This window comes from Rana temporaria, chromosome 6, assembly GCF_905171775.1.
Source record: "Rana temporaria chromosome 6, aRanTem1.1, whole genome shotgun sequence".
Taxonomy (NCBI): Eukaryota; Metazoa; Chordata; class Amphibia; order Anura; family Ranidae; genus Rana; species Rana temporaria.
The window spans coordinates 16,108,038-16,396,395 of NC_053494.1; the positions used below are offsets into that span (position 1 = coordinate 16,108,038).

The window sequence follows — 288,358 nt, forward strand, 5'->3', positions numbered from 1 at the left end:
ATACCCGACACCTGATTGGCTGAAAAGGACAGGCGCTGCTATTGGACACCTAGCAGGAAGCAGGAAGACAAGACACATGGAGGACACAGCTCGCTGCTGCCTGACCCGCCATCAAGATGGTGTAAGTGCTGGTCAGACAGCAGGCGGCGGGGGTCACAGTGGCTGCATTTGATGGACACAGTGGTGGCATTTGATGGGCACAATGGTGGCATTTGATGGCACAGTGGCTGCATTTGATGGCACAGTGGCTGCAATTGATGGGCACAGTGGCTGCATTTGATGACACAGTGACAGCAATTGATAGCACAGTGGCTGCATTTGATGGCACAGTGGCTGCGTTTTATGGCAGAGTGGCTGCATTGGATGGCACAGTGGCTGCATTGGATGGCACAGTGGCTGTAATTGATGGCACAGTGGCTGTAATTGATGGCACAGTGGCTACATTTGATGACACAGTGGCTACATTGGATGGCAGAGTGGCTGCATTGGATGGCACAGTGGCTGCATTGGATGGCACAGTGGCTGTAATTGATGGCACAGTAGCTGTAATTGATGGCACAGTGGCTGTAATTGATGGCACAGTGGCTACATTTGATGGCACAGTGGCTGCAATCGATGGGCACAGTGAGGCTGCAAATTGATGGGGTTTTTTCAGTATTTTTCTGATTTTTTCAGGTTTTTTTAGCACCAGCCGCCACTGATTAGTATATTGTGTAAATCTTTAGCGAAAACTTTATTAAAGAGATGCCCAAGTGTCCTTGTAGGCAAGTGTAGTTTATTTTCTCCACTGCAGGTGGCGCTCATGCAGGGGAAGGAGGAAGTGGAGGAGAACGCCAGAACCTAGTTCTTCTATGGTTTCTTCGGCCACAAAGAGGCATCATCTGAGTGGATGCTGGCACCCCATGTGACTTTGGCAGCCATCTTGGGTTGAATTGCTCAGTAACAGCCACTGTGCCCATCAAACGCAGCCACTGTGCCATCACATGCAGCCACTGTACCCATCATACGCAGCCACTGTGCCATCAATTGTCACCACTGGGCCCATCACACGCAGCCACTGTGCCATCACACGCAGCCACTGTGCCCATCAAACGCAGCCACTGTGCCAACACACGCAGCCACTGTGCCAACACACGCAGCCACTGTGCCACCATCAATTGTCGCCACTGTGTCCATCAAACGCAGCCACTGGGCCAATCACACGCAGCCACTGTGCCCATCAAACGCAGCCACTGTGCCAACACACGCAGCCACTGTGCCAACACACGCAGCCACTGTGCCAACACATGCAGCTACTGTGCCAACACACGCAGCCACTGTGCCACCATCAATTGTCGCCACTGTGTCCATCAAACGCAGCCACTGGGCCAATCACACGCAGCCACTGTGCCCATCAAACGCAGCCACTGTGTCATCACATGCAGCCACTGTGCCAACACCACTGTGCCATCAATTGTCGCCACTGTGCCCAGCAAACCCAGCCACTGTGCCAATCACACGCAGCCACTGTGCTCATCACACGCAGTCACTGTGCCCATCACACGCAGCCACTGTGCCATCAATTGTCGCCACTGTGCCCATCAAATGGAGGGGGAGGGCGCAGTTTGCCATCTTCACCCTGGGCACCAAATGGTCTTGTCCCAGCACTGATTACTGTTCTAATGACAATGCAAATTTTTCCACTAACTTTCAATTTCAGTGACAACAGTCACCAGGTCAAAAAGAGCGGTGAATCTCGACAACAGGAACAAAAACAGCAATAAAAATGTCACAGAGGTTCGAACTGTTCCACCCTCATTCCAAGGCTAAAAATATGTGTTTGGCTTTATATAAACTTCAACAATGTATGCCGTCATTAAAGTCATGTGTGAAGCCTAAGGGAACTTTCACACTTATACAACTTCGTATGACGTAAGTCATTCTCCATTATTTTCAATGACTACCATTCATACTGGCACGACTTTAAGTAGTGCCGCTGCATTGCCATGAAATGCGATTTGCCATGGAATGAGATGGTCTGCCTCCATCTCATCCTATTGGCTCACTCATGTCACGTGACAAAACATCAGTCACAGCTAGGCTATCATAGGGAGAGGATCTCCTCTCCCTGTGATAGCCCGATAGCACTGTCAGCAGCGTGCCTCCCGCTCCCCGATTAAGTACACCCCGCGCCCGCTCTACTCCCCGTCCCCCGCACTCTACTCCCCGTCCCCCGTTAAGGCTCAGGGAACGGGGCGAGTCTACGCTATTACAGTAGACCTAGCGTTGGATACGTTAGTAGCGTAAACCTCATGCGCAGGTTTACGCTACTAACGTAGCCTACGCTAGGTCTACTGGGCTGGTGTTGTAAATACTGCGCATGCACAGGTTTACGCTACTAACATATCCAACGCTAGGTCTACGGTAATAGCGTAGACTCGCCCCGTTCCCTGAGCCTTAACGGGGGACGGGGAGTAGAGTACGGGGTGCGGGGGACGGAGAGTAGAGCTGCGGGCGCGGGGTGCGGGGGACGGGGAGTAGAGCTGCGGGCGCGGGGTGCGGGGGACGGGAAGTAGAGCTGCGGGCGCGGGGTGCGGGGGACGGGGAGTAGAGCGGGCGCGGGGTGTACTTAATCGGGGAGCGGGAGGCACGCTGCTGACAGTGCTATCGGGCTATCACAGGGAGAGGAGATCCTCTCCCTATGATAGCCTAGCTGTGACTGAAGTTTTGTCACGTGACATGAGTGAGCCAATAGGATGAGATGGAGGCGGACCATGGCGGACCATGGCAAATCGCATTTCATGGCAATGCACCGCCTTCAAAGTAGTCCTTGCACTACTTTGGTCCGATTTTGATGCCACTTACACAGGCATTCATTGAAATTGCGGCCGCGAATCGCGGCAAAATCGCGGCCGCGATATCGCGGTACAATCGTGCGACTTTGAAGTCGTACAAGTGTGAAAGGGGGCTTAAGCCCTGTACACACGGGCCAGAATCTCTTTTTAGTAAAAAAAACTCAGCTCGTCCTACTCGATGACGTCACCGCGTTCTTGCCATTCAAAAGACCAGCGGTTCTTTTGAATGGAGTGGGCTAGATTCAGATAGATTAGCGGATCTTTAGATCTGCGTAATCCATCTGATTTACGATCCGCCGGCGCAAATTTGAGAGGCTAGTGCAGTATTCAGAAAGCACTTACCTCGAAACTTGCGCCGGCGGATCGTAACTCCCCCGGCGGAATTCAAATTCCGCGGCTAGGGGGAGTGTAGTATTTAAATCAGGCGCGTCCCCGCGCCGATTTAAATGCGCATGCGCCGTCCGTGAATTTTCCCGGCGTGCATTGCTCCCAATGACGTTGCTAGGACGTCATTGGTTTCGGCGTGAACGTAAATTACGTCCATCCGTATTCGCGACCGACTTACGCAAACGACGTAAAAATTCAAAACTCGGCGCGGGAACGACGGCCATACTTAACATTGGATACGCCGCATATAGCAGGGGTAAGTATGCGCCGGAAAAAGCCGAACGCAAACGACGTAAAAAAAAAAGCGACGGGCGGGCGTTCGTTTCTGAATCGGCGGAAATCGGAATTTGCATATTCGTCGCGTGAAAAAACTGAAGCGCCACCTAGCGGCCGGTGGGAGATTGCAGCCTAAGATCCGACGGTGTAAGTCACTTACACCTGTCGGATCTAAGGGAGATCTATGCGTAACTGATTCTTACGAATCAGTCGCATAGATCCGACCGTCGGATCTCAGATATACGACAGGGTAGCAGGAGATACGCCGTCGTATCTCTTTCTGAATCTCCCCCACTGTGTGTACACTCGGCAGGCAAGAGATTTTTGCCAAGAATGGGCTCTCATTCACTTTAATGTAATTTCTCATGTCGGATCCCAAGTCGCGGTAGTGTGATCCTGCACTTAGGCCCCTTTCACACATACGGACCGTTTGGACGTTTTTCATCCATCAGAAAAACTGATGTAAATGGATGAGCATCCATTTACATCAGTTTACATCTGCGTCCGTCATCATCCATTTTTTTTAATTGATCAAAGCTCTATTTTTCTTCCGAAAACGGAAGACGGAAAACTGATGTATACTGACAAATGGTCAGATTTTCACCCGTTTTTGCATTGGCAGTGGATGTAAAAAAAAACTGATGAAAAACAGATGAGGACGGATGTAAAACTGATAAGCATGGAAAAAAAACTGATGAAAAACAGATGAGGACGGATGTAAAACTGATAAGCATGGAAAAAAAACCTGATGAAAAACAGATGAATACTACATCCGTTTTGACGTGACTGAACTGATGAAATGAGTGTAGGTCGCATGTGTAAAAGGGGTTGTGAATTTTTATTTGGATTTTTATTTTTTTTTAAATAACAAACATGTCATACTTACCTCCACTGTTTAGCTCGTTTTGCACAGAGTGGCCCCGAACCTCCTGTTCTGGGGTCCATCGGCGGCTGTTTCGGCTCCTCCCCGCAAGAGCTAGCCCCAATCTGGAAAGCGCACTCCCAAGGGGGTTAGCTTGCGGGCGTGCTCCGTGTGATACAGTCAGCGGCCATAGCTGCCAACTGTATCACTCGGCCCCACCCCTGGTGCGCCACGTCATTGATTTGATTGACAGCAGCGGGAGCCAATGGCTGCTATCAATCGTCCAATGAAGAGCCGAGTAGAGCCGAGAAGCCCAGGCCAAGAAGCCACCAACTTTGGAAGGCTCAGGTAAGTAAACGGGGGGCTGGTGGGGCCTGAAAGCATCGGATGTTTTTTCACCTTAATGCATCCTATATGCATTAAGGTGGAAAAACGCGAAGCTTTACAACCCCTTTAAGAAATAGAACAGCCATTCAGGGTTGAGGTTTCCAAACTTTGTAAACAAAGTGCCAGTTTACTGTCCTTCAGACTTTAGGGGGCTGGATTGTGTCCAGTGGGGGTAGAAAATGCCTTGGATTCAGTTGGAATAAACAATGCGCCAGGCTAAATGGTCAGTGGAAGAAAAAAAGTTATACCTCCCGTGTTTAGTAGGAGGAGTGGTGCCCCATCGTCGTTGGTGTCAGTTAGAGGAAGGGTGCCCCTTCAGTAGAAGGAAGAATGTCCCATCATTGGTACTAGTGGGAGGAATAGTGTACCATCATTGGTATCAGTGGGAAGAATAGTGTCCCATCATTGGTATTAGTGGGAAGAATAGTGTCCCATCATTGGTATTAGTGGGAAGAATAGTGTCCCATCATTGGTATTAGTGGGAGGAATAGTGTCCCATCACTGGTATTAGTGGGAAGAACAGTGTCCCATCATTGGTATTAGTGGGAGGAATAGTGTCCCATCATTGGTATTAGTGGGAGGAATAGTGTCCCATCATTGGTATTATTGGGAAGAATAGTGTCCCATCACTGGTATTAGTGGGAGGAATAGTGTCCCATCATTGGTATTAGTGGGAGGAATAGTGTCCCATCATTGGTATCAGTGGGAAGAATAGTGTCTCATCATTGGTATTAGTGGGAGGAACAATGCTGCATTGTTGGTGTCAGTCACAGGAATTATGCTCCACTATTGGTGTCAGTGGAAGGAATCGTGCCTCGTATCAAAGGGCCACATCTGGACCGTGGGCCAGTTTGTAGACCACTGATCTAGGAGTATAGCATTTGGGTTGGAAAACTTTGTCCAATTGCTGTTGTTTGCCGTTTTTTAGCCAAACCCCAAGATGTCTTCAGAGCTGCCCCACACCTCTCTCATGGGCCTAAACTAGGGTTGTCACCTGTCCGGGATTTACCCAGACAGTCTGGGTTTTGAATCATGTGTCCGGGTTTCCATACCCAGACACAATATTTAGACTGGGCCATGGCTCCCCAAGAAACCAAGATAATCACACACAAATCCGTTGCCATCCGGGAGCTGCGGGCGGCTGTCTGGGGGCAGGTTTGGCATCACTTGGGGGCAGGGCTAAGATGTTAGCAAGAACTATTTGGCCACACCCACTCCTCGCTGCGGGACGCTATGTGTGCCCCATTACTTCTCTCCTTGGGGTGTCCCAGGCTGATAAAGTGTTTGGGTTTGACTTTGAAAAGGTGGCAACCCTATCCTAAACGCAAAAGCTTATCTAATGCAAACAGTCATTATTGGTTGCCCTGAGCTGTGTTTTGTGAAGGCAAACTTGTTCACGACCAACACAAACTGGGGAGAAGGAGAGAAGATGTTTTAGCTGGTTGGGAGGGTTTTTGCCATCAGATTCAGCTTAAATGAACCATTAGGGAGGGCACCATGAAGGATGACTAAGACATGTCATCCTCATGGTTAAAAATATATACTCAGAATTAGGGTTGTCCCGATAACATTTTTTTAGGACTGAGCACAAGTACCGATACTTTTTTTCCTGTACTCGCCGATACCGAATACCGATACTTTTTTTTAAATGTGTCCCCAAATGCAGCCATGTCCCCCACATATTGCAGCCATGTCCCCCAAATATTGCAGCCATGTACCCCACATAATGCAGCCATGTCCCCCACATATTACAGCCATGTCCCCCACATATTCCAGCCATGTCCCCCCACATATTGCAGCCATGTCCCGCACATAATGCAGCCATGTCCCCCACATAATGCAGCCATGTCCCCCACATATTCCAGCCATGTCCCCCACATATTGCAGCCATGTCCCCCACATATTGCAGCCATGTTCCCCACATATTGCAGCCATGTCCCCCACATATTGCAGCCATGTCCCCCACATATTCCAGCCATGTCCCCCACATATTGCAGCCATGTCCCCCACATATTGCAGCCATGTCCCCCACATATTGCAGCCATGTCCCCCACATAATGCAGCCATGTCCCCCACATATTCCAGCCATGTCCCCCACATATTCCAGCCATGTCCCCCACATAATGCAGCCATGTCCCCCACATAATGCAGCCATGTCCCCCCACATATTGCAGCCATGTCCCACATACCTGGATGATGCCGCACGTGCCGCGTTAATCAGCGTGCGGGGAACTTTACAGCTTTCGTTTGAATAGCTGTATCCGCACGCTGATTAACGCAGCGGCTTTGCGGTTTGCGGTGGCGGGTTTGCGGCGGCGGCGGGGGGGCAAGTATTCTATTTCGGTATCGGGGGTATTTGCGGGAGTACGAGTACTCCCGCAAATACTCGGTATCGGTCCCGATACCGATACTGGTATCGGTATCGGGACAACCCTACTCAGTATACTCAGTATAGCCTAGGGTGCATGTTTGGGGAAATACCCGTTGTCAGGAAAGGCTGGCTGGGAACACGGGTGCCTATGCGCATGCGCACCCGTGCACGCGCGCATGGGAGCGCACGCGCGGTTATCAGGGGCTTAAGAGAGGCCTCCCTCTGCATACCGGGCTCATCCACAAGGTACGTGACACCCGTCAACAGACATATAATAAGTGCATGCAGTTGGATCACGTTTAACTTTGTATAACTGTGGACATCTTTATTGTCAAGGTGCAGAGAGACTCAGACTGCTACACTGGCACCTTGTACTTGATTGCAAAGGAATAAAAAGTGAACTCCTTGCAATCTGGGTTATTCATTCCATATTATTGGCCGGTTCACAAAACAAAGCCAAGGTCGCCTTATCTCCTCAGTCATCTTCATTTATAACTATCATCCTTTTTGTGGAAACCTTTGTCCAGTGATATCACCATTATCACCTTCATGTCACATGGAGCAAGTTTGATATCACCAGTACATAGTGAGTGAGGAAGGGTTAGAACGTCTAAAAAAAAAAATCAGGGTTTTCCATGACTCCCCCTCTTTGTGACAACCACAAACCTCATTTTTTGTATAGGTGTCACAGAGGCAGGAACTGAGGAACCCATTGGGTTTACAGCAGGCCCGGACTGGGACAAAAAGTAGGCCTGGACATTTTAGACTGAGCAGCCCGGGGGAGGGGGGGCAGTTAATGATGGGATGTGGGGTTCCAGCACCTTGTACCTCTGGACCCCTTTACATTACACAGCACCCTGCACCCCTTTACATTACACAGCACCCTGCACCTCTGGCCCCCTTTATATTACACAGCACCCTGCACCTCTGGACCTTTTACATTACACAGCACCCTGCACCTCTGGACCCCTTTACATTACACAGCACCCTGCACCTCTGGACCTTTTACATTACACAGCACCTTGCACCTCTGGCCCCCTTTACATTACACAGCACCCTGCACCTCTGGCCCCCTTTACATTACACAGCACCCTGCACCCTGGACCCCTTTACATTACACAGCACCCTGCACCTCTGGCCCCCTTTACATTACACAGCACCCTGCACCTCTGGACCCCTTTACATTACACAGCACCCTGCACCTCTGGACCCCTTTACATTACACAGCACCCTGCACCTCTGGGCCCCTTTACATTACACAGCACCCTGCACCTCTGGACCCCTTTACATTACATAGCACTGTACCTCTGGACCCCTTTACATTACACAGCCCCCACAGTTTGTTACACAGACACCCCCTAACAGTTCTGGACCCCCTGCATGTTACACTGGGGGGAGACGTGAAATGCGGCCCGCGGGCCGCCGCGGCCCACCGGGCATGTGCCCTGTATGCCCTATGGCCAGTCCGGGCCTGGGCTACAGACTGAAGCAAAAACCTGACAAATTGGATCTGCCCACCTCTCTATCCAACAGTGTTGGTCTACAGTTGGCTTTCTAGTTGCAACTATAGTTGGGGCCCGAGCGCCGCTGTGCCGCGTACCTGGTGGTTGAGTCCAGTATGCAGGGAGTGGCCTCTCGTATACCTCTGACTCAGGAACCCCTGATAGAGCAGACAGGAGCTTGGGAGTGCAAAGGGGCACAAGTGCCTGACGGAATAGCAGATGCAGAGGGCTGGTCCGAACTTCTGATGCGACTTGAGAGGAGACTTGCAGCAGGTGGAAGACTGGAACAGTATTTAGGCAGAAGGCTGGATAGGACCGGGAGCTGGATACAACAGACGGCAGGGAGGTGCGCTGTCACGCGCGTCCTCGTGCCATTGCGCCCGTGCGTGCGCCGAACTCTGATTGCTGGAATGGTCACGTGTGACGAAACATGTCAGGGTGGTACTACATACTGACGTCGCCATGCTTTCACGCGACTCCGGAAGCATGGGTGTTCGCATAGGAAATTTTAAATTTCTTGTATGTTCTTTTTAAACTTTTCAAATCGGAATAAACAATATCGTGTTTTAAAGTAATACACTATCTGAGTCCTTTCTGATTTTCTTCAGACGCTGTGTCCCGGTCCGAGGAGTGCTAACCCTGTACCTGCCAGGGGGTTTAGCTCATAAATGGTTGCTGGAACGCCATTCTTGACACGCTGTTACCACTGCAACAAAGTTTCCACACAATTTGTATACAATACATTTTAATGTAGATTTAAATCGATTTAATTCATTTAGTAATCCAATGTGGTAGATGGCAATTGCTTCAAACCCATATTGCCATTGTTTTTAATCTCATGTAGACCAGGCTTTGAGTTTTTGTAAATAGAGCCTATTGCGTTTTTGGATTCTAATGTAGGACCAATAGCCATAGTAGTCCACTAGGAGCTGCTTTGGGACCTGTGAGTGGAAGGGGGCCCATGAATAAAGGAGAAGTGTGGGGTACACTCATACTCATCTCTGTGCTGTAGCATCGGTGTGTAGCTGTCCCACTTCAGCCCTAAAACGAAGTGCTGAGTGATCAAATGACCACTGATTGCTCAGTTCTCGGTCTGCTCAGAGTGGATAGTGGCGACTCCATGTTCCTCCATCTTATGTAAAGATAACACAAATCCAGTACTGTATAATTAAAGCATAACTCCACTTGTGTTGAGAAAAAAACATTCCCCTCTGGGTGATCTCTGTACATTGCAAGGACTATAACAACCTTTGTAATCTATTTGTGTTGAGGACTTTACACTAGACTAGACTAAAAAAAAAAGGTATAACGGAGGAGGAAAAAGGGACAGTCACAGAGGGATTTGGTTCTAAACAACAAAAGAGGGACACTTGGAAGCTAACTAAGCCAGTTTGCATCTACCGTGATTTTCGTTTTTTTTTTTCATAAATTTCTTTAGTCGCCAGACCAGCCCCATGACTTTAATTAACCGAAAGAAAAAATACTCCAGCTACTACAACACTGATAAGATTTATTGATTGCTCCTCATTTATTTATTGCTTTATTTACCCAGTCAAAAGTCCGATAGCTTGTATTAACAATCCTAGCGGAAGGTCTCCTTAAAACATCAGCCATAAATGTTTCGTCACACGTGACTTTCTCAAAGTGCCTGAGAACGTCACGTGTGACGAAACATGTCAGGGCGGTGCTACGTACTGACGTCACCACGCTTTCACGTGACCACGGAAGCACGCGTGTTCGCATAGGAAATTTTATGCCGGCTTTTTTAAATTTCCTGTATGTTCTTATTAAACTTTTCAAATCGGAATAAACGATATCGTGTTTTAAAGTAATACACTATCCGAGTCCTTTCTGATTTTCTTCACACGCTGTGTCCCGGTCCGAGGAGTGCTAACCCTGTACCTGCCAGGAGGTTTAGCTCATATACCGGACGGAGGCGCAGAGTCTGCAGTGGAGAGGACGACCAAAGCCCGGGGGCACATCTGTATTTCCAGACGGACCCACGACCGCGCAGAGGGTTTCATCTGCATGCGATTATGACCTTGCCACTGGAGGAGGTCCACCTCATCCGGTAAGGATCCCTATTACCTTTGGTGCTCATCACAGGGAGAGGTCTATCTTGTGTGCCCCCGGTGGAGGTGAAAATCATCTACTGCTCCATCTCCAGCCTAGCAGGCATTCAATCATAGCAGAGATGACATGAAGAGGATGGGAGACGACATTGAGGACTCGGAGGGACGTGAAGGACAGCGCTGACCAGAGAAAGGTAAGTGCTGGGCATTTGATGGGGAAAACTGGCAGCATTTGATGGGGCAAACTGGCAGCATTTGATGGGGCAAACTGGCAGCATTTGGAGAGGAGAAGAAGCCAGCTTTCAGCTGCTGCAGAGAGAGCCTTACAGGGGATCGGTTCCAGTAATTGCCCTCCCTGCTGCACGGATCACCCTCCCCTTCTACATCCAATTCACCCTGCTACCTGGACCCCCTGCTGGCCCAGCACGGCCCTATACTGGAGGACCAGTGGTACCCCCTTATCCAGGGCCCTGACTGTGATCTTGGGACATGACCCAGGACACAGCATCGATGGCACAGAGGGCCAAGATTTGAAACTATCCCAGAAAATCGGGCACAGTTGGCTTCTTGCAGTCTCAAATACTGTGCCCCGCCATTCCTATATCATGCTTCGTCATACCTGTTCTCCAGGGGCGAACTGACCATTGAGGCACGCGGGCACTGCCCGAGGGCCCCATGCCACTAGGGGACCCCATCAGGGTTGCCAGGCTCAGTAAAACCAGGGACAGTATGTAAAAATCTGTTGTTTTTTCTACACCTGTCCCTGATATGTCTGAAACCGACATGCTTTTGATGTGAAAATCCCGAGATTTTAGCTGCCCCGCCTCTGCACTGCCTCCTGGCGTGGTCACCATCTGTAAGCCCGGGGCCAGGGGCCCCATAATCTTCTATTGCCCGGGGGCCCCATGAGTTGTCAGTCCGCCCCTGCTGGTCTCTAATCATTGTGTTTGCAGCCTGCAATCTCTAGCCTTTCCTATGTGATATGCTTGTAGTCTCTGCCCATCTCCTTCAGCATGTCTATAGCTACAGTAGCATTACATTTACTGAGGCCGGAATCACACTAGTGCGGTGCGAATTTCAGCTCTCTTATCTCTGCAGAGAGATAAGAGAAGTGTTCAGCAGATTAGCAACGTTTTAGGCCCTATACACACGGACGGACTGTCCGATGAAAACGGTCCGCCGGACCGTTTTCATTGGACATGTCCGCTGCCGGATTTTGGTCTGATGGTACGGACAGGATACGCGGCGACGTGCGCGACCCTGGAAGGTCAATGCTTTCATGCATGCGTCGAATCACTTCGACGCATGCGAGGGCTTTCGGCCGAGCGGACATGTCCGGTGAGTCTGTACAGACAACCGAACATGTCCGACGGACAGGCTTCCAGCAGACATGTTTCTTAGCATGCTAAGAAACATTTGTCCGCTGGAAACCTGTCCGATCCGCTGGAAAATTGTCCGGTCGGCCATACACACGACCGAACAGCGGACCAGTTTCAGCGGACATGTTCGGTCGTGTGTACGGGGCCTTAGATGCGAATTTGGAGACCTGGGAGAAGTTCCGGGTGAGAGGAGAGTGGGGGAGAAGTGTATTGAGCTGAATGAGAGAAATTCCTGAAGAGAACTGAACACATCTGCGAATCAGCTGCGTACCCATAGAAGAAAATGGGCTTGAATTTGGACCTGAGCCGCACCGCAATGCCTAAAAGACACACACGGTTTGGCGGCAATGCGCAGTGCGAATGCATCGCACATATGTGAACCAACCTCATTGAAAACAATGTATTTTAAAATGTTCTGCGAATTGGATGCGGTTTAAGTCGCACTCAATTTGCATAGGTGTGAACCTGGCCTGAATGTATTGTGCACCCCTTTGGCCACACTTGAGGCTCCTATATTTAGTAAGTTGACCACCTTTCCGTTCCATTTATCTGAACAGACTGGGCAGTAGTCCAGGTACAGTAGTCCAGGTACAGTAGTCCAGGTACAGTAGTCCAGGTACAGTAGTCCAGGTACAGTAGTCCAGGTACAGTACGGAGCGTATGGCTCACTTGAGTGATGCCTGGGATGTAATGGAAGGGCCAGACAGGACTCCTCAGTACAGTGAACGTTCTGGTTAATCATTATGTGCTATGAACACTTCATATGTCAAGGTGTGTCCCGATCTCTGCTCTTTCACAATCTCTCTAGTGTTTGTATAAGCTTCAATATTCCTCTTAACCATTGCTTTGCCAGGCCCAGGCACTTCCTCTCCAGCCTGCGCTAGGCGGCTCGGTTTACAAAGCAGAACGCCCTATAAAACCACGTGCATGCATTTATAAACAGTTTGACTTCCTGGAGGGAAAAGTAGTCAAAGTAAATGAGACAAAAATAAAATGATATATTATGTAAGTCTATGGGATCACTGTTACTGAAGAGAAGCCAGGCAAAAATAGAAATAGTCCTGGAAATTAAATGTGTGGTCATCGCCCACTTTGACTAAAAATGGGTGAATGGGGTGAATCGGGTGTCTCCCACCCTGACCTCATAGCTAGCCTTAGAAAGCGCATAGCAACATGGGAGACGAAGTACTACATAGACTGTGTCCAACCAAGTTTATCTTTAACCACTTCCATACCGGGCACTTTCGCCCCTTCCTGCCCAAGACAATTTTTATCTTTCAGCCATAGGTGTGCGCAGCCTATTGCATTAGGGTGTGCACCCCAAAGATCAAACATATTTGCATGTGTATATACAGTATACTGATGGTGTCAGCAGAGCCGTGGACAGTGTCAGTAGTTTTTATTTTAGGAGCCCCATTAGGGAGCTTTGGTGAAATATCAGGGGTCTATGTCTGTGCGTTACTGCACGTTTAACGCAGTATGTTTCTGTGCATTACTGCATGTTTAACGCAGTATATTCCAGTGCGTTACTGCACGTTTAATGCAGCATATTTCTGTGCATTAGTGCACGCTGGCTTAACGCAGTATATTTCAGTGCATTACTGCATGTTTAACGCAGTATATTTCTGTGTGTTGCGTGCCATTTAATGCTGTATTTTTCTGTGCATTAGTGCACGTTTGACACAGTATATTTCGGTGCAATCTACACCACACAGGGTGATTAGGGTGTGCCTATGCACACCTGGCACACCCTGTGCGCACGCCTATGCTTTCAGCGCTGTTGCACTTTGAATGACAATTGCGCGGTCATGCTACACTGTACCCAAATTTGGCGGTATTTGATCACCTCTGCTGTTTTAAATTTTTGCGCTATAAACGAAAAAAGAGCGTAAGTTAAAAAAATTAAAAACGATGGGCAGCACTGATAGGCAGTACTGACGGCACTAATAGGCGGCACTGACAGGCATTACTGATGGGGTACTGATTGGCACATTTTTGGGCACTGTTGTGGGCACTGATCTGCTCTGATATGGGCACTGACAGACTTTATAGAGGAGCACAGGCTGGCATGTAATGGGCATTTATTGGCAACTTGTTTGCACATTTTGATGGGGGCTGTGCTGATAATCAATGTGCTGATGTGTGATTATCAGCACAGACACCCCCCTGTCGGGGGGGGAGGGGCGCCGATCAGCTCTCCCTGTCAGCATCAACCCGAGGGGAGTCGTTTACCGGCACTTCCTGGTTCACGCGATGATCAGCTGTGATTGGGGTGGGGGGGGGGGGGGTTTGTGATAGGGCACTCTTGATTTGCTTAGATACTTAGTGATGGTGGGACACGGATTTATATGGAGGACTCTGATATATAGGGCAAATTCTGACATGATGGGGGGAGCTCTAATGTGATGGGGGAGCTCTGATGTGATTGGGGGCTCTGATGTGATGGGGAAGCTCTGATGTGATGGGGGGCTATGATGTGATGGGGCTCTGATGTGATGGGGAAGCTCTGATGTGATGGGGAAGCTCTGATGTGATGGGGAAGCTCTGATGTGATGGGGCTCTGATGTGATGGGGCTCTGATGTGATGGGGAAGCTCTGATGTGATGGGGCTCTGATGTGATGGGGAAGCTCTGATGTGATGGGGAAGCTCTGATGTGATGGGGCTCTGATGTGATGGGGAAGCTCTGATGTGATGGGGGGCTCTGATGTGATGGGGAAGCTCTGATGTGATGGGGAAGCTCTGATGTGATGGGGAAGATGTGATGGGGGGCTCTGATGTGATGGGGCTCTGATGTGATGGGGAAGCTCTGATGTGATGGGGAAGCTCTGATGTGATGGGGCTCTGATGTGATGGGGAAGCTCTGATGTGATGGGGGGCTCTGATGTGATGGGGAAGCTCTGATGTGATGGGGAAGCTCTGATGTGATGGGGAAGATGTGATGGGGGGCTCTGATGTGATGGGGAAGCTCTGATGTGATGGGGGGCTATGATGTGATGGGGCTCTGATGTGATGGGGAAGCTCTGATGTGATGGGGCTCTGATGTGATGGGGAAGCTCTGATGTGATGGGGAAGCTCTGATGTGATGGGGGCTATGATGTGATGGGGCTGTGATGGGGAAGCTCTGATGTGATGGGGGAGCTCTGATGTGATGGGGCTCTGATGTGATGGGGGGCTATGATGTGATGGGGCTCTGATGTGATGGGGGCTATGATGTGATGGGGAAGATGTGATGGGGGCTCTGATGTGATGGGGAAGCTCTGATGTGATGGGGGAGCTCTGATGTGATGGGGAAGCTCTGATGTGATTGGACTCTGATGTGATGGGGAAGCTCTGATGTGATTGGACTCTGATGTGATGGGGAAGCTCTGATGTGATGGGGAAGCTCTGATGTGATGGGGCTCTGATGTGATGGGGAAGCTCTGATGTGATGGGGAAGCTCTGCTGTGATGGGGCTCTGATGTGATGGGGAAGCTCTGATGTGATGGGGAAGCTCTGATGTGATGGGGAAGCTTTAATGTGATGGGAGGACCTATGATGTGAAAGAGGCCTTTTGATTCCAAGTTAAAGGATAATTCCACCTTTAGAAATATGTTACATATGATATTACTAAAGGTAACTTTTATTTACCCGTATTTAAATTGTATACATTTTTTTAAATGTGTCTTCATGTAATTTGGTATTAAAATAATCACATGGCAGAACTAAATGGACAATTATGGCAACACAGACAGTTCTCTTTCAGACTAGTGTTTTCTGGATAATCACAAATTGCCACAGCATGGACATGCACATCATCCCAGAGTGATATAGAGGTAAATGTATAGATAGGTCTGTCACTTTTGTAAACAATACTGTTTTGTTGGAAGGGAGGGAGAATTCTTCCGGAATGATTTACATTTCTCCCCAAAAATAGAAAAACTTGCAGAACTTCTGCAAAGTTTAGACTATGAAAGTTACTGTAGTCTTTGCTGCCATCTGGTGGCCAAACTGTAAATTGCATCTCTACTTACATATCTAGAGATCCATCTGTACTGTATATATCTAATCCTATATATCTGATCTATCATATCTATCCAGTAGCTCTTATCATGAGGACTGGAAAACAGCCAGGGCCTTGTTTCATTTAAAGCTTATATAAAGCCCATTTTTCTTTGTTTTCTTTTTTACTTTTTGGTGGTTTAGGGTAGGGTGGTGAGAGGTTAGAAACTCTGTCAGGTTTTTATTGTTGTTTGTGTCCCTGCTGGTCTGGATATATTAACTCTCTGTATTTGTCCTGGTGACCAGGACAGCGGGTGATGAGAAAAACAAATTTTGACAGTTGTCACCAGAACAGGAAGTGAGGGGGAATCTTCCAAAGGGTTGTCTGTATTATATGCTATGTATTCTGCTGGGTCTTATGTGGGCATAGTAATTCGTATGCTGGTAGCCGTAAGCCACTAGCATTCAAGTACTTTGTTTTATGTTGCCCAATCGGTGTTCGGCAGTTTTAAACCGAACTCTCACAACACATAACCCCAGACCCCAGCTATCAACCGACTGTTCCCTCGTGCAGCATTGCCTGATGGGAGAATTATCCAAAATGTTATGTTCCCCATGTGGTCCTCACTGTATTACCCCTGCTAAATCTGTTTGGCTGTTTGGAAACCCCTTGCATGGGGAATTATATAAATATGGAAGCCTGTGAATAAAAAGTCAGTTGACTCCCAGAGCTGTGTTTCGTCCGGTTACTGGGGGGATTTGGGACATTGCCTTACTTTTCAGCGCTGACTGTGGATTTACCCCGGTTACCAGCGGAGATCGTGGATTTTAATATTGTACTCCGCTACAGACACTATGCCTCATATTGACACCAGGGATGGGGCACAATTCCTCCCACTGACACCAATGATTGGGCACTATTTCTCCCACTGACACCAGGGATGGGACACTATTCTTTATATTGACACCAATGATGGGACACTATTCCAGCAATGATGCAGCCCCTCTAAAGTCTGAAGGACCTTTATTTAGTAAGTTTGGGGACCCCTGTCTATAGTAACAAAAACAGCAAACTGGAACAGAACCAACAGGTTTATTTTTGAAAACTTTTTTCCGCGATTCTTCATGACCATCCTGTGAAGTGTAAGCTCTTGGGAGCAAAGGGGGGGGGGGCAGCTTTATCCAGCTGAATCATGAATTCTTGTTGCATATTGTTCCTCAGTTTATGAGAACGCCCCTCGTGTATTTATAATGGTCGGTTCCGGAGGAATGTTCTGCGTATACACGTAGGGCTGTACCAATAAACACATACAGAGATGTATGACAGATAAAATGCACAAGCTGCCTTGGAAATATGTAAAGGGCAAATAAATATTTAGAAGCCAGATTTTCAGCGTTCACTCCGGGGGCTTAAAGTGACGGCCTCCCTAGAATACCTCTCCGCAGCCTTCAAAATACAAAATCGTGTTTGACTCGAACACGAAGCTCATCCCTATATAGTAGTGGTCGCCAAGCTGCGGCCTGGGGGCCGGATGTGGCTCTTTGCTTGCCTTTATGTGACCCTTGGGGCACTATTCCACCAACTGACACCAATGATGGGGCACCATTTCCCCTACTGACACCAACAATGGAGAACTAGTCTTCTCATTGATCTCAACAATGGGGCACTATTTCTCCCATTGAAGCCAAGGATGGGCCCCCTAAAGCCTAAAAAAAACTGTAAATTGGCCCTTTGCTTAGAAAGTTTGGTGACCCCTGCTCTTCCTTGCCCCTACCCACCTCCGAGCACCATCCCTTGGTTCCATCCCATACCCACCTCCCAGTACCGCCCAATACCAAGTATCATTTTGTGGTGCTAAGAAATTTGTATGGAATTTGGTAGTGATATCAAGAAAATCAGTACAATAGATATCCTGCAGCCAGCAACAATAGATCCCCCTAACGACAATGGACCACCCACAACAAAATTTCCCCCCCAGCAACAATAGACTCCCGGCAGCATCAACAGATATCCGAACAGCCAGCATTAATAGACTCTCCGCCAGCAAGCAACAATAGACCCCTCCCCCAACAGTTAATCTCTTTCAGCAACAAGTGACCCACCCCCAGCAACAATAGGTCCCCCACCAGCAGCAATAGACCTCCTCAACAACAATAGACCCCCCTGCAAAAATAGATCCCCTCAAATTAGAATAGTTCCCCCAGCAGTGAGCATAAATCCCCTGCAGCACACCCCAGCACCCCTTGCCATTACATACAGTCAGTCCAGGAGGTGCCGGAACTGCGTTCCCCAGCGTTCCAGCTGAAAAAAAGGACTGCACATAGGAATGATTTACTGGCAGCAACATGATGTGTGGATAGCTGTGTGCTGCTCCTGCCAGCCCTGACATCTATGTTGGCTATGTAGAAATGCCCCAGATTTGGGAAATACAAATCCAGCATGAGTATCTTGGAAGGAGGTGAAAGTCCACCCAGGGCTGGTTCCCATAGGAGGGTGCGTAGAAATGCCAGGCGATTACCTGTCTGCCCAACATGTCTTATAATTCATCCGAATGAGTTTTTGTTGATCTCTCTAAGAAAGAAAAACGAGAAGCGTGACATTGGGTCTGAAATGTATTTATTTATGGAGCCCTTCAGACCACAAAGTATACAATAAAAAAGCAGATAAAATATGGACCCCGAACAGCTATACATAGAAAACATAAACAAGATGAATGGTGTCGTTAATAAATCGTTAAAAATATCTGAAGAAAAAAAAAAATCTGTGACATAACATTATATATAAATGCTTTTTCTCTCTGGTTCATCATAAAAGTCTCACAGCTTGATAAAACAATCTTCTCCAGCTGAGCCAGTCTAGGAATCCATCTTGTCCCCAGTGTTGTTGGCGGTATACAGAACCCACAATGTTCTCCAGCCTGAGGCGTCATCTATACAATCTTGGTCCTTGTGGCAGATCATGGTAGAAAATCAGAAATGTTGTATTTGAGTAGAACGCACGGGACGGATTGACAAGACAGATAGGACCTCTAATGTTGAGGAGCAATTGACCTAAAGCTGTTTGAATTTTGTTTGCGTCGGTGAGGCAAAATAGTGATATATTTCAATGAGTGGGTATATCGACGACAACAAAAAATGAGGGGTGAACCTGCTTTAGCTTTAGTCCCAAGTTGTTGGGGCCCACCACAATTTGTTTTACCCCAGCTCAGTGGGAGAACAGATATAGAGCATGCTTTTTCAAAGGTTTCCACGCCCTCAATAGAAAAGGGCCATCAGGTTTGTATGCAATATAGAATTCTGTCAAAGCACCCAATATATTATATATATTACATATAATGAAGTGATATTTCAGCTACAGGTGGCGTCCGGTGAACTTGAATAATCCAAGAGTGAGATTTCCCTTCCATAATTCCTATCTCTGTTCCTGTCCTCCTGAGAGATTTTTGGTGTTCCTGGCCACCATTGTGTGTTCCAGCTACTCCTGTAACATTCTTCATAATATAAAAAAAAAAATACAGAAAGGAGAGTGGGAGCCTCTCAATATGGTCACAGCAGCTGTGGTGACCTGTGTAAAAATCACACAGATCGCTTTCTGAGGCCCCGTACACACGACCGAGTTTCTCGGCAGAATTCAGGCAGAAACTCCATCGGAGCTGGATTCTGCCGAGAAACTCGGTCGTGTGTACACTTTTCACCGAGGAAGCCGACGAGGAACTCGTCAGGCCAAATAGAGAACATGTTCTCTATTTCCTCGTTGTTCAATGAGGAAAGTTGGCCCACCGAGATCCTCGGAGGGGTTCAACACAGAACTCGACGAGGAACTCGATGTGTTTGGCACGTCGAGTTCCTCGGACGTGTGTACGGGGCCTCAGAGATAGAAGAGACTGTCAGGGGGTTGGGGAGTTAAACTCTCCTACCAAACTCTAGAACACAGGTGTCAAACACAAGGCCCACGGGCCGAATCTGGCCCTCCAGGCCATTTCATGTGGCCCTCGCACCTCTCCTGTAGCTGCAGGAGAGCTAGAGCCCTCCTCTGGTCCTACTCCAGACCCTTATTTTCTGCTTTCAAGCAATGCATCCAGCTTCTTCCCAGCAGCAGCATAAGGAAAGGGGGTGCACTGTGATGTAAGGGAGAGTGGAGGACTCAACTTCTGATGGTGAGGTGATTCTTGACATCTAATGTAAGGGGAGGGGATGCGCTGGACATCTAATCTTACAGATACAACCGGCCCTTTTGAGGGCAATCATAAAGCTGATGCGGCCCACAATGAAATTGAGTTTGACACCCCTGCTTTAGAATATCAGTTTATGGTCAACGGACCCTTTAAAGATCAACTGGAGCCAACACTAGGCTGAATCACACGCTGGCTTCTTGGTCCTCTAGTGGTCAAATAACCCCACCATCCAAATGCTGTGGCAAATGCAAAGTCAAATGATGGTGCCACACTCCCTTCATAGATTCTCAAGAACAACCTATCTCAACCTTTTTTTTTATCCCAAAGGAACACCTAAAATAATTTTCAGGTCTCTGGGAACTTTTACCAATTCATTGGGGATCAATGGGAAAAACACCCATTACATTGGTGGTCAGTGGGAAGAATGCCCCCTATATTGGTGGCCAGTAGAAAGAATGCAAGTGGTCAGAATGTCACCCTTTCAGATAGCTAAAAAGGTCATTGGTTCCTTACCGTTTGACCCCAGAACTATGCAGACATCATTAGATGGGAAGTCAATTAACGAGAGCTCAAGGAACCCGTAGCCATCCTAGTAGGCACCCTAGAGTTCCACAGAACCCAAATTGAGAATGTATAGTAAGTGTTTCGAAATTCTAACTGTGACATAGAAACAAAGTTGCTACGGCCTTTTGGAAGAGGGCAGAGACATATTATTGCTGAAAGGCCTTTGGAATCTCTGAGAAGCCAACAGATAACTAAACCCACTGACGCACATGGGAAATATCCCTTTTACATCAATTTCATTTGGTGAAACATCTTCTAAGAACATGCACCAATATGCTTGCAAAACCGCACACACCCGTATAGAAAATGTTAAAGCTGAACTTTAAGCAAATATAAATGATACAAATGAACGCAGCTCTGCATTCATTAATATGTCATTGAACATATTTTTTTTAAATGCAAGCAGTTGAACCAGGGCCGTCTTATTAGCATCATGGGCCCCTGGGCAAAGTTATGCTCTGGGGCCCCTACAACGATGACAGTGCAGATAAACAGACATCAAGTAGGTAAGAGGCAGACTGCCTCCCCTTTGTATCTATCACTCTCAGTGCCATCATGGGCCCCCCAATTTCGGGGCTGCGTGGGCCTAAGGACCAGCTGCTTTGGAGAAAGTGCAGGGGTCCCCCATGCATCTGGGCCCCCTGGGCAGTGCCCATGTGTGCCCTCTCATTAAGACAGCCCTGAGTTGAACTTTGGCTTAGTATCAGCTTCTTGCAGTCCCTGTACAGCTTCTCTTTTTACTGTACAGTTACAGCTGGAGGAAAGACAAGACCTGAAACTGTTATTTGTCTACAGCAGACAAAAAAATGGGTCCCCAGAAAGGGTGTACTTACCCCATTATGAACGCTAGTTTTACCAGAACGAGCGCTCCCGTCTCATAACTTGCTTCTGAGCATGCGCGGGTTAAAAACGTTGTTTTAGCCCAAACACAATAATTTTTTACAACCCGAAAAATGAAATTTTTTAAAATGACGTTAAAAAATACAGCATGTTCGAAAAAAAAAAAAATTGTTGTTTTTCAGAAACTGAAAAACGATGTGCAGCCCACACACCATCATTTTAAATGACGTTTTTAAAAACAACGTTTTCTTTCATGCCGAAAAATGATCGTGTGTACGCGGCATTAGAAATCACCAAATGAGAGAAAAGACAGCTGACAAAACTAGACTTGTCTGTCCAATATGGAATTGGCGAGTTCATTGGACATTATAGACTTGTCATAATCAAGATTATTTCATAAAAATGCACAAATAAAAGTAAAAACAATAAAAACTCTGCAAGTCATGTTTGAAGCCCAAGAAAACTCAGCAAGCCAAAACATCTGCTAAATGATGGCTAGTGGGCCTTGTCATTGTGCTATTAAAGTTAGGAGGAGCAAACCGCATGGAAACCTTTTTAAGCGTTACAATACTAACAGTCATAAAGGGTCTGTGATTTGTGAATATCACTTTAGCACTCTTTACGCATGTAGTAAATACCTGGAATGTGTCTATCAGATAATAAAGCAGTGTCAAGGTCTGTTAGGGCTGGACTGGAACTAAGAGTTAGGCCAGGTCACATTTACATTCCCAAAGCTGGTGAAAGCCAAAAGGGAAATCATGCCTATGTATGAATGAGTCTGTTTGTCTCCTGAAAGGATAGACAATGGTTTATTGGGGGGGTTTCTTCAATAAGCAAGGTGGTGGCTCTTTTTGGTAAGCCTCTAAATAGTCCTCTTATATAGTTAATGAATGGGGAAGGATGGGTGAATCCTAGATAAGCAAAGGGTTGGTGTGTCTCCTATAACGAGTTGGTGGGTATCTTAGATAGACAAATTTAGTAAATCTTTGGATTGCCAAGTTGGTTGCTCTCTTTGATAAACAAGTTGGTAGGGCTCTTAGATAGACAAAGGCTTGGTACACTTTTTTCGATAGGCAAGTTGTCATATAAACAAATAACTGGTGTGTTTCTTAGATAAGCAAAGCGTTGGTGTGTCTCCTATAACGAGTTGGTGGGTATCTTAGATAGACATATTTAGTGAGTCTTTGGATTGCCAAATTGGTTGCTCTCTTTGATAAACAAGTTGGTAGGGCTCTTAGATAGACAAAGGCTAGGTATACTTTTTCGATAGGCAAGTTGTCATATAAACAAATAACTGGTGTGTTTCTTATATAAGCAAAGGGTTGGTGTGTCTCCTATAACGAGTTGGTGGGTATGTTAGATAGACAAAGTTGGCAAGTCTTTGGATAGTCAAGTTGGTTTCTCTCTTTGATAAACAAGTTGGTAGGGCTCTTAGATAGACAAAAGCTTTATATACTTTTTCCGATAGGCAAGTTGTCATATAAACAAAGAACTGGTGTGACTCTTAGATAAGCAAAGTGTTGGTGTGTCACCTAAAATGAGTTGGTAGGTATGTTAGATAGACAAAGTTGGCAAGTCTTTGGATAGCCAAGTTGGTTGCTCTCCTAGATAGACAAGTTGGCAGATCTCTTAGACAAAAGCTTGGTAACTCTTTTTCGATATCCAAGTTGTTGTCATAAAAACAAAACTGGTGCATCTCTTCGGTAAGCAGTGACTTGATGGGCCTTCTAAGATGGCTAGACAATGAATTATTGGCTCTTTTAGATGAAGAAGCAATGATTTGTTGGGTCTATCAGTTGGTGCATCTCACAGATGAATATGCCAGAGTTGGTGCGTGTCTTAGAAAGGCACTGGGTTGGTGCATCTCAAAAATGAATAGGCAACAAGTTGAAGTTTCTGTTATGTAGACTAGCAAGAAAGACAACAATTTATATCTTTATAAATAGGCAATGTGTTGGTGTTTCTTTTAAATAGGTGATGGGTTGGTGAGTCTCGCAGACAGACAATGAGTTGACGTTTGTCCTAAATAGGCAAAGAATTGATAGGTCTTAGATCGGCAAGTAGTTGGTGTGTCTCATAGATAGACATGGAAAGAGTTGCAGGCCTTTGTAAGCAATATCTTTGTATGTTTGTTGGATGGACCATCCCCGAAAACTCAGAGAGTCTGTGTCATAGATTGGCAGTGAATTTCTCAGTTCGTGGTTTAGGCACATTGCTCCAGATATCGGCAACGATGACTCATAAACTGGACACGTCTTTCAACTGTGCTGTGCCGCCATTCTTTTCATTCAGTCGGCTGACGCGGTAGGCTTCGTAGTGTATATTGTGGGTTATGTCTTTCAGGTCCTGCAGGTTGGATCTAGAGGAAGAGGAACCAAGAACAAAATCACAACGTTGGCAAATTATTACAAAATATCTTTATAAATTCTTCCTTAATGATGCATGCTATAGAGCCCATTCACACAGGTCTGACTTTGGATCCGACTTCAAGTCGCCCCGAGTCGCCCCTAGTCGCCTCAAGTCGCACTGCATGAAGAAATCAATGTAAGTGATGGAGCCGTCTTAATGCACACTACTGCAGTCGCTCCGACTTGAAAAAAGGTTCCTGTACTACTTCAGTCCGACTTGTAGGCGACTTGTACCCATTGATTTCAATGGAAGTCGCCTCCAAGTTGGATCCCTGTTCATAGTGAGGCAACTTTACAGGAAGTCGCCCCAGTGTGAACCTGTTCTAAGGCAAACCCCTCCCTCCCACAGGGGAACTCCACGCCAAATGTGAAATAAAAAAACGGTATGGGCCCCCTCCTCCAGGAGCATACCAGGCCCGTGGGTCTGGTATGGATTTTAAGGGAAACCCCCTACGCCGAAAAAACGGCTGTCTGGGGGAGCACCAATTTTTCAAAGCTGGGCACCCCTTCTATTAGGTAGATTCAGTAAGAGTTAGGCCGACTTATCGGTAGATAAGTCGACCTAACTCAGAATCTACGCCGACTTATGCGTATGCTCAAACAGAGATACGCTTAAACATATCTAAGATACGACGGCTTGCGCCGTCCTATCTTAAAATTGCAATATTTTGGATGGCCGCTAGGTGGCGCTTCCATTGCGGTCAACGTAGAATATGTAAATGAGGAGATACGCCGATACACGAACGTACGCCCGGCCGACGCAGTACTTTTACGCAGTTTGCGTAAGAGATAGGCCGCGTAAAGTTAGAGCTAGGCTCTATTGGAATAGTAATGTCAAGTATGGCCGCCGTTCCTGCGTCGAAATTCGAATTTTTTACGTCGTTTGCGTAAGTCGTCCGTGAATCGGGATTTACGTCGTTTACGTCCACGTCAAAATCAATATGCGCAGTAAAAAAAAACGTAAAAAACGTGAGGTCAAGCCTCATTGACATAAAACACGCCCCCCTCAAACACATTTGAATTAGGCGCCCTTACGCCCGCCGATTCGATTCAGGCTACGCCGACGTAACTTAGCAGACAAGTACATTGTGAATCATGTACTTGCCTCGCTAACTTACGGCGGCGTAGCTTAAATTCCTTAAGCTACGCCGCCGCAAAGTTACGCGAACGTACCTGAATCTACCTATTAATACTCCCATGTTAAATGTAAGTCTAGTCTTGGGCACAGTGAGGCATGGGCACAGTGAGGCATGGGCACATGGACACAATAAGGCATGAACATGGACACAGTGAGGCAAAGTGAGGCACAGTGAGGCATGCAGATGGACACCCTAGACTTATACTCGAGTCAATAAGTTTTCCCATTTTTTTGTGGTAAAATTAGGTGCCTCGGCTTATATTCGGGTCGGCTTATATGGAATACTGTATATACAGTAACTGCTAGGATCACCAGGCATTTGGAAGGAATATAAGCAGTCAAAAAAGAACATGTAATTGAACATTTATTCACAGATACATACATGGCATTCAATTTTATAATATACGCTTTAAATCTCATTTAGCTGCAGTACCACATAGGTAGCTCTAGGGGGTAGCGCAGCACCAATTTCACCATCAAAATCCCTCTAGTATAACTGTATCTATATTTCACATCTCACCTGATTAGCAAATCCCTCAGATCAGCAAATTCACAGTGTGACGTGTTCTCAACTGCAAGATGAAAAGAAAAGACATGAGCCAAACGAGACACAAGTGGAAGAAGAAGAAGAAGAAGAAGAAGACGACATTTCCCCATAAAGGATATAATAAGAGGCCATTTTGATTACAATAGGCTCCATTCACAAGCCTCACGTACGAATTGATATGATCATTTTATCAATCGCTAAATGCAAATACATTGATTGAATTAAATAAAAATCAGAAACCCTCTGCTCGATCAATATAGAGAACTGTGGATCGACTTCAAACCCAACCCTGCCCTGCCGATTTGGTTCTGTCCCTCATTCCTCCTCAGCCTGCAGCTGCTGAGGGCACACAGGAAGATCGGGTTCAGGATGGAGAGCTGGTAAATATATCATATTGGTACCAATCGCGCCTGTGTTCATTCATCACGGAAGCATAATAAACCGTCTTTACTATGCTTCATTTTGTAAATGAACAGGAAACCTCAGAGCACTTCCTATTCATTTATTTGCAGCTGAGGCTGCAGACAAAAGCTATCCTCTCCTCTATCCTCCTCCCCCCCCAACAGGACACAAAAAAAAATAGAATAAATAAATAATAGAATTTAGAAAAAAAATATGTTTCTAAAAAAAAAAAGGGGGGGGGGTCATAAACACAAGTTGTTTAATCTGCATACCTCCCATCCTTCTGAGATGGGAATGAGGGACACCTATCAGCAAAAGTATGCAGGCATAGGACACACACCCCTTGTCACGCCCCCTTAAAGGAGAATTGTACAAAAAAACATGATTGGTTTAACCCACAAGTGCTTTTTTTTACCACTACTATTCCTTTATATTGGCTTTTGGAATTTACAAATGCAGCAATTTAGAGATCAGATGAAAGGTTTAGCTCTGGGAAACACTTTATGAAAGGTAAAAAAATGCATTTTATATACAACTATATAGATCAGACCAAAATGAGGGACAAATGAGGAGGAAAGAGGGACACTGCTCCAAATCAGGGACAGTCCCTCCAAATATATCAGGGACAGTTGGGAGCAGATATACCTAATGGATGGGTGTCATTCTGGAGGAGCGGGTGGTCCTAGGCAGACTGGATTTGCATGTAGATTTCCCTAAGTAACCCCCACATGTAATGCTGAGCCTCTATGATTGAAATAACTGAAATCCAATGAATTAAAGGGGCGAGCCAGGGACGGTCCTCCAGCCAGGAAATGAGGCGGCCTCTATCTGACTTGTTGCAGCTTCTAATGCACATTGTGAGAAGCTCACAGTGTGCAGTGAAATCAGAGGAAGCCATTGCAGTCCAGTAGAGGAGCCGCTACAACTGTGCAAGACTGAAGGGAAGGCTGGAGATCCAATTTGCGCTTCGAGAATTGAGCCAAATGCAGTTTAGTTTAAAGAAAAAAAATGATAACATAATCCTGTTTTTAATTATTAGTTATTAATTATTGAGACGAATATTATTACCATAAAAATTAAGCTTTGCAATATAAATTTATAGTTATTGGTTCAGCTTTATCTGAAATCCTTCTTTCCCCACCAATACTTCTGTCTGATACTTTCTTGCCATTGTCAAATGTTTATTTATTTATTTTTTATTAAAGGACCCAGAGGTCCCCAGGGGCCCGGATGGCAATCTCCCTTTTTTTGTGTATTTTTTATAAATGTTTATTTTTTTTATATATATTTTTTTTATTTTTATTTTTTATTAAAAGGCCCAGAGGTCCCCAGGGGCCCGGATGGCAATCTCCCTTTTTTTGTGTATTTTTTATAAATGTTTATTTTTTTTATATATATTTTTTTTATTTTTATTTTTTATTAAAAGGCCCAGAGGTCCCCAGGGGCCCGGATGGCAATCTCCCTTTTTTTGTGTATTTTTTATAAATGTTTATTTTTTTTATATATATTTTTTTTATTTTTATTTTTTATTAAAAGGCCCAGAGGTCCCCAAGGGCCCGGATGGCAACCTCCCTTTTTTTATGTATTTTTTATAAATGTTTATTTTTTTTATATTTTTTTTTATTTTTTATTAAAGGGCCCAGAGGTCCCCAAGGGCCCAGATGGCAACCTCCCTTTTTTTATGTATTTTTTTATAAATGTTTATTTTTTTTTATATATTTTTTTTATTTTTATTTTTTATTAAAGGACCCAGAGGTCCCCAGGGGCCCGGATGGCAACCTCCCTTTTTTTATGTATTTTTTATAAATGTTTATTTTTTTTATATATTTTTTTATTTTTATTTTTTATTAAAGGGCCCAGAGGTCCCCAGGGTCCCGGATGGCAACCTCCCTTTTTTATGTATTTTTTATAAATGTTTATTTATTTTTATATATTTTTTTATTTTTATTTTTTATTAAAGGGCCCAGAGGTCCCCAGGGGCCCAGATGGCAACCTCCCTTTTTTTATGTATTTTTTATAAATGTTTATTTTTTTTATTTTTTATTAAAGGGCCCAGAGGTCCCCAAGGGCCCGGATGGCAACCTCCCTTTTTTTATGTATTTTTTTATAAATGTTTATTTTTTTTTTATATATTTTTTTATTTTTATTTTTTATTAAAGGGCCCAGAGGTCCCCAGGGGCCCGGATGGCAACCTCCCTTTTTTTATGTATTTTTTATAAATGTTTATTTTTTTATATATATATATATATATATATATATATATATATATATATATTTTTTTTTTAAAGGGCCCAGAGGTTTCTTTTTGTGATATAAATGAAGCGACATGGAAAGACGGCGACTAATATCGCTAAATTGAAATCTAAAGCCCCGTACACACAGACCGATGGACCGTTTTCATCGGACAACCCGATCGTGTGTGGGCTTTGTTTTCCATCAGTGAAAAAAAAAATAGAACATGTTTTACATTTTTCCTATGGATTAAAAAAACTATAGAAAAAAAAAAAACGATCGTCTGTGGGTACGTCCATCGGTCAAAAATCCACGCATGCTCAGAATCAAGTCGACGCATGCTCGGAAGCATTGAACTTCATTTTTCTCAGCACGTCGTTGTGTTTTTACGTCACCGTGTTTGGACACGATCGGATTTTTGACCGATGGTGTGTAGGCAAGACTGATGAAAGTCAGACGAAAAAAATAAATCCATGGGATTAGATTCCATCAGATATCCGATCGTGTGTACAGGGCTTTAGGCTTCGGCTGGAATTTTATTATGCAGCTCTAAAATAAATGGAAAAAGAAGAACATTCACCCCCTCCATCTTTGGGTAGGTGGTCTGGTCCACCTGGGTGATGGTGGATCTACAACCACAAGCTGGTGGCTGCTGGACGGGTGGTGGTAGATGCCATTGGCGGGGGGGGGGGGGGGGGTCTTGTCTCTATTACAAGGCAGGAGACATCGCTCTCCAGCACAGCATAGTCATGCCAAGCAACAGCTGGAAGGTCTCCGTCATCGCTCGCCCCCCCCTGCAAACACATCCTCCTGATGGGGACCAGATGCAGGCCTCCTCCTACCTCCCTCCCTCCACCCAGGAACCTGACACTGTGCTACAGCTAATGGATGAGCTATGGAGGGGGGGTGGGGGGGGGGTACCCTCCAATATTAATCCACAGGTGTCAGGAGAGAAGCAGCTTCCATGTTGAGGTTACATACCGACTACCAGCACGCCAAATCTGAATTCCGGGGCTTAGCGTACATTCAGCTTGTGGGGGGGGGGGGATTATTTAAAATGTAAACTGTGGAATGGCCGGGGGAGTCATAAACATGACAAATATTCTGATTTGTGAATCTCAAGTATTCCTCCAGACATCTCACCTTCGATGATGCCCCACTTGGTCTTCCGTCCCAGGACCCTCTTGCCGTTGACCTGGTGTTCCTCATCGGTACCTACCACGGCGAAGGGGATTTTCTCCTGTGAAAGATAAAAAGATCAATATAAATTTCTATTATTTTATTTTTTATTTTAGGGTTAGATCCAACATACACAGAGGAACAAACAGGTGCCCATTGATGACCTCCTAGCTGTGTGGCAATACTGAGCCAACAAACCAGAACAAGCATGTAGCCAGTGAAGTTAAAACACCTCATCCAAAGACTTGTTCTTCAGTGACTTAACCACTTCCATACCGGGCACTTACGCACCTTCCTGCCCAAGCCAATTTTCAGCTTTCAGCGCTGTCGCACTTTGAATGACAATTGCGCGGTCATGCTACACTGTACCTAAATGACATTTTTATCATTTTGTTCCCACAAATAGAGATTTATTTTGGTGGTATTTGATCCGATTTTTATTTTTTGCGCAACAACTAAAAAATTACAGAAATTTTGGGAAAAAATTTAGTTTTTTTTTTCAGTAATATTTTTTTGTAAAAAAGTAAGTTTTCTTCTTCAATTATGGGCACCGATGAGGTGGCACTGATGGGCATCGATGAGGCGGCACTGATGGGCACCGATAGGCGGCACTGATGGGCACTGATAGGCGGTGCTGGTATGCTGCACTGATAGGCACTCATAGGCGGCACTGATGGGCACTCATAGGCGGCACTGATGGGCACTCATAGGGGGCACTGATGGGCACTCATAGGCAGCACTTATGGGTTGCACTGATGGGTACTTATGGGTGGCACAGGTGGGCACTGGGCATAGATGGGCACTAAGAGGTGGCACTGATGGACACTGAGGGGTGGCACTGATGGCATTGCTGGGCATCATTTCAGTCAGTGGCCATGTTGCCAGTCAGTGCCCATTTGTGGGCACTGATTGGCATCAATTGTGTTAAATTTTTTTGTGAATTTTTGCTCTATTAAGCACTGGGGGGCACTCCCTGGTGGTCCAGTGTTGGCATCCAAGGGGGGCTGCGCTGATAAACAGCCGCGAGTGAGGAAGAGCCGATCAAAGGCTCTTCCTGTTTACATCGTGATCAGCCGTGATTGGACACATTATCTCTTTACCGAGATCTGACACCCTGCATCACCGATCGCCGCGCTGCGCGCCCCCACGGGCGCGCGCCGGCATGTAGTCTTGCAGGACGTCAATAGACGTCCAGTCAGGATTTCACAACCACTTCCCGGACGTCAATTGTATATTGAACGGGCAGGAAGTGGTTAAAGTGGTTGTAAAGGTTCCTTTTTTTAAAATAATAAACATATCATACTTACCTCCACTGTGCAGCTCGTTTTGCACAGAGTGGCCCCGATTCACGTCTTCTGGGGTCCCTCGGCGGCTGTGTCTGCTCCTCCACGCATCAGTTAACCCCCTTATGGGAAGCGCTCTCCCAAGGGGGTTAGCTTGCGGTCGCGCTCCCGTGATACAGTCGGGGGGCCATGGCCACTGACTGTATCACGCGGCCCCGCCCCCCCCCCCCCCGGCACGCTGTGTCATTGATTTGATTGACAGCAGCGGGAGCCAATGGCTGCACTGATATTAATCATCCAATGAATGAGCCGAGAAGCCCAGCCAGAAGCCAGCGTGTTCACGACGTAGGACTTTTCGAGGGCTCAGGTAAACAAATGGGTGGACCGCTAATCGTCTGATGTTTTTTCACCTTAATGCATAGAATGCACCTTTACAACCCCTTTAAAAACGCTTCACTGAACGTTCATTTTAACCACTTGACCGCCAAAAGGTTTTACCTCCTTCATGACCAGATCATTTTTTGCTATAGCACCGATCGCTGCATAAATGCCAATGGTCTGAAAAAAGTGTCAAAGGTCTCCGATCTGTCCGACGCATTGTCACAATACGACCCTTTTCACACTGGGTCGGTTTGCAGTCGCTATTGCGCTAAAAATAGCGCCTGCAAACCGACCTGAAAGAGCCGCTGCTGTGTCTCCAGTGTGAAAGCCCAGAGGGCTTTCACACTGGAGCATTGCGAAAGCAGGACGGTTAAAAAAAAAGGGGGATGGCAAGGGGGGCATGACAAGGGGTGTGGCCTATGCCTGCATACTTTTGCTGATAGGTGTCCCTCATTCCCATCTCAAAAAGTTGGGAGGTATGTTAGGATAAGTGGCAAGCAGTATCTTGCAGCAAAACACTGAAGCAAAGTGTAATAGTGGAAGAGGGAGTAAATACCCTCCAAGCAGCCAGCTTTAGGTGGAGACAGATGGTGGAGACACCCACTGGTGCACACTGGAACTACAACCTCCCGCTCTAGGAAGCACATTGCCACCAGCAGGGTGGGCCAGGTACTGACAGGAGCTCCTTCAATAAGGGAAAGTTCTGGTTTCATTTCTGTGATTCGCCACTGTTTTGATTCAGAAGATAATAGGCTAGATTCAGATAGATTAGCGGATCTTTAGATCCGTGTAATCTATCTGATTTACGATCCGCCGGCGCAAATTTGAGAGGCTAGTGCAGTATTCAGAAAGCACTTACTTTGAAACTTGCGCCGGCGGATCGTAACTCCCCCGGCGGAATTCAAATTCCGCGGCTAGGGGGAGTGTAGTATTTAAATCAGGCGTGTCCCCGTGCCGATATAAATGCGCATGCGCCGTCCGTGAATTTTCCCGGCGTGCATTGCTCCCAATGACGTCGCTAGGACGTCATTGGTTTCGGCGTGAACGTAAATTACGTCCATCCGTATTCGCGACCGACTTACGCAAACGACGTAAAAATTCAAAACTCGGCGCGGGAACGACGGCCATACTTAACATTGGATATGCCGCATATAGCAGGGGTAAGTATACGCCGGAAAAAGCCGAACGCAAACAACGTAAAAAAAAAAGCGACGGGCGGGCGTTCGTTTCTGAATCGGCGGAAATCGGAAATTTGCATATTCGTCGTGGAAAAAAACGAAGCGCCACCTAGCGTCCGGCGGGAGATTGCAGCCTAAGATCCGACGGTGTAAGTCACTTACACCTGTCGGATCTAAGGTAGATCTATGCGTAACTGATTCTTATGAATCAGTCGCATAGATCCGACCGTCGGATCTCAGAGATACGACGGCGTATCAGGAGATACGCCGTCGTATCTCTTTCTGAATCTCCCCCCAATGTTACTACCCTAAATTTATAGACAGCTGGGCAGCCTCCTCAGAGGCGCTTTGCGGTGGTTTTTAACCCTTTTCTCGGCTGCAAAGCGCTGTGAAAATAGTGCTAAAGAGCCGTTAAAAATAGGTATTACACGTTTTTTTTTTTTATAGGCTTTAAAGACGCATGACTAACTCAAAACTCTAAGGCCGAGTACTCACGAGCAAACATGTCCGTTCGAAATGTCCGACGGGCTGTTTCCGGCGTACAAGGCTGTTTTTTCATTTGGCCCGCTGGCTTGTACACACCAGCGGACGATATTTCCCTGCGGACCTGAACGCGTGCACGTAATCCACGTTTGACGTCACTATAAAGGGAAAGGCCAAAGTCAATGGCGACGCCCTCTGTTCCGCTTTTGCTAGTTACGGCTTTGCTCGTGTTAGTGAAGGTTTGGTTAGAGCTGATTCGCGCTTCTCGGTCTCCAGGCTTTAGCAGGTAGTATTTTCTCGTTCAGTGCGTGTGCTTGTGGGTACGTAGTTGGCATTCGGGTACAGGCGTGCAGTTCGTTCTGCTTAGCAGATTCGTACTGTGCGTTCGTATCTGTGTGTCGTGCGTTCTTTGCAGGTACCGCTGGATTTGATTGTGCTTTCTGTTGGAGTGTGTTCTTGACTGACCAGCCGGCCGGTTTGAAGCCATGATGGAGCAGCAGCGTCAATTTTCGCGAGTTGGTGCTGTTTATGGGATGGCTGCTGGATATGTTCATTATTCCAGTACTTTGGCCAGAAACAGGGGGCGGAGGCGTTTCTGGACCAAGAATTGGTTGCGCCAGCGTGACCAGTTCTCACATATGCCTCTGCTTAGGGAAATCCAGGAGAATAATCCTAATGACTATAGGAATTTTCTCCGCATGACGGACCCCGTATTCAACAGTCTGCTGGATCTTCTGTCCCCCTATATCACGAGGCAGGACACTGTGATGCGCCAAGCCATCACGGCCGAGCAGAGGCTTATTGCCACGTTGCGGTACCTGGCGACTGGGAGGAGCCTGCAGGACCTCAAGTTCTCGACAGGCATCTCTCCGCAGGCGCTTGGGGTCATCATACCGGACACGTGTGCTGCCATCATTAAAGTTATGCACGAGGAGTATATGAAGGTAAGTTTCCTCATTTTAACCTCACAATGTGTCTTTAATAATGTGGCAAACTAACTTTTGATTTTATTTCCCAGATATGCTGTGTGTTTAACTAACGTTCCCTTTTCTCACTATGCATGTTGATATCAGCTTTTACATGTTCTTTTGATTTTGGCCTACCTGCATATTTTGATCTTACCCAATATTAACCTGTCCAGCATGCTATCTTCGGGCCAACCCCCACCATGCCACTTTATTTTAATTTTTTTGGTTTTCTAAAAACAGTTTAAACACCCCCCACCCCCCCTTCAAAGTGTTTTTGTCCCCATCAGAGGGCTGTGGAGTCTGTTATTAATTAAGTGGCCCTATATATTTGTGCCCCGAAATTCTCCCTTCAAAATTTGCAAATGCTATTTAAAAATTGTAAAGTTGCACAAGGATGCTTGTAGGATTATGTTTGCAATGTTTATGTGCCAAAGTACTAAATCTCTTTTTTTGTTTGTCCCCACAGCTACCCTCCACACCACAGGAATGGCAGTCTGTGGCTTCCCAATTTGCCGAGCGGTGGGATTTTCCTAACTGCGGTGGAGCAATAGATGGGAAACACGTCCGCATTGTGCCCCCACCCCACTCGGGGTCCTACTATTATAATTACAAGGGTTATCATAGTATAGTGTTGATGGCGGTGGTGTCGGCACAGTATGAGTTTCTCTATGTGGACGTGGGGAAGAACGGCCGGATGTCAGATGGGGGAGTGTTCGCACGGACTGATTTCTATGATCGTCTCCAAACTGGTGGTCTGGCATTGCCACCAGATGAAGATAATGTGGAAGGACTTCCGTTTGTGTTCCTAGCGGACGAGGCTTTTGGCCTTGGACCTCACCTAATGCGGCCTTTTCCCCAGAGGACCCTCACCTCAGAGAGGAGTGTGTTTAATTTTCGGTTGTCCAGGGCTCGGAGGGTAGTCGAGAATGCCTTTGGGATCCTCAGCAACCGGTTCCGCCTGTTCCTGACATCGATACATTTGGCGGAATATAAATTGAACACCGTTATATTTGCCTGCTGCATTTTGCACAATTTTCTACGCAGGCACTCCCAGACGTACCTAGCCCCCATGGGCTCTGAGGCAGGACTACCCTCAGAGAACATTCCTGGCCTGGACACTGGTCGCGCTGGCTTGGCCCCCCAATCTGCTCGTGAGGTACGCGACAAATATGTTGAGTACTTCATGGGTCGGGGGGCCATTGCTATGCCAGATCATATTTCTTTCTAATTCGGCCCCCAAAAGAAAGGAATATTCTCACAACTAATAAATAATTAGACCATTGGACTTTATACAGTTGTTTGTCATTACTGCTTTTTCTCTATTTTTCTGTCTTCCAGGTTATCTCCAAAAATAGTGCACTTCTAGTGCCACATTTACTTACTCAGATGTATTAACTAACCACATTTGCACATTATTCACTCATCTACAAACTGGGTATTCAGTCTATAAATAAGAAGCCACTCTTTTTTCTGCTTTTGATGTCTCATTTATTTTTTTTATTTTAGTCATTTTTTAACAAGAAATGTGTATTTTTAGGCAGAACACATTTCCTGCAAATTCTGGAGACAAAATATTGGCTTTTAATTATTTATTTTTTGGTCTTTATTGACAGTGATTATCAATAATAATGATCGAAACACAATGTAACAATAATTTCACTGAAACTATACGCAAGAATTTTTGGGCTTGTCATTTGTTTGTGTCTAATTTTTTAAACAAGATTTTAACACAACACAAAAATTTTTTTGTTTTTTTCTAAAATTAGTTAACTTCTTTCTTTAGGTGAGATTTATTGTTCGTTTTGTGATCTGAAACTGGAAACATTTACAAACCAAAAAAGATCAACACCAAACAAAAATTTAAAAAAAGAACAGCAGTCAGTCATATGGATGGTGTGCTTTCACACTGGAACACGCCAAAATTTCTAAATGCACACATTCAGTGAAAACTCGCCAAATGTCATTGGTTAAACAGACAAATGGCCACATGTGCTATCTGACATCATGGGTGATCAATGTCTGTGTTTTGTGGGAGCAAACCCTTCCTCTCAACTAGTTGAGGATCGAGGAGGGGTTTGTACCCACAAAGCACAGACAATAGATAGTCTGTGATGGCAGATAGCACATATTGGCACACTGTGTGTGCATTTAGAAATTTTGGCGTATTATAAAGTACAAAAATTAAAAAGGGTTTTGTGGGCGGGGGATGGGCGGGGGATGGGCTTCTGTGGTTCAGTCTTTGACACGGCCCATCATGTCCATGATATTTTTGTAATTTTGGTTGATGACTAGCATCCTTTGTCGCATGTTCTCCATTTCCGTGCTACACTCAGAAATGACATTTCGCACATTCTGCTCCATGACTAGCATCCTTTCCTGCATAATGTCCATTTCCGTGCTGCACTCCATTAGTTGCTGTACAATGATAGAAGCACTTGCACGTGAAAAATGTGCTACTCCATCTTGATCCCCTAAAAAGAAACAAATTGGCATTCAAAATATGTAAATAATTTCCAGCCTATCTGCATATGTTTGGCCCTATTAATATAGGGGTGACACTGACCTGATGGCCTGATAATTTCCACATCCCCAATTTCTTCATCTTCTATCACTCCTCCTTCTTCCACCACCTCCCCATCATCTTCGACTCCTCCTTCATCCATCAATCCACCTTCTTGCAATTCGCCAAATTGTTCTTCCGCCACTTGCCCTTCATCTGATATAAATTCTAAGTCCAAAATAACTTCTTCCTCCTCTCTTCCTTCCTCCTTTCTTCCTTCCTCTTCTCCTTCCACATCCTCTTCTCCTTCCACATCCTCTTCTCCTTCCACATCCTCTTCTCCTTCCACATCCTCCTCTCTTCCTTCCCCAGCCTCCTCCTGCTCAACATGTGGAGGTGTTTGATTTTCCGGGTGTCTGGCCCTCTCTGCCTCCTCCAATTGCTGGCGTCTTCTTTCCCCTATAAGAAATAATAAAAAACAAAAGGGATACTCATCAGCACACAGATATTGGATATCATAAATCGCACACATTGCATAGACGATACATTTATGATGATTTTGGGTTGTTTATTCTTTCAGCAATCCTCCATTTTTGGCGTAGTTCTAGGCCAAGCTCTGATCCTGCCCCTTTTTTGCAAAGAAGTGACACACATGGATGTCCCCCCAAAACATTAATTCTCGTCGACCCTCCAAATAAATATCCTTTGATTTTTGAGACACAGGTGCTTTGCTTTTCAAGATGTTAAAACATCATCTTTATTTGCATTTTGGAGAATGAATCTTGTTTGCCTGTCACATTCACTCAATTTAATTTCTGTGATTTTGCTATTCAACAATGTTGGAAAACCAAGTTTGGGGCCAGTCAGCCATGTCCAGGTGTGTTGTTCCTGGAGTAACGTCACATTTTTGCAAAACAATGTCATATTACGCGTGTTTACTATTTAACCAAATTTGTTTAAGGTTGTTATTTGACATAAACACAATACAGTATCTACACATGTTCAAAAGTAAAAGCAGGCCAAGGAGGCAGATGTGAAAAAATACATGTCAACACATTATTGCAGACATTCCCCCCCCCCTTAAATAATATGGACTTACTTTTACGCAGAATTTTGAGGATCTTCTTCATGTGATGTGGCTCCCTCAATTTTAAATCGGACCAACGCTTCCGTAGTTGCTCCTTTGACCTGGTGACACCAAACATTCTCCTCATTCTCCTTGCCACCTTGTCCATTATGTGTGACTTCCTACGGTTCGGTGTTTTGTAGGGCCCACATTCACCATCATAATCCTTCCTCCTCATGATGTAAACCAACTCCACCATTTCTTCGAACGCCATATTAGTGGCTTTATATCTTTTAGGCCTGGATCGGGACGGTCCAGCCTCTGTCCCTTCACTTGCGCCATGAGAGCTCCGTGCCCGCTCGTGTGACATCGCCATCTTTCCTTCCCACAGAGATTAGGGGCGTGGAAACGAGGAAATGTCCCGTCAGGGGCGGAGATGAGGGCGGGGATTATTGCATATGCGGAGTGTCGCGAATGCCAACAACGTATTGACGTAGGTTACGCGGAGAATATTCGCGCGATTCCAGAACCTACACAGTTAACGCCACATTTACTTTTTCAATTGATTAGGGGCATGGCAAAGGTGACGAGGGCGGCGTTTCATACATACGCGGAGTGTATAAAAGGCGCTTGACGTGATTACGTAGGTTACGTGTTAATTCAGCGAGCGGAAGAAACGAGGATTGTGAGAGAGGCAGGTAAGAAATTTAAACATGGGATCAGCAGCGGGCTCTAAAATGTAGAGCAATGGGATGGGGGTTTGGTCTGTTGGTTGCACAGTTTTATTAAGCTATTATGTCTCTTGGATACCAGAATGTGATTTTCGTACCCAAATGCTTTTGTAGACATCACAAAATAGAGAGATCAAAAATGCTGTGACTCATTAGTAATTATGTAGGGTGTATTCAGATCAGGCCAAGTATTGTTCTGTGTTGGTTGGACAGAGGTCATTAGGAAGTTTCTTTCATGTAATCAATGCTGAGGGGCAGGATATCTACACATGCAATAGTGCCTTGATGAATGCTGTCATTTGTAATAATTGTGTATGGTTGTAGATTTATATTATTTCCTGCAATGTAACCAAAGGGGCGGCATGTTAAAAAAAAATGTTAGCTAAAACCAACCAATGGGGCAGAGCTGGCCAGCATTTTCTAAACAAGAGACACTGTGTTTGTATTTCTATATAGGTACTACTTTTTTAACAACATATTCTATCAATGTAAATGCTGAGGCTTTTTTTAATTGTGTTTTTGGTTTCTTTTCATTTTTTCAATCTAGAATAAAAAAAAAAAAAAATTTATTTCACAATGGATCTCCTGCAGAGCCAAGACATTATCCAGCATTTGCTGGATAAATTTCGGGAAATGCCCATCCTGTGGGATTCAAAGCAGGACCATTACCACAATAAGGACGTACGAGCGGCAGCACTTGAACAGCTAGCAGCATACATGAGGACATGGGTGCCAGAATGCAGTGCCAACATGGTGAAGGATAAACTTGCCAACCTCAGGGGCACATATAGGAGAGCGTACAAAGCTCACCAAAAACAGCTAAGATCTGGAGCAGCAGCAAGACCACCAAAGGAACCCAAGCTGTGGTATTACAACCAGATGTCATTTTTGCGGGATCAACTGGAAGGCAGGCCATCAATGTCGAGTCTGAATCCCAACCTTTCCTCCACGCTACCTCCCAGCGGGACTTCCCAAGATCACCACAGCCCTGCAGAGTCAGATGAAGAGGGCCTGGCTGACAGAGAGGCAGATCTGCGCCTCTACGATGATGAGGTATAGTAGTTTCATAACTATTTATGTAATAATATTAATTATTGTTTGATTCTTGACTTGATATTGGTTAATAAAATACAAGCTGGGAAGTAAAAATCTAAAATCGTGGGCAAACAAATAGGTGTCAGGGATGACAACTGCAGGGGTCAGAGGGTGAGTCTGTTTTCAAGTTTAAATTCAAGGCAAAAAATAAGATTCAAGCATGAAAATGTGAGTGAGTATATTCCTAAATATATTACAACATGTCCCTTTTTTTTACACAGGAAGAAGAGACCAGCCAGGAGGTGGCAGATCCTCTCCTCACTGACAGCCAGGCCGCAGGGGTCAGTGGCAGCCAGGAGGAGGCCGGGCCCAGTGGCGTTCAGCAGCTCCCCAGGACAAGCACCACCAGCCAGGCTCCTCCCCTTTATATTAGGCCACCAGGCCGTAAGAAGAAATTGGGGGCAGTGGAGGAAGCCAGCCTCCAAATGATTAGGGAGGCGAGTGCCATCATGAGGGCCCCCCTCAACCCCACTGAGGCCTACAGTGCCTCCGTGGCACATGACCTGAATCAAGGCACGGAGGAGCAGAGGCAACTGGCAAAGGGCGTGATCAACCAGGCCCTTTGGTGGATGCAGAGGGAGCTGCTGACCCCAGACACTGGGCTATGTGACCCGGCCCGGCTTGCTGAACACCATTCTCCTGCTGCCACATCATCCCCACCTGCAAGGGCCCAGGGAAGACCCGCTGGAAGGCAGCCTGGAAGGAAGGTTTCAAGGAAGAGGAGACGTTGATGCCCTGCCTTCCATTTGATCCCCCACAAATGGCATCTTGTTTGGACTACCACAGCTTGGGTTCCTTTGGTTATGTGCTGCTGCTTCAGATTTTATTTAGTGTGCTTCCTGAGGTTGGCTAGTTTATCCTTCACCATGTTTCAAATGCAAGTTTGCATGTATGTTGCTAGCTGTTCAAGTGCTGCCATTCTGTTTTTGATCCTTTTTATAATTTGCTCAAATAAAAGCCTTTTTGTTGATTTGAAAAACTTGCCTATTGTTTGTAATACTGTGGGTATTATTTTAGGCATCAAACATTACAAACAAATAAAATGATTAATCTAAAATATTCACTAACTCATGTGGGGGGGGGGGGGGGGGTCATTTGGTGTGCCAACATGGTAGACAATTTAAACAACCTTCAACAAAATCATGTTAAATATACAAACAAAAGCTAAATCAAAAATATTTCCTATTAAAATATTCTAAATGGTGACATAACTATAAACACCTAAAGAAAGTGGGAAAGATAACCATTAAACATTAAAAGCAAAAAATTTGAAATGTGGAGGACCACTAAAAATATGATACGTCGGGCCAATAAAAGTTTGCAAAAATCTTACTACATCACAGCTAACAAATGTCACTTTTCAGTATGGAACAACTCAGTTGAAATAACATGAGCTAAATAACTGATTAGTTATAGCAAGAGAAGAATGAATAAAACGACGGCATCAAGCATTGGTTATTGTGTGTTTTGCTTCAGTGTTCTATTGCTAGAATTAATCTTTCTATTGACGAATGTGCCATATCCCAAAGAAACGTGAGTTTTACCTGAACGAGCGCTCCCGTGGCCTCATTTAGTCTGAGCATGCGCGGGGTTTTTGTACGTTGGTTTTGTGTACTCACCACCAAACATGTACGTTCGGACAGGATTTGAGCGGACGGTTTTAAAACAAGTTTGGAAATAAATGTCTGCTGGAAAACGGCCCGGCGGGCAAATGTACGGTGAAATTCTGTACGCTCGTAACTACACACGACCAAACATGTATGCTGAAACTGGTCCGCGGGCCAGTTTCAGCAAACATGTTTGGTCGTGAGTATGGGGCCTAAGACTTAAAAAAACAAAAAAATATAAAAACTCTAAGATTGTTAGGAAGAGAAAAGTTAAATAGATGAGCCCATACTCACCCGAATTTTGTCATTGAGTAGCACCTCTGTTGTGTCTTCATCCAGTTCCCGCTGTGGGTATACACTGATGCCGTGGGCCTGCAGGTCCTTCCTTATCTACAAAAGACAACAATGCATTGTGAACAAGAAAGTCAACATTTCTGCAAAGAGAACCTTTCAGAGCAAAGAAGGGGGTTCAATGCCCCCTCTCCAGCTGCACATACACCACTTTCATTGCCTCGCCACTCTATACACCCAACAAGAGTGAAGAAAGACAGCCCTCCGTAATTTCTGAGCTGCTCCAGCTAGAGCTTACACAGTGCTGTAGACCCGCCCCACCTTTATGTGGCAGTGCTGGGCCAATCACCAATGCTGCCAAGTGCTCCTGCATACCAAGAAGTATTGTGCATTTCCTTCTGCGGCCATCGTGGGGTCCTCCCCGCTCGATCCCCGCTTCCCGCGCTGTGTTTGAACCACTGCACCGGCATATACCGAGCGCAGTACACTCGGGTATAGTGGGGCAGGTCCGGCTCCTCTTGCGGTAAAGGACGTACAGGACGCACAGGACGTGACCGCGAGAGGAGCAGAGCCTGCCCGACTATACCCGAGTGTACTGCGCTCGGTATATGCCGGTGCAGTGGTTCAAACACAGCGCGGGAAGCGGGTATCGGCATATATCGCGCACCCTCGATTTTGCCCTGATTTTCAGGGCAAAAAAGTGCGCGGTATACGCCGATAAATACGGTATTTATTTGGAGGCCTATCCATGCCTACAGATTGAACCCAATAGGGGTAGGCTGGTACAGGCTACCAAGTAATGTATTGTTATAAGAACAATCTTATGAACCAAGGTAACTTAGTAGGTTACTAAGGATTAATATGACAATTCTAGTCTGTACTGTTAAGTAAATACTTTCAATAAAAATCTATTGTTAAAAAAAAAAATTCAACAGTTGAAGACCAGTGCTCTGGCTGGGATGTTCAGTCCCTCTTATCATAGTTTCATAACAAGTAAGGGACACTTGGCACAGACTGCTAACGTGTTTCGGCTACAGAATCTTCCTCAGTGCTATGAGGAAGGCCGTGTGGCCAAAATGTGTTAGAAGATTGTGTAGTATGTTATTTAATAAGTAGTCAATAAAGATTGTTTCGGAGAGCACACCAAGTATAAAACCTTCTACCTTAGTGGCCAGGTCAGCTTATTCAATGTAGGTCTGCTTTAAGCCATCCTGTTGCTTTGGTGTATGTATGTGGAAATGCACAGTGCAATAAATGTTTGGTTGAAGGCTCTGTGGATTTGAATTATGACTTAGAGCACTGGTGTCAAACTCAATTTGCTTCTGGGCCACATCAGCATTATGGTTGCTCTCAAAGGGCCGGTTGTATCAGCACACCACCCCCCCTTACATCAGATGTCAAGAGCCCCCCACCATCAGAAGTTGAGCATCAACCCCATTATCACTTGCCAGGAGGGCTGGACAAAGAAGTACAGGATCTGGTGAAGAAGTCCTGTCCTCTCTGCTGCTGACTGCTGAGACCAGGTTGGGAAAGAGACGAGGGGGGTGTGAGGGCCACATGAAATGACCTGGAGGGCCGGATTCGGCCCGTGGGCCTTGTGTTTGACACATGTGCCTTATAGTGACCAACAGGGGCGGACTGACCATTCGAGCACTCGGGCACTGCCCGAGGGCCCCATGCCACTAGGGGGCCCCATCAGGGTTGCCAGCCTCAGTAAAACGAGGGACAGTATGTAAAAATCTGTGTTTTTTTACATCTGTCCCTGAACTGTCCCTTACCAACATTCTTTTGGTCTAAAAATCCCACGATTTTAGCTGCCTCGCCTCTCCAGTACCTTCTTAGTGTGTGTGTGTGTGTGTGTGTGTGTGTGTGTATACAGTACTGTGTGGCCCCATAATCTCCTATTGCCCGAGGGCCCCATGAGTTGTCAGTCCGCCCCTGGTGACCAATCATATCCAAACCTGCTCTGAAAGATGCCATTCAGATAGTTAAAAGAAAGAATCAGATTCCTCTCAGCCACCAATTTTTCCTTCTACAATGAATGGTCTGATGTCCCAATCATCATCCATGAATCTTGATTGCCATGACTTGTGAAATGCATGATCCTCATCAAGTCCACTTGTAGACTCAGCAAAACATTTAGGGCCAGATTCAGGTACAAATGCGGCGACGTAACGTATCGTCTTTACGCTACACCGCCGCAAGTTTTCAGCGCAAGTGCCTGATTTACCAAGCACTTGCGTGTAAACTTTCGGCGGCGTATCGTAAAGCCGTCCGGCGCAAGCCCGCCTAATTCAAATGGGGCGTGTATAATTTAAATTAGGCGCATTCCCGCGCCGAACGTTCTGCACATGCTCCGTTTGGAAATTTCCCGCCGTGCTTTGCGCGAAATTACGGTGCCTCGACGTGTTTGTGAATGGCGACGTGCGTAACGTACTTACGCCAAAAAAAAAAAAGATTTAAATTCGACGCGGGAACGACGGCCATACTTTAACATGGCTTGTGTAAAGTTAAGCCATGAAAAAGCTGGCTTAACTTTGCGACGGGAAAAAACGACTTGCGACGACGTAACGCACGCGAGTACCTTCGTGGATCGCCGTAAAAGCTAATTTGCATACCCGACGCTGGAAAACGACACAAACTACACCCAACGGCAGCCGAAGTATTGCAGCCTAAGATCCGAAGGCGTACAAAGCCATAAGCCTGTCGGATCTTAGCCAAATGCTATCGTATCTTGTTTGTGAATCACAAATTAAGATACGACGCGGCAAATTTGAAAATACGCCGGAGTATCAGTAGATACTCCGGCGTATTTCTTCTGTGAATCTGGCCCTTAATATTTATGAGATTTGTGAACCTGAATAGCTGTGCTTAGTACATTTTTATTGGGACCTACCCTCTGCTTAAACTCTTCTCTCTCCTCCAATGTGAGTGTGTCGGCTTTTGCAATAACCGGTACAACGTTTACAATGCGACCTAGTCGTTTCATGAACTCGAGGTCCAGCGGTCTTAGCCTGGGGGGTAAGAACAGTGATAAGGTGAAGTCCACAGTAACAGTTCACAATACAATCCACATACAGCCAGCATGATAAGTCACACAATACATAAAGGGAGGCGATAGTTTGAAATAATTTTAATAAATATTAGAGGCAACTCTGGAACAACCTGACCATCCTCAGTAATCTATAAACCTGTATGCTTCGCCATATTAAAACTACAAATTTATGTCAATGGAGAGGAAGGGTGGTGTAGTGAGGGAACTGGCTGTCCCTGCTTATCAAAGGGGAGAGCAGTATAGAATGAGAGATGTCCTCTATGCTGCCCAGCTGTCTATAAATTTAGGGTGGTAACATTATCTTCTGGATCAAAACAGTGGCAAATCACAGAAATGAAACCAGAACTTTCCCTTATTGAAGGAGCTCCTGTCAGTACCTGGCCCACCCTGCTGGTGGCAATGTGCTTCCCAGAGCGGGAGGTTGTAGTTCCAGTGGGTGTCTCCACCATCTGTCTCCACCTAAAGCTGGCTGCTTGGAGGGTATTTAGTCCCTCTTCCACTATTACACTTTGCTTCAGTGTTTTGCTGCAAGATACCGCTTGCCAATTATCCTAACATACCTCCCAACTTTTTAAGATGGGAATGAGGGACACCTATTAGCAAAAGTATGCAGGCATAGGCCACACCCCTTGCCATGCCCCCCTTAAAGAAGAATTGTGCAAAAAAAACAAGATTGTTTAAGCCCACAAGTGCTTTTTTTTACCACTACTATTCCTTTATATTGGCTTTTGGAATTTACAAATGCATTTAGAAATCAGATGAAAGGTTTAGTGCTGGGAAACACTTTTTGATAGATAAAAAGTGCATTTTATATACATCTATATAGATCAGACCAAAATGAGGGACAAATGAGGAGGAATGAGGGAAATTATTCCAAATCAGGGGCAGTTGGGAGTTATGTCCTAAGTATGGATCCTGATTTTGCTCCTTCCCTGCATCCTGAACCCTGCTGTCTATTTTCTGCTCCCCTTGTGCCTGATCCCAGTCCTGGTTCCCCCTTGGCATCTGTTCCTTGCAGCTCCAGTTTTCCCTGTTTATTCATGTTCCCCATTTTTGTACATATTTTTTTATAGTTGGTTTGTTAGTTAGGCTTCCTGTTAGTTAGGTTGCTAGTTAAAGCGGGGGTTCACCCTAAAAAAAAATTTCTAACATTACAATGAGCTGACCTGTGACACGGACATTATGCTGGTCTTTTTTTTTTTTTTTCGTACATACCGTTTTATCTGTATTTTCTCCCCGGTTTCCTCGCGGGAGAAGCGTTCCTATTCACAGGGTAAGTGATTAACCTTCTTCCGACCGGCGCATACAGCGCGTCACGAGTTGCCGAAAGAAGCCGGACGTCGGTGCGCAGGTGCTGTATGGCGCCGTATAGAGCCGACCCGACGTTTGGTTTTTTTTCGGCAACTCGTGACGCTCTGTATGCGCCGGTCGGAAGAACGTCAATCACTTACCCTGTAAATAGGAAAGCCCACGCCCGCGGGAAATCCGGGGAGAAAATACAGATAAAACGGTATGTACGGAAAAAAAAAAGACCAGCATAATGTCCGTGTCACAGGTCAGCTCATTGTAATGTTAGAATTTTTTTTTAGGGTGAACCCCCGCTTTAAGCATTTTGGTTACATGGTTGTGGTACACTTGTATCTTCACGTGTTCTCTGTTTCCTGTTTGCTGGTGTTTGGATGTCTTTTGTTTTACTATCAACACATTTACTTTACTATATATAGTCTCGTCTCGGTTTCCTAGTGCAGCTACGCAAATTTGGCCATCCCTGTGGCTGCGCACTCACCAGTGGCCCGTTGAGGGGATGAAGTAGATACAGCTGTGGATCCGGGAGTCAGGAATACGACGTTTCCGGTTCACCAGAATCTCCTCTCTCAGGTACTTCTCATACTGTTCATGGATGTATTTGATAATTGGGTCCCAGCTAAAATATAAGGGCAAATGGAGAGTTATACAGAGTATGGCCCGGATTCACAAAGCACTCGCGCCGACGTATGTCGAGATACGCCACGTAAGTGCAAATATGCGCAGTGCTCACAAACCAAGATACGCCTAAAAATAGGCTTCATCCGACCGACGTAACTTGCCTACGCCGGCGTATCGTGGGCGCTTATTTACGCTGGACGCAAGTGGCGCTCCCATTGATTTCCTATTCAAATATGGAAAAGAGGGAGATACGTCGATTCACAAACGTACTTGCCCGCCGGGGGAAAATATAAATGGTTTGCGTAAGTCGTACGTCCGGCGTAAGGTTATTCCCCATATAGGAGGCGCAACTCATGCAAAGGTATGGACCAGGGAACACAAGCCGTCGTATCTTATGTCGTTTACGCTGTACGTGAATATGACTAGGCGTTGGTTATGTTCACGTCGTAGGCAGTGATCCAGCGTATCTTAGGGAGAAGTTCCGACGTGATTCTGAGCATGCCCAGTGGGATGCGTCCACGGGACGGCGCATGCGCCGTTCGTTATTCGTATCTTTATGGCACTCGGCCCATCATTTGCATGGGGTCACGCCTCATTTGCATGGCTCACGCCCACTTCCACTTACGACGACTTACGCATAGGAAACCCAGCGCAAATTTGGCAGCACTGGCTTTGTGAATCCAGTGCTTGCCTCTCTGCGCTACGTCGGCGTAGCGTATATGAGATACGCTACAGCGGCATAAATATGCGCCGATGTATGTGAATCCGGGCCTATATGTCTACAATCCAGGACCTGGAGGAAAGGGGGTAACAGAAATTGGCCTTTAAGGATCCCACTTAAGAGGATACCCCTGGGCTGGGCCTATATTATTAACGAATTCCCGTCAGAAAAAGAAACATGGAAGCCACTAATTCTGACCCATTAAGACCGGCTGGAACAAGTATGTGTATATGAGATGTCCAGACACTCCATACACACACACTTGTTCTAAGGCAATGGCTCACCGAGTAGCGAAGGACGGAAAAGGATGAAGGTTGAGAAATGAGGCCTTATAAAAAAGGTTGTCAATGGCCTACTACCAAAACCGGCTCATGTGTGCTTGTCTGGAAAGCCTGAGAAAGTAACTGTAAAAACACATTCTTCATACCAATTCTGGTTGTTGATCTGATCCCCAAATCCTGGTGTGTCAATGACGGTGAGTCTCATCTCCACTCCTCGTTCCTCGATCACTGCGGAGAGCAGACAAAGTCAAGTCAATTCACTGTACACTTATCTGTTGGTCATTAACCCATCCACCCTTCCTTTTACCCAGTTTCATAACATGATAGTTTTCCCTTTAAGTCTAGGTTTTCGACAAAAGGTGATTACGTTGTGCTAAGGCACAATGCAAGGCATTGTGCTAAGAATACAGGATAAGGGACTTTTTCCCAGCACATCACAATGTAACACATTGGTGTGAGAAGGTCTTTTTAGAAACAAAGTGCACTATGTGGCCAAAAGTTTATCAGTACCTACCACACCTATATGATCTTGTTGAACATCCCATTTAAAAACCATATGAATTTATTTGGGGGTTTCCCCCTTCCTTGTAGCTATAACATCCTCCACCATTCTCAGAGGCTTTCCACAACATTTTGGAGAGTGTTTGTTGGAATTTGTGCTCATTCAGCCAAAAGAGTCTGGCTAAAGTCAGGTACTGATGTTGGGTGAGAAGACTTTGCCTGCATTTCAATTCACCCCAAAGCTGTTCATTAGGGTTGAGGCCAGGGCTCTGTGCAGGACACTCAGGTTCCTCCACTCCAAACCCTTCAAGCCATGTCTTTATTGTGATGTTGGATCAGGAGAAAACCTGGCTTGTTCCAATTCATCCCAAAGGTTTTCTAAAGGGTTGAGGTCAGGGCTTGGTGCAAAACACTCAAGTTCCTCCACACCAAAGCTATGAGTAAACACTAAAGTTAGTGTGAAACGCGTGAGCTGTCCTAGGTTCCGTTGCTGTGACTTGTAGTGCCTGTTTCCATTTTTTTTACAATAAAGCTACGTTGGATTGGAGTCCTGCTGTCCTAATCATCTTTTGTTCTTAATCCTCCACACCAAAGTCATCAAACCATGTCATTATGGAGATGTTGGATGAGAGGACATGGCTTATTCCCATTCACCCCAAAGGCATTTGGTAGGGTTGAGGTCAGGGCTTTTCTAAAGGGTTGAGGTCAGGGCTTGGTGCAGAACACTCAAGTTGCTCCACTCCAAACCCATCAAAACATGTCATTATGAAGATGTTGGATGAGAAGACCTGGCTCGTTCCAATTCATCCCAAAGGTTTTCGGGAGGGTTGAGTTCAGGGCTTTGTGCAGGACACTCAAGTTCTTCTACACCAAACTCATCAAACTATCTCTTTATGGAGCTGGTTTTATACACAGTGGGGCATATCCACAAAGAGAGTACGCCGGCGTATCTAGTGATACGCCGGCGTACTTTCAAATTTCCTGCGTCATATCTTTGTTTTGAATCCTCAAAACAAGATACGAGGGCATCTCGGCTAGATCCGACAGGTGTACGTCTTCGTACGCCTTCGGATCTTAGATGCAATTCTTCGGCGTCCGCTGGGTGGCGTTCCCGTCGTATTCCGCGTCGAGTATGCAAATTAGCTATTTCCGACGATCCACGAACGTACGAGCGGCCGTCGCATTCTTTTACGTTGTTTCCGTTCGGCTTTTTTCGGCGTATAGTTAAAGCTGCTATTTGGTGGCGTACGCAATGTTAAGTATGGCCGTCGTTCCCGCGTCAAATTTGAAAATATTTTATTTTGTTTGCGTGAGTCGTCCGTGAATGGAGCTGGACGTAATTTACGTCCACGTCAAAACAATGACGTCCTTGCGACGTCATTTAGCGCAATGCACGGCGGGAAATTTAGGGACGGCGCATGCGCAGTTCGTTCGGCACGGGGACGCGCTTCATTTAAATGAAACACGCCCCCTACTCGCCTATTTAAATTACGCACCGTTACGCCGCGAGAGATACACTACGCCGCCGTAACTTACGGCGCAAATTCTTTGTGGATTCAAAGATTAAAAAAGTAAGTTACAGCGGCGTAGCGAATCTCACATACGCCCATGCAATTGTACGAGGATCTGCCCCAGGGTCTATAGCAGGGGTCTCAAACTCAAATTACCTGAGGGCCACAAGACAAGTTTTCATATGCCATGAGGGGCCGCATGCAAACTTTCAAACTTCAAAAACAACAGTACTGGTGTCAGCGAACACATTATTAACCCCCAGCACTGGTGTCAGCGAGCGCATTATTAACCCCCCAGCACTGGTGTAAGTCAGGGTTTGACAAATTTGCTTGGAATCTTGGAGCCAGCTAAAAAAGTTAGGAGCCAGAAAACGCACCCTGTCCCGACGAGCGTGCGCGCAGAAGCGAACACATACGTGAGCAGCGCCCGCATATGTAAACGGTGTTCAAACCACACATGTGAGGTATCGCCGCGATTGGTGAGTGAGAGCAATAATTCTAGCTCCTCTGTAACTTAAAACATGCAACCTGTAGATTTTTTAAAACGTCGCCTATGAAGATTTTAAAGGGTAAAAAAGTTTGTCGGCATTCCACAAGCGGACACAATTTTGAAGCGTGACATGTTGGGTATGAATTTACTCGGCGTAACATTATCTTTCATAATATAAAAAAAAAATGGGGATAACATTACTGTTGTCTTATTTTTTAATTAAAAAAAGTGTAATTTTTTCCCAAAAAAGTGCGCTTGTAAGACCGCTGCGCAAATACGGCGAAACAGAAAGTATTGCAACGATCGCTATTTTATTCTCTAGGGTGTTAGGATAAAAAATATATATAATGTTTGGGGGTTCTAATTAGAGGGAAGAAGATGGCAGTGAAAATAGTGTAAAATGACATTAGAATTGCTGTTTAACTTGTAATGCTTAACTTGTAATACCAACGGCCACCACCAGATGGCGCCAGCTCACATCTGGTGGTAATAACTTGTAATACCAACGGCTCACCACCAGATGGGGCCAGCTCAAAAAAAAAAAAAAAAAAATTTTTTTTTTTTTTTTGCTCCCCTCACTTCCACCCTGCCTGGGGGCCATTTATAACTGGTCCGCGGGCCGCAAATGGCCCGCGGGCCGGTACATTGAGACCACTGGTCTATAGTCATGCTGGAACAGAAAAGGGCCTTCACCGACTGTTACCACAAAGTTGCAGACATGCAATTGACTACAATATCTATATGTATTATTACAAGTACCATTCTGTGAAGACATCTGAATTTGGAGGGGGTTCACATAGCTTTGCCCATTTAGTGTAGATATGATAGACTAAGGGAGGGATTTTACTAAAACTGGAGCGTGCAAAATCTGGTGCAGCTCTGCATAGAAACCAATCAGCTTCCAGGTTTTATTTTCAAAGCTTAACTAAACAAGTTGAAGTTAGAAGCTGATTGGCTGCCATGCACAGCTGCAGCAGAGTAGCTCCTGAGTTCTTCCGAGTGCTCCAGTTTTAGTAAATCTCCCCCTAAGCGTCTACAACATTTGGGCACTGAGTGCATTTTGGCCTATTTTGTTTAATAGGACCATTTCTCACCTTGACTGATAGCTTTTAATTCCAGCGTTTTAGGGATACCGGCACCGGGAGTCTTGCGAATCACTTTTGATTTGAAGAGAGTATTCACCAATGTGGATTTCCCCAAACCGCTCTGACCTGAAAAAGAATAAATAAAACAGAGGTTAGAAAAAAGCAAACGCACAAAAAAAAAAAAGAGTATGCAAAGGCACAAAAAAATAATAATCAGCAAACGCACACAAAAAAAAAGTCAAAAGGTTAAAACAACCAGTCAAAAGTAAAAAAAAAAATATATATATATTTTTAGTATACACAATTTCTTATATATCTGCATTTGTAAAAAGCAAATTCTGAACATGATAAAGATTTAAAAAGCAGAAGAGAGAAGGCTGAAACTGCTTTTTTTGGAGGGCGAATAACAGTCAAACCGAAGGAACAGAAAGTCAGCTACTTCTACTGAGGGCAGGACCTGGGAAGTCCATATAGTTTCATGGTTATATAGGGCCAGATTCACAAAGGAGATACTACGGAGTATCTCAGATACGCTGTCGTATCTCTCAGAGTATCTATGCGGCTGATTCATAGAATCAGTTACGCATAGATAGCCCTTAGATCCGACAGGTGTAATTGTTTTACACTGTCGGATCTTAGGATGCAATACCGCGGCCGCCGCTGGGGGGAGTTCGCGTCGTAAACCAGCGTCAGGTATGCAAATTAAGAGTTACGGCGATCCACAACGTTTTTTTGCGTTCGCTACATCGCTGCTAGTCTAGTTTCCCGTCGCAAAGTTAGTCGTCGTTTTGGGTGCCCTAACTTTACTCAGCACACTTATGCGCTGTTTAAAGTATGGCCGTCGTTCCAGCGTCGAAATTTAAAAATTCACGTCGTTTGCGTAAGACGTCCGGGAATACGGAAGTACGCTACGCACGTCGCCGTTCGAAAAAATGACGTCAGTTCGCGCAAAGCACGTCAGGAATTTCGAAACGGAGCATGCGCAGTAGGTCCGGCGCGGGAGCGCGCCTAATTTAAATGGCACACGCCCCTTTAAATTACGCGGGCTTACGCCGGAGGCCGCCAGCGTAGGTTTTCATTGCAAGTGCTTTGTGAATCAGGCACTTGCGATGAAAACTTGCGGCGGTGTAACGTATCTACGATACGTTACGCCGCCGCTAGTCTACGTGAATCTGGCCCCACAGTTACATAGTTAGTCAGGTTGAAAAAAGACACAAGTCCATCCAGTTCAACCACAAAAAAATAAAATAATAATATTATACAATCCCATATACCCACAATTGATCCAGAGGAAGGCGATCTGGTTTATACAATCTGGTTCTCAGATTGTATAAAACTCCCAACAGACATTAGAAATATTCCCATGGGCAAAGCCTGGAATATAAGGGTGCCGCTACAACAATGAACTGGTCACCATGTGTCATCATAAAATAAAGTATCGTATATACTCGAGTATAAGCCGACCGGAATATAACCCGAGGCACCTAATTTTACCACAAAAAATGGGAAAACGTATTAACTCGAGTATAAGCTTAGGGTGTCCATCTGCATGCCTCACCGTGCCTCACTTTTCCTCACTGTGTCCATATCCATGCCTCACTGTGTCCATGTGCATGCCTCACTGTGTCCATGCCTCACTGTGCCTCACTTTGCCTCACTGTGCCCATGTCCATGCCTCACTGTGTCCATGTGCATGCCTCACTGTGCCCATGCCTCACTGTGTCCATGCCTCACTGTGCCTCACTTTGCCTCACTGTGTCCATGTCCATGCCTCACTGTGTTCATGCTTCACTGTGCCCATGCCTCACTGTGCCCATGCCTCACTGTGCCCATGCATCGCTGTGCCTCACTGTGTCCATGTGCATGCCTCACTGTGCCCATGCCTCACTGTGCCCATGCCAGATCCCCCAGACAGAAAACGTTGTACACTTGTAGAAGAGAACTGGGGCTACATGTGTGCCAAGTTTGGGTCCACTGGACCTACAGCCGGCCGGTACCGGGTCCCCAAAGTTACCGGAGAAATTACCGTTTAACATTGGAGTCTATGGAAGGGGTGCCCGGCTTTAAAAAATCGGTGCTCCCAGGCCGTAGGTCTCCCGGACAACAAACTTGTAGAGGAAGAGTGGGGCTACATGTGAGCAAAGTTTGGGGTCCAGGGGACCTACGGCCGGCCGGTACCGGGTCCCCAAAGTTCCCGGAGAAATTACCGTTTAACATTGGAGTCTATGGAAGGGGTGCCCGACTTTGAAAAATCGTTGCTCCCCGGCCGTAGGTCCCCCGGACAACAAACTTGTAGAGGAAGAGTGGGGCTACATGCGTGCAAAGTTTGGGGTCCAGGGAACCTATGGCCGTCCGGTACCGGGTCCCCAAAGTCCGGGAGATCAGGCGCAAAAAGGTGACTCGAGTATGAGCCGAGGGGGGGCATTTTCAGCACCAAAAAAATGTGCTGAAAAACTCGGCTTATACTCAAGTATATACCGGGGGTGTATTTAGGTTTTGTGCTGCCCTAGGCCTGACTAAACTCGTGCACCCCCTAATTTAAATATGACCCACCCCTTCCTGTCAAGGCCACACCCCTTTCAGTTTAAGACCCACCCTGAAATTTTCAAGTGGGGACACTAGTTCTGATGGCCTGGGGGGGGGGGGGCAATGGATTCCCTTAATTTGCATAGATTTCCTCTCACTTCCTGTTTGGTTATGGGACAGGAAGTGAAGGGAAATCTCTGCAATGGGGCAGGGATGGTAAAAAATTAGAAGCGACGCCCCCCCCCCCCCCCACAGTTGCAGAATGCCAGCCGTCCACATACTGGAAGCAGTGCGGACGATTTATGGGGGCGCTAAACTAATTTGCCTAACAGTGTAGTGCAAGCCGGCGGGGACACTGTCTGTGCTGCCCCCCTGCAAAGTGCTGCCCTAGGCCTTGTTGGCCCAGGCCAGGATACAGCATTGGTATATACGGTATATGTCACCATGACTCATGACTGGGACACTAACGATAAAAATCAGTGTGCGGTGAAATCAGAGTAAGCCATTTTTAATACAGGAGAGGAGGTCAGATATAACGTGTGCCATATACATACAATTCACTGAAGAGCGTGCCTAGGAAATTCTACATTGGGGATCAATGTACAGAACGGATCCTCGGGGTTCATTCTGGACATTTAAACCATTTTGTCCACAAGTGTCTACGTCAAGTGAGGATGACGACTGATGAGACAACGACGCGATTCATGGCGGGGGGGGGGGGGGGGATTTACGTACGCAAAATCGCTCGGCAGCAATGTGTATAAATAGCAGGCGGTATGCTGAATGTATTGTCGGCGTCATGAATAAAGATGAGGGACAAGAATGCATGGCGGTGTTAATTTAAATCAGCCTCTCAAGCAACACTCGAGCTTGTAACACAAGGGTGGCACTGTTGTCACTGAATATTTCAAACGCTGAGAAGGATCGGGAAACACACGTAAACCTCAATGGGGCGTTTAACTCTTCATTCGCTGCTCTGTTATCACTGCCAAACGGCGCGCTACTGAGAAACTTTGACCTTAAAGGGAGCCGGTCATCGGTGAGCATTTGTATTCATCTAAAACTCCACTCAATAAATCCTTTAGAGCAGTGGTCTCCAAACTGTGGCCCTGGGGCCGGATGTGGCCCTTTGCTTGCCTTTATCTGGCCCTTGGGACACTATGGAGGCTTGCTACCCCCCCCCCCTTCTCCTCGGCCGCCATCATGGTAACTGTGGGCATTAGGGTAACCACATTTCCAAACTGCTATTCAGGGACCACCCCCCCCTTCCCAAAAATCAGACATTCCCGGCCAGGGCAAGTACTATGAGTAAAGCGCCGATGTGGCGGCCTTTTTTGGGGGCATCAGATCGCCCTGAGAGGGGTGGTGGATGTGTCAGTTTCATTCCGGGACACTGTATTGTCCTGGAATGAAGGGGGCATATTCTTAAAGATCTGAGGCGGCGGAACGTATGTCCTTTACGCTACGCCGCCGCAAGTTTAAGTGGCAAGTGCTTGATTCCCAAACCACTTACCTGTAAACTTGCGGCGGCGTCGCGTAACGTCCACCCGCGCAAGCCCTCCTGATTTAAATGATCCTGGTAGGGGGCGTGGATCATTTAAATTAGGCGCGCTCCCGCGCCGATCGTAATGCGCATGCTCCGTCGGGTAAATTACCCGACGCGCATTGCGCTAAATGACGTCTCACGGACGTCATTTGTTTTGACTGTAACGTAAATGGCGTCCAGCGCCATTCACGGACGACTTTCGCAAACGACGTTAAATTTTCAAATTTCGACGCGGGATCGACGGCCATACTTAACATTGAGTACGCCACCTAGGGGGCATGTTTATCTTTACGCCGCGTATCGCTTACGGAAACAACGTTAAAACACTACGGCGGGCAAGCGTACGTTAGAGAATCGGCGTGACTAGTCATTTGCATATTCTGCGCTGACCGCCACCTAGCGGTCAGCGTAAATATTGCAGCCTAAGATACAACGGCGCAGGCCGTCGTATCTTAGGCATGTTTAAGTGTATCTCAGTTTGAGAATACACTTAAACATAGGATCGGACTTACGTCGGCGTATCTGCTGATACGCCGGCGTAAATTATTTGAGAATATGGCCCAAGGTGCCCGGGACAGACCTTAAAAATGCGGGACTGTCCCGGGCAATTCGGGACATGTGGTCACCCTAGTGGGTAACCGGCTGTGCTGGCCGGGGCGCACACTGCGCATGTCGCGCTGCGCTCTCCTATAGGCCAGCCGATCTTCTGGGTCCTGAGTTGTTTCCTAGAAGATTGCTGGCAGGGAGGGGCCACCTAGAGCGAGAGGAGGAGTCGCCTAGACGGCCAAAGATAGGAAGCAGGAAGTGGGACAGGAGGTTCCATGAAAAAAAGGGTACACCCCCCCCCCCTCAAAAAAAAAATGACATGCCAAATGTGGCATGCCAGGGGGCGAGGAGTGCTTAAAGCGGAAGTTCCACTTCTCCTTTATAAGCTGAAGCTAGGGTGACTACGTGTCCCGGATTGCCCGGGACAGTCCCGCATTTTGCAGGTCTGTCCCGGGCACATTAATTCAGGGACAATACAGTGTCCCGGAATGAAACTGACACAGTCACCCCCCGGGCCAATCTGATGCCTCCAAAAAAAGCCGCCACATCACTGCTTTACTCACTGACAGTACTTGTCCTGGCCGGGAATGCCTGGAGGAGCAAAATCCCCGCCCCCTGCTTGTGATTGGAGAAATCATAAATCCCGCCTCTTGTGTCCAATCACTGTGCTGTGATTCGTTACAGCACAAACTGATTTTTGGGAAGGGGGAATGATAGTTTGGAAATGTGGAGCCCTAGCTGAAGCCCGTGTGACATAGGCCTCAGGGTCCAATCATACTAAAGCGTTCCAATGTGGCGTGTTTACACACATGCGCTAACATGCGTCATGGCACGTGTTAATGTGTTTTGTGTTTAGGCAGCTCATTCATTATAAATGGGCTGTAAATACACCACAATGGATACAAAGTACATGCCTCATGTTTTTCGAAACACAACAGACGGTATGTGGGAGGGGGGGGGGGGTAACAAACACGGCTGCGGCCCATGCTGCTCATCGATACGCACCCACCACCATGATGTTGAACTCAAATCCGTGTTTCATGGCCTTGCGCTTCATCTGGTCCAGCACCGAGTCGATCCCCACATAGCCGAAGGGCTCCCGGCCCAGCTCGTCGCATATCTTGGCCTCCATGCTGTCTTCTACGGCCGGGGCCAGGATCACCTCTTCCATCGGGCTGCCGGCGCTCTCCGGTCTGGGGCTGTGATCGAAATCTGCAGGAAAGAGGAAGACCGTTGTCACTGGAGGAGCACTGAGACTTATCAGCAATAAAAAAGGAGAAATGTGAAGAAAAAAATAAATAACGGCTGAGGGAGTGTTAACCCTTTTGTCCCCGGCACTGCTGGACTGTTCTTCATAGCCAAGCTACGGCCCAAATCCTGAAGATTGTTAGGTAGATTCACATAGATTGCCCTAAACTTGCGGCGGCATAGCTTAGCGTGTTTAGGCTACGCCGCCGTAAGTTAGCTAGGCAAGTACATGATTCTCAATGTACTTGCCTGCTATGTTACGGCGGCGTAGACTAAAGCGGGCGGGCGTAAGCGCCGAATTCAAATGTGTGTAGGGGGGCGTGTTTTATGTTAATAAGGCTTGACCTCACGTTTTTGACTTTTTTTTTTACTGCGCATGCGCCGGGCGCCTATATTTCCCAGTGTGCATTGCGGCTAAGTACGCCGCACGGGCCTATTGATTTTGACGTGGACGTAAATGGCGTAAATCCCGATTCACGGACGACTTACGCAAACGACGTAAAAATTTCTAATTTCGACGCGGGAACGGCGGCCATACTTGACATTACTATTCCAACTAGAGCCTAGCTCTAACTTTACACGGCCTATCTCTTACGTAAACGGCGTAAAAGTACTGCGGCGGCCGGGCGCACGTTCGTGAATCGGCGTATCTCCTCATTTACATATTCTACGCCGACCGCAATGGAAGCGCCACCTAGCGGCCATCCAAAATATTGCAATCTAAGATAGGACGGCGCAAGCCGTCGTATCTTAGATATGTTTAAGCGTATCTCTGTTTAAGAATACACTTAAACATAAGTCGGCGTAGATTCTGAGTTAGGTCGGCTTATCTACTGATAAGCCGGCCTAACCCTTTCTGAATCTACCTATGTCTGTTCAGCCAATGCAAGCTGATTTCTAGGAACTCATGTAAAACATTAAAAGGGGTTGTAAAGGTTCGTTTTTTTATTTAGTTAGGGTTAGTCAGCGTGCTCGTCCCCTCCCTTAGGACTACATCCCTGCGGGAAGACGCTGTATAGTCCCAAGGGAGGGGGCAAGCACGCTGACTAACCCCCAGCCAGAACGGCTCGGATGATGGGGGGGGCAAGCTTACTGGAGGAGGAACAGGAAGTGAGAAATTCAGACAGAGAAAAAAAACATTTAGAAGGGAAATGGAAGGAAAAGGTAAGTGAACCAACAATGCACAAGCTTAAGGAACCTATTTAGAAAATAAAAAAACAAATCTTTACAACCCCTTTAACCACTTAAGGACCCCTTCACGCCGATATACGTCGGCAGAATGGCACGGCTGGGCACATCCACGTACATGTACGTGGCTCTTTAAGCCCAGCTGTAGGGCCGCGGGCATGTGCACGCGACTCGGTCCAAAGCTCCATGACCGCGGGGCTCGCAGACCCGATCGCCGCTGGAGTCCCGCGATCGGTCCCCGGAGCTGAAGAACGAGGAGAGCTGTATGTAAACACAGCTTCCCCGTTCTTCACTGTGGCGGCGCATCGATCGTGTGTTCCCTTATATAGGGGGACACAATCGATGACGTCACACCTACAGCCACACCCCCCTACAGTTGTAAACACACTTCAGGTTACACATAACCCCATCAGCGCCCCCTTGTGGTTAACTCCCAAACTGCAATAGTCATTTTCACAATAAACAATGTATTTTAAATGCATTTTTTGCTGTGAAAATGACAATGGTCCCAAAAATGTGTCAAAATTGCCTGAAGTGTCCGCCATAATGTCGCAGTACCGAAAAAAAATCACTGATCGCCGCCATTACTAGTAAACAAAAATATTAATAAAAATGCCATAAAAATACCCCGTATTTTGTAAACGCTATAACTTTTGCGCAAACCAATCAATAAACGCTAATTGCGATTTTTTTCCCCAAAAATAGGTAGAAGAATACGTATCGGCCTAAACTGAGGAAAAAAAGTTTTTTTATATATATATATTTATGGGGGATATTTATTACAGCAAAAAGTAAAAAATATTAAAATTTTTTCAAAATTGTCGCTCTATTTTTGTTTATAGCGCAAAAACTAAAAACCGCAGAGGTGATCAAATACCACCAAAAGAAAGCTCTATTTGTGGGAAAAAAAGGACGCCAATTTTGTTTGGGAGCCACGTCGCACGACCGCGCAATTGTCAGTTAAACCGACGCAGTGCCGAATCGCAAAAAGTACCCTGGTCTTTGACCAGCAATATGGTCCGGGTCTTAAGTGGTTAAGGAACCTATTTAGAAAATAAAAAACAAACCTTCACAACCCCTTTAACTTAGCAGCCAATTCAATTTCAAATTAAATTTTCCAAGATCTGATTCCAAAAACTACTCATCATTAAAGATATTTTGAAAGCACCACTAGGAGGTCCATCCTTTGTCTTGACATGCATGTTAGGCCTCATACTTAGAATTGGGCAGTACAGTGGTTTCCGTGGTTACCACTACTGCATTTCAGCACTAAGATCCTTGCTTTGAACCTTGTGCCTACAATATCCTTTTTTATAGCCCTGATGAAGATAAGGGGGATTCTGAGCCCCTAAAATGCGTTGGCTGTTACAAAATAACTATCTTTTAACCACTTGCCAGTTGATATACCTGGCAGAATAGCTCCTGTGTGCAAAGCAAAGTACAGGTACGTTCAAATCCAATCCGGGGAAAAAAACGGGGACAGACTTGGTCCGGGGACAGTGTCCTCAATCCGGGGACAGTGTCCTCAATCCGGGGACAAAACCGGGGACTGACTTGGCCCGGGGACAGTGTCCTCAATCCGGGGACTGTCCCCAGAAACCGGTGATGTCTAGTCACCCTACCCTAGTGCCCAGTGAGCTAGCCCACAGAACCGCCAAGAGTCAGACACGACTGACTGACTACCACCCACCAGAGGCGGCTCTTTAATTAGGCAAATTAGCGGCCGCCTAACTTACCCAATGCAGTACCCTAGTTTTGAGGGACAGGCAGCGTTAAGAGCCCTGACTCAGGAGCGGGGCTGCCGGAGTCCCTAGCAACCAGTGAATATCGGCGACACCACCCCTTGTGACATCAATGACCCAGCATGCCCTCAAGTGAATGACGTCACAAGGGGGCGGGTTCAGCAGTTGACATCACCGGGTGGCCCCCGCCCCTTAGATGTTAAAGAGAAGGATCTGGGGTCCACCTTGTTAAAGGGGGCTTCCAGATTCCGATAAGCCCTCTGCCGCAGACCCCCACAACCACCGGCCAGGGTTATGGGGAAGAGGCTCTTGTCCTTGAATTATTTTTCCCATCATGAGGTGTGAGTGGGGCCCCATGTCAAGTTTTGCCTAAGGCCTCACAAAGCCTGGAGCCGCCTCTGCCACCCACACTTGGAATTTCTGTTACCATTTGAATCCAGTAACTAAATATTCTTCTTATTTGTGGAGTCTCCGAGTTCTCCTACAAACAGCTCCTGGCAACTGGTCGGAGTCTGTGTAGAGCCCTGGAATCTACTTTGATTTATCTCTCCTTCTCTTCCTGTTCCCAGACCCATGAGACAATATGGAGGGGAACAGAGGTTTACTTGGTTTGCTACCTTGACTGACAATCTCTGCACTGACCATCCCTTCAGCCCATTAAAGCAGAATTCCTACTGAAATAAGAATTGTTCATAAAACATCTACTGAATGTAAGATCCCAGAACCTACTGTGGAGTCGTCACACAGAGGACGGGGCTCCCTTGTCTCCTGTAGGGCTCTGCTCCATATTACACGCAGAGAGCGCAGTGCTAAACAAAAAGGGCCAGATCCACAAAAACGGGCGTATATTTAGGCGGGCGTAGCGCATCTCATATGCGCTACGCCGCCGTAAATCAGAGTGGCTTGTAGGGTATCCACAAAGAACTTGCTCCCATATGTGGGCCGGCGTAACGTAAATCTGCCGGCGTAAGGCCGCGTAATTCAAAGTAGGCTTGGAGTGGGCATGTTGTATGTTAATCTAGTATGACCCCACATAATTGACGCTTTTTACGAACGGCGCATGGGCCGTCCGTGGACGTATCCCAGTGCGCATGCGCAAAATCACGTCGCAAATAGTCAATGCTTTCGACGTGAACGTAACTTACGCAAAGCCCTATTCGCGAACGATTTACTCAAACGACGGAAAATTTGACGCTGTCCCGACGTCCATACTTAACATTGCGTACGCCTCATAGAGCCAGGGGTAACGTTACGCCGAAAAAAAGCCTTACGTAAACAACGTTAGAAAATTGCGCCGGGCAGACGTACGTTTGAGAATCGGCGTATCTAGCTAATTTGCATACTCTACGCGGAAATCAACGGAAGCGCCACCTAGCGGCCAGTGTAAATATGCACCTAAGATCCGACGGCGTACTAAGACGTACGTCGGTAGGATCTAGACCACATTCAGGCGTATCTTGTTTTGTGGATACAAAACAAAGATACGACAGCGCATCGTAGAACTTACGCGGCGTATCAATAGATACGCCAACGTAACTCTTTGTGGATCTGGCCCAAACGGTCTATGTCATAAATATCCGAACGTTCGAAGGGTAACATTACAGGACTAATGTCATGTCTCCAGACTACATAAAACCAGTCTTGTATAGAGTCCTTACAGTGCTCCACCAGGTATAACCTAGGTGAGCAATTGTAGTGTCCCCAATGGATGGCCGACGCAGAATTGCCACTAACAGGTAATCACCGGCAGAGGCGGCTCTTTAATTAGGCAAATTAGGCCTAATTAGTCGCCTAAGGCCTCACACTCACAGGGGCCTCATGGCCGCCTAACTTACCCAATGCATCACCGCAGTTTTGAGGCAGCGTTAAGAGCCCTGACTCAGGAGCGGGGCCGCCAGGGTCCCTAACAACCAGTAAATATCGGTGACACCACCCCTTGTGACGTCAATGACCCAGCATGCCCTCAGTCAATGACATCACAAGGGGGGCGGGTTCACCAGTTGGCAATACCAGGTGGCCCCCGCCCCTTAGTTATTAAAGAGCAGGATCTGAGGGCCACCTTGTTAAAGGGGGCTTCTAGATTCCGATAAGCACCCTGCCCGCAGACCCCCACAACCACCGGCCAGGGTTGTGGGGAAGAGGCTCCTGTCCTTGAATTATTTTTCCCATCATGGGTGTGAGTGGGGCCCCATGTCAAGTTTTGCCTAAGGCCTCACAAAGCCTAGAGCCACCTCTGGTCACCGACAGACCACAAATGCCTTTCCTAAGTTTATTACAGGCATATTGGGCCAGATTCACAGAAGAAGTACGCCGGCGTATCTCCTGAAACTCCGGCGTACTTTCAAATTTGCCGCGTCGTATCTTTAGTTTGAATCCTCAAACCAAGATACGACGGCATTTGGCTTTGATCCGATGGGCGTACGCCTTCGGATCGTAGGTGTAATACTTCGGCGCCCGCTGGGTGGAGTTTGCGTCGTTTTCCGCGTCGGGTATGCTAATTAGCTTTTTCCGGCGATTCACGAAGGTATGCGCGGCCGTCGCATTCTCTTACGTCGTCGCTAGTTGGCTTTTCCCGGCGTATAGTTAAAGCTGCTGTTTGGTGGCGTATAGATAGACTTGCCATGTTAAAGTATGGCCATTGTTCCCACGTCGAATTTTGAATTATTTTTTTTTTGCGTAAGTCGTCGGTGAATAGGAAAGGACGTAACGCACGTCAACGTTCAAAAAATTACGTCGGTGCGACGTCATTTCGCGCAAAGCACGGCGGGAAATTTCAAAACGGAGCATTGCGCAGTACGTTCGGCGCGGGAACGCGCCTAATTTAAATGATCCACGCCCCCTACCCGGATCATTTGAATTAGGCGGGCTTGCGCCGGAGGGATTTACGCTACGCCGCCGCAACTTTACAGGCAAGTGCTTTGTGAATCAAGCACTTGCCCGTAAAACTTGCGGCGGTGTAACGTAAATGCGATACGTTACGCTGCCGCAAATGTCTCTAAATCTGGCCCATTAGGTCTATCATCTTTCACTAAACATTCTCTGGTGGAGAATCAATCACTGTCATTTAAAACGCAAGTGCCCATAAAAATCTCTACCAGTGAATGTCTAGTGAAAGTCACATTCACTGCTTTATAAGTAAAGGTCGCATAAGGTCACATAATGTCTTGACCTTATGTAACATTAGGAGGTCTAATTTAAATAAGTGGGTGAAGGTAGACAGGAAGTGGTTGAAAAAGGCACCAAGCTGCCACAAATGAAAAACAATACAAATAAAACCATATTTAAAAAAAAAAAAAAAGTGATACACAGTATCTAAGCGTTTTCACACATTTTTCGAATGGAATCCATTTATAAAATGTGTGAATCTGGTGTGAAAGTTGTGTGAAAATGTATAAGCAGATCCCACAGTGTTTTATTAAACTAGGGCTCGTCACATGTGGCAACCCGTGAATCACTTTTCAGAGGGGGGAGGATGACAGGTGACTGAGAGGTGATATGTCGCCTCCTCACCGCCTGTTTTAACCTTAAAAAGGCCAAACCCCCCCGCCCGTACCTGGTGGTTGCGGCATGGCATCATGAGCTTTCACCCTTTTGCCACAACTGCCGTATGAACTCCATTAGCTTCTTTGGAGGGCAGGTGAGACATCAGGGGTTTAAAAGACCCCTAAAGTCTCATTAAAGAGAACCTGTCACGTAAAAAAAAAAATCATATAATATGATGAAAAATAAAGTTGAAATAAAAAAATTGTAAAAAAAAAACAAAACATTACACTCAAGCACTAAATCCCCCCCCCCCCCAAGAAAATTTTTTGAGCCCCCCCACCCCACATACATATGAATGTAAATATACATGTCGGGGGCACCTATGTCCGAAAATGTCAATTGACATACACCTAAACATACACACGTGACATACATGTTACGTATTGCTAATTCTAGGCCCATTATTCATGGTTAACTCTAAACTGATGACCTGGAGGGGCTTTCAAAACGTTGCTTATAAAAATATAGGGTACCAAAGATGGTGACTGTTTCACGGGCGCATTAAAGTGGTTGTAAACCCTTTTGTGCGACTTCTACCTATAGGTAGGCCTAGTATAAGGCCTATCTATAGGTAGTGGAAATATCTGCTAAATGTGCACTGTTTAGGAGATATTTCACTTGTAGTGCGCCGATAATATAAACGGCGCATGCGCTGGGAAGAAACGAACCTCAGGCCCCGTACACACGACAGAGTTTCTCGGCAGAATTCACCGAGAAACTCGGTCAAAACCCGGATTCTGCCGAGAAACTCTGTCGTCTGTACAGTTTTGGCTCGATGGAGCCGCCGAGGAGCTCGACGAGAAAATAGAGAACATGTTCTCTATTTTCTCGTTGTTCTATGGGAGAAGGCGGCCCGCCGAGCTCCTCGGCGGCTTCATCCCAGAACTCGACGAGGAACTCGACGTGCTTGGCACGTCGAGTTCCTCGGCCGTGTGTACGGGGCCTCAGGGTTTACTTCCTCTTTAAGCCTTACCTTGTTGGGTATCTAATTTCTCGGTGCCACCTTGTCTTTTAAATTCCACAAAAAAAAATGGGTAATATATTGTGTTTATGGGTCCTACAATGAACTTTAGTGCATTTTTTTTTTTACCCCAAATTTTAAATTTTATAAACCGTTGCGCTAATATCGTGCAACATAAAAAATAGAAACTAAGGCCCAGATTCTCAAAGGGCTTACGACGGCGCAGCGCCATGTATGCCGTCGTAAGTCCTAATCTGGGCCGTCGTATCTTAGAATCAGTTACGCATAGATATCCATTCGATGCGACAGGTGTAAGGCTCTTACACCGTCGGATCGTAACTGCAATTTTTTTTTTCTAGGTGCCGCTTCCGTCGTTTTCCCCGTCGAGTATGCAAATTAGCTAGATACGCGAATTCCCGAACGTACGCCAACGCAGTAAAGTTACAACGTTTACGTTAGGCTTTTCCCGGCGTAAAGTTGCCCCTGCTATATGAGGCGCAGCCAATGTTAAGTATGGCCGTCGTTCCCGCGTCGAAAATTTATAAAATTACGTCGTTTGCGTAAGTCGTCCGTGAATGGTGCTGGACGTAATTTACGTCCACGTCAAAAACAATGACGTCCTTGCGACGTCATTTAGAGCAATGCACGCCGGGAAATTTTAGGGACGGCGCATGCGCAGTTCATTCGGCGCGGGGACACGCTTCATTTAAATGAAACACGCCCCCTACCCGCCGAATTTGAATTCCGCCGGGTGATTTACGCTACGCCGCCGCAACTTTACAGGCAAGTGTTTTGTGAATAAAGCACTTGCCTGAAAAACTTGAGGCGGCGTAACGTAAATGAGATACGTTACGCCCGCACATTTTTGCGACCCATTTACGAGAATCTGGGCCATACACTATTTTATTCTGCTTTCAGAAAATATATAATATATATAATGTTTGGGGGGAGTTTACGTAATCTTCAGGCCTAAAACGATTTTTTTTAAACATGTGTACACAAAAACACGCAAAGATGGCTCTGGCAGTGACAGGGTTCATGTGTCACGTTCTGTACCGGTAATGCCCACTGAATGCAACAGGGGGGGATTTAATTTTTGCCGCGGGTGCGCAACATCCCACCGGCGACATTTGTACAACCCTGAGTGGCTGCATGTCTCTTGCATATAAAACCACGTCTTAACTGCCTGCTTTTCCTGACAACTGACATCTGAATGAACCCACACGATCGGATTTTCCGACAACAAAACCGTGGATTTTTTTTCCCGTCGGATGTTGGCTCCAACTTGTCTTGCGCACACACAGTCACACAAATGTTGTCGGAAATTGGGAACGTCAAGAACGGGGTGACGTACAACACTACGACGAGCCGAAAAAAATTAAGTTCAATGATTCCGAGCATGCGTCAAATTGATTCCGAGCATGCGTCGAATTTCCGTGCATCGAATTGTGTACGCACGGTCGGAATTTCCGACAACAACTTTTGTTGTCGAAAAAATTGAGAACCGGCGTTCAAAGTTCTGACAGCAAATGTCCGATGGAGCCTACACACGGTCGGATTTTCCGACAACAAGCTCACATTGAACATTTGTTGTCGGAAATTCCGACCGTGTGTACGCGGTCATAAGTGTCATCCAGGTAGGGTTCACAGCCATGTTATTTCCTGGTACCGCGCTTACTTAGGCGCGTTTCGTCCCTGGAGATTGTGTTAAAACGTCAGACAGTATGAGGAACTTCTAAAACAGTTTATAAATGGTTGTGGCATATCCTGACCAACTGGCGCCGGCTACCCGGTAAGACCCTCCAATACAACCTTCTACTTGCTGAAAATAGACCCGTGTTGGTAACCCAAAGCACAAAGCCAACCACAAAAGTCTTGAAAGGACCAGTCCACTCCTTGGTGGAGCCCAAATCTTCAGATGGTGGATGGTTGGCCCACCAACTTCTCCGAGACTCCAATATGGCAATTTCCGTGTTCCAAGGTCCGCCACAGGACCAATTTGGCCGCCAGCCTCCAAAGACTTTTGAGGACCCTGTGAGTGGTCCTCAACGTGAACATCTACCGGTTAAATATCAGCCTTGAGTGGAGCGACCCTTCAGAATATTCTCGGTTAATCCGAGATGCCGTTCGTACCCCCGGGAAATTGAAAACGTCTTACGTTCCCCCTCGGCGGGGTGGTAAAAAAAACGCGATTCGTCTTTATTCCAGGCGTCCATGCCAACGTGCTTCCCTCACTCCCCCCCCGTACGTACCTGCTAATCACACCGACAGATAGGGGGGAACGGCCGTCCTCCTCAACAACGGCATCCAGCCCCCCTGGACCCCCGCGTCTCCGTCGTGCCAGCTCCAGAAAAATCAGGCGATTCCTAAGCAAGGGTGGAGGGGTGCGTGCACCTTGTGGCATTCAAAGTGGTCTCTCTCTCTTCCTCTCTCTCTCTCTCTCATCCCCGCTCTATTGAAGCCCCCCCACCGGGAGGAGACAACAAAGACAGTCCCTACGTTATAGGCACACGTGACTTGAATTGGAAATAATAACCCTTTAGGAGCCAATGGGGATTCTGAGAGACAGAAGAAAAGGGTCCTCCCCCCCCCTCCTCCGAAAGCAACTTTCCAAGGAACCCACCAAGAAAATGCTTGGTAATTATATTAATTACAATCATAGATAATGGGATGGGCGGCCAGGTGGTGGCGAGGGATCTGAGAGGACGCCGAGGGCCCTCCGTTCAATCCCTGATCGGTATGGAAGGACTTCCTTCAAGATATTTGATTGGAAATGATCGAGTGGTAAAGGTGGGCTTTATATTAAAATAACAAAAAATAAATAAAAAATCTTTAACGGAACTGAACACGCAAACCGCGAAAGTTTACCGAAACACGTAGAACTTTACAGAGTTTGCATCAATTTATTTCTTTAACGACTTAAGACCCGGACCTTTAGGCAGCTATTCGTCAGCGATTCGGCACTGCGTCGCTTTAACAGACAATTGCGCGGTCGTGCGGCGTGGCTCCCAAACAAAATTGGCGTCATTTTTTCCCCACAAATAGAGCTTTCTTTTGGTGGCATTTGATCACCTCTGCGGTTTTTATTTTTTGCGCTATAAACAAAAATAGAGCGACAATTTTGAAAAAAATCGCAATATTTTTTACTTTTTGCTGTAATAAATATTCCCAAAAATATATATAAAAAATGTATTTCCTCAGTTTAGGCCGATACGTATTCTTCTACATATTTTTGGTAAAAAAAATCGCAATAAGCGTTTATCGGTTGGTTTGCGCAAAATCTATAGCGTTTACAAAATAGGGGATAGTTTTATTGCATTTTTATTATTTTTTTTTTTTACTACTAATGGCGGCGATCAGCGATTTTTTTTGTGACTGCGACATTATGGCGGACACATCGGACAATTTTGACACATTTTTTGGGCCGTTGTCATTTTCACAGCAAAAAATGCATTGTTTACTGTGAAAATGACAATTGCAGTTTGGGAGTTAACCACAAGGGGGCGCTGTAGGGGTTAAGTGTGACCTCATTTGTGTTTCTAACTGTAGGGGGGTGTGGCTGTAGGTGTGTGACGTCATTGATTGTGTTTCCCTATAACAGGGATCACACGATCGATGACGGCGCCACAGTGAAGAACGGGGAAGGTGTGTTTACACACACCACTCCCCGTTCTTCAGCTCCGGGGACCGATCGCGGGACTCCAGCGGCGATCGGGTCGCGGGTCACGTTCACGGAGCTTCGGATCGGGTCGCGGGCCCACGACCCACGGCTGAGCACTTAAAGAGGACGTACCTGTACGTACATGTGCCCAGCCGTGCCATTCTGCTGACGTATATCTGGAGGAGGCGGTCCTTAAGTGGTTAATGTTACAATGTAAAGCAACGGTGTATTTTTTTTTAAAAAAAAGCACCACTTGCGTCATTAACAAAAACTCCAGTCTGGTGACTTTGCCTAGGCTGAGATGATGTCATCAGTCTGCTGCAGGCAGGATGAAGCATTTCCTCAGTCTCCTCCCACGCAGTGATCAGACTACAACATTGTAACTTTGTAGCAAGTCACCTGGTGCGAGGCTGCAGCAGGGGCTGATCTGTGTCAGATAGGGCTTACATGATTATTATTAATATTTTTCAGGATTTATATACCGCCCACAGTTTACACAGCGCTCTGCAACATAAAAACATTATTATTTTATCTGTAATATAAGGAGCCGACCCTCTGGTCTCTTCAAATAAAAATGTGAACTCCAGCAATCAGCTTCTATTATTTGTTCCAATGTAGTGTTTTATTAGATCTGGTCAAAAAGCGCAAAAAAAAATTAAAATCTTGATCCTGCCAGAAATACGGTGAGCTTATACGTTCCTGCGCCTGTGTCGACTGTTACTAGTTACATTGTTCCCAGCTATCCATATGGACTACAGAACTCTCTAGGATATGGAGATGATCAGAGGTGGAGGTGTTCTGTACTCCAAAAACACTTCCTGTGTTAGGCTGACAAAACGAAAAATGGTACAGTGAGTGTTGTCACCTTAGGACAGGAAGTGTGGTATTGGTGGCCACCCTCTAACAGAAAGTTGGGTCAGCAAAAAAAAAAAAGTGACAACTCTGCTCCTCTATTAACATGGTACAGTGAGTGTTGTCACCCTAGGACAGGAAGTGTGTTATTAGTGGGCCACCATCCAACAGGAAGTTGGATCAGCAAAAAAAAAAAGAAAAAAAATGGGTGTCAACCCTTTTCCCTTAACATGGTACAGTGAGTGTTGTCACCCTAGGACAGGAAGTGTGGTATTGGTGGGTCACCCTCTAACAGGAAATTGGGTCAGCAGAAAAAAGGGTGACAACTCTGCTCCTCCCTAAACATGCTACCGTGAGTGTTGTCACCCTAAGACAGGAAGTGTGGTATTGGTGGGTCACCCTCTAACAGGAAATTGGGTCAGCAGAAAAAAGGGTGACAACTCTGCTCCTCCCTAAACATGCTACCGTGAGTGTTGTCACCCTAAGACAGGAAGTGTGGTATTGGTGGGTCACCCTCTAACAGGAAGTTGGACCAGAAAAAAAAGGGTGACAACTCTGATTCTACCTTAACATGATACAGTGAGTGTTGTCACCCTAAGACAGGAAGTGTGTTATTGGAGGGCCACCCTCTAACAGGAAGTTGGACCAGAAAAAAAAGGGTGACAACTCTGCTCCTGCATTAACATGGTTCAGTGAGTGTTGTCACCCTAGGACAGGAAGTGTGGTATTTGTGGGTCACCCTCTAACAGGAAGTTGGGTCAGCAAAAAAAAAAAAAAGTGACAACTCTGATTCTCCCTTAACATGATACAGTGTGTGTTGTCACCCTAGGACAGGAAGTGTGGTATTGGTGGGCCACCCTCTAACAGGAAATTGGGTCAGCAGAAAAAAGGACTCTGCTCCTCCCTAAACATGGTACCATGAGTGTTGTTACCCTAGGACAGGAAGTGTGTTATTAGTGGGCCACCATCTAACAGGAAGTTGGGTCAGCAAAAAAAAAGAAAAAAAAGGGTGTCAACCCTTTTCCCTTAACATGGTACCATGAGTGTTGTCACCATAGGACAGGAAGTGTGCTATTGGTGGCCACCCTCTAACAGGAAATTGGGTCCGCAGAAAAAAGGGTGACAACTCTGCTCCTCCCTAAACATGCTACCGTGAGTGTTGTCACTCTAGGACAGGAAGTGGGGTATTTGTGGGTCACCCTCTAACAGGAAGTTGGACCAGAAAAAAAAGGTGGCAACTCTGCTCCTGCATTAACATGGTTCAGTGAGTGTTGTCACTGTAGGACAGGAAGTGTGTTATTAGTGGGCCACCCTCCAGCAGGAAGTTACATCCCTTGTAATATAAATAAGCATGACAGGTCCTTTATTTTTATTATTATTACTATTTTATTTATTTTTTGCTTTTAAAGGTAAATTAGAAATGTGGGGTCTTTTTTGACCCCACATCTCTAATTTACCTTTAAAAGACCAAAAAATAATAAAAAAGTCCTGTCTGTCTGCCCAAGAACAAGAAGTGATGTCAGGTGACGCTCTGGTCCTCCAAGGGCATAGAGCCGAGCAGGGGCGGTTCTGCCCTCACTTGACTTCATACCTAGCCATGGGATGAACCGCATTGATTCCGGGCTTACCGACAGCTCCAGTAAGCTTGGAAACCATCGGGAAGTGGCAGGAGGGGGGAGCACTATAAAAGTGATCTTGTGATGAATCCGCTGTTGCCATAACCCCATTTGACTGTAAATTAATGACGTACATGAATGCCGCGTCTGACGGACCGTTTTCATCAGACGAACCGATCGTGTGTGGACCCCATCGGTTTGTTATCCATCGGTGAAAAAATTAGGAACTTGTTTTCAAATTATCTGATGGTTAAAAAAACGATAGAAAAAAAACGATCGTCTGTGGGCACGTCCATCGGTTAAAAATCCACGCATGCTCAGAATCAAGTCGACGCATGCTCGGAAGCATTGAACTTCATTTTTCTCAGCACGTCGTTTTACGTCACCGCGTTTTGACACAAACGTTTTTTTAACTGATGGTGTGTAGGCAAGACTGATGAAAGTCAGCTTCATCGGATATCTGATGAAAAAATCCATCGGTCCGTTTTCATCGGATGAACCGATCGTGTGTTAGATCGGGCATTAGAGTTCGACGGTCGGCAAGTGGTCAAACAATATTAATGCCCATAAGGGTAACCTGCCTGGTCTTACGGTTAAAAAAGTCAAATTAGTGTGACCGTATATGATTAGAGCTTCCTCCCTTCTTCTCAGGCTTCCTGGGTCCTGGGGTTGCCTTCCAGGGACACTTTGTATCCGGGGACAGCCTCCTGAAAGTGGGGTCTGTCCCTGGAAACCGGGGACGTCTGGTCACCTTAATACACAGCTCCCAACTGTCCCGCATTTCAAGCATACCTCCCAACTTTTTGAGATGGGAATGAGGGACACCTATCAGCAAAAGTATGCAGGCATAGGACACACCCCTTGCCACGCCCACTTAAAGGAGAATTGTACCAAAAAAAAATAAGATTGGTTAAACCCACAATTACTTTTTTTACCACTACTATTTCTTTATATTGGCTTTTGGAATTTACAAATACAGCAATTTAGAAATCAGATGAAAGGTTTAGCTCTGGGAAACACTTTTTTATAGCTAAAAGGTGCATTTTATATACATCTGTATAGATCAGACCAAAATGAGGGACAAATGAGGGGGAAAGAGGGACATTGCTCCAAATCAGGGACAGTCCCTCCAAATCCGGGACAGTTGGGAGGTATGTTTCAAGGGACTATCCCTGATTTGGAGTAATGTCCCTCTGTCCCTCATTTGTCCCTCATTTTGGTCTGATCTATAGAGTTTTATATAAAATGCACTTTTTATCTTTCAAAAAGTGTTTTCCCAGACCTAAACCTTTCATCCAAATTCTAAATGGCTGCATTTGTAAATTTTAAATGCCAATATAAAAAAAAAAGCCCTTGTGGGTTTAATTACCTTTTTTTTTGGTTAATTCTCCTTTAAGGGGGTGTGGCAGGGGGCGTGTCCTATGCCTACATACGTTTGCTAATAGGTGTCCCTCATTCCCATCTCAAAATGTTGGGAAGTATGGATGCAGCAGTCTCTTACATCGCCAGAAATGAAATAAAAGGCCAACATTTTCCACTGCTGACTGCTCAGGAATATAGAGATGAAAACGATATTTGGAAGTACAACACTGTGAGCTTGCTGCATACAGGAAAGGAAGGGTGAAGAGTTTGCAAGAACACCACAAGGCCTATTTATACATCTGGAATTCATCACACATGGGGAATCTTCCAGGTCCAGTGATTGATTCTCCACCATGCTTGGTGAAAGTCACATTCACTGCTTTATAAATAGGACCCTAAGTAAGTGTACTTATCTGCTAGCCACCCACGGGGACACTTACCCACCAGTCCTTTGGCAGCAGACCATGCGTCAGATCACAGGAGCTGTAAAGTTTATGAACTTTGTGCTTTTTTTTTTTGCTTTTTTCTTACAGGTCACATGATGGTAATAATAAGTAATAAGTTCTATAGCCCTAAAACACTTCTTGTCCTAGGGTGACAACTCAGCTCCTCCATAAACATGGCACAGTGAACGTTGTCACCCTAGAACAGGAAGTGCTTTAGAATTACAGAACAGCTACACTTTAGGTTATGAAGATGATAAGAGGTGGAGGTGCTCTGTAGTCCTAAAAGCTGTCACAGGAATATCTATATCTTTATCTATAGACAAAGGACGATTCTATATATATATATATATATATATATATATATATATATATATATATATATATGGTCTTTTCTTCAAACTAGCTTTTGTGTCTTCAAGACAGGAAATGGGGGAGAATATTCCTCTAAGGGGACTCTGAGAAATATATACATAAAAAAATCTATATATATACACATTTAATTACATATAATAAATATATAGCTGAATTAATAAATATCATTTATATAATAAAATAAAAGTCATTAGAAAAATTATAATAAATATTACGTATATATATATATATATATATATATATATATATATATATATATATTCATTTAATGTAATAATAATAATAATAATAATAATAAATAAAATAAAAAAAAATATATATATATATATATATATATATATATATATATATATATATATATATATATTACTATATGTATAATTTATATGTATAAAATATCTATATATGTTTTTTCTATATAACAAAATTGCAATTTTATTTAATAAAAATGACTATGAATTTATATAAATACATATATAAATTCTTAGTAATTTTTATTAAATATAATTGCAATTTTGTTATATAGAAAAAAACATATATAAATATTTTATATATATAAATGATATATATATATATATATATATATATATATATTTATTTCTTATTATTTATTATTACATTAAATGAATATATATATATATATATATATATATATATATATATATATATATATATATATATATATATATATATATATATATATATATATATACATATATTATATAATTTATTTACATTTTAAATATATATATATAAATATATATATATATATATATATATATATATATATATATATATATATATATATATATATATGAAAAAATAAATTTGGTGTCCCCTTGGAGGAATATTCTTCCCCATTTGCTGTCTTGGAGACATAGGAACATAGAAAAGTGATGGCAGAACAAGACTGAGTAGTCCATGGAGTCTGGCATCGGCACTGATGCACCATCATTGGATTATGAGGTTGCCCGTTGGAAACCGAGATGCGATGGGCAACTTACGATCGCATCTTCAAACTACTGATTGACCTATCGGGAGTTAATGATTGGAAAATAAATTGATCATTTATTGTGTGTATGGCCATAAGGTTACAAAAAAAAAGCGCACCTTTAGGCACATACATAGATCTGAATGGGCCCTGTAATTGTGTGAATGGAGCCCCTTGTGTGGCATCAGCTGGAGGTAAGGCAGTTGCCCAATGTCAATCTTCAGGTGACCTTCCACCTCTGACCCCCCCCCCACCCCATGACCGCTGGGGGTGGAGTGCCATTCAGGCCACTAGGGGTGGAGTGCCAGCAGGTTTGGTGGTCTTTGGAGATCCTGGCATCTCAATGCTACTCATCTCCTACATCCTCTTTGCAGCCACTTCCTGCCTACATACCCTGCAGTGATGTCTGCATGGCATTTCCCAGGGCGGGTCTCCTGAGGGTGACAACAGTGGACCTTGCCTGTATATTGTGTGTTGAAACAGCCACTTGGGAAACCATATGACAACGCAGAGCACAATTGACAGACAGCGACAGACCGTTGTCACCCTGTAACAGGAATGGCGAGTATTATTCTATGACAATGAAAACAGACTTCTTAAACGACATGAGCGATGGCTTGTGGTGTGGCGCCAGTGGCGGCCATCGCTGGGATGGGGGACGTTTGCCAGGCTGTGCCTGTGAGGTTTCCACCAGCTGTGATTGAAGACGCATTTAAATACACAGCCCCGTCCTATCCCAGCAACCTGCCTTCATTCACTATCCGGCCTATTCACAGGATGGAGCGGCCTTCCCTACACACACAAAGGAGGGAGCGGGCTCCGGGGGCCAGGGGCCAGGCTTTGTATGAACTGCCAGGACAATGGTGTGATCTGAGCGGGAGGGAGAGAGCAGAGGAAGGGGGACAAAGGACAGAGGAAGTGATAAAAAAAGGAACTAACCCAACAATCACTTCTTACTGTAATCACAGACTTTTATCATAGAGATACTTTTATATCATAGATAGAGATACTTTTATATCATAGAGATACTTTTATATTATAGATAGAGATACTTTTATATCATAGAGATACTTTTATATCATAGATAGAGATACTTTTATATCATAGATAGAGATACTTTTATATCATAGAGATACTTTTATATCATAGATAGAGACACTTTTATATCATAGAGATACTTTTATATCATAGATAGAGATACTTTTATATCATAGAGACACTTTTATATCATAGATAGAGATACTTTTATATCATAGAGACACTTTTATATCATAGATAGAGACACTTTTATATCATAGATAGAGATACTTTTATATCATAGAGATACTTTTATATCATAGATAGAGATACTTTTATATCATAGATAGAGATACTTTTATATCATAGATAGAGATACTTTTATATCATAGAGACACTTTTATATCATAGATAGAGATACTTTTATATCATAGAGATACTTTTATATCATAGATAGAGATACTTTTATATCATAGAGATACTTTTATATCATAGATAGAGATACTTTTATATCATAGATAGAGATACTTTTATATCATAGATAGAGATACTTTTATATCATAGAGACACTTTTATATCATAGATAGAGATACTTTTATATCATAGGGATACTTTTATATCATAGATAGAGACACTTTTATATCATAGAGACACTTTTATATCATAGATAGAGACACTTTTATATCATAGATAGAGATACTTTTATATCATAGATAGAGACACTTTTATATCATAGATAGAGATACTTTTATATCATAGATAGAGATACTTTTATATCATAGATAGAGACACTTTTATATCATAGATAGAGATACTTTTATATCATAGATAGAGATACTTTTATATCATAGATAGAGATACTTTTATATCATAGATAGAGATACTTTTATATCATAGAGATACTTTTATATCATAGATAGAGATACTTTTATATCATAGAGATACTTTTATATCATAGATAGAGACATTTTTATATCATAGATAGAGACACTTTTATATCATAGAGACACTTTTATATCATAGATAGAGACACTTTTATATCATAGATAGAGATACTTTTATATCATAGAGATACTTTTATATCATAGATAGAGATACTTTTATATCATAGAGATACTTTTATATTATAGATAGAGATACTTTTATATCATAGAGATACTTTTATATCATAGATAGAGACACTTTTATATCATAGATAGAGATACTTTTATATCATAGAGATACTTTTATATCATAGATAGAGATACTTTTATATCATAGAGACACTTTTATATCATAGATAGAGATACTTTTATATCATAGAGACACTTTTATATCATAGATAGAGACACTTTTATATCATAGATAGAGATACTTTTATATCATAGAGATACTTTTATATCATAGATAGAGATACTTTTATATCATAGAGACACTTTTATATCATAGATAGAGATACTTTTATATCATAGAGATACTTTTATATCATAGATAGAGATACTTTTATATCATAGATAGAGATACTTTTATATCATAGAGATACTTTTATATCATAGATAGAGATACTTTTATATCATAGATAGAGATACTTTTATATCATAGATAGAGATACTTTTATATCATAGAGACACTTTTATATCATAGATAGAGATACTTTTATATCATAGGGATACTTTTATATCATAGATAGAGACACTTTTATATCATAGAGACACTTTTATATCATAGATAGAGACACTTTTATATCATAGATAGAGATACTTTTATATCATAGATAGAGACACTTTTATATCATAGATAGAGATACTTTTATATCATAGATAGAGATACTTTTATATCATAGATAGAGACACTTTTATATCATAGATAGAGATACTTTTATATCATAGATAGAGATACTTTTATATCATAGATAGAGATACTTTTATATCATAGATAGAGATACTTTTATATCATAGAGATACTTTTATATCATAGATAGAGATACTTTTATATCATAGAGATACTTTTATATCATAGATAGAGATACTTTTATATCATAGATAGAGACACTTTTATATCATAGAGACACTTTTATATCATAGATAGAGACACTTTTATATCATAGATAGAGATACTTTTATATCATAGAGATACTTTTATATCATAGATAGAGATACTTTTATATCATAGAGATACTTTTATATCATAGATAGAGACATTTTTATATCATAGAGATACTTTTATATCATAGATAGAGATACTTTTATATCATAGAGATACTTTTATATCATAGATAGAGATACTTTTATATCATAGAGACACTTTTATATCATAGATATACTTTTATATCATAGATAGGGACACTTTTATATCATAGATAGAGATACTTTTAAATCATAGATAGAGATACTTTTATATCATAGATAGAGATACTTTTATATCATATAAAGAGAAACTTTTATATGGCATATAGAGATACTTTTATATTATATTGTATATAGATATACTTTTACAGTATATATAGATACTTTTATATAGAGATACTTTTATATTATATATAGAGATACTTTTATATCACATATAGAGATAATTTTATATTATATTATATATAGAGATACTTTTATATTATACTGTATATAGAGATACTTTTATATTATATATAGAGACACTAGTGGACCAGATTCTCGTAGGGAGCGCGTATTTGCGAGCGGGCGTAACGTAGCCTCCACAACTTTGACAGGCAAGTGGAGTTTTCTTAAAGCTAAGTTGCGGCGACGTAGCGTAAATAGGCCGGCATAAGACCGTCTAATTCAAATATGGAACATGTGGGCGTGTTTAATGCCAATGTATTGTGACCCCACGTAAATTACGCTTTTAACGAACGGCGCATGCGCTGTCCGTGAAAGTATCCCAGTGCGCATGCTCCAAATTAACCCGCAAAAAGCCAATGCTTTCGACGTGACGCACAGCCCTATTAGAGAACGACTTACGCAAACGACGTAATCGACGGAAAATTTGACGCTGGTCCGACGTCCATACTTAACATTGGCTGCGCCTCATATAGCAGGGGTAACTTTACGCCGGAAAAAGGCGTATCTGTAATGAGACGGCCGGGCGTACGTTCGTGGTGTATCTAGCTGATTTACATATTCTAGGCGTAAATCAGCGTACACGCCCCTAGCGGCCAGCGTAAATATGCAGTTAATATACGACGGCGTAGGAGACTTACGCTGATCGTATCTTAGACAAATTCTGGCGTATCTGATTCTTTGAATCAGGAGCCAAGATACGATGCCTCAGACTCAGAGATACAACGGCGTATCTGGAAATATCTCCACGTGAATCTGGGCCACTAGTATATAGTATATATACTTTTATATTATATATAGAGATACTTTTATATAGTATATGGAGATACTTTTATATCATATATAGAGATACTTTTATATTATATATACCGTACTGTATATAGAGATACTTTTATATTATATATAGAGATACTTTTATATTATATATAGAGATACTTTTATATTATATATAGAGATACTTTTATATTATACTGTATATAGAGATACTTTTATATTATATATAAAGATACTTGTATATGGTATATAGAGATACTTTTATATGGTATATAGAGATACTTTTATATTATATATAAAGATACTTGTATATGGTATATAGAGATACTTTTATATGGTATATAGAGATACTTTTATATTATATATAAAGATACTTGTATATGGTATATAGAGATACTTTTATATGGTATATAGAGATACTTTTATATATACACTTGTATATAGTATATTTAAATACTTTTATACAATATATAGAATTTTTTATACACATTTATTTTTCTTTCTTTTTTTGTGTGTGTGTGTGTGTGTGTGTGTGTAGCTGACAGTATTCTAGACTGTCCCTGGAAAAGAAAGCCAATTGATGTTAAGTGTCGGCACTTGTGTAGTAATGAGCCCTGAAGTGAGGAGTGTTGGTGACAAGGACAGTGGGGGAGACCCCCGTCTATTCATATGCAGAGGCACTGCTGAGAGCCCCCACCCCCCCTCTCACATTAGAATACACAATCCAATGACTAATCCGCGCTCTCTATACGCATGTTCCTCTGTCATGCAATGCTGACACTTCCTCAGCTAACCCATCACCCCTCTGTGACCTTATCCCTTTATTAACCACCAATGGGTGCCATTTAAAGGGGATATCCACTATAGTTGACCATAGACAATTCAATGTGTGTGTGGCCACCATAAGGGAGCTGTCGTGGTCCTCATCCACTGGTGATAATGGTGCTAGTACAGTGCTTTACGCCCTTCACTCTTCTACATTAAAAGGTGGACACTCATGTCCTATCTGCTGAGAGATTTCCCAGCGTGCTGGAAAATCTTTGTTCTATGATGTGTGCCTTTGACTCCTATTGGTACTATGGAAAAGAACCCAACAATTGCGATGACTAAATGCAAAAGGGTTTAGGGACGTCTTCTGCCTGTTTCTTGCAACTGGGGCACCCTTGAAATGAAGGGGCGCACCAACACATGTCCCGGCAGTTGGGGACCAGCGCCCAGGGCAAAGATGCCCCATTGCGCCCCTCTAACCTTAGGGTTAGGGTCAAAGGGCCAGATTTACATAGAACTGTGGCGGCGTAACGTATCGTAGATACGTTACACCGCCGCAAGTTTTCATCGCAAGTGCCTGATTCACAAAGCACTTGCGATGAAAACGACGCTGGCAGCCTCCGACGCAAGGCGGGCCAATTCAAATGGGCGTGTGCCATTTAAATTAGGCGCGCTCCCGCGCCGGACCTACTGCGCATGCTCAGTTTCGCAATTCCCGTCGTGCTTTGCGTGCCGTGGCGTCATTTTTTCGAACGGCGACGCGCGTAGCGTACTTCCGTATTCCCGGACGTGTTACGCAAACGACGTTAAATTTAACATTTTGACGCGGGAACGACGGCCATACTTTAAACAGCAATACGATTGCTGAGTAAAGTTAGGGCAGGTCAAACGACGACTAACTTTGCGACGGGAAACTAGACTAGCAGCGACGTAGCGAACGCGAAAATCTGCCGGGAATCGTCGTAACTCCTAATTTGCATACCCGACGCTGGTTTACGACGCAAACTCCCCCCAGCGGCGGCCGCGGTACTGCATCCTAAGATCCAACAGTGTAAAACAATTACACCTGTCGGATCTTAGGGATATCTATGCGTAACTGATTCTATGAATCAGTCGCATAGATAGAAACAGAGATACGACGGCGTATCCCTTTTGTGAATCTGGCCCAAAGTGCTCACATCCCTGCAACAAACCACTGCACCCAGGGCAGCTTTCCCTCCTGCCCACCCCTTGTCCCAGCCCTGTGCACAGGAACACATACACCCTGCATAGCACCTGCATGGTGTGAACGGAGCCGCATTGTCTGTATTGCATGCCAGAAGCACATGTATATAACGTGCAGACAAGTTCCTTAACCTGGCTATAACCGTATTGATTTAAGATCGGTCTGGATATGAGCGACCACAAATGCGTTCAGTGGCGGCTCCATAAGGGGCACACAGGCGCCGCCCCCCGATTCCATACGTCCGGTCCCCTGATCTACATACAGGGCGCCGGACCATGCATTCCAATGGGGTGGGTGTGGTCATTTGAAGCACATGATTAGAGCCAGAGGCTCCAATAGGTTTAAAAAAAAGGGTGGGCTCGGGGCGCAGGGCACTGCGCCCTGATCCCAACCTGGTTTATGACAATAGCGAATTAATCGTATTTACGCTACGCCGCCGTAAGTTAAAGAGGCAAGTGCTGTTTTCACAAAGCACTTGCCTCCTAAGTTACGGGGGCGTAGCGTAAATGGGGGCCGGCGTAAGCGCGCGTAATTCAAATGAGGATGAGGGGGGCGTGTTTTATGTTAATTCTTGGTGACCCGACGCGATTGACGTTTTTCCCGAACGGCGCATGCGCCGTCCGTGGAATCTCCCAGTGTGCATTGCTCCAAAGTACGCCGCAAGGGCGTCATTGGTTTCGACGTGAACGTAAATTAAGTCCAGCCCCATTCACGGACGAGTTACGCAACCGACGTAAATTTTTAAAATTTCGACGCGGGAACGACGGCCATACTTAACATTGCGTGCGCCTCCTAATAGCAGGAGTAACCTTACGGCGAAAAAGCCTAACGTAAACGACGTAAAAAAAATAGCGCCGGGCGTGCGTAAATTTGTGAATCGGCGTATCTAGGTCATTTGCATATTCTACGCCGAAAACGACGGAAGCGCCACCTAGCGGCCAGCGTAAATATGCACCCTAAGATACGACGGTGTAAGAGACTTACGCCAGTCGCATCTTAGGCTAATGTCGGCGTATCTTGCTTTCTGAATACAGAAAGAAGATACGCCGGCGCAGCTTTGAATTTACATGGCGTATCTATAGATACGCCGGCGTAAATTCTCTCTGAATCTAGCCCTAAATCTGCTACCCGCCAATCAGGAAGCAGGTCCTGAGACCCGTTTCCTGATTGGCCAAAACGTCAGGCGATCCTATTGGACGCCTAGGAAGAGGAGAGACGAGACGCACATCATAAGCCGCCGTGCTGGAGATGAGGACACCGGAGCCGCCACTCACCACCCAGATGGGGTAAGTGCCGGACCAACTGGCAAACAGTGGGCGGGAGAGTGGTACCACTGGCCTCCGAGGGGGGTGGGTGTTTGCCACCCCCCCAAAAAAAAAAAAAAGTCGCCACTGCGTGCGCCTTATCGCGAAAGAGGCAACACACACGGTACAAATCGAAAACGCAATTGATCAGAAACGATCGAACAAAACTACACTGCATGTTGCTGACTCATTCGTTCCGACTGTTACATTTACGACCACCATTATGATCGACTGCGTGAAACACGCGCAGATATCCGTCCGATCGATCAGAAACGATCAACATTCTGCTAGAGCCGGTTGACTTGTATAGGTTGAAATCGATGACTCGCCCCTCACTTTATGACTCCTATATATTTAGAGCGCCGTAGTCGCATCAAATGCTGAGTAATCGCTTCCGTATGAGAAATCGCAGGCGAAAATCCACCGCCCCACCCCCTGTCCCCATGGACGATCTCTGACTGTCTATGCCGACCCTCTTCTGGGTCTTCCTCCCTCTTTGTGTTTTTATCGCTCCCCCCCGGCAGCGTCACAATTCCTCGGCTTTCTGTAGGTGAGACATTCGGCGACTTCTCTCTATGGAGCCTCAGGCAGCAGATTCTATTTTGGTGTCATTAAAATTACCACGTCTATTTATAGTCCACCTGCAAAGGCTTTAAAGTGCAACTCAAGCTTCAGAGATGTTGTTTAAAGCGTAACTAAAGTAAAAAAAATAAAAATAAAAAAAGAATAATAAAAAAGAATAAAAATAATAAAAAAAGAATAATAAAAAGAAAAAAAGAATAAAAAAAAGAATAATAAAAAATAATAAAAATAATAAAAAAAGAATAAAAATAATAAAAAAAAGAATAATAAAAAAGAATAAAAATAATAAAAAAAGAATAATAAGAAATAATAAAAAAAGAATAATAAAAAAGAATAAAAATAATAAAAAAATAATAATAAAAAAAGAATAATAAAAAATAATAAAAAGAATAAAAAAAGAATAATAAAAAAGAATAAAAATAATAAAAAAAGAATAATAAAAAATAATAAAAATAATAAAAAAAAGAATAATAAAAAAAGAATAATAAAAAAGAATAAAAATAATAAAAAAAGAATAATAAAAAAGAATAAAAATAATAAAAAAAGAATAATAAAAAATAATAAAAATAATAAAAAAAAGAATAATAAAAAAGAATAATAAAAAAGAATATGTAAAAAAAAAAAAAAAAAAAATTGTGTACATGAAAACCAAGGTCATCTAGACCCCCCCCCCCCAAGATGTATGAACATCATTTGTCAGCAAACACCCCCTCCCCCCCCACAAAAACACTGGGGCAGATTCAGGTAGGACTTTCCCCTTTATTACGGAGGCGCAGCGCACCGTTTTGCCACTGCGCCTCCGTAAATTTCTTGCGCTACGCGCGATTCACGGAGCAGCAGCTCCGTAAACTGTGTGTGCGCTTCTCCAAAATGCCCGGCGTAAGGGCGCCTAATGTAAATGATCCCGTAGGGGGCGGGAATCATTTAAATTAGGCGCGTTCCCGCGCCGAGCGTAGAGCGCATGCTCCGTCGGGAAACTTTCCCGACGTGCATTGCGGTAAATGACGTCGCGAGGACGTCATTTGCTTAAAAGTGAACGTGAATGGTGTCCAGCGCCATTCACGATTCACTTACGCAAACTACGTAAATTTCAAATTTCGCGACGCGGGAACGACGGGTATACTTAGCATTGGCTGCCCCTGCTAATAGGGGCAGCCTTACGCTAAAACCGCTGTACGAAAACGACGTAAACTGCGTACGCAGGGCTTGCGTAACGTTCTGAATTGGCGTTAGTATGCAATTTGCATACTATACGCTGACCACAACGGGAACGCCACCTAGCGGCCAGCGGAAGAATGCAGCCTAAGATATGAGGGCATAAGAGCCTTATGCCACGCATATCTTAGGCTGCAGTCGGCGTAACGAGCTCTCAGAATCAGGAGAAGTCGTTACGCCGGCGCAAGTAAGCAATTGCGCTGCGTAACTATGGTTACGCAGACGCAATTGCTCTCTGAATCCGGGCCACTGAGCACTAATCTGCATGCTTATGCCCTAAGCATAAATGCCCCCTCCCCCCCCAGTACAAATCTGCCCCCCTGCTGAAATCCCCTCTCTCAGCACAAATATTTTCCCCATCCCTCAAATGCCCCCCCCCCCCAACAAAAAAATCAATACTTCTAGTACACACCCCCCTCCCAACACAAATTCCCCCCAAATCCCCCCCTCCTAGCACAAATCTTCTCTTCCCCCCCTCCCAACATAAATCCCCCTAAATCACCACAATTAGCACTTCCCCTCCCAATTTTACCCCCTCTAAAACAATACTTACCCCCTGCCCAGGGGCAGACTGACAACTCATGGGCCCCCCGGGCAATAGGAGATTATGGGGCCCCCAGGCAATAGATTATGGGGCCACATACACAGTATAGACACACAATATACACATACAAACAGTATACACACACTGAAAAGGTACTGGAGAGGCGGGGCAGCTATAATCTTGGGACTTTTAAAAAAACACAGATTTTTACTTACTGTCCCTGGTTTTACTGAGGCTGGCAACCCTGATGGGGCCCCCTAGTGGCATGGGGCCCTCGGGCAGTGCCTGAATGGTCAGTCTGCCACCGCCGCCCCTCAAATTCCCCCTCCTCCAGCCAGGAAATGAGGCAGAGCTCTATCTGACTTGCAGCAGCTTGTAATGCACATTGTGAGACGCTCACAGTGTGCAGTGAAATCAGAGTAAGCACTTTCAGTACAGGAGATTGGCACAAATGTTACCGTTGCGTGAATGTAACCTCTACAGACGGAACAACCGTCCACGAGAGAGAGGAGCTCCCGGAATTCCTCTGACCTCCTAACAGCCAGTACATCATGACATGACAGGTACAGTACATCCCATAAATACACAGACAGGCCGCTATCTGCCTTCCATCTGCTCCCCGCGTGCTGTCCATCGCCCTCCACTCACTTTATTTATACAATGACAGCTCTTCCTAACCGCGTCTCCATTAGGCCGCCACTTCTTCATGTTTTCTCTCACATGTCTGACACCGAGAGGCCAGATTGGAACAGTATGATGGAGGTCCGCATGACATGCAGGTTTAATGTAAACATAGGGGGGCCCCAACTGTCCATCGAAGGGGCCCGAATCCCTCCGTGCTTCTTTCCCCGCCACCGTCCCTCTTATTATAACAGCGTGACATATAGGTTGTTTGAAATGAGTGATCTATATAAAGAGGTTCCAAAATCAAAAAAATAAAGACACCAGATACATTCAGCCTCACCCCGATCGACTGATAGGCAAACTGCATAGCTAAAGTCTACACAATGCAGCTTCTTCCCTGGAACATACACGTCTAAAGGGTGCTTTTTCCCTGGAACATACACGTCTAAAGGGTGCTTTTTTCCTGGAACATACACATCTAAAGGGTGCTTCTTCCCTGGAACATACACGTCTAAAGGGTGCTTCTTCCCTGGAACATACACGTCTAAAGGGTGCTGCTTCCCGGGAACATACACGTCTAAAGGGTGCTTCTTCCCTGGAACATACACGTCTAAAGGGTGCTTCTTCCCTGGAACATACACGTCTAAAGGGTGCTTCTTCCCTGGAACATACACGTCTAAAGGGTGCTTCTTCCCTGGAACATACACGTCTAAAGGGTGCTTCTTCCCTGGAACATACACGTCTAAAGGGTGCTTCTTCCCTGGAACATACACGTCTAAAGGGTGCTTCTTCCCTGGAACATACACGTCTAAAGGGTGCTTCTTCCCTGGAACATACACGTCTAAAGGGTGCTTCTTCCCTGGAACATACACGTCTAAAGGGTGCTGCTTCCCGGGAACATACACGTCTAAAGGGTGCTTCTTCCCTGGAACATACACGTCTAAAGGGTGCTTCTTCCCTGGAACATACACGTCTAAAGGGTGCTGCTTCCCTGGAACATACATGTCTAAAGGATGCTTCTTCCCTGGAACATACACGTCTAAAGGGTGCTTCTTCCCTGGAACATACACGTCTAAATGGTGCTTCTTCCTCGGAACATACACGTCTAAAGGGTGCTTCTTCCCTGGAACATACACGTCTAAAGGGTGCTTCTTCCCTGGAACATACACGTCTAAAGGGTGCTTCTTCCCTGGAACATACACGTCTAAAGGGTGCTTCTTCCCTGGAACATACACGTCTAAAGGGTGCTTCTTCCCTGGAACATACACGTCTAAAGGATGCTTCTTCCCTGAAACATACACGTCTAAAGGGTGCTTCTTCCCTGGAACATACATGTCTATAGGGTGCTTCTTCCCTGAAACATACATGTCTAAAGGGTGCTTCTTCCCTGGAACATACATGTCTATAGGGTGCGTCTTCCCTGGAACATACACGTCTAAAGGGTGCTTCTTCCCTGGAACATACACGTCTAAAGGGTGCTTCTTCCCTGGAACATACACGTCTAAAGGGTGCTTCTTCCCTGGAACATACACGTCTAAAGGGTGCTTCTTCCCTGGAACATACACGTCTAAAGGATGCTTCTTCCCTGAAACATACACGTCTAAAGGGTGCTTCTTCCCTGGAACATACATGTCTATAGGGTGCTTCTTCCCTGAAACATACATGTCTAAAGGGTGCTTCTTCCCTGGAACATACATGTCTATAGGGTGCGTCTTCCCTGGAACATACATGTCTAAAGGGTGCTTCTTCCCTGGAACATACACGTCTATAGGGTGCTTCTTCCCTGGAACATACATGTCTAAAGGGTGCTTCTTCCCTGGAACATACATGTCTAAAGGGTGCTTCTTCCCTGGAACATACATGTCTAAAGGGTGCTTCTTCCCCAGAACATTCATGTCTAAAGGGTGCTTCTTCCCCGGAACATACACATATAAAGGGTGCTTCTTCCCCGGAACATACACGTCTAAAGGGTGCTTCTTCCCCGGAACATACACGTCTAAAGGGTGCTTCTTCCCTGGAACATACACGTCTAAAGGGTGCTTCTTCCCTGGAACATACACATCTAAAGGGTGCTTCTTCCCCGGAACATTCACATCTAAAGGGTGCTTCTTCCCCGGAACATACACGTCTAAAGGGTGCTTCTTCCCTGGAACATACACGTCTAAAGGGTGCTTCTTCCCTGGAACATACACGTCTAAAGGGTGCTTCTTCCCTGGAACATACACGTCTAAAGGGTGCTTCTTCCCCAGAACATACACGTCTAAAGGGTGCTTCTTCCCTGGAACATACACGTCTAAAGGGTGCCCATGGATGTGTTCTTTCACTTTTGCAATCAGCATGGAAGGCGTGATGGTTCCATGGTTACACAGCCATTGTGAATATTCCCATGAAGTAGATAAGTAATATGTGTATTTACTACTATTGCAGCTCCATCTAGTGGCCATAATGCAGTATTGTCCTGATTGAGGTATTTCAGGAAAATACAATACTGCATTATGACCATCAGATGGAGCTGACGATCACAGGAAATACACAAATTAGACACTTTACTATGATCATCAGCTCCATCTAGTGGCCATAATGCAGTATTTCCTGTAATACAGAAATTAGGAAAATATCGCATTATGGCCACTGGATGGAGCTGCCGATCACAGGAAATACACATACAGTATTAGAAACATTACAGACACATGACTATGAGCTCCATCTAGTGGCCATAATGCAGTATTTTTCTTGTTTGATTTGGATTCAGGCAGTTCAGAAAAAAAAATACTGCACTTTAGCCACTAGATGGAGCTGACAATCATAGGAAATACACATTATGGGGCTTACATGTGATAGGTGTGCAAATGCTGAGACTGGAGACACAAAACTCATAATGGAACCCTTAGCGTCACATTTCCCATGCTCCTATTATTGTCTGGTCCAGATGTTGGACATATATGAGTATTTCCTGTGATTGTCTTGTTCCATCTAGTGGCCATAATGTGTTCTTTTCCTGAAATACCTCAATCAGGATACTACTACATTATGGCCACTAGATGGAGCTGACGATCACAGGAAATGCTTTTTAGACACAATACTATGATCAGCAGCACCATCTAGTGGCTACTATGTGGTATTTTTTTTATAATTTTTTTTTTATTGAGGAATTTCAGAAAAAAAAATACTACATTATGGCCACTAGATGGAGCCGACAATCACAGAAAATACCCATATTGGCACATCAGCACCATCTAGTGGCTACAATGTGGTAGTTTTTATTTTTATTTTTATTGAGACATTTCAGAAAATAAGTCATACTGCATTTGGCCACTAGATGGAGCTGACGATCACAGGAAATATATATATTAGACGCATGGGGCTTTTTTTTTATTGATGCATTTCAGAAAGAAAATATTGAATTTTGGCCACTAGATGGCGCTGACGATCACAGGAAATAAATATATTAGACACATTACTATGACCACCAGCACCATCTAGTGGCTACAATGTATTATTATTATTATTATTATTATTATTAATATTATTATTGAGGCATTTCAGAAACAAAATACTGCATTTTGGCCACTAGATGGAGCTGACGATCACAGGAAATATACATATTAGACAAAGTACTATGATCATCAGCACCATCTAGTGGCTACAATGTGGTATTATTATATATTTTTTTTTATTGAGGCATTTCAGAAAGAAAATATTGAATTTCGGCCACTAGATGGAGCTGACGATCACAGGAAATATACATATTAGACACATTACTATGACCATCAGCACCATCTAGTGCAGGGATATGCAATTAGCGGACCTCCAGCTGTTGCAAAACTACAAGTCCCATCATGCCTCTGCCTCTGGGTGTCATGCTTGTAGCTGTCAGTCTTGCTATGCCTCATGGGACTTGTAGTTCTGCAACAGCTGGAGGTCCGCTAATTGCTTATCCCTGATCTAGTGGCTACAATGTGGTATTATTATTATTTTTTTATTATTATTATTATTATTATTATTATTATTATTGAGGCATTTCAGAAACAAAACACTGCATTTTGGCCACTAGATGGAGCTGACGATCACGGGAAATATACATATTAGACACATTACTATGACCATCAGCACCATCTAGTGGCTACAATGTCGTATTAGTATATATATATTTTTTTTTATTGATGTATTTCAGAAAGAAAATATTGAATTGTGGCCACTAGATGGAGCTGACGATCACAGGAAATATTCATATTAGACACATTACTATGACCACCAGAACCATCTAGTGGCAACAATGTGGTATTATTATTTTTTTATTATTATTATTATTATTATTATTATTATTATTATTATTGAGGAATTTCAGAAAAAAAATACTGCATTTTGGCCACTAGATGGAGCTGACGATCACAGGAAATATACATATTAGACACATTACTGTGACCATCAGCACCATCTAGTGGCTACAATGTAGTATTATTATTATTTTTTTTTTTTTTATTATTATTATTATTATTGAGGCATTTCAGAAACAAAATACTGCATTTTGGCCACTAGATGGCGCTGACATTCGCAGGAAATACACATATTAGACACCTTATGGGGACCATTTGTGACATCTGTCACCCTTCTAGTGCCTTGAGTGCTAGATCCAGGGTAGAGGACCTCCCTGTAGCATCACATAGGGTCACAGGCCTGTCCTGGAACTAGCACCACTTCCAGCACGGCATCAGTCCCTTGGCTGTATATTGTCCAGACAGGTTCTCTTTATATAACCCCGGACACTAGCAGCTCATAAAACATATCTATTTTTTCTCTATCTATAGCGCAGTCCCTAATAATAAATCATCATACATTCCTGAAGAATGAATATAGAAATGTAATGTGTATTGCGGGTAATCCGCCTCACTTGGCGCTATCAGTCGGGTTCAGAGAGACTTATCTCTGCAGATTTAGAGAAGACATTTTTGTGATAAGTGGTTCTGTAGGGATGACAGGAGCTCTTTACCGCCTGGGGGAGGGGGGGCTGGGCCAGGGTACAAGTCGTCATAATTCACCTGCAGCAATTCCAAATGTATTGCCGGCCAAACAGGCGTGGACTTCTCTCGTGGCTACAATGCAGATATCTAACAGATCCGTGATGCTTAGCCCTGATGACTATTGTATTCAGACAACCACAACGTCCACGGCTGTCTGAATACCTGAAAAGTGATGGACGCGGTCACTGTTCAGCTGACAAATTTCCACTTTCGTCCTTCAAAATTGAGATAGATGTTGCTGGCTCCAAGGCCATAGATATTTGTTTTTGTTTTCCTGTGAGGGGGGCCAACGTTGGCACCCTAGAGGCAAACAATGAATGCAATAGTTTATATGAGCAGTAAAAACACATAAGAAGTCCCACGGGAGCCCGACTCACTACCCCCTGCGTGATTCATCCATGGGCTGTTCTTTCTTGGTGGTCTTCCAACTAGGGTGCCCACGTGTCCCGGATTGCCCGGGGCTGTCCCGTTAATGACATGTCTGTCCCGGGTCCCGGGCACCTTCATTCCGGGACAATACAATGTCCCAGAATGAAATAGAGGACACAGCCACCCCCTACTAACTAATAACTACAGTTTCGGAACTGGTTGCTAGGGCCGGCGCTGCCTGGCATCTTGCAACCAGTGACAATTTACTCTCAGACAGTGAGACCGGGAGAGAGGCCTGCGCCTAGTGCAGCACTGCTGTCCCCGCCCACCTCGGCTCCTCCTCCTTCTCCGGCACCCAGCGGCAAGCAGCAGGCACTGGTGTGATCTTCACTCTCCAGATAGTGACGCCACTCCTTTCCTTCTACACATCTGGTGGCAGGCTATGGGTGGCAAGCGGCACTGCATCTGGTCTCAAGTGGCAAATTCACCTGACAAATAACCCGCCGCCAAATTCCCCATCAACCCCAAGACTACATTAACCCCCCGCCCCCCCTCATCTTTTTTGGGGAAGGTGTGAGAGGGGGGTGTGTCCCTGAATGGCAGTTTGGAAATGTGGTCACCCTACTCCCAACAGGTCTCCCCCCTTGCCTGATCACCCATTGATAACCTCCAGTGTCCCACACCGTCCCGGGCACATCCTCTTTGCAGGTGGGCGGGGCCACAGCCCGGCTGCTTATACCTCCAATCAAAGTTCTCCTCTTCCTGCTGCACTGTCCTTTCAGGAGAATGCCTGGGCTGTGCGACCCTAATGCGTGGCCACCAGCCAGGACACTCTTAGGAAAGTTTAGACCCCCGTATCCCCCACCTTATCTACGCCCCTGGGCCACCCCAGTTTGAATTTAAGCAGAAATCAGCCAAAATGTGAGCCATGTAATGCCAGCTTTAGTCTACTACTTAAAAAAAATAGACAGTTTTGGATATTTAACATTGGTCACTGGCCATTTTGTCCCCAAGTTTTAGAACTAATTGCACCATCTAAGGCCTTGTGCACACTGAGCATTTAAGTTCAATGCATAAGACCTCGGCGTTCCGGTGTAGGTTGAAGACACAAGCCCACCACCTCTGCGGCTGGGCGGTGCATCGAGTGGTACCAATGTTTAAGGCAGTATATGGGCAGGGACGAAAACCAAAAATCCAGGCTGCTATCGTTCCTGGCATTCATGCCTGGGTGTCGGGCCACAGACAGGGGGAGTAACAGGAAGCCCTCCTGTACAGGCACATCCTCTTGGCAGGTGGGTGGGGCCAAAGTCCGGCTGCTTATACAGCCAATCAAAGTTCTCCTCTTCCTGCTACACTGTCCTTTACGGAGAATGCCTGGGCTGTGCGACCCTAATGCCTGACACTCTCAGGAAAGTTTAGACCCCCGTATCCCCCACCTTATCTACGCCCCTGGGCCACCCCAGTTTGAATTTGAGCGAAAATCAGCCAAAATTTGAGCCATGTAATGCCAGCTTTAGTCTACTACTTAAAAAAATAGACAGTTTTGGATTTTTAGCATTGGTCCCTGGCCATTTTGTCGCCAAGTTTTAGAACTAATTGCGCCATCTAAGGCCTTGTGCACACTGAGCATTTAAGTTCAATGCATAAGACCTCAGCGTTCAGGTGTAGCTTGAAGACACAAGCCCACCACCTCTGCGGTTGGGCGGTGCATCGAGTGGTACCAACGGTTATGGCAGTATATGGGCTGGGACGTAAACCAGGGACGCACGCTGCTTACGTTCCCGGCATTAATGCCTGGGTGTCGGGCCGCGGGCAGGGGGGGTAACAGGAATCCCTCCTGTACAGGACCCGGGTCCCATTAGGGCAGCTGCACTTTAACCCTCTTAATTCTTCTCCTTTGGTGGATCTATTAATGTTACATTACAATGTTGATGATAATGCCCCCCCCCCCCCACCTCCTGTTCCCTGCATGTATTTGGATTCCCCTCGCCCCCCCTCCCCCCCTCGCCTGCATATACCGGAGCGTTTGGCAGGCAGCTATTGGCACAGATCTGGACACATTACATTGTGCACAACTATTTTTTTATTTTACTGTTCCTACAGTATTCCATGCAAAAGCCAGATGACAGCCATGTTTAAAAGCGCCTGTCAGAATAATATACAATGGTGGGGTGGGTGGGGGGTGGGGGGGGTTGGAAGAGACAAGGCCTCTTTATATAAGACACTTGTGAGTCTCCGTTCCCACAGCCCTGAGCAAACACAGCTCTCCTATACAAAAGCTCGGGCCTGTCTCCTTATATATTTACTTTGTCCAGACGCGTCAAGTCACCATCGCTCCGTCCGCCAAGTCCCGCCGCCAATATGGCGCTGTGTGCGGGTCCTGAGGATTCCTAAAGTAGATCCCATTATCAGCTCTTATAATAATGTCATTTCATAATTAAAATGTATGTATACGCCAACAATGAACTTACCATTGGAAGTATTTTATTATTTCTGTTCAATAAGCGCAAAAAAAAAAAAAAGTAACCCGTTAACAATGCCAAAGCTGTCCTGTGCACGCCTCCTGTGTTATCTCAAGGAGTCTAATTAGCCCTCCTAGTTCTTATCTTGAACTATAAAAAAACTTAGGTGTGTATTAAAAAAAAAATCACAGTTATTCGTCCTCCGAAACTACATGAACATTTATTCTGGGGGCAAAAAGGAATGGTATTATTCTATTCAAGGCCAATATTTTACATTTATACGGAAATAGCATGAACCAGAAAAGTGCCATATTATGGCCACTAGATGGAGCTGGTGATCATTAGAAGAAAATACGTATTCACTAAATATGTATACATATAATTCCAACAGATTCCACAGCACACATATCCTAGAGAGAAGGGACCAGGGAGCTCAGCAAAGCATGAAATACATGTAATCCAAAAGATAAAATGGCACTCACAGGTCCTGAAAGGTGAATGCACTGTGATGATATTTTATTTTAATAACATTTCATTGCTGTGTGTGCATCTTTCAAGACCCATGAGTGACCCTCTATGTTTTGGACTATATATATATCAAGACCTGTGAGTGCCATTTTATCTTTTGGATTACATGTACTTCATATTGCCATTATATTTATTTATTTATTACTGTATATATATATATATATAACGCCATTTTCGCCGTTGTAAGTCCTAATCTGGCCCGGCGTATCTATGCGACTGATTCTTAGAATCAGTTACGCATAGATATCCCTTAGATCTGACAGGCGTAAGGCTCTTACGCTGTCAGATCTTAAATGCAATTTTTTTTCCCGCCTCTAGGTGTCGCCTCGTCGTTATCCCCGTCGTCTATGCAAATTAGCTATTTACGCTGATTCCCGAACGTACGCGCGGACGATGCAGTGAATTTACGACGTTTCTGTAAGCGTAAACTTGCCCCTGCTATATGAGGGGCAAGTTTACAAAGGTCCGTCGTAGGCATGTTAAGTATGGCGTCGGGTCAGCGTCGTCTTTTTCCGTCGTTTACGTCGTTTTCGTAAGTCGTTCGCGAATACGACTTTACGTCAATGACGCTCACGTCGGCGTCATTGACGTTTTCCGTTGTGAGCTGGAGCATGCGCACTGGGCTATTTTTATGCCCGGCGCATGCGCAGTTCGATCGTCGCGGGGGCACACTTAATTTAAACACAAGCCGCCCCCTTTGAATTACGCGGCCTTACGCCGGGCCATTTACACTACGCCGCCGCAAATTACGGAGCAAGTGCTTGGAGAATACGGCACTTGCTCCAGTGATTTGCGGCGGCGTAGTGTAAATGGCTTACACTACGCAAACGCAGATTCTATGAGAATCTGGCCCTTAGGGTATTGGGGCCCCTACATATTATTGTTGAACATCTGTTCATTTTCCCCACCTTTGCTATTTTCTTCAACCTCTCAACTTTTACCATGACACTACATTCAGCATCACCTTCTAAAAAAGGAAAAAACAGGCAAGCCCAGCATTAAAATAGGGCCAGTGCGCGGCATCACCGATCTTTACTAAGCGACCCTTGTTTTATTTTCCTTCCACATTTCCAGACTACGTGGGACAAGCCCTTCCCATCCATGGGGAATCCTCCCATAACAAAAGCTTTCTTGGCTTTATTTCATTGACATTACCCAGAAGCCTACACTTCAAAACACTTCACTTTTTCTTCAGGGCTGGGTGAGGCGAGGAGAGGGGTCAACGTATGGAAAAGCTCGCTGCTTAACCCTTCGAATGCCAGAGGGAGCGCTTTCCTAAAGCTAGTCGTGTATGACAATCTCTCTCTGGGTGGCCTGTATGGAAAATATGGGGCAGCAAGCAAGACTTAGGGGTAGATCCACATAGAAATAGATCGGCGCAGCGTATGTGAGATACGCTACGCCGCTGTAACTTACTTTTTGCTGGTTCGAATCCCCAAAGAATTGATGCCGTAAGTTACGGCGGCGTAGTGTATCTCTGGCGGCGGAATTCAAATCGGCGATTAGGGGGCGTGTTTCATTTAAATGAAGCGCGTCCCCGCGCCGAATGAACTGTGCATGAGTCGCCCCGAAATTTCCCACCGTGCATTAGGCTAAATGACGTCGCTAGGACGTCATTTTTTTTAAACATAGACGTGACTTACGTCCATCCCGATTCACAGACGACTTACGCCAAAAAAAAAATTCTAATTAAACGCGGGAACGACGGCCATACTTAACATGGCAAATCTAACTATACGCCCGCAAAACACCAGCTTTAACTATACGCCGGAAAAAGCTGACTAGAGACGACGTAAAAGAATGCGAGGGCCGCGCATACGTTCGTGGATCGTCGGAAATAGCTAATTTGCATACTCGACGCGGAAAATGACGCAAACTCCACCCAGCGGACGCCGAAGTATTGCATCTAAGATCCGAAGGCGTACGAAGACGTACGCCTGTCGGATCTAACCCAGAAGCCGTTGTATCTTGGTTTGAGGATTCAAAACAAAGATATGACGCGGGAAATTTGAAAGTACGCCGGCGTATCAGTAGATATACGCCGGCGTACACTCTCTGTGGGTCTACCCCTGTTTCTCCTCAACCACCAATATAAAACTTCTCCGTGACCACCAATGTAACAGGACTTTTCTCTACAATCCATCACTGTAATGAGGCATTTATACACTGACCACCAATGTAAGGGGGGATTTCTGCAAGGACCACCAGTATAAGGGGGGATTTTGTCACTGGACAACAATGTAAGAGGGCATTTTCTCAACATGCCACCAATGTAACGGGGTATTTCTCTTTTGAACACCAGTGTAATGGGGCATTTTTCTACTGACCACCATTGTTAGGGGGTATTTCTCCACTAGCCACCAATCTAAAGGGGTATTTCTCTACTGACCACCAATGTAAGAAGGTATTTCTTCACTGGCCACACATGTAAAGGAGCATTTCTCTACTGATCACCATTGTCTGGGGGGTATTTCTCCTCTGACCACCAAAGAATGAGGACATTTTTCCCACTAGCCACCAATGACTATGGATATTTCTCCTCTGAACACCAATGTAAGGGGCATATCTCTACTAACCACCCATGTAAGAGGGCATTTCGCCTCTGAACACCAATGTAAGGGGGTAATTCCCCAATGACCACCAATGTAAGAGGGCATTTATACCACAGGTCACCAATGTAAAGTGGTATGTCTCCAATGACAGGGCATTTCTCCACTGGCCACCAATAAAGGAGGGCATTTCTCCACTGTCCACAAATAAAAGAGGGCATTTCTCCACAGGCCACCAATAAAAGAGGGCATTTCTCCACTGAACACCGATGTAAGGGGGCATTTTTCCACTGATCACCAATGTAAAGGGGTAATTCTTCAATGACCACCAATGAAAGAGGGTATTTTCCCATTGGCCACCAATGAAAGAGGGCATTTCCCCATTGGCCACCAATTAAAGAGGGCATTTCTCCACTGGCCACCAATGAAAGAGGGCATTTCTCCACTGAACACCGATGTAAAGGGGTAATTCTTCAATGACCACCAATGAAAGAGGGTATTTCCCCATTGGCCACCAATGAAAGAGGGCATTTCCCCAGTGGCCACCAATGAAAGAGGGCATTTCTCCACTGGCCACCAATGAAAGAGGGCATTTCTCCACTGAACACCAATGTAAAGTAGCATTTCTCCACTGAACACAAATGTAAGAGGGCATTTATTTACTGGTCACCAATGTAAATGGGTATTTCTCCAATGACCACCAATGAAAAAGGGAATTTCTCCACTGGCCACCAATGAAAGAGGGCATTTCTCCACTGTCCACAAATAAACAAGGGCATTTCTCCACTGGCCACCAATAAAGGAGGGCATTTCTCCACTGAACACCGATGTAAGGGGGCATTTTTCCACTGATCACCAATGTAAAGGGGTAATTCTTCAATGAACACCGATGTAAGGGGGCATTTTTCCACTGATCACCAATGTAAAGGGGTAATTCTTCAATGACCACCAATGAAAGAGGGTATTTCCCCATTGGCCACCAATGAAAGAGGGCATTTCCCCATTGGCCACCAATGAAAGAGGGCATTTCCCCAGTGGCCACCAACGAAAGAGGGCATTTCTCACTGATAACCAATGCAAGGGGCCAGTCCTTCACTGGCTACTTAGGAACTATTTTCAGCTCATTATTATGTGGAAGTCAAATTCTTGTACCTACTATTATTATTTTTTCTTTAAACGTTCTGCAAGGTAAGGATCACATAATATACCTGGAGCTGTAGTTGAGCTTTTTCACCAAAGGTTCCTCGGGAGGTAGAGAAAGGCTTCTGTACTACATAAACACTGCACTACGATCTTTTTCGAACACCCCTCCTTCTACATCCCGCTCTCCATGTGTCCTTTTCCCAATTTCTGTCTAACGGCTCCATTTACAGCCATTAAGCTGTCCAGGAAATGGGTCCTCAAACCTTGTGTGACCCCCAACCCCTGTCCGCCAATTCTCACAGCAGTCTACGTTCTTTGATGGCTTTCAGAAGGGGATCCTTTCGGGGATGGAAGCCAGAGATTTGTGTGGAGTAATCCTTGTATTCTTCCTGTGTCTGGGGGTGTGATCACAGCTGTATTTCGGTGATATGAGGCTACTTTTTGGCTGCTGCGCCTCCGTGATTTCCAGGCATGGACCTGGGTGTTGAAGATACGTCCTTGGAATTGTCCCCGGGTTTTCATTATGGCCTGTTGTACTCAATTAACCTTTTACATCTTTAAACCCCTTAATGTGAACCTTCCCAGAAGGTGTTAATAAGTAGCTGGAGTTCTCAGCCAATTAATTTGGGGGGCTCTCTGAACGGGCCACCAGCATGCCATACCACTATCCAAAGAGCGGGACTTTAGGGTATGCATGTATGTCATGGCCAGCTGTACTACATTACCCTTTAAAGTGAACGGTCGGAAATTCCGACAGAAAAAGTCCGATGGAGCCTACACAAGGTCGGAATTTCCAAAAGCTCACATCGAACTTTTCTTGTCCTATATTCATTTTGGCAACAATAATAGACACAGTAGGGCTTATTTTAGGGGTAGGTCTTACCATGTAATGTGATGTCTTCTCTCCCCCTCTCTCTTCCTGCCTGACAAGAATCCCCAGTGTAAACTGAGTTAAAATGCTTGTAAAATCCTATAATCCTCTCTATTACAGTATTATATAATGTACAATGTGTGTGTTTCTGTAATATAAATGTGCCAAATACCTTCGTTATAGCGCCGCTTGGTACTTCCATGACCCTCCGGAGCTCTCTTCCCTGCTATATGCATGCCTCACTGTGCCCATGCCTCACTGTGCCCATGCCTCACTGTGTCCATGCCTCACTGTTGTGCCCATGCCTCACTGTGTCCATGCCTAGACTGACGTTTAACATGAGAGTCTATGGAAGGGGTGCCTGGCTTTGAAAAATCGGTGTTCCCCGGCCGTAGGTCCCCCAGACAACAAACTTTGCACACTTGTAGAGGAGAAATGGGGCTACTTGTGTGCCAAGTCCCGGGTCCAGGGGACCTACAACGGGCCAGTACCAGGTCCCTAAAATCACCATAGAAATTACTGTTTAACATGGGAGTCTATGGAAGGGGTGCCCGGCTTTGAAAAATCAGTGCTCCCCGGCCGTAGGTCCCCCGGACAACAAACTTTGCACACTTGAAGAGGAGGAGTGGGGCTACATGTGTGCCAAGTTTGGGGTCCAGGGGACCTACAGTCGGCCAGTACTGGGTCCCCAAAGTCCGGGAGATAGGGCGCAAATAGGTGACTCGAGTATAAGCCGAGGGGGGCATTTTCAGCACAAAAAAAATGTGCTGAATTCTCGGCTTATACTCGAGTATATACGGTAGCTCTGTGAATTTTTTATACTGTATATACACCCCTAAGTCTATGGATAATTGCTCATCATTGGTTTCTCCTGATCTGGAAGGCAGCTTCATTCTATTTTTTTTTAAGTACACTGGTGAAACTTCAACTACAGTATTGGGTTTCCAGGCTGCTGATTGGCCTGTCATTGGCGGTAAACCGTAATAGCCCGAGTTCAGTATTGCTCAACGTCCTCACAACTTTTTTTTTTAGACAATTACCTGCACCGGTCTGAAGCGCAGCTCCAGAAAATTACAGGCTGTATAAACACGGCGGCTTCCTAAAGACAATTATCGAGGACTCCGCCATCTGTTTTCACTCTACCCGCCGCTCGCTGCGCTGGGACGCTTCGCTCCTTTGACCTTGACTCTATTCTTACAGCATCCAGGTGGAAGTCTTTTAGAGGGTGTAATTACAATACGCACGCAGGAAATACTGTGCTGCAAGTTCATGAGATTGTCAGCCTTGTTTAAAGTTGAACTTCAGGATTAGCAAATATTGTCTAAATACAAAATGTGTGTGTATTCTTCCATGAACCTCGGTGTGCTTTGTGTATTTCTTCCAGATCTGTGCAGTAATCCTCTGTGAAGGAACTTCCTTTTTTATAGACCAGTCACTGCTGCTCTCACTCCTTGTGCAGGATGACTGGTCTTGTCTCCGCCCCCTCCTGTAGTTTTCTGCAGGAAGCCTGTAGTGGGTGGAGCCAGGGCCGTCTTTAAGGCAGGGCAAAAGGGGCAGCTGCCCTGTCATTATTGTGGGGCCCAAAGCAGCTGCCCCATACTTGCCAACTATCCCAGTTTAAATTCCCTCATCCTTTGAGGTTTTAGTCCAGTGCTGTGTCCCGATATCTCAGTGTGAAGTTCTGTTACTAATGCTGCCCAGCTCTGCCCTATTGTTGTGTACAGATGACTCTCCTGCAGACCCTGTGTTTAGATTTAAATACCAGCATTCATATGTCAATAGTGGCGAACCGCCAGCATTCATATGTAAATAGCGGCGAACCAGCAGAATTCATATGTAAATAGAGGCAGTATTCATATCTATATCATGCCCCCCTGAGGTCATATCCACCATCACCTATGCGGAATTCTGCCCACTGGGGAGATAAAGGGGCATGCTGGAAATTGATCATTTTGTTACATTCACTAACAGCCAAATCTGAAAGGAAATTCCAATACCTACAATTTAATTACTTGCCGACCAGCCGCCCTCGTTTTACAGCGGCAGGTCGGCTCCCCTGCGCGAGAGCCCGTAGCTCTACGTTGGCTCTCTCGCAGGCCACTAGGGGTACCCCCCCCCCCCTGACTCCCGTGCGCGTGCCCGGCGGGGTCTCGATCGCCGCCAGGCACACGCAATCGCTTGTCCTGTCAGGGGGAGAAATGCTGATCTTCTGTTCATACAATGTATGAACAGAAGATCAGTCATTTCACCTAGTGAGTCCACCCCCCCTACAGTTAGAACACACCCAGGGAACATACTTAACCCCTTCCCCGCCCCCTAGTGTTAACCCCTTCACTGCCAGTGGCATTTTTATAGTAATCAATGCATTTTTATAGCACTGATCGCTATAAAAATGCCAATTGTCCCAAAAATGTGTCAAAAGTGTCCGAAGTGTCCGCCATAATGTCGCAGTACCGAAAAAAAATCGCTGATGGCCGCCATTACTAGTAAAAAAAAATATTAATAAAAATGCCATAAAACTACCCCCTATTTTGTAAACGCTATAACTTTTGCGCAAACCAATCAATAAACACTTTTTGCGATTTTTTTTTACGAAAAATATGTAGAAGAATAAGTATCGGCCTAAACTGAGGAAAAAAAATGTTTTTTTATATATTTTTGGGGGATATTTATTATAGCAAAAAGTAAAAAATATTATTCTTTTTCAAAATTGTTGCTCTATTTTTGTTTATAGCGCAAAAACTAAAAACCGCAGAGGTGATCAAATACCACCAAAAGAAAGCTCTATTTGTGGGGAAAAAAAGACGCCAATTTTGTTTGGGAGCCACGTCGCACGACTGCGCAATTGTCAGTTAAAGCAACGCAGTGCCGAATCTCCAGAAGTGCTCTGGTCTTTGACCAGCAATATGGTCCGGGGGTTAAGTGGTTAATAGTTAGTTATTATTTCAGATTTTCGAATTTGAGTTTTTTGGATTTTCGAATTTATGAATATTCAGGAAAATTCTTTAAATGTGTTTTCGTTTAAATTTGTTAAAAAACGAATTCGGGACGAAACTGATTGAACATGTCTACTCTGTACCCCTCCATTCTGCTAAGCTATATGTTCCGTACAGCTGGGTGTACATTATAGGGGGGGGGGGGTGGATGGGGACTGCCCCAGGAACACGGGACTGTTGGAAAACATGGACGTTTTTTAGCCGATTTCACTCTCTGGCGAGATCCATGCTTACGGGAAAAAGGAATTATAGGAAAGAATGCCGAGTCGGCAGCCAGGATGGATCAGCAGTTTTATCCTTCTGCAGGACAATCATGATTGTAAATAGTTTTGTTAAAAAAAAAAATGTATACATAAATGAAATAAATAGAAGTGGAAATCCAGCCAATAAAAAAAAAAACATTTTTTTTTTTTTTTTTTTAGATTTAGATAGATGCAGAAGAGTTCAGGTTCTCATTGCTGTCTGTGGCACTTTTGGGATATTTATATTTCCCTTCACATCCTGAGACCCAGCAGGTGTCACGGACAGGGGGTCTGTATCCACTAAGAGAGATAGACCAAGACATATAGGAGCATGGCTTAGGCTACGTATAAACAGAGATGTCATCGAGGTGTTGGGGAGGCCCTAGATCAGGGCTCTCAAACTGGTGGCCCTCCAGCTGTTGCGGAACTACAAGTCCCATCATGCCTCTGCCTGAGGGAGTCATGCTTGTACCTGTCAGACTTGTAGTGCCTCCTGGGATTTGTAGTTTCGCAACAGCTGGAAGGCCGCCAGTTTGAGACTCCTGCCCTAGATTGACTGGATGACACAGGATGCTCTGGAGTCGCTGAGGCCATGGAGTGACACAGGATGATTGGGGGGCTCTGGTGTCATAGACTGACTCATGATTCTCTGGGTCCTCTGAAGTTATTGGGGTCACACAGGGTGACACTGGATGACCAAGATGGTTTCAAGTCACTGGGATCACGGATTGATCCTGGATTCTCAGGGTGCTCCGGAATCACGGGATGACACAGGATGCTCTGGAGTCGCTGAGGCCATGGGGTGACGCAGGATGATTGGGGGGCTCTGGTGTCATAGACTGACTCATGATTCTCTGGGTCCTCTGAAGTTATTGGGGTCACAGGGTGACACTGGATGACCAAGATGGTTTCAAGTCACTGGGATCACGGATTGATCCTGGATTCTCAGGGTGCTCCGGAATCACACGATGATCAGGGAGCTCTGGAATCACTGGGGTTATAGATTCTCAGGGGGGGGGGGGGGTGGTCTGGAGTCACAGGGTCATGGACTGATCCTGGATTCTCTGGGTGCTCTGGGGTCATGGGGTGACATAGCATGATCAAGGAGCCTTTGAATTACTGAGGTTATAGATGGATCCAGAATTCTCAGGGTTCTCTAGAGTCAGGGCATCATGGGGTGACACAGGATGATTAGGGAGCTCTGGAATCACTGGGGGGGGGGGAGGACTGATCCTGGTCCTCCTCTGGAGTCATGAGATGAAGGGGTGACAAAGGATGATTAGGGAGGGGAGCTCTGGAATCATTGGGGTCATGGACTGGTGAATCGTTTCTCAAGGGGCTATGGACTCACAGGGTCATGGGGTGACACAGGATGATCAGGGAGCTCTGGAATCATGGACTGATTCTGGAATCTCAGGGTGCTCTAGAGTCACGGAATGAAGGGGTGACACAGGATGATCAGAGAGGGGAGCTTTGGAACCATTGGGGTCATGGACTGGTAAAGGATTCTCAGTTTGCTTAGGACTCCCAGGGTCATGGGGTGACACAGGATGATCAGGGAGTCCTGGAATCACTGGGGTCATGGATTGATCCTAGTTTCTAAGCGTGCTCTGCACTCACAGGGCCGTAGGGTGGCACAGGATGATCAGGGTGGTCTTAAGGAACTGGGAATACGGATTTATCTAGGATTCTTAGGGTGCTATGAAGTCATTGGGGTCATGGGGTGGCACAGGATGATCAGGGAGCTCTGGAATTATTGGCTCATGAATTGGAATCTGCACCCTGTACATAGCACAGGCCTGGAATCTGCACCCTGTACATAGCACATGCCTGGAATCTGCACCCTGTACATAGCACACGCCTGGAATCTGCACCTTGTACATAGAACACGCCTGGAATCTGCACCCTGTACATAGCACACGCCTGGAATCTGCACCCTGTACATAGCACACGCCTGGAATCTGCACCCTGTACATAGCACATGCCTGGAATCTGCACCCTGTACATAAAACACGCCCGGAATCTGCACCCTGTACATAGCACACGCCTGGAATCTGCACCCTGTACATAGCACACGCCTGGAATCTGCACCCTGTACATAGCACACGCCTGGAATCTGCACCCTGTACATAGCACATGCCTGGAATCTGCACCCTGTACATAAAACACGCCCGGAATCTGCACCCTGTACATAGCACACGCCTGGAATCTGCACCCTGTACATAGCACACGCCTGGAATCTGCACCCTGTACATAGCACACGCCTGGAATCTGCACCCTGTACATAAAACACGCCTGGAATCTGCACCCTGTACATAGCACACGCCTGGAATCTGCACCCTGTACATAGCACACGCCTGGAATCTGCACCTTGTACATAGCACACGCCTGGAATCTGCACCCTGTACATAGCACACGCCTGGAATCTGCACCCTGTACATAGCACACGCCTGGAAACTGCACCCTGTACATAGCACACGCCTGGAATAAATTCTGCAGTTTCCCCTTTAAAAATAAATACTTGTGAGTCGCGGCTAAGCCCCTCCCCTCCATGACATTGTCGAAAGGGGGCGGAGCATGGGTGACCTTAAAATGATGCCCCCCCTGAAAAAAGTTCTGTGGATGCCCATGGTGACAACAGGAAGTGAGAAGATGTCAATAATATGACAGTTGTCACTAGAACCGTGGATGGGTTCCTCTTATGTCTGTCAATTTTTGGATATCCCACCACGTTCTGCTATGGTGATGAGGGTCACCAGGACAAACAGAGAGGGTGAATCCCCCCAGTGGGGCTCTAACCCCTCCGCACTCCATCCAGAACTAAGGAAAAGTCTGTCTGGCGTCTCACTTTGGCGCAATCATCGCGTTGAAGGTTTGCTGTTGCTTTACAATATCACTGATCTTGGCACGGGGAATGGCTTCAAGATGAAGTCCAGTCATTTAGAAATCATTCTTCTTCCAGAACGCATCGAACGTTCCTTTAATGACATAAGAGTGGAAAAAACATTACCCAACACAGGAGAAAAAAAAAACCTGACAGGGAGCCGGCGTCACTTTTTCCTAAACTTTCCAGAAAAATCCTCTTCCAATCCATCAGCCGGGGGTCCCCGGTGACATCCCACGGCCAAAATCTATTGGAGCGCAATAAACGTCTGTATCCTGCCAACTCCTCGCAGTCGGGGGCTCCGACACGATGGCAGTGCAGGCGCTGGAAGAAACGCTGATCATCCAGAGGGGGTGTGGCTTGGCAAAGTGCGCTCTGATTAGGAGAACTGGGGTTTTATGTTATTATCGTGTTTATTAAAAAAAAAAAAAGAACACAACAGGCCAGGCAACTAAAAACTCATAGGGCCAGATTCAGAGACAAGATACGCCGTCGTATCTCTGAGTTCCGTCCGTCGTATCTTTGCGCCTGATTCAGAGAATCAGTTACGCATAGATATCCCTAAGATCCGACTGGTGTAAGTGTCTTACACCGTCGTATCTTAGGCTGCATAATCACTCTGGCCGCTAGGTGGCGCTTCCGTATAGTTATGCGAGGAATATGCTAATTAGGTATTTACGCCGATTCAGAAACGAACGACCCCCCGGCGCTTTTTTTTTTACGTTGCTTGCGTTCGGCTTTTTCCGGCGTAAAGTTACCCCTGCTATATGAGGGGTATGTGCAGCGTATCCTATGTTAAGTATGGCCGTCGTATCTTAGGCTGCATAATCACGCTGGCCGCTAGGTGGCGCTTCCGTATGTTTACGTGAGGAATATGCAAATTAGTATTTACGCCGATTCAGAAACGAACGACCGCCCGGCGCTTTTTTTTTACGTCGTTTGCGTTCGGCTTTTTCCGGCGTAAAGTTACCCCTGCTATATGAGGGGTATGTGCGGCGTATCCTATGTTAAGTATGGCCGTCGTTCCCGCATCGAATTTTGAAAATTTTACGTCGTTTGCGTAAGTCGTTCGCGAATAGGGCTGGACGTCGTTCACGTCGATTCCAATACGTCCTTGCGGTGTACTTTGGCGCAATGCACACTGGGATGTTTTACGGATGGCGCATGCGCCGTTCAAAAAAAACGTAAAAAACGCGGGGTCAAGTCAAATTTAAATACAACACGCCCCCTACATCCCCATTTGAATTACGCGGCCTTACGCAGCAACACATACGTTACGCCGCCATAAATAAGGCCGCAAGTTCTTTCTGAATACAGAATTTGCGCCCAAAGTTACAGTGGCGTAACGTATCGGAGATACGTTACGCCGGAAGAAAGATACGCTCAGGTATCTGAATCCGGCCCATGAAGTGTAGAAGCTCTGCTGACTTCAATCATCCAATCATATGCAAGAAAAAAATGCATTTTTTTTTTTATTTTCCTTGCAGGTGATTGGGTAATCGTTGCAAAGTGAAGGTTTACCTTATTTACGAAGTTCTGGAGCAAGCACTTGCAAATTGCACAGGCTACTTGCCTTTAGTAAATCAACCCCTTTGTGTTATGGTCCCGCGTCCCGCTTGCTCTTTGGACTGCTAGGGGGGACAACACACAACCCAAGAGACGGCTAGAGAACATCCCACAACTCAGGAGACTGCTAGAGAACATGCCATGGCCCAAGAGACGGCTAGAGAACATCCAACAACTCAGGAGACTACTAGAGAAAATGCCATGGCCCAAGAGACTGCTAGAGAACATGCCATGGCCCAAGAGACTGCTGGAGAACATCCCACAACTCAGGAAACTACTAGAGAACATGCCATGGCCCAAGAGACTGCTAGAGTACATCCCACAACTCAGGAGACTGCTAGAGAACATGCCATGGCCCAAGAGACTGCTAGAGAACATGCCATGGCCCAAGAGACTGCTGGAGAACATCCAACAACTCAGGAGACTGCTAGAGAACATGCCATGGCCCAAGAGACTACTACAGAACATCCAACAACTCAGGAGACTACTAGAGAACATGCCATGGCCCAAGAGACTACTAGAGAACATGCCATGGCCCAAGAGACTGCTAGAGAACATCCCACAATCCAAGGGAATGCTAGAGAACATCACACAACCCAAGAGACTACTAGAGAACACCACACAATCCATGAAAATGCTAGAGAACATCATACGACCTAAGAGACAGCTAGAGAACACCACACAATACATGGGAATGTTGGAGAACAAACAATCCAAGAGACTGCTGGAGAACATCACACAACCCAAGAGACTGCTGGAGACCCAAGAGACTGCTAGAGAACAACATACAACCCAAGAGACTGCTAGAGAACATTCCACAACTCAGGAGACTGCTAGAGAACATTCCACAACTCAGGAGACTGCTAGAGAACATGCCATGGCCCAAGAGACTGCTGGAGAACACCACACAACCCAAAAGACTGCTAGAGAACATTGCACAACTCAAGAGACTGCTAGAGAACATTATACCACCCAAGAGACTGCTAAATAATATCACATAAACAAAGAGACTGATAGAGAACATCACAAAATCAAAAAGACTACTAGAGAACATCAAACAATCCACAGGAATCCTAGAGAACATCATACCACCTAAGAGACTGCTGGAGAACATTACATAACCCAAGAGACTGTTGAAGGACATCACAAAACCCAATAGACTACTAGAGAACGCCAGACAATACATGGGAATGTTAGAGAACATCATACAATCCAAGAGACTGCTGGAGACCCAATAGACTGCTAGAGAACAACATACAACCCAAGAGACTGATAGAGAACATACAACCCAAGAGACTGCTAGAGAACAACATACAACCCAAGAGACTGATAGAGAACATACAACCCAAGAGACTGCTAGAGAACAACATACAACCCAAGAGACTGATAGAGAACATACAACCCAAGAGACTGCTAGAGAACAACATATTACCCAAGAGAGAGCTTTAGAAGATCTCACAATGCAAGAGACCGCTAGAAATGTGTTTGAACAATCTCCTTTGCATCCACCAATACCGATCTATTACAAGGTCCTGCCTGATTGGATGGGGGCTGATTCTTCAGGCAGTCATGTTACATTGTACAATCAGATTGTATAGTATGTGGCCAGTCAAAGCGCAATTTTATTTTTCAGTTGGTGGAGCCTCAGTCCCATCACTCCCTGCACAGCTCCATGGACGGCAGACCCTGGGCAGGGAATATAAACACAGAGCTCAGGGAGTTCTATTGGCTCCATTTTGTCTGAGAATTCTCCCAAGCAGGAGATGGTTTGTTCCCAGACACAGGGCCAGTGAGAACAATTCCCCTTCAATCCGGACATTTCCCTGCAGTACTTCTTCCCGACACTAGATGTCCTCAGTCTGAGGGCCAAAACCATTCAGCCTACTTTCACTGAGCCCACGTTGTCCTGCACCCATCCCAGTCTGTGACTGGACAGTGATAGGAGAAGCAGCACAGTGATGAGCTCATCTCTTTGTTACTCTGCTCTTTCCTTCTATCAGCATGCGTTTTGTCAGCACATGAAGTCATAGGCTTCAATAGTCCAGGAATTTCTCCCTGCAGTACTCTTTTTCTGCCACTAGATGTCCTCAGTCTGGTGGCCAGGTGATCCCGGACAAGCCCCCAACCCGTGTCCAGACAGCACATTGATGAGCTCACCTCTTGGTTACTCTGCTCTTTCCTACTATCAGCATGATTCTTGTCAGCACACGTGATTGGCTGAAATATTCCACAGATTTCTCCCCCCGGGAACTTTTTTTCTGCCACTAGATGTCCTAAGTCTGATGTCCAAGTCAGAGGCGTTGCTAGGGGGGTGCGGTCCGCACCGGGAGACACCCGCTAGAGGTGTGACACCATCCCGTTTTTTTTTTTTTTTTTAGCTGACATACCCAGCCTGTCCTGTGCAATCCCAGCCTGCCCTGTGCAATCCCAGCCTGCCCTGTACCACCCCAGCCTGCTCTGTGCCACCCCAGCCTGCCCTGTACCACCCCAGCCTGCCCTGTATCACCCAGCCTGCCCTGTACCACCCCAGCCTGCCCTGTACCACCCCAGCCTGCCCTGTATCACCCAGCCTGCCCTGTACCACCCCAGCCTGCCCTGTACCACCCCAGCCTGCCATGTACCCCCCCCAACAGCCCTGTACCACCCCAGCCTGCCCTGTACCACCCAGCCTGCCATGTACCACCCCAAACTTTCCTATGCCACCCCAACTTGCCCTGTGCCACCCTAACTTGCCCTGTACCACCCCAATCTGCCCTATGCCACCATAACTTGCCCTATACCACCCCAACCTGCCCAATGCCACCCTAACTTGCCCTGTACCACCCCAACCTTTTCCATGCCATCCCAACTTGCCCTATGCCACCCTAACTTGCCCTATACCACCTTAACCTGTCCTATACCACCCCACTACACCAACCTGCCACTATACCACTCTAAACTACCCTAACCTGCCACTATACTGCCCTATACTATCATTTACAGCGGCTGGTTCGGGGTGCGCCCCGTGCGCTGCCTGCTTGGTGCTGGGCAGCCTAGACAGAGGTGGGGGGGGGTGACACCATGTTTTACCACACCGGGTGACACCAACCCTAGTGACGCCACTGGTCCAAGTGATGAGATGATGAATTCATCTCTATGTCACCTCTGCTCTCCCCTCCTATCAGCATGCTTCTTGTCAGCACATGAAGTCATAGGCTTCAATAGTCCAGAGATTTCTCCCCGCGGTACTCTTTTTCTGCCACTAGATGTCCTCAGTCTGGTGGCCAGGTGATCCCGGACGAGCCCCCAACCCGTGTCCAGACAGCACATTGATGAGCTCATCTCTCTGTCACTATGCTCTCTCCTCCTATCAGCATGCTCCATGTTAGCGCTGATTGGCTCCTTGTGCTGCTTCTTCCTCTCACACGCTAGCCCTGCTGTACACGGGCTGCTCTTCTTTATAAAGATAAATGTAAAGATGTCTTAATGAGTCATTTATATCATTTCTATCGGCACTAAGTGATCTGCGTGAGACGGGATGTTCCATCTGCAGATACGGGGGGGTCAGTCTGATGTAATTGGCGCATTCCATGCAATGTCTATCATCCAGGCTCTGATACACCCCCCCCCCCCTCACTGGCTTCCAGATGTTCCGCCTGACTCACTCTTGGCCGCGTTCCTGAAAGCAGTTAGGTAAATCTCCGGATTTTTTAACTTTCTGATGAACCTAAATAAAAGTCCCAGGGGGGGGGGGGGGGGGATGGAAAATGCATTTCACTTAAATAGGAATAATCAGGATTAAGCCCCTTTCCTAAGGATTAGTGGGGGTCCCCTATCTGTAGAATGACAGAAGGAACTTCCCTAGTCTTACCACCAGGTGGCAGCATCCTATCAGAACAAGCGGCAGTGCTCTCTGCCTGGCCATGAAATATATCGGTGGCCTTTTAACCACTTCAATACAAACTAAATTATAATCAGTGGGCCAGATTCAAGAAGCAATTGCGCCCGTGTAACCATAGGTTACACGGCGCAATTGCTTACTTGCTCCGGCGTAGCGAATGCTCCTGATTCAGGAACATCGCTACGCCGACTGCAGCCTAAAATCTGCGCGGCATAAGGCTCTTATGCCACGCAGATTTTAGGCTGCATTCTAGCGAAAACCGCTAGGGGGCGCTCCCATTGTGATCTGTGTATAGTATGCAAATTGCATACTAACACCGATTCACAAACTTGCGCGGGCCCTGCGTACGCAAGTTACGTCGTTTCCGTACGTCGGGTTTCGCGTAACGTTACACATCCTAAAAGCAGGCGCAGCCAATGCTATAGGATGGCCACGTTCCCGCGTCGCGACGTTCACATTTTACGTTGTTTGCGTAAGTGGATCGTGAATGGCGCTGGACGCCATTCACGTTCACTTTGAAGCAAATGACGTCCTTGCGACGTCATTTGCCGCAATGCACGTCGGGAAAGTTTCCCGACTGAGCATGCGCTCTACGCTCGGCGCGGGAGCGCGCCTAATTTAAATGATTCCCGCCCCCTACGGGATCATTTAAATTGCGTGCTCTTGCGCCGGGCATTTTGCCGGCGCGCCCGCGCAATTTACGGAGCTTATGCTCCGTGGATCGAGGGCAGCGCAAAAAAATTGCGGTGGCGCAGGGCAAAATCGTTGCCCTGCGCCTCCGTAATAAATGCGCAAATCTCTTTGAATCCGGTCCACTGTCTTCCCACAAATAGGGATTTCTTTCGGTGGGATTTGATCATCTCTGCTGTTTTTATTTTTTGCTAAATGAATAAAAAAAATACCGAAAATTTGGAAAAAAAATTAACTTTTTCTTTGTTTCTGTTATAAAATGTTGTAAATAATAAGTTTTCTCCTTCACTGATGGGCACTGATAAGGCGGCACTGACGGGTCCTGATAAGGTGGCACCAATGAGATGGCACTGTTGAGGTGGGCACTGATAGGTGCCACTAATAGTGCACTGATGGGTGATACTGATATGCAGCACTGATGGGCATTGATAGGCGGCACTGATGGGCGCTCATAGGTGACACTGGTGGGCACGGAAAGGCTGCACTGATGGGTACTTATGGGTGGCACTGATAGACGGCACTGCTGGGCTCTGATGATGGGCACTGATAGGCGGCACTAATGGGCACTGATAGGCAGCATTGGTGGGTGATACTGATATGCAGCACTTATGGGCATTGATATTTGAATAGAGAGAGGCTGTATCGTCACGCAGAGTGGTACTGCGGATACATGAAAGATAATAAATGTGCCACGTCCTAATATAATTGGAAACAAAAAACAGGGGGCCAGTTATGGACTTTTTGGGCACAATAGTAAAGTAGGGATACAGTCAAAAAATGTATTATAAATATTACATATCATTTCTGACTGTATCCCTACTTTACTATTGTGCCCAAAAAGTCCATAACTGGCCCCCTGTTTTTTGTTTCCAATTATATGGGCATTGATAGGCAGCACTGATGGGCGCTCATAGGTGGCACTGGTGGGCACTGATAGGCGACACTAATGGGCACTGAAAGGCTGCACTGCTGAGTACTTATGAGTGGCACTGATAGACTGCACTGCTGGGCTCTGATGATGGGCACTGATAGGCGGCACCAATGGGCACTGATAGGCGGCATTGGTGGGTGATACTGATATGCAGCACTGATGGGCATTGATAGGCAGCACTGATGGGCATTTATAGGTGGCACTGGTGGGCACAGATAGACGGAATTGCTGGGCACCGAAAGGCTGCACTGATGGGTACTTATGAGTGGCACTGATAGACATCACTGCTGGGCTCTGATGGGCACTGATGATGGGCATTGATGATGGGCACTGATAGGCGGCACTAATGGGCACTGATAGGCGGGATTGGTGGGTGATACTGATATGCAGCACTGATGGGCATTGATAGGCAGCACTGATGGGTGCTTCTAGGTGGCACTGGTGGGCACTGATAGGCGACACTAATGCTAATACTAACACTGAAAAGCTGCACTGATGGGTACTTATGGGTGGCACAGATAGACGGCACTGCTGGGCACTGATCCGCTCTGATGGGCACTGAAAGACGGCACTGATGGCTGGCACTGATGAACTCCAGGGATAGGCATCACTGGTGGCACTGGTAGGCATTTTTGTTTGCCACTGGATGGCAGCTACCTGGGCACTGATTGGCATTTCCCTGGTGGCCTAATTGGCATACCTGGTGGTCCAGTGTGGTGGCCTTCCCTGGTGGTCCAGTGTGGCATCCTGGTGGACCTGGGTGGGCATCAGAGAGGGGGGCTGTGCTGATAAACAATCAGCACAGACCCCCCCTGTCAGGAGAGCAGCCGATCGGCTCTCCTATATTCAGGTACGTTCATCATTTCGCTACGCTTCGTTCTCTGAGCTCATCGGGTCACACGCACCCTATGACATCATAGTCACAGGACTGCCGTACCTTCCATAGATTTCCCATCAATCATTAGTTAATGAGTTATATAAATGTAGAATTCCTCTTAGCGTTCCCATGCCACCTCGGAGGAACAATGTCACCTTTGGTAATGACCACACTTAGCCCCTCGGTGTGAGAATGGTGGACTCCACCTTCCAGGGCTCCTACCACTCAATCCTGTATGTATGTCGATGACCTCACAGCAAGGCTTCAATGAGGAGTAATCGGCTCTTGTAAACGGATGTGACAGCAATAAGCGGCAAATAAACTCGCCGACTTTGTTTGGGAAACCTGCGAAAAGTCAATTTGCTCTGAGGCCGTAAATAGGTCAGTGATGGATTGCAGTATTTACCTTCGACCTGGAGTCCGCAAGGAGGGTTCAGAGGAACAAAGAGCCAGCAAACACGGCCTGTACACAAAGATCGTATAAAGAGGTCCTCAAAGGTCACCTGTTCATGCCTGGAATGATAGAGCCATGCTATCCATTTACCCATTGTTAGACTTCATTAAACCATGTATGGGCAACCAACAAGACTTCCGGCAGATCTGCTTCTATGGGAAATGTAATGAGCACTGAAACAGCCGCCATGAATAATCCCTATATTGTCTCTAATATGTGTACTTCCTTATGTTGTCAGCTCCATCTAGTGGCCAAAATGTAGTAGTGTCCTGAAAGATCTCAACCAGGAAAGTTTTACATAATAGCCACTAGATGGAGCTGACGATCATAGGAAATAAACATATTGGATAAAGTACAGGGATCATTCGTGATGGCTGTACAATTTGTTTTACAAACAGACCTAGAAAAAAACTTAAAGCGTCACTCCAAGCAACAGGGGGAGCTCTCTCCCCCTGGTCTTCAGATGTGAGAAGGGGCATAACTACTGCAAGTCAAACAAGGTGTTTTTCAGGGGAGGCGGAACATGCAGAACGGCAGGGGTGGCTCTTTAACCACGATTTTAGTCCTGCCTAGTTCCCACCTCAACACCAGGGTTTCCATTATACTCAATGATACCAGTTTACACCTCAACACTAGGGTTTCCATTATATTCAATGATACCCATTTACACCTCAACAATAAGGTTTCCATTATATTCAATGATGCCAGTTTACACCTCAACACTAGGGTTTCCATTATATTCAATGATGCCCATTCACACCTCAACACTGGGGTTTCCATTATACTCAATGATGCCAGTTTACACCTCAACACTGGGGTTTCCATTGTATTCAATGATGCCCATTCACACCTCAGCACTAGGGTTTCCATTATATTCAATGATGCCCATTCACACCTCAACACTAGGGTTTCCATTATACTCAATGATACCCATTCACACCTCAACACTGGGGTTTCCATTGTATTCGATGATGCCCATTCACATCTCAACACTAGGGTTTCCATTATACTCAATGATGCCTGTTCCAACCTCAACAATAAGGTTTCCATTATATTCAATGATGCCCATTCACACCTCAACACTAGGGTTTCCATTATATTCAATGATGCCCATTCACACCTCAACACTAGGGTTTCCATTATATTCAATGATGCCCATTCACACCTCAACACTAGGGTTTCCATTATACTCAATGATACACATTTACACCTCAACACTAGGGTTTCCATTATATTCAATGATGCCAGTTTACACCTCAACACTGGGGTTTCCATTGTATTTGATGATGCCCATTCACGCCTTAACACTAGGGTTTCCCTTATATTCAATGATGCCCATTCACACCTCAACACTAGGGTTTCCATTATACTCAATGATACACATTTACACCTCAACACTAGGGTTTCCATTATATTCAATGATGCCAGTTTACACCTCAACACTAGGGTTTCCATTATATTCAATGATGCCAGTTTACACCTCAACACTAGGGTTTCCATTATATTCAATGATGCCAGTTTACACCTCAACACTGGGGTTTCCATTATATTCAATGATGCCAGTTTACACCTCAACACTAGGGTTTCCATTATACTCAATGATGCCTGCTCACACCTCAACACTAGGGTTTCCATTATATACAATTATGCCCGTTCAAACCTCAACACTAGGGTTTCCATTATATACAATTATGCCCGTTCAAACCTCAACACTAGGGCTTTCATTATACTCAATGAGCCCATTTACACCTCAACGCTAGGGTTTCCCTTATATTCAATGATGTCCATTCACACTTCAACACTAGGGTTTCCCTTATATTCAATGATGTCCATTCATGCCTCAACACTAGGGTTTCCCTTATATTCAATGATGCCTGATCACATCTCAACACTAGGGTTTCCATTATACTCAGTGATGCCCATTCACACCTCAACACTAGGGTTTCACTTATATTCAATGATGCCTGTTCACGCCTCAACACTAGGGTTTCCATTAGACTCAATGATGCCCATTCACACCTCAACACTAGAGTTTCCATTATATTCAATGATGTCCATTACCACCTCAACACTAGGGTTTCCCTTATTCAATGATGCCTGTTCACACCTCAACACTAGGGTTTCCATTACACTCAGTGATGCCGGTTCCCACCTCAACACTAGGGTTTCCATTATACTCAGTGATGCCGGTTCCCACCTCAACACTAGGGCTTCCATTATATTCAATGATGCCCATTCCCACCTCAACACTAAGGTTTCCATTGTATTCAATGTTGCCCGTTAACACCTGAACGAAGGGATGCTTTAAGCTTGTTTCTCAAAAAAGTACATGATCTTCTTTAGGGGCTCATAGACTTTGAGCGCATGAAAATGCACAGAAACACATGTATTACTTTTTCACTTGTTTTCTGTCTTAGTAATTAGCATTCCATTGGTTGAAAAATAGTTTAAAAAAAAATGCTCAAGCCTGAAACACTCAAAAAAAAAAAAATATCTGTATACAATGCTAAAATAATTCCTAAAAAACACCAAAGACGCTCAGGAGTGAATAAGGCCTAACAATCCCAACCTGCTATGTATAGTATGTGCTATATAAGTAGACGTGGATGATATTCCTGCCCTGTGATAATAAAGAATACGGAAGGGCTGCAAATCTTTTGCAATCGGTAAAAGATGTCAACCTCAATTTACTGCAGCGCTGCTGGGCCTGGCCGTTCCATGGGCTGAATCCCTGTAAATCACTGCCAATCTTATCTCCCATCATGCTTTACTGTCAGTGTTATGGATCCTGACAGGACTCCTCTTCCTCGCCTCCATCCCCTTGACAGAAGCCTAACATGCTTTCCATGTATAAAATTCCTGCAAGGGGGGCCGCTCATCGCTGACCTCTCCGTGTCTCCATATTACGCAACGGGGCCCTCTCTTCACTCAATGTTCCGATCTGTCTCCTGGGCCCTCCACATGACGGCCTGTCACTTTCCAAATCCTACCCTCTCTTCGCCTGTCTCTCCATTTCCTGCGTTGTCTCTCATCTGTCTGACCCGCCGGTACGGCCGTCAGTCCGGAAAACCACCACCCACCACCCCGAGGGGAGCGCGGCTTAGGCGTCACGGGCCTCTGACAGGTTTGAGTTTTAGGAATGCTCTAATTAAGTAATTAACCAAACCTCGATCTGTCAGAGGACGGTACAGAGGAAGATGGATAAAAGGCCTTGGAATCCGGCCTACAAGGGTGCACCTGTTCCTACACGCACACCAGCTTTTACCTAGAGGTGCCAATCCACATTCCTCCAGCTCAGGATTAGGCCGTGCATGGTTAATCCGACAGGGTCCAGGGGTAGAAGAAATATAGATGTGCATAGCCATGATGTGTAAAAGTTGTTTTCAATCTTTTGAAATGTGCTACTTTCACTAAATGAATACATGGTGATCCTACCACGCGAAGGTCCCATATCTTAGACCTTAGTCCCAGTGATGCTGTGTTCTAGTTGATGACCAAGGATCACAGTGTCACCCTTGTTTGAGTTATGGTGCCTGCACAGTAACTCAACCTGTAGGTAGATTCACAAAGAGTTAGGCCGGCTTATCAGTAGATAAGCCGACCTAACTCTGAATCTACGCCGGCGTTTGTTTAAGTGTATTCTCAAACAGAGATACACTTAAACAAAGCTAAGATAGGCCGGCTTGCGCCGTTCTATCTTAGCTTGCAATGTTTCTGATGGCCGCTAGATGGCGCTTCCATTGCGGCTGGCGTAGATTATGTAAATGAGGGGATACGCCGATTCACGAACGAACGCCAGGCCTACACCGTCGCATTACGTCGTTTCCGTAAGGCCTTAGGCAGCCTAAAGTTATTCCACCTATGGAGGTGGAATAACAATGTTAAAGTATGGCCGCCGTTCCCGCCGCGAGGTTCGAATTTTTTGCGTCGTTTGCGTAAGTAGTCCGCAAATCGGGAGTTACGTCGTTTACGTCCGTGTCGAAATCAATAGGCCCGTACGGCCTATTTAGCCCCAATGCGCACTGGGAAATGTAGTCGCCCGGCGCATGCGCAGTGTCAAAAAACGTCAAAAAACGTGAGGTCAAGCCTCATTTCCATACAACACGCCCCCCTCCAAGTCATTTGAATTAGGCGCCCTTACGCCCGCTCGTCTTAGGCTACACAGCCGTAGATTAGCAGGTAAGTAGATTGTGAATCACTACTAGCCTAACTAATTTACGGCGGTGTAGCCTAAAAAGACTAGGCTAGGCCGTCCTAAATTTAGGCCAATCTACGTGAATCTACCTAATGGTATTCATTATGGTGACCGGGGGGGCCGCAAGTGTGTGGTTCCCCACTTAATCAGAGGTGGGATTTGGGTGGACAACTCTGGTAATTAGGTGGGACTGTCCGGTTACTTAGCAAGCCTGAGGTGGAATTAAGTATGTTCTAGGGACCAGGACTGAAATGTTGTTATCAGGGGCGGACTGACCATTGAGTCACTCGGGCACTGCCCGAGGGCCCCATGCCACCAGGGGGCCCCATCAGGGTTGCCAGGCTCAGTAAAACCAGGGACAGTATGTACAAATCTGTGTTTTTTTTACATCTGTCCCTGATATGTCCGAAACCGACATGCTTTTGATGTGAAAATCCCGAGATTTTAGCTGCCCCGCCTCTGCACTGCCTCCTGGCATGGTGGCCACCTGTAAGCCCAGGGGCCCCATAATCGTCTATTGCCCGGGGGCCCCATGAGTTGTCAGTCCGCCCCTGGTTGTTATGTTAATAATTTCACTCCAGATTCACCCAACTTTTACCCAAGATCCGTAGATTTTTCTAATTGGCTTAGATTGGGAAACAAAAATTGTTAATTCTGTGTGAAACGTGTGTGAATCTTGGGTGAAAAAATGTCTAAATACCGTATTTATCGGCGTATACCGTGCACTTTTTTGCCCTGAAAACCGTGGGTGCGCGATATACGCCGATACCCGCTTTCCCGCGCCGAGTTTGAATATTGCGCCGGCTTATACCGAGCGCAGTACACTCGTGTATAGTCGGGCAGTCTCGGCTCCTCTCGCGCTCAAGTCCTGGACGTACAGGACGTGAGCGCGAGAGTAGCCGAGCCTGCCCGACTATACATGAGTGTACTGCGCTCGGTATATGTCGGCGCAGTATTAAACTTGGCGTGGGAAACGAGTGGGGAGGACGCCGCAGAAGGACGCCGGACCCGACGAAGAGGACACCTGAAGCCGCAGACGGACGCCGGGCCGAAGAAGCCGCCGATGGACGCCGCGCAAGACACCAAAACTGTAAGTAAAAAAATCTTTTTTTCACAGGAATTTCGGGGCAACTTTAGGGGTGTGCGCTATACGCGGAAGCGCGCTATACCCCAATAAATACGGTAGCTGTTTCTGTGCTCACCTTCTCTAGTACTGTGTGCTGAACAATGGAGCAGAATAATGGAACCTTCTATGGTATGGTGAACGCTTTTATTTATCCTGGTTTGGATCGGAGCTATGGCAATCTGCCGCACACAGGAGCCAAAATTCAAATTGACCTCCCAGAACTTGGACTAGGAAGAGTTTTGGTTCATCTAAAATTGCAATGATATCATGTTCTGTGGCCCGTACTGCCATCACATTGCAATTAATACTAAACCAGTTGGCCGACTGCCCATAGAACCCTGCCTACGGCCACTTTTAATATCCTCTAACTGGTTTTACATGACTCGATCTGGGAAGAATGGCAAGAATGAGAAGGTCAGAGGTGACGTTTGACGAGGTTTAATGTTCAAAGTGCGCTAGGTGTTTTCCCAGAGTCCTTTTCTCCTCCGCAGGACAATACCTGAGCTCTGCACTGTGTGTACATGTCACATACAATAAGCACAGGGGCTGTTTATACAGCTGCCTGGTGTGTTGGGTTCTCTTTATTTAAATAAGCCAGGCTCTAAATCCTCAGCAATAATAAACAGTTGGCTGCGTAAAGGCACACGTCCCTTCGCTCTGATGGATGGAGCTGTCACTGAAATACAATAATAATTGCATGCTGGTACAACCGTTTACTGGAGAAAAAAAAATGCGATTTGGTGGAGAAATATTAGTGGGTCTGCTCAATACTGAACACCATCGCATTAAAAAAACGCACATGCGTTAGTCAACAGTTTTGCATTTTTAGTGCGTTTTTAATGTGTGACATCAAAATGTAACACAAGGCGTGTTTTATTTTCCTCTTGCAGGCACATAGGAAATATGGACGTGACCTGAAAAATACATTATTTAAAACTGACGCTACTTTTTAAGTGCATATTCCATGCGTTGATGTGTTTAGCAAAAGTCTAGGATTTTTCATAAACGCAACGTACTGATGTAAAGAGCTTCATCGATCATAATGGTAACTCAGGGCTCGACAAACCCCGGTCGCCAGGTCACCATGGCGACTAGAAATAGTGTCCTGGCGCCATCTGTGAGCTGGCGCCATCTGGTGGGGAGCCGTTGGTATTACAAGTTATTACCACCAGATGTGAGCTGGCGCCATCTGGTGGGGAGCCGTTGGTATTACAAGTTATTACCACCAGATGTGAGCTGGCGCCATCTGGTGGGGAGCCGTTGGTATTACAAGTTATTACCACCAGATGTGAGCTGGCGCCATCTGGTGGTGGCCGTTGGTATTACAAGTTAAGCATTACAAGTTAAACAGCAATTCTAATGTAATTTTTCACTATTTTTCACTGCCATCTTCTTCCCTCTAATTAGAACCCCCAAACATTATATATATATTTTTTTATCCTAACACCCTAGAGAATAAAATGGCGATCGTTGCAATACTTTCTGTCACGCCGTATTTGCGCAGCGGTCTTACAAGCGCACTTTTTTGGGAAAAAATTACACTTTTTTTAATTAAAAAATGAGACAACAGTAAAGTTATCCCCATTTTTTTAAATATTATGAAAGATAATGTTACGCCGAGTAAATTCATACCCAACATGTCACGCTTCAAAATTGCGTCCGCTCGTGGAATGCCGACAAACTTTTACCCTTTAAAATCTTCATGGGCGACGTTTAAAAAAATCTACAGGTTGCATGTTTTGAGTTACAGAGGAGGTCTAGGGCTAGAATTATTGCTCTCGCTCTACCAATCGCGGCGATGCCTCACATGTGTGGTTTGAACACCGTTTACATATGCGGGCGCTGCTCACCTCTGTGTTCGCTTCTGCGCGCAAGCTCATCGGGACGGGGCGCGTTTTCTGGCTCCTAACTTTTTTAGCTGGCTCCTAGATTCCAAGCAAATTTGTCAACCCCTGGAAACTACAGTAGTTTTCATACGCGTTTAGCGTGCTGTGATCCTGCGCTATAGAGCCCCTTAAAACATGATCGTGTGAAGGACAATAATGGGCCAGATTCAGAGAGATCGGCGCATCTTTAGATAGGCGTAGCGCATCTCATATGCGCTACGCCGCCGTAACATTGAGAGGCAAGTACAGTATTCACAAAGCACTTGCTCCCATATGTACGCCGGCGTAACGTAAATGGCGTAAGCCCGCGTAATTCAAAGTAGCAAGGCAGTGGGCGTGTTGTATTATAATGAAGCGTGACCCCATGTAAATGCATGGCTGAACGAACGGCGCATGCGCGCGCATGCTCAGAATCATGTCGACACAAGGCTCGGCTCACATACTTGCGAATTACATGCGTTTTTTAGCATCCGATTCGCATGAAATGTCAATCGGACTGACTTTCAATGGAGCTGGTTCACACATGTCTGGGGCGGCCAAGGTCCGTTTCTGAAAAGGCTCCTATGCGATTCTGGCTCCAGGTTTGTTGCAAATTAAAAATTTGCACCTGAAACACACCTGAACGGGTGAACAAAACCGCACCGTCTTCGGACTGCAAACCGCAGCCGGAGATGTGTGAACCCCCGCCTTATGCTTATGCATCTTGTGACTTGCCAGTTGTGATTTTTTATTTTTTTTACTTTTTTTTTTAAGTCTTTTCCTTTATACTGCACTTAGGCCCAGATTCTCGTAGATGGGCGTAAAACTATGCAGGCGTAACGTATCTCGTTTACGTTACGCCGCCGCAAGTTTTACGGGCAAGTGCTTGATTCACAAAGCACTTGCCTGTAAAGTTGCGGCGGCGTAGCGTATATTCCCCGGCGCAAGCCCGCCTAATTCAAATGATCCGGGTAGGGGGCGTGGATCATTTAAATTAGGCGCTTTCCCGCGCCGAACGTACTGCGCATGCGCCGTCCCTAAAATTTCCCGACGTGCATTGCGCGAAACGACGTCGCAAGGACGTGATTGGTTTCGACGTGAACTTAAATGGCGTCCAGCCTCATTCACGGACGACTTACGCAAACGACGTAAATTTTTACATTTCGACGCGGGAACGACGGCCATACTTAACATTGGTTGCCCCTCATATAGCAGGGGCAACTTTACGCGTCGCAAATCTAACGTAAATGTCGTATCTTCACTGCGTCGACCGCGCGTACGTTCGGGAATTCACGTATTTTGCTAATTTGCATACTCGATCAGGAAAAAACGACGGAGGCAACACCTAGCGGCGAAAAAAAAAATTGTATTTAAGATCCGACAGCGTAAGAGCCTTACGCCTGTCGGATCTAATGGTTATCTATGCGTAACTGATTCTAAGAATCAGTCGCATAGATACGACGGCCCAGATTAGGACTTACGACGGCGCACATGGCGTTGCGCCGTCGTAAGCCCTTTGAGAATCTGGGCCTAAGTTTGTGCCCTCTGCTGTTTCTTTCAACCCAATATTCTGATTATCTATATCTACACCATCCCCATATTAGTAGATGATATAAAAATATATAGGGGCATATTCTTAAATATCTGAGGCGGCGGAACGTATGTCCTTTACGTTACGCCGCCGCAAGTTTAAGTGGCAAGTGCCTGATTTCCAAACCACTTACCTGTAAACTTGCGGCGGCGTCGCGTAAAGTCCACCCGCGCAAGCCCTCCTAATTCAAATGATCCTGGTAGGGGGCGTGGATCATTTAAATTAGGCGCGCTCCCGCGCCGATCGTAATGCGCATGCTCCGTCAGGTAAATTACCCGACGTGCATTGCGCTAAATGACGTCTCACGGACGTCATTTGTTTTGACTGTAACGTAAATGGCGTCCAGCGCCATTCACGGACGACTTACGCAAACAACGTTAAATTTTCAAATTTCGACGCGGGATCGACGGCCATACTTAACATTGGTTGCCCCTCATATAGCAGGGGCAACTTTACGCGTCGCAAATCTAACGTAAATTTCGTATCTTCACTGCGTCGACCGCGCGTACGTTCGGGAATTCACGTATTTTGCTAATTTGCATACTCGATCGGGAAAAAACGACGGAGGCGACACCTAGCGGCGAAAAAAAAAATTGTATTTAAGATCCGACAGCGTAAGAGCCTTACGCCTGTCGGATCTAATGGTTATCTATGCGTAACTGATTCTAAGAATCAGTCGCATAGATACGACGGCCCAGATTAGGACTTACGACGGTGTACATGGCGTTGCGCCATCGTAAGCCCTTTGAGAATCTGGGCCTAAGTTTGTGCCCTCTGCTGTTTCTTTCAACCCAATATTCTGATTCTCTATATCTATACCATCCCCATATTAGTAGATGATATAAAAATATATAATAAACAAAGAAACCTGGGGCTTCCAGCAGCGCCGTTGGTCTGTTTTCCCGAGAATCGTCTAATTCTAGGCAGTGGTAACATGTTAGATCTGATCTGATGACACATTATTGTGTGTAGAGTTCAGGCAAATCGCTAACAGCTGCCAGTGTAATTATTTTTCCATCCTTCCCACATTTTTTTTTTTTTTTTCAGAATTTGTTCTCTGTATCTTTTTACGCTGTGGCATGGAAACATTCTGCGTCAAACTGGACAAGTTTTAAATTTTTTTTAAAAGCAGCGTGCTAAGTAACACTTCAAGGTATTTATATCCTCGCTCAAAAATTTATGGTGCGCCCCCTGACAACTCCTCCATCTGCTTTCCTCTCTTTTAGCCAGATTCAGAGACGTTTACGCCGGCGTATCAGTAGATACGCCGTCGTAACTCTGAATCTACGCCGTCGTAACTCTGAATCTACGCCGTCGTAACTCTGAATCTACGCCGTCGTAACTCTGAATCTACGCCGTCGTAAATGTAAGCGTATTCTGGAAACCAGATACGCTTAAATTAGGCTAAGATACGAGCGGCGTAAGTCTCCTACGCCGTCGTATCTTAGGGTGCAATATTTACGCTGGCCGCTAGGTGGCGCTTCCGTTGATTTCGGCGTAGAATATGCAAATGAGTTAGATACGCCGATTCAGAAACGTACGTGCGCCCGGCGCATTTTTTTACGTAGTTTACGTAAGGCTTTTTCCAGCGTAAAGTTAGTCGAACAAATAGCCGGCCTAGCCAATGTTAAGTATGGACGTCGTTCCCGCGTCAAATTTTGAAATTTTTACATCGTTTGCGTAAGTCGTCCGTGAATGGGGCTGGACGCAATTTACGTTCACGGCGAAACCAATAGGTCCTTGCGGCGTACTTTGGAGCAATGCACACTGGGATATGTCCACGAACGGCGCATGCGCCGTTCGTTAAAAAACGTCAATCACGTTGGGTCACTAGTCATTAACATAAAACACGCCCCCCTGTTCATCATTTAAATTAGGCGCGCTACGCCGGCCCATTTACGCTACGCCGCCGTAACTTAGGAAGCAAGTGCTTTGTGAATACAGCACTTGCCTCTCTGACTTACGGCGGCGTAGCGTATATGCGATACGCTACGCCGCCTCAAAACTAAGCCAGTCTATCTGAATCTGGCTATTTCTTTTTGGTGGCATTTAATCGCCGTTAGGTTTTTTATTTTTTGCTAAAAAAAAATTGTAAATAAGTAATTTTTCCCCTTCACTGATATGCGCTGATGAGACTACGCTGATGGGCACTGATAGGCTGCACTGATGGGCACTGATAGGCTGCACTGATGGGTACTGATCAGGTGGCAGTGAAGGGCACTGATGATGAGGCACTAATATGCCGCACTGATGGGCACCGATAAGTGGCACTTATGGGCAATGATAGGCAGCATGGATAGGCAGCACTGATAGGCGGCAGTGATGGGTGGCACTAATGAGCAGGCACTGAAAGGCAGCACTGACTTGCATCACTAATGAGCACAGATTGGCACCACTTCTGGGCACAAATTGGCATCACTTCTGGGCACAGATTTGCACCACTGCTGGGCACTGTTGGGGCTACCCTTTCTTCAGGGTTCAGGCCTTATGCCGCGTACACACAATCAGTCCATCCGATGAGAACGGACCGATGGACCGTTTTCATCGGTTAACCGATGAAGCTGACTGATGGTCCGTCGCGCCTACACACCATCAGTTAAAAAAAACAATCGTGTCAGAACGCGGTGACGTAAAACACAACGACGTCCTGAAAAAAACGAAGTTTAATGCTTCCAAGCATGCGTCGACTTGATTCTGAGCATGCGTGGATTTTTAACTGATGGTCGTGCCTACTAACGATCGGTTTTGTTCTATCGGTTAGGAATCCATCGGTTAAATTTAAAACAAGTTGTCTTTTTTTTAACCTATGGATAAATAACCGATGGTTAAATAACTGATGAAAGCCTCTTGAGGGGGGAGGGGGCGAGCAGGAGTGTCAGGACGCTCTCTACTTTGCAGATAGAGAAAGGAGCTGTGTGTTAGCGGGCGTCCTGACACTCCTGCTCACCTCCTCAAGAGGCTTTCTCCACACCAGGGAGAAAGCCTGGCATTACGGTGTGGAGTTACAGACAGAAGAACAGGAAGTGAGGATTTCTCAGAAGAAATAAGGACATTTAAAAGCAAAATGGAAGGATGAGGTAAGTGAAGGAGGACTGCACTAAGGTAAAGGAAGCAATTTAGGGAATTTTCTTTTTACCTTTACAACCCCTTTAAGGAGGACTTTCTAAATAAAGAGTAGACGTGGGTATCTCCACAATATCATATTGTAATTCAGAGTTGAAAGGTTACTAGGTCCCAGGGCCGTCTTAATAGCATCATGGGCCCCTGGGCAAAGTAATGCTCTGGGGCCCCTACAATGATGACAGTGCAGGTAAACAGACATCAAGTAGGTAGGAGGCAGACTGCCTCCCCTGTGTATCTATCACTCTCAGTGCCACCATGGGGCCCCCAATTTCAGGGCAGCATGGGCTCAAGAACCAGCTTCTTTGGGGAAAGTGCAGGGGCCCCCCATGCAGCTGGGGCCCCTGGGCATTGCCCAGGTCTGCCCTCTCATTAAGACAGCCCTGCTACGTCCCCTTTAGCATTAAAATAGGGCCAGGACTGCAAAACGAAGAGCAAATATTATACCTAATCTTTACAAATAGCCCCCCCCCGTGCCCCACACAGTATATGTTAGATGTGTTTAGCTGCCTTGCCTGCTGTTTCCCCAAGGAAAGAAATGAATGCTTTCCATCCACGTCTAGCTGACAGCATATGTAATTCACAAATTCCAGAGCACAGGCTCTCTGGGAACATCTGTTTGTCAGGTAAGTGGCGTTTAGTGAAAGTACCCTCCCCTCCTTCTCCGCCCCACCGCGTTCCGCTCCTTCCCTGTGGCCGCCCTCCCACTCACGATGAGCCCAGGGGACACGGTGAAACTGGGGATGCCTTTCGGTGCCAAGCAAGGAGGGGGGGGGGGAGAGATAGATGAACAGAATAATAAGCCCACCCTCCTCCCCCTTGTTTCTTCTCCCAAAGCCTGGGATGATTTCCAACAGTTGTTCTTTAAATAATCAGGTCTGGACTTGCCCCCCACCCTCTCACCACGAAACTCTCTCGTAACTTTTTTCAAGCGCTTTTCCAAATCGATTTTTTAAGATAAAATATGTCGTCATGGTCTCTTCTGGTTGCTGGCACCTTTTGGAGGGTCTTGGGTTTCGCCAGACCTCCCCCTTTGTGGCCTATGGGGTGAGGCATGACCCGCTCACCCTAGTTATGGACTGACAGCTGCAAAAAATCTTCTGGATGAGGTCATAGTGATTTCCATCCAGCTCGTGTCTTTATTTTCAATGGTACGCAAAGCGTTTACTTTCATATGATGTAAACAGGGGCCCAGATTCAAAGAGCAATTGCGCCTGCGTAACCATGGTTACGCAGCGCAATTGCTTACTTGCCCCGGCGTAACGACTTCTCCTGATTCAGAGAGCTTGTTACGCCGACTGCAGCCTAAGATATGCGTGGCATAAGGCTCTTATGCCCTCATATCTTAGGCTGCATTCTTACGCAGGCCGCTAGGTGGCGTTCCCGTTGTGGTCAGCGTATAGTATGCAAATTGCATACTAACGCCGATTCACAACGTTACGCGAGCCCTGCGTACGCAGTTTACGTCGTTTGCATACGTCGGGTTTCGCGTAAGGCTGCACATGCTAAAAGCAGGGGCAGCCAATGCTAAGGATACCCGTCGTTCCCGCGTCGCGAAATTTGAAATTCACGTAGTTTGCGTAAGTGAATCGTGAATGGCGCTGGACGCCATTCACGTTCACTTTGAAGCAAATGACGTCCTTGCGACGTCATTTGCCGCAATGCACGTCGGGAAAGTTTCCCGACGGAGCATGCGCTCTACGCTCGGCGCGGGAGCACGCCTAATTTAAATGATTCCCGCCCCCTACGGGATCATTTACATTAGGCGCCCTTACGCAGGGCAAGTTTACACAGCGCCCCCGCAATTTACGGAGCTACTGCTCCGTGAATCGCGGGTAGCGCAGTAAATTTGCGGGGGCGCAGGGCAAAAACGTTGCCCTGTGCCTCCGTAAAAAAGGGGCAAATTCTACCTGAATCTGGGCCAGTGTTTAAGATTACCATTTAAATGTTTTTTAGAAAACATTGAGCCGTTTACATCAGTTCTGCCCCACCACAGTTATCCATAACAGTACACATAGTGGGGGTAATATTTAGATCGGACTTTCTCAACCTTTCCAACACAGAGGAACCCTTGAAATTACCTTCTGGTCTCAGGGAACCCCTACTAAAAATTACTACCGTATTTTCCGGCGTATAAGACGACTTTTTGGATGCAAAAAAAATGCATCCAAAGTCGGGGGTCGTCTTATACGCCGGTGACAGTCTCCGTCTGCTGCGAGCGTCCATGATTTGAAAGCCGCGCCTTCTTCTCAGACCGCCCTGTGATAGGCGGAACACAAATTTTCCCAGCAGCGCCTCTGTTCTGTGTTCCTCCTATCACGGATGCCTTCTCATCCTCGGACGAGAGGACGTCCGTGATAGGCGGAACACAGAACAGAGGCGCTGCTGGGAAAATTTGTGTTCCGCCTATCACAGGACAGTCTGAGAAGAAGGCGCGGCTTTCAAATCATGGACACTCGCAGGAGACAGAGACTGTCACCGGCCTGGAAGCCAGAAGCTGCAAAACGTGAGTGATGGCACAGTGGGGGCAAGTGATGGCACAGTGGGGGCAAGTGATAGCACAGTGGGGGCAAGTGATGGCACAGTGGGGGCAAGTGATAGCACAGTGGGGGGCAAGTGATGGCACAGTGGGGGCAAGTGATGGCACAGTGGGGGGCAAGTGATGGCACAGTGGGGGCAAGTGATGGCACAGTGGGGGGCAAGTGATGGCACAGTGGGGGCAAGTGATGGCACAGTGGGTGCAAGTGATGGCACTGTGGGGGGCTGAGGCAAGTGATGGCACGGTGGGGGCAAGTGATGGCACAGTGGGGGCAAGTGATGGCACTGTGGGGGGCTGAGGCAAGTGATGGCACAGTGGGGGCAAGTGATGGCACAGTGGGGGTATGTAATGTAATGGCAGAGTGAGGCATGTAATGTAATGGCACAGTGAGATTTGAAAAAAGCCTGTTTCTGTCAGCGGTTGTTCCGGCTACCCCTCAGCTTCCAGAAAGACTAGTAGGAAGGGGGTCGTCTTATATGGTGAGTATATCCCAAAACCAAAATTTTTCCTGGAAAATTAGGGGGTCGTCTTATACGCTCAGTCGTCTCATACGCCGGCAAATACGGTAGATCTACAACTCAGGTTACATTAGTGTGATGGTCAGTGGAAAGAATGCTCCTTACACTCGTGGTCATAGGGAAGGATTACCCCCCTTACAGATAGCGAAAAAGATTAATGGTGTTAGCCGGAGCTTATCTGAGATGCAGAAATTGCTCATTGCTCATGGAACCCCCGAGCAACCTCTGGAGGAACCCTGGTTGAGAAACCCTGATTTAGATGGATGTACCAACCAATATACCAACTTCTGACCTTTGTACGAGTCAGATCTTGGTTGATGACATTATCTCTTCCCTCATGTGACCATGTTCGGGCTCGGTAATTGGCTGACTGCATTGGAGGACTGCATCTTGGGATGAGGTCATGTGCTCCCCTATACCAATTATTTTGAGATGGCTTAAAAGTGAGTATAACTTGGGAAGGCCAGGGTCAGATTAACATAGGGGCTATTGGAGCTGCAGCTCCAGGCCACTTCCTCAAGATAGGCCCATTTGCCCCCCAAAAAAAGATAGACTTCGAGGGTTGTTGCTCGGCAACCAGGGGCCACAGAGACCCCACAGTGGTTACCATTGGTGGGGTAGGTCTTCAGCTACATACACCTCAAATGTGGGGACTCTGTGACCCCTGGTTGCCGAGCAAAACAACCCTTGAAGTTTTTTGGGGGCAAATGGGTCTATCTTGAGGAAGGGGCCTGGAGCTGCAGCTCCAATAGCCCCTATGTTAAACTTACACAGTTTTATGCCTAGGCCCCCACGGAGCCTGACCACCTACATTCCCCAGGGCTTGCCCATGGGCCATACCACCAAATACACACACCAGCTACCTCACCTGTACGCACTCAGCCCCCCCCCCCAATCCTGTATATATGGCAGACTCCCCCTTGCGCCTGTGTATATGTCAGCCCCACCCCCCACACCTGTATATATGTCAGGCCCCCCCCACACCTATATATATGTCAGCCCCACCCCAGCCCCCTTCACACCTGTTAATATGTCAGCCCCCCTCACACCTGTATTAATGTCAGCCCCCCCCCACACACACACACACACACATATATATATATATATATATATATATATATATATATATATATATATATATATATACGCCCCACACAAAAAAATCTCCCTGTACATAAACAGCTCCCCTCCCTTTCCTTCACATCCTCTACTTGTAAAGGAAATCTTCCTACCTAGTCCCAATTTGTTTTCACAAAGCTGACATGTTGCTGACAAAGAGGAGCAACATACAGGCAGCTCACGTGAGGGGTGCACATGCACATAGTAGCCAGAGTTGGCAGTAAAGAGCTCAATGTCTGAGCTCAATGACACAGAACAGTAGAAGCTGCAAGATTGTTTCTATAGTGCACAACTAGGATCCCCTTCACCCGTCCTGCCTTCTTCTGGCCCGGGCGGGCCCTTCGGCCCCCTTACAGTTGTATCGGCTGTACCCCCCCCGGATGGTTGCCCTGGCTGCAGTACCTGTTTAGGCACCAACTTCCTCAGCTCATTTTAGTATAATTTGCAAAACCCTCACAAGGAAAAAGCCTGACAAATACTTGGGAAGATTTTGTTAATAATATGCAAATTAATTAATACATTTACAGTTCAAACATGTAATATCTTCTGAATGGCTTAAAAGTTAAAACATGTTAAACCACGTGGCAACCAAGCCTATTTTTTTAGATCACTGAGCAAGCATCTAGTAAAAAGCAATTTCAACCAGTAAACTTTCCTACCTTCCAAACCTGAATCTGTGGTCTTGAGTTTTTCTTCTTCAAGGTCTTTAGATAATCTTAGCTGGCCCTCAGGTTGTTTGAAAGGAGTTACATCAAGCGGGGCCATATTTTGAGGCTCACTCTTTATAGGTGAAACCCCATTTCTGGAATCCAAAGCTGCATCTGGGAACCTCTGGTTTTGCTTGTTACCTTGAAGATAGGCCATAGATGCTGGGTGTCCACTCCCTTGTATTCTGGCAGTGAAAGATGATTTTTCATAGCAAGAAGGCTCTTGAACAGTTTTGATGGGGTCAGTGGGGTGACCAGTTGACTTCTCATTGACCAAAACATCTCTAACATACTGATTCTGAACATTATCAGCTTTAGTAAAGGAATTTGCCCTCTGCATCATGAATCGGAGTCGTTCACTTGAGGAATGAAATTCAGATGGCTTCAAGTTATGGTTAAGGTTTGGCTCTTGAGGAGAATCGTGTTGGACAGAAGGTGTCCGACGAGAACCTGAAATAGGTGACACTGGAGCCTTATAATTAAGAGAGCTTGATCTTCCTATAGATGCCATTTGTGGTTGACTTTTTGGGGTGACTTCTGTCTTCTCTTTGCTCACTTGGGAAGATATACCAGGTGTGGAATTGAGGCTAACTCTAAGCTGTGTCCGAGGCAATGGCCTATTAAATTGCTCGGGGGTGGATCCATTAGGTTTACCGAAAGAGCTATGAAGAGGTGATGGGAACTTCTGAAGAGTGGTTTGCTGAAGAGGACCAAAGATGGGTGGTGGAGAAGGGGAAGAAGTCATGTCACAGTTGATGGGTGCGCAATCAGTGGGAGGTGAAGAGGAGGATGATGATGAGGAGAATGAAGGCTCCCTGCTAATGGATTTGGTATTCCTCGAAGAAGATCGGTTGTAATCTGGAGTGGGAGAGCTCCATCCTTCTGATGGTGGATAGCCAGCATCTGGAGAAGGAACCAGGTCAGGAACATTGTCTTCAGCAATATGAAGGTCAAGAGATGGCAAAGAGCCATGGTTTTTAGAAGTCACGGGTACTAGACGGACCCCTGGCCGCTCGATCTCTGAGTGAAACACATTTCCATGTGATGAAAATTTTTTAAGGACTGGACTGGTCACATTAGAGATTGTGATGCTGGACCCATGCTGGCCCACTGAATTCGGTGTTGGACGGATTGGCTGGAAAGGTTTTGTAGGTGGTGGACACTCTAAACTAGAAGTGGAACTGTGGAGACTTTCGCTATCGCTGCCTTGACCAGAGGATGAAAAGCCGCTGGGATGAAGCCGAGTCTGGAATGAAGAAACTCGGGTAAGGCTTTGCCCTGCCGATCCATTGGTCTTGGCAAGTTGCGTCATACCACGGTTGAAGGACATACTGCTGGTGATCCTGCTTTTGAGAACTGGACTCTGGGACGGGCTACAGCTTGAGCTGATGCGGATACGGGACTGATAGAGTGGCTGGTGGGATCCAGTCGTTTTTTGGCTGTCCCCATTGCTTGCTCTGGTTACACTATTTTGACTTGGAGAGAAGGGAGAGCTATGCGTAGACGTTGGTGAAAACACAGGAGTGTCATCAATGTCCTCCATGTCGAAAGACCTTTTCAAAGCTGTGAACAAAAAATAAATAAAAGTAAATAAAGATAAAAAGGCATAATTATTACATATGTCAGAAAAAATTATAGCAAAATAAACTTACACAAGCAAACAGAACTGAGTCATACAATGGGACTTTCCACACCTTGAAAAAGCATCTTTTGCTTTCTAATGTTGCAGATCAAACAAACCTGAGGTCAACCCAGCGGTTTTGCAGTAAAGTATTAAATCACTTTTACAGCTGGGACAAAGGCAGATCTAATCTCTCCTGTCTGAATACAAGTCATCATATCATTTCACAATCTTCTAGCTCCATAGAAGATCAGCGAATCTCACAGCACAATAGATCTACCCAGGGCTTTTTTTCAGGGGGAACTTGGTGGAACTCAGTTCCACCACCTCTGGCTCAAACCCTTGGGGAGGGGGACCTGCTCACCACAATCACTTGTAAACACAGAAGTCCGGTTTATGTGTTTACAAGTGGCAGCTCTGCACTCTCTGTGTAACCCTCCTGAACTCTGCACTCTGTATGTAATGCAATCCTGGTATTTAATGCCCCTTTAAGAGCCTCCTACTGTTCGTGAAATTTGACTGACCACACCCACTATTTGATGTGATTTAGAGGGTGTATGTGGGTGGAGGGGTTTTGGGGGGTCGTGGTTGAGTTCCAGCACCTATTTTTTGAGAAAAAAAGCTCTGGATCCACTTAAATATGTAACCCCAATCTTGGTTAAAATATAGCATATAATGCAAAGGTCACAAAGGGCCAGATTCACATAGAATCGTGGCGGCGTAACGTATCGTAGATACGTTACACCGCCGCAAGTTTTCATCGCAAGTGCCTGATTCACAAAGCACTTGCAATGAAAACTACGGGCGCAAGGCGGGCCAATTCAAATGGGCGTGTGCCATTTAAATCAGGCACGCTCCCGCGCCGGACCTACTGCGCATGCTCCGTTTCATAACTCCTGCCGTGCTTTGCGCGCCGTGACGTAATTATTTCGAACGGCGACGCGCGTAGCGTACTTCCGTATTCCCGGACGTGTTACGCAAACGACGTTAAATTTAAAATTTCGACGCGGGAACGACGGCCATACTTTAGACAGCAATACATTTGCTGACTAAAGTTAGGGCACCTAAAACGACGACTAACTTTGCGACGGGAAACTAGACTAGCGGCGACGTAGCGAATGCGAAAATCCGCCGGGGATCCGCCGTAACTCCTAATTTGCATACCCGACGCTGGTTTACGACGCGAACTCCCCCCAGCGGCGGCCGGGGTACTGCATCCTAAGATCCGACAGTCTAAAACAATTACACCTGTCGGATCTTAGGGATATCTATGCGTAACTGATTCTATGAATCAGTCGCATAGATAGAAACAGGGATACGCCGGAGTATCAGGAGATACGCCGTCGTATCCCTTTTGTGAATCTGGCCCAAAATTTCCATAACTTCTGTACTTGTCAGTTTATTCATCAGCCTTTCTCAACTTTTTTGCTCCAGGGAACTCCTAAAATAGTTTTCAGGTCTCCGAGAACTCTTACTAAAACCTATGGGGAAAATGTCCTTTACTTTGGTGGCCAGTAAGAACTGCCACCCTTACAGTGGTGGTCAGAATGCCATCACTTACAGACAGCTAAAATGGTGATTGTGCCAACTAGAGTTGTCTCTAGAATTATACAGGCACCATCAAACAGGAGGATCAATCAACCACAGCTCAGTGAATGGCTAGCAACCTCTGGAGCACATATGTCAAACACAGGGCCCGCGGGCCGAACCTGGCCCTCCAGGCATTGTCATGTGGCCCACCCAGTATTTTAGCCAGAAGGTGGCGGAAGTTCATTCTGCCACCTCCGGCTCTTACCCTCTGCTCCTGCTCCCCACTGTCACTTGTAAGCACAGAAGCCTTCTGTGTGTATATGGGAAAGCTTTGCTCCGTGGCTCCCGGATTTAACAGATCCCTACACATGCTCATGTTGGGGCATGTGGCAGGGATAGATCTCTAGAGAGAGAACAAGCTCTCTGCAAAGCACACTGCTTACACAGGGAGGTACTAGATCCAGGCCAAGTAGGAGAGAGACGCAAGGAAGTTTTGGAGGGTGTTTGGGGTTAAGGTTGCACACCCTGCACTCTGTACACAGCACACCCCTGAACTCTGCATTCAGGCACCTTCTCTTACTAGGACAACGCCACAGTTCACCCCTGGACCCTGCTGAATGCTTTAGGTCTATTGAGACCGTAAAGGGGAATTGACTTATGACGAGTGCTTGGAATCGGGCAGGACGCTACTCAGCTGGTATATACACCAGCAGGTCCTGGGCCCTTCTAAATTGGCCGGCGTAAGCCCGCCTAATTCAAATCTGTAAGATGTGGGAGCGTTTTATGCAAAATCATCGTGACCCCACGTAAATGATTCTTTTTACGAACGGCGCATGCGCCGTCCGTGAAAGTATCCCAGTGCGCATGCTCCAAATTAACCCGCAAAAAGCCAATGCTTTCGACGTGAACGTAAATTACGCCCAGCCCTATTCGCGAACGACTTACGCAAACAACGTAATCGACGGAAAAAATTCGACGCTGGCCCGACGTCCATACTTAACATTGGCTGCGCCTCATATAGCAGGGGTAACTTTACGCCGGAAAAAGCCTTACGTAAACGGCGTATCTGTACTGCGACGGCCGGGCGTACGTTCGTGAACGTCATTCTACGCAAAGCCCTATTCGCGAACGACTTACGCAAACAACGTCAAATTTTCAAAATTTGACGCGGGAACGACGTCCATACTTAACATAGGATACGCCTCATATAGCAGGGGTAACTATACGCCGGAAAAAGCCTTACGGAAACAACGTAAAAAAAATGCGCCGGCCAGACGTTCGTTCGTGGATCGCCGTATCTAGCTAATTTGCATACTCGAGGTGGAAATCTACGGAAACGCCACCTAGCGGCCAGCGTAAATATGCACCTTAGATCCGACAGCGTACTAAGACGTACGCCAGTCGGATCTAGCCCAGCTTCAGGCGTATCTTTGTTTTGTGGATACAAAACAAAGATACGCCGGAGCAAACTAGAAGTTACGCGGCGTATCAATAGATACGCCGGCGTAACTTCTTTGTGGATCTGGCCCTATGCATGTATGGTTAGCCTTACACTTAAAGCTCAGAACAAACGTCCATTGAAACTAACGCGACATTCCAAGTTTCTTGCTCAACAGGGAGAACTCAGAACAATACGACTGATTATAAAAACAGCAATCCCTATTTCGAAAACTTCGCGTCCATCTCCAAGAGGTCCACAGCCAGTCCATATAAGGTGTTATCGTAAGGGGCGAAGAAGGAGCCAGGAACCTTACATAATAACATAGAAACTTTGAAAGCCACAATATCCTTTCTCCATTAAAGGTAGGAACAATGGGGGTCTGTGTGCGAGGAATGTGGGCAGAAGCGCACAGCTGTGGCAGACATTTGTCTGTCAGTAGTAGTCCCTCTACGATCCTCAATATGGACACGTTGTACGTTCTTCGTAAATAGAAGCATAAGCCAGAAAAAAATCTACTAAGTGATCGTCGTTTTTTTTTTCTTATCCCCAGATAATGGATGCAGAGCTCCAACATTCAGCAATGGAGGCAATAAGAGAAACCTAATAAAAAATTAAAGCATAACTCCGCACTGATATAAAGGACACAAATAATGCGTCTTTTCATCGTTTTGTTGCCCGTGCTGTTTTTGAATTTTTTGCACTTTTTTTCACAAAAATCGTTTTATGCCACGTACACACGATCTGGCTTTTGCCCGGCCAAATCACATCGGAATTCCATCGGAGAAAAATAGAACATGCTCTATATCTAAACTCCGACAGAATTCCTTGGAATTTCCAATGAAAAAACTCCGATGGGGCTACACACGGTAGGAATTTCCGATGGAGAAAGTCCAACAGACTTTTTCCATCGGAAATTCCGATCGTGTGTACAAGGTATAGATGATTAGTGCAGCGCTAAACGTGTCAAAACACGATACTTATAGTGGCCTGGATTCAAGAAGCAATTGCGCCTGTGTAACCATAGGTTACACAGCGCAATTGCTTACTTGCCCCGGCGTAACGAGTGCTCCTGATTCAGGAACCTCGTTACGCCGACTGCAGCCTAAGATGTGCGCGGCATAAGGCTCTTATGCCCGCATATCTTAGGCTGCATTCTTGCGATGGCCGCTAGGTGGCGTTCCCGTTGTGCTCAGCGTATAGTATGCAAATTGCATACTAACACCGATTCACAATGTTGCGCGAGCCCTGCGTACGCAATTTACGTTGTTTCCGTACGGCGGTTTTTGCGTAAGGGGCTCGCGCAACATTGTGAATCGGTGTTAGTATGCAATTTGCATAGCAGGGGCAGCCAATGTTACGTATACCCGTCGTTCCCGCGTCGCAAAATTTGAAATTTACGTAGTTTGCGTAAGTGAATCGTGAATGGCGCTGGACGCCATTCACGTTCACTTTGAAGCAAATGACGTCCTTGCGACGTCATTTGCCACAATGCACGTCGGGAAAGTTTCCCGACAGGGCATGCACTCTACGATCGGCGCGGGAACGCGCCTAATTTAAATGATTACCGCCCCCTGCGGGATCATTTAAATTGCGCGCTCTTGCGCCGGGCATTTTGCCGGCGCGCCCACGCAATTTACGGAGCTACTGCTCCGTGAATCAAGGCAAACGTTGCCCTGCGCCTCCGTAAAAAAAGCGCAATTGTTACTGAATCCGGGCCACTGTGTACAAGGTATTAGGCCTGAAGATCATTTAACCACTTCAGCCCGGAAGAATTTACCCCCTTCCTAACCAGAGCACTTTTTGCGATTCGGCACTGTGTCGCTTTAACTGACAATTGCGCGGCCGTGCGTCGCTTGTACCCAAACAAAATTGACGTCCTTTTTTTCCCACAAATAGAGCTTTCTTTTGGTGGTATTTGATCACCTCTGCGTTTTTTATTTTTTGCGCTATAAACAAAAAAGAAGCGTCAATTTGAAAAAAAAAAAGCAGTGGCCCGGATTCAGGTAGATTTGCCCCTTAGTTACGGAGGCGCAGGGCAGCGTTTTTGCCCTGCGCCCCCGCAAATTTCCTGCGCTACCCGCGATTCACGGAGCAGTAGCTCCGTAAATTGCGTGTGCGCTGTGTAAACTTGCCCTGCGTAAGGGCGCCTAATGTAAATGATCCCGTAGGGGGCGGGAATCATTTAAATTAGGCGCGCTCCCGCGCCGAGCGTAGAGCGCATGCTCCGTCGGGAAACTTTCCCGACGTGCATTGCGGCAAATGACGTCGCAAGGACGTCATTTGCTTCAAAGTGAACGTGAATGGCGTCCAGCGCCATTCACGAATCACTTACGCAAATTACGTAAAATTCGAACGTCGCAACGCGGGAACGACGGGTATACTTTAGCATTGGCTGCCCTTGCTATTAGAAGGGGCAGCCTTACGCTAAACACGCCGTACGGAAACAACGTAAATTGCGTATGCAGGGCTCGCGCAACATTGTGAATCGGTGTTAGTATGCAATTTGCATACTATACGCTGACCACAATGGGAGCGCCCCCTAGCGGTCACCGCAAGAATGCAGCCTAAGATATGCGTGGCATAAGAGCCTTATGACACGCAGATTTTATGCTGCAGTCGGCGTTACGATGTTCCTGAATCAGGAGCATTCGTAACGCCGGGGCAAGTAAGCAATTGCGCTGTGTAACCTATGGTTACACAGGCGCAATTGCTTCTTGAATCCGGGCCAGTATTCTTACTTTTTGCTATAATAAATATCCCCACAAAAAAAATATATATATATATAAAAAAAAAAATCTCAGTTTAGGCCGATATGTATTCTTCTACATATTTTTGGTAAAAAAAAATCGCAATAAGCGTTTATTGATTGGTTTGCGCAAAAGTTATAGCGTCTACAAAACAGGGGATAGATTTGTGGCATTTTTATTAGTAATTTTTTTAATTAGTAATGGCGGCGATCTGCGTTTTTTTATCGGTACTGCGACATTATGACGGACACATCAGACACTTTTGATGCTATTTTGGGACCATTGTCATTTATACAGCGATCAGTGCTATAAAAATGCATTGATTACTGTATAAATGTGACTGGCAGTGAAGGGGTTAACCACTAGGGGGCGAGGAAGGGGTTAAGTGTGTCCTAGGGAGTGATTCTAACTGTGTGGAGGTGGGGCTTACTGTGACACGGCACAAGTAGCCAATCAGTTGTGCTGAAGACCATGTGCCCATAAGGAACATGCTGACAGGAGCAGAGAGCAGAGGGACAGATAGATGGGCTCACCAGTCTTTTCCTTTCCCTGACTAAGTAAAAAATCTATAAATGGATCACTGGAGGAAACTTTCTATTATAACACATTTTAGCCACGCCCATCAGTACCCGTTGTCATGAAAAACCAACCCTTGAGTTCCAGTCTAGTGACATTTCTGAGGATGAGACGAAAACCCTCATTCTGCTGCAGGCAGGAGGAAGCATTTCCTCAGTCTCCTCGACCCCCCCTGGGGATTAGACTGCAACATTTCCCCAGTCTCCTCGGCCCCCCGGGGATTAGACTGCAACATTTCCCCAGTCTCCTCGGCCCCCCGGGGATTAGACTGCAACATTTCCTCAGTCTCCTCGGCCCCCCGGGGATTAGACTGCAACATTTCCTCAGTCTCCTCGGCCCCCCGGGGATTAGACTGCAACATTTCCTCAGTCTCCTCGGCCCCCCGGGGATTAGACTGCAACATTTCCTCAGTCTCCTCGGCCCCCCGGGGATTAGACTGCAACATTTCCTCAGTCTCCTCGGCCCCCCGGGGATTAGACTGCAACATTTCCTCAGTCTCCTCGGCCCCCCCGGGGATTAGACTGCAACATTTCCTCAGTCTCCTCGGGCCCCCCCGGGGATTAGACTGCAACATTTCCCCAGTCTCCTCGGCCCCCCCGGGGATTAGACTGCAACATTTCCCCAGTCTCCTCGGCCCCCCGGGGATTAGACTGCAACATTTCCCCAGTCTCCTCGGCCCCCCGGGGATTAGACTGCAACATTTCCTCAGTCTCCTCGGCCCCCCGGGGATTAGACTGCAACATTTCCTCAGTCTCCTCGGCCCCCCGGGGATTAGACTGCAACATTTCCTCAGTCTCCTCGGCCCCCCGGGGATTAGACTGCAACATTTCCTCAGTCTCCTCGGGCCCCCCCGGGGATTAGACTGCAACATTTCCCCAGTCTCCTCGGCCCCCCCGGGGATTAGACTGCAACATTTCCCCAGTCTCCTCGGCCCCCCGGGGATTAGACTGCAACATTTCCCCAGTCTCCTCGGCCCCCCGGGGATTAGACTGCAACATTTCCCCAGTCTCCTCGGCCCCCCGGGGATTAGACTGCAACATTTCCCCAGTCTCCTCGGCCCCCCCGGGGATTAGACTGCAACATTTCCCCAGTCTCCTCGGCCCCCCGGGGATTAGACTGCAACATTTCCCCAGTCTCCTCGGCCCCCCGGGGATTAGACTGCAACATTTCCTCAGTCTCCTCGGCCCCCCGGGGATTAGACTGCAACATTTCCTCAGTCTCCTCGGCCCCCCGGGGGATTAGACTGCAACATTTCCCCAGTCTCCTCGGCCCCCCCGGGGATTAGACTGCAATATTTCCTCAGTCTCCTCGACCCCCCCGGGGATTAGACTGCAACATTTCCTCAGTCTCCTCGGCCCCCCCCGGGGATTAGACTGCAACATTTCCTCAGTCTCCTCGACCCCCCCGGGGATTAGACTGCAACATTGGAACTTTGTAGCAAGTTACACAAAGAGACCCTGCAGCAGGGGCTGATCCGTGTCAGACATTTGTGGACAGAACTGCACAAGCATTGGGATTTACTTCTCTGAGCTTTCAAGTTGCGGAAGTAGAGACTAGGGCCCGGGCGCAGCTTTTCCAGGGGTCAGGTCTTGTGTAGGAACTAAAAAAAAAAAGAAAGTCTTCGCTTGACATACAGCTGACATGTACTATGCTAAATTCTCTCCTACCCGCAGGCCTGACTGCACTGATGGAAGGGGTCATGTGCAAACTTGTGAGTCAGACACGTCTGCCGACATTGCAGAGGACAGCCAGAGAGCGACTCGGGGGGGGGGGGGGGGGGGGTTATGTATGTACATAAGGGACGCGCTAAATCAACAGGCTGCTGCGCATCGTGTCACTCACGGATCTGGAGACTTTATTCCTGACAGCGTGCGTGTGGGAACAGATTCTGTACGGTGACCCCGCTGTCTGAGAGGCTAAAAATGTATTTATTAGATGCAGCGGATGTGACCTGGTATTGGCCTCGTGCACAGCAGGGCTGAAGTATAAGGAGAAGAAGCAGCATAAGAAGCCAATCAGCGCCGACATGGAGCATGCTGATAGGAGAAGAGAGCAGAGCGCATCAATGTGCTGCTTCTCCTCTCACTGGCCCAGATTCAGCACAGCTTGCGCTATATTTGCGGGGGAGCAGGGCAACGATTTTGCCCTGCGCCCCCCTGCAAATATTTTGCGCTGCCCTCGATTCACGGAGCAGTAGCTCCGTGAACTGCGAGGGCGCGCCGGCAAATTTGCCCGGCGTAAGCGCGCGCAAGTTAAATGATCCCGCCGGGGGCGGGAATCATTTAAATTAGGCGCGCTCCCGCGCCGAGCGTACAGCGCATGCTCCGTCGGGAAACTTTCCCGACGCGCATTGCGGCAAATGACGTCGCAAGGACGTCATTTGCTTCAAAGTGAACGTGAATGGCGTCCAGCGCCATTCACGAATCACTTACGCAAACGCCGTGAAATTCTAATTTCGCGGCGCGGGAAGGCCGGCTATACTTTAGCATTGGCTGCCCCTACTATTAGAAGGGGCAACCTTGCGCTAAAGTTGCCGTACGGAAACTCCGTACCTGGCTTGCGCAGGGCCCGCGCAAGCTTGTGAATCAGTTGGTAGTATGCAATTTGCATACTACACGCTGATACACAATGGAAGCGCCCCCTAGCGGCAAGCACAAGAATGCAGCCTAAAATCTGCGAGGCATAAGTGCCTTATGCCGCACAGATTTTAGCCTGCAGTCGGTGTAACGAGGTTCCTGAATCAGGAGCACTCGTTACACCGGAGCAAGTAAGCAATTGCGTCGTGTAACTTATGGTTACACGGGCGCAATTGCTTCTTGAATCTGGGCCAGTGTCCGGTCACGGGTTGGGGGCTCGTCCGGGATGACCCGGCCATCAGACTGAGGACATCTAGTGGCAGAAAAAGTGAACTGCAAATCTCTGGAAAATTGCAGCGTCTTTTAATGAGATTTTCATGTTTAATACGTTGTGGTTTTAAGGACATCAAAATACTAGCGAGGTGACATTTGGTTTGCTAAGCTACTGTTTGACAGAAGCTATCGGCATTTTTTTTATTTTCATAATTTATTGCAGATGGGTGCTGCTGATCTCCTGCAGCCTCTTTGCAGACATTTCTTTCTTGTCTACATGCACTCCAGTAATGGCTACATGGCATTTTTAGGGCATCTTTCCCAATGGCAAATACAGTCCTGCAGGGCAGACATCACAAATTTTGGGGCCCCTTACACAGCCTTAGGCAGGGCCCCCCCTGGAGCAGAGAATCGAGGGGGGGGGGGGGCAGGTGACGAAGAAAAAACAAGTGTAATCTTTTCTCTGCGGGGGGGGCTCTGGGGACCATGGGGCCCCTTACAGGTGTAGTGCAAAATAAAAAATGGGTGGGGGCCGTCCGGGCCTGTAGGGGTCCTGGGGACCATCGGGCCCGTTACAGGTGTAATGCAAAAAAAAAAAAATAATAATAATAACAAAAACATTTTTTTTTAAAACGGGAGAGGGGCTGGCCAGGCCTGTAAGGGGCCCTAAGGACCATCGGGCCCCTTACAGGTGTAATGCAAAAAAAATAAAATAATAATAACAAAAAATAATAAAAAAAAAAAAACAGGAGGGGGGGGGGGGGGCGGCCAGGCCTTTAAGGGGTCCTGGGGACCATCGGGCCCCTTATAGGTGTAATGCAAAAAAAAAAAATAATAATGATAATAATAACAAAAAATTATTTAAAAAAAACGGGAGGGGGCCGTCCGGACCTGTAAGGGGCCCTGAGGACCATCGGGCCCCTTACAGGTGCAATGCAAAAAAAATAAAAAAAATAATAATAATAATAACAAAAAATAATAATAAAAAAAAAACAGGAGGGGGGCCGGTCAGGCCTGTAAGGGGTCCTAGAGGACCATCGGGCCCCTTACAGATGTAATGCAAAAAAAAAAAAAATAATAATAATAATAACAAAAAATAATTTTAAAAAAACGGGAGGGGGGTCGTCCGGGCCTGTAAGGGGCCCAGAGGACCATCGGGTCCCTTACAGGTGTAATGCAAAAAATAAATAGAGAATGATAAAAAAAAAACAGGAGGGGGGCTGGCCAGGTCTCTAAGGGGTTCTGGGGACCATCGGGCCCCTTACAGGTGTAATGCAAAATACAATAAAATAATAATAACAAAAAATAATAAAAAAAAAACGGGAGGGGGGGCAGCCGGGCCCCTGAGGACCATCGGGCCCCTTACAGGTGTAATGAAAAAAATAAATAAATAATAATAAAAAAAAAAAACAGGAGGGGTGGCGGCCAGGCCTGTCAGGGGTCCTGGGGACCATCGGGCCCCTTACGGGTGTAATGCAAAATAATAATAATAATAACAAAAAATAATAAAAAAAAAACGGGAGGGGATACATCCGGGCCCCTGGGGACCATCGGGCCCCTTACAGGTGAGATGCCTGTACCCCCCCCTGATGGCGGCCCTGCAGTCCTGCGTACCATGTGTGTTGAAACCGCTATTTGTATCACCTGCTGGTGCAACACCCTTCAGATTTGGGAACCACAGTGCCACCAGCAGGTGACCCAGTTCCTGGCAGTGCTGTGATGTTTTCGGGAAGCTATGTAAAGCCCCGCCCACCAACCATGACCTGCCTGCATTGCATAGAGAAGCACTGGGAGCCAGTGATGGAATCAAAGGGTGTAAATGATAAAAATAAAAGGGTTTTTTTTTTTTGGTTTTTTTAAATCTCAATGACGAGGAGAAGGAGAAATAAGGGAAGACAAAATATAAGCAGATTAAACTTCAGCTTTAACTAAACCAGGCCTGATTGTTTTTTTCACCCACACACATTGGGATCTTAGTACATGGCCAGCATGGAAGGAATCAAGCTTAACAAAAATCTCTTATAAAGTCCAAAACTTAAAAGCAAAGCACTTATCCAAACAACAAAGAGCTTTAGCGTAAACCACTTGACTGATTAGTAGAAATGGAGCTGAACATCAGATCGCGGCACAGATAACGGCAAGGAAAATAAACTCCGCAGCACTCCGTTCCCTCCGGACAGAAAGGGATTTAAAAAAAAAAAGGAACTTCATCATTAAAGCTTTTGTGCCCACTAATGTCCTCCCCCTGGGGCAACAACACAGCATATGGTGGCCATGTCTCTAACCCCCAAGCTGCAATATGTCGCCGCTACAGACTTAACCCTTTGTATGGACTGGGCTACATTCACATCAGAGGTCCCCGCCTGCTAAGCATGTGTCACTGTGACACTTCAATGTGTCTTCTAATGGGCAGCTGTGTCATTACACGGTGTATAGTCCATGGGCAGTTGTGTCATTACACGGTGTATAGTCCATGGGCAGTTGTGTCATTACACGGTGTATAGTCCATGGGCAGTTGTGTCATTACGCGGTGTATAGTCCATGGGCAGCTGTGTCATTACACGGTGTATAGTCCCTGACAGCCTATTGCATGAAGCCTCATGTCCCGTACATGCAATCCGAAAATCGGACAAAAAAATACCGCTTTCGAAGCGATCTTACGATAATCGGATCGTTACTACACAGCTTTTCGAGAGCCGATCACGACAGTTCATCCGATATTATCCGAGCACGAAAATGATTGTACAATTTTCATTTAACCACTTAAGACCCCGGACCAAAATGCAGGTAAAGGACCCGGACAGTTTTTGCGATTCGGCACTGCGTCGCTTTAACTGACAATTGCGCAGTCGTGCGACGTGGCTCCCAAACAAAATTGGCGTCCTTTTTTCCTCACAAATAGAGCTTTCTTTTGGTGGCATTTGATCGCCTCTGCGTTTTTTTTTTTTTTTCGCTATAAACAAAAATAGAGCGACAATTTTGAAAAAAATGCAATATTTTTTACCTTTTTGCTAGAATAAATATCCCCCAAAAATATATAAAAAAAAACATTTTTTTCCTCAGTTTAGGCCGATACGTATTCTTCTACATATTTTTGGTAAAAAAATCGCAATAAGCGTTTATCGATTGGTTTGCGCAAAATATATAGGGCTAGATTCAGAAAGCCCGCCGTAAGTTTGTGCGGGCGTAGCGTATCTCAGATACGCTACGCCGCCGTAACTTAGTGAGGCTGGGGCTGGATTCACAAAGAAACTGCGCCCCAAGTTACGGCGGCGAAGCGTACATCTGTCGGCGTAAGCGCGCCGAATTCAAATTGTCAAGAGGTGGGCGTGTTTTATGTAAATAAAACATGACCCCACGTAAATGACGTTTCTCACGAACGGCGCATGCGCCGGCCGTGAACGTATCCCAGTGCGCATGCTCCTAATTAGGTCGCAAATAGTCAATGCTTTCGACGTGAACGTAATTTACGCAAAGCCCTATTCGCGAACGACTTACGCAAACAACGTAAAATTTTCAAAATTTCGACGCGGGAACGACGTCCATACTTAACATTGGCTATGCCTCATATAGCAGGAGTAACGTTACGCCGGAAAAAGCCTTACGCAAACGACGTAAAAAAATCCGCCGGGCGCACGTACGTTTCTGAATCGGCGTATCAAGCTCATTTGCATATTCTAAGCTGAAATCGACGGCAGCGCCACCTAGCGGCCAGCGTAAATATGCACCCTAAGATACGACGGCGTAAGAGACTTACGCCAGTCGGATCTTAGCCTAATTTCGGCGTATATTGCTTTCTGAATACAGAAGGAAGATATGCCGGCGCAGCTTTGAATTTACGCGGCGTATCAATAGAAACGCCGGTGTAAATTCTTTATGAATCTAGCCCATAGTGTTTACAAAATAGGGGATAGTTTTATTGCATTTATATTAATAATTTTTTTTTTTTTACTACTAATGGCGGCGATCAGCGATTTTTTTCATGACCGCGACATAATAGCGGACACATCGGACAATTTTGACACATTTTTGGGGGCAATTGTCATTTTCACAGCAAAAAAATCTATAAAAATGCACTGATTACTGTGAAAATGACAATTGCAGTTTGGGAGTTAACCACTAGGGGGCGCTGAAGGGGTTAAGTGCGACCTCATATGTGTTTCTAACTGTAGGGGGCGGGGCTGGACGTGTGACGTCATTGATTATGCTTCCCTATATCTGGGAACACACGATCAATGACGGCACCACACTGAAGAATGGGGAAGGTGTGTTTACACACAGCTCTCCTCGCTCTTCAGCTCCAGGGACCGATCGTGGGACTCCAGCGGCAATCGGGACCCACGGCCGTGGTCACTGAGCTTCAGACCGGGTCGCAGGTGCACGCCCGCGACCCACGGCTGGGCACTTAAAGAGGACGTACAAGTACGTGCTTGTGCCCAGCTGTGCCATTCTGCCGACGTATATATGCAGGAGGCGGTCCTTAAGTGGGTAATCAGTACAGTTGTCATCTGAAAATACAATACAAATACACTACAACACATGACATCACTTCCGATTTTTTACTCTGTCGTATGAGAATCTTCGGAACTTTAGTAAGTCCTTCATGTTCGATATATACAACTAGCATGCAAAAAAAACAAAAAACGTACGATCTGTCATCTGATTTTTGGATCGTGTGTATGGGGCATTAGGGACGGTTCCTGTGCGGGTTCCAGCATTGCATTGCATCTGGCTTTTCTGGCAGTTCACACTGTTCCCTGCGAACTGGTGTGGGTGTCAATATAAAGTCATTGACACCCCCAAATCCGTTTGCAGAAGGCAGTGCGAACTATGAAATCGGATCGCATGGAAAAGTGTCCTGCACCGTTTTGGTTCAAATGCGATTTCAGTCATACAAACTGTGATGTCTGGCATCGCTAGGGTGACCACGTGTCCCAGATTGCCCAGAACAGTCCCGCATTTTTCAGGTGTGTGCCAGGTACCGGGCGCCTTGATACTTGATACAGCCACCCGATGGGCCAACGATGGAAACTCTGTTTCCCAGCCCAGGGTGTTCGCCCCGTCAAATGCCCTGCATTTGCTCATGTTATATGTATCATAACCAGCGCTCGCTGGTTTGAATGGTTAGTAATACAAAATATTGAACAAAATGGCTACCAGTATTGTCACTAGAGCTGGGTGATTTTTTCCTAAAGAGCTGTGGGCAGGAGTTATTAGGCGAGGCCACGGCTTCGGCCTAGTCCGTGAAGTCCAGACTCGCGGACTAGGCCGAAGCCGCAACCTCGCCTAAAAACTCCTGCCTGCAGCTCCTCAGGACCAGCAAGGTGTCAGCAGCGGTCCTGGGGAGCTGCAGGCAGGAGTTTTTAGGCGAGGCCGCAGCTTCGGCCTAGTCCGCGGCGTCCGGCCTTGCCGACTAGGCCAAAGCCGCGGCCTCGCCTGAAAAACTCCTGCCTGCAGCTCCTCAGGACCGGCGCGGTGTCAGCGCCGGTCCTGGGGGGAAAAAAAAATTGAGCAAATCGATTTTTTGAAAATATTAATCGATTTGACCTACCAACTCGATTTTTAAATCAAATAGAATTTTTTCCCAGCACTAATTGTCCCATAGGTAAAATTTTCCCTGTTGTATTGGGAAAAAGCCCACGGCAGGCTCGCTTGAAAACACAGAGCTGACTCTCTCCATGCGTCCAGGAAGTGGGACGCATCATGGCCCCCCATTTTCCGCTTCCCACTCCCATTTCCAGATGCACTATGTTTAATAACACAACAAAGGGAAGCAGCGGGCCTGGGATGACCTTTGTAGCCCCACTTAGAGCCTGTGAAGAGAGGAAGTGTAATAGGAGTCTGTCCCAGCGGCCCTCTGTCTGAGGTGAATCCCTCTCCCTTCACAGAGAGGAGGGAAGACGCTAGACAGACGCCATGTTTATTTCCTGTCAGAGATAGCGGGACAGGCCCACAACAGGAACTCCTGACAGAAAGCACTGATAACCAATGAAGTATTGATAAGCATGTTGTACATGGCACCATAACTACTGCGTCTTGTTCTCTCAGCACAATGGTTTAAGACATTAAACATAAACATTAAAACAGCAGCCCATCTGTGTTAGCGCCAAAAGCTTTAAAGTGTAAATAAAGCTCAAACTTTTCTTTTCTGTTTGGATGTAATAGGTAATATTAAAAAAAAAAAACTGTGCCTCATTGAGGAGATTTAGTTTCACTTCCTGTTCTGTATATTCAACAGGAAGTGGGAGAAAATGTCTCCAAAATGAACAAAATCCCGTCTTAGGCCTCATTCAGAAGGGTGCTGCCTGTGAATGAGCACCTTGTCTCTAGGCTCCAGGTGCAGGCAGCCCATTTACAGTATGTCTATTGGGACGAAGCAGTTACACGCGTGAGCATGCTTGCACGCTGTCTGCGTTCGGGGCCGCTCACCTGTACCTGCACAGCTGTCAAATTAAGAAAAGCAGCTATTCCCGTGCAGCCACCGCATCCCAATAGATATGAATGGGCTGCCTGCATACAGCACCTAGAGCCTAGAGATGTGTGAACAAGGCTATGGGTGTCAGTGCCCATCTGAATAAGGCCTTAGAGTGTCACCAAAACAAGTGTTTTCATTGGAAGTTTCCCCCCTCCATTCCTGCTCTGGTTGCGCCCCAGAATTTTGGTTTCTCCCTCACTTTCAGGCCCAGCAACAATGAGGGACAATCAAGAGAATTATTATTTCTAATGGTGTCCATAAAAGCTTTGATTTATCCGATCAATGTGTGATTCGATCAAAACGATTGAATCCACAACAATCGAATACCCGTAGCTTCACTTCACATCGATTTAGACTCAGTTACCCTCAGTTGTAATGAAATGGTGTCAATCGACCAGGGAGCAATATTGAGATCTTTTGTTTTAGAATACAATCATCAAGACAAGTGAAGAGGAGCCAATATAAAGTATTCTCTGTCTTATGGGATGCTGATATGTTGGAGGTAAACACAGTAAGAAAGGTAGAGAGGCGGTCAGGAGAAGAGTGTTCTTTACCTTATTGGGTGGTAGAAGTAATGTTGGGGTTATGATATCATGGGCGGGAATCCCATCGGAAAAAAGGTGTACACACACAGCCATTCAAAAGAACGCCGTTCTTTTGAATGGCAAGAACGCAGTGACGTCATCGACTACGACGAGCCGGCGCTCGTCACATTCGATGCCGTTGCCCCCATCTTGCTACACCCTACACTTCCCTTGTATGCTACCACGCATGCGTCGAAGTCTCATCGAGCATGCGCGGGTTTACCTGGGGACAGGTAAGCATACAGACGACCGGTTTTCTCGGCAGGAAACACTCTGCCAGGAATCCCGACGAGAAAATAGAGAGCCAGATTCTCTATTTTCCCGTCGGGATTCCCGGTTGTTTTCCTGACTGCTAGGGAGCATACACACGGCCGGGATTCCCAGCCAAATGCTCTCCTGACAGTTTTCCTGCCGGGTGTCGTGTGTCGTGTGTACAAGGCTTCAGGGTGGTGGGTACAGTCAGAAAGGTAGAGAGAAGGTCAGGATCAGAGTGTTTTCTACCCTATCAGGGACTCATGTTGGGACTATAATATCTGGGTGGTGGGTACAGTGAGAAAGGTAGACAGAAGGTCAGGATCAGAGTGTTTTATACCTTATCGGGGTCTCATGTTGGGACTATTATATCTGGGTGGTGGGTACAGTGAGAAAGGTAGAGAGAAGGTCAGGTTTAGAGTGTTTTCTACCTTATCAGGGGCTCATGTTGTGGTTATGATATCATGTTGGTCAATCAGACAGAAGGAGAGAGGGTCAGAAGCGTGGTATTCTCTACTTTATGGAGTGCTCATGGTAGAGCATAGTAAGAACGATAGAGGGAAAATTTAGGAACAGTCCCTATATTATAGAGGTTAGAGGGTGAGATGTCTTATAGGGCTATAAAATAGCCTGGGAGCAGATTTCTACCTTATTTGTGGGTGAGAAGGTCAGGTCAGGAGGAGAGTATTTCATACCTTACAGTGGGCTCATGTTGGAGGATGTGATATCTCCATGGTAAATGTGATGAGAAATGAAGAGAGGTGGTCAGGAGCAAAGTGATCTTTTCCTTATCGTTGGCTCACATTGGAAGAGGTAAAATCCTGGTGTTGAGCGTGTAAAGAGATTAGGAGCAGAGTGTTATTTTCCTTATTGTGTGCCTTACACTGAAGGAGATAACATCCTGGAGTTGCGTGTAAAGAGAGAAGGTCAGGAGTAGAGTGCTCTCTTCTTTATTGTAGGGCCTTACATTGAGGGAGGTAACATCCTGTAGTTGAGTGTGAAGACAGGAGGTCGGAAACAGAGTGTTCTCTTCCTTTTGGTTGGCTCACAATGGAGGAAGGAAAATCTTGGTGTTGGGCATGAAGAGAGAAGGTCAGGAGTAGAGTGTTCTCTTACTTTTGGCTGGCTCACAATGGAGGAAGGAAAATCCTGGTGTTGGGCATGAAGAGAGAAGGTCAGGAGTAGAGTGTTCTCTTCCTTTTGGTTGGCTCACAACGGAGGAAGGAAAATCCTGGTGTTGAGCATGAAGAGAGAAGGTCAGGAGTAGAGTGTTCTCTTCCTTTTGGTTGGCTCACAATGGAGGAAGGAAAATCCTGGTGTTGGGCATGAAGAGAGAAGGCCAGGAGTAGAGTGTTCTCTTACTTTTGGCTAACTCACAATGGAGGAACGGAAATCCAGGTGTTGGGCATGAAGAGAGAAGGTCAGGAGTAGAGTGTTCTCTTCCTTTTGGTGGACTCACAATGGAGGAAGGAAAATCCTGGTGTTGGGCATGAAGAGAGAAGGTCAGGAGTATAGTGCTCTCTTCTTTATGGTAGGGCCTTACATTAAGGGAGGTAAAATCCTAGAGTTGAGTGTGAAGATAGGAGGTCGGAAACAGTGTTCTTTTCCTTTTGGTTGGCTCACAATGGAGGAAGGAAAATCCTGGTGTTGAGCATGAAGAGAGAAGGTCAGGAGTAGAGTGTTCTCTTCCCTTTGGTTGGCTCACAATGGAGGAAGGAAAATCCTGGTGTTGGGCATGAAGAGAGAAGGTCAGGAGTAGAGTTTTCTCTTCCTTTTGGTTGGCTCACAATGGAGGAAGGAAAATCCTGGTGTTGGGCATGAAGAGAGAAGGTCAGGAGTAGAGTGTTCTCTTCCTTTCGATTGGCTCACAATGGAGGAAGGAAAATCCTGGTGTTGAGCATGAAGAGAGAAGGTCAGGAGTAGAGTGTTCTCTTCCTTTCGATTGGCTCACAATGGAGGAAGGAAAATCCTGGTGTTGAGCATGAAGAGAGGTCAGGAGTAGAGTGTTCTCTTTCTTTCGATTGGCTCACAATGGAGGAAGGAAAATCCTGGTGTTGAGCATGAAGAGAGAAGGTCAGGAGTAGAGTGTTCTCTTCCTTTCGATTGGCTCACAATGGAGGAAGGAAAATCCTGGTGTTGGGCATGAAGAGAGAAGGTCAGGAGTAGAGTGTTCTCTTCCTTTCGATTGGCTCACAATGGAGGAAGGAAAATCCTGGTGTTGAGCATGAAGAGAGAAGGTCAGGAGTAGAGTGTTCTCTTCCTTTTGGTTGGCTCACAATGGAGGAAGGAAAATCCTGGTGTTGAGCATGAAGAGAGAAGGTCAGGAGTAGAGTGTTCTCTTCCTTTCGATTGGCTCACAATGGAGGAAGGAAAATCCTGGTGTTGGGCATGAAGAGAGAAGGTCAGGAGTAGAGTGTTCTCTTCCTTTTGGTTGGCTCACAATGGAGGAAGGAAAATCCTGGTGTTGGGCATGAAGAGAGAAGGCCAGGAGTAGAGTGTTCTCTTCCTTTCGATTGGCTCACAATGGAGGAAGGAAAATCCTGGTGTTGAGCATGAAGAGAGAAGGTCAGGAGTAGAGTGTTCTCTTCCTTATGATTGGCTCACAATGGAGGAAGAAAAATCCCGGTGTTGGGCATGAAGAGAGAAGGTCAGGAGTAGAGTGTTCTCTTCCTTTTGGTTGGCTCACAATGGAGGAAGGAAAATCCTGGTGATGAGCATGAAGAGAGAAGGTCAGGAGTAGAGTGTTCTCTTCCTTTTGGTTGGCTCACAATGGAGGAAGGAAAATCCTGGTGTTGGGCATGAAGAGAGAAGGTCAGGAGTAGAGTGTTCTCTTCCTTTTGGTTGGCTCACAACGGAGGAAGGAAAATCCTGGTGTTGGGCATGAAGAGAGAAGGTCAGGAGTAGAGTGTTCTCTTCCTTTTGGTTGGCTCACAATGGAGGAAGGAAAATCCTGGTGTGGAGCATGAAGAGAGAAGGTCAGGAGAAGAGTGTTCTCTTCCTTTAGGTTGGCTCACAATGGAGAAAGGAAAACCCTGGTGATGAGCATGAAGAGAGAAGGTCAGGAGTAGAGTGTTCTCTTCCTTTTGGTTGGCTCACAATGGAGGAAGGAAAATCCTGGTGTTGGGCATGAAGAGAGAAGGTCAGGAGTAGAGTGTTCTCTTCCCTTTGGTTGGCTCACAATGGAGGAAGGAAAATCCTGGTGTTGGGCATGAAGAGAGAAGGTCAGGAGTAGAGTGCTCTCTTCCTTATGGTGGGCCCTACATTGCAGAAGGTAAAATCCTAGAGTTCACTATGAATAGACAAGGTTGGGAACAGAAAATTCTCTTTCTTTTGGTTGGCTCACAATGAAGGGGGTAAATTCTAGTGTTGAATGGAAAGCGAGAAGGTCGGGAACAGATTCTCCTCCTATACAATGAGCTCACATTGGAGGGTGTGAAATCCTTGAGTGTGAGGAGAAGTAGGGTGAGATAGGATGCTCATGAGTGCTCTCTACCTTACATCTGAGGTTGTGATGTGCTGGTAGTGAGCATTGTGAAAAGATAGAGAGAAGGTCGTAGGAACAGGATGTTCTCTACCTTATGGAGGACTCGTGTTGGAAGGTGTGATATCCCAGCTGGTGAGCATCGCAAGCACAATAGAGAGCAGAGTGTTTTCTGCCTTATGGAGCGACATGTGTCGGAGATTTGGTCCAATATGTGGTCAGCATAATGCAATCTTCTTGTCGTTTGGTCGGCTTGACAACAACAGGTTGCCCGGACATTTGGTGCACGTGACGTCACCCCCCTCTCTGTTAAATCTCATGCCTTGTTCACCATCTGTTCACTGATTCTCCTCAGATCTTATCAGACATTCCCAGAAGGAGGGAGATTTCACAGCTTACTGTTTATCTACAAACCCTGACCCCCCCCCCCCCCCTCCTCGCTGGATCAGATAGGATCTTTCCAGTGCTCAAGGAAAACAATGTTGTCCCTGCAAGGATCTTGTCAGCCATACCCGCTGTGCCATACCGACTTTCCGAGGAAGATATGTGCTGTGCCCACAGCCCCAATGCTGTCCAGTGCCACCTTTGTCTCTGGTTAGGTCAGGGGTCTCCAAACTTTCTAAACAAAGGGCCAGTTTACTGTCCTTCAGACTTTAGAGGGGCCAGACTGTGGTCAGTGGGAGTAGAAAATGCCCTGGCATTGGTAGGAGTGAACAATGACCCATCGTTTGTGACAACGACATGAATATTGACCCATCATTAGTGTCAGAGGGAGGTATTGTGTCCCCTCATTGGTGTCGGGGGGGGGGTAGTGTTTCGTCATTGGTATCCGTGAGAGGAACAGTGTATTATTGTTGGTGCCCATTAGAGGAATAGTGCCCCATTGTTGGTGCCCGTGAGAGTAATAGTGCCCTATTGTTGGTGCACCTGAGAGGAATAATTTCCCAATCATTGCTGTCCATGGGAGGAATGGTGCCCCATCATTGGCTTTCGTGAGAGGAATAGTGCCCCATCGTTGGTGTCAGTAAGAGGAATTGTACTCCTTTATTGGAGTCAGTGGGAGGAATAGTGCCCCATCATTGGTGCTATTGGGAGGAATAGTGCCTCATCATTGGTGTCAATGGCAGGAATTATGCAGCATTGTCAGTGGGAGCAGGGCCATCTTTAATGTTGATTGGACCCTGGGCCCCCCCCCCCCTCCCCCGTATGCAATTTTTCTCTTCACTTGCTCTGAGACATACAATACATATCAGCTAGACTTAAAATCAGTTTACTGTATCAGATCAGGCAGTGATTGCGATTGGTTGCCAGAGGTTACAGCATATCATTACCACTAATGCCTAGTACACACGAGAGGATTTATCCGCGGATACGGTCCTCCGGACCCTTTCCGCGGATAAATCCTCTGAGGATTTTGATCCGATGGAGTGTACATACCATCGGATCGAAATCCGCGCCGAATTCCCATCGCGATGACGTGTCGCGCCGTCGCCGCGGCGACGTGCGCGACGCTGTCTTATAAAGAATTCCACGCATGCGTCGAATCATTACGACGCATGCGAGGGACGGGTTCGGACGGATCGATCCGGTAAGTCTGTACAGACCACCGGATCGATCCGCTGGAGCCGATTCCAGCGGATAGATTTCTTAGCATGCTAAGAAATTTTTATCCGCTGGAAATCGGTCGGCCCGAAATATATCCGCGGATAAATATCCGCTGGATCGTACACACCAGCGGATCTATCCGCTGAAACCGATCCGCGGATCAATTTCAGTGGATCGATCCTCTCGTGTGTACGGGGCCTTACTGACTGGTTGCTAGAGGTTACAGCACACATTACAGCTCACTGATTAGTTGCTAGAGGTTATAGCACATGATTTCTTCTTGTTCATTGGTTGTTAGAGACTACTGTACAGTAATACTGCTCACTGGTTGGTTGCTAGAGGTTACAGAACATCATCTCTTCACTGCAGAGGAGCGTGATATACATACGAACGCCGTCTTTATTTACATATGAATGACGGTTATTTACATGTAAACACAGGGTCTGCAGGTGAGTCACTTGTACAAAACAATAGGTCAGAGCTGGGCAGCATTAGTAGCAGCACTTCACACTGAGATATCAGGACACAGCACGGGACTAAAACTTCAAGGGACAAGGGAATTTATACTGGGATAGTTGGCACGTATGAGGCAGTTGCTTTGGGCCCCACGACAGGGCCCCGGGCAGCTGTCCCTTTTGCCCTGCCTTAAAAATGGCCCTGAGTGGGAGGAATAGTGCCCCAAGGGCTAAAAGAAAGTGAGACAGAAAGTGAAGAGAAATCTCCCCAATGGGCGTAGATGACAAAAAAATAAAAAAATATGAAAAAATGTAACCCAGTTATTCCAAAAATAAATAAAGAGAGTAGAGTGGAGGGGGATTAGAACCCTTGTCCAGTACTTATTGCTGTCTGTGTCCCTGTTAACCGCTTGCCGACCAGCGCACGACAATATACGTTGACACATTGGCACGAGCAGGCAAATGGGCGTACTCGTACGTCCCTTTAAATTTGCAGCCCAGCGGGCATGTGCATGCCGCGTGCCTCGTAAGTGCACCGTTGCGATCGGCAAAGGCAGAACAGGTGGATGCCTTTGTAAACAAGGCATTCCCCTGTTCTGCCTAGTGACACGTCAGTAATCTACTGTTCCCTGGGATCGGGAACAGCGATCAGTGATGTGTCACTGGTAGCTCCTCCCCCTAACAGTTCGAATCACTCCCTAGGACACACTTAACCCCTTCAGCGTCACCTAGTGGTTAACCCCTTCACTGCCAGTGTCATTCTCACAGTAATCAGTGCATTTTTATAGCATTGATCGCTGTATAAATGACAATGGTCCTAAAAATTTGTCAAAAGTGTCCGATGTGTCCGCCATAATGTCGCAGTCATGATAAAAATCGCAGATTGCCGCCATTCCTAGTTAAAAAAAATCATAATAAAAATGCCATAAAACTACACCCTATTTTGTAGACGCTATGGCCCGGATTCAGAAAGAATTTACGTCGGCGTATCTATTGATACACCACGTAAATTCTAGCATGCGCCGGCGTATCTTCTTTCTGTATTCAGAAAGCAAGATACGCCAAAATTTGGCTAAGATACGACTGACGTAAGTCTCTTACGCCGTCGTATCTTAGTTGCATATTTACGCTGGCCGCTAGGTGGCGCTTCCAGAGATTCACGCGCTGAATATGCAAATTAGGTAGATACGCCGATTCAGAAACGTACGTCCGCCCGGCGCATTTTTTTACGTCGTTTACGTAAGGCTTTTTCCGGCGTAAAGTTACCCCTGCTATATGAGGCATATCCTATGTTAAGTATGGACGTCGGGCCAGCGTCGAATTTTCCTTTGAATTTTTTGCGGCGTAATTTGGAGCATGCGCACTGGGATACGTTCACGGACGGCGCATGCGCCGTTAGTCAAAAACTTGATTTACCTGGGGTCAGCCTTCATTACCATACAACACGCCTACTGCATGGATAATTTGAATTCCGCGAGCTTACGCCGGACCACATACGCTACGCCGCCTTAACTTAGGGCGCAGGTTCTTTCTGAATACAGAACCGGCCTCGCTAAGTTACGGCGGCGTAGCGTATCTGATATACGCTACGCCCGCACAAATTTACGTCGGGCTTTTTGAATCCGGCCCTATAAGTTTTGCGCAAACCAATCAATATACGCTTATTGTGATTTTTTAACCAAAAATATGTAGAAGAATACGTATCGGCCTAAACTAAGGAAAAAAAATTATTAAAAAATAAATAAAAATGGAGATATTTATTAGAGCAAAAATTAATTGTCGCTCTATTTTTGTTTATAGCGCAAAAGATAAAAACCGCAGAGATTATCAAATACCACTAAAAGAAAGCTCTATTTGTGGGGAACAAAGGACGTAAATTTTGTTTGAGTGCAACGTCGCACGCCAGCGCAATTGTCAGTTAAAGCGACACAGTGCCGAATCGCAAAAAGTGCTCTGGTCATTGGCCAGCCAAATGGTCCGGGGCTAAGGTGGTTAAAGAGGAGTTCCTCCCAAATTTGGAACTTCCTCTTAACCCACTCCTCTCTCCCTGTAATTTTTTTGGGGGGGGAGTGGGGGCTTCAGCACGAGTGGGACTTCCTGTCCCACTTCCTCCTTCCTGAAGGCGACTAAGCTTAATCGCCTTCAGGAAGTGGCTGCTGTAGGCGATCGCCTAGGACACGTCACAGGTCCTAGGCGATCTCCTGGCCAATTACACGGCGCAGCGCCGGGCCGCGCCGCTCGCGCATGCGCAGTGCCGCGCCGCTCGCGCATGCGCAGTGGGTGCCCGGCCGTGAAGCCGAAAGCTGTCACGGCCGGGTGCCCACACTGAAAATGAAGACGCCGGCCGGGAGGGGGGGGAGAGGAGCGGAGCCCCGGCCGGCGCGTCGCTGGAGCGCTGGAGCAGGTAAGTGCCTGTTTATTAAAAGCCAGCAGCTACACTTTTTGTTGCTGCTGACTTTTAATAAACATACAAATGGCTGGAACTCCCCTTTAAGGAGATTCACCCTCCATTATTGTCCCTGAGAGATATAAGAGACAGTCAGAGGTTTACATCTCCACCCAGCCCTGAAATGTCGGGTTTGGGCGGAACGCCCCTTTAAGCGCTGCCTTTCTAATATCGGTTCTGTGTCCTCTTTACATCTGTAAGCCTTTAGCACAAAGATGGACAAACAAATTCCGAAGGGCAGTGAGGGGGGATGGGATGGAGATTTAGGATGTGACTAATTAGCGGGGGCTATTAGCCAATTTAGCGCTCTGTGTCGCCTCAAGAGACCCCGGGCCTGGAGGAGGGAGCCGCGCCAGACACAGAGAGCAAAATGCATCCAGCTGTGGCCCTGAGTGGCACTTAGAAGAAATCTATTTGCCCTAAAACAAGGTAATTCTTATCTTTGCACACCATCTGCAACTCCAAACAAGGCTGGCAGGGGGAACGGGTATGGGGGATGTCTATACTGGGTGCTGAAATGAGAGGAGAAAAAAGGCAAGTGGTAAAACTTCCATTTATAGTCTCTTTGATTATTTCATGGGCTCTAACAGTCTCATATTTCAGGCTCTGGGGGTAAAATGAAGTAACACATAGAAAAAAAAGGAAGGGGGGGGGGTTTGTGTTCCGTTCTTCTTTAATGCTTGCTTGAGCCCTGGATCACATTGATGCTATTTGGCATGCGATTTGACATGTCGGCGGCAAATGGCCGGCAATGGCAGCGTCCGATTCCCACAAGCCGTCGGCAGAATGGCAGCGGTGGGCAAATGGGCGTGCCCGCTGCACTCTCCGTGACCGCGCAGGACAGTGCACCAATTATTGCACCAAACTCGATGTTCGCCAGCGGCCCGCGATCGTGTCATGGAGCTGCAGAACGGAGAGATGCCTATGTAAACAAGGCATTTCCCTGTTCGGCCTAGTGACAGGACAGTGATCGTCTGCTCCCTGTCACCGGGAGCAGTGATCAGTGTCATGTCAGTGGTAACCCATCCCCCCCTACAGTTAGAATCACTCCCTAGGACACACTTAACTCCATCCTCGCCCCCTAGTGGTTAACCCCTTCCCTGCCAGTGTCATTTACACAGTAATCAGTGCATTTTTATAGCACTGATCACCGCATAAATTACAATGGTCAAAAGTGTCTGATGTGTCCCCCATAATGTCGCAGTCACGATAAAAATCGCAGATCGCCACTATTACTAATAAAAAAAATAATAATAAAAATGCCATAAATCTATCCCCTATTTTGTAGACACTATGGGCCAGATTCAGGTAGCTCGGCGCATCTTTGTGCCGGCGTAGCGCATCTCATATGCGCTACGCTGACGTAACTCAGTGAGGCAAGAACTGTATTCACAAAGCACTCGCGCCCAACGTTGCGCCGGCGTAACGTAAATTGGCCGGCGTAAGCCCGACTAATTCAAAGTAGGAAGGAAGTGGGCGTGATCCATTTAAATGAACCGTGACCCCATGCAAATGAATGGGCGAACGAACGGCGCATGCGACCGTCCCGTGGACGCTTCCCAGTGCGCATGCTCAGAATCACGTTGGACCTATGCCTAAGATACGTCAAATCACTGAACGTAAGCTACGCCCAGCCCTATTCACGTAGTCCTACGTAAACGACGTAAAATCCGACGGCTGTTCCGTCGTCCATAACTTTGCATTGGATGCGCCTCCCTATAGGTGTTTTAACTTTACGCCGGACGTACGCCTTAGGTAAACGGCGTATACTCATGCGACGGGCGCAAGCACGTTCGTGAATCGGCGTATCTCGGTCAATTGCATATTCGACGCGTAAATCAATGGAAGCGCCACTTGCGGCCAGCGTAAATATGCGCCCAGGCTCCGACGGCATAGGAGACTTACGTTGGTCGGATGAAGCCACATTTCAGGCGTATCTTGCATTGAGACTCAGGCGCATAGCTACGACGGCGCATCCGTGCACTTACGCGGCGTATCAGTAGATACGTCGGCGTAAGTGCTTCGTGAATCCAGCCCTATAACTTTTGCGCAAACCAATCAATATTGTGATTTTTTTTTACAAAAAATATGTAGAAGAATACAAAACTGAGAAAGAAATCATTTTTTTTATATATATTTTTGGGGATATTTATTATAGCAAAAAAGTAAAAAGTATTGCTTTTTTTTCAAAATTGTCGCTCTATTTTTGTTTATAGCGCAAACATTTTTAATCGCAGAGGTGATCAAATAGCACCAAAAGAAAGCTCTATTTGTGGGAAAAAAGGACGCCAATTTTGTTTGGGAGCCACGTCGCACGACCACGCAATCAGTTAAAGCGACGCAGTGCCGAATCGCAAAAAAAGTGGCCCCGGTCATTGGGCAGCCAAATCCTCCAGGGCTGAAGTGGTTAAAGGATGAAAAAAACGATGGCAATTGTTTATGATACACAGAAAACGAAATAGACCACCAGCTCCTAAAAACGACCAGCTGGGGAAAGTTCTCAGGTCGTCATTTATAAAGGTTGGTCACACAGGAGAGCGAATACTAATAAGAACGCAATCCGTGTTTTTCATCACTCTCGCCAAAAAATTAATTCTGAAGAATCATTTATAGCGCACACCTGTGGCGGTGGCCGCGCTGCATTCTCTCGTTCTAAAAATAATACTTTTATTGAAAGAAACAGATGCTAAAAATAACGGCGTTAACAACGACATCTGCTCAGTCGAAAATATGCCTCCTGGTCCTTCCAGCACGCGATGGAGCGCACCAGAGCGAGCGGCGAGATCGCAGCTTGTCAATGTTATGGACACTGGTGGAAAGGGCCAGGACAAGGGGTGGGCAGGAGCAGGGCTGTCTTAATAGAATCATGGGCCCCTGGGCACAGAAATGCTCTGGGGCCCCTACAACGATGACAGTGCAGGTAAACAGACATCAAGTAGGTAGGAGGCAGACTGCCTCACCTGTGTATCTGTCACTCTCAGTGCCATCATGGGGCCCCCAATTTTGGGGCAGCGTGGGCTCAAGGACCAGCTCCTTTGGGGAAAGTGCAGGGGCCCCCCATGCCGTGTCATCTATGACTCCAGTGGACCCCAAGACCCCAGTTCACAAAGAGCATGCTGTGTCATCTATGACTCCAGTGGACCCCAAGACCCCAGTTCACAAAGAGCATGCCGTGTCATCTATGACTCCAGTGGACCCCAAGATCCTAGTTCGCAAAGAGCATGCTGTGTCATCTAGCGACCCCAGAGCACACCAAGACTCCATTGCAACTCAGAACATTCTAGGGCATCTAGTGACCCCAGTGCACCCCTGACCCAATGGGATGGGGAGAACCTGACCATAAGGCCACGTGCCCTCTCCTCCAAGAATTTCAGGGCAAGCCTGAGGACCTACACCCTAGAAATAAGGAGTAAAGCGCATCCATTCAAAAAGTGCAAAAAAAAAAAAAAAAAGTAATTGTTTTAGGGTTCTATAGTGCTAGAAAATGGCTGGCCTTCCACCTAGGGTTGCCACCTGTCCGGGATTCACCCAGACAGTCCGGATTTTGAATCATGTGTCCGGGTTTCAGTCCACCTAAAACCCGGACACATTGTTCAGACAGGAATATGGCCTGGAACAGGGCTTGACACCCCTGGACTACCACTCCAGGAGCACAAGCACCGCAGGCTTTTCTTAGTGTTGCACATTACATGCATTAGTACAATGCGGTGCCATTCATTATAAGGGGCACTTTGCTGGTGGACATGCCGTGCAACATGTGGCAATGCACTAATGTCCGTTGCGTTGCGCTGCCAGAAATGGTGCTTACACCATCGCTGGTGCATTTTGGTCTTTTGCAGTGTCCTCAGGGCCCACTAACAGGCCATATTTTATGTATTACCTTCGGGAGATGCAGACTATGGCCGGGATTCACATACATTGGCGCATAGTTATGCGGGCGTAGCGTATCGAATATACGATAAGCCGACGTAGAGCAGAGCGGCGAGCACAGTATTCACAAAGAACTCGCCCCCAAATCTACGCTGGGTTCCCTCGGCGTAACTCATCCTAAGTGGAAGTGGGCGTGAGCCATGCTAATGAGGCGTGACCCCATGCTAATGATGGGCCGAGCGCCATCAATATACGAATATCGAACGGCGCATGCGCGGTCCCGTGGACGTATCCCAGTGCGCATGCTCAGAATCATGTTGGATCGAATGCCTAAGATACGTTGAATCACTGCCTACGACGCGAGCGTAACCTAAGCCCAGCCCTATTCACGCACTACGTAAACTACGTAAAATAGACGGCTGTTCCCTGGTCCATACCTTTGCATGAGGTGGCAAAGGGATAGGCTTTTTTACTTGTACACTTTGCTTTGTTTTGATGCATTTGGAAAGTACCTAGTTGATTTAGATTCAATTCAAGCTTTAGCTATCCTCTACCTCGGGGATAGAGTCTACCTGAACAGTTAACGTTCACCCTAACCACTAAAATAGCATCATAGATGAGGGATAACTATACGCCGGACTTAAGCCTTACGCAAACCGTGTATATTATGCCCGGGCGCAACTACGTTCGTGAATCTACGTATCTCCCTCATTTGCATATTTGCAATGAGGCGGCCAGCGTAAATATGCGCCCATGATACGCCGGCATAGGAAAGTTACGTTGGTCGGATGAAGCCTATTTTTAGGCGTATATAGTTCTGTGTGTACGGCGCATAGATACGACGGCGCACATTTACACTTACGCCGCGTATCTCGAGATACGGCGGCGTAAGTGCTACGTGAATCCGGGCCTAGAATACTGCAATCACTGAGCAGCAAATTATATCAGCTGTGATGCATTTCAGTTATCTTGCAAACCTGGCCTGTTAGTGGGCCCTGAGGACAGGAGTTGATGACCACTGATCTATTGGATGTACATAGCGCACATTAATACAAGAGATAACGTGAAGTGCATTGATGCACACAAAGGCCCAGATTCTCGAAGGCGTTACGACGGCGCAACACCATTAGCGCCGTCGTAACTCCTCATCTGGCCCCGGGTATCTATGCGACTGATTCTTAGAATCAGTTGCGCATAGGTACCCATTAGATCTGACAAGCGTAAGGCTGTTACGCTGTCAGATCTTAAAAGTAATTTTTTTTCCCGCCGCTAGGTGTCGCATCGTCGCTTTTCCCCGTCATCTATGCAAATGAGGTAAGTACGGCGATTCCGGAACATACGCGAGGTCGACACAGCGAATTAACGTCGTTTGCGTAGCGTACCCGACGCGTAAGGTTGCCCCTGCTATTAGCAGGGGCAACCAATGTTAACTATGGCCGTCGTTCCCGCGTCGAATTGAATCAAAATTACGTCGTTTGCGTAAGACGTCCGTGAATGGCGCTGGACGCCATTTACGTATACATCTAGGCAAATGACGTCGGGGCAACGTCATTTAGCGCAATGCACGTCGGGTAATTTACCCGACGGAGCATGCGCAGTACGCTTGGCGCGGGAGTGCGCCTAATTTAAATGGTGCCCGCCCCATTTGAATTGGGCGGGCTTGCGCCGAGCAATCTAACGATACACCGCCGCAAGTTTACAGGTAAGTGTTCTGAGAATCAGGATTTAAACCTGTAGACCTGCGGCGGTGTAACGTAGAGCTCATACATTACGCTGCCCAGGAGCAGCGCGAATGTATGAGAATCTGGGCCAAAGATGTCAATGGCCCCGAAGAGCAGAGTGCGGAGGGTTAATAAAGGGCCCGGGCTGAGGGTCGGTGAAGGCTCTGGACTGCGGGCCAGGCAGGCCTGTGTACTTGTCAGCACAGGTACTCACACACCTTTCTGCCAGCTAAATGATTATTTGACATTCCACAAGACGACTCTCCATAATCACCTCGGAAGGATAGGGAGGGGGGAAGGGTCAAAGGTGAGGTGACCTCGGATGGAACCAAGGGTGCCGGGCAGATATGGGAAAGATTGCAGCGGGTGGGGCAGGGGGTCCCAGGTAAGTGCATATTGCCGGCGGGTATGCAGTACAGATTCTTTTTTAATAACTGCAGATCGATCATTGACATACCAAGGGGGTCAACTGGTTGACGTATGGGCCAGCACTGCAGTTAGAATTCAGTGTAGTGCAATAATGAAAACGAGAGGCATTCAATATATGGCGAGTGTTTAAGATTACTCAACCATTTAAAGCGGAGGTTCACCCTAAAAACAAGTATATACCATTACATTCAGCATACTTCCGACATGTACAGTATGCTGTTTGTTTTTTGTTTTTTTTCGCTGTACATACCGTATTATTGTTCTTTTTCACCCGGCTTCCGGGTTCTCGCTCCCGCGGGAGTAGGCGTTCCTATGCAGTGGCGCAATGTCACCTGGGACTTAGCCTAGATGATTGATGTGCTTGATAAAAACTTTCCCCCGGCGGATAAGGCGCCTGCGCACAGACTAGGAGCCGTGTAGAGCTGACTGCGCAGGCGCCTGCAGTAGAAAAGGGAAGTTCAATACCACACACGAGAACTTTTGTTGTCGGAAAAATTGAGAACCAGCTCTCAAATTTTTTGTTGTCGGAAATTCCGACAGCAAATCTCCGATGGAGCCTACACATGGTCGGATTTTCCGACAACAAGCCCCCATCGAACATTTGTTGTCGGAAATTCCGACCGTGTGTACGTGGCATTAGTCCATCCTAACCCATCACGTTACAAGGATAGGGCTAGATTCAGCAAGAATTTACGTCGGCGTATCTATTGATACGCCGCGTAAATTCAAAGCTGCGCCGGCGTATCTTCTTTCTGTATTCAGAAAGCAAGATACGCCAAAATTAGGCTAAGAGTCGACTGGCGTAAGTCTCTTACGCCGTCGTATCTTAGTTGCATATTTACGCTGGCCGCTAGGTGGCGCTTCCGTTGATTTCAGCGTAGAATATGCAAATGAGCTGGATACGCCGATTCAGAAACGTACGTGCGCCCGGCGGAATTTTTTACGTTGTTTGCGTAAGGCTTTTTCCAGCGTAACGTTGCTCCTGCTATATGAGGAGCAACCAATGTTAAGTATGGACGTCGGGCCAGCGTCGGATTTTGCGTCGTTTGCGTAAGTCGTTCGCGAATAGGGCTTTGCGTAAATTACGTCCACGTCGAAAGCACTGACTATTTGCGACGCGATTAGGAGCATGCGCACTGGGATACGTTCACGGACGTGAGAAAGGTTCGTGAGAAACGTCATTTACGTGGGGTCATGTTTTACTTACATAAAACACGCCCACCTCTTCAGAATTTGAATTTGGCACGCTTACGCCAGCAGATGTACGCTACGCCGCCGTAACTTAGGGCGCAGGTTCTTTGTGAATCCAGCTCCAGCCTAAGTTACGGCGGCGTAGCGTATCTGAGATACGCTACGCCCGCACAAACTTACGGCGGGCTTTCTGAATCTAGCCCATAGTGTTTGGAAAAGGACCTCTGGAAGAAGTTAATTTTTCAATTTTTTTGCCATTTTTGTCCATTGGACTTTAGCATTGCAATTTTACTTTTTAAAATGGTAAAAATTGTAAAATTGTAAAAATTGGTGAAGAAAATTTGGGTAAAATTTCTCAGCAAATTGTTCCAACGATATTTCTGAGCTTTCCAGAAGGAAACAAAAATTGCTGACCTGTTCGTCTTGTCCTGCTGGGGAGAACATGATGGCCGTAGCTGCGAGACACTAAACCTACCCTACTTAACCTCGCAGCCACTTCATAAATAACGCGGACCCTCCTTCAACAAGCTGGTGCAAATGAATTGAGGCCGTCACCTGTAAATTAGTAGCGGAAGGGAGAGAGGGCTGAATTACGGCATTTAATTATGGCTCTTGGACACAGGTAATTACAGTCCAGCTCATAGGGATCACACACACAGCAATGGCCGAAAGTCACAGGTGAGGACGGGACAGTGGTAGAGGTAAAGACCTGAGATTGGGGGAAAAGTGGTATGAGAAACTCGAGGGGGCCGCTGCCGAGGACAGGGTGGTTGTTGGAAAGGGACTGTGTGGCAATATTAAAGACCCATCCACACTTCTGCATGTCATCGGACATGCACAGCGCTAGTAGATGGCAAAGCTGACAAAATATATATTTTTTTTTTATGTGTATTTCATTTGTCTATTTAGCTGCTTGCCTGAGGTTGGGGGGTAATTGTCAGGGGTTAGGTGAAGATGCTATTTTAGTGGTTAGGTTGAACGTTAACTGTTCAGGTAGACTCTATCCCCGAGGTAGAGGATAGCTAAAGCTTGAATTAAATTTTCAGTCTAAATCAACTAGGTACGTTCCAAATGCATCAAAACAAAAAAAAACAAAGGGCTAGATTCACATAGATCAGCGGATCTTTAGATCCGCTTGATCTATGTGATTTAAGATCCGCTGCCGCAAGTTTGAGAGCCAAGTGGCTAATTCACTAAACACTTACCTCCAAACTTGCGGCGCGGATCGTAAATCCCCCGGCGGAATTCAAATTCCGCGGCTAGGGGGTGTGTACTATTTAAATCAGGCGCGTTCCCGCGCCGATTTAAATGAGCATGCGCCGTCCGCGAAATTTCCCGCCGTGCATTGCTCCCACTGACGTTGCTAGGACGTCAGTGGTTTTGGCGTGAGCGTAACTTGCAGCGTGCAGGTTTCTGAATCGGCGTACGCAAACGGCGTAAAAAAAAACAAAAATCGACGCGGGAACGACAGCTATACTTAACATTGGCTGCGCCTCATAGAAGCAGGGGTAAGTATACGCCGGGAAAACCGCTACGGAAACGTCGTAACACCACTGCGTCGGGTCCGCGTACGTTCGTGAATTGCCGTATCTCGCTGATTTACATATTTCTCAGTGTAAATCAGCGAGAACGCCCCCCGCGGCCATTTTTTAATTGCAGTTAAGATCCGACGGTGTAAAAAAATTACACCTGTCGAATCTTAGGCATATCAATGCGTAGCTGATTCTATGAATCAGTCGCATAGATAATACGAGCGGGCCTAAGTCAGAGATACGACGGCGTATCAGGAGATACACCGTCGTATCTCTCTGTGAATCTAGCCCAAAGTGCACAAGTAAAAAAGCCTTTCCCTTTGCCAGCATACTACGGAGAAGGACTCTTGCAATCTGCGGAGAAGCAGTGGTCTCTCTGCGGCGGTCTGACACACCTCCTCCTGCTGAAATAAAGCTAGAGCTCTCCAATCAGCAAATGCTCATTCTCCCTGCTGATTGGAAATCTCTAGTTTTAATTAACAGGGGGCGTGTTGGACCTCTGCAGAGAGAATATAACTTCTACACAGCCCTTCACTGCAGCATGCTGGCAGGGCACAGGTTTTTCTACTTGGGCTGCGGCTGCTTTGTAAAAAAAAAAAAAAGACACAATTTAAAGCGGAGGTCCGGTAAAAAAAAAAAAATATTTAAAGTCAGCAGCTGCTAACACTGTAGCTGCTGACTTTTAATAAGGACACTTACCTGTCCTTGTCGCCAGCGATGTCGGCCCCCGCCGAGGCCGATCCTCGATCCTGGCAGCTCCAGGCGCCGCCATCCACAGTAAGGGAAACAGGCAGCTTTGTGAATGGGCCAGCTGCTTTCTGGGATACACACAGTTCCCAGAATGCAGCGCGCCCCATTCACAAGAAGAAACTGAGTGTAGGAGGAGGAAGAGAATCCACAGCGGAGGATGAAGAGGCAGATTCGGGACTTCCGCATAGCAACAGCTATTTCGGGTAAGTAAAACATTTTTATTTTTTTCATTTTATTTTGTTTTATTTATTTTTAATTTTTTCGGAGGAATTTTTTTTAGGGTGGAACTCCACTTTAAAGTGGAGTTCCACCCAGGAATTTTTTTTTAGCCCAAAAATCCCCCAAAAAAAAAAAAATTTAATTTTTTTTTTATATTTACCCGAAATACCTGTTGCTATGCGGAAGTATGTAATCTGCCTCTTCCGTAGCCGCGGTCCGTCTTCTTCTTCATCTTCTCCTAGTGAATGGGGCGCGCTGCTTTCTGGGAACTGTGTGTGTTCCCAGAGAGCAGCCGCCCATTCACAAGTCGGCGCGAGACTCGCGCATGCGCAGTAGGAAATGGGCAGTGAAGCCGTAAGGCGCACGCGCGACTCGCTTTGTGAATGGGCGGCTGCCTCCTGGGATACACACAGTTCCCAGAAGGCAGTGCGGCTCATTCACAAGAAGACACGTAGGGGGGTAGGATGAGGCAGAAGATCCACCGCGGTGGAAGAAGAGGCAGAAGAGCTACTTCCGCATAGCAACCGCCCTTTCAGGTGAGTATAAAAAAATATATATTTTCAATTTTTTTTTTTTTATTATTTTAAGATTTTTAGGCAAAAAAAAAAAAAAAAAGGTTGGAACTCCACTTTAATGAATACTATTTTTTTCAATATATGTTACAAGAATGGCACCGTCCTGTCAATCTGACATCCCTACTTTCTACAGGGAGTGCAGAATTATTAGGCAAATGAGTATTTTGACCACATCATCCTCTTTATGCATGTTGTCTTACTCCAAGCTGTATAGGCTCGAAAGCCTACTACCAATTAAGCATATTAGGTGATGTGCATCTCTGTAATGAGAAGGGGTGTGGTCTAATGACATCAACACCCTATATCAGGTGTGCATAATTATTAGTCAACTTCCTTTCCTTTGGCAAAATGGGTCAAAAGAAGGACTTGACAGGCTCAGAAAAGTCAAAAATAGTGAGATATCTTGCAGAGGGATGCAGCACTCTTAAAATTGCAAAGCTTCTGAAGCGTGATCATCGAACAATCAAGCGTTTCATTCAAAATAGTCAACAGGGTCGCAAGAAGCGTGTGGAAAAACCAAGGCGCAAAATAACTGCCCATGAACTGAGAAAAGTCAAGCGTGCAGCTGCCAAGATGCCACTTGCCACCAGTTTGCCCATATTTCAGAGCTGCAACATCACTGGAGTGCCCAAAAGCACAAGGTGTGCAATACTCAGAGACATGGCCAAGGTAAGAAAGGCTGAAAGACGACCACCAATGAACAAGACACACAAGCTGAAACGTCAAGACTGGGCCAAGAAATATCTCAAGACTGTTTTTTCTAAGGTTTTATGGACTGATGAAATGAGAGTGAGTCTTGATGGGCCAGATGGATGGGCCCGTGGCTGGATTGGTAAAGGGCAGAGAGCTCCAGTCCGACTCAGACGCCAGCAAGGTGGAGGTGGAGTACTGGTTTGGGCTGGTATCATCAAAGATGAGCTTGTGGGGCCTTTTCGGGTTGAGGTTGGAGTCAAGCTCAACTCCCAGTCCTACTGCCAGTTTCTGGAAGACACCTTCTTCAAGCAGTGGTACAGGAAGAAGTCTGCATCCTTCAAGAAAAACATGATTTTCATGCAGGACAATGCTCCATCACACGCGTCCAAGTACTCCACAGCGTGGCTGGCAAGAAAGGGTATAAAAGAAGAAAAACTAATGACATGGCCTCCTTGTTCACCTGATCTGAACCCCATTGAGAACCTGTGGTCCATCATCAAATGTGAGATTTACAAGGAGGGAAAACAGTACACCTCTCTGAACAGTGTCTGGGAGGCTGTGGTTGCTGCTGCACGCAATGTTGATGGTGAACAGATCAAAACACTGACAGAATCCATGGATGGCAGGCTTTTGAGTGTCCTTGCAAAGAAAGGTGGCTATATTGGTCACTGATTTGTTTTTGTTTTGTTTTTGAATGTCAGAAATGTATATTTGTGAATGTTGAGATGTTATATTGGTTTCACTGGTAAAAATAAATAATTGAAATGGGTATATATTTGTTTTTTGTTAAGTTGCCTAATAATTATGCACAGTAATAGTCACCTGCACACACAGATATCCCCCTAAAATAGCTAAAACTAAAAACAAACTAAAAACTACTTCCAAAAATATTCAGCTTTGATATTAATGAGTTTTTTGGGTTCATTGAGAACATGGATGTTGTTCAATAATAAAATTAATCCTCAAAAATACAACTTGCCTAATAATTCTGCACTCCCTGTATGTCTTTCAAAATTCCAAGTGTGTCTTTAAAGATCTTTCATCCGTATTCCAAAAAAAATAAAAATACACATACTTACCCCCGACTTTTAATAGCGCATCTGCAGACATTCACGTCAAGAGAAACTCTTTGACCGCATTCCATATCTGTCAAACCTGCCATCATTCTTTGTAAATAAGGCCCAAAGGAGATGCCTCACATCTGAATTATTGCTGCATAAAATACCTTTGGAAAAAAAATAGGTGACGCTTTTTTTCCATTGCTTTAAAAAAAAAAAAAAAAAGGGAAACCATGCCTCATTGAAAGAGATCATGCGGTTTTACAGCGGATGTGCCACAGGCAGCAAAAGAGTTAACTGCATTGACTTCTAAAGACTTTCCAAGGGTCTACAGCCCTACTGTGTATACATTGTCTATACTTGCACAGCTGTTAAAGCCATGCCATACCTGAGCGAAACTTCAAAAGGCTGCACGGGGCTGAGTGTTTCCATTGTATGGACTCTGCAGTTGGTCAGTTAAGGCTTTAATAGTTTATAAAATGTTTACAGATGATGGAAGCCCATGGACTGTCCTCTTTGATGAGGCTTTTGTGATGACTGTCAACCTGTGATAAGGGGAGGAGGAGATTAGATAAGGGAGGTTATGCACTCTGGAGAGAGTGAAAAGAGGGACAAGTTTGATAGAAAGGTGGGGGGGGGGGGGAGGGCACAAGATAGAGAGATTGTTGGATGCAGGACTCCTGAGCTGTCAAACAAGGCTCTGCCCTGGAGAACTTGTGCTATGTTGATCTGTCCGTAGATATTTAAAAAATTCAAAAGCACAAAAATCCCTCCCAATGGATACCAAGAATGCAACTCAAAGCACAAAAATACAACTGGGGTCCCTCTCAATGGATAACAAGAAGGTAACTCAAAGCATGAGAAAGCAACCCCCAATTGGTACCAATAAAGCAACGTAAAGCACAAGAATACAACAGGGATCCCTCAATGGGTGCCAAGAAAGCAACTTAAAGCATACAAATACAACAGGGATCAATGGGAACCAATGCCAAGAAAGCAACTCAATGTAGACTACAACAGGGATCCCCCCCAATGCGTACCAAGAAAGGAGCTCAAAGCATGAGAATACAACAGTGAACCCCCCAATGGGTACCAAGAAAGCAACTTAAAGTACAAGAATACAACAGGGATCTCCGAATGGAAACCAATACCAAGAAAGCAACTCAATGTAGAATACAACAGGGATCCCCCCCAATGCATACCAAGAAAGGAGTTTAAAGCACAAGAGTACAACAGTGAACCCCCCAATGGGTACCAAGAAAGCAACTTAAAGTACAAGAATACAGGGGTCTCTGAATAGAAACAAATACCAAGAAAGCAACTCAATGTGGAATACAACAGGGATCCCCTCCACTGGGTACCAAGAAGGCAACGCAAAGCACGAGAATACAACAGGGATCCTCCCAATGGGTATCAAGAAAGCAACTCAAAGCATGAGAATAACCGGGATCCCTTCCAATGGGTACCAAGAAAGCAATTCAAAGCACAAAAATGCAACTGGGGTCCCTCACAATGGATACCAAGAAAGCTACTCTAAGCATGTGAAAACAACAGAGATCCCCCCAATTGGAACCAAAAAAGAAACTTAAAGCACAATAATACAACAGGGATCCCTGAATGGGTGCCAAGAAAGCAACTTAAAGCACACAAATACAACAGGGATCAATGGGAACCAATGCCAAGAAAGCAACACAGTGTAAAATACAACAGGTATCCCCTCCAATGGGTACCAAGAAAGCAACTCAAAGCACAAAGAGTACAACAGTGAACCCCCCAATGGGTACCAAGAAAGCAACTTAAAACACAAGAATACAACAGGGATCTCCAAATGGGAACCAATACCAAGAGAGCAACTCATAGTACCACTGGGTACCAAGAAATCAACGTAAAGCACGAGAATACAACAAGGATCCTCCCAATGGGTATCAAGAAAGCAACTCAAAGCATGGGAATAACCAGGATCCCTTCCAATGGGTACCAATAAAGCAACTCAAAGCACAAGACTACAACAGGGATCCCTCCCTATGGGTATCAAGGAAGCAACTCAAAGCATTAGAATACAACAGGGATCCCTCCCAATGGGACCACTGAATTGAGCCAGGACGCAGTAAAACCAAGCCAAGGAGCTGTAAAATGGCCATGGCCATGCTGTGTGCTAGAGACGTGTAAGCCAACAAGACTAGCCAAACAGATTTCACATGCAGGTCTAATCCAACTGACCTTAAATGGACACCTCCGGTCTGCCCAAAGAGAAAGCCGGTGGGCCTAAAAGAAGAAAAAGCCCTAAGAGAAGAAGTTAAGCTGAACAGGAAATAGTAGTCTACTTGGCTATGCTGTGGAATACAGGAGGTGCATAAATCACAAGACTAACTCAACAGCCCAATAAATCTTTTGGAAGGAAAACCACCAAGCATATATGTATTTCTAACCATGCATTTAGCTGTGTGTCTGAGGTTTCACCTCAACCGTCCTGCAAGTCGGAGGACAGCTTCTATCTGAAGTTTTTACCCTGAGTAATATTGACTATATGGCTAATGTCTACATCTTCCATATGTCATTTTTATGATCGGAACTTCCATGGCTGAACCCCTCCAGCAGTAAAAAAATAAAATAAAGAACTTTTTTTTTTCTGAAAGCTCATTCCACAAAACACAACAAGGTCTTTGTCAGAGGCTCTCCTGTAATGCTTTACCTCCCAGAGGGCTCAGCTAATCAGAGGCTCTTCTTCTTCTTTTCAAAGTTCTCCCAGAATCTTTGTGTCCCACATTCTACAACATACAAGTGGAATGGAACACTAAATGCAGGGGAGCGTCCTAAAGGTGGCGAGCTCCGAGTTTAAATTTTATAAAAATCTCTAAGTGGGCCTAGCACTGGAAACATTCTGTAATATTTCGTTTTATTATTTAGGGCAGCTGAGCCGACAGCCCACCCAAAGCCTACTATACTATGGGGGCTATTCAGACGATGCTTTGGGTTGCAGCTGTAGCAAATTTAATGTGGCATGTTAAGTGTACAGGCTGCGCCGCCTGTCAAACTCAGCCAATCAAGTCGACGGGGCTGCGCCGTAACCGCAAGCCTAAAAGCTTACGTTTCAGTCCCATTGAACTCCTTGGCTCCACATAGGGAAGTTCCCCTTTCACATCAGATTATACATCAGATTACACCCATCACTTCAAAGTCAGCCCCCTTTACAATACAGTCCCCCCCATCCCCCCCATTACATCACTTCCTTCAAATCAGAGTTGGCCCCGTCCCATCAGAATCCCCCTCTTCCCACTGGAGTACACCCAATCACAGCAGAGTGCCCCCCATCACAAGAGAGTCTTGTCATTACAACCGAGTCCCCTCCATCGCGACAGAGCCCCCCAATCAGAAGAGAGTCCAGCCCATTTCCCTATACCAACCAAGAGTCCCCCCACTTCACAATATAGTCCCTCCTTTACTAATAGCAATGAATGATGCTGTCCACTCCCAAGCACCAAGGAAACAAATTGATAGGGGCAGGGCACCCAGGGCTGGTGCAAGGTTTTTTAACACAATAGGCAAAACCTAATTTTGGCACCCCCCCCCCCTTGCTCCACTCCTGACTCCACCCCCTTTGCCCTTCCCATGTATACCCCACCTTTTTAATAAAGTGCCCATCAAATACAGTCTCACCAGCGTCCATCAAATACAGCCTCACCAGCACCCATCAAATGCAGCTTCACCAGCGCCCATCAAATGCAGCTTCACCAGCGCCCATCAAATGCAGCTTCACCAGCGCCCATCAAATGCAGCTTCACCAGCGTCCATCAAATACAGCCTCACCAGCACCCATCAAATGCAGCCTCACCAGCACCCATCAAATGCAGCCTCACCAGCGCCCATCAAATGCAGCTTCACCAGCGCCCATCAAATGCAGCCTCACGAGCGCCCATCAAATACAGTCTCACCAGCACCCATCAAATGCAGCCTCACCAGCGTCCATCAAATGCAGCCTTACCAGCGCCCATCAAATGTAGCCTCACCAGCACCCATCAAATGCAGCCTCACCAGTGCCCATCAAATGCAGCCTCACCAGAGCCCATCAAATGCAGCCTCACCAGCGCCCATCAAATGCAGCCTCACCAGCGCCCCTCAAATGCAGCCACACCAGCACCCATCAAATGCAGCCTCACCAGTGCCCATCAAATGCAGCCTCACCAGCGCCTCTCAAATGCAGCCACACCAGCGCCCATCAAATGCAGCCACACCAGCACCCATCAAATGCAGCCTCATCAGCATCCATCAAATGCAGCCTCACCAGCGCCCATCTAATGCAGCATCACCAGCGCCCATCAATGCAGTCTCACCAGCACCCATCAATGCAGCCTCACCAGCGCCCATCAATGCAGCCTCACCAGTGCCCATCAAATGCAGCCTCACCAGTGCATATCAATGAATGTTTGCTTGCTTCCATTCATTCTGGAGATGGGACACAGACACAGTCCCCCGCTGCGCCTCTGACACTGTGCGAACAGAGCGGCGGCTGCCTGCTAATGCTGAAACGTAGTTGCTTGCTGTAGAGAGAAGAGAGAAGTAACACCAGTGGCCGGGCGCCCTAGGCAGCAGCCTAGTTTGCCTAGTGGTCCTGGGGGGGCACCACTGAAATCTAGGGGGGGCGAAGCACACCCCAGCCCCCCCCCCCCCCCCAGATCTAGCTCTGGTGACACTTCCAGGTTTTTATTACCTTACAAAGATCACTGGACTCCCCGTGTCATCTGCATCTGATCTTCTCTCCAAATAAATGTCACCAACTATGTTGAAGAATCATCCATGGTGGTCACCATCCACTTCTTCCTTCTTCTTCTTCCTTGACTTAGAGACCGGCTCAGAGATGGCGGTGCGCTGTTCACAAATGTCTGACAAAGCTCATCCTGTGCCGCAGCCTCTTACCTTGTGGCTTGCTACAAAGTTACAATGGTGCAGTCTGATCCGGGAGGAAGAGGAGACTGAGGAAATGCTTCTTCCTTCCTACAGCACACTAATGACCTCATCATCTCAGCCCGGGCAATGGACTGGAACTCCAGGAACATTACTGAAAAATTATACTGTTGCTATACATTGTGACAAGTCAGAAATGTTTTCATGTTGACTTGCGAAATTACTGACAGGTACACTTTTAGGTGCCCATGCTGGAAAAAATGATTGGCCAAAGAGGCCACTTCGCTATAGTGCCTCTGTGTCGGTGGTTGGCTCCTGTATGGGAGAGCACCAACGTTTCAATTACAGTACAATGGATTACCTTAATTTGCATAGATTCCCTCTCACTTCCGGTTTGGCTATGGGACAGGAAGTGAAGGGAAATCTCTATAATGGGACAGGGATGGTAAAAAATTAGAAGCGACGCCCCCCCACAGTTGCAGAATACCAACCGCCCACATACTGGAAGCAGTGCGGCCGTTTTATGGGGGCGCTAAACTAATTTGCCCAACAGTGTAGCACAAGCCGGTGGGGACACTGTCCGTGCTGCCCCCCTGCAAAGTACTGCCCTAGGCCTGGGCCTTGTTGGAATAAGGCCAGGATACAGCGTTGCTTAATGCACATGGCGGTTGGGTTTAGTCATCAACTTGAACTGGAACTTTGCAGTAGAGAACTTCAAGTGTCCGGAAGTCTAATCTTCCTTTAGGAGCAACGACCCTGAAAACGTAATGGATTTCCAATATTGGAGGTATAACACGTCAAAGAGGAGATTGTTGCAGTAGGAGCTTCTGCTTCCTTTCCCACACAGCTTTGTTTTGATCAGTGGTCTCCAAACGGTGGCTTTATTAAGCCCTTGGGGCACTATTCCTCCCATTGTTATCAGGGCACTAATCCTTCCACTGACACCAACAGTGGGACATAAATCCTGCTACTGCTGGGTCACTATTCCTCCCACTAAAATCAGTCAAGGCTCACTATTCCTTAAGCATAAAAATAGTTATTCCACTTGGGTTCTGATATCACCTTCAGTGTTTGATGCAGTCCCCCGACCCATAGACTTGGCAGGCGTGGGATTACTTCCATTTAGGCTCATTATTCCTCCCACTGATACCAATGATGGGTCACTATTCCTCCCACTGATACCAATGATGGGTCACTATTCCTCCCACTGATACCAATGATGGGACACTATTCCTCCCACTGATACCAATGATGGGTCACTATTCCTCCCACTGATACCAATGATGGGACACTATTCCTCCCTATGATACCAATGATGAGGCACTATTCCTTCCACTGATACCAATGATGGGGCACTATTCCTCCCACTGATGGGGCACTATGACCCCCACACTGATACCAATGCAATTTTCAGCAGCAGCAAGCCCCCCCCCCCAGCCTTTTAATGTCAGCACCCACCCCCCCCCCCACTTCTCAGTGTCCTGCCAAAAAAGTCCCCCGGCGGATAATGTCCCCCCTGTACTGCAGGGGCGGCATTGAAGGACCCGGCCTTGGGGTGGCAAAGGGAGTAAATCCGGGCCTGGGTACTATCCCTCACAATAATAACAATGATATGGTACTAATCCTCCCACAAATACCAATGATGGGGCATTATTCACCCCACTATTACCAATGATGGGGCACTATTTCACCCACTAATACCAATGATGGGGCACTATTCCTTCTCCTATTGACCACAAGTGCTATAAAAACATGTTTACTTCCACTGATGCTGCAACATTTTGTACTCCCAACAGCCTTAATCCAGCCCCCCGTCAAGTCTAAAGAACAGGAAATTGGTCCTTTGCTTGGAAAGTTTGGAGATTGTTGGTCATGGTCACAAAAGGACGCAGAAGCCTTGAAATATCTACCTGGGCCGTGAAAACTGCTGTTCCCGGATCACGCATGGGACGTGACCTCTACTGATAGTAATGAACATTCATTGTGACAGATCCTCTCCTTCGGTAGAAGTCATTTAACCAGATGCCAAGGCATTTGGTCACATGACCAACCACCATAGATACATTGATCAAGGCTATTTCACAGAAGGAATATTGTGAGACATCATAGAGAACGGTGCAAAGGAGATCACAGAGCTCAGATTAAAGAGTAGATGACTACAGAGAAAAACAATTAGAGTTAACAGATTCTTCTTCCAATAGCGCTCAGAGATGGTTCCATCAAAGCGGTGGAGAAACGCCTCCAGCCTGGAGATCTTATCGCGTTGTCATTCCAGTATTGCAGCAGGGCAGAGAGAACAGCCAGGAGGGAGACAATCCCTGCGTTTAACATGGGAAGCCAGCCATGGAGAAACTTCATCTAAATCCCTCCGATAACATCATCTTCCCATCCTCTGCTCCGACATACATTACCACCAGCAGAAAGAGAGATGAGGGAGAGGGGAGCGCTGGGAACTGATTGGAGGAGAGAGATGGGAGAGGAGAGCTTGGAGAGAAGAGGAGAGCGGAAAAAATAGGAAAAAGAGTAGAAAATGTGAAGGGATAGGCAGAGAGGAAAATCAGGGAGCCAGAGCAGTGTTGCCAACCTACCAGATTGAAATTTACTGGCACAACATCCCAAATTTACTGGCGCAGCCACGTTTTTACTGGCATTTCACAAAAATACTAAATTACATTTTAAGGTACAAATTTCAGTATTTAGGCTACAAACAAGTACGCTAGGCAAATAGCAATGTGATTTACGGTAGATATTAAGGTAAAAAAAAACATATTTTTGTATTTTTCGATATAATAGGGGCAAATGATTTAGTCACATCACCCCCTGCCTCCATCCCCCTCTGCCACCAACACCCCCTGTCTTTACCTCCCTCTGCGGTGCCACAATCACCCCCTGCCTCCAATCTTCCCCAGGCCCCCTGCCTCCAATCACCCACTGCCTCCATCCCCCCCTGCCTCCATCCCCCTCTGCAGTGCCACCAATAACCCCTGTCTCCAATCACCCCCTGCCACTAACACCCCCTGCCTCCAATCTTCCCCTGCCTCCAATCTTCCCCAGGCCCCCTGCCTCCAATCACCCCCTGCCTCCATCGTCCCCTGCCTCCATCCCCCTCTGCGGTGCCACCAACAACCCCTGTCTCCACCCCCCACCCTCTGTGGTGCCACCATCCCCCTCTGAGGTGCCACCAACACCCCCTGCCTCCAATCACCCCCTGCCACACCTGCCTCCATTCTCCCCCTGCCTCCATTGCCCCCTGCCTCCATCCCCCTCTGCGGTGCCACCGCAGCCACCATCACCCTCAATTTTTTTTACCACAATGATGTGAACTATGATTGAGACAGCGAATGAACGCAAAACTGAATAAGTCTCCTGACAGAGTTCTCTGAGGTGGAAAAAAATAAAAGAAGAGGGAGGAGAGAGGGAGGAGAGGGGAGAGAAGAAGTGGAGAATAGGGAAGAATGAGAGGAAAGAAGGAGAGGAGAGAGGGAGGGGAGAGAGGGAGGGGAGAGAGGGAGGGGAGAGAGGGAGGGAAGAGAAGAAGGAGAGGAGAGAGGGAGGAGAGAGGGAGGGGAGAGAAGAAGGAGAGGAGAGAGGGAGGAGAGAGGGAGGGGAGGGGAGAGAAGAAGTGGAGAGTAGGAAAGAATGAGAGGAAAGAAGGAGAGGAGAGAGGGAGGGGAGAGAAGAAGGAGAGGAGAGAGGGAGGGGAGAGAAGAAGGAGAGGAGAGAGGGAGGAGAGGGGAGAGAGGGAGGGGAGAGAAGAAGTGGAGAGTAGGGAAGAATGAGAGGAAAGAAGGAGAGGAGAGAGGGAGGGGAGAGAAGAAGGAGAGGAGAGAGGGAGGAGAGGGGAGAGAGGGAGGGAGAGAAGAAGGAAAAGAGAGAGGGAGGAGAGAGGAGAGAGGGAGGAGAGGGGAGAGAGGGAGGGGAGAGAAGAAGGAGAGGAGAGAGGGAGGGGAGAGAAGAAGGAGAGGAGAGAGGGAGGAGAGGGGGAGGGGAGAGAAGAAGTGGAGAGTAGGGAAGAATGAGAGGAAAGAAGGAGAGGAGAGAGGGAGGAGAGGGGAGAGAGGGAGGAGAGAGGGAGAGGAGAGAAGAAGGAAAGGAGAGAGGGAGGGGAGAGGAGAGAGGGAGGAGAGGGGAGAGAGGGTGGGGAAAGAAGAAGGAGAGGGAGGAGAGGGGAGAGAGGGAGGGGAGAGAGGGAGGAGAGAGAAGAAGGAGAGGAGAGAGGGGGGAGAGGGGAGAGAGGGAGGGGAGAGAAGAAGGAGAGGAGAGAGGGAGGAGAGGGAAAAAGGAGAGGAGAGAGGGAGGAGAGGGGAGAGAGGGAGGGGAGAGAAGAAAGAGAGGAGAGAGGGAGGAGAGGGGAGAGAGGGAGGGGAGAGAAGAAGGAGAGGGAGGGGAGAGGAGAGAAGAAGGGGAGAAGAGCTGGAATGGGCAAGAAGAGGAGGTTATACAAAGCCAAGGGAAAGGGAGATGAGAGAGCTGAGTGAGGGAAGGACAGAAGAGCAATAAGAAATAAGGGAAAAAAAGCCAAAAACACACAAGAGATAGGTAAGTTTCACACAACCTTATACCTTAGAACTTCCAAGATGTGATTAAAAAAATCAGGATTGTTTGAGGATATTTCTGGGATTACTACTCAAATTTCACCCACCCACTGCTGAGAGCACCAATAGCCTCCTTACCCATATAGCCACTGAAAGTGGCATCGTGTTGGCACACATCTCAAATGTCACCATGTGGACATTTCTAAGCCTTCATACAGTATTTGGGAAATTTCAAAATCAAAGACAAAGTCAACTTCATACCAAAAACCTGACCAGACTCACAGGGCACCAGATAGGTTGACTTCAGCTATGTAAAATTATAGATAATACATTATAACTGTAACAATATTGGGGGAAGAAAAGTCTTTGCTCATTTTATCTGGTGCTCTTAAAAAAACTCATGAACATTTCCACCTTTGAGGTTTAGATGGTAGGAGTCTGTTCCTTGGCATCTGGTTTGTAGATTTTTTGCTGACATAAAAATGCTGAACAAAGTTAAATAAAAAATGTACAGCCTCTCCTACACCTTTATCTGGTTCTAAATTATTTCATGGTCCTGCCTAGTCTTCTGTTTTCTCCTGTCCGTTCTCCTACCGATATCACTTAGATGTTGGCCAAACCCATTGCCTCGTACAGCTGGAAAATTCTAAGGTCAAGGTAATGGCACCAGCTAGAGCCCTACCTAATCCTGCCCCGCAGCAGCAACTTTCACAAGTCTCTGACCCCGCTGAAGGTGGGTTCAGTCGTGGCCTGCAGCTCCCATAATCCTCAGCCGATCACACCGCTGCAAAAATGCTGAGCATGCCTGTCCAAGAGGCCATTCAGGTATTCCATTTGCTATGTGAAGATAATCTGCGTCTGACAACACCACAAAAGGAGGATAAAAATCACTCCGACCTACGAACTTTACTGTCCTGACTTCAGGTGCTGATCATAATCTGTGACAGGTCTTTAAAGTGTTCTTGAGCTACAGTTTTTAAAAATGGATGATTAATGTTGACTAAACAGTACTTAAAACTTGCTGGCAGCCAACCACAAGTCACATTTTCAAGTCATTAAGAAACAATTTAACTTGAACACTGCCATTTATTATATTTCCGTCCATGCAAAGGCCCTTATTCCGCATTAGAGGGTCAGTTCACCCAAAACTGATGTTTGGAGAGTAAAGTTGGCCAAAGATTACTCTTTTTTCAATTAAAAAACCTAATGGATTCCTCCATCCACACAAGTGAGGTGGATAGAGGAATCCTCTCCGCTGAGACATTGTATTCTGACAGCAGGGAGTCTCTGCTGTTAAAATACACTGATCAGTGGCTGCAGCTCATTGGCGCGATCATTAGATTGACGTCTGTCAAACAGGAGGATCATGGATCAAAATTCGGATGGTCCCTACTGAACCGGCCATTAATTTCAGTGCATCTTTGGCTAACTCAAAACCAACTGACAGTTTCATCTCTCTCTGGGACTCTACTGATGAGAACTCTGTGCTAAGTTCCTAGGTCTGTATTCCTGTTGTGTTTAATATGATGGGTTCCCACCATCCCTGTGCTGAGTTCCTGGGTCTGTACACCTGCTGTGTCCATTATGAGAGATTCCCACAATCCCTGTGCTTAGTTCCTGGGTCTGTACACCTGCTGTGCCCATTATCAGAGATTCCCACCATCCCTGTGCTGAGTTCCTGGGTCTGCACACCTGCTGTGTCCATTATGGAGGGATCCCACCATCCTTGCTCTCAGTTCCCAGCTCTTTACACCTTCTGTTCCCATTATGAGTGGAACGCTAAGTTCCCAGGACACCAGCTATGTTCATTATGAGGGGGTCCCACCATCCCTGTGCTGAGTTTCCAAGTTTGCACACCTGTAGTGCCCATTATGAGGGTCTTCCACCATTCCTGTGCTTAACTGCCAGGTCTGCACCAATGGTGTGCTCGTGAGTGTCTTCCACCATCCCTGTGCTGAGTTTCCAAGTTTGCACACCTGTAGTGCCCATTATGAGGGTCTTCCACCATTCCTGTGCTGAGTTTCCAAGTTTGCACACCTGTAGTGCCCATTATGAGGGTCTTCCATCATTCCTGTGCTTAACTGCCAGGTCTGCACCAATGGTGTGCTCGTGAGTGTCTTCCACCATGCCCATGCTGAGTTTCCGTTTGCACACCTGTAGTGCCCATTATGAGGGGCTTCCACCACCCCTGTGCTGAACTGCCAGGTCTGCACCCCTGCTGTGCTCATTATAAGGGCCTTCCACTTTCCCTGCACTGGGAACCCAGGTCTGCACACCTGTGCCCATTATATGGAGCTCCCATTCTCCTGGTTGGAATCGTATGCCCCGTACAGCAAAAGTCCGATGTGAGCTTTTGAATGGAAATTCCGACTGTGTGTATGCTCCATCGGACTTTTGCTGTCGGAATTTCTGGCAACAGAAGATTGAGAGCTGGTTCTCAATTTTTCAGATGGAAAAAATCAGATCGTCTGTAGCAATTCCGATGCACAAAATTCAGACGCATGCTTGGAAGCATTGAACTTCATTTTCTCGGCTCGTCGTTGTGTTGTACGTCACCGCGTTCTTCACGGTCAAAAGTTCAGAGACCGTGTATGCAAGCCAAGCTTGATCGGAATTCCGTCGGAAAAACCATCCAAGGTTTTTCCGACGGAAAATCCGATCGTGTGTACGGGGCATTAATGTATATTAAACTATGGGAAATATAACAGGAGGAGCTAGAACACACAACGGTGGACAGATTTATAACAGAGAGATCTCACTAGTGGAATATCCAAGACATAAAGAATCCAGAGGTTGATAGTGCCCACCAGGCTCTAGCTATAGCAAAACTATCACTTTTGGGTAGACTGACCCTTTATAAAAGTTAGGCGAGCCCACACACAGAATAACCAAGGTGATTACTAAGGTAAAACGATAGCCACCTCTGTGACTAATGTATCGTTGTTATCTTTGCAGGCCACATGTCCACCATTCATCAATCCTGGACCACCTAGGAAGCATAATGTATTTTCCAAGCTTTTCATAGAATAATTATCTGTCATAGGGTCTGTGTTGATGGGCTGTTATGCCACGTACACACGATCGGATTTTCCATAAGAAAAACCTTGGATGGTTCTTCCGACGGAATTCCGCTCAAGCTTGGCTTGCATACAACTCTGAACTTTCGACCGTTAAGAACGCAGTGACGTACAACACTACGACAAGCCGAGAAAATGAAGTTCAATGCTTCCGAGCATGTGTTGGAATTGCTTCAGAGGATCGGAATTTCCGATTGGATTTTTTTTCCGTCGGAAAATTTGAGAACCAGCTCTCAAATTTTTGTAGGCAGAAATTCCGACAGGAAAAGTCCAATGGAGCCTACACACAGTTGGAATTTTCGACCAAAAGCTCACATTGGACTTTTCTTGTCGGAAATTCCGACCGTGTGTACGGGGCATTATTCGCATCAAGTGGGTTTATTCCCATAAAAGTCTATGGAAATGCAAAACCTGCTTGAAGCAGTTCAAATGCAGGTCAGAAGTGCAGATCAAATGTACCTGTCAAAGAATTGTCAATGATCTGAAAAGCATCTCAAACTGAGGCCAAGCCTAACACAAGCTCTAATGCCGCGTACACACGATCGGAAATTCCGACAACAAAACTGTGGATTTTTTTTTTCCGACGGAATGTTGGCTCAAACGTGTCTTGCATACACACGGTCACACAAATGTTGTCGGAAATTCCGAACGTCAAGAACGCGGTGACGTACAACACTACGACGAGGAGTGTTCAGTGCTCCTGAGCATACGTCGACTTGATTCCGAGCATGCATGTTTTTTTGTGCGTTGGAATTGCATCCAAATGATCAGAATTTCCTCTAAGAACTTTTCTTGTCTGAAAATTTGAGAACCAGCTCTCAAATTTTTCTTGGTGGAAATTCCGACAGAAAAATTATGATGGAGCCTACACACGGTCGTAATTTCAGACCAAAAGCTCACATCTGACTTTTCTTGTCTGAATTTCCGAGCGTGTGTACGCGGCATTACACAAACTCTAATGCCCTGTACACATGAGTGGAATTTCCGTCGGAAAAAAGTTGGATAGTTTTTCCGACAGAATTCCGCTCAAGCTTGGCTTGCATACACACGGTCACACAAAAGTTCTCTGAACTCTCGAGCATTAAGAACGCAGTGACGTACAACACTACGACGAGGCGGGAAAAAGAAGTTCAATGCTTCCGAGCTTGCATGGAATTGTCTCTGAGCATGTCTGGGTTTTTTTCCCATTTAAGCCCTGGTTCACACTGGGTACGATTTGGAACGATTTGAGATGCGATTTGACATGTCAAATCGCATCTCAAATCGGCGGCAATTGTCGGCAATGGCACTGTCCTAATCAGTGCGACGCCGCATATGCGATTTCAAAAAGTAGTTCCTGTACTACTTTTTGCGATTTCGGGCCGCGATTTACATTAAATTGCGGCCGAAATCGCGGCAAAATCGCGGCAAAATCGCAGCCGCGAAATCGCGGTAAAAACGCGCATTTTACCGCGATTTTGAATTCGCAGCAGTGTGAACCTAGGCTGAATTGCATACAGAAGAATGGATTTTCCGATAGGATTTTTTTTTGTCTGAAAAATTAAGAACCAGCTCTCAAACTTTTCCTGGCGGAATTTCCGACAGCAAAAGTCTGATGGAGCCTACACACAGTCTGAATTTCCGATGAAAAGCTCACATCAGACTTTTGCTGGCTGAAATTACGCTTGTGTGTATGGGGCGTAAGGCTGACCTGCACATACATGCAATCTGGTAGTACAATCTTCTTTAGATCTACCAACATCTATGTAGTCCAGGGACCTTCCTGATTGGATACAGATTGAATAAACTGTTTCTGTTGTCCCTAATATTACATAGTTGTGGCAAGTTTGAGGGTCCGTTTACATCATTGTGGTGGGTAACTGCATGTGTTATGTCACTTGTCAACATGTGTTGGGTCAAGGCAGCCCATTCAAGATAAATGTGCTGTCAACGCGCCTTAAGCCTTCATTCACACCTGAGCAGAATGTATTCCTGGTGATTTTGAAGCCTTTTTCAGATGTTCTTAAGGTGTTTTACAAGCTTTTTTGTTTTTTTATGAGTATCAAGCTTCAGGAATTTGTATCCTGGGATGGGCAAAGGAGACGAGAGCAAATCTACCGTAAAAACACACGATTATAGGCACTCCTATTTTAGGTAGCATTCACACTTTCACCTTCACATTTTAATCCACTGATACCAACAATGGGACATGATTTCCCCCACTGACAAAAATGAAGGGGCACAGTTCCTCCCAATGACACCAAAGCTGGGGCACAGTTCCTCCCAATGACACCAAAGCTGGGGCACAGTTCTTTCCAATGACACCAACAATGGGGACCAATGACAAAAATGATGGGGCAAAATACCTCCCTATGACACCAACACTGGGGCACAACTTCTCCCACTGACACCAATGATGGGGACACAATTCCTCCCACTGATACCAAAGATGTGGCTCTGTTTATTCCCTAAAATTATGCATGACCCTTTTATTATTATTATTATTATTATTATACAGGATTTATATAGCACCAACAGTTTGCGCAGCGCTTTACATCATTTTATTTTGACATAATACAAGGCAACCCACGTCTGTGCATTGCCATGCATTGTGGTGCACTACAACACAAGCGCTCAGCCTCGTACACACGATCAGTCCATCCGATGAGAAGGACCGAAGGACCGTTGTTATCGGTTAACCGATGAAGCTGACTGATGGTCTGATGTGACTATACACCATCGGTTAATGAACCAATCGTGTCAGAACGCGATGACGTAAAACACAACGACGTGCTGAAAAAGACGAAGTTCAATGCTTCCAAGCATGCGTCGACTTGATTCTGAGCATGTGTGGGTTTTTAACCGATGCTTTTGCATACTAACGATCGGTTTTGACCTATCGATTAGGCGTCCATCGGTTAAATTTTAAAGCAAGTTCCTATTTTTTTGACCGAAGGATAACTAACCGATGGGGCCCACACACGATCGGTCTGTTTTCATCGGTTTTGACCGATCGTGTGTACGCGGCCTTAGTGCATTGTGGTGCTGTTCAAAACTGGATAGAGAGGAACTTAAAGCGGATGTTCCACCCCAAAAAAATATTAAAAGCCAGCAGCTACAAATACTGCAGCTGCTGACTTTTAATATTAGGACACTTACCTGTCCTGGAGTCCAGCGCCGTCCGCATCAGAGCACGAGCTATCGCTAGTCACCCTGCTGCTCCCCCCTCCATCCATGCTGAGGGAACCAGGAAGTGAAGCGCTGCGGCTTCACTGTCCGGTTTCCTACGGCGCATGCGCGAGTCGCGCCGCGCCCGCTGATTGGCTCCCGCTGTGTGCTGGGAGCCGAGTGTTCCCAGCACACAACGGGGGGGGGGGGGCGACGGGATGTGACGCAATGCCCGTCTTTTGCCCGTGAATGCCGGGCTGGAAGTGGGTGCAAATACCTGTCTTTAGACAGGTATCTGCACCCCCCTCCCCCCTGAAAGGTGTCAAATGTGACACCGGAGGGGGGAGGGTTCCGATCAGCGGGACTTCACTTTAGGGTGGAGAACCGCTTTAAATATAAAAATGTCAATTCTAGCTTTGATTCCAGACTCAATAAAGAGTATAAAGAAGGATATTTTACAAACAAATGACAATGGCTGCTAGAACAATAATAGCTTGTAAGTGGGGAGAAAATAAAAGCCCAAATATAGCAAACTTTGGATATGTGAAATGAACGAAATACAATATATGGAAAAACAGATAAGAGAAGAAGGATATATAAATAGTCAAATGCCAGAAATATGGCCCAAATGGGATGAATTCCAGCTCTCGGAAGGAATGAAAGAATATATATAAATGAAAATCAGGAGAAATACGAAAGGTCGTTTACCTTTCGTATTTCTCCTGATTTTCATTTATATGTATTCTTTCATTCCTTCCGAGAGCTGGAATTCATCCCATTTTTGCCATATTTCTGGCATTTGACTATGACTAAGTGGAAAACGGGAGAGAAATAAGGGGGAGAGGGGGGATATAGAGTAAATTTTTATTTGTTGGATGAGAGGATGACAGTATATGGAAGACAATAGGAGCATATGCAGATTAATGATGAAATTATTTTGTATTAGGCTGCATTCACACTTGAACGCGGCGTATTTTACCGCGATTTGCCGCGACAAATTGCGGCGTTTTGTCCCGCGATTTGCCGCTTCAAAACGCTGCGTTTTTTACCGCGGTTTTCGCTGGAGGAGTGATCACACATTGTCGGCTATGGCCGAACTCCGAAGACGCCTGAAAAAAAGGGTCCGGGACTTGTTTTGAGCTTCAGGCGTTTCGGCGTTCGGCGTGGAGATGTGAACCATCTCCATAGCCGACAATGTTAGATCACCCCTCCAGCGTATCGCAGGCTGTAAAAGCGGTGGGCGGCGGGCGTGAAAACGCCTAGGTGTGAATGCAGCCTTAAGGATAAAGTAACTAACAGAGATTCATCAAGATTTTGTATATGGAATAACCAATGGAAACAATGTGAATTTTAAAGGAATCCTGTATAAATGTAAAAGTTTTTGTATTTGGTAAAAAAAAAAAACAATAAAAATAAATTGAAATCAAAACTGGATAGCACCGCAACGCTTGTACCTGCGTTATCACGTTGTGCCCGCCGACGCACACGTTACTGCACGGCTGAAATGTGAACGTGCAATGAAACTATACAGAGATTACACAATCAGCGAACGTAGCGCGCACAACCAGCTGAAACAATAATCTTCAGCATCAATTTCCTTGTACGTTGGCCTTGAGAATCGCACAATTGTCCTGGGACTGTACTTTCCGCAAATAATGATTTCTGTTTTTAGAAAGGCAGACAGAGAGAGTCTGTGCGGGGTGGCGCGTGGCATGGAAGGGGTTACTGTGGAAGGTAATTATAAAGGAACCTGAACATTCTTTCCTGCAATGTTCTCTTGTCCAGCGTCAGATTACACCTGGATAGTACCTGCACGGCCCCTCCCATCCCCCCTCCGCTCCCCGAGCACACAGCAGTCTGCAATCTGCAGGGCTCTGACTAGCAAATGCGAGTCGCAGGGCCGTCTTTAATGTTGATTGGACCCTGGGCAAAAAAAAATCTTGGCCCCCCCCCCCCCCCCCCATGCAATTTTTCTCTTCACTTGCTCTGAGACATACAATAAATATCAGCTTGACTTAAAATCAGTTTACTGTATCAGATCAGGCAGTGATTGCGATTGGTTGCCAGAGGTTACAGCATATCATTACCACTTACTGACTGGTTGCTAGAGGTTACAGCGCACATTACGGTTCACTGATTAGTTGCTAGAGGTTACAGCACATCATTTCTTCTTGTTGATTGGTTGCTAGAGATTACTGTACAGTAATACTGCTCACTGATTGGTTGTCAGAGGTTACAGTACATCATCTCTTCACTGCAGCCCTAGGGGCATGATATACATATGAATGCGCCTTTATTTACATATGAATGCCGCCGGCCTCAGCTATTAACATATGAATGCGGCCGCTATTTACATATGAATGACGGTTATTTACATGTAAACGCAGGGGGCCAGATCCACTTAGATAGGCGTAAATGTAAGTGGGCGTAGCGTATCGTAGTTACGCTACGCCGCCGCACCTGTATTCACAAAGCACTTGCGTCTAAAGTTACGGCGGCGTAGCGTAAATGTGCCGGCGTAAGCGCGACTAAATCAAATGAGGAACAGGGGGGCGTTTTTTATGTAAACTAAGCATGACCCCACGTAAATGACGCTTTTTTCGAACGGCGCATGTGCGCACATGCTCAGTATCACGTCGAATTTTCAAATTAAATTACGCCCGCTCAATGCCTAGACGACGTGAACGTAATTTACGCAAAGCCCTATTCGCGAACGTTTTAAGCAAACAACGTAAAACTTAAAAAAATTTACGCTGGCCCGACGTCCATACTTAACATTGCGTACGCCTCATAGAGGCCGGGGTAACGTTACGCCGAAAAAAGCCTTACGTAAACGATGTAAAAAAATGCGCCAGGCGGACGTACGTTTGAGGATTGGCATATCTAGCTAATTTGCATACTCGACTCTGAAGCGCCACCTAGCGGCCAGCGTAAACATGCACCTTAGATCCGGCGGCGTACTAAGACGTACCTCAGTCGGATCTAGCCCAGATTCAGGCGTATCTTGTTTTGTGGATACAAAACAAAGATACGACTGCGCATCATAGAACTTAAGCGGCGTATCAATAGATACGCCGCCGTAAGTTCTTTGTGGATCTGGCCCCGTGTCTGCAGGTGAGTCATCTGTACACAACAATAGGGCAGAGCTGGGCAGCATTAGTAGCAGCACTTCACACTGAGATATCAGGACACAGCACATGACTAAAACTTCAAGGGACAAGGGAATTTAAACTGGGATAGTTGGCAAGTATGAGGCAGCTGGTTTGGGCCCCACAACAATGACAGGGCCCAGGGCAGCTTCCCCTTATGCCCTGCCTTAAAGACAGCCCTGAAGGTACTATTTGTGGTAGCATTTCAGTTCTGGTGCCCCGTTCACCTGCCTAATGATCAGCAGCTGCAGGAGCCGAGTGCAAAGCCTCTCCAGGAAACTGCTGCTCCCCTAAAGGTAGACAGTCCTTGCAACAATCGTCCCTTTATTATTCAAGGACCAATTCTTGCGGCAGGATAAGTGCAGGAACTGGGGAAATTTTTTTTTAAGTCAGCAGCTACTAACACTGTAGCTGCTGACTTTTAATAAGGACACTTACCTGTCCAGGGTGCCCGCAAATCTTTTTTTTTCAGGGTGGAGCTCTGCTTTAAAGACGGCCCTGGTGAGTCCTTATCAATGTGTATTAAAAGTTTATTAGCCTCAATTCACAAAGCTTTAACACAAGGATAAAGAGCTTCAGAGAATTTTCAAAATTCATGGGACTGCAAATAATTGTCTATTTTTTATTTTTTAAATCTGTTTTGATTTTAACAAGTGAATACGCAAAAAACACACTGGGGCAATTATCTTTTTAATTTTTATGGATCTATTCCTGGTGTCATTAGTTATGTGAACTGATTGCATCCTATCAGGTCCCTTTGGAAGTTTTAAAGTGGAATTTCAAGCTATTCCTAAGCTCAACCACTTCTCTACCAGCCAACGTCAATTGACGGCGGCACAGTAGCTCAGTTGTTCTGACAGGACGTCATATGACGTCTTCGTCTTTTAAAGCCGCTAGGGGGCGCGCGCGCGCACCCGCCGCTTTACTGGGAACATGATGCGCGTGCCTGGCGGTCGCGATGGACGCCGGGCACCCGCGATTGCCCAGTAACTGAGCATGGACGTGGAGCTCTGTGTGTAAGGCCCCTTTCACATTGAGGAGTTTTTCAGGCGGTACAGCGCTAGAAATAGCGCTGCTATCCCGCCTGAAAAACTCCTTCAGTGCAGATTCAATGTGAAAGCCCGAGGGCTTTCACACTGAGGCGATGCGCTGGCGGGAGACAAAAAAATCTCCTGTCAGCAGCATCTTTGGAGCGGTGAGAGGAGCGGCATGTATACCGCTCCTTCACCGCTCCTTCCCATTGAAAACAATGGGAAACTGCGGCAATACTGCCCGCAATGCGCCTCTATAGAGGCGCATTGCGGGCGGTATTAACCCTTTATCGGCCGCTAGCGGGGGTTAATACCGCACTGCTAGCGGCTGATTCCCGCGGCAATCCCGGCGGTATAGCGCCACTATTTTTAGCGGCGATATACCGCCACCGCGGCTACAGGTCCAATGTGAAAGGGGCCTAAACACAGAGCTCCACGTCCTGTCAGGGAGAGGAGACCGATGCTGTGTCCCTTGTACATAGGGACACATATTGGTCACCTCCCTCAGTCTGTCCCCTCCCCCCACAGTTAGAACACTCACTAGGCTACACATTTAACCCCTTCCTCGCCCCCTAGTGTTAAACCCTTCCCTGCCAGTCACATTTATACAGTTATCAGTGCATTTTTATAGCACAGTTCACTGTATAAAGTGAATGGTCCCAAAAATGTGTCAAAAGTGTCCGATGTGTCCGCTATAATGTCGCAGTCCCAATAAAAAAATCGCAGATCACCGCCATTACTAGTAAAAAATAAAAAATTCTCAGAAGAAATAAGGACATTTAAAAGCAAAATGGAAGGATGAGGTGAGTGAAGGAGGACTGCACTAAGCTATTTAGGGAAAAAAAATTGTACCTTTGAAAAGGTTACTTCACTACTTTGATGCAACTTGAGCGAAAGAGAGTGTAAAAGTTGCGCGACTTTGGAGTCGCACAAGCGTGAACAGAGCCTTAGCGCTCCGGAAGATTTCGGAAAACATTTTGTAAGCTTTCCCATGAACAACGAAAGACAACCATTGCAATGCAAGGAGGCGAAAAACTGACAGAGGGGATGAGGAACGGTTGAGGAACGACCAATGAGCTTCAGAACGGGCCTGGCACAGATTACATGGTCAGATTAGGTTTCATACGCGCTCCAAGGCCGCAGGGCACTCCGCGGCGCTCTCTGGATGTTTATGGCGGCGGCTGTTCTGTCTGAAGGCTAACGGTATGAATTGTTTACAGTACGTGAAACACGCCACGTCTTCCCACAAGAATTCCCACCAGTCATGTTTCATGCGTTGCGCTGGGTTGTCAATATTATTGCCCGTGTCATAGGGGCAGCACGCTCGGCTTGAGACATCTGTCACCAAGCGTCTGTTTTTCAGGGGGATTCCATCACACCGGAGAGAAAAATAAATGATTTCTTTCAGTCACATGTAGCAATGATCCTTGAAGAAGCTGTTCTTTTTTAGCGGGCTGTCTAGATTTCCCTACTAGTGACATATTCAGACAGACCTCAAGACCTCCAATCTTCTCTAGATAAATGTATTGGCTCATTTGTCCAGGGACAGAGGGTTAGGGGTGCAAGATACCCCAAAACAGCGAAAATATATCAGGCCTTCTTATGTTAGCAACAACAAAATGGCTGTTGGCCAGGGGCGGACTGACCATTGAGGCACTCGGGCACTGCCCGAGGGCCCCATGCCACTAGGGGGCCCCATCAGGGTTGCCAGGCTCAGTAAAACCCAGGGACAGTATGTAAAAATCTGTGTTTTTTTACATCTGTCGCTGATATGTCCGAAACCGACATGCTTTTGATGTGAAAATGCCGAGATTTTAGCTGCCCCGCCTCTGCACTGCCTCCTGGCATGGTGGCCATCTGCACTGCCTCCTGGCATGGTGGCCATCTGTAAGCCCGGGGGCCCCATAATCTTCTATTACCCGGGGGCCCCATGAGTTGTCAGTCCGCCCCTGCTGTTGGCTCTACTTTCCTGAGTGGTAGCCCCCCCATTAATATCAAAGTTGATGGTGGCTCTAATGTTTCAATGGCGGCCTCCCAGTTACAAGTTCATCCTTTAAGGACAACTAATAGGTGGCCCCGGATCAGGGGTGTCAAACTCAATTTCATTGTGGGCCGCATCAGTAGTGTGGCTGCTGTCAAAAGGCCAGTCGTATCTGGGGTGTGCTACGTACAGAGTGCAGGGTTCAGGAGTGCATTACGTACAGAGTGCAGGGTTCAGGATTACGCTATGTACAGAGTGCAGAGTTCAGGATTATGTTAAGTACAGAGGCCCAGATTCTCAAAGGGCTTACGACGGCGCAGCGCAATGTAGGCCGTCGTAAGTCCTAATCTGGGCCGTCTTATCTATGCGACTGATTCTTAGAATCAGTTACGCATAGATAACCATTAGATCGGACAGGCGTAAGGCTCTTACGCTGTCGGATCTTAAATGCAATTTTTTTTTTTGCCGCTAGGTGTCGCCTCCGTCGTTTTCCCCAGTCGAGTATGCAAATTAGCTAAATACGCGAATTCCCGAACGTACGCGCGGTCGACGCAGTGAAGTTACGACGTTTACGTTAGGTTTGCGCGGTTGCGTAAAGTTGCCCCTGCTATATGAGGGGCAACCAATGTTAAGTATGGCCGTCGTTCCCGTGTCGAAATTTTTAAATTTACGTAGTTTGCGTAAGTCGTCCGTGAATGGGGCTGGACGCCATTTCCGTTCACGTCGAAACCAATGACGTCCTTGCGACGTCATTTGGAGCAATGCACCCTGGAATTTTTTCCGGACAGCGCATGCGCAGTACGTTCGGTGCGGGAACGCGCTTAATTTAAATGCTCCACGCCCCCTACCCGGCTAATTTGAATTAGGCGGGCTTGCGCCAGGTGATTCACGATACGCCGCCGCAACTTTACAGGCAAGTTCTTTGTGAATAAAGCACTTGCATGCAAAACTTGCGGCGGCGTAACGTAAATCAGATACGTTACGCCCGCACAGTTTTACGCCCATCTACGAGAATCTGGGCCAGAGTGTAGAGTTCAGGATTACGCTATGTACAGAGTGTAGAGTTCAGGAGTGCAATATGTACAGAGTGCAGAGTTCAGGTTTGCGCTATGTACAGAGTGTAGAGTTCAGGAGTGCATTATGTACAGAATGAAGAGTTCAGGATTACGCCTTGTACAGAGTGTAGAGTTTAGGAGCGCATTATGTACAGAGTACAGAGTTCAGGAGTGCATTATGTACAGAGTGCAGGGTTTAGGGATAAACGCTGCACAGAGTGCAAAATTCAGGGGCGTGCTACGTACAGAGTGCAGAGTTCAAGAGTGAATTACGTACAGAGTGCAGAGTTCAGGATTACGCTATGTACAGAGTGTAGCGTTCAGGAGTGCATTATGCACTGAGTGCAGAGTTCAGGTTTACGCTATGTACAGAGTGTAAAGTTCAGGAGTGCATTATATACAGAGTGCAGGTTTACGCTATTTACAGAGTGTAGAGTTCAGGAGTGCATTATGCACAGAATGCAGAGTTCAGGATTACACTATGTACAGACTGTAGAGTTTAGGAGCGCATTATGTACAGAGTACAGGAGCATCATACTACCCTACTAGCCTAGTTTCGCCCGTGTACTCTGTCCACTATTATACTTGTGTACTAATATTTATTGTTTATGTGTCGTTTCAATTGGCACTTGTTGGTGTTATGTATGTAACAATTTTACTTGAATAAATTATATACTATACAATTACTGTTATCTTTACTGGGGGCAGTGGCGGAAACGTTACCCACTTCATTGAAAGTCCCGGGGCGAATCCTTTTGTTTTGACAATAAAAATTGCAGATCGCTACCATTACTAATAAAAAAATTTAAATAAATAAAAATGCCATACATCTGTCCCCTATTTTGTAGATGCTATAACCAATCTATAAACGCTTATTGTGATTTTTTTTAAGAAAAATATGTAGAAGAATACGTATCGGCCTAAACTGAGGGAAAAAAAAATAAAAAATATTGTGTTTTTTTTTTTTTAAATTGTCACTCTTCTTTTGTTTATAGCGCAAAAAATAAAAAACGCAGAGGTAATCAAATACCACCAAAAGAAAGCTCTATTTGTGGGGGGAAAAAAACATAAAGGCCCGGATTCACGTAGGAGAGCGCATCTTTGTGCGGGCGTAACGTATCCTATTTACGTTACGCCTCCGCAACTTTGACAGGCAAGTGCAGTATTCTCAAAGCAAAGTTGCGGCGGCGTAGCGTAAATAGGCCGGCGTAAGCCCGCCTAATTCAAATGTGGAAGATGTGGGCGTGTATTATGTAAATGTATTGTGACCCCGCGTAAATGACGCTTTCTCCGAACGACGCATGCGCCGTCCGTGAAAGTATCCCAGTGCGCTTGCTCCAAATTAACCCGCAAAAAGACAATGCTTTCGACGTGAACGTAAATTACACACAGCCCTATTCGCGAACGACTTACGCAAACGACGTAATCGACGGAAAATTCGACGCTGGCCCGACGTCCATACCTAACATTGGTACGCCTCATCTACGCCTCATATATATAGCAGGGTTAACTTTACGCCAGAAAAAGCCTAACGTAAACGGCGTATCTGTACTGCGACGGCCGGGCGTACGTTCGTGAATTGGCGTATCTAGCTGATTTACATATTCCTAGGCGTAAATCAGCGTACACGCCCCTAGCGGCCAGCGTAAATATGCAGTTAAGATACGACGGCGTAGGAGACTTACGCTGGTCGTATCTTATACAAATTCTGGCGTATCTGATTCTTTGAATAAGGCGCCAAGATACGACGCCTCAGACTCAGAGATACAACGGCGTATCTGGAGATACGCCGTCGTATCTCCTACGTGAATCTGGGCCAAAGATTTAATTTGGGTACAGTGTTGCACGACCGCGCAATTGTCATTCAAAATGCGACAGCGCTGAAAAACTAAAAATTGGTCTGGGCAGGAAGGGGGTGAAAATACCCGGTTTTGAAGCGGTTAAACTGAACCCATACGACCCCCTTTAAGCAGGTTGCACAGTGGAACGATATGTCATTCAGTTCGGGTTTACATCGACTTTAAGGAATCTTTGCAGCAAACATCTTCAAAGTTCAGGAATTCCTGATATGATTCACGTGAGGAGAGAAGATAGCTCTTCTCGTATATAACGCAGGATGTCATGTATGTAATATTGGATTAAAATTCCACAACAAGACAGCGCGGCTCTGCGGCGGCGGCCATCCTCAGAAGTGGGTACTGACATCCTGAAGTATTGTTGAAACCCAGGAGGACACTTCCTTCAAACGTCACTCAAGACGCAGAATCTTTGCGCTGACAACCTTTGATCTGTATGAGCTGCGGTCTGTCATGACTAAATATTTTTTATTTATTTTTCCTTCTACTGGTAAAGAAAATAACACGCGGGTCAAATAGAAGCGCAAGACTCCATTTTGTAAACATTTGGCGGAAGGCAATGCGTTCTGGGGGGCAGAGAGGCCCACGGCAGACCTAAAAGAGATACTGGTGATGAATACAAACACTTGTGGGGTAGACCCACAAAGAAATTACGCCGGCGTATCTCTTGATACGCCGCGTAATTTCAAATTTTGCGCGTCGTATCTTTGTTTTGGTATCCACAAAACAAGATACGACGGCATCTGTGTTAGATCCGACAGGCGTACGCCTTAGTACGACGTCGGATCTAAGATGCAATTTTGCGGCGGCCGCTAGGTGGCGTTTCCGTCGTATTCCGCGTCGAGTATGCAAATTAGCTATTTCCGACGATCCACGGACGTACGAGCGGCCGTCGCATTTTTTTACGACGTTTCTGTTCGGCTTTTTCCTGGGTATAGTTAAAGCTGCTATCTGGTGGCGTACTCAGTGTTAAGTATGGCCGTCGTTCCCACATCTAATTTTAAAAATTTTACGTCGTTTACGTAAGTCGTCCGTGAATGGGGCTGGACGCCATTTACGTTCACGTGAAAACCAATGACGTCCTTGCGACGTCATTTAGCGCAATGCACGGTGGGAAATTTTAAGGACGGCGCATGCGCAAGTTCGTTCGCCGCGGGGACGCGCTTCAATTAAATGAAACACGCCCCCTACCCGCCGCATTTGAATTCCGCGCCCTTACGCCGCGAGATATACACTACGCCGCCGTAACTTACGGCGCAAATTAGTTGAGGATTCAAACCAACTCAAAGTAAGTTACAGCGGCAAAGTAAATATTACATACGCTGCGCCCGGTGCGGATGTATGTGGATCTGCCCCCTGTGGCGTTGTCCTGCAATGTGATTGGTAGCAGTGCATTCTGGGAAACACATCCAGCAGCCAAGGGCATTGGTGGACTCGTACCTTGTCAGGATCATGTGATGCTGCAGCAGTGATCACATGATCCTGAAATCTACATGGGCATTCCTTAAACCTTTCCTTACCGGGCACTTAAACCCCCTTCCTGCCCAGAGACCAATTTTCAGCTTTCAACTCTGACACACTTTGAATGACAATTGCGCGGTCATACAACGCTGTACCCAAATACATTTTTTATCATTTTTTTTTCACACAAACAGAGCTTTTTTTGGTGGTATTTGATCACCGCTGGGGTTTTTACTTTTTGCTAAACAAAGAAAAAAAAAACATGGAAAATTTTGAAAAAAGAAAATCATGTTTCATAGTTTGTTATAAAATTTTGCAAACAGGTAATTTTTCTCCTTCATTGATATGCGCTGATGAGGCGGCACTGGTGGGCACTGATAGGCACAGATAAGGTGGCACTGATGGGCACAGATAAGGTGGAACTGATGGGCACAGATAAGGTGGCACTGATGGGCACTGGTAGGTGACACTAATGGGCACTGGTAGATGACACTGATGGGCATTGGTAGTGGCACTAATGGACACAGATAAGGTGGCACTGATGGGCACTGGTAGTTGACACTGATGAGCACTGGTAGTGGACACTGATGGACAGCACTGGTAGGCGACACTGATGAGCACTGGTAGTGGACACTGATGGACAGCACTGGTAGGTGACACTGATGAGCACTGGTAGTGGACACTGATGGGCGGCACTGGTAGGTGGCACTGATAGGCGCTGATCGACCCATAGGCGTGAGCAAGGGGTGTGCCAGGTGTGCCTGGGCACACCCTAATCCTGGGGTTGGCAACCTGTCAATGGGCGGCAGGTGACAGGTAAACCACAATCCTTCCTTGCCGACCCTCAGAACCTGGACAGGAGAAGTGGCGGAGGGTGGAATTTAGTGGAACCGTTCTGTATTTTCCTCCTGCAGCAGCTGAAAGTAGGCTTCTCCTCCTCTCCCTTTTGTCAACATTCAGCTGCCACATGAGGAAAATATAGGGGATTGGTACGAATGTATGCCACCCCTCCTTTCCCTGTTACTCTTCCTTCTGTTGCCTGGGTCCCCCATGTGCTCCCTTGCTCCCCCTTCATCCAATTGTTTCAGGATTGAGAGGGGGGAAAAGGCCGGTAAATATGTCAAATGCACACAGTACAGACCAAAAGTTTGGACACACCTTCTCATTCAAAGAGTTTTCTTTATTTTCATGACTATGAAAATTGTAGATTCACACTGAAGGCATCAAAACTAAATATAAAATGGCACACTCTTGGCATTCTCTTGATGAGCTTCAAGAGGTAGTCACCTGGCGCAGCACCCCATCACTCTCCTTCTTGGTCAAATAGCTCTTACACAGCCTGGAGGTGTGTTTGGGGTCATTGTCCTGTGGAAAAATAAATGATGGTCCAACTAAACGCAAACCGGATGAAATAGCATGCCGCTGCAAGATGCTGTGGTATCCATGCTGGTTCAGTATGCCTTCAATTTTGAATAAATCCCCAACAGTGTCACCAGCAAAGCACCCCCACACCATCACACCTTCTCCTCCATGCTTCACGGTGGGAACCAGGCATGTAGAGTCCATCCGTTCACCTTTTCTGCGTCGCACAAAGACACGGGGGTTGGAACCAAAGATCTCAAGTTTGGACTCATCAGACCAAAGCACAGATTTCCACTGGTCTAATGTCCATCCCTTGTGTTCTTTATTCCAAACAAGTCTCTTCTGCTTGTTGCCTTTCTTTAGCAGTGGTTTCCTAGCAGATATTCTACCATGAAGGCCTGATTCACACAGTCTCCTCTTACCAGTTCTAGAGATGTGTCTGCTGCAAAAGGTGGAAGAACCTAGAATATGAAATATATTTTCAGTTGTTTCACACTTTTTTGTTATGTATAATTCCACATGTGTTAATTCATAGTTTTGATGCCTTCAGTGTGAATCTACAATTTTCATAGTTATGAAAATAAAGAAAACTCTTTGATTGAGAAGGTGTGTCCAAACTTTTGGTCTGTACTGTATGTGTTGGAGCTTTGGGGTGCACACCCTAATGCAATAGGCTGCGCACACCTATGGGTCGACCCCTTACTCGGATCTATGACCAACCGAGTTTCACTGACTCGCTGATCATAGATGCATAGGATGTATTAAGGTAAAAAAACACAAACCCCTTTAAAGCTGTGTGTACGCATATAGGGCCAGATTCACGAATAATTACGGCGGCGTAACGTATCCCCTTTACGGCGTAGCGTAAAGCCGTCCGGCGCAAGCCCGTCTAATTCAAATGGGGCGTGTACCATTTAAATTAGGCGCGTTTCCGCGCCAAACGTTCTGCGCATGCCCCGTTAGGAAATTTCCCGCCGCGCTTTGCGTGAAATTACGGCGCCCCAACATGTTTTTTGAACGGCGACGTGCGTTACGTCCTTTCGTAACAAAAAAAAAAAATTGAAATTCGACGGCCATACTTTAACATGGCTGGTCTAAATCTAAGCCATGAAATAGCAGGCTTAAGTTTGCAACGGGAAAAACCGACTAGCGACGACGTAAGAGAATGCGACGAACGCACGTACCTTCGTGGATCGCCGTAAACAGCTAATTTGCATACCCAACGCGGAAAACGACGCAAACTCCACCCAGCGGTCGCCGAAGTATTGCATCCTAAGATCCGAAGCCGTACGCCTGTCGGATCTTAGCCAAAAGCTGTCGTATCTTTGTTTGTGAATTACAAATTAAGATACGACGCAACAAATTTTAAAGTACGCCGGAGTATCAGTAGATACTCCGGCGTACTTTTTCTGTGAATCTGGCCCATAATACCTTCTCTAGTCACCCACAGCACGCCAGTAAAATTTGAAATCATATAATTTTGTTTTCAAGAAATACTTCTTTTGAGACACAGTGACATCATCACTGGGTCGGTCTGTTGGCCTTTGCTCCGTAGTAAGATCGGATTTGGTAGGAGGTGCTGGAAGGCTCCATGTAAAGGTCACATTGCCCTGCCTCAAGTACTGTGTGAAAGAACATATCTCTGGTGCCCCTAGACATGCATCCCTGCTGGCTACTGGGTCATGCAGACCATAGCTGTGCAATCTGCTGATCAATTTCTTGATTATACTCTAATAAGGGGTAATCAAGCAATCAGTCCGCTGGACTCTGCTCTAGTAAGTCTGAGTTTAGTAGGAGGTCAAGCAGGCTCCTGCTAAGGTCACAGCACCCTGCCTCAAGTGTTTTTGTAAAAAGAGCGCATCCCCAGAATTTCTTTAGCGTTGCATCCCTGCTGGCCCATGGGTGCTGCAGTCTTTCCCTGTGTGATCTACTGATCACTTCTAATCAAGCAACCGATCAGCAGATCGCACAGGTTAAAGTCTGCAGCACCCAGTGGACAGCAGAGATTGCCATCTACATGTGTGCTGGAGATGTTCTAACAGCTACTAGCTGTGGGGCAGGGGAGACTACAGATTAGGAGGAGAGGGGATTGATGATGATGATTTAAGTTGTTCAGACAAGAAATGAAGGCAACCTCAAGATTGCTCTTGCAGCTTCAACGTGCTATATCGCAGAGACGTAAGTTTGCAAGGAATTGAGAGTAATTATTATTAACACAGGAGAGGACTTGCTACAAGAGCAGGGGGGAAAAATGTAAGCCTGAGTTCAGCTTTAACAGTAATACAGAATATACAGTATCTCACAGAAGTCAGTACACCCCTCACATTTATGAAAATATTTTCTTCTATCTTTTCATGTGACAACACTGAAGAAATGACACTTGGCTACAATGTAAAGTAGTGAGTGTGCAGCTTGGATAACAGTGTAGTACACCCCTAAGTGAAAATGTCCAAATTGGGCCCAATTAGCCATTTTTCCTCCCCGGTGTCATGTGACTTGTGAGGCCTCGTACAGACGAGAGGATATCCGTTGGAAACGGTCCGCCGGACCGTTTCCAGCGGACATTTCTGCTCCCGATTTTGATCTGATGGGCTGTACACACCATCAGATCAAAATCCCCGCGGAAAACATACGCGGTGACGTGCCGCGCCATCGCCTCGACGATGACGCGGCGTCATGCGCGACCCTGGAAGGTAAATACTTCCACGCATGCGTCGAATCACTTCGACGCATGCGAGGGATGGGGATCGCTTGGACTTATCCGGTGAGTCTGTACAGACGACCGGATCAGTCCAACGGACAGGTTTCCAGCGGATAGATTTCTTAGCATGCTGGAGAAATCTCCGCCGAAAAATGTCCGCTAGGCCGTACACACGACCGGATTTGTCTGCTGGAACTGATCCGCGGATAAATCCCAATGGACAGATCCGGTCGTGTGTACGAGGCCTTAGTGTTACAAGGTTTCAGGTGTGAATGGGGAGCAGGTGTGTTAAATTTGGTGTTATCTCTCTCATACTGGTCACTGGAAGTTCAACATGGCACCTCATGGCAAAGAACTCTCTGAGGATCTGAAAAAAAAAAAGAATTGTTGATCTAAATAAAGATGGTCTAGGCTATAAGAAGATTACCAAGACCCGGAAACTGAGCTGCAGCACGGTGGCCAAGACCATACAGCAGTTCCACTCAGAACAGACCTTGCCGTGGTTGACCAAAGAAGTTGAGTGCACGTGCTCAGCGTCATATCCAGAGGTTGTCTTTGGGTAATAGACGTATGAGTGCTGCCAGCATTGCTGCAGAGGTTGAAGGGGTGGGGGTCAGCCTGATAGGTGCTCAGACCATACGCCACACACTGCATCAAATTGGTCTGCATGGCTATCATCCCAGAAGGAAGCTTCTTCTAAAGATGATGCACAAGAAACCCCACAAACAGTTTGCTGAAGACAAGCAGACTAAGGACATGGATTACTGGAACCATGTCCTGTGGTCTGATGAGACCAAGATAAACGTATTTGGTGTCAGATGGTGTCAGGCGTGTGTGGCGGCAACCAGGTGAGGAGGACAAAGACAAGTGTGTCTTGCCTACAGTCAAGCATGGTGATAGGAGTGTCATGGTCTGGGGCTGCATGAGTGCTGCCAGCACTGGGGGGCTACAGATCATTGAGGGAACCATGAATGCCAACATGTACTGTGACATACTGAAGCAGAGCATGATCCCCTCCCTGCGGAGTCTGGGCCGCAGGGCAGTATTCCAACATGATAACGACACAAAAACACACCTCCAGGATGACCACTGCCTTGCTAAAGAAGCTGAGGGTAAAGGTGATGGACTGGCCAAGCATGTCTCCAGACCTAAACCCTATTGAGCATCTGTGGGGCTCCTCAAACAGAAGGTGGAGGAGCGCAAGGTCTCCAACATCCACCAGCTCTGTGATGTCGTCATGGAGGAGTGGAAGAGACTCCAGTGGCAACCTGTGAAGCTCTGGTGAACTCCATGCCCAAGAGGGTTAATGCAGTGCTGGAAAATAATGGCGGCCACACAAAATATTGACACTTTGGACCCAATTTGGACATTTTCACTTAGGGGGTGTACTCACTTTTGTTGTCAGCGGTTTAGACATTAATGGCTGTGTGTTGAGTTATTTTGAGGGGACAGCAAATTTACACTGTTATACAAGCTGTACACTCACTACACAACATTGTAGCAAAGTGTCATTTCTTTAGTGTTGTCACATGAAAAGATAAAGTAAAATATTTACAAAAATGTGAGGGGTGTACTTACTTTTGTGAGATACTCTATGTGGTCACATTAAAAACAAATAAAAATAACAATACACTATACATCCCCAATGTACCCCCAGCACACCATCTCTAACAATGCCAATAAAGTCACTTGTGTCCCTCTGCCCCAGTCTACAAGAACCGTGCCACCTAGAAAGTGCAGATGGCTTTCCGAAAAAGCTCTCATTGCGTCAGCTGGCCAGGGAGGTTCCTTAGCAGGGGGCTGTGAATAGGCACACAGTGTGGCCCAACTAGTTGGAAGATTTCCCACCATGAAACACCACTGACACTTCCGCAGACACCACAAATCCCTTAAATACACAATTATTACCCTGCCAGAAATGTACGGGAGACAAAGGACTCGTCAACCCCATAGACATGTATGCAAACAGATGCAAACTAGGAAACCACGAGGGGGTCTTTAAAATGTCCAACTGTGTTGGCAGCAAAGTAGAACCAACTCCTTAAAGGGTAGATCCTCCAAAAAAGACACATGCTCATGCATTTCATTAGGATTCATGGGCCAGATTCACTAAAGAGATACGACGGCGTATCTCCTGATACGCCGTCGTATCTCTGTTTCTATCTATGCGACTGATTCATAGAATCAGTTACACATAGATAGCCAGAAGATCCGACAGGTGTAATTGTTTTACACTGTCGGATCTTAGGATGCAGTACCGCGGCCGCCGCTGGGGGGAGTTTGCGTCGTAAACCAGCGTCAGGTATGCAAATTAGGAGTTACGGCGGATCCACAACGGATTTTCGCGTTCGCTACGTCGCCGCTAGTCTAGTTTCCCGTCGCAAAGTTAGTCGTCGTTTTTGGTGCCCTAACTTTAGTCAGCAAACGTATTGCTGTCTAAAGTATGGCCGTCGTTCCCGCGTTGAAATTTAAAAAATAACGTCGTTTGCTTAAGCCGTCCGTGAATACGGAATTACGCTACGCGCGTCGCCGTTCGAAAAAATGACGTCACGGCGCGCAAAGCACGGCGGGAGTTAAGAAACGGAGCATGCGCAGTAGGTCCGGCGCGGGAGCGCGCCTAATTTAAATGGCACACGCCCATTTGAATTGGCCCGCCTTACGCCGGCGTAGTTTTCAGCGCAAGTGCTTTGTGAATCAGGCACTTGCGATGAAAACTTGCGGCGGTGTAACGTATCTATGATACGTTACGCCGCCGCACTTCTACCAGAATCTGGCCCCATGTGCCTATTAGGAGGGGCTGCTCACCAATCCCGGCAAATTTTTATTTAATTTATATAATAGAGAATGTCACAGGAGAAGCTGGAACACATGGGTATGGGGGGCTACCCAAAACTCTCATTAGGATATGAACAGGGTTGGGAATTATGATGGGATGATTTCAGTGTTGAGAAGAAAGAGAGCGGAGGGCGCACCGACCTCGTGTGATATTGATAAAAAATATTTATTCCAATAGTAAAATCAATGGTTATACTCACAAAATTGGAGTTAAAAACAGGCTTTAAAAATGAGTACAGCAGATGTCCAGCATCGTCAGTGGAACACGAATAATCATTTGAACCAATCAGTAGATGTAAAAGCTGACGCGTTTCGGGGGCGTACCCCTTTCCTCAGAGCTAACGTGGTCTGCAGTGCCTTTTCAGTGATTTCAGTGTTGGAGTATCTCGTATACGAAGTAAGGGGGCTGACTCGTTCCACCAGTCTCCACCTATAGCTAAAATATTACTTTTGAGCAGGCATGTCCATAGTCCGGCCCGCAGGCCAGTCGTGGCCCGCGGCCCGTTTTTGAACGGCCCGCCTGGTTATTTGGACATATATATCTTTTGTGGCCCCTGACGATCTCCCAGCGCCGGGGACACAAAAGATGTATATGCCTTGGATGGGACAGGGAAGAGATGGGACGAGCGCTGTACACACACAGGAGAATTTCCTGTTTACAGGCAGCCTCTGTAATAGGAAGTCCTGTCTCCGGCGCTGCCATTGGACGACTGTTCTGTCGATCAAAAGAGGCGGGACTTTCTATTAAAGAGGCCCTCCTGTAAACAGGAGATTCTCCTGTAGTTAATCTTTGGCGCTCGTGAGTGCATTCCTGGCAATGGTGCTTCATTCCTGGCAATGGCGGGTGCTGCATTCCTGGCAATGGTGGGTACTGCATTTCTAGCAATGGTGAGGCTACATTGTTGCATCAGATTGGGCTGGGGGGTAGCTGTGTGAGTTTTATTCCGGGACACTGTATTGTCCAGCACAGTGGTGCAGTGAGTAGCACTTTCGCCTAGCAGCAAAAGGTTCGCTGGTTCGAATCCCGACCACGACACCATCTGCCTGGAGTTTGCATGTTCTCCCTGTGTCTGCGTGGGTTTCCTCCGGGTACTCCGGTTTCCTCCCACACTCCAAAGACATGCTGGTAGGTAAATTGGATCTCATCCAAATTGGCCCAGGATATATGTATATATGTGTGTCCCTAGCGTGTCATGATCCTACGGGGTGAAAATGACCGCACCAGCCAAGCAGATACTGGCTGGAAAAAGCGCCCAGAGGCGATTCAGTTCGCATGAGTTGCGCTATACAAGTCATTCATTCATTCAATGAATGTGCCCAGGACAGACCTGCAAAATGCGGGACTGTCCCGGGCAATCTGGGACACGTGGTCACCCTAGGGACAACAAGGGAGGAAGCCCGGGCAGTAAGGGGGAATCGGTGCAGCACAGTGATTATGGTATGCGTAGGCACACATGGCACACCCCCTGCATACGCCTATGGCCAGTCTCAAAAGTCACACAAGACTGCCAGACAGCCCAGCCAGCATGTTGGCTACTGAAGATAAAAAAAAAAACTAGCTTGGTCAAGGACCCGCCCTTTTCTGCAATTGGTTACTAAAGGAGCAGCCATATACTAACAAAGTCATCATTCTGCTCTCACTTCCTTTTAACAAGCTTGCTCTTTATTGGATACAATGTAGCAAAGCAGGGCTGGACTGGGACAAAAATTCGGCCCTGGACTTCATCCAGACTGGCCCACTTTGACAGGTCTCTCCCGTGGTGGCTGGACAACTCCCACCCCACCCCCTCCCCCCAGTCTCCCAAGCCCCCTCTCCCCCTTCACTAGCCACTACCCGTTCTACTTTAAATTCCGTTCTGGTTAAATTGTGGGGTTTTTTGGTATTATTTTTTTGCCAACATTCCTGCAATGAATTGAAGTTGAAAATTTCCCTTCCTCCGCCCTAATCAATTCAGAATTATCACAGCCATAAAACAGGTCCTATTAGAGGGGGGGTGGGGGGGAGACAAGTCGGATCTTGTGCTGGAAGGGGGTGTGTGTGCCCAGTGACTTGCCTCACTCATCAGCGCTCACAGATCTGCTGTTTAATGTCATTCAAGAGGAATTTTAGCTCTTCTTGACTCCCCTCCCATTGGTATTTTGCCTTTTTACACAAGTAAATGGGATGTTTCCTGTGTTTTATGTAATTGTGTAATGTCAGAGTGCCAACTGATGAGATTTGACATCAGTCTTCCTCAACCAGGGTTCTGAAGAGCCATAAGGTTCATCCAAGGGCTTCTAGGGGTTGCTTGGATGATGAGCAACAAATGGTCTTTTTGGCTCTCTGTAAGGGGGTTTCCATTGACCAAAAGTCTAATGCCCCGTACACACGATCGGAAATTTCGACAGCAAAAGTCCGATGTGAGCTTTTGGTCGGAAATTCCGATCTTTTGTAGGTTCCATAGGACTTTTGCTGTCGGAATTTCCGCCAGCAAAAGATTGAGAGCCGGTTCTTAATTTTTCCGACGGGAAAAGTTCCTTGGAAATTCAGATCACCTGTATGCAATTCCAACGTGCAAAAAAACCGTGTGTATGCAACACAAGTTTGAGCCAAAATTCATTCTGAAAAAAATCCACGGTTATCTTGTCGGAATTTCCGATCGTGTGTACGCTGCATAAGAAGTCCTTTCTCTACTGACTACCGACCTATACACCTATATAAGAAGGCCCTTCTCCAGTGACCACATATACACTTATATAAGAAGAGTCTTCTCCACTGACCACCTATACACCCATATGAGAAGGCTCTTCTTTACGGACCACCTATACACTTATATAAGAAGACCATTCTCCACCGACGACCTATATAAGTGAATTTTCTCTACTGACCACCTAAACAGTTATATAACCCTTCTCCACTGACAACCAACACACATATAAGAAGACCCTTCTCCACTGACCACCAATACACATATAAGAAGACCCTTCTCCACTGACCACCAATGATACACATATAAGAAGACCCTTCTCCACTGACCACCAATGAACATTTAGGAGGACCCTGCTCCATTGACCACCGATACACATATAAGAAGACCCTTCTCCACTGACCACCAATACACATATAAGAAGACCCTTCTCCACTGACCACCAATAAACATTTAGGAGGACCCTGCTCCATTGACCACCAATACACATATAAGTAGACCCTTCTCCACTGACCACCAATACACATATAAGAAGACCCTTCTCCACTGACCACCGATACACATATAAGAAGACCCTTCTCCACTGACCACCACCGATACACATATAAGAAGACCCTTCTCCACTGACCACCACCGATACACATATAAGAAGACCCTTCTCCACTGACCACCAATGATACACATATAAGAAGACCCTTCTCCACTGACCACCAATGAACATTTAGGAGGACCCTGCTCCATTGACCACCGATACACATATAAGAAGACCCTTCTCCATTGACCACCGATACACATATAAGAAGACCCTTCTCCATTGACCACCGATACACATATAAGAAGACCCTTCTCCATTGACCACCGATACACATATAAGAAGGACTCTTCTCCACTGACCACCGATACACATATAAGAAGACCCTTCTCCATTGACCACCGATACACATATAAGAAGACCCTTCTCCACTGACCACCGATACACATATAAGAAGACCCTCCACGATCAAAAACGCTTAAAAACGCTCAAAAACGCAGCTGCCAGCGTTTTTTAATCCATTGAAATAAAAAATAAAAAAGTATACTGAAAAACGCTGATTAAAGCTATTGCAAAAACGCTAAAAAAAACGTTGAAAGGCTCCCTGCAAAGCTACTGGCGTTTTTTATAGCTTTTATCAGCTTCAGTGTGCATGGAGCCTAATGGTGTTTCAAAGAGGTTCCCAGCATCAGAATCTTGCTTTCCAAGTGACAGACTTGCTCAGCTCATCCGACATTCCACACTCACTACACCTCTTTGCAGGTTTTCCTGTCCCTACAAGAATAAAAATGGTTACAAGGGGCCCCTAAAACAAAAGGGGGCCAAAACAGATTACAAGGCAGAGATCACATGGGGCAATTATAAGCAGGCAATGATTGACAAGGGCTGAGCAGGGTGCATGTAAGCTGCCAGAGCTGTGATTGACACAGCAGGGCACAGCCGCCAATGTCTGTCCTCCGATTGCCCAGAGCTTTCCATCACAGACAGGTCACGCTTCATATTTCATCTTCTCTGCTGGTATCTGCGCTTCCAGTGTGGACAGGTACAGCCCGCAGCCATGAAGACAGCTACATGATAGCGCCATGTACAAACTGTAAAGGAAATTGAAGCCTGTAAAAAAATGACAATTTTAACCGTGTTTTTATAGCGGGCTCTGGGAAAACAATTTTGGGATTTAAAGAGTTTCAAAGGGAAATGATAGTTCTCTGCAGTTATGTCATGCTGGGTGCGCAAGGGTTTCAATGCTGATCTACCGTTGTAGCTGCTGCCCCAGTTCCTGCACTTCTCCTGCCGCAAGAATTGGTCCTTGGCTTTTAAAGGGACGATTATGGTGCCCACGTGTCCCGGATTGCCCGGGACTGTCCCGCAATTGACATGTCTGTCCCTGGTCCCGGGCACCTTTATTCTGGGACAATACAATGTCCCGGAATGAAATAGAGGACACAGTCACCCCCTACTAACTAATAACTACATTTCCGGAACTGGTTGCTAGGGCCGGCTCTGCCTGGCATCTTGCAACCATTGACAATTTTCGTCTTAGACAGTCAGACCGGGAGCGAGGCCTGGGCCTAGTGCAGCACTGCTGTCCTCACCCACCTTGGCACCACCTCCTTCTCCGGCACCCAGCTGCAAGAAGCAGGGACTGATGTGATCTTCACTCTCCAGATAGTGATGCCACTCCATTCCTTCTACGCACGTGGCTCATGCAGAGGGAGTGACAGCAGCACTGCATCTGGTGGCAGGCTATGGGTGGCAAGCGGCACTGAATCTGGTGGCAAGTGGCACATTCACCTGACAAATAACCCGCCGCCAAATTCCCTATTAACCCTGAAACTACATTTCTCCCGTCCCCCCTCACCGCCCTCATCTTTTTTGGGGGAAGGTGAGAGAGCGGGTGTGTCCCTGAATGGCAGTTTGTAAATGTGGTCACCCTAGGGACGATTGTTGCAAGGACTGTCTACCTTTAGGGGAGCAGCAGTTTCCTGGAGAGGCTTTGCACTCGGCTCCTGCAGCTGCTGATCATTAGGCAGGTGAACGGGGCACCAGAACTGAAATGCTACCACAAATAGTACCTTCAGGGCTGTCTTTAAGGCAGGCCATAAGGGGAAGCTGCCCTGGGCCCTGTCATTGTTGTGGGGCCCAAAGCAGCTTCCTCATACTTGCCAACTATCCCAGTTTAAATTCCCTTGTCCCTTGAAGTTTTAGTCCTACGCTGTGTCCTGATATCTCAGTGTGAAGTGCTGCTACTAATGCTGCCCAGCTCTGCCCTATTGTTGTGTACAGATGACTCACCTGCAGACCCTGTGTTTACATGTAAATAATGCCGGGTACACACAACTGTTTTTTTTTGGGGGGGGGGGAAGGTGAGAGAGGGGGTGTGTTCCTGAATGGCAGTTTTGATGCGGTCACCCTAGTCATGACCTTTTTGGCAACACTTTCACCTTTCTGATCACCATACAGATGGCCGTACATTCTCTCTACCTTTGAAAAGTGACCGTAGGTAAACAAACGTTACTGTTTATTTGAGCAAATAGCTCCACAATAAAGATAAAGCCGGGAATATGGCAAACAGGCTTGCAAAGAAAGAAAAGGATTCTTGATGTATTAGAAGTGCTGTGGGACATTATTTTCCCTTCTACATCAAACACAAGTCATGTATTGTCCGGCCCGGGATGAAAAGACTCCCACGCTTTTGTCAGAACCACGCCCCTGGCAAAGATCGCCACCTTTTCATCTTTGCCCTCTGTAAAATGAATGGCTTCGATCCCTGTCCCTACAGGGGGAAAGATGTCAGATTGTTATCCGACAGGAGAGCACAGCCTTGTATACGAGGATGGAAGAAAGAAAAATCATGGGTTCTTCAAAGGTGATTATAGGAAATACGGCCCTATTCTCTGTCATGAAAAATGATTCTCTGCATCTACAGTGCTGGGAGTGGGTCATCTAAATGTGCAATGGGGGCAACCACATCATACACCATAAGATCAGTAATGTCATCAACCACATGACTGTCCTTCAGGCGCAGATCCCTCCATCACACTTTCATCGCTCATTTCTTTCTCTTTGGGGATGATGTATCAGTCGGTAGAAAAGAACGTACCATTCAAAGCCTTAAAATGTTTATATTGCACTTAAAGGATCACTCCACCCAGGGCCATCTTTAACCACTTCAATACCGGGCTTTTATACCCACCTCAATACCGGGCCTATTCTGGCACTTCTCTCCTACATGTACAAATCATAATTCTTTTTAGGGTTGTCCCGATACCGATACTAGTATCGGTATCGGGACCGATTCCGAGTATTTGCGGGAGTACTCGTACTCCCGCAAATACCCCCGATACCGAAATTGAATACTCCCCCCCCCGCCGCCGTTACGCCACATACCGCCGCCGTTTCGCCGCATCCCCGCTGCCGCCGACTGGTTAATACGCGCGGGGAACATTACAGCTTTCATTTGAATAGCTGTAGTGTTTCCGGCCGCGCCGCGTATAGACACTCCCCCTTGCTCGGGTGAACTGTCCAATCCCGAGCAAGGGGGAGTGTCTATACGCAGCGCGAATCATTACAGCTATTCAAATGAAAGCTGTAATGTTCCCCGCGCGTATTAACCAGTCGGCGGCAGCGGGATGCAGGTAAGGGGGACATGGCTGGATATGGGGGGAGACATGGCTGCATATGGGGGACATGGCTGGATATGGGGGGAGACATGGCTGCATATGGGGGACATGGCTGGATATAGGGGGGGAGACATGGCTGCATATGGGGGGACATGGCTGGATATGGGGGGAGACATGGCTGCATATGGGGGACATGGCTGGATATGGGGGGGAGACATGGCTGCATATGGGGGGACATGGCTGCATGGGGGGGGATATGGGGGGAGACATGGCTGCATATGGGGGATATGGGGGGAGACATAGCTGCATATGGGGGGACATGGCTGCATGGGGGGGGACATGGCTGGATATGGGGGGACATGGCTGGATATGGGGGGGCATTGCTGCATATGGGGGGACATGGCTGGATATGGGGGGAGACATGGCTGGATATGGAGGGAGACATGGCTGCATCTGTGGGGGGACATGGCTGCATTTGTGGGGGGACATGGCTGCATTTGGGGACACATTTAAAAAAAATATCGGTATTCGGTATCGGCGAGTACTTGAAAAAAAGTATCGGTACTCGTACTCAGTCCTAAAAAAGTGGTATCGGGACAACCCTAATTCTTTTGGTAGAAAATTACGCAGAACCCCCAAACATTATATATGTTTTTTTTAGCAGACACCCTAGGGAATAAAACGACGGTCATTGCAACGTTTTATCTTGCACAGTATTTGCGCAATAATTTTTCAAAAGCCTTTTTTTTTTAAAAAAAATTGTTTCATGAATTTAAAAAAATAACAAAACAGTAAAGTTAGCCCAATTTTTTTGTAAAATATGAAAGATGATGTTACACCGAGTAAATAAATACCTAACATGTCACGCTTTAAAATTGCGCACACTCATGGAATGGCGCCAAACTTCGGTACTTAAAAATCTCCATAGGCAACGCTTTGAAAATGTTTACAGGTTACTAGTTTTGATTTACAGAGGGGATCTAGTGCTAGAATTGTTGCTGGCACGCTAACGCACGCGGCGATACCTCACATATGTGGTTTAAATGGCGTTTACATATGTCGGCGGGACTTACGTGTGTGTTCGCTTCTGCGCGCGAGCTACCGGGGACAGGGGCGTTTTAATTTTTTTTTTTATTGTTTTTTTTTTTTTACTTATGTTTTAACACTTTTTTTTTTTTTTTTATCACTTTTATTCCTATTACAAGGAATGTAAACATCCCTTGTAATAGGAATTGTGTGTGACAGGTCCTCTTTATGGAGAGATGAGGGGTCAATAAGACCCCACATCTCTCCTCCAGGCTGGAAAGCATGAGATCGGTGAAAAAAAATTCACCGATCTCATGATCAGTGTTGCTCACGAGCCGCAATCGCGGCTTTGTTTACTTACGGGTACCCGTGCGTGACGTCATCACATCGCGCCCGGGTCCTCCATCTGGTCACCAGTCATCTCTATGCTTCCTGCTTGCGCCAGATGGCACGGGAGAGCCCGAAGAAGCACCGGATGGCGGCGGGAGGGGGGGGGGATGTGCCAAATGCGTCCAGCGTAAATATGCGCCCACTCTACGCCGGCGTAGGCAAGTTACGCCGGTGGAATGAAGCCTGTTTTTAGGCGTATCTTTGTTTTTTGGGCCCGGCGCACAGATACGACGGTGCATATTTGCACTTACGCGGCCTATGTTGAGATACGTCGGCGCAAGTGCTTTGTGAATCCGGGCCATACTTCTCTTTTAAATGAACAAAAGAATAAACAGCAATAAAGCCACAGCCCCGGAACCACGTCAGCTTATACCGCGTGATGGTATATAGCACATGTCTCTACACTGCGTTTTTTTTTTTTTTGGGGCTTATTATAGTTGCTGTTTGTGAGTACCCACCTTTAATGAATTGTATTTTATTGTTAAATGTCATTGGTAATGCACTAGATGTGCGTGCCTTCCAATTTTTTGTCGTTTCTATCGGATCACCCCATCTGAGGAAGGCAGCATCCACCCAGTCTTGAGATACCGATGTCCCTGTTGCCCTTCACTTTAGAAAACCCCTTAGTGCTGGAAGTGACTGTCTTTTTTTTTCCCCCCGTATACTTTACATCACAGCCCACCCTGTAGCCGTTTGTGTTGCTTATTATCAAACACGACTATAAAGGAAAGTTCTGATGTTTCTCTGTAGCAGCTGCTGAGATTTCCCATAAGAGAGATTAATGAGCGCGATCACTTCATGACGGATGGTGCGCTCACAGCGCTGAGAGACGCATTGGATTCTCCCTTATGAGTCAATCCTTTCTAGAATGTAAAAGCGTTTTTTTATTTCTATGTAGGACAAACATGCCTGGTGTACTGGATTATGGCATATTTTATGTATATAAATATATTGTCCAAACAATACTTGATCTGTACAAGTAACGAGATGGATAACTGCGTTGTACAATGCAGCCAGCGTTATCGTCAATGACTGGAGGATGACACTTTCCTGGAGAAAATGCTGCCATAGGCTTCCATTAGTGCTGGCCCCTGTGTGTGACTTAGGCATTAGGTCATGTGATCTCCGCTGAAGAGGGGAGCTGGTTGAACCTCCCCTTTAAACAAAATTATGTGACATGTGCCCAGGGGCGGACTGACAACTCATGGGGGCCCCCGGGCAATAGAAGATTATGGGGCCCCCGGGGCTTACAGATGGCCACCACGCCAGGAGGCAGTGCAGAGGCGGGGCAGCTAAAATCTCGGGATTTTCACATCAAAAGCATGTCGGTTTCGGACATATCAGGGACAGATGTAAAAAAATACCGATTTTTACATACTGTCCCTGGTTTTACTGAGCCTGGCAACCCTGATGGGGTTCCCTAGTGGCATGGGGCCCTCGGGCAGTGCCCGAGTGCCTCAATGGTCAGTCCGCCTCTGCATGTGCCTAAAACTTCACTGTGCCATACTAGTTTCTCCGGCCCGTCATCTTCACACTACACCAGGGATCACTCTGAATGGTCCCAGGCGTTTACCGAACTTGCTGAATTGTTAGTAGGCCAGGGGCCTGCAGTACCCCTTCTTGGCGGCCTAGCGTTTAGCAGCTTTAGAAAGTTGGTGGACTACTGATCCCAGCTAGCCTGGCTTGCAAATCCTGTGCCAGGCCACATCGATTAGACACAAAACCCCACAGTCTCTCCTCTGGCCTTGCACCCAGCTCCCCTGGCATGCCTCCTCCAGATATCCACTGTGCCTCACTCACCGACCTTCTCCTGCCCTGGGTCCACGGTGAAGAACTTAACCGGACATACGGACCGACCGCTTCTCCAGTCCCTCTGTTCCAGGACACCTCCTCTATGACCATGTACGAGGCTCCCTCCCAGCTCCCGGGCTCCTTCACTGAGGCACGCACCCCCCCCCCCAGATGGGGATGGGCCTCCTGCTGCGATCTAACACTCCATTCTTCACTTTTCCCAGCCAACAACTCCCTCCGGTGGGCTGGACCTGAGCTTATGATGGAGACCTGCCCCCTGCCAATTCCAATTGGGGATTGGTCAGGGCTCCTCACATGAGATCTCTGTCACTCCAATTCCCAGCCCTGCCCCTCTTCCAGAACATTCTCCCTGGAAGCAAGGGAGGCTCCCAGGAACTGAAGGACAGGTTGTCACCCCCACTGCTACACTAACCACTCCCTGCCTCCAGAACAAACAGGTCTAGCGTGCAGGATAGGTCTGCCTAAATTTACCTGCCTGGCAGCTACACAAAAATCCTCACCTCTAACATCTACCTATGGTAGAGGGTGCTACATCTGCATGAATATTCAAGATAAACTTTATAGGCGTATGGCCAGCTTTATCACCCTGGCACTGATTTCTCTCTTATAAATGGGAAAGTGGATGTACTTATATAACTATACCCACTCAGAGTCCTCCTCTGGGCAAGTTCCAATATTGCACCTTCCAACACCAGCCATTCTATTAGGTAGGTTTCTCGTCTTCTGAACGTCTCTCTCTCCTCCTTAAGCATCACGTTCAATTAGTTCAATCCTGGGATGGGTTTGCTTATAGCAGTGGTCTCCAAACTGTGGCCCGGGGGCCAGATGTGGCCCTTTGCTTGCTTTGATCTGGCCCTTGGGGCACCATTTTCTAACACTCATACCAACAATAAACAAAAATCCCCCCCCCCCCCCCCGCCCCCACTGACACCAAATGAAGGGGGACAATTCCTCCAAATGGCACCAACACAATTTCTTCCAATGACACCAGCAATGGGGCTCAATGACACCAATCATGGGGCAAAATTATATCAAGGGTGGGGCACAATTCCACCTAATGGCACAAACATTGGGGCTCAATGATGGGGTAAAAAAACCTGCCAATGATATCAAGGGTGGGGCACAATTCCTCCCAATGATATCAAGGATGGGGCACTGTTCCTCCCAATGATATCAAGGGTGGGGCACAGTTCCACCTAATGGCACAAACATTGGGGCTCAATGATGGGGTAAAAAATCCTGCCAATGATCTCAAGGGTGGGCCACAATTCCTCCCAATGATATCAAGGGTGGGGCACAATTCCTCCCAATGATATCACGGGTGGGGCACAGTTCCTTCCAATGATATCAAGGGTGAGGCACAGTTTGTCCCAATGACATCAAGGGTGGGGCACAATTCCTCCTAATGATATCAAGGGTGGGGCACAATTCCTCCTAATGATATCAAGGGTGGGGCACAATTCCTCCCAATGATATCAAGGGTGGGGCACAATTCCACCTAATGGCACAAACATTGGGGCTCAATGATGGGGTAAAAAATCCTGCCAATGATATCAAGGGTGGGGCACAATTCCTCCCAATGATATCACGGGTGGGGCACAGTTCCTTCCAATGATATCAAGGGTGGGGCACAGTTCGTCCCAATGACATCAAGGGTGGGGCACAATTCCTCCTAATGATATCAAGGGTGGGGCACAGTTCCTCCTAATGACACAAACAATGGGGCTTAATGACGCCAATGAGGGGGCACAATTCCTCCCAATGACATCAAGGGTGGGGCACAATTCCTCCTAATGATATCAAGGGTGGGGCACAATTCCTCCTAATGACACAAACAATGGGGCTTAATGACGCCAATGAGGCGGCACAATGTCTCCCAATGATATCAAGGGTGGGGCACAATTCCTCCCAATGATATCAAGGGTGGGGCACAATTCCTCCTAATGACAAAAAAGATTGGGCGTTGTTTATTCTCACTGATGTCAGCACCTTTTCTACTCCTAATAGCCACAGTCCGGCCCCCATTAAGTCTGAAGGACAGTAAACTGGCCTTTAGTTTTGAAAGTTTGGAGACCCCTGGCTTATTGTATGGTTCCATCCAAGAGCAGGAAGAGTTCTAGAACCCCTGTTAAGTTTCTGGATACCCACTAAGAAGCTTCCCTTAATTTCTTGTCCTGATGACCACTGTCAAAGATGACATCAGAGGGTTACATCAATCTTGCATGGCCAACGTTCCTTTAGCTGAAGCCCGCAGTTATGTTTCTATACATCCAGATGACACTAACAGGAGAAGTGACAATTGTTCCTGTGACTTCCTGACATTCCCCAGAACACACACACACTGCATTATCTAGGTGTGGACACCAGGCCAGGAAACCATTGTATCACCACTCAGTGCTTAGCCACTGGCAACACTTTGGCCCCCTTTCATGTCGGTATTTACAAATGGCATTTTTGAAGTGGGGAATGTTTGGTCCCTGTTGTCTTTTACCACCAGAAAACCTCAGTGCCTGTGCTTATCAACAGCCAATGTGTGGAGGGGGAAGGGAAAGTGTGAGCCATACTTTAGACAAACAGCGACGGGCGGACAAAAGAAGACAGCCAATGCAACCTAAATCCTCTGATTTCTGTACACAATCAGTGTTTGTAGAGGAACACAATGAAGGACAAAGATGAAGCTCAACGAGCGAGACTACGATTGTGCAGCTGCAAATTATGACATACTTTGGGGCTCATTCATCATGTCCTAATTATTCCAACACACGCTAATGCAACACATTGGTGCAAACCCAAGCGATAGGGCATCGGGCAAGTTGACTTGACCTTATGCTTGACCAATGCCGTCTAGAAAGTTCTCAACTACTGGGTCGTGGCCCATTGCCAAGCTGTGGCCTCCTCTCTCCTGGTGCTCCAGCAAGTTGTAAAACCCTTAAACCCCCTTCATTGCCTCTCAGCTCCCTTAGTGGCCCTTAACCTCCCATAGGGGCCCACAGGCCCCCTGTAGAGCCCTCAGTCTCCACAGTGCCCCCTACAACTTCCCACTGTGCTTCCCAGCTTCTATAGTGTCCCCTAACCTCCCATAGTGGCCCACAGAGGCCCCATGAGAGCCCTCAGAGGCCCCATGAGAGCCCTCAGGGCTTGTTGCACCAGCTAGCCAATGCTGCTCAAGGCAGTCCCAGCGTAAGGTCAAGTCAACTTGAAATCTTAAATTGTAACTCCAGCTCTAAACACTTTTGGTTTTCATGTGACTAGGGATACTTTTAGAGGAAATTAAAAATCGAAGGGCTTGTTTATACCAGCTGGCCAGTTTTGCTCAAAGCAGTGTTAAGCAAAACTGACCAGCTGGTATAAACAAGCCCTTCAATTTTTAATTTCCTCTAAAAGTCTTCCTAGTCACATGACAACCAAAAGGTTTAAAGCTGGCCTTACAATTTAACATTTCAAGTTGACTTGACCTTACGCTGGGACTGCCTTGAGGAGCATTGGCCAGCTGGTGCAACAAGCCCTTAGTTCCTTAATTTCCCCTAAAGGTATCTCTAGTCACATGACAACCAAAAGGGATTAAAGCAGGCCATATACTGCAAGATTTCACATTGACTCAACCTTATATTGGGACTGTGTTGAGCAACATCGGCCAGCTGCTGTGAATAAGGCCTTAGATCTTTAATTTCCCCTAAAGGTATACCTAGTCACATGACAACCAAAAGGTCACGTACGACAAGATAACTCAGTCGCTGTGCTAGGCTGGGGAGCACTGTAGGAGGTTGTGGGGGCACAGAGGGACACTGTTGGAAGTTGGGGGCACTATGGTGGGCTTGGATGCTCTCCAGCAGACTAGGGGCACTATAGGGGGGCTCTAAAGGGGGTTAGAGGACTCTGCAGTAGACTTGGTGGCCCTGTAGGGGATGAGGTAGGGGATGAGGTTTTTGGAGGAGGGTGGATGAAGAACGACACTGTAGGAGGTTGGGGGGAACTGTTGGATGTTGAGGGCACTACTGAGGGCTGGAGGCTCTGCAGAAGATTGGGGGGACTTGCATGGGGCCTGCGGACACTGTGGGCCACTACGATAGGTTGGGGGGGCGCTATGCTGAGCTGGGTGGCTCTGTGGGAGGGACTATGGAAGCTGAGGGCTCTCATGGTGCTTGAGGGCACTGTAGGCCACTATGGGAAGTAGGGGGATACTATAGGTGCTGGGAGGCACTATGGGAAGTTGAATTGGGCACTGTGGAGACTGAGGGATCTCAGGGGGCTTGGGGGCACTGTGGGCCACTATAGTAGGTTGAGGGATACTTTATTAGCTGAGAGACACTGTTGGATGTTGGGGGAGCACTATAGAAGCTGAGGGCTCTCATTGGGTGTGGGGGCCCATATGGAAGGTTAGGGGACACTATAGGAGCTGGGAGACACTGTGGGAATTTAGAATGGGCACTGTGGAGACTGAGGGCTCCCAGGGGGCACTCTGGGAGACAGTGTGGGGAGTTGGGCAGTGTGGGAGGCAGTGCTGTCCAACGAGCTGGGAGGCAATGTAGGAAGTTGGAGGGGGCACTGTGGAGACTAAGGGCTCTCCAGGAGGCCGGTGGGCACTTTGGGCCCCTATAGGTGGTTAAGGGGCACTAAGGGAGCTGGGAGGCAATGTAGGGCGTTTAAGGGTTCTTCAGCTTACTGAAGCACCAGGGGAGGGGAGGCCACCGCCTGGCAATGAGCCACGGCCCAGTGGTTGAGAACGTTCTAGACGGCATTGAAATGAACATGCCCTCATGGCAATAACCGGGAAATCATCAACTTTTGTGTATCTTATGGAATTCTATACCCCATAAAAAAACTTAAAAAAAATAACAATGTATCCGACTCTGAGAAACATCCTCGTTCCGCCTTACACAAACTTTGTTCCAGATGTGATAATAATCTCCCTCTGTAATCTATCCACAAAATATCTCATTTGAACGGGATGAAAGAGACAAAATAAAAAACGTTCTCATAAGAAAACATACACAGGGTCACATGGGCAGGAAACGGCCACCTACGCACGGTCATTAAAAAATCAAGATTACCCGATTATCAGATAATAAATGTTGTGGTAAAACAATAAAGAAAATTAACTAAAGGCGGACGGCGTTTTATTCGCTTTGATCCTACAAAATGTTTCTTTCTTCGTAAAACGGCGGCTAAGTACACAAGTTGTGTTATGTAAGGTTTTAGGAACACTGTTGGGTATACAGTAACGCTTTCAGTGTGGCATATATTTTAAGCAGAACTCCGGACATAAAAACTTTTATTGAAATACATTCCTCAATGGCCATAAAGGATACAAATCCCATTTGTGTGCACCAAATTCCTTTGGCAAATCCAGATATAAACTTCTAAATGATTTTGCACTTCCAAGTCTGGGGTGCGCACGGAAGCCCAGCGGGAGCCAATCAGCGGGTCTGGCGGACCCTATGTCTGCCGGGACCCGCCAACCGTTTCCAGAGAGAAGTAGTACGGAGTTCTGCCAATGTAAACAAGGCAGATTGACGTTCTGTGAGAAGGGAAGGCAGTGATCCTGTGTTTCTGCTAAGCAGGAACACAGATCTCCGCCTTCCTACAGTGAAAGCATCCCCTCACATTTAGCAAGCACTCCCTAGGAACACATTTAAAGTGGTTGTACACCCTGCAGGGCCGCCATCAGGGGGGTACAGGCATTACACCTGTAAGGGGCCCGGTTGCCCCCCGTTTTTTTTTTCTCGTCTGACCCCCCCTTTAGCAACTCGCGGCAGGGGCCCGCCCCCCCCCTCCAATGCACAGTAATGCACCATAATGTGTTGCGCTAAAAAAATTCCAACATGCCCAGTTGTACAGCAAAAATGTCAAATCTAAAGAATAGTGGCAACTTCGCGTGCGTAGGCTTCTTCCAATGCGTTTCGTCATATAAGACGTCATCTGGGGACATGTCATCTGAATGATATTGTAGCAGCATACGTATTAACTGGTATGTTATTGCAACGCTCATCAATGCACATTACTTGCTTTGACGTGTCATGGTGCTGTTCAGCATTGGAACGCTCGACAACGCACATCACATGCATGGCATTGACAATCATTTAACCTGCACACAATAACGTCCTGTTGGAGCGTGAACCCGCTATAATATAGGAGCCAAGTGACATCTATGTGTTGCAGGAGCAGTTGTGAGTTGCTGTGTTTCAATTGCATTCATTTTGAATAGCCCCCCCATCACACTAAGACAATGCACACATGTTGCAATGTGCCGCAACGCACAGTAACGCACCATAATGTTTTGCGCTAAAAAAATTCCACGTCCAGTTGTACAGCAAAAATTTTAAACCTAAAGAAGCGTGGCAACTTCGCATGCGTAAGCTCCGTCCAACAGGTTTCGTCATATAAGACGCACAGCAATTTGTTGCGCTAAAATTTTTCCCAACACGTCCAGTTTTTTGGGATGGCTTCATGTGTTGGAAGCCAATTGCTTTTAATGGGCTGACTTACCCATTAGCACACAGTGCAAAAGGAAATGAAAAAATCCTAGTAATCTCAGGTCTTGAAACAAAATGATGCAATAAAATAAAAAATAAAGAATAATAATATTTATGATGAGTAAATAATGTATTATTAATATTATTTATAGATATTAATAACAATACTACTACTTCTAATAAAAATTATAATGAAGATAGCAATAGAATTAATATTAAATTAACTCCAGGTCTTCAAACAAAATGTAGCAATAAAATGAAATCAAAATTAAATATAATAAAATAATAAATTAATAAAATAATAATAATACATATAATACAGCGTAATAAAAAAAATAGTAGTTTAAATATTAAAATATAATAATCGGAAAGATGGGGCACAGAAAGTGAAGGATAACTACATACAAATTTTATGTATTTATAAAAAATAAAAAAAACATTATAGTGGTTAAAAAAAAAAAAGGTTCCTCGTCTATTTTGAGCCCCTCGAAGATCTGATCTTTGCCATTTGATGCCATCTTTAATCCCCCCCACTGGCAAGCTGCCTGGCGAAGGATCACTATTATTAGGGATCTGTTAATGTGGAGCTGCAGGGGGGGGGAGGGGAAGCTGCAAGACCTCTTATATTTCTGTTTGGCTACGTGAAGCCGAATCGAGAATTCGATAAAAATTAAAATCTTTCTGATTTTCTAGGCGTTATTATGGCAGGTAGGTAAATTGGCTCCTGTCTAAATTGGCCCTAGTATGTGTATGTATGAATGTGAGTTAGGGACCTTAGATTGTAAGCTCCTCAACGCCAGGCACTGATGTGAATGTACAGTATATATACCGTACGTATGTAAAGCGATGCGTAAATTGATGACGCCATATAAGTACAGTGGAACCTTGGATTACAATCATAATCTGTTCCAGGAGAATGCTCGATATCCAAAGTACTCGCATATCAAAGCGAGTTTCCCCATAGAAGTCAATGGAAACGGAAATATTTTGTTCCGCATTGACTTTAATGACATGCAATACCGCATGTGGCCAGAGATGGGGGGGGGCGCTAGAGAGTCTCAGAAATGCTCGGGGACAGCTCGGCTGACCTCGGAAACCCCTCAAAACCTGGGAACTGAGGCCCAGATTCACAAAGCACTTACGCCAACGTATAACAAGTTACGCCGACGTAAGTGCAACTGTGCAAAGTCGCATCCGTGCGCCAGACGTATCTTGCTTACGCCGGCGTAGGGTGGGCGTACATTAAGGCTGGGAGCATGGTGCCGCTCCTATTGATTAGCCATTCAAACATACATATGAGGGAAATACGCCGATTCACGAACCTGCGTGCGCCCGACGCAGGCTACGCGTGGTGCGCGTAAGTTGTACATCCGGCGTAAAGTTATTCCACATAAAGGAGGTGCAACCCAGCAGCAGACATGCAAAGGTCTGCACCAGGGAACACAAGCCGGCGTATTTTACGTTGGACGTGTGTCTGGCTGGGCGTAGGTTATGTTCACGCCGTATGCAGTGATCCGGCGTAGTTTAGGCAGTTGTTCAAACGTGGTTGTGAGCAGGCGCAGGGGGATGCGTCCACGTCACGTTCGTGATAAGTATCTGTCTGGCGCTCGGCCCATCATTTGCATGGGGTCACGCCCACTTCCACCTATGCCGCCCTGCGCCCTCGAAACCTACGCCACGCTGACGCAGCGTTGGGAGCAATAGCTTGCTGAATGCATTGCTTGCCTCTTTGCGCTGCGTTGGCGTAGCGTACATTGGTTACTCTACGGCGGCGTAATGTGCGCCTGCTCTCTGTGAATCTGGGCCTGAGTATTTCCAAGTGATTCTGAGTATTTCCAAATGGCTCCGAACCGTTCCGAGTGTCACCGGCGCCCCCGCACCTCTGGCCAAATGCGGTACTGCACACTCCATTAGCTTGAATTCTGCTCGTTTCGCGAGACAACACTCGCAAACCGAGTCAGGATTTTTTTTTTTTTTAAGTTGCTTGTCTTTCAAAATGCTCGTTAACCGCGTTACTCGTAAACCAATAATATATAAAAAAATTATATTGCAAGTTGGGCCAATCCGTGCCCTCTGTCAGCCCACAGCACATAGGACTATTCGGATCACGTCCTCTCCAGAGGAGCTTACACTCTACTGCATCTGCCACCAGAGACGCCAACACAGAACTTTTTTTTTTTCCATTCCTATGTTTGTGGGCTGTGGGAGGAAACCGCCACCTAAACGCAGACGCACAAATGCCATGTGTCCTTACTGGCCAGCATGCCCCTATGCTGCTCACTCACATTCCTAAGGCACTACAGGTCACAGCTGGTCCCACTGGCGCAGTAGAACGTGCGTCTCCTCAATAGGCACACTGTTGATGATGACCTCAATCTCATATCCTATTCATCGTGTCATTAGCTACCCAGCTCGACCTCTGACCCCCAAATCCTGCCATCTGCTGGTGCCTTTTTATAAACATCCGTCCACACATTGGCATCAACGATGGCTTGATATGGAGAAACTTGACCATTTGGGACAACTGTTTGTCTGGGTGCGTGTGCTCAGCGTAGAAACCAAAGCACGGTAATTGGATGAATGGTTGATTAGAACAGCTGGAAAAGTTTACGAAATCACTGTCAGACTAGTATGAGGAGAGGTCTGATGACATAGTGCCATATGCCAAAATGATCATATTTTGGGATATTAAGAATGAGAACGGAGAATATCACTTTTCAACATGAAACACAGGCTAACTGTCAGTCTTAAATATATGGGTGTATTGCTTAAAAAATTATACAATGGCTAAAGAATTATCTTTTTACAGGTTCTGGTGTGTCCAAAACAACTCTTACCACTGTCTGGTCTATACCAAATTGTTCATAGTTCCAAACCTGCTGTTGAACTATAAGACCCCAAAGTCGAACAAAGTTTTAAGCAGTGGTTTCCCTCTACCGCGTTTCCCTGAAAATAAGCCTGGGTCTTAATTTTGGCAACAAAAGACAAAGTAGGGCTTATTTTCAGGGTAGGTCTTACCATGTAATGTGCTATCTTCTCTCCCCCTCTTTCTCCCTGCCTGATAGGAATCCCCACATTTTTTTTTAGGGTTTGGATGACTTTTGGGCTTGTAGTTCTTCACCAGGGTTGAAGCTATGGGCATTTTGGTGTAGATAAGATGGGGATTGGGTTTAGGGTTGTTACAGAGGGAACACCCAAACCTGTACATACCGAGTTTCCCAGAAAATAAGACCTACCCTAAAAATAAGAGCTAGCGCTATTTTCCAGGAGGGCTGCAATATAAACCCTACCCTGAAAATAAGACCTAGTTTAAAATGCTTGTAAAATCCTATAATCCCCTCTATTACAGTAGCCCTAAGCCCTATCACCATCCAACCTATACCAAACTGCCCATAGCAACCAACACTGGTGTGGAACTACAAGCCTCCAAAAGCTATATACCTATTAAAAATAGATGAACCTCACATACCTGTCCAAAGCTTCAAACCTGGGGTAGACCTACAAGCCCCAAAGTCATCCAACCCTTAAAAACTGGTCGCTTCCCACCCTGTACAGGTTTTGGGGTCTCCTCTTAAGAAAAACCCTAAGCCCAGTACCTGTCAGATCTACATTGTCCAGAGCTTCAAACCTGGGGTAGACCTAAAAGCCCCAAAGTCATCCAACCCGTAAAAATAGCCGGTTCCACCATGTACAATTTCGACAACAGCCCTAAGCCCTATCACCATCCAACCTATACCAAACTGCCCATAGCAACCAAAACTGGTGTGGAACTACAAGCCTCCAAAGCTATATACCCAATAAAAATAGATGAACCTCACATACTTGTCCAAAGCTTCAAACCTGGGGTAGACCTAAAAGCCCCAAAGTCACCCAACCCGTAAAAATAGCCGGTTCCACCATGTACAATTTCGACAACAGCCCTAAGCCCTATCATCATCCAACCTATACCAAACTGTCCATAGCAACCAAAACTGGTGTGGAACTTCAAGCCTCCAAAGCTATATACCCAATAAAAATAGATGAACCTCACATACTTGTCCAAAGCTTCAAACCTGGGGTAGACCTACAAGCCCCAAAGTCATCCAACCCTTAAAAACTGGTTGCTTCCCACCATGTACAGGTTTTGGGGTCTCCTCTTAAGAAAAACCCTAAGTCAGTACCTGTCAGATCTATACCACATTATCCAGAGCTTCAAACCTGGGGTAGACCTAAAAGCCCCAAAGTCATCCAACCCGTAAAAATAGCCATTTCCACCATGTACAATTTCGGCAACAGCCCTAAGCCCTATCACCATCCAACCTATACCAAACTGCCCATAGAGCTAAAACTGGTGTGGAACTACAAGCCTCCAAAGTTATATACCCAATAAAAATAGATGAACCGCACTTGTCCAAAGCTTCAAACCTGGTGTAGCCCTACTAGCCCCAAAGTCATCCAACCCTTATAAACTGGTCGCTTCCCATCATGTACAGGTTTTTTGGTCTCCTCTTAAGAAAAACCCTAAGCCCTGTCAGATCTACACCACATTGTTTAAAGCTTCAAACCTGGGGTAGACCTAAAAGCCCCAAAACCATCCAACCCGTAAAAATAGCCGTTTCCACCATGTACAAATTCGGCAAAAGCCCTAAGCCCTATCACCATCCAACCTATACCAAACTGCCCATAGCGCCAAAACTGGTGTGGAACTACAAGCCTCCAAAGCTATATACCCAATAAAAATAGATGAACCTCACATACTTGTCCAAAACTTCAAACCTGGGGTAGACCTAAAAGCCCCAAAGTCACTCAACCCGTTAAAATAGCCGTTTCCACCATGTACAATTTCGGCAACAGCCCTAAACCCTATCACCATCCAACCTATACCAAACTGCCCATAGCGCTAAAACTGGTGTGGAACTACAAGCCTCCAAAGCTATATACCCAATAAAAATAGATGAACCGCACTTGTCCAAAGCTTCAAACCTGGTGTAGCCCTACAAGCCCCAAAGTCATCCAACCCTTAAAAACTGGTCGCTTCCCACCATGTACAGGTTTTTTGGTCTCCTCTTAAGAAAAACCCTAAGCCCTGTCAGATCTACACTACATTGTTTAAAGCTTCAAACCTGGGGTAGACCTAAAAGCCCCAAAGTCACCCAACCCGTAAAAATAGCCGTTTCCACCATGTACAATTTCGGCAAAAGCCCTAAGCCCTATCACCATCCAACCTATACCAAACTGCCCATAGCGCCAAAACTGGTGTGGAACTGCAAGCCTCCAAAGCTATATACCCATTATAAATAGTTGTTTCCCATCATGTAAAGGTTCTGGTGTCTCTTCTATCAGCCCCAAACCCAATCATAGTCTTATCTACACAAAATTGCCAAAGATCCATACCTGGTGTGGAACGACAAGCCTTGAAAGTCGTACAACCATTTAAAAAGTGATTTTCCACAATGTCCGGGTTCTGGTGTCTCCTCTAAAAAAAAAAAAAATCCCTATGCCCAATCAATGTCTGATTTACATGAAATTGTCCACAGACCCAAACCTGGTGTAGAACGACAAGTCTCCAAAGTTATATGACTATTAAAAGCAGAAATGTCCCACCATGTACAGATTCTGGTGTCTCCTAAGCCCAACCAGCATCTGCTCCATACGAAAACTGGCCACAGCTCCTAAATTGTCATCGAGGAACTACAAGCCCCGACAGGGTGCGATTCGTGGTTCCACAAAAGCTGGCAAACTACCGTAACCAAATCTAGATATTACTGAAATTAGTAGTGATGGATATCTCTAGCGGTTTACGAAAACTGACACCTACGGCGTTTTCAAGCAGAGGCTCCTACTGATCAACTTGCACATCACATTTACCCAATCAAAACCAATTAGTGTCTTAGAACCCTAGGACGTCCGTCTTACCTTCAAAATCGGAGAGGATCCCCTCCAAGTGATCGTTGACGGATAAGTGCGTCATTTTCACCCTCTTGTTTGGGGGGTCACGAAAGCCCCTCTCGCGGTCAAGATTTAGAGTTGGGGCCAAACCAGACAAAACCCCCACATGGGCTGCGCGCAGGGCGGCAAGATGGCGGAGGGACTGTAAAGAGAATGAGCCCCCCTCCCGGGAGATAACAAAAGCGTACAGTAAAAGTTCCTTTTTTTTTTTTGGCTCCTCAGCACTGGGAGACTCACTGCATCCGAGTCCTGACTGCTTTACATTTAAAAATCCAGTGCAGAGTGAGAAAGTGGAGGGAGGCAGAGGGGACAGCCTGATCCCTCCTACTCCGGAGTGGGATCAGTTACATCCAGACTCCCCTCCCCTCAAATACCTTTTAGGAATCCCCGTTCTCTCTCTCTCTCTTCTCTTTTCTCTCTCTCTTTTTCTAGGACTTATTTGATGTGCACATCTGGAAGTTAGGAGGGTCAGAGCAGAGTGGAGTGGAGGGGGGGTCTTTTTTTGCCAAATCCAAGGCTTTCTTCTTAACCCTCTCCATTCCTCGGGGGTAAAAAAAAAAAAAAAAAAAAAAAAGTATTTTCTTCGGACAAGAAAGCATTAGTAAGCTGCATGTCAGACGGGCAATTTTGTAGCAGCATTTAAACGCTAATGCCGCGTACACACCATCACTTTATGTGATGAAAAAAAATGACGTTTTTAAAAACGTCACTTTAAATGACCGTGTGTGGGGGAAAACGTCGTTTTATGTCTTGTAAAAAACGACAAAAAAAAAATTGAAGCATGCTTCAATTTTATGTGTCGTTTTTCAAAACTTCATTTTTTACTTCACAGAAATTGACCGTGTGTAGCAAAAAACGTTGTTTAAAACGATGTTTTTTCACCCGCGCATGCTCAGAAGCTACTTATGAAGCAAGCTTCAATGGAAAAACGTGCTGGAACGTAACCTCGCTTTGCTAGAACATTGTGAGAAAAAACGATGGTGTGTAGGCAACTTCGTCTTTGAAAATTGAAGTTTCAAAAACGTCATTTTTTACTTCACAGAAAATGTCGTTTTTTTTCATCACATAAAGTGATGGTGTGTACGCGGCATAACGCCGGTGATTTGTAGCGAGCAGTTTAACCGCTAGTGATTGGTCGCTTCTACAGGTTGGTGCGTTCTGCTACAAATGGCTCTCCTTTAGTGATTTGTAGCTGAGCCCCCCCATCCACTTCTGAGCCACTTGTTGCGCTTTTCCGGAAAGAAGATTTCAAGTATATTCTATGGGGCCCATTCCGACCCCAATGATGTGCGGCTGCGTGTTGTGCCAAAAAGTAAAGGTGCCCCTTTTCAGTCAGGAGCGTGAGATTTTTGTCCCCAAGCGTATTTGTGTGTTTTTGTACTTAGCAACCTCCTCCTAGTAACCTCAGGTCTTGAAAAAAAATGGAGCAATAAAATTAATAAAATACAAAATAAAATAAAGAATAATAATAATAATGAGCAAATCATTTATTATTAATATTTTATATATATATATATATATATATATATATATATATATATATATATATATATATATATATATATATATATATATATATATATATATATATATATATATATATATATAAAAAATAATAATAATAATAATAATAATATAATTAATAATAAAATAACTCCAGGTCTTCAAACAAAATGTAGCAAAAAAAATAAAAATAAAGAATATGAATAATAATGATAATAATGAGCAAATCATTTATTATTAATATTATTTATAGATAATAATAATAATAACAACAATAATAATAATAATAAATTCATAATAGTAAGAGAATTAATAATAAAATAACTCGAGGTCTTCAAGCAAAATGTAGCAATAAAATGAAATAAAAATAAAAATAAAGAATAATAATAATAATAATAATAATAATAATAATAATAATGAGCAAATCATTTATTTTATTTGTAGATATAATATAATAATAACAATAATAATAATAGTAAGAGGATTAATAATAAAATAACTCCAGGTCTTCAAACAAAATGTAGCCATAAAATGAAATAATAATAAAATATAATATAATAATACATATAATACATCTTAATAAAAATAGTAGTTAATTATTATAATATAATAAAAATATTGCTAATAATAACAATAACAACAGCAGTTTAACTGCTAGTGATTAGTTGCTGCTACAGGTTAAACTAGTGCTACTATATTAGATCTTGAAACAAAATGGAGCAATAAAATAAAGTATAAGGAATAATAATAGTATTATTAATAATGAGTAAATAATGTATTATTTTTTTTTTCAAATATTTTATTGAAATTTTAAGAATTAAATACATAACAATAAATATACATAAATCATATAATTCATATAATATGTAGATTACACAAAATTCTTCTCAAAAGGAGAAATAATGTATTATTAATATTATTTATAGATATTAATAACAATAATAATAATAATATTAGTAATAATAATAATAATAATAATAATAATAATAATAATAATAATCATAATAGTAATAGAATTAATAATAAAACAACTTTAGGTCTTCAAACTAAATGTAGCAATAAAATGAAATAAAAATTAAATATAATAAAATAATAAATTAATAAAATAATAATAATAATAATAATAATAATAATAATAATAATAATAATAATAATAATAAATGTAATACACCGTAATAAAAATAGTTGTTTAAATAGTATAATATAATAATAATATTTATTAATAATAATAATAATAATAATAATAATAATAATAAAATAATAATAATAATAATTGTAAGAGAATTAATAATAAAATAACTCCAGGTCTTTGTACAAAATGTAGCAATAAAATAAAATAAAAATAAAATATAATAAATTAATAAAATAATAATAATAATAATAATACATTGTAATAAAAATAGTAGTTTAAATATTATAATTATGAAATATTAATAATGAGTAAATAATGTATAATTAATATTATTTTTAGATATTAATAATAATAATAATAATAATAATAATAATAATAATAATAATAATAATAATAATAATAATATTAATGAGCGAATCATTTATTATTAATATTATTTATAGATATTAATAATAACAATAATAACAACAATAATAATAATAAGAATAATAAGAATAAGAATAAGAATAATATTAATAGTAAGAGAGTTAATAATAAAATAACTCCCGGTCTTTAAACAAAATGTAGCCATAAAATATAATAAAATAATAAATGAATAAAATAATAATAATAATACCTATAATACATCTTAATAAAAATAGTAGTTTATTATTATAATATAATAAAAATATTGCTAATAATAACAATAAAAATAGCAGTTTAACTGCTAGTGATTAGTCGCTGCTACAGGTTAAACTAGTGCTACTATATTAGATCTTGAAACAAAATAGAGCAATAAAATAAGAAATAAAGAATAATAATATTAATAATGAGTAAATGGACACTGACAGGCACTGCTAGGTGAAACTGATGGGCACTGATAAGCTGCACTGATGGACACGTATGAGGCGGCAGTGATGAGGCTGCACTGATGGGGCGATGCTGATGGGCACTGATGAGGCTGTACTGATAAGCCGCATTGATAGGCACTAATGAGGCGGGGCTGATAAGCTGCATTGATCAGCACTGATTGGCACTGATGGGTCTGCACTGATAATCAATGCCATGATTATCAGTGTAAACAATATACTGATAACATGGCTGGGTATCGGCTCTCCTTTCCTCATACAGACACAGTGTGTGAGGAAAGGACTGCCGATAACCGCCAAGTCTGTTTACATGTGATCCGCTGTGATTGGCTCTTTACCGTGATCTGTGATCAGTTGTGTCCAAAGGACACAGAGCGTCACAGAGGCGGTGCCACAGGGGGCGGGGTTTTGGGAGGACATCCATGGACGCCCTCCTAAAACTAGCTGAACACACTGCAGCCGTCTTTTGGCTATAGCGTGGGCGGGACGTTGTTAAATAAAATAACTGGTGGTCCCGCCATGTTCAGGCACTTCCTGTCTCCTGCATGTGCTGCTACACTGTCACCCTATCACAAGCCCCCCCCCCCGCAGAGACTAAGTGGCTGGGCCCCACTGTGGTCAATATCAGGAAGCCAGACCAGAGCAAAGCTGTGCAACGCACATGGCAGAGGGGTAGATTCAGTAAGCAATTGCGCCTGCGTATCCATAGATACGCAGCGTAATTGCTAAGTAGCGCCGGCGTATCGACTTTTCTGTATTCAGAAAGCTCGATACGCCGACTGCAGCCTAAGATATGCGCGGCATAAGGCTCTTATGCCGTCGTATCGCAGGCTGGATTCTTATGATGGCCGCTAGGTGGCGTTCCCGTAGTGGTCAGCGTAGAGTATGCAAATTGCATACTCACGCCGATTCACAACCGTACGCGCGCCCTGCGTTCGCATTTTACGTCGTTTGCGTTCGTCGGTTTCTGCGTAAGGCTGCCCATGCTATTAGCAGGGGCAGCCAATGCTAAGTATACCCGTCGTTCCCGCGTCGCGATTTTTAAAAATGACGTGGTTTGCGTAAGTGAATCGTGCATGGCGCTGGACGCCATTTACGTTCACGTTGAAGCAAACGACGTCCTTGCGACGTCATTTACCGCAATGCACGTCGGGAAAGTTTCCCGACGGAGCATGCGCACTACGTTCGGCGCGGGAAACGCGCCTAATTTAAATGATCCGCGCCCCCTACGGGATCATTTAAATTACGCGCGCTTAGGCCGGGCAGTTTTCCGGAGCGCACGCGCAAATTACGGAGCTACTGCTTCGTGAATGAAGCGTAGCGCAGGTAATTTACGGAGGCGTAGGGTAAAAACGGTACGCTGCGCCTCCGTAGTAGTGCGCGCCCCTACCTGAATCCACCCCAGAGTGAGTACATGTAGACATGAAGTGGCTGAAAAAAGGCTGCAGGAGATCAGCAGCACTGAGAAACAAACTACCGTATTTATCGGCGTATACCGCGCACTATTTTGCCCTGAAAATCAGGGCAAAATCGTGGGTGCGCGATATACGCTGATACCCGCTTTCCCGCCATGAGTTTTGAATACTGTGCCGGCATATACCGAGCGCAGTACACTCGTGTAACTTCGGGCAGTCTCGGCGCCTCTCGCACTGATGTCCTGAGCGTACAGGACGTCAGCGCGACAGTTGCCGAGCCTGCCCGACGTTACACGAGTGTACTGCGCTCGGTATATGCTGGCGCAGTATTCAAAACTCGTGGCGGGAAACGAGCGGGGAAGACGCGAGGACGCCGCGAGGACGCCAGACCCGCCGAAGAGGACGCCGGACCCACCGAAGACGGACGCCCGACCCGCCGAAGACGGACGCCCGACCCGCCGAAGAGGACACCCGAAGCCGCAGATGGACGCCGGACCCGACGAGGCCGCCGATGAACGCCGTGCAAGACTCCAAAACTGTAAGTACAAAAAAACAAAAAAACTTTTTTTCCACAGGAATTCGGGCCACTTTGGGGGTGCGCGGTATACGCGGGAGCGCGTTATACCGCGATAAATACGGTACATTATGGAAGAAAGAAAATACATGGAGGGGACTGCGGATGACGCTCGGGGAATCCAGCGAGGGATTACCTGATAACAATGGGCAGCCTTGGCCCCCTGCAGAGGACAGGCACACAATCAGGACATGCTAATCAGGTGTGTTTGGCGACGTGTAAAAACAAACAGCGGCCTCTCCGATGTTCTGCCGGAGAGGCGTTTTCACACCGACCTTCCAATTACTGGGACTGGGATCATTATCCTGAATGGAGGAGTTAATGAAGGTTAAGTATGCTTTTAGCGTCGTCGTCGTCGGGGAAGTCAGGCCAGGTGAATGACGTCCGGCCACAAATGGGATCACACTTGCGGATTAATGGTCAGGAGGGCACAGATGTCTAATCCTCCGTTCCAGGCAGATCTGTAATCATCATTAAATACGAGCAGCACCCCAATGTGACCTGCTTTGTATTCCCTGTACACAGGGCCGGATTTGCTCTCCCTGCTGCCCCAAGGCCAGGTTCCGCAATGCACCCCCTCCCCGCCACCCGAACCCCCCCTCCCAATAAACGGAGAATGGGCGGCATGGTTAGTTCAAATATTTTTTATTTATTTTTTACTTTTTTATCCCTTTTTTATTTTTTTGTAGCTTGTCGCTTACTTTTATTAATTTTTGTAAAATGTTCTTATTATTTTCCTTATTATTTTTCTTACTCTTTACATTTTTATTTTATTAATTTAATTATAATTTCTTATTATTTATTTATTTTTTATAAAAAAAAATCACTTAAATTTTTTGCTATCACACAGGAGAAAACAATTTCCTGTGTGATAGCAATTGGAGGTGACATGTTCTCTTTATTGACCCTGTCACCTCCAAAACAGGAGTCCTAGCACTGTGCTAGAACTCCTGTCACAGCTGAGATGGGAAGAGCACAGCTCTCCCCTCTCTCTGTGTACATCGGCAGCAGGGACAGGAGACAGACTCGGTGGACGGGGGGGGAGGACGGAGTCCTGAAGACAGAGCCAGCAAAGAGAGATATGTGGGGTGGGGGGGGGGGGGGGAGGGGAGGACGGACGAGAGCACACATTTTACAAGTGATTTTGGCGACATCGCCGCAATCACTTGTTAACGAGCGAGCGGATTCCCCCATAACTTACCGCCCTTAACTGTATGTTACTGTACGTCAGGGGACTCCATGCCACTGCCGCGCCCTGCCGCCCCAAGGCCTGGCCTCAGTGGCCTTGTGGGAAATCCGGGCCTGCCTGTACAGCAGGGCTGGAGCAATGAGAGAAAGAAGCAGCCCAGTTCATGTGCTCACAAGAAGCATGCTGACAGGAGGAGAGAGTGACAGAGAGATGAGCTCATCACTGTGCTGCTTCACCTTTCACTGGGGTAGATTCAAAGAGCAATTGCGTCTGCGTAACCATAGTTACGCAGCGCAATTGCTTACCTGCGCCGGCGTTGCGAATGCTCCTGATTCAGGAACCTCGTTACGCCGACTGCAGCCTAAGAAATGACTGGCATAAGGCTCCTTATGCCAGTCATATCGTAGGCTGCATTCTTACATTGGCCGCTAGGTGGCGTTCCCGTTGTGGTCAGCGTATAGTATGCAAATTGCATCCAAACGCCGATTCACAACCCTACGCGAGCCCTGCGTACGCAGTTTACGTCGGGTTTCGCGTAAGGCTGCTCCTGCCAATAGCAGGGGCAGCCAATGTTACGTATACCCGTCAGGCGCATAGATACGACGCCGCACACTCAGAGATAAGACGGCGTATCAGGAGATACACCGTCGTATCTCGTTTCTGAATCCGGACATTTTTTTTATTTTTACACTTTTTTTTTTGATCACTTTTATTTCTATTACAAGGAATGTAAACATCCCTTGTTATAGGAATCTATTGTGACAGGTCCTCTTTATGGAGAGATGCGGGGTCAATAAGACCTCACATCTCTCCTCCAGGCTGGAAAGTTTAAATTTTACGTTGTTTACGTAAGTGAATCGTGAATGGCGCTGGACGCCATTCACGTTCACTTTGAAGCAAATGACGTCCTTGCGACGTCATTTGCCGCAATGCACGTCGGGAAAGTTTCCCGACGGAGCATGCGCACTACGTTCGGCGCGGGAACGCGCCTAATTTAAATGATCCACGCCCCCTACAGGATCATTTAAATTACGCGCCCTTACGCCGGGCAGTTTTCCGGAGCGCACACGCAATTTACGGAGCTACTGCTCCGTGAATCGCGCATAGCGCAGGAAATTTACGGCAAAACGGTGCACTGCGCCTCCGTAAAAAAAGGGGCAAAGCTACCTGAATCTACCCCACTGTCCAGTCACAGGCTGGGGACCACAAGAAAACCTGGACTCAGAGGAAGTGAGTTGAATGATGCTTGCTGTCAGAATGAGGACATCTGTTGGTAGAAAAGAGGTATTGCAGGGGAAATCTCTGGTTTAAAAGGTGATTTTTTTTTCTTTTAGCAAATGTTGTATTTATTAAATCTTTTAATTAGCTGTTCCTTATTTAACCCTTTACCTAACCGTTCAAATAACCCCCCTTAACCCTTTAACCCCTTCTTCCTGTCACTTAAAGTAGTATTAATTCCCTCAGTGTTTTTTTTAATGAGAACAATAAAATTAACATTCCCCAGTAAAATTCCACCCCAGCACTTAGAAGTTTACAACGTTTAACCACTTACCACCTCCACTATAGCCGAAAGATGGCTTCCAGCGTCGGGAGGGCGGGCATAGACGTTCTGTATTCAGAAAGAACTTGCGCCCTTAGTTACGGCGGCGTAGCGTATGTGTGGCGGCGTAAGGCCGTCTAATTCAAATGGGGGTTGTTGGGGGCGTGTTGTATTTAAATTTTACTTGACCCCGCGTTTTTGACGTTTTTTTTGAACGGCGCATGTGCCGTCCGTAAAATATCCCAGTGTGCATTGCGCCAAAGTATGCCGCAAGGACGTATTGGATTCGGCGTGAACGTAAATGACGTCCAGCCCTATTCGCGAATGACTTACGCAAACGACGTAAAATTTTCAAAACTCGGCGCGGGAACGACGGCCATACTTAACATTGGCTACGCCTCATATAGCAGGGGTAACTATACGCTGAAACATTTCTGAATCGGCGTAAATACCAAATTAGCATATTCCTCGCGTAACTATACGGAAGCGCCACCTAGCGGCCAGCGTGATTATGCAGCCTAAGATACGACGGTGTAAGACACTTACACCAGTCGGATCTTAGGGAAATCTATGCGTAACTGATTCTATGAATCAGGCGCATAGATACGACGGCCGGACTCGTTTCTGAATCCGGCCCATTTTATTTATTTTAACACTTTTTTTTTTTTTACTTTTTTTTTTTTATCACTTTTATTTCTATTACAAGGAATGTAAACATCCCTTGTAATAGAAATCTATTGTGACAGGTACTCTTTATGGAGAGAGGCGGGGTCAATAAGACCTCACATCTCTCCTCCAGAAATTTCTATCCTCCCCATTCGGCGGCGGCCGATTCGTTCTTCGGGCCTCCGATGGCACGGGAGAGCCCCGGAGAAGTACAGGATGGCACGGGAGGGGGGGGACGTCCCCTCCCGCCGCCTATAAGAACGATCAAGCGTTCCACCGCTATGATCATTCTTATGGTGCGCAGAATAGCCGCCTGAAGAGAAGGATATCTGAATGATGCCTGCAGCTGCACCTATCGTTCAGATATCCTTCACTGAAGTCCAGGACGTCATATGACATCCTACGGTACGGAAGTGTTAAAAAATATTTTTACAAATAAAATAAAAAAATGGACAGAAATACAAATCCTTTTGCAGACAAAACAGTTCTCATGTATGTATTTTATTTGTGTATTAAAGGTTTGCCTGGAGTTCGCACCAAGAACACGGCGAGGACAATATGTAGAGGATGGAACAGTTGTTATCCCCCCCCCCCCCCCCAGCTGTGTCCAGGCAGCCCTGATGGGGGGGGGGGCAGATATTGGCACCGAGGTGTCAATGAGGGTCACATTAGTGGTGCAGGCCGCACTCAGACATAGCATCTGTCCCAGCGTCTGTTATCACCAGCATGTTAACGCCGCTCAGGGGGGAGGAAGATAAACACAAAATGATGACAAGTCCACTCATAACCCCCTTTACACGTTCAAAGTCACATAAGCCGCTGAATGGCCCTGACTTCCAATGACTGTCCCAGGGTACAGAGGTCTGCTCCTCAATCTGTTTAGTCCCTAGAAAAGTATTTTGTTTTAAAAAAAAATACAGATAAAAATATGGCAAAAAAATATTTAACCACTTCAGCCCCGGACCATTTGGCTGCCCAATGACCGGGCCACTTTTTGCGATTCGGCACGTTAACTGACAATTGCGCGGTCGTGCGACGTGGCTCCCAAACAAAATTGGCGTCCTTTATTTCCCCACAAAGAGAGCTTTCTCTTGGTGGCATTTGATCACCTCTGCTGTTTTTATTTTTTGCGCTATAAACAAAAATAGAGCGACAATATTGAAAAACAAAGCAATATTTTGTACTTTTTGCTATAATAAATATCCCCCCCCCCCCCCAAAAAAAAGCATATTTCTTTCTAAGTTTAGGCCGATACGGATTTTTCTACATATTTTTGATAAAAAAAAAAAAATATTGCAATAAGCGTAAATTGATTGGTTTGCGCAAATGTTATTGCGTCTACAAAATAGGGGATCGTTTTATGGCATTTTTATTATGATTTTTTTTTTACTAGTAATGGTGGCGATCTGCGATTTTTATTGGGACTGTGACTTTATGGCGGACACATCAGACACTTTTGACACATTTTTGGGACCATTGTCATTTTTACAGTGATCAGTGCTATAAAAATGCAGATTACTGTAAAAATGACACTGGCAGTGAAGGGGTTAACCACTAGTTAGCACCGAAGGGGTTAAGTGTGTCCTAGAGACATAATAGTTAACTGATTCCTTTTAAAATGGTTAAAAATAGATACAAATCAATCATATAATGTACCTGTAGTTTCTAGTTTCGTTTTTGCATGTTGTTTCCTGCTTCTGTGATGTACAGAGCCACAGAGCCAATACAGGGCAGTGATGGTTTGGAAAACGAAACTGATTGGTGCTGTGGGGTTTTAGACACACAGTAATCACACCTCCTTGATTAGTGACCACAGAGAGAAAGCTCCCAGTACTGTGGTCATCAGGAAACAGACAACCAGGAAGTGTGGAGATCAGAGAAGAATTACAGCAACTTGAGAGCAAAAACGAACAATGAGGACATGAAAACAGCACTGCATTAAGGTAAAGGAAGCTATTAAGATAAAGAAAAAATTTCCATTACGAACCCTTTAACTAAAGAAAAGGCGAGCACTTAACAAAGCTCTGACAGGCAGGGAGGGAGGATGGAGGAGAGGACAGAGGACAGGAGAGAGCTGCGTTTGAAGGAGGCACGCAAACTGACCGCGGTGTCAGGGCTCAGCAGCATTAATACACAGTGGTCAATTTACAGCAGGGAGGACAGAACCAGGCAGGATCAGCCAGGCTTTTTAGGTGATACGGGGCAAAATGAATGCTTTGGAACGGGATTTTTTTATTTATTTTTTATTTAGGGTAACAAACACTTTAACCACTTAACGACCGCCGCATGTATATATACGTCCACAGAATGGCACGTACAGGCAGATGGGCGTACCCGTACGTCCCTGCCTAGACGTGGGTTGGGGGTCCGATCGGGACCCCCCCGGGAAATGCGGCGGTCGGTAATCATCTGGGAGCGATCCGGGATGAGGGCGCGGCTATTCGTTTCTAGCCACCCCCCCCGCGCGATCGGTCCCCGAAGCTGAAGAACGGGGAGAGCTGTGTGTAAACACGGCTTCCCCGTGCTTCACTGTGGTGGCGTATCGATCGAGTGATCCCTTTTATAGGGAAACACAATCAATGACATCAGTCCTACAGCCACACCCCCCTACAGTTGTAAACACACACACAAACATAACTCCTTCAGCGCCCCCTGTGGTTAACTCTCAAACTGCAACTGTCATTTTCACAATAAAGAATGCAATTTAAATGCATTTTTTTGCTGTGAAAATGACAATAGTCCCAAAAATGTGTCAGAAGTGTCTGCCATAATGTCGCAGTCACGAAAAAAATCGCTGATCGCCGCCATTAGTAGTAAAAAAAAAATAATTTATAAAAATGCAATAAAACTATCCCCTATTTTGTAAACGCTATACATTTTGCGCAAACCAACCGATAAACGCTTATTGCGTTTTTTTTTTTACCAAAAATAGGTAGAAGAATACGTATCGGCCTAAACTGAGGAATTTTTATATATATATATATATATACATATATATATATATATATATATATATATATATATATATATATATATATTTTGTATAGAAAAAAGTAAAAAATATTGAATTTTTTTTAAAACTGTTGGTCTATTTTTGTTTATAGCGCAAAAAATAAAAACCGCAGAGGTGATCAAATACCACCAAAAGAAAGCTCTATTTGTGGGGAAAAAAGGACGTAAATTTTGTTTGGGAGCCACGTCGCACGATTGCGCAATTGTCTGTTAAAGCGACGCAGTGCCGAATCGCAAAACCTGGCCTGGTCTTTTAGCTGCATTTCGGTCCGGGGCTTAAGTGGTTAATTATGGGTAACAATAGTTGCAACATTTCACAAAATAGAAATTGTACTAATTTTCGTCGCATTTAACAGGAAAATACATTGTGAATTATAGTTAATTTGTTGCACTAGTAAAGATGTTGCAATCTGCACTATTTTCATGTCACATTGTTGATCGTTTAAAGAGCCCAATATGTACAATACTAATACACAAACCTCTTCTGAATGGTAAGCACAGCTTACCTTTGATACAATGCTGACATATATTCTGGACTTATATCGCCACCTAGTGGGCACTGTGCTACACTAAAACAGTCAGGCACAGTTGCTTCATTGTCAGCACGCCACTGATGCAAATGTATTCTTTAGGATTTTTAAACCAGTGCATGGATAGGAAGAGTATGGCGGCGCACACTGTCATCAGACTGACTTTTTTATTTTACCTACATAAGGTGTGTACAGGAGTCACCCTTCTATTCATATCGCAGACAAGTGCCAGCATTGCCCAATACGATGGTAGGAATTCATTCCTTGTGGCTACAGGACTTTCTACTACGCTCCTCACTAAGGATAAAACAAAACTGATAGCGGTCATTCCTTTGTTAGAGATTTTGGTTAAATTTTCACCATTTTGGCAAAATGCATTAGAGTCAATTAGCCAGATTCAGGTAGAGATACGACGACGTATCAGTAGATACGCCGTCGTAACTCTGAATCTGCGCCGTCGTATATTTAAGCGTATTCTCAAATTGAGATACGCTTAAATGTTGCCAAGATACGAGCGGCGTAAGTCTTCCTACGCCGTCGTATCTTAGCTGTCTATTTACACTGGCCGCTAGGGGCGTGTACGCTGATTTATGCCTGGAAAACGTAAATCAGCGATATACGCCTATTCACGAACGTACGCTTGCCCGTCGCAGTAAAGATACTCCGTTTACGTAAGGCGTTTTCAGGCGTAAAGATAAACCACCAAAAAGATGGCGCAGCCAATGTTAAGTATGGACGTCAAAACCGCGTCAAATTTTACGTCGTTTGCGTAAGTCGTCCGTAATGGGGCTGGCCGTAATTGCGCACTGGGTTGCGTCCACGGACGGCGCATGCGCCGTTCGTTAAAGACGTCATTTACATGGGGTCATGCTTAATTTACTTAAAACACGCCCACCTCTTCCACATTTCAATTTGGCACGCTTACGCCGGCACATTTACACTACGCCGCCGTAACTTAGGACGCAAGTTGTTTGTGAATACTGCACTTGCCTCTCTAACTTACGGCGGCGTAGTGTATATGATATACGCTACGCCTGCCTAAAGTTAGGCACGTCTACCTGAATCTGACTAAGTGGCAACAGTGAAATGAAGGTGTTGTGTGTTTTAAGGGTGTGGTTGGCTTTAAATGGCTATTGGGGGGTTATGAAACTTCTTCCACCTATCCTGGACCAGTCTACCTTAAAGAAAACAAATAGCCTGTCATTACCTTCATTATTATTTTTTATTTTTTTTTGCAAAGGTAGGGAAATAGTGAAAAATGGTACAGTACAGAGAAAACAATTAAATGCACAAAAAATAAAAAATAAATACAAACACAACATGATGAATAAAAAATGAAATAAAGTAAAGAACCTGGAATAATCCACCCTAAAAAAAACTCCACCCCCTCCAAATAAGTTTTGTAGTTATAAATATATATATATATATACACACACACACACACGATATATATAAAATTAAATTATTATATTATGTCATTATTATTATATTATACAATAATAATTATATAATTTATAATATGTAATTTATAATTGAATAAATATAATAATTATATCAAATAAAATATATATTTATGTATGTAGACAAATGACTCAGTGTTATTGCTATGTTAACAAATGCATTCTGATGCTGCAAAATGTTTACAGGACATCTAGGCCTCCAGGGACATGGCCTAACACCACACAGAATTTTGGATAGGATGGGGAAGGTTAGAACCTATAAAGTTTTTTTTTTTCTTTTTTTCCTGCATCCCCCCCCCCCCCCCCCCCAGGGACAGGACAGGAATTGCGCTCAACTCTTCCCAATGGGATCTTGGATAACAATGAAGACCTAAGAGAAGTATTTGCTCTTCCTTAATGTATCTAAAAAAAAAATAAAAAAAAAAAAATGAATAGCTGGAGGTTGAATTTCAACCCATCTACAAAAAACAAACCAAAAAAAAAACAATATGCAATAAATCAAAAATTCAGTCCCCTAAAGCTACCTCCACCCTGAACTCCTTTGTAAACTGCGCAGATCATTCTTTAAAATAAAGAGCAGATGGAACGCTCCTGTAGACAGTCGCTTGGAAAGTAAGTTTGGATATTTTACATAAACTGTCAGCACTTTATAATACATTTGGGTGGGGGAACCTCTTTTAACCAAAACTCTTGTGTAAATCACAGATCCGCTGAGTTTCCAAACTCTTTATGTGCAGCTTGGAATTTTTTGTGTGTGTGTTTCTGTTACAAAGTTCACCCGAGAACACCCACCCAGCTTTCCTCCTATGGTGGGAAGCATAAAATAGATTTCCACTTGAGTGACTTATTAGCGGTGTCATATAATGTGAGATTTATTAAGAGGTTTGGGCATGCCCTCATAAAAAAATCGGTGGATTTTTATGACTCACCTGAAACCGTCAGAGATAAATATCCTGATATTACAGGTTAGACTTTTACATGGACTTTTGGCTCTAGGCATAGTGCAAAATCAGTTTGGCTGTTTGGAGAAGCGTTTGCCTCTCTCTATATTTTGATGTGATAAAGTTCATGTTAACATTAAAGCAGCCCTTGCTGCAATACACATCTTTAGTTTGATGCCGTAGTACCTCTTTTCCTCCACAAGATGCCCTCGATCTTCTGGGTTGAAGACACCTAGTATCACTCAGTTTGGAAGATTGAGGAAATACTGTGAGTACAGCCAGAGCACCTCACTTCATTGGGGTGGATTCAGGTACTGCTGCGCACTTCGTACGGAGGCGCAGCGTTACGTTTTTACGCTACGCCTCCGTAAATTACTTGCGCTACGCTTGATTCAGGAAGCAGTAGCTCCGTAATTTGCGGAGGCCCTCCGTAAAAATGGCCGGCGTAAGCGCGCGTAATTTAAATGATCCCGTAGGGGGCGTGGATCATTTAAATTAGGCGCGTTCCCGCGCCGAACGTAGTGCGCATGCTCCGTCGGGAAACTTTCCCGACGTGCATTGCGGCAAATGACGTCGCAAGGACGTCATTTGCTTTAACGTGAACGTAAATTGCGTCCAGCGCCATTCACGATTCACTTACGCAAACGACGTAATTTTCAAACATCGCGACGCGGGAACGACGGGTATACTTAGCATTGGCTGCCCCTGCTAATAGCAGGAGCAGCCTTACGCGGAACCCGACGAACGCAAACGACGTAAAATGCGTACGCAGGGCGCGCGTAGGGTTGTGAATCGGCGTGAGTATGCAATTTGCATACTCTACGCTGACCACTACGGGAACGCCACCTAGCGGCCATCGTAAGAATGCAGCCTACGATACGACGGCATAAGAGCCTTATGCCAGTCATATCTTAGGCCAGGGATCCTCAAACTACGGCCCTCCAGCTGTTGTAGAACTACACATCCCATGAGGCATTGTAAACACACTGACATTCACAGACATGACTAGGCATGATGGGAATTGTAGTTCCTGAACAACTGGAGGGCCGTAGTTTGAAGACCCATGTCTTAGGCTGCAGTCGGCGTAACAAGCTTTCTGAATACAGAAAAGTCGTTACGCCGGCGCAACTAAGCAATTGCGCTGCGTAACTATGGATACGCAGACGCAATTGCTTACTGAATCCACCCCATTGTGTATTGGTGCAGAGAGCAGTGCTGATAGCATCACGCCGGCGCCGCTCCCTGCGTCATCGGGGGATGCACAAACTTTAGAAGAGGCAAAGACGGAGAGGACCCTGCAGCATCACATTACTTTAAGATGTCTGGAACAAGCATGAACAAAAAAAAAAAAAAGAATACAATATCCCCCCCCCCCAAATGTTAACTGCCCACCCCCCACTAGTTAATCTGCCAATTATACTTTTATAACAAAGCTTAATGCCCCACATACATACCCAAATCCAGGGTCAAGCATCACAGATATGGTATACAGCCCAGCACTCTCTCAGAACCTACAAAGTAAGTGCAGCTCGAGCTGCACGTTCCATCCACGGGGCCTCCGCGTCACTTCCGGTTGCCCACTGGCACAGAGAAACAGGAAGTGACACAGCGGCACAGAAGAAAGAACTGCCCATGTACTACGGCGGTGCCAATAGGAAAACCACACAACAGGGGGAATGACCAATAAGGGAGTGTTGCGGCGCATTGCTTTGCGCCACAAGCACTCAGAAAACCAGGCAAATTAAGCGTCTCATCTGCAATCACGTGACTCCATAGACGTCATGCTGCCCATAGGGCACTGTGTCCGGCGCTGTACACAGTGCACTTAAAGGACCTTTTTTTTTTTAAAGGACCTTTTTTTATATTTTTTTTGTGCCTAGCTTTGGGGGGGGGGGGGGGGGTGGCCCCTATGGATGGGCCACCACTGGATACCTCTTTATACATGCAGTACCTTCTTCCTAATTTTTAACTTCTTTGTTACACACAGTGCCCTTACCATCTATTACAGGTAGTATCTTCTACCTTTGTATTAACTATACCTCCATAATAGACACCACTCAAGGCAGTCTTACCCACCGGTCAGTGGGTTCTGGCTTCAAGTAGTCCGTGACCTACTCACAGCTATAGCACCCTCACAAAAATAAGAAGCTTCCCATTGTAAAAGCCTAATATGAAAATTAAACCTCTATATCAGGGATATGCAATTAGCGGACCTCCAGCTGTTGCAAAACTACACGTCCCATCATGCCTCTGACTCTGGGTGTCATGCTTGTGGCTGTCAGAGTCTTGCTATGCCTCATGGGAATCGTAGTTCTGCAACATCTGGAGGTCCGCTAATTGTATATCCCCGCTCTATGTTATAGGGCTAGGCAGTGCCTCATACATCTCAGTACTACACATCATGCCTGTTATTCGCAGGGCGCATCTCTGTATTACCGACCCAAGCCCAGTTGTGACTGGTTCTCTTTCTAGTGCACATACTTGTTCGGTCAGGCAGTAGATAAGACAGCAACTATTGGACCTCTCCAGGGCTGTCTTAATGAGAGGGCACACCTGGGCATTGCCCAGGGGCCCCAGCTGCATGGGAGGCCCCTGCACTTTCCCCAAAGCAGCTGGTCCTTGAGCCCACACTGCCCTGAAATTGGGGGCCCCATGAAGGCACTGAGAGTGATAGATGCAAAGGGGAGGCAGTCTGCCTCCTACCTACTTAATGTCTGTTTACCTGCACTGTCATCATTGTAGGGGCCCCAGAGCATTACTTTGCCCAGGGGCCCATGATGCTATTAAGACGGCCCTGGACCTCTCTGTGGTGCCTCCTGGCTCTCAGCTTAACTCCAGAGTCATCCAGAAAGATTTCAAGGAATGTTCCACTTTTGTGAACAATTTTATACACTATAATCTATATAATATAATGCTACATAAGATGTCTATGTATAAAACATTCACTGCCTGGGTCCACTCAGTCAGACTGAAAATTTACATATTTTCTCTAATACTATAGTTCCTAAATTGACACTGCCACCTAGTGGCCACAATGCATTTTTTTCCAAAAAATACTTCAATCAAGAAAAAGAAAAATGCATTATGGCCACTAGATGGCGGTGACACCATAACTATACATAATAGAGAAAATACGCTAATTTTTCTTCTGTTTGTTACATCCGCACAGGAAATGTTTTCAACATGTAATTTGAAGTAAATGTAAACCCTAACTGGATGCCATTCAGTTTGCTAAAAAAAATGTGCCAATCATTTTTTTTAAGTATCCAGTACAGGGGCTGATCCATCTGCTACTCTGCCTCTGCTAACGCATTTCACTCCGCTATGACCCTAATTGAAGACTAAGATCATAGACATAAACACTCATATTTGGATTTCAGGATAAAGAACAGCTTCTTTTTGAGATATTATATATTTGTATTACTCAATTTGGTAGCTTTGCCCATTTGTTACGGAGGCGCAGCGCACCGTTTTGCCGCTGCGCCTCCGTAAATTTCCTGCGCTATGCTTGATTCACGGAGCAGTAGCTCCGGAAATTGCGCGTGCGCTCCGGAAAACTGCCCGGCGTAAGGGCGCGTAATTTAAATTATCCCGTAGGGGGCGTGGATCATTTAAATTAGGCGCGCTCCCGCGCCGAACGTAGTGCGCATGCTCCGTCGGGAAACTTTCCCGACGTGCATTGCGGTAAATGACGTCGCAAGGACGTCATTTGCTTCAAAGTGAACGTGAATGGCGTCCAGCGCCATTCACGATTCACTTACGCAAACGACGTAATTTTTCAAAAACGCGACGCGGGAACGACGGGTATACGTAGCATTGGCTGCCCCTGCTAATAGCAGGGGCAGCCTTACGCAAAAACCGACGTACGCAAACGACGTAAACCTGCGTACGCAGGGCTCACGTAGGGTTGTGAATCGGCGTTAGTATGCAATTTGCATACTATACGCTGATCACTACCGGAACGCCCCCTAGCGACCATTGTAAGAATGCAGCCTACAATACGACGGCATAAGAGCCTTATGCTAGTCATATCTTAGGCTGCAGTCGGCGTAACGAGGTTTCTGAATCAGGAGCATTCGAAACGCCGGTGCAAGTAAGCAATTGCGCTGCGTAACTATGGTTACGCAGACGCAATTGCTACCTGAATCTACCCCACTGTTCCTAATGCTTCTTTATGACATACAGGGGAGATGCAATGACCATTGTGCAACTCGGGCGGGATGGTTAAGACGGTGCGGCCTTCCTCAGGTCAGGGAATCCTAAACTGCACAAACAGAGAACATAAGGGCACAAACGCCTAGTGCATTATCTACAGCACTTTATTAACCACTTGCTGACCGCCGCACACACATATACGTCGGCAGAATGGCACAGGCAGGCAAATGGGCGTACAGGTACGTCCCTTTAAATTTGCCGCTTTGCGGGTGTGCGCTCGCCGCACGAGTGTACCCACTGGTCCCCGAACTCGAGATTCCCCGGCAGCCCGCGATTGTGAGACCAAGAGGCAGAACAGGGAGATGTAAACAAGGCATTTCTCTGTTCTGCCTAGTGACAGGACAGTGATCTACTGCTCCCTGTGATCGGGAGCAGTGATCTCTGTCATGTCACTTGTAGACCATTTTTATTAATATTTTTTTTTACTAGTAATGGCGGCGTTCTGTGATTTTTTTCGTGACTGCGACATTATGGCGGACACATTGGACACTTTTGACGCTATTTTGGGACCATTGTCATTTATACAGCGATCAGTGCTATACAAATGCACTGATTACTGTGTAAATGACACTGGCAGGGAAGGGGTTAAACACTAGGGGTTAAGTGTGTCCTAGGGAGTGATTCTAACTGTGGGGGCGTGCAGTGTGGTGATCGGTGGTGCATATTAGTGCCTCCTTATCAGTGCCACCTCATCAGTGCCCATCAGTGCTGCATATCAGTGCCCATAAGTACATATTAGTGCCTTCTTATTAGTGCCCATTACTCACTCACCACCTCATCAGTGCCACCTCATCAGTGTCACCTATAAGTGCCCATCAGTGCCACCTATCAGTGTCCACCAGTGCATATAATGGTTCCTTATCAGTGCCACCTCATCAGTGCATATTAGTGCCTCCTTATCAGTGCCACCTCATCAGTGCCCATCAGTACCACCTCATCAGTGCCACCTCATCAGTACCACCTATCAGTGCCCATTAGTGCTGCATATCAGTGCCCATAAGTGCATATTAGTGCCTCCTTATTAGTGCCCATCACTCACTCACCACCTCATCAGTGCCACCTCATCAGTGTCCATCAGTGCCACCTATAAGTGCCCATCAGTGCCACCTATCAGTGTCCACCAGTGCATATAATGGCTCCTTATCAGTGCCATCTCATCAGTGCATATTAGTGCCTCCTTATTAGTGCCCATCAGTGCCACCTCATCAGTACCACCTATCAGTGCCCATCAGTGCTGCATATCAGTGCATGTTAGTGCCTCCTTATTAGTGCCCATCACTCACTCACCACCTCATCAGTGTCCATCAGTGCCACCTATAAGTGCTCATCAGTGCCACCTATCAGTGTCCACCAGTGCATATAATGGCTCCTTATCAGTGCCACCACATCAGTGCTCATCAGTGCATATTAGTGCCTCCTTATTAGTGCCCATCAGTGCCACCTCATCAGTGCCCATCAGTGCCACGTCATCAGTGCCACCGCATCAGTACCACCTATCAGTGCCCATTAGTGCTGCATATCAGTGCCCATACGTGCATATTAGTGCCTCCTTATTAGTGCCCATCACTCACTCACTACCTCATCAGTGCCACCTATCAGTGTCCACCAGTGCATATAATGGCTCCTTATCAGTGCCCATCAGTGCCACCTCATCAGTGCCGCCTCATCAGCACACATCAATGAAGGAGAAGATTACTTATTTACAACATTTTATAACAGAAACTAAGAATAACTTTTATTTTTCAATTTTTTTTGCAAAAAATAAAAACCCCAGTGGTGATTAAATACCCCCAAAATAAAGCTCCATCTGTCAAAAAAAAAAAAAAGCCAAAAAATTACTTTGGGCACAGTGTTGCACGACGGCGCAATTGTCATTCAAGTTGGCACAGCGCTGAAAGCTGAAACTGGCCTGGGCAGGAAGGGGGTGAGAGTGCCCGGTACTGAAGTGGTTAAAGGTGGTCCATTGCGCTGTGTTTATAAACCCGATCAGGAGCGGTTGGAGGTCACAGGTAGGTGAATTTTTATCGATAAAGCCACATGAATATTCATTCTTTGCATGACACAGAAGGGTCCGGGTGCACCCGGACGGGAGCCGTAAATCACGGGATGAATAGCGTTTGATGTAAAGTGATCCGTGTTTCGGAGAGGAAATTGAACGGCTGCCACAGAACACACACCAGCGCCGCCGCTCTCCCATCCGCTGTCAGCACTCGTCTCTCTGCCAAACATACAGAAGCTACAACAGCCACATCAATCGAGGGGCCTGCCAATTCCACCCTGCCCTGCAGACGGAGCGGATCCTGGGCCTGCCAGCGTCACTAAATCCCATGAACAATCATACCCGGGCAAAGGTTGTCTGGGGTGAGGAGGGACGCTGCTGGAACATTCATGGAGACTGGGACCAATGACACTCGGAGGAAGGATGGCTCCCGCTATGTCGGGACAAGTGTACTCACCTGATGGGAAACCAAAGATCTCCCTCATCCCCAGCCCACCACACACCTTACAATCTCATCTCTTTTAGATTGATTGAAACTGCCATATAATGGGTTAAAATTTCCCCCACCGTAAGGCCATGCACAGGGCCGCCATCAGGAATTATGAATTTTTGTTTATAGCGCAAAAACTAAAAACCGCAGAGGTGATCAAATACCACCAAAAGAAAGCTCTATTTGTGGGGAAAAAAGGACGCCAATTTTGTTTGGGAGCCGCGTCGCACGACCGCGCAATTGTCAGTTAAAGCGACGCAGTGCCGAATCGCAAAAAGGGGCCTGGTCCTTAACCTGCATAATGGTCCGGGTCTTAAGTGGTTAAACTGCTCCTGACACTTATTCCAATGTGACCAACCACTACCAGCTTTCCCACGACCTGGATAAATGAGGACATTGACCCCCGGTGCCATGTGTTTCCAATGCCCAACATTTACGGTAACGGACCAGTTATTTCCTATGATGAGATGGAAGCAGTCTGAGAAATAACAGTGCCCGTTAGGCACGGCATGCCAGAAGATAATTAGTGTTCGGCCAAGGGTTAGGTTTAAAGCAGTGGTCTCCAAACTGCGGCCCTTTGCGTGCTTTATTCCAGCCCTTGGGGCACTATGTCATCCACTGACACAGCGATGGGGCACAGCTCCTCCCAATGACACGAGCAATGGGTCACAATTCTTACCAATGACACCAATGATGGGGCACAGTTCCTCCCACTGATGCCAACAATGGGGCTCAACGAGACCAATGACGGGGCAGAATTCCTCCCAATGACACTATGATGGGGCGCAACTACTTCCAGTGACACCAACAATGGGTCACAATTCCTCACAATGGCACCAACGGTGGGGCACAACTACTTCCAGTGACAACAATTGGTCACAATTCCTCACAATGACACCAACAATGGGTCACAATTCTTACCAATGACACCAACGATGGGGCACAGTTCCTCCCAACGATGACAGCAATGGGGCCCAACGAGACCAATGACGGGGGCAGAATTCCTACCAATGACACCAATGATGGGGCACAATTCCTCCCAATGACATCAAAGATGCGGTACATTCCCTCCTTTATGACACTATGATGGGGCACAATTCTTACCTATAACATTAATGATGGGACACCGTTCCTCCCACTGACACAAACAATAGGGCCCAACGAGACCAATGATGGGGCATAATTCCTACCAATGGTGGGACACAATTTGTTCCCAATTACACCAAGGATGGGGTACAATTTTTACTAATGACACCAACGGCGGGGCACGATTCCTCCCAATGACACTATCATGGGGCACTATTTCTCCCAGTGACACCCACAATCGGGCATAGTTCCTCCCACTGAACACCTACAATGGGGCCTAACGAGACCAATGATGGGGCACAATTCCTCCCAATGACACCAAAGATGGGGCACAATTCCTGCCAAAGACACTATGATGGGGCACAATTCCTCCCAATGACACCAAAGATGGGGCACAATTCCTGCCAATGACACTATGATGGGGCACAATTTCTCCCAGTGTCACCAACGATGGGGCAAAATTCCTCCACTAACAGTGGGGCACAATTCTCACCAATGACATCAATGATGGGGAACAGTTCCCCCAACTGACAACAACAATGGGGACCAAAAAGACCAATGATGTGGCACAATCCTTCCCATTGACACCAACAATGGGGCACAATTCTTACCAATGACACCAACGATGGGGCCCAATGAGACCAACTATGGGGAATAATTCCTACCAATGATGGGGCACAATTCCTCCCAATGACACTAACAATGGGGCCCAACAAGACCAATCATGGGGTATTGTGTACTCCAACTGATGCGTAGTGTATCTTTGGCGGCGTAAGGGCGCGGAATTCAAATGGATGTAATGGGGGCGTGTTTTATGTAAATACGTCGTGACCCGACGTAAACAAAGTTTTTTTTTTTAACTGCGCATGCGCCGTCCGTGGGGGTATCCCAGTGCGCATGCTCGAAATTAAACCGGAAGCAGCAAATGCTTACGACGGTGACGTCATTCTACGCAAATTCCTATTCGCGAACGACTTACGCAAAAACGACATAAAAAAATTCAAAATTGTACGCGGGAACGACGGCCATACTTAACATTGGGGTAGATTCAGGTACATTTGCGCATTTTTTGCGGAGGCGCAGGGCAACGTTTTTGCCCTGCGCCCCCCGCAAATTTTCTGCGCTACCCTCGATTCACGGAGCAGTTGCTATGTAAATTGCGTGGGCGCTCCGGCAAAATGCCCGGCGCAAGCGCGCGCAATTTAAATGATCCCGTAGGGGGCGGGAATCATTTAAATTAGGCGCGTTCCCGCGCCGATCGTAGAGCGCATGCTCCGTCGGGAAACTTTCCCGACGTGCATTGCGGCAAATGACGTCGCAAGGACGTCATTTGCTTCAAAGTGAACGTGAATGGCGTCCAGCGCCATTCACGATTCACTTACGCAAACTACGTAAAGTTCAAATTTTGCGACTCGGGAACGACGGGTATACGTAACATTGGCTGCCCCTGCTAATAGCAGGGGTAGCCTTACGCGAAAACCGCCGTACGCAAACAACGTAAACTGCGTACGCAGGGCTCGCGCAACGTTGTGAATCGGCGTTAGTATGCAATTTGCACACTATACACTGAGCACAACGGGAACGCCACCTAGCGGCCATCGCAAGAATGCAGCCTAAGATATGCGGACATAAGAGCCTTATGCCGCGCATATCTTAGGCTGCAGTCGGCGTAACGAGGTTCCTGAATCAGGAGCATTCGTTACGCCGGCGCAAGTAAGCAATTGCGCTGCGTAACTATGGTTACGCAGGCGCAATTGCTCTCTGAATCCGGGCCAGTGAGTACGCCTCAGAACTGCAGTTTTAACTATACGCCGGAAAAAGCCGAAACGCAAACAAAGTAAAAAAATGCGCCAGCCGGACGTACGTTCGTGGATCGCCGTAACTAGCTAATTTGCATACTCGACGCGGAAATCGACGGGAACGCCACCTAGCGGCCGCCGAAAAATTACAGCTTAGATCCGACGGCGTACTAAGACGTACGCCTGTCGGATTTAGCCGAGATGCCGTCGTATCTTGTTTTGAAGATACCAAAACAAAGATACGACGCGCAAAATTTGAAATTACGCCGGCGTATCAAGAGATACGCCGGCGTAATTTCTTTGTGGATCTGCCCCAGAGTTGCATTAATTTGTCTTATTTTGTATCTGCCTACTTTAAGGGTCAGATTCACAAAAGGGATACGACGGCCTATCTGCTGATACGCCGTCGTATCTCTGTTTCTATCTCTGCGGCTGATTCATAGAATCAGTTACGCATAGATATTCCTAAGATCCGACAGGTGTAATTGTTTTACACTGTCGGATCTTAGGATGCAGTACCGCGGCCGCCGCTGGGGGGAGTTTGCGCCGTAAACCAGCGTCGGGTATGCAAATTAGGAGTTACGGCGGATCCACGGCGGTTTTTCGCGTTCGCTACGTCGTCCGTAGTCAAGTTTCCCGTCGCAAAGTTAGTCGTTTTTTTTTTGGTGCCCTAACTTTAGTCAGCAGGTGTATTGCTGTCTAAAGTATGGCCGTCGTTCCCGCATCGAAATTCAAAGTTTAACGTCGTTTGCGTAAGCCGTCCGGGAATACGGAAGTACGCTACGCGCGTCGCCGTTCAAAAAAATTACGTCACGGCGTGCAAAGCACGGCGGGAGTTAGGAAACGGAGCATGCGCAGTAGGTCCGGCGCGGGAGCGCGCCTAATTTAAATGGCACACGCCCATTTGAATTGGCCCGCCTTGCGCCGGAGGCCGCGGGCGTAGTTTTCATCGCAAGTGCTTGGTGAATCAGGCACTTGCGATGAAAAATTGCGGCGGTGTAACTTATCTAGGATACGTTACGCCGCAGCGATTCTACGTGAATCTGGCCCTAAAATCCTAACCATGGTCACTTAAAAAATACTCCGGGAACGTATTCTGAGAACCGTTCCGAGTGTCACCGGCGCCCCCCTGCACCTCTGGTCAAATGCGGTACTGCACACCCAATTCGTTTGAATTCTGCTCGTGTTAGGAGACAACACTCGCAAACCGAGTCAGGATTTTTTTTAAAAAAGTGATGAGCAAGGGGAGAGTTTTTATTTCCTCAGATCATGGCAAGAACTCGGAGGTTTCTGCCAAATCTTGTCATTTTGAAGGAAATCAATGAAGTCAAACAGGAAGGAATGAGGGTGGAGGGTGCGATATCCTTTAATTGGCCCCTGAGGGTTACAGAAGATCTTTTCAACTATCGAGGACCCGTCCTAGTGCCAAGAAACGGGGTTATCACTCTCCTCATTACTTTATTATATTTTTTTATGAAGAAAAATAAAAATCACTGGCCCAGATTCAAAGAGCAATTGCGCCTGCGTAACCATAGTTACGCAGCGCAATTGCTTACTTGCCCCGGCGTAACGACTTCTCCTGATTCAGAGAGCTCGTTACGCCGACTGCAGCCTAAGATATGCGTGGCATAAGGCTCTTATGCCCTCATATCTTAGGCTGTACTCTTACGCAGGCCGCTAGGTGGCGTTCCGGTAGTGATCAGCGTATAGTATGCAAATTGCATACTAACGCCGATCTACTACCCTACGCGAGCCCTGCGTACGCAGTTTACGTCGTTTGCGTACGTCGGTTTTTTGCGTAAGGCTGCCCCTTCTATAGCAGGGGCAGCCAATGCTAAAGTAGACCCGTCGTTCCCGCGTCGCGAAATTTGAAATTTACGCTGTTTGCGTAAGTGAATCGTGAATGGCGCTGGACGCCGTTCACTTTGAAGCAAATGACGTCCTTGCGACGTCATTTACCGCAATGCGCGTCGGGAAAGTTTCCCGACGGAGCATGCGCACTACGCTCGGCCTAATTTAAATGATTCCCGCCCCTTACGGGATCATTTAAATTGCGCGCGCTTTTACGCCGGGCATTTTGCCGGAGCGCCCACGCAATTTACGGAGCTACTGCTCCGTGAATCGAGGGTAGCGCAGAAAATTTGCGGGGGCGCAGGGCAAAAACGGTGCCCTGCGCCTACGTAAAAAAAAAAACGCAAATGTTACTGAATCTACCCCACTGTAAAAAAAGTGAAATGAAAAAAATGTAAGTGACGAAAAACAAACACATATGATAGAATACACACATAATAGGGAACAACACAAATACAAAGAACTCTACATGAAATAAGGGAAACTGCCCGAAATACACCCAAAAGAAAAAAAAAAAAAAACACGTTAAAATAATATAATAAATGAGAGAAGGTCTTTTCTTTCCCCTTTTACATGTGAATTCACCGAGAGACAGCTCAATACGTGGAATTGAGAGTTTCCACTGAAGGATAAATCCGTTAGAAAATCTATTTCACCTTCATCACCTTTCTCACCCCCGGTCAGGAGCAAGGTAAGGTGATTACTGGGAGGTTAAAGGTCAGGGATGTTTGGGGACACATCCATCTCTCTCTCTCTATATCTATATATATATATATATATATATATATATATATATATATATATATATATATATATATATATATATATATATATATATAATGGGCCAGATTCAGGTAGAACTTACGCCGACGTATTTGTTGATACACCGCGTAAGTAAGTCGTATCTATGCGCCGTATTCAGAAAACAAGATACGCCTGAATTTTGGCTTAACCACTTGCTTACTGGGCACATACACCCCCCTCTTGCCCAGGTGAAATTTCAGCTTCCGGCACTGCATCGCTTTAACTAACAGTTGCGCGGTCGTGCGACGTGGCTCCCAAACAAAATTGACGTCCTTTTTTCCCCCACAAATAGAGCTTTCTTTTGGTGGTATTTGATCGCCTGTGCGGTTTTTATTTTTTGCGCTATAAACAAAAAAGAGAGACAATTTTGAAAAAAATACAATATTTTTTACTTGTTGCTATAATAAATATCCCAATTTAAAAAAAAAAAAACACTTTTTTTTCCCTCAGTTTAGGCCGATACGTATTCTTCTACATATTTTTGGTAAAAAAAAAAAATCGCAATAAGCGACTGGTTTGCGCAAAAGTTATAGCGCCTACAAAATAGGGGACAGAATTATTCTTTTTTATTATTTATTTTTTTTACTAGAAATGGCGGCGATCTGCGATTTTTATTGGGACTGCGACGTTATGGCGGACACATCGGACACTTTTGACACATTTTTGGCGCCATTCACATTTATACTGCGATCAGTGCTATAAATATGCACTAAATAAATGTGACTGGCATTGAAGGGGTTAACACTAGGGGGTGAGGAAGGGGTTAAATGTGTACCCTGAATTGTGTTCTAACTGTAGGTGGGGGGGGGTGACTGGGGGAGGTGACCTATCTGTGTCCCTATGTACAAGGGACACAGATCGGTCTCCTCTCCAGAGACAGGACGCTGTCTCTGTGTAAAACGGCCAACAGAGTTTCCCCGCTGCGCGCTCTGGAGCGCGCGTGGGGAACGCCCAAAGGGGCGGACGTCAATTGACGTCCTGTTGGATTTTGGGATCCGCGCTGTAGCCGTCATTTGACTATAGCGCGCGTCCCAGGAAATTAATACGACCGGCATAAGTCTCCTACGCCGTCGTATCTTGGGGTGCATATTTACGCTGGCCACTAGGGGCGCTTCCGTTGATTTACGCGTCGAATATGTAAATGACCTAGATACGCCGATTCACTAACGTACTTGCGCCCATCGCAGTAAGCTACGCCGTTTACATAAGGCGTACGTCCGGCGTAAGTTTACCCCTCATAAAGCTGGGGTGAGTCATGTTAAGGTATGAACGTCGGAAACGTCGGAACAGCCGTCGTATTTTACGTTGTTTACGTAAGTCGTACATGAATGGGGCTGGGCGTAGGTTACGTTCACGTCGTACGCATTGAGCCGTCGTATCTTAGGGAGTATATGCGACGTGATTCTGAGCATGCGCCGTTCGTTTGGCTATGCATTTACATGGGGTCCCGGTTAATTTTAATACAACACGCCCACTGCCTTGCTACTTTGAATTAGGCGGGCTTACGCCGGCCATTTTACGTTACGCCGGCGCAAGAAAGGTAGAAAGTGCTTTGAGAATATGGTACGAGCCTCTCTATGTTATGTCGGCGTAGCGCATATCAGATGCGCTACGCCGCTCAAAAGATACGCCGCTGACTGTGAATCTGGCCCGATCTCTCTCTCTCTCTCTCAATATATATATATATAATCTCTCTCCTCTCTCTCAATATATATATGATCTCTCTCTCTATATATATATGATCTCTCTCTCTCTCTCTCTCTCAATATATATATGATCTCTCGCTCTATATATATATATATATATGATCTCTCTCAATATATATGTGATCTCTCTCTCTCTCTCTATATACAGTGATGAAAATAAGTATTTGAACACCCTGCTATTTTGCAAGTTCTCCCACTTGGAAATCATGGAGGGGTCTGAAATTGTTATCGTAGGTGCATGTCCACTGTGAGAGACATAATCAAAAAAAAAAAATCCAGAAATCACAATGTATGATTTTTTTAACTATTTATTTGTATGATACAGCTGCAAATAAGTATTTGAACACCTGAGAAAATCAATGTTAATATTTGGTACATTAGCCTTTGTTTGCAATTACAGCGGTCAAACGTTTCTTGTAGTTTTTCACCAGGTTTGCACACACTGGAGAAGGGATTTTGGCCCACTCCTCCACACAGATCTTCTCTAGATCAGTCAGGTTTCTGGGCTGTCGCTGAGAAACACGGAGTTTGAGCTCCCTCCAAAGATTCTCTATTGGGTTTAGGTCTGGAGACTGGCTAGGCCACGCCAGAACCTTGATATGCTTCTTACAGAGCCACTCCTTGGTTATCCTGGCTGTGTGCTTCGGGTCATTGTCATGTTGGAAGACCCAGCCTCGACCCATCTTCAAAGCTCTAACAGAGGGAAGGAGGTTGTTGCCCAAAATCTCGCAATACATGGCCCCGGTCATCCTCTCCTTAATACAGTGCAGTCGCCCTGTCCCATGTGCAGAAAAACACCCCCAAAGCATGATGCTACCACCCCCATGCTTCACAGTAGGGATGGTGTTTTTAGGATGGTACTCATCATTCTTCTTCCTCCAAACACGGTTAGTGGAATTATGACCAAAAAGTTCTATTTTGGTCTCATCTGACCACATGACTTTCTCCCATGACTCCTCTGGATCATCCAAATGGTCATTGGCAAACTTAAGACGGGCCTTGACTTGTGCTGGTTTAAGCAGGGGAACCTTCCGTGCCATGCATGATTTCAAACCATGACGTCTTAGTGTATTACCAACAGTAACCTTGGAAACGGTGGTCCCAGCTCTTTTCAGGTCATTGACCAGCTCCTCCCGTGTAGTCCTGGGCTGATTTCTCACCTTTCTTAGGATCATTGAGACCCCACGAGGTGAGATTTTGCATGGAGCCCCAGTCCGAGGGAGATTGACAGTCATGTTTAGCTTCTTCCATTTTCTAATGATTGCTCCAACAGTGGACCTTTTTTCACCAAGCTGCTTGGCAATTTCCCCGTAGCGCTTTCCAGCCTTGTGGAGATGTACAATTTTGTCTCTAGTGTCTTTGGACAGCTCTTTGGTCTTGGCCATGTTAGTAGTTGGATTCTTACTGATTGTATGGGGTGGACAGGTGTCTTTATGCAGCTAATGACCTCAAACAGGTGCATCTAATTTAGGATAATAAATGGAGTGGAGTTGGACATTTTAAAGGCAGACTAACAGGTCTTTGAGGGTCAGAATTCTAGCTGATAGACAGGTGTTCAAATACTTATTTGCAGCTGTATCATACAAATAAATAGTTAAAAAATCATAAATTGTGATTTCTGGATTTTTTTTTTTTTTTTGATTATGTCTCTCACAGTGGACATGCACCTACGATGACAATTTCAGACCCCTCCATGATTTCCAAGTGGGAGAACTTGCAAAATAGCAGGGTGTTCAAATACTTATTTTCCTCACTGTATATATATATATGATCTCTCTCTCTCTCTCTCTCTCTCTCTCTCTCTCTCTATATATATATATATATATATATAATCTCTCTCTCTATATATATATGATCTCTCTCTCTCTCAATATATATATGATCTCTCTCTCTCTATATATATATATATATATATATATATATATATATATATATATATATATATGATCTTTCTCTCTCTCTATATATATATATATATATATATATATATATAAATATGATCTCTCTCTCTCTCTCTCTATATATATATATATATGATCTCTCTCTCTCTCTCTATATATATATATATATATGATCTCTCTCTCTCTCTCTCTCTCTCTATATATATATATATATATATATGATCTCTCTCTCTCTCTATATATATATATATAATCTCTCTCTCTATATATATAATCTCTCTCTCTATGTATATATATATATATGATCTCTCTCTCTCTCTCTCTCTATATATATATATATATATATATATATATATATATATATATATGATCTCTCTCTCTCTATATATATATATATGATCTCTCTCTCTCTCTATATATATATATATAATCTCTCTCTCTATATATATATATATATATGTGATCTCTCTCTCTCTCTCTCTCTATATATATATATATATGATCTCTCTCTCTCTCTATATATATATATATATATATATATATAATCTCTCTCTATATATATATGATCTCTCTCTCTCAATATATATATGATCTCTCTCTCTCTCTCTCTCTATATATATATATATATATATATATATATATATATATATATATATATATATATATATGATCTCTCTCTCTCAATATATATATGATCTCTCTCTCTCTCTCTCTCTCTCTCTCTATATATATATATATATATATATATGATCTCTCTCTCTCAATATATATATGATCTCTCTCTCTCTATATATATATATATATATATATATATATATGATCTTTCTCTCTCTCTATATATATATATATATATATATATATAAATATGATCTCTCTCTCTCTCTCTATATATATATATATATATATATATATATATATATATGATCTCTCTCTCTCTCTATATATATATATATATATATATATGATCTCTCTCTCTCTCTCTCTATATATATATATATATATATAATCTCTCTCTCTATATATATATATATATGATCTCTCTCTCTCTATATATATATATATATATATATATATATATATATATATATATATGATCTCTCTCTCTCTCTCTATATATATATATATATAATCTCTCTCTCTCTATATATATATATATAATCTCTCTCTCTCTATATATATATATATATATGATCTCTCTCTCTCTCTCTCTCTCTCTCTATATATATATATATATATATATATATATATATATGATCTCTCTCTCTCTCTCTATATATATAATCTCTCTCTCTCTCTATATATATATATATATATATATATATATATATATATATATATATATGATCTCTCTCTCTATATATATATATATATGATCTCTCTCTCTCTATATGATCTCTCTCTCTCTATATATATATATATATATATATATATATATATATATGATCTCTCTCTCTCTATATGATCTCTCTCTCTCTGTTCCATAGAAAAAAAGTATAAAATGTAACAAAAATAAATAATTAAATTTTATTGGGTAAGTGTTCTTTTTGCATGTAAAAAAAAAAAATACCATCAAGATATTTTTTTACGAATTCCCAACAATCACATCTGATGATCTGCATGACATTTGCGTTTACTGTGTAAGCATTAAATTATCCCATGAGCGAATACCGTGACCGTGGCCTTCGGAAATGTAGCGATCGCAAACCTTTACAGTAAAGTTGTTGTTTCTGTCCTTGCGAAATGATTTGAACCCAACTGAACGCCAGGCTAACAATTTAAACAAACTGATATTTTCTCTTGTGTGCATCATAATGTGACATCCGAAGGGAAATAATGCTGTTCTAATGTAAAAACACAAACCTTCATTGTGAGCCTTGCCACTTCATTGTGTTACATAATAATCACATGTATGTTATATCCTTTTAATGTGAAGACTCTGGGCCAGATTCAAGAAGCAATTGCGCCCGTGTAACCATAGGTTACACGGCGCAATTGCTTACTTGCTCCGGCGTAGCGAATGCTCCTGATTCAGGAACATCGCTACGCCGACTGCAGCCTAAAATCTGCGCGGCATAAGGCTCTTATGCCACGCGGATTTTAGGCTGCATTCTAGCGAAAACCGCTAGGGGGCGCTCCCATTGTGATCTGTGTATAGTATGCAAATTGCATACTAACACCGATTCACAAACTTGCACGGGCCCTGCATACGTCGGGTTTCGCGTAACGTTACACATCCTAATAGCAGGCGCAGCCAATGCTATAGGATGGCCACGTTCCCGCGTCGCGACGTTCAAATTTTACGTCGTTTGCGTAAGTGGATCGTGAATGGCGCTGGACGCCATTCACGTTCACTTTGAAGCAAATGACGTCCTTGCGACGTCATTTGCCGCAATGCACGTCGGGAAAGTTTCCCGACGGAGCATGCGCTCTACGCTCGGCGCGGGAGCGCGCCTAATTTAAATGATTCCCGCCCCCGGCGGGATCATTTATATTAGGCGCCCTTACGCCGGGAAAGTTAACACAGCGCACCCGCAGTTTACGGAGCTTCTGCTTCGTGAATCGCGGGCAGCGCAGAAAATTTGCGTGGGTGCAGGGCAAAAACGCTGCCCTGTGCCTGCGTAAGAAAGGCGCAGATTCTTACTGAATCTGGGCCTTTGATGGTTATATTTTGGGTACAGATCTGGGGCTGCACTAATGACAAAAAAATGCTTTGTGAAGGATTACAAGAAAATACATTTTATTTTTTTACTTTTTATCCATTATTAAAAACTAGAAAATTAAAATATATTCAAGTTATCCAGTTAAAGCCCTGTATATGCCAAAGAAAAAAGAAAAAGAAAAAGATGTTTGATATGTTGGGATAGATTACAAAACTAAAGGTGCAGAACTGAAACATCCCGAGACAGAACAAAACATCCTGTCATCTCCTATCTCTGCCGCTGTATATTGTGCGTTCTCCTCCTGCGGGACCATCTCTGACAGCTATTTAGCGGAGCGATTCACAGAACAGCAGCCGCCATTGATGGGTCTAGATGAAATTTTGACAGTTCCATCTGTCCCATCTGTGACATCCGATCCCTGGAGGTGTCAGCGACGCGCATGCATAGCTCGGCCCAGCAGAGGGCGCTGGCAGTACGAAAGCTCCAGCTACAATACAGGAGGGGAAAAACATTGCCAGTGATCACCAATGTAAGGGACATTCTTCTCACTGATCACCAATGTAAGGAACATTCTTCCCACTGATCACCAATGTAAGGGACATTCTTCCCACTGATTTATCAATGTAAGGAACATTCTTCCCACTGATCACCAATGTAAGGGACATTCTTCTCACTGATCACCAATGTAAGGAGCATTCTTCTCACTGATCACCAATGTAAGGGACATTCTTCCCACTGATCACCAATGTAAGGGACATTCTTCCCACTGATCACCAATGTAAGGAACATTCTTCTCACTGATCACCAATGTAAGGGACATTCTTCCTACTGATCACCAATGTAAGGAACATTCTTCTCACTGATCACCAATGTAAGGAACATTCTTCTCACTGATCACCAATGTAAGGAACATTCTTCTCACTGATCACCAATGTAAGGAACATTCTTCTCACTGATCACCAATGTAAGGGGCATTCTTCCCACTGATCACCAATGTAAGGAACATTCTTCCCACTGATCACCAATGTAAGGAACATTCTTCTCACTGATCACCAATGTAAGGAACATTCTTCCCACTGATCACCAATGTAAGGGACATTCTTCTCACTGATCACCAATGTAAGGGACATTCTTCCCACTGATCACCAATGTAAGGGACATTCTTCTCACTGATCACCAATGTAAGGAACATTCTTCTCACTGATCACCAATGTAAGGAGCATTCTTCTCACTGATCACCAATGTAAGGGGCATTCTTCTCACTGATCACCAATGTAAGGAACATTCTTCTCACTGATCACCAATGTAAGGAACATTCTTCCCACTGAACACCAATGTAAGGGACATTCTTCCCACTGATCACCAATGTAAGGGACATTCTTCTCACTGATCACCAATGTAAGGGACATTCTTCTCACTGATCACCAATGTAAGGGACATTCTTCCCACTGATCACCAATGTAAGGGACATTCTTCTCACTGATCACCAATGTAAGGGACATTCTTCTCACTGATCACCAATGTAAGGGACATTCTTCCCACTGATCACCAATGTAAGTGACATTCTTCCCACTGATCACCAATGTAAGGAGCATTCTTCCCACTGATCACCAATGTAAGGGACATTCTTCCCACTGATCACCAATGTAAGGGACATTCTTCTCACTGATCACCAATGTAAGGGACATTCTTCCCACTGATCACCAATGTAAGGGACATTCTTCTCACTGATCACCAATGTAAGGGACATTCTTCCCACTGATCACCAATGTAAGGGACATTCTTCCCACTGATCACCAATGTAAGGAGCATTCTTCCCACTGATCACCAATGTAAGGGACATTCTTCTCACTGATCACCAATGTAAGGGACATTCTTCCCACTGATCACCAATGTAAGGAACATTCTTCTCACTGATCACCAATGTAAGGAGCATTCTTCTCACTGATCACCAATGTAAGGAACATTCTTCCCACTGATCACCAATGTAAGGAACATTCTTCCCACTGATCACCAATGTAAGGAGAATTCTTCCCACTGATCACCAATGTAAGGGACATTCTTCTCACTGATCACCAATGTAAGGGACATTCTTCCCACTGATCACCAATGTAAGGAACATTCTTCTCACTGATCACCAATGTAAGGAGAATTCTTCTCACTGATCACCAATGTAAGGAACATTCTTCCCACTGATCACCAATGTAAGGAACATTCTTCTCACTGATCACCAATGTAAGGGGCATTCTTCCCACTGATCACCAATGTAAGGGACATTCTTCCCACTGATCACCAATGTAAGGGACATTCTTCCCACTGATCACCAATGTAAGGAACATTCTTCTCACTGATCACCAATGTAAGGAGCATTCTTCTCACTGATCACCAATGTAAGGGACATTCTTCCCACTGATCACCAATGTAAGGGGCATTCTTCCCACTGATCACCAATGTGTGTTCCCATCCTTAGGTGGGAGGTGGAGGACCTGGGCTGTGTCTATGAATTCCAGCTCTGCACAGGTGAGTGGGTGACTATCGGAGGAGCAGGTGACAACGGCACATCGATGAGCAGCTACCCGGTGGATGCAAAGGCGATTGGATTAGTGCAGCATGGGAGGCAGAAGGTGAGGCACGGCAACTATTTACAGTAGAATTGGTTGTTTTGAAAGAACTGACGTACATTCCATTTTTTTTAGGGGTCCAGAGATCCCCAGGTCCCCGGATGACAACCCCCCCTTTTTAACCCCCCTTTTTTTATATATATATATTTTTTTTATTTCTTATATATATATATATATATATATATATATATATATATATATATATATGTTTATTTATTTTACATTTTTTTATTATTATTAAAAGGCCCCAGATGGCAACCCCCCTTTTTAAAAATAAATAAATATATATTTTTTCTTTTTATTAACGGGCCCAGAGGTCCCCAGGCCCCCCCTTTTTTATATATATATATATATATATATATACCGTATTTATCGGGGTATAGCGCGCTCCCGCGTATAGCGCGCACCCCTAAAGTTGCCCCCAATTCCTGTGGAAAAAAAAGATTTTAGTACTTACAGTTTGGTGTCTTGCATGGCGTCCATCGGCGGCCTCGTCGGGTCCGGCGTCCGTCTGCGGCTTTGGGTGTCCTCTTCGTCGGGTCCGGTGTCCTTCCCGCTCGTTTCCCGCGCCGAGTTTGAATACTGCGCCGGCATATACTGAGCGCAGTACACTCGGGCAGGCTGGGCTACTCTCGCGCTGACGTCCTGTACGTCCAGGACGTCAGCGCGAGAGGAGCCGAGACTGCCCGACAATACACGAGTGTACTGCGCTCGGTATATGCAGGCGCAGTATTCAAACTCGGCGCGGGTATCGGCGTATATCGCGCACCCACGATTTTTGCCCTGGTATACGCCGATAAATACGGTATATATTTTTCTTTATTTATTCTTTTTTTGTAAAGGGGCACCCCCCCCGCTTCTCAATTTCAGGCGGCAGCACTCCCCCCCCCCCCCCCCCCGCCCCCGGTTCTCTGCTCCAGGAGGGCCCATGCCTGAAGCTATGTAAGGGGCCCCATGATTCCTGATGGCGGCCCTGTGTGTGATCATGATAGATTGAAAGCCCCTTGAGGGCAAGGACTGATGTAAATGAAAAAAGTAGGGTAAAGCGTACTGTAAATTAATGTTTTTTTATTGCCTGAAAAAAAAATTATCGTTTTTTAGACCCTTCGATTCCCCAGACCAACCAATGAAATATTTTGTCTTGTTGGATAAACGCTCTCGGGGGGGCGCACTGATGTTTGGCTTCAGTCTTACTCCTGGGAAGAGGTCAATGTCATTGATGCCCCTGGCGCTCTGATTGCTATTTTTTTTTCTGCTTTGTTAAAACAAGACTGGGATACATTTGGGATCCATGAGTGGGCAGAGATTAAAATCCATTTATCCCTCCCTGCATGCCATTGGCATATTTCTTACAGGGTTGTGACCTGCTTAAAAAACATGGCTCCCATTTTCCCATTGCTGTTTATGAATTCCTCATATCATGGAACTTATGAGTTACACTGGATGAATATCAAATGTGTAAACAAGACCCCATGGAAAATACATTCAAAGTATGTTTCATAACATTTTTGTACCTAATATAAATATAAATATATATATGGCAGAATGGCACTGTGCCCATCAAATGCAGCCACTGTGCCCATCAACCACTGTGCCCATCAAATGCAGCCACTGTACCCATCAAATGCAGCCACTGTGCCCATCAAATGCAGTAACTGTGTCTATCAAATGCAGCCACTTTGTCCATCAAATGCAGCCACTGTGTCCATCAAATGCAGCCACTGTGTCCATCAAATGCAGCCACTGTGTCCATCAAACGCAGCCACTGTGCCCATCAAACGCAGCTACTGTGCCCATCAAACGCAGCTACTGTGCCCATAAAATGCAGCCACTGTGCCCATCAAACGCAGCTACTGTGCCCATCAAACACAGCTACTGTGCCCATTAAATGCAGCTACTGTGCCCATCAAACGCAGCCACTGTGCCCATCAAACGCAGCCACTGTGCCCATCAAACGCAGCTACTGTGCCCATCAAATGCAGCCACTGTGCCCATCAAATGCAGCCACTGTGCCCATGAAACACAGCTACTGTGCCCATCAAATGCAGCCACTGTGCCGATCAAATGCAGCCACTGTGCCCATGAAACGCAGCCACTGTGCCCATGAAACGCAGCTACTGTGCCCATGAAACGCAGCTACTGTGCCCATGAAACGCAGCTACTGTGCCCATCAAATGCAGCCACTGTGCCCATCAAACGCAGCCCCTGTACCCATAAATTGCCACCACTGTACCAAAATGATATTTTTTTATCAATTTCTTCACACATATAGAGCTTTCTTTTGGTGGTATGTAATCACTTAAAAAAATAATATAAATAAAAAAGACCGAAAATTTTGAAGAAAAAAAAGTTTTTCTTAGTTTCTGTCAGTAAATTATGTAAATAAGTAATTTTTCTCCTTCACTGATGGAAGGAGAAACTGATGGGCACTGATAAGGCGGCACTTATGGCCACTAATTAGGTGGCACGAATATGCTGCACTGATAGGTGGCACTAATGGGCACTGATAGGTGGCACTGGTGTGCACTGATAGATGACATTGATGGGTGGCATTAATGGGCAGCACTGACTGGCATCACTAATGGGCACTGATTGCTGGCACTTGTGGACACTTATTGCTGGCACTGTGGGGGCTTTATTGTAATCAGGGCACTGATAATCCGTGCCCTGATTACATATCTAGATGTCCCCTGCGAGGAGATGCCACTGATTGGCTCTCCTCACCACACACTCTGTCTGTGTGAGGTGAGGAGCGTTGATTACCGGCATCTCCGTGTTCACATGTGACCGGCTGTGATTGGACACAGCCGATCACATGGTTAAAGTGCCACAGCTCTTTATAGAGATCGGGCTCACGCGGCGTCCTAGCGGGCGCACAGGAGCGGCCGTTTTGATACGCCGCCATATGACGGCATCCCAGAACGAGAGCCACCGTCATTTGACTGCAAGTGGTTAAGCCGTGTCTCTTCTTTTCCTGTTTGCCAGATTATTGTGCTCTCTCCAGCCAATATCGCACTCTTAAGGGTGGCATTTGTTGGCAGCAGTACTGCCTGTCAAACATGATCTGATTTCGAGGCTGATGGCTGCTGCCTATGTTTAACTTATAGCTTGGCAGTCGAGGGGAGGTAAAACCACAGCTCAAACGCTTATTTTCATGAGCCCTTTGGGTTAATGTAAAGGCGTCATCTAGATCTTTTGTTATTTACGGAGGTATTAACTTTACAAAATATAACCTTTTTCACCTGGTGAAAAATACGACTTCCATCAACAGCTGCAAATCTCTGGAGCATTAAAAAGGTGACCAGGCTTTCCAGGGTTTCCTGTAAATAAATCAGAATAGACCAGAAGGATTGAACTCGGGGGGGTATATAAAGGGCATATAATTGGCATTAGAGATCAGGAAGGATTTCCTTGCTCCTGTTAAAGCTAATTGGAACTCCGTTTAGAAGGTCTTTTGCCTTCTTCTGGATGAAGTCGGCATTGTGAGGAATAAAAGATCTGAAGGATGCAATTAACACTGAACAGTGGAAACACACACACACAAAGGCCCAGATTCACAGAGGGCAGGGGGCACATTACGCCGCCGTAGAGCGCACGCCAACGTAGCGCGGAGAGGCAAGCATTGCATTCAGCAAGCCAGTGCTCCCAACGCTGCGAAGGCGCACGCCGGCGTAGGTGGAAGTGGGCGTGACCCCATGCGAATGATGGGCCGAGCACCAGACAGGTACGTATCGCGAACTGCGCATGCGTCGTGACGTGGACGCATGCACAGCACCCCCCCCCCCCCTGCGCCTGCTCACAACCACCCCGGCACAACTGCCTAAGCTAGGCCGGATCACCGCGTACGCCGTGAACATAACGTACGCCCAGCCAGACACACGTCCAACGCACAATACGCCGGCTTGCGTTCCCTGGTGCAGACCTGTGCATGTCTGTTGCCGGGTTGCACCTCATTTATGGGGAATAACTTTACGCCGGACGTACAACTTATGCGCATCTCGCGTAGCCTGCGCCGGGCACACGCACGTTCGTGAATCGGCGTATTTCCCCTCATTTGCATGTTTGAATGGCTAATCAATGGGAGCAGCACCATGCGTCCAGCCCATATGTGCGCCCACCCTACGCCGGCGTGTGCAAGCTACGTTGGGGGGGTGTAGCCTGTTTTTAGGCGCATGTTGGTTCGTGGGTCTGCCGCACACATACGCCGGTGTAGTGTCACAGTTTGCTGCCTATCGTAGAATGCTGCGGAAGTCACGTGGTGGCCAACTGCGCATGCGCAATGCGTTCCAAACACAAGTGCAATGCGTTCCAATGGATTTACGACAGTACACACCAGCAAACCCGGCATTCAGGGCGACGGGGATGTTAAGGAAAGAGCCTGGATGCCGACCGAGGTTTCACTGGTGTGCACTGTCGTGAATCCATTGGAACGCATCGCATTTGCGTTTGGAACGCATCGCGCATGCGCAGTTGGCCGCCACGTGACTTCCGGAGCATTCTACGATAGGCAGCAAACTGTGACAATACACCGGCGCACATTGGCACTTACGTCGGCGTAACGTGTTATACGTCGGCGTAAATGCTTTGTGAATCTGGGCCTATATATACAACAAGTATAACACACCTCCCAACTTTCTGAGATGGGAATGAGGGACACCTATCAGCAAAAGTATGCAGGCACAGGACACACCCCTTGCCACACCTCTTAAAGGAGAATTGTACAAAAAAAACAAAGATTGGTTAAATCCTGCTTCTTTTTTATCGTTATATTCCTTTATTTTGACTTTTGGAATTTACAAATGCAGCCATTTAGAAATCGGATGAAAGGTTTAGCGCTGGGGAACACTTTTTTTGATAGATAAAAAGTGCATTTTATGTACAACTCTATGGATGAGACCAAAATGAGGGACAAATGTGGAGGAATGAGGGACAGAGGGACATTGCACCAAATCAGGGACAGTTGGGAGCTGTGGGTAAAATAAGTATTGAACATGTAAACTATTTATTTATATATATATATTAGTAAAGTTCATTTGTAAATGAAAGCAGGTACATCTAAAATTCATGATGCATACGGCGGCTACAAAACACATTTCCATCTGATGTACCATATTTATCGGCGTATAACACGCGCCCCAATTTAACCACTTCCGGACCGCCGCATGTACATTTACGTCGGCAGAATGGCACGGACAGGCACATTGGCGTACCTGTACGTCCCTGCCTAGACGTGGGTCGGGGGTCCGATCGGGACCACCCCCGTACATGCGGCGGTTCCCGTGGCTTCAGGAGCGATCCGGGACGACGGCGCGGCTATTCGGAGCTGAAGAACGGGGAGAGCCGTATGTAAACACGGCTTCCCCGTGCTTCACTGTGGCGGCGTCATCGATCGAGTGATCCCTTTTATAGGGAGACTCGATCGATGACGTCAGTCCTACAGCCACACCCCCCTACAGTTGTAAACACACACTAGGTGAACCCTAACTCCTACAGCGCCCCCTGTGGTTAACTCCCAAACTGCAACTGTCATTTTCACAATAAACAATGCAATTTAAATGCATTTTTTGCTGTGAAAATGACAGTCGTCCCAAAAAGGTGTCAAAATTGTCCGATGTGTCCGCCATAATGTCGCAGTCACGAAAAAAATCGCTGATCGCCGCCATTAGTAGTAAAAAAATAATAATAAAACTATCCCCTATTTTGTAAACGCTATAAATTTTGCGCAAACCAATCGATAAACGCTTATTGCGATTTTTTTTTCCAAAAATAGGTAGAAGAATACGTATCGGCCTAAACTGAGGAAAATTTTTTTTTTATATATATATATATGTTTTTGGGGGATATTTATTATAGCAAAAAGTAAAAAATATTGAATTTTTTTCAAAATTGTCGCTCTATTTTTGTTTATAGCGCAAAAAATAAAAAACGCAGAGGTGATCAAATACCACCAAAAGAAAGCTCTATTTGTGGGGAAAAAAGGACGCCAATTTTGTTTGGGAGCCACGTCGCACGACCGCGCAATTGTCAGTTAAAGCGACGCAGTGCCGAATTGTAAAAACCCCTTGGGTCATTTAGCAGCATATTGGTCCGGTCCTTAAGTGGTTAAGAGGGAAGTTTCAGCAAAAAAAAAAAGTTTTTTTTAATAAACCACTTTGAAGCAAAATGATGGTATCTGAGCATCAATGCAGCCTGATCTGTGCCGGGTACACTGGAAGGAGATCACGGCTCTATGTAATTTAGCGGCGCTCACTCCTCTTCACTCAGACAGCGTAGATCGGCGTATAACACGCACATGCGATTTTTCCCCTGATTTTAAGGGGAAAAAATAAATACGGTAACAAATGTCCCCATGCGTCCTTCCAATGCTTCTCACTGGCTTTAAGTTTTTTTTCTTTTTCAGCTTGGGAAATCGCCATCAGGGACCATCGCCAAGCAGGTGTCGTATACACGAGGCACGCACAGTAGAATGTCACATTCATCCACAGCATAATGAGTTGATGTGGCGGTCAGGCAATGATCGCTGAGCCGCGTAAGAGACGAGGAAGCGTCGGGACAAAGTTTGTCACAACTGTCTGCTAACCAGACTGAATCCGGATCAGCCTGTCACCTTGATGTACAACGCACAAAATAAATATATGAGATTTCACCTGACTGTCTCATCTCTCTACCAGTGAGCAGAGGATTTTATTATTTAATAAAGATTTAAAAAATGTGTTATAATAATAATAAAAAAAAAAGGATTATTTTTTTTTTTAAATAAAAAGCTAAGATCACGTTCACACAAATAAATAGTTTGGGTATAATGCCGCGTACACACGACCATAATTCATGCCATGGAAAAAAACGACGTTTTTCTCGACGTGATTCCTCTCAAGCCTGCCTTGCCCACACACGATCGTGATAAAAAACGCTCTAGCAAAGCGCGGTGACGTACAACACCTACGACGGCACTGTGAAGGAGAAGTTCCATTCGATTGGCGCCACCCTTTGGGCTGATTATGCAAATTTCCCTTGCTTCTGAGCATGCGTGTTTTTTTTCCAAGAAAAACAACGATGTGAAAAACGACGAGAAAAAATAGAGCATGTTCTAAATTTTTAATGCCCATTTTTCTCGTCGTTTTTTAATGACCAATTTAAAAAATTGTATTTTTCTCGTCAAACGGTCGTGTGTACGCAGCATAAATCTGTTTTCTAATTAGTCTGCGTGATTTAAAGCGGGGGTTTACCTGAATTTTTTTTTTTTTTTTAAATACAAATACAGCAGCTGCTGACTTTTAAAAAATTAACACTTACCTGTCCAAGTCCAAGTCGGCGGGGGAAGCTCAGCTCTCGGCTAAGGGAATCGGGAAGTGAAGCGCTGCGGCATCACTGCCTGGTTCCCTACTGCGCATGCGCGAGTCGCGCTGTGCAGTTCCCACTGGTCCCCGTTTTGTTCTGGGAGCCGAGTGTTTCCCAGAACACAAGGGGGGGGGGATGTGACGCGAAGGGGCCGGACTCCCGCGGGAGCCTATACCCGGAAGTGGTGCAAATACTTGTTTTATACAGGGATGTAAACAAGGCATTTCCCCATTCTTCCTAGTGACAGGGACACTGAACACCGCTTCCTGTAATCGGAAGTTGTGATCACTGTCGTGTCACTCGTAGCCCATCCCCCCTACAGTTATAAGCACTCCCTAGGACACACTCAATCCCTTCAGCGCCACTGGTTAACCCCTTCACTGCCAGTATCATTTTCACAGTAATCAGTGCATTTTTATAGCACTGTTCGCTGTAAAAATGACAATGGTCCCAAAACTGTCCAATGTGTCCGCTATAATGTCGCAGTCACGAAAAAAATCGCTGATCGCCGCCATTAGTAGTATAAAAAAAAATATTAATAAAAATGCCATAACACTATCCCCTATTTTGTAAACGCTAAAAATTTTCTGCAAACCAATTGATGAACGCTTATTGCGATTTTTTTTTTTTTACCAAAAATATGTAGAAGAATACGTATCGGCCTAAACTGAGGAAACTTTTTTTTTTATATATATATATTTTGGGGATATTTATTATACCAAAAAGTAAAAAATATTGAATTTTTTTCAAAATTGTTGCTTATCTTTTGTTTATAGCGCAAAAAACGAAAACCGCAGAGGTGATCAAATACCACCAAAAGAAAGCTCTATTTGTAGAAAAAAAAGGACGCCAATTTTGTTTGGGTACAGCGTCGCACGACCGCGCAATTGTCAGTTAAAAACGACGCAGTGCCGAATCGAAAAAAGTGCTCTGGTAAGGAAAGGGCTGAAGTTCTTCCTGGGGCTGAAATGGTTAAAAAAAAAGGAAAAAATGTATTTATATTGTATTTTTATATCTTTGTACAAATGTTTTGAATTTCATCTCTGTTTTAAACTGAATGGGTTGTTTTACAAGGTGATCATTTACAATCACAAGGTTTTTTTAACCCCTAAAAAAAAAAAAAACACCTGTAAGTCAGGAGGTATCCACTGCATACTAGCTCATTATAAAAATACTTACCTTAGAATGAAGCCCTGCAGCACACCGATGAGGCAGCTGACATCTTCCTTGATGTTTCTTCCGGGTTCATGGGCTCCGGCGCTGTGATTGGCCCAGGGGCCGTGATGACGTCACTCCCGCGCATGCGCATGCACTGGTGACGTCATCAGCGACGTATGTAGTAAATATCTCCTAAACGGTGCAAGTTTACAGCTTTTTTACAGTCTTACCTGTAGGTACAATTAAACAAGAAGACTTTACTTCTTCTTTAACTACGGCCCTGAGAAGCAGATATTGTATTGATATTTTATGGATACGGAGATGTCCTTATCATCAACATGAATACTAAGGGCCAGATTCTGGTAGATTGTGCGTTGGCGTAGCGTAAGCCATTTACACTACGCCACCGCAACTTACTGGAGCAAGTGCCGTATTCCTCAAGCACTTGCTCCGTAGTTTGCGGCGGCGTAATGTAAAAGGCCCGGCGTATCCCCGCGTAATTCAAAGGGGGCGGCTTGTATTTAAATTAACATCTTTTGCCTGACGAAGAGGTCCTGCGCGGCCTCGAAACGTTGCTTTTTTGGATCGCTAAATATGCATTACATTTTTGGACGTTTTTTTAAATGATCCTTGGTGTGCTGGCGAATATGTATATATGATTGTATTTAAATTAAGCGCGCCCCCGCGTCGATTGAACTGCGCATGCGCCGGGCTGAAAAATAGCCCAGTGCGCATGCTCCAGCTCACGACGGAAAACGTCAATGATGCCGACGTGTGCGTCATTGACGTAAAGTCGTATTCAAGAACGACTTAGGAAAACAACGTACCCGATGGGAAAAGACGACGCAGACCAGACGCCATACTTAACATGGCATACGGCGGACTGGCGTAAGGTTACCCCTCATATAGCAGGGGTAACCTTACGCCTACGGAAACGACGTAAGCGACGACTACGCGACGCAAATTCGTTCGGGAATCGGTGTATCAGGCTCATTTGCATAGTCAAATGAGACCTGAACGTAAACGCCACCTAGCGGCCAGCGGAGAATTACATTTAAGATCCGACAGTGTAAGTCACTTACACCTGTCGGATCTTGGCCGTATCTATGCGAAAAAGATTCTAGGAATCACTCGCATAGATACGCAGGTCAAAAAACAGAGATACAACGGTGTTTCCTGAGATACACCGTCGTAACTTTTCTGGCCCTAAGATAGCAATACACATATTTATCTGTGACTTTAGTTGGGTGTTGAAGCCGGTGATCAGTGCTTCCCTGCCTTCAGAATTTGCTGATCTCATTAAATCCCATCAGAGCAATTGCACACTCCGCTCAACAATCACATTCCCGGATCCGCTCTCCACCATCATTGTCAGGCCTGACTTCCCACACTCCTCTTCCTCACAGTTCCTCTCCGGAGGAAATTCTGCCATGTACAAAATGATCTAATATGTATGTAAATGACACTCTTCCCCAAGAGACTTCCCTTATTATTCCCTTAATGTGTCAATTTACTGTGCATCTCATCCAATCCAAGCTTCACTCCAATATACAGTGCGTTGCTATCCTGCATTACTGCTTTAGTTCTTCAGCATTGTACGGCTTCTCGCCAACGGTGGTGTGTGACCACTTGACAGTGACTCTAGCAAGGCAATGTAGGGCTCAGCAGAACTGGACTGGGACACAAATTTGGCTCTGGACTTCATCCAGACTGGCCCACTTACATTTTGAGTGTGCCCATAAGCAGCCCCTTACACCAGAGTGACCCCATCAGCAGCCTCCTTACACCAGAGTGACCCCATCAGCAGCCTCCTTATACCAGAGTGACCCCATCAGCAGCCTCCTTACATCAGAGTGACCCCATCAGCAGCCTCCTTACATCAGAGTGACCCCATCAGCAGCCTCCTTACATCAGAGTGACCCCATCAGCAGCCTCCTTACATCAGAGTGGCCCCATCACCAGCCTCCTTACATCAGAGTGACCACATGAGCAGCCTCCTTACATCAGAGTGTCCCCATCAGCAGCCTCCTTACATCAGAATGTCCCCATCACCAGCTACTTACATCAGAATGTCCCCATCACCAGCCTCCTTACATCAGAGTGTCCCCATAAGCAGCCCCTTACATCAGAGTGTCCCCATCACCAGCCTCCTTACATCAGAGTATCCCCATAAGCAGCCCCTTACATCAGTGTCCCCATCACCAGCCTCCTTACATCAGAGTATCCCCATAAGCAGCCCCTTACATCAGTGCCCCCATCACCAGCCTCCTTACATCAGAGTGACTCCATCAGCAGCCTCCTTACATCAGAGTGACCCCATTAGCAGCCTCCTTACATCAGAGTGTCCCCATCACCAGCCTCCTTACATAAGAGTGTCCCCATCACCAGCCTCCTTACATCAGAGTGTCCCTGTACTTGGAATGCTTAAGTGTATCTCTTTGGTATCTCTTTGGGATCTGTTACACAGTGGGGGGTCTTCTGCTCTGTCTTGAGGCCAGACGTCTCCATTGTGCTGTGTCTGGCTATTGTGTACATTGATTGCCCCCTGGGGCTTCTGTCTCAATGCACATGGCAGTCCCTCCATTCAAGCTATCGGACCAATCCCTGCTGACTCATGTTCAAGTCCTCATTTGCATGCCTAAGAGGACCTGAAGGAGAACTCCATGTACTTTACAATTGACCAATAGGAAAGCGATTGTTGGGGGCGGGATGTTCCAAATTCTGTTTAAAAGTGTGTTGTGTACTTCCAATAGAGGTCTTCCTTCCTACAGCCTGCCTGGTGTTTGTTCTAATGGATCCCGAATGGCACAAAGCTGTAGTTCGGATCCCGGAGCCTTGGATGACCGAACCATCAGACGTTGCGATCTGCAAGCTGACTCACTAGTAGCAGGGAGAGCGGAAGCGAGCGAGCAAGGGTCTCGTTACAGTCCCCATCACCAGCCTCCTTAGATCAGTGTGTCCCCATCACCAGCCTCCTTACATCAGAGTGTCCCCATCACCAGCCTCCTTAGATCAGAGTGTCCCCATCACCAGCCTCCTTACATCAGAGTGTCCCCATCACCAGCCTCCTTACATCAGAGTGTCCCCATCACCAGCCTCCTTACATCAGAGTGTCCCCATCACCAGCCTCCTTAGATCAGTGTGTCCCCAACACCAGCCTCCTTACAACAGAGTGTCCCCAACACCAGCCTCCTTACATCAGAGTGTCCCCAACACCAGCCTCCTTACATCAGAGTGTCCCCAACACCAGCCTCCTTACATCAGAGTGTCCCCATCGTCAGCCTCCTTACATCAGAGTGTCCCCAACACCAGCCTCCTTACATCAGAGTGTCCCCTTTAATAAATTGGTGTGGGATTTGTGTTTTTATTATACTACTTGGACATGAAAAGAGTATTTTTTCTTTAGATCTCTATCAGTGGTAGTGTGCCAGTTATTAATCTTTATGTAAAGTCTATAGATAAGAACAGATTGCTACTTTACATTAATTTTCATCTGGAAAATGCCTTGAAATATATCCCGAGGGCACAATGGAAATGTGTTTCTAGGATTGGTGTGAATCCGACAAACACATAAAAATAGACTTATGGGGATGAAATCTAATTTGCAGGAGACAGGGGTGTCCCCAGGAGGAGAACCTGGATAATGATATTAGTGGGGTCAGGTGATAACACCCGGGAGGGGGGTGGGATTGGGTGTGCGGAGGTTATTCCTTTTGTGTCACAGACGGCGCTCTCTACAACTTCACATAACAACGTCTTTGCATGCAGAGAAAGAGAAATTGTCACACTTGGGGGGAGAATTACTCTCCGCTTCCTGCATTCAATATATCAATGCCGTAATCTGTTTGAGTTCAGCTTGTTAGATCATATTATCGACTTCCGAAATCTGGAGTGAATGTTTGTTATTTCATTTGACCTTTCCATTTTCTTTACATACCTAATTTTACACATCATCATTATGGGCCAGATTCTCAAAAGAGTTACGCCGGTGTATCTACTGATACACCGGCGTAATTCGAATTTCCCGCCGGCGTATCATTGTTTTGTATTCACAAAACAAGATACGCCGGAATTAGGCTAGTATCCGACTGGTGTAAGTCACTTACACCGTCGGATCCTAAATGCAATACAACGCTGGCCGCTAGGTGGCGTTTACGTTCAGGTCTCATTTGACTATGCAAATGAGCCTGATACGCCGATTCCCGAATGAATTTGCGTCGCGTACTCGTCGCGTACGTCGTTTCCGTAAGCGTAAGGTTACCCCTGCTATATGAGGGGTAACCTTACGCCAGTCCGCCGTATGCCATGTTAAGTATGGCGTCAGGTCCGCGTCGTCTTTTCCCGTCGGGTACGTCGTTTTCCTAAGTCGTTCTTGAATACGACTTTACGTCAATGACGCTCACGTCGGCGTCATTGACGTTTTCCGTCGTGAGCTGGAGCATGCGCACTGGGCTATTTTTCAGCCCGGCGCATGCGCAGTTCAATCGGCGCGGGGGCGTGCTTAATTTGAATACAAGCCGCCCCCTTTGAATTACACGGCCATACGCCGGGCCATTTACACTACGCCGCCGCAAATTACGGAGCAAGTGCTTGGAGAATACGGCACTTGCTCCAGTAAGTTGCGGTGGCGTAGTGTAAATGGCTTACACTACGCCAACGGCGATTCTACGAGAATCTGGCCCTATGTCTCTTGGTTTCTCTATGAAATGCAGGCAGATCATGGCTGGTGGGAGAGGCCAGTAGGATGCTGCTGTACATAACCTCCTGAACACATCACAGCACCCTGCCCAAGTATTCCTCTCCAGAGCCATCAAACCTGATGCAAGCAGCGGGCAGTTGGAAGGAGTTAAAGCGGAGGTCCGCCAATTTTTTATTATTTTTTTTTAAAGTCAGCAGCTACAAATTCTGCAGCTGCTGACTTTTAAAATAAGGACACTTACCTGTCCAGGGCGTCCGCGATGTCGGCACCCAAAGCCGATTTGTTGCTTGGCTCTCGTGTGCTGCCGCCACCATCTTCGGTAAGAGAATCACTGACTCGCGCTGCGCTATCCCACTGGTCCCTGCTGTATTCAGGGACCTGTGTGTCTCCCAGAAGATACGGGGGGGGGGGTAGGGCGGTACGGAGAAGGCGCCGGAAGTGGTGTTAGGCTCCAGACGGGGACTGGGGTACTTTACACTTGGTCCATCTGGCCGAAACCAGACGGACCCCTTTCTCTGGAGGGTCTGCCAAAACAGACCCACTCAAGTACTTGATGGGGATCCCCCGAAGGGAGACCCCACGAGAGAGGGCAAACCAAGCCAAAAGACCATGTCCACCCGCTCCCAAGACTTTCAGGGCAAGCAGATCAAGGTCCATAAAGACATGGATGAGCGAGTTTGGGGTGGAGGAACTTGACTGGCCTGAAGTCCTGAATTCAATCCGATAGAACACCTTTGGGATGAATTAGAGGGCGGAGACTGTGAGCCAGGTCTTCTGGTCCAACATCAGTGCCTGACCTCACAAATGCTCTTCTGGAAGAATGGTCAAACATTCCCATAGACACACTCCTTAACCTTGTGGACGGCCTTCCCAGAGAAGCTGTTATAGCTGTAAAGGGTAGGCCAACTCAATATCAAAACCTACGGACTAATAGCTAGATTCAGAAAGACGGCCTAACTTTGCGGCGGCGTAGTGTATCGTGTTTACACTACGCCGCCGTAAGTTGGCGAGGCAAGTACATGATTCACAAAGTACTTGCCTGCTAAGTTACGGCGGCGTAGCGTAAATCGGGCTGGCGTAAGCGCGCCTAATTCAAATTCGGCTGAGGGGGCATGTTTTATGTTAATGGTGGGTGACCTGACGTGATTGATGTATTTTACGAACGGCGCATGCGCCGTCCGTGTACATTTCCTAGTGTGCATTGCGGCAAAGTACGCCGCACTGTCCTATTGGTTTCGACGTGGACGTAAATTACGTCCAGCCCTATTCACGGACGACTTATGCAAACGACGTAAAATTTTCAAATTTCGACGCGGGAACGACGGCCATACTTAACATTACTATTCCAGCTATTTGATGGAATAACTTTAGGCCTGAAAATGCGTTACGTAAACAGCGTTTCTTTACTGCGTCGGGCAAGCATACATACGTGAATCGGCGTAACTACTCATTTACATATTCTAGGCCGACCACAATGGAAGCGCCACCTAGCGGTCAGCCTAAAAATTACACTTTAGGATACGACGGCGTAAGACACTTACGCCGCTCGTATCTGAGCCTAATTTAAGCGTATCTGGTTACCAGAATACGCTTAAATTTGCATTGGCGCAGATTCAGACTTTGGCCGGCGTATCTACTGATACGCCGGCCTAAGTCTTTCTGAATCACCCTATAAGACTGGGATGCCAATAAAGTCCATGTGCTTGTAAAGGCCAATATTTTTGGCAAGATAGTATATATATATATACTCTATATTTCATAACAAAGAGATCAGAATCTAAAGTTCATTAATCCACCATCTGCCACTAAAGTGATGAATTCTGCAATCTGATTGGTTGTCTTAGGTTAACTACATGACTGCTCTTTGTTAGGTTATTAAATAAATGCCATTTTGTCCTAAACTTCTGTTCTGCTTCTGAAAAGGTCAAAGCACTATACAGATTTCTCTGATCAATGTCACTTTTCTCTTCTGTTCTTGCCCACTGTTCCTATTACCATGAAGAGGTTTCTGTACAATGACAGGAACAGATCGGACCATCTATATAATAAGCCAGAGCAGAAGGCACTAATAATGATGACCACATCTGATAACTTACAACATACTTAAACATAATGAGGTTTAATGGCACTCACCATCCTATGTGCCCAGAGCTGCTTTAAGACAAAGCCCGGGGCTACTTTAGGAAATTTGTAAGGGGCAAATATCTCACGAGTAGCCCCCCAATTCTTGAAATGACCATCAAATCCTTCCAACAGTTGCAGATTCTGAGGGCAGAGCCTGCTATGCTTTTCGTAAGTCCCTCTGCCCTTTACTGTAATTGAAGCAGGGGAGCCCTTTGTCTCAAATTCTGTTGATATCACTTTAGGGTAGTGATGGACATGGGCGTCTGCAGGTAGGGGCAAGGGGGGTCAAGTGCCCCCCCCCTGGAATCAGGGATCAGATCGGCACAGCTGGCGGATGCGGGCAGCCAGTGGGGTGACACCATCAAGGTGCTGTTAAGCCCCCCCTTCAGTGGCTGTGGGCTCTTTTCCCTGCTCAGTCCAGCAGAGAACTGGCACTGTGTCAGGAGAAAGGCGAGCTGTGGGCTGTCAGAGGTTTCCCCCGATTGCCCCCCTCCTTTCTCCTGTCTGGGAGATGAGACAAAGGCTTTCACCAGGTTTCCTGCCCAGCTTCCTGCCCGCTACGTTTCTTCCCCATTGGCCATAACTGAGGGCCAATCAAAGGAGAGACTAGGAGAGGAGAGCATCATGGGACATGTAGTCCCGAAGTTTGGCGGCCCCATTTTCCACAGGAAGGAGGCAACAGCTCGATCAAGAGAGCGATTGAGAGACTGAAGCCCGGAAAAAAGCTGAGGAAGTGAGTGCTACAGGACAAAGAAAGAGTGGTGTGCCGGGCGGAAGCCAGAGAGAGAGCCACGCTACCCAGCGCCACCAGAGAGAGAGAGCCACGCTACCCAGTGCCACCAGAGAGAGAGAGCCACGCTAACCAGCGCCAACAGAGAGAGAGCCACGCTACCCAGTGCCGCCAGAGAGAGAGCCATGCTACCCAGTGCCGCCAGAGAGAGAGCCATGCTACCCAGTGCCGCCAGAGAGAGAGCCATGCTACCCAGTGCCGCCAGAGAGAAAGCCACGCTACCCAGCGCCGCCAGAGAGAGAGCCACGCTACCCAGCACCGCCAGATTGAGAGCCACGCTACCCAGCGCCGCCAGAGAGAAAGCCACGCTACCCAGCCCCACAAGAGAGAGAGCCACGCTACCCAGCGACACCGGAGAGAGAGCCACGTTACCCAGCGCCACCGGAGAGAGAGCCACGCTACCCAGCGCCACCAGAGAGAGAGCCACGCTACCCAGCACCACCAGAGAGAGAAAGATTGAGCCATTGCCAGTGTACAGACATGCTACACTACTGACCAGAATCGCCACTGGGGAACCCAGAGTGAGGAATCGTCCAGCCGGAAGGATCACTGCTGTAGTTTCGCTGGGTCTGGTAAGAGGGCCTGTCGGCCATTATCCATTACTTATCCTAGTGACTGTACTATATCTACAGTCTCTGACCATGATAGAGCTTTCTTTTGGTGGTATTTGATCACCTCTGCGGTTTTTATTTTTTGGGCTATAAACAAAAAAAGGCACCCCTTCCATAGACTCCCTCGTTAAATGGTAATTTCTCTGGTGATTTTTTGGGGACCCAGTACCGACCGGTCGTAGGTCCCCTGGACCCGGAACCTGGCACACATGTAGCCCCATTTCTCCTCTACAAGTGTGCAAAGTTTGTTGTCTGGGGGACCTACAGCCAGGGAGCACCAATTTATTTTATTTTATTTTTTCAAAGCCGGGCACCCCTTCTATAGACTCCCATGTTAAATATCAGTGAGGCATGGGCACAGTGAGGCATGGACACAGTGAGGCATAGACATGGACACAGTGAGGCATGGACACGGTGAGGCATGGGCACGGTGAGGCATGGGCACGGTGAGGCATGGGCACGGTGAGGTATGGGCACGTTGAGGCATGGTCACGGTGAGGCATGGACACGGTGAGATATGGTCACGGTGAGATATGGTCACGGTGAGATATGGACACAGTGAGGCATGGGCACAGTGAGGCATGGACACAGTGAGGCATGGACACAGTGAGGCATGGACACAGTGAGGCATGGACACAGTGAGATATGTACACAGTGAGACATGGACACAGTGAGGCATGCACATGGACACAGTGAGGCATGGACACAGTGAGGCATGGACACAGTGAGGCATAGACATGGACACAGTGAGGCATGGACACAGTGAGGCATGGACACATTGTGGCATGGACATGGACACAGTGAGGCATGGACACAGTGAGATATGGACACAGTGAGGCATGGACACAGTGAGGCATGCAGATGGACACCCTAGGCTTATACTCGAGTCAATAAATTTTCCAATATTTTTGGGGTAAAGTTAGGTGCCTCGGCTTATATTCGGGTCGGCTTATACTTGAGTATATACAGTATATTATAATATTAATAATATAAAAATAATTATGTTGACCAAATATTAGATGGATTGAAAAGATAAATTATACAATGTTTCAAAATGGTATAATGCGTAGAGTTTATCGTTTCCATATCTCAAAGCAGATTCTGGCTCTCCCATACGCTGGGGTCTAGTAATGCCCCTGCTGTTCTATATACGCAATTGAATGATTTTGATGGCCGGGACGCGGTGTCTGGATTGACACTAATAGGAACAAATCTAGTTCTATAATTATCAAAATAAGATCAGCCCCAACGCTTCTCTGAATTGCTTTCTAAAAGCTCAATAAGCATCAATTGTAACAATCGGGATAACAGATATTTGTGGATTTGGTGAATGACATCCTCTATTTCTCTGTTATAATAATGAACTGATATTCTACATCTCTACATCCCTTGAAGACTCCAAGCTTCCCCTTTCCAATCCTGCCCCCCTTCTCCCTTTCCTCCCCCCTCTATTTGATTAGTGCTGAGTCTATGGAGGAGGAGCAGAGCCCTCCTTTACAAGGTAACTGTTGGATTCAGCGGAGCTCTGATAAATGCAGCTGAGCAGAGACGATGTGCTGTGGATGGGGGGATGCCTGAGCACTGGGTACCACTACGGGAGAAGACTACTCATCACCACTGCCTGGGATGTACCACCATATGATCTCTATGGCATGTGTGCTTAACCAGCAGAGGGACCTCCAATCCTAGTGCATGGGTAAGTACTGGACGTGAGCCCACCGGCCCCTAATGCATGAGATAAGGGAGAGCGGAGGATCCATGGGTTAGCCAACATGCAATCTAATGCACCTTCCTAGATCTTCTACTTAGAAGTAGGGTTGTCCCGATACCACTTTTTTAGGACCGAGTACAAGTACCGATACTTTTTTTCCTGTACTCGCCGATACCGAATACGATACTTTTTTTTTAAATGTGTCCCCAAATGCAGCCATGTCCCCCCACATATATCCAGCCATGTCCCCCCACACATATCCAGCCATATCCCCCCACATATATCCAGCCATGTCCCCCCACATATTGCAGCCATGTCCCCCCACATATTGCAGCCATGTCCCCCCACATATATCCAGCCATGTCCCCCCATATATTGCAGCCATGTCCCCCCACATATTGCAGCCATGTGCCCCCACATATATCCAGCCATGTCCCCCCACATATATCCAGCCATTTCCCCCCACATATATCCAGCCATGTCCCCCCACATATGCAGCCATGTCCCCCCACATATGCAGCCATGTCCCCCCACATATTGCAGCCATGTCCCCCCACATATATCCAGCCATGTCCCCCCACATATGCAGCCATGTCCCCCCACATATTGCAGCCATGTCCCCCCACATATATCCAGCCATGTCCCCCCACATATGCAGCCATGTCCCCCCACATATGCAGCCATGTCCCCCCACATATTGCAGCCATGTCCCCCCACATATATCCAGCCATGTCCCCCCATATATTGCAGCCATGTCCCCCATACCTAGTAGATGATGATGCCGCTGCCGCATTAATCAGCAAGCGGGGAACATTACAGGCAACTTTTTTTTTGAATAGCTGTCCATTCCTTGCCGCGCCATGTATAGACAGTTGCGGGAGTACAAGTACTCCCGCAAATACTCGGTATCGGTCCCGATACCGATACTGGTATCGGTATCGGGACAACCCTACTTAGAAGGATCCACCATGCAACTTTGATGGCCAATGGGCATTTCTTTATTGCTATACAAACTGGCACAGTAGTTACAAACTTCACAGCATTTGGCACGATTAGCGGATCCCTGGACCCGAAAATTCAAATCCAGGATCCGACTTTTAGGCTGCACACTGGCTTAAAAAAACGTTGCTTCTACAGGAGTTTTGTGTTCTGCCAGTAGAAGCAGCTCAATGTTATCCTATGGGGTTTATTTACTAAAGGCAAATCCACTTTGCACTGCAAGTGCACTTGGAAGTGCAGTCGCTGTAGATCCGAGGGGGACATGCAAGGAAAATATAAAACAAAATGTTTGCTTGTACACGATTGGATTATAAAAGCAGCAGAGCTTCCCCTCATTTCAGATCTCCCCCTCAGATTCGCAGAGACTGCACTTTCAAGTAGACATGTGCACAACAAAAAATTTCGTATTCTTTTTTTTGTTCCGTTTCGTCTCGTTCCGTAGATTCGTAATTTCGTAAGACGCAAGTTTTCCTATTCGGACCCGTTCGTATTTCGGAAGACGCAAGTTTTCTTATTCGGACACGTTCGTATTTCGTAAGACGCAAGTTTTCCTATTCGGACCCGTTCGTGTTTCGTAAGACGCAAGTTTTCCTATTCGGACCTGTTCGTATTTCGTAAGACGAAAGTTTTCCTATTCGGACCCGTTCGTATTTCGGAAGACGCAAGTTTTCTTATTCGGACACGTTCGTATTTCGTAAGACGCAAGTTTTCCTATTCGGACCCGTTCGTATTTCGTAAGACGCAAGTTTTCCTATTCGGACCTGTTCGTAATTTCGTAAGACGCAAGTTTTCCTATTCGGACCCGTTCGTATTTCGTAAGACGCAAGTTTTCCTATTCGGACCCGTTCGTATTTCGTAAGACGCAAGTTTTCCTATTCGGACCAGTTCGTATTTCGTAAGACGCAAGTTTTCCTATTCGGACCCGTTCGTGTTTCGTAAGACGCAAGTTTTCCTATTCGGACCCGTTCGTATTTCGTAAGACGCAAGTTTTCCTATTCGGACCCGTTCGTATTTCGTAAGACGCAAGTTTTCCTATTCGGACCCGTTCGTATTTCGTAAGACGCAAGTTTTCCTATTCGGACCCGTTCATATTTCGTAAGACGCAAGTTTTCCTATTCTGACCCGTTCGTATATCGTATGACGCAAGTTTTCCTATTCGGACCCGTTCGTATTTTCGTAAGACGCAAGTTTTCCTATTCGGACCTGTTCGTATTTCGTAAGACGCAAGTTTTCCTATTCGGACCCGTTCGTATTTCGTAAGACGCAAGTTTTCCTATTCGGACCCGTTCGTATTTCGTAAGATGCAAGTTTTCCTATTCGGACCCGTTCGTATTTCGTAAGACGCAAGTTTTCCTATTCGGACCCGTTCGTGTTTCGTAAGACGCAAGTTTTCCTATTCGGACCCGTTTTCGTAACAGTTTTATTTTCGTTTATACTGAATGATTCGTAAGTCTGTCTAATTTATTTTCGTTGATTCGAAATTCGTAATTTTGTTAGATAATAATTTTCGTTTCATGGATTCGTAATTTTGTACTTTCGTAAATACATCGCAACACGCGGCTAATCCATATTAAGATAGACTTTCTCTTAAGCCCAGTACACACGGTCTGACTTTTTGCCAACAAACGTCAAAATGAGCGTTTTCCAAAAAATCCGACCGTGTGTACGCTCCATCAGACAAACTTTTTCGGTTTCAAAAGTCCGGCCGACTCCCTTCAGACAAAAATCCACGGAAAAGTTTGTTTGAAGTGCGATGGTGTGTACGAGGCTTTACACTGTCCAATGTGACTCAGCACAAAAGAGATAAGCTGATTGGCTAAGATATTAAGTAATCACTCACTAACTACACTGCCCATTCCAAAGAACGATACAAGTACACAAATTTACCAACAGACAAAGAAACGGATTTACAAAACACACAAATGAAAATACGAAAAGACAAAGGATTTAAAATACGGAATGCAAATCGTTGGTTATAGATGTAATTTTCCTTCTTTTGCTTTTTCGGTGCTTCGTATTTTAGTAAGATTGTCCAATCGTACGTTCGTATTTTCGCTTGTTCGTTATTTTGCTTATTTGTAATTACGTAATTTTTCGTATTTTGGTTCTTTCAGCTTTTCAGATGTTAGTATTCGTACATTGGGATCAATTCGAACAAATTTGTACGAAAATCCATTTGTTACGAACGGGAACGCACATGTCTACTTCCAAGTGCACTTGTAGTGCAGAGTAGATTTGCCTTTGTAAATCAATACACATTAGGGCAATTAGAGTCATATATATATATCGAGTTTAAAGCGGGAGTTCACCCAAAATTTTTTTTTTTAACATTAGATTGATCCTCATTTTGTCAAGGGGAATCGGGTAGTTTTTTTAAAAATGAAGCAGTACTTACCGTTTTAGAGAGCGATCTTCTCCGCCGCTTCCGGGTATGGGCTGCGGGACTGGGCGTTCCTATTTGATTGACAGGCTTCCGACAGTCGCATACATCGCGTCACGAGTAGCCGAAAGAAGCCGAACGTCGGTGCGGCTCTATATGGCGCCTGCGCACCGACGTTCGGCTTCTTTCGGAAAATCGTGACGCGATGTATGCGACCATCGGAAGCCTGTCGGAAGACTGTCAATCAAATAGGAACGCCCAGTCCCGCAGCCCATACCCGGAAGCGGCGGAGAAGATCCCTCTCTAAAACGGTAAGTACTGCTTCGACTTAAAAAAAACTAGCCGATTCCCCTTGACAAAATGAGCATCAATCTAATGTTAAAAATTAACTTTTCGGGTGAACCTCCACTTTAACGTTTAGAGGCAGAAGTAAAAAAAAAAAACCTTCTGGTTCGTGTTTATGATTGGAGCTTGGAGGCAGAAAAAAAAACCCCATAAAACTCTCCTAAACTCGTCTAAACTTTGTACAAAAAGAAGCTCCTATGAGATTTTTTTTTACTCCCAGGAGAACAGATTATTTTTATGCATGGAGCCTTATGCCTTGTACACACGATCGGAATTTCCGATGGAAAAAGTCAGACAGAATTTTTTCATCGGATATCCCGACCGTGTGTATGCACCATCGGACTTTTTCCGTCGGAAATTCCGACGGAGTTAGAAAGAGAACATGTTCTTTTTTTTTTTACGACGTCAAAATTCCGTTCGTCTGTACGGAGAAAAAAAAACGCATGCTCGGAAACAATTCGACGCATGCTCAGAAGCATTGAACTTCATTTTTCTAGGCTCGTCGTAGTGTTGTACGTCACCGCGTTTTTGATGGTCGGAATTTGGTGTGACCGTGTGTATGCAAGACAGAATTCCGTCGGAAAAAAACAGTCAGAGTTAATTCCGACGGAAACTCCGATCGTGTGTACGGGGCATTAGAAGCAGCTCAGCCAAGGCGTTCCAGATGGTCCCTGGAGCTATCAATCAAGAGTTCATTTACTAAAGGCAAATAGACTGTGCGGTTGAAGTTGCTCTAGAGTTTAAGTAAATGAGATGAAACTTCACTTTGCAAAGAATATCCAATCACACGCAAGGAAAAGTAAAAAAAATAAAAATGTATTTTTGCTTGCATATAATTGGATGATGGAAGTCAGCAGAGCTTCTTCTCATTTACTAAGCTCTGAAGCAATTGCACAGTCTGTTTGCCTTTAGTAAATCAACCCCTTTATCTTTCTGTGAGTCCATTCACACCGGAGCTTTTTTTTACAGTGGTTGTAAACTCTCTAAAAAAAACAAAAAAAAACCCTGCAAGACAAAGGCATAATGAGCTAGTATGCATCGCATACTAGCTCGTTATGAAATACTTACCTTAGTTTGAAGCTGTTGCAGCGGTCCCCGTACACCGCTGTGACAGGCGACATGTCTCCCGGAGTTATTTCCGGGTTCGCGGGCTCTGGCGATGTGATTGGCCGAAACCGCGATGACAGCACTCATGTGCATGCATGCGGGCGCCGCCGGTCACCGAGAATATCTCCTGAACTTGCACAGCTTAGGAGGTATTCACTGTATCCGCATGTGCCGACGTTTCTTCAGTGCGCATGTGCCGATGACGTTACGCCGCCGTAATAAGTTCTGTATTCAGAAACAACTTGCGCCCTTAGTTACGGCGGCGTAACGTATCTGTGTCGGCGTAAGCCCGCCTAATTCAAATGTGGATGATGGGGGCGTGTTTTATGTATATTAACTGTGACCCCACGTATTTTACGTTTTTTACGAACGGCGCATGCGCCGTTCGTGAAAAAATCCCAGTGCGCATGCTCGATATTCTGCCGCAAATCGTCATTGCTTTGGACGTGAACGTAAATTACGTCCAGCCCTATTCGCGAACGACTTACGCAAACGACGTAAAATTTTCAAAACACGACGTCCATACTTAACATAGGATACGCCTCATATAGCAGGGGTAACTATACGCCGAAAAAAGCCTAACGTAAACGACGTAAAAAAATGCGCCGGACGTACGTTTCTGAATCGGCGTATCTAGCTCATTTGCATATTCCTCGCGTAAATCTATGGAAGCGCCACCTAGCGGCCAGCGTAAATATGCAGCCTAAGAAACGACGGTGTAAAACAATTACGCCGGTCGGATCTTAGGGAAATCTATGCGTAACTGATTCTAAGAATCGGGCGCATTGATACGACGGTTTGGACTCAGAGATACGACGGCGTATCTGGAGATATGCCGTCGTATCTTCTCTCTGAATCTACTCCTATAACTTTTGCGCAAACCGATCAATAAATGCTTATTGCGATTTTTTTTTTTTTTTAACAAAAATATGTAGAAGAATAATTATCGACCTAAACTGAGAATTTTTTTTTTAAATGGGATATTTATTATAGCAAAAAGTAAACAATATTGTGTTTTTCTTTTGTTTATAGCGCAAAAATTAAAAAATATAAATAAAGGGCAGAGGTGATCAAATACCACCAAAAGAAATCTCTATTTGTGGGGAAAAGACATACAATTTTCATTTGGGTACAGTGTCGCACGACCGCGCAATTGTCATTCAAAGTGTGACACGTGCTGAAAACTCAAAATTGGTCTGGGCAGGAAAGGGGTGAAAGTGCCCGGTATTGAAGCGGTTAAGCAGAATACGTCTCAGAAATGAGAACGCTGATGTACAGCAGATCACTAATTAGATGAAGAAGTAACACATTTTTACTGCACCTGCGATGCTGTGATGCCAATTAATTCTACAGCGTAATATTACATTTCGAATTGACATCTGGGGCCCCCCGGGCACAGAGCAGTGTTAGGAGCTGCTGACTCCATGCAGACTCCTGCTACAGACTCCAGGGGCCGGAATCAGATACCTGAGCGTATCTGTCTGGCCGGCGTAACGTATCTCCGATACGTTACGCCGTTGTAACTTTGGGCGCAAGTTCTGTATTCAGAAAGAACTTGCGCCCTTATTTACGGCGGCGTAACGTATGTGTTGCGGCGTAAGGCCGCGTAATTCAAATGGGGATGTAGGGGGCGTGTTTTATTTAAATTAGGCTTGACCCCGCGTATTTTACGTTTTTTTTTTGAACGGCGCATGCGCCGTTCGTGAAAACATCCCAGTGCGCGTGCTCGAAAATCCGCAGCAAAACGTCATTGCTTTCGACGTGAACGTAAATGACGTCCAGCCGTATTCGCGAACGACTTATGCAAACGACGTAAAAATGTAAAAACTCGGCGCGGGAACGACGGCCATACTTAACATAGGATACGCCGCACGTACCCCTCATATAGCAGGGGTAACTTTACGCCAGAAAAGGCCGAACGCAAACGATGTAAAAAAAAGCGCTGGGCGGTCGTTCGTTTCTGAATCGACGTAAATACTAATTTGCATATTCCTCGCGTAAACAAACAGAAGCGCCACCTAGCGGCCAGTGTGAAATTGCAGCCTAAGATACGACGGTGTAAGACACTTACACTTGTCGGATCTTAGGGAAATCTATGCGTAACTGATTCTATGAATCAGGCGCATAGATACGACGGCCGGACTCAGAGATACGACGGTGTATCAGGAGATACGCCGTCGTATCTCCTATCTGAATCCGGCCCCAGGTTTGTTGAGCAGAAGTATAATCTCCTGTATACATTGCAAGGATTTCCCCCAATTATATCAGATTCAGGGCCGGTGCTACCACTAGGCAAACTAGGCGGCTGCCTAGGGGGCGCCCGGCCACTGGTGTTCCTACTCTCTTCTCTCTGAAACTAAGTCTCAGCATCAGCGGTGGCGGAGGACTGTGTCTCAACTCCCAAATGAATGGAAGCAAGCAAACATTCACTGACTGGTGCTGGTGAGGCTGCATTTGATGGGTGCTGGTGAGCCTGAATTTTGATGGGCGCTGGTGAGGCTGCATTTGATGGGCGCTGGTGAGGCTGCATTTGATGGGCGCTGATGAGGCTGCATTTGTTTGGCGCTGATGAGGCTGCATTTGATGGGCGCTGGTGAGGCTGCATTTGATGGGCGCTGATGAGGCTGCATTGGATGGGCGCTGGTGAGGCTGCATTGGATGGGCGCTGGTGAGGCTGCATTTGATGGGCGCTGGTGAGGCTGCATTTGATGGGCGCTGGTGAGGCTGCATTGGATGGGCGCTGGTGAGGCTGCATTTGATGGGCGCTGGTGAGGCTGCATTTGAAGGGTGGTGGTGAGGCTGCATTAATGGGCGCTTCATTAAAAGGGTGGGGTTTACATGGGCAGGGCAAAGGGGGTGGGGTCAGGGGTGGAGCCAGGGGGGGCTGCAAAGTGAGGTTTCGCCTAGGGTGTCAAGAATCCTTGTACTGGCCCTGCTCAGATTTATATCTGCTTCTGAAACAATTGATGAACTCCTCACCATGTCCCCAGTGGCACAGTCCTCACCATGTCCCCAGTGGCACAGTCCCTCCCATGTCCCCAGTGGCACAGTCCCCACCATGTCCCCAGTGGCACAGTCCCCCCCATGTCCCCAGTGGCACAGTCCCCCCCATGTCCCCAGTGGCACAGTCCCCCCCATGTCCCCAGCGGCACAGTCCCCCCCATGTCCCCAGTGGCACAGTCCCCCCCATGTCCCCAGTGGCACAGTCCCTCCCATGTCCCCAGTGGCACAGTCCCCACCATGTCCCCAGTGGCACAGTCCCCCCCATGTCCCCAGTGGCACAGTCCCCCCCATGTCCCCAGTGGCACAGTCCCCCCCATGTCCCCAGTGGCACAGTCCCCCCCATGTCCCCAGTGGCACAGTCCCCCCCATGTCCCCAGTGGCACAGTCCCCACCATGTCCCCAGTGGCACAGTCCCCCCCATGTCCCCAGTGGCACAGTCCCCCCCATGTCCCCAGTGGCACAGTCCCCCCCATGTCCCCAGTGGCACAGTCCCCCCCATGTCCCCAGTGGCACAGTCCCCCCCATGTCCCCAGTGGCACAGTCCCCACCATGTCCCCAGTGGCACAGTCCCCCCCATGTCCCCAGTGGCACAGTCCCCCCCATGTCCCCAGTGGCACAGTCCCCCCCCATGTCCCCAGTGGCACAGTCTTCTCAGTGCTGTAATGAATAAAAGGAATATCTTTTCCCGAGCAACAGTCTTGGAAATCGCCTTATTAAAAAAAAAACCACCAATGACAGGAGATGCCTGTTATTTGTCTTCAGGTTGTGCCGGCTTCTGGGATCACGAGGGAGCTGATGGGGGTCAGCAGTGTACAGAATAAAATAGAAAAGTCATTTCCTATAGCATTCAAGGCCCATTCACACCAGAACACAGAGGGGGATAATGTATAGAAAAATAAAATCACTGCGTGAATGCTGAGACATTTGCAAAGACATTGTGAATAATATCATTAGCTGGATTCAGGTAGGGGCGCGCATCTTTGCGGCGGCGTAGCGTATCGTATTTATACTACGCCGCCGTAAGTCAGAGAGGCAAGTACTGTATTCACAAAGTACTTGCCTCCTAAGTTACGGAGGCGTAGCGTGAATAGGCCGGCGTAAGCGCGCCTAATTTAAATGAGGATGAGGGGGGCGTGTTTTATGTATATTAACTGTGACCCGACGTGATTGACGTTTTTTTTACGAACGGCGCATGCGCCGTCCGTGTACATATCCCAGTGTGCATTGCTCCAAAGTACGCCGCAAGGACGTATTGGTTTCGACGTGGACGTAAATTACGTCCAGCCCTATTCACGGACGACTTACGCAAACGACGTAAAATTTTCAAATTTTGACGCGGCAACGACGGCCATACTTAACATTGACTAGTCCAGCTATTTGATAACTTTACGCCTGAAAATGCCTTACGTAAACGGCGTATCTTTACTGCGACGGGCGCACGTACGTGAATAGGCGTATCTAGTGATTTACATATTTTACGCCAAACTCAATGGAAGCGCCACCTAGCGGCCAGCCTAAATATTGCACCCTAAGATACGACGGCGCAGGCTGTCGTATCTTAGATAGGTTTAAGTGTATCTCAGTTTGAGCATACACCTAAACTTAGGACAGCGCAGATTCCGAGTTAGGTCAGCGTATCTACTGATACACCGGCCCAACTCTTTCTGAATCTAGCTACTTGTAATGTGTTTAATATGTGTATTTCCTATGATTGACCGCTCCATCTAATGGCCATAATGCGGTATTTTCCTGATTGTAGTATTTAAGGGAAATACCACATTATGGCCACTAGATGGACTCATTATCTTCCTGAAATACCACAGTCAGGAAAATATTGCAGTATGGCCACTAGATGGATCAGTGTTGCGGTATTTTCCTGATTGTAGTATTAAAGCGGATGTGCCATGGGAAAATAATATTAAAAGCCAGCAGCTACAAATACTGCAGCTGCTGACTTTTAATATTAGGACACTTACCTGTCCTGGAGTCCAGCGCTGATCACAGCAGAGGACGAGCGATCGCTCGTCTCTCTGCTGCTCCCCCCGCCATCCACGCTCAGGGAACCAGGAAGTGAAGCGCTGCGGCTTCACTGCCCGGTTCCCTACGGCGCATGCTCGAGTCACGCCGCGCCCGCCGATTGGCTCCCGCTGTGTGCTGGGAGCCGAGTGTTCCCAGCACACAACGGGGGGGCGACGGGAAGTGACGGAATGCCCGTCTTTTGCCCGTGAATGCCGGGCCGGAAGTGGGTGCAAATACCTGTCTTTGGACAGGTATCTGCACCCCCCTCCCCCCTGAAAGGTGTCAAATGTGACACCGGAGGGGGGGAGGGTTCCGATCAGCGGGACTCCACTTTAGGGTGGAGAACCGCTTTAAGGACCCGCTCGTGACTATATACGTCCTGTTTTTAAAGATGGATATCTCAGCAACGGCAGCAGCTGCTGCCACAACCGAGATATCCATCTTTTCCTTGAGTGGTCCTGTAAACGATAACGGTGGTCTCCGTGTCTATCCTTCTATCTTCCCATCTGTCTATGTGTCTATCCTTCTATCTTCCCATCTGTCTATGTGTCTATCCTTCTATCTTCCTATCTGTCTATGTGTCTATCCTTCTATCTTCCCATCTATCTGTCTATCCTTCTATCTTCCCATCTGTCTATGTGTCTATCCGTCTATCTTCCCATCTGTCTATCCTTCTATCTTCCCATCTGTCTATGTGTCTATCCTTCTATCTTCCCATCTGTCTATCCTTCTATCTTCCCATCTGTCTATCCTTCTATCTTCCCATCTGTCTATGTGTCTATCCTTCTATCTTCCCATCTGTCTATGTGTCAATCCTTCTATCTTCCCATCTGTCTATCCTTCTATCTGCCTATGTGTCTATCCTTCTATCTTCCCATCTGTCTATGTGTCTATCCTTCTATCTTCCCATCTATCTGTCTATCCTTCTATCTTCCCATCTGTCTATGTGTCTATCCGTCTATCTTCCCATCTGTCTATCCTTCTATCTTCCCATCTGTCTATGTGTCTATCCTTCTATCTTCCCATCTGTCTATCCTTCTATCTTCCCATCTGTCTATCCTTCTATCTTCCCATCTGTCTATGTGTCTATCCTTCTATCTTCCCATCTGTCTATGTGTCAATCCTTCTATCTTCCCATCTGTCTATCCTTCTATCTGCCTATGTGTCTATCCTTCTATCTTCCCATCTGTCTATGTGTCTATCCTTCTATCTTCCCATCTGTCTATGTGTCTATCCTTCTATCTTCCCATTTGTCTATGAATATATCCTTCTATCTTCCCATCTGTCTATGTGTCTATCCTTCTATCTTCCCATCTATCTATGTGTCTATCCTTCTATCTTACCTGACTCCTTGCTGACTCCTTGCTGTTTATAATATAGCGATCACACTCCGGAGGGATGGAGCAGATGACACATCTATGAGAGGCAGGAAAAAAAACTTTTAAAAACAACATTCTAGATCTAAAATGGGTTCTAAAGGTAGATTTTTTTTTTTTATCTTAATGTATTCTAAAAAACCTGTGTGCAGCAGCTCCCCTAATACTTACCTGAGCCCCATCTCAATCCAGCGATGTTGCACAAGAAGCTCAGCTCTCCGGGACTCTCCTTCCTGATTGGCTAAGACACAGCAGCGGGCGCCATTGGTTTCCAGTGCTGTCAATCAAAGTCAGTGAGCCAATAAGGGGAGAGAGGGGGCGGGGGCAAGCCAGGGCACTGTGTCTGATGGGACACCGGGAGCTACAGCTTGGCTTGGGTGCCCCCATAGCAAGCTGCTTACTGTGGGGGCCCTCAGCAGGAGGGATGGGCCTGGAGCGCCAGCGAGGGACCCGAGAAGAGGGGGATCTGGACTGCTCTGCACAAAACCATTGCACAGAGCAGGCAAGTATAACCTGTTTTTTATTTTTAAACAAAAGGAAACGAGACTTTAGTATCACTTTAAGGTGAGTGTAGCTGTATTAGTGTGTAACTGGGGATATCTAAAATTGAAAGCTTTAGTTTTGCCCAAAATTTCAGCAAAAAATTTAGAGATTTATTTGTAATCCTTATGCTGCTAGATTTAGCAAATAGATAGGAAAGTTCTTTTTTTAATTTCTTCAGTTACTTCCTGTTTTCTGGCATAGGCAAATGATGTCATACATCCCAGCAGTCTTCAGAAATGGAGGAGGGGTTTTCTCAGCTTAGCACACCCTCCAGCCTGCATGCCTAAACAAAGGGCAGATGGATTCCATAAAGTAATTAAATTATCTGCCCTTACTCAAGATGGCCGCGGCCAGAAAGGCTAGAGGGTGATTTCTCAACAAAATAAAGCATGGGGACATGAATGGATGGATAAGCCTGCTT

The 288,358-nt window shown here is 46.0% G+C and overlaps 2 protein-coding genes across 3 annotated transcripts in view; one reads left to right on the forward strand and one right to left on the reverse strand.

Annotated features, from left to right (window-relative positions):
- Positions 1 to 22,783: 22,783 nt before the first annotated feature.
- LOC120943180 (septin-9-like) lies at positions 22,784 to 222,075 on the reverse strand. Of its 2 annotated transcripts, XM_040356325.1 has the most exons (11): positions 221,760 to 222,075; positions 128,085 to 129,695; positions 56,311 to 56,517; positions 50,697 to 50,813; positions 47,247 to 47,328; positions 45,959 to 46,096; positions 44,014 to 44,131; positions 41,121 to 41,216; positions 29,499 to 29,595; positions 25,695 to 25,746; positions 22,784 to 23,987 (listed from the first exon to the last, which is right to left on the reverse strand). In XM_040356325.1, the coding sequence occupies exons 1-11, from the start codon at positions 221,812 to 221,814 to the stop codon at positions 23,867 to 23,869; spliced, it is 2,694 nt and encodes an 897-aa protein (XP_040212259.1). In that variant the 5' UTR covers positions 221,815 to 222,075; the 3' UTR covers positions 22,784 to 23,866. The 2 variants fall into 2 exon arrangements, with proteins under 2 accessions (XP_040212259.1, XP_040212260.1); XM_040356326.1 differs by lacking the exons at positions 128,085 to 129,695; positions 221,760 to 222,075 and adding an exon at positions 66,240 to 66,436.
- A 53,882-nt stretch (positions 222,076 to 275,957) lies between these two features.
- Positions 275,958 to 288,358, forward strand: part of LOC120943181 (galanin receptor 2b-like) — a 19,407-nt gene continuing 7,006 nt past the window's right edge. Inside the window, exon 1 of the mRNA XM_040356327.1 lies at positions 275,958 to 276,150. Coding sequence (XP_040212261.1) covers positions 276,147 to 276,150 — 4 coding nt within the window. The 5' untranslated portion in view covers positions 275,958 to 276,146. The remainder of the gene's footprint in view (positions 276,151 to 288,358) is intronic.

What these genes read in the sequence shown, in the direction of transcription:
- LOC120943180 (XM_040356325.1), bottom strand. Translation starts at nt 221,814, where the DNA reads ATGACGCACTTATCCGTCAACGATCACTTGGAGGGGATCCTCTCCGAT. An exon ending in ATTAAAAGCTATCAGTCAAG is followed by an intron (nt 47,329 to 50,696) that starts GTGAGAAATGGT and finishes TGCTCTCCGCAG; the next exon opens with TGATCGAGGAACGAGGAGTG. An exon ending in CAGATCAACAACCAGAATTG is followed by an intron (nt 46,097 to 47,246) that starts GTATGAAGAATG and finishes CTTATATTTTAG; the next exon opens with CTGGGACCCAATTATCAAAT.